The sequence below is a fragment of the Mesocricetus auratus genome, unplaced genomic scaffold (assembly GCF_017639785.1).
Source record: "Mesocricetus auratus isolate SY011 unplaced genomic scaffold, BCM_Maur_2.0 Super-Scaffold_100009, whole genome shotgun sequence".
In the NCBI taxonomy this organism is placed as follows: Eukaryota; Metazoa; Chordata; class Mammalia; order Rodentia; family Cricetidae; genus Mesocricetus; species Mesocricetus auratus.
In genome coordinates, this window is record NW_024429193.1 from 58,154,088 (window position 1) to 58,442,445 (window position 288,358).

General features: G+C 44.4%; 3 protein-coding genes and 3 long non-coding RNA genes across 8 annotated transcripts in view; 1 reads left to right on the plus strand and 5 right to left on the minus strand.

Annotated features, from left to right (window-relative positions):
* Positions 1-38,422: 38,422 nt before the first annotated feature.
* Positions 38,423-41,191, minus strand: Adam30 (ADAM metallopeptidase domain 30). The gene has a single exon (XM_005084308.3). The coding sequence runs from the start codon at positions 40,683-40,685 to the stop codon at positions 38,478-38,480; it is 2,208 nt and encodes a 735-aa protein (XP_005084365.1). The 5' UTR covers positions 40,686-41,191; the 3' UTR covers positions 38,423-38,477.
* A 730-nt stretch (positions 41,192-41,921) lies between these two features.
* Positions 41,922-53,056, plus strand: LOC121142386. Of its 2 annotated transcripts, XR_005879398.1 has the most exons (4): positions 41,922-42,559; positions 45,724-45,820; positions 46,829-46,901; positions 47,630-53,056. It is a non-coding gene; the product is annotated as an uncharacterized LOC121142386 (long non-coding RNA). The 2 variants fall into 2 exon arrangements; XR_005879397.1 differs by lacking the exon at positions 41,922-42,559 and having other exon boundaries at positions 43,969-45,820.
* Positions 48,507-184,363, minus strand: Notch2 (notch receptor 2). The gene is made up of 34 exons (XM_013123808.3): positions 184,070-184,363; positions 147,632-147,713; positions 125,489-125,748; positions 123,562-123,897; positions 114,362-114,484; positions 101,284-101,517; positions 99,966-100,121; positions 99,176-99,364; positions 97,876-97,989; positions 97,032-97,145; positions 94,872-95,105; positions 91,876-91,986; positions 87,343-87,535; positions 85,824-85,969; positions 83,429-83,542; positions 82,141-82,260; positions 81,583-81,735; positions 78,367-78,595; positions 77,448-77,649; positions 74,721-74,874; positions 74,129-74,313; positions 72,355-72,487; positions 67,153-67,389; positions 65,699-65,811; positions 64,569-65,074; positions 62,797-63,144; positions 61,846-61,988; positions 61,519-61,729; positions 60,690-60,786; positions 58,875-59,040; positions 57,319-57,620; positions 54,170-54,317; positions 53,453-53,550; positions 48,507-52,833 (listed from the first exon to the last, which is right to left on the minus strand). Exons 1-34 carry the CDS (start codon positions 184,140-184,142, stop codon positions 51,445-51,447), a joined length of 7,413 nt encoding a protein of 2,470 aa, XP_012979262.2. The 5' UTR covers positions 184,143-184,363; the 3' UTR covers positions 48,507-51,444.
* Positions 184,364-194,874: 10,511 nt separating this feature from the next.
* Positions 194,875-217,843, minus strand: LOC110343563. Its single transcript, XR_002385869.2, has 4 exons — positions 216,885-217,843; positions 203,862-203,977; positions 197,652-197,724; positions 194,875-197,518 (listed from the first exon to the last, which is right to left on the minus strand). It is a non-coding gene; the product is annotated as an uncharacterized LOC110343563 (long non-coding RNA).
* Positions 217,844-229,770: 11,927 nt separating this feature from the next.
* Positions 229,771-250,186, minus strand: LOC121142387. 2 transcript variants are annotated; one of them, XR_005879399.1, is made up of 3 exons: positions 249,778-250,186; positions 249,550-249,637; positions 229,771-230,415 (listed from the first exon to the last, which is right to left on the minus strand). It is a non-coding gene; the product is annotated as an uncharacterized LOC121142387 (long non-coding RNA). The 2 variants fall into 2 exon arrangements; XR_005879400.1 differs by lacking the exon at positions 229,771-230,415 and adding an exon at positions 245,202-245,314.
* Positions 250,187-274,006: 23,820 nt separating this feature from the next.
* The window catches only part of Sec22b (SEC22 homolog B, vesicle trafficking protein), a 21,387-nt gene continuing 7,035 nt past the window's right edge, over positions 274,007-288,358 (minus strand). The window contains exons 3-5 of the mRNA XM_005084223.4: positions 283,617-283,777; positions 281,757-281,903; positions 274,007-276,011 (exon numbers count right to left, since the gene is read on the minus strand). Of these exons, the coding sequence (XP_005084280.1) occupies positions 275,857-276,011; positions 281,757-281,903; positions 283,617-283,777 (463 nt within the window). The 3' untranslated portion in view covers positions 274,007-275,856. The remainder of the gene's footprint in view (positions 276,012-281,756; positions 281,904-283,616; positions 283,778-288,358) is intronic.

The following is a 288,358-nucleotide window of genomic DNA, read 5'->3' on the forward strand; positions in this document are numbered from 1 at the left end:
GAGCTATGGAGGTCAACTCAGACCCAGGCTGCCGTAGGGCCAGGGACCCAGACATGGCCCTCAGCTTCAGCCATGGCGTTGGGTGGCAGCACAGGCCACTCAGATCAGTGTGGTTCCCTGTAGCAGCACAGCCATTAGACAGACACCTATATGGCCATGGGTAGCAGACCAAACACTTGGACATCCTTGAGGCCTTTGATGGCAGCGTGGGCCATAGTTGTCAAGGCAGACCCTGGCTGTGATAGGGCTACGGAGGCAGACATGGCCCTGGGCAACAGCACAGGGCCCAGACATTACAGTGGCCCTGGGTGGCAAACAGGCCACCAACCTACTCCCCACTACATTCATGTCGCCCCTTCCGCCTCTGTCCACAGCACACAAACCATTCTGCTTCTCTCCGTCTCCCATTTCGACACCATATATCTGCTCATCATCTCGACACTCAAGGTTCTGGGTGGGCCTGTGGATGTCTTCTCGCCAGCCCAGGCTTTGAGGACCCAGGCTGGCCTGTGAGTGACCTGCACCTACTTGAGCTGAGTGGCATCAAGCGGGTTGTGGATTCCATCTTAATTCCTAACCTGGACAAGCAGCTTGAACCCAAAGGAGCTAGAATTAAAAAGATCTCAAAGAGTAGAATTCAGAACAATAATGGAAAACCCAAGTCAAAAACCTGTTTTTAAAATATTAATAGAATGGATAGATATATGGAAAGGCTAACTGAGAAAAGTGAGAGAAAACATAAACATTCTAATTTCATTCACTATCCCATGGAGAAAGGGGGGTATGTGAGTGAGGACGCACAAATGCCACCATGCACACGTGGTGGTCCCAGGACAACTCTGCAGAGCTGCTGCTCCCTCACTCTTGTGTGGGCCCCAAGGACCAAAGTCTGTACCCACTGAGCTATCTTCTTAATCTTCTTAAATATAGCATCTGCAGATGCTGAAGACACTGCAAATAATATAATGAAAGTCTAGCAGATAACTTTATACCCATGAATGTGATGTTAGGTGAAAAGGTGAGCTTGGTCCCCAGCAGCCCAGTTTTGTTTTTTGCTTTTGTTTTTTCCTAAGTCTGTTTTCTTTAATAAGGCAGAGTGTTTTTGTTGTTTATTTATATGTTACAAAATCTTGTTAGGTAGCTGTCTTAGTCAGGGTTTCTATTGCCGTGAAGAGACACCATAACCATGGCAATTCTTTTTTTTTTTTTTTGGTAACATTTTTTAATAATTTATTTTTTACATTCCAATCCCAGTTCCTCCTCCCACCTCTCCTCCCACTACCCCCACTACCCCCCACCTCCCATCTTGCTCCTCAGAGAGAGTAAGCCCTCCCCTAGGAAGTCTACTAAGTCTGTCCCATCATCTTGGCAGGACCAAAGTATCCCCCCATGTCTAGACCAGCAGCCCGGTTTTTAAAGCTAGGCATGATGGAGTGTGTCTGTAGTTCTAGCACTGCACAGGGAGGGGATGGCAGAAGGATCCTTGCAGCTCTCTGGACAGTTAGTCTTGCTGAATCAGTGAGCTCCAGGTTAATGACTCAAAAACCAAGATGGAGAATGACAGAGGATGATGTCTCATTTTCCTATGTAACGCATATGAAAACATGCATTCTAGGGCCTTCTTAGATGTAAAGCAGACAAAGTGAGAATATAATCAACCTTACACACACACACACACACACACACACACCTATGACTGAGCTCATGGTTAGAAATGAAACACTGAGTGTTCCCCACCTAAAAAAGGGACCAAAGGAAGGATATTGTCTCTGACTGAATTGACTCAATACTATTCTTATCCAACACAACAAGGAAAAAGAAAGACAAAAGGGAACAAAATGGAAATGTGAAACTCTCTGAGAGGAAGGAGGGAGGGGCTGGAGAGATGGCACAGCAGTTCAGAGCCCTTGTTGCTTTTACAGAGGGCCGGGATTTGGTTCCCAGCACCTACAACCCACACGGTGGCTCTCACCTGTAACCCCAGATCCAGGGGATCCAATGTCCTCTTCTGACCCCCACAGGCACCAGGGATATGTACATGAAAACAAAACACTCATACATGTGAACTATTAAAATTTTTAAAAAGTGTGTATGAGAAAATCTCAAGGAGTTGTCAAATTACCACTTTTAATATGTAATTTTGGGAGAGTCACAGTATTCAAATTCAATGAACAAAACCAATAAGTCTCAACACAGGAAGCCATGACACGAAGAAAATTCACAATTCTAAAACCATCGAATGCCATTTTTTTTCTTAAATTTCTTCTGTAAGAAAAAAGTCCTCTTAACCACAGAGCCACCTCCCCCAGCCCTGCAATTACATTTATATAAAACAAACGAATGAATAAGCATCTATTTATAGACTGGGGAGCTAGCTCCGTGGGCAAAGCACTTGGTGTACACTTACCAGTGTTCAGATCCCCAGCAGCCATCTAAGGCCAGACACATGATTCCATGTCTGCAATTCCAGAGCTCCTGTGGAAAGGTGGGTGACTGAGACAAGAGAAGCCTTGGAAGCTCACAGGCCAGCCCTTCACGCAGTGGTGAAACAACAAAGGCCCATCTCAAACAGGGCAGAAGTAGAGGACTGATTCGTGTGTCACGGCCCTTGTGAGAATGCACGTGCACTCACGTGCACACGAATGCACACTGTACACACTCTGTCTACGCATTATCTCTATCGCACTAATACCATAAAATTGTTCCTAATCAGCCTTGAATGACGCATCTTCCAAGTACACCGTTGGATGCTCTTTGACAAACGTCTACACCCACATAATTACTACCTGGTCAAGACCAGACATTTACAACATCCAATGTCTTGGCAGACACTTCTTCACCTAAGCTGGCTTCCATAATTATACATTAACTTTACCTGTTTTAAATGTCATCTAAATTGAAGCATTTGTCACACATTTTTTTGTTGCTGTCTGGCTCCTTTTGTTCCATGTGGCATTAGGGCATTAGGAGACCCTGCTATGTTATTAGTGGTACCAGATGTTTATTGTTTTTATTGCTGACTGCTGCATACAGATTTACCCTGGGCAATGCAGCCCTGGGTTCTTATGTGTGTTTTGGATCTGTTTTCCTGCCTCTTCAGTATCCCCAAAGGGTCACACAGCTTTGTATGCAACCTCCAACCTGTTTTCTGAAACAATTGCAGTACCCAGCCCTTTCCCAATAGCAGATGAGATGTACCTGGCTTGAATTCTCTCAGCACTTGGTGCCATCAGCCATTTAATTTTAGCCACTAATAGATGTTGACCTGAGATTTCATTGTGCTGTTCACTTTCATCTTCCTGATAACTGATGGATTTGAGCATCTGTTATGCATTAATGCTAGGAGTGCATTAATGTTGATGCACCTTTGACTGTATAGTATTGAAATATGTACTGCATCTTGGAGTTGCCATACCTGGATGGTAACCTCTGTGGTAGATGATTTTGCATGGTCTCAGAGTCCTTTGTCATACATCTAGATTGTGTATACTGTTGGTACAAACAGCAGAAGTTCTGCTGCATCTTAACTTATCCTTTTCCAGTTTCCCCTTAATACTTTGTTTTGCGTGTGAAACATAGGAAATCACCACCCAACTTAGGGTCAGAAAGATTTTCACCATAGTTTTTTTTCCTAGAATGTAGAGCTTTACTTCTTCTATGTATTTGTGTATGCATGTGTGCATGTCAGAGTCAAGGTTGGGTGTCTTCCTCACTCCTACTCATCTTTTGTGATAGGGTTTGTCGTAGAATCTGGACTTGATTTAACTGGCCTAATCCAACAAGCACCAGGGATTCTTCCTCCTTACCTCTATCAACCTCAGGTCTCCATGCTTGCCAGGCAGACTGAAGCATCTCCCCACTGCAGTTTTTATATTTAACACAGAAAAGTGTGGGTCACTTAAAGGTTAGCTTAACTACTCTCTCCTAGAGATTTAAGAAGTGCTGCCACTAATCCAACAAGAAGAGGGTGCTTTGCAAAGAAACAATCAAATGCAAAACACGATTGTTAAAATAAAGTTCAGGGGTGTTTGTAAAGTTTGGTGGCTGGGCACTTTCCCAGCATGTGCAAGACCTTGAGTTTAATCCTCCATACTACAAAAGTAAGGGAAGTTAAAAGGGCAACAGGGGTATGGAACGGTCTGTTCCTAATTTCAGAATTTCTGTTACCAATCTGCCAGCCAATAGTGAGGAGCGTTTTGGTCCAAGGGGCGGAGTTTTCGAAAAGGTAGGCAGGGGAGGGAGGGCCCTTTTGAACAGGGTTCTAGTGGCAGATGCAGGGATGGGCAGGGGGGGGAGGGAGGGGGGCTGGTGGCTCCGTTGAGATTCCCATTTGTCTTGTGATATTTGTGCATGGATTTTGCTTGATAGCAAATGGTAAAGTTATCCTTTGACCTTCCCTTTTCAATGGCCAAGCACTAACAATCCAAACATTTGCTGAGTACCTACCATGTTCTGTTCCCAATGCATGACAACTGTTGGCTCATTTTGCTTCACAACAATCTTTGCAAAACGAATTACTATCACCTGACAAAACTGAGACATGAAATTGCTAAATAACTTCCCTAGATCACATAACTAGACCTGGTGAAACCTGACACGTCCGAACAACAGAGTGACAACCAGAGAGAGCAAGTAGAGTCTTTGCCTAAGCACAATATGAAAAGATAACAGCTTCTACTCTTAGAAGACTAATATGAAAAGGAAAGCTAGTTGTGTATATGATTCCTGATGTGAGTTCTAGAAGAAAAGACAATGGGAGAACAGAAAATTTTAAAATTAACATAAACATCAGAAAGATGTTCTGGTTTGTCTACAGATATAAAGAATCTATCAAAAATTTCAGGCACACACACAAAACATTCATGTTGTGGAATATTAGTCAAAGATACATTACATTCATTCATGCTGAGGAATGTTTGTATATTTATGCAAAGATGTGCTGTATTTTTTTGTGTTGCATTTGTTTAACTCTGTGAAGCTGTGCTACTTTGCCTATCTAAAATACCTGATTGGTCTAATAAAAAACTGAATGGCCAATAGCTAGGCATGAGAAAGGATAGGTGGGACTGGCAGACATAAAGAACAAATAGGAAGAGAGCAGAGGGTAGAGGAGAAAAAGGAGGAGAGGAGGACATCAGGAGTCAGCCACCCAGCTACATAACAAGCCACAGAGTAAGAAGTAAAGAACGGTATGTAGAAAGGTAAAAGCCCAGAGACATAAGATAGACTAGATAATTAAGAAAAGCTGGCTAGAAACAAGCCAAGCTAAGGCTAGGCATTGATAAGAAAGAATAGTCCTCCATGTGTTTATTTGGGAGTTGGGTGGCAGGCCCCTCAAAGAATGAAGAACAGCCAACTACATACCCCTAGGCATATCTTGTTGAAAATGTAGGATTTAAAAGATGGGGAGGGAGGGAAGGAGGGCAGGAGGAGGAAGGGGGATTCTATCAATGTAAATTAAAACAGGAATGAACAGTGGTAGGGAGATGGAGCTGAAAAACAGAGAGCAGGAACTTGTTTCTCTGTAAAGCTAACTGCGGCTCATCACAGGTTGGTTGCAGTGGTTAAGAGAGTCTTGAGGTAAAAGCAGCATGGACTAAAGTATTACGTCGGCCATCACTTTAGTCGCAGTCAATGCCAACAAAAGTTGGAAGACACTGGGGTGAAATGTAAACAAAGAAATGAAAGAGAGCTGCTCTATTCCCAGGCAGTTCCCACAGGTCCCAAAGTATTCCAAAACCAGAGGGGATACTGAGTGGGCCAAACAGGATTTTAAAGATCTTCATTTTAGCCAGTTTCAATAGCTAAGAAATAATCCCCTGGCATTGCTACCATTTATTAAAGTCACTGTCTTTAAGATCTGAGATGGCGGAGAGGAGGCTGGGAGTACAGGGAAGTAGCTGTCCCTCCGGCAGCATCAGGTAAACAGGCCGGCTTCCCGGCCTGTGTTCCAGAGCCTGCAGATCGCCTGGGAACTGCACAGAGCTCCCAATCCCGGCGGGAGCCAAACACCCCAGACTCCAGATCTTCTCTCCCACCAACGAGACTAGGAAACGAGAGGAGGCTGGGAGTACAGGGAAGTAGCTGTCCCTCCGGCAGCATCAGGTAAACAGGCCGGCTTCCCGGCCTGTGTTCCAGAGCCTGCAGATCACCTGGGAACTGCACAGAGCCCCAATCCCGGCGGGAGCCAAGCACCCCAGACTCCAGATCTTCTCTCCCACCAAAGAGACCAGGAAACTACAGGAGCCAGGGAGACCAGGGGAGTAGCTGTTCCGGATCAGGTACAACAGGACCCAGCATAGGGTCCAGGGGACCAGGTAGGAGGCTAAGCGCCCCAGATTCCTGTTCTTCTTCTCTAACCACGGACCAGCATTTGAACAAGGTATAGAAGAACCACCAGATTACTGGACTTACTAGCACCCACCAAAAGGGAACTCTGGTCCCCAGACCAGGAAGGGGCTCTTTCTGCACCCACTAGAAGAAGAGATGGGAAGGAGACAATACAAAAACACAGTCAGCAACAGAAAAACAAATATGACACCGCCAGATTCTAGAGACTCCACACCAGCAAGACCCCAATATTCCAACGCGAAGGAAGCAGAAGAAAACGACCTTAAAAGCACTTTCATGAAAATGATAGAGGCCCTAAAAGAGGATGTTGGAAAATCCCTCAAAGAAATGGAAGAAAAAACAAACCAAAAAATGCAAGAAATGGAAGAAAAAACAAACCAAAAAATGCAAGAATTGGAAGAAAAAACAAACCAAAAAAGGCACGAAATGGAAGAAGAAATGAAGCAAAAAATGCAAGAAATGGAAGAAAAAGCAAAGCAAAAAATGCAAGAATTAGAAGAAGAAACATACCAAAAAAGGCAGGAAATGGAAGAAGAAACAAAGCAAAAAATGCAAGAAATGGTAGAAAAAACAAAGCAAAAAATGAAAAAAATGGAGGAAGAAACAAACCAAAAAAGGCAGGAAAAGGAAGAAGAAACAAGGCACAAAATCCAAGAAATGGAACAAAAAGCAAACCAAGAAATGGAAGAAAGAACAAACCAAAAAATTCATAAAAGGCAACAAACGGACGAACAGATAAACAGAAAATTGCAAGAAGCAATGCAAACGCTGCAAGGGTTGAAAACTGAAATAGAGACACTAAAAAAACACAATCTGAAGAAAGGCAGAAAATAGAAAAGCTGGACAAACAGTCAGGCACTACCAATACAAGCATTACCAACAGAATAGAAGAGATGGAAGAGAGAATCTCAAGTGTTGAAGATACATTAGGAGAAATGGATTTATCAACCAAAGAAAACCTTAAATCCAACAAATCCTTAACACAAAACATCCAGGAATTATGGGACACCATGAAAAGACCAAACCTAAGAATAATAGGTATAGAAGAAGGAGAAGAAAACCACCTCAGAGGGGCAGAAGGCATATTCAACAAAATCATAGAAGAAAACTTTCCCAACCTTAAGAAAGACATGCCAATGAAGGTACAAGAAGCCTACAGAACACCAAATAGAGTGGACCACAAAAAAAAATCCCCTCGCCACATAATAATCAAGACCCCAAACATACAGAATAAAGAAAGAATATTAAGAGCAGCTAAGGAAAAAGGTCAAGTAACATATAAAGGCAGACCTATCAGAATTACACCGGATTTCTCCATGGAAACTCTGAAAGCCAGAAGGTCCTGGATAGATATTCTACCTACACTAAGAGACCATGGATGCCAGCCCAGACTACTATACCCGGCAAAGCTCTCGATCACTATAGACGGAGAAAACAAGATATTCCATGACAAAACTAGATTCAACCAATATGTGTCCACTAACCCAGCCCTACAGAAAATTTTGGAAGGAAAACTCCAACCCAAGGAAGCTAACTACAACCAGAAAAACATAAGCATTAGAGAATCCCTCTCTACCAACAGCCAAAAGAACAAAGGGGTGAAATTCCACCCATAATTCCAACAACAACAACCATCGCAAATCGAAGAAGGATGAGCAATCAATGGTCATTAATATCCCTCAATATTAACGGCCTTAACTCACCCATAAAAAGACACAGACTAGCAGAATGGATTCGAAGACAGAACCCTTCCTTCTGCTGCATACAAGAAACACACCTCACCCTCAAAGACAGACATTACTTGAGAGTTAAAGGTTGGGAAAAAATTTTTCAATCAAATGGACCCAAGAAACAAGCAGGGGTAGCAATCCTAATATCTAACAAACTAGACTTTAAAATAAAATCAATCAAAAGAGATGAAGGAGGGCATTACATACTCATCACAGGTGAAACCCACCAAGATGAAGTGTCTATCCTGAACATCTATGCCCCCAATACAAAGGCATCCACATTCGTTAAAGAAACATTATTAGAACTTAAATCTCATCTAAAGCCCCACACAGTTATAGTGGGAGATTTCAACACACCACTCTCACCACTAGACAAGAATACCAGACAGAAACTCAACAAAGAAGCAAAGGGTCTAATAGAAGTAATGACCCAACTGGGATTAACAGATATCTATAGAACATTTCATCCACATAAAAAAGAATATACCTTCTTCTCACCACCACATGGAACCTTCTCAAAAATCGACCACATACTTGGCAACATATCAAACCTCAGCAGCTACAAAAAAATTGGAATAACTCCATGCATCTTATCAGACCACCATGCCTTAAAATTAGAATTCAACAACAACACAAATTGCAGAAAACCTACAAACTCATGGAAATTGAATAATGCTCAACTGCACCATCCCTGGGTCAAAGAGGAAATAAAAAAAGAAATTAAAGACTTCCTCGAATTCAATGAGAATGAAGACACAACATACCCAAACCTATGGGACACTTTGAAAGCAGTGCTACGGGGAAGTTCATAGCACTAAGTGCTCACATGAAGAAACAGGAAAACAGTTATACCAGAGAATTAACATCACAGCTAAAAGCTCTAGAACACAAAGAAGCAAACTCCCCCAGGAGGAGTAGATGCCAGGAAATAATCAAATTGAGGGCTGAAATCAACAAAGTAGAAACCAGGAAAACAATACAAAGAATCAATGCAACGAAGAGTTGGTTCTTTGAGAAAATCAACAAGATAGACAAACCTTTGTCCAAACTTACCAAACAGCAGAGAGTGAACACGCAAATTAACAAAATCAGAAATGAAAAGGGGGACATAACAACAGACTCTGAGGAAATCCAGAGAATCATTAGGTCATACTTTGAAAACCTGTACTCCACAAAATTTGAAAATTTAAAGGAAATGGATGACTTCCTGGACAGCTATCATTTGCCAAAACTAAATCAAGAACAGATAAGCAATTTAAATAGACCTATAACCCCTATGGAAGTAGAAGCTGTCATCAAAAGTCTCCCAACCAAAAAAAGTCCAGGTCCAGATGGCCTCAGTGCAGAATTCTACCACAAATTCAAAGAACAGCTTATACCAATTCTTCTCAAAGTGTTCCACACAATAGAAGCAGAAGGGTCTTTGCCAAACTCTTTCTATGAGGCTTCAATAACCTTGATCCCCAAGCCACACAAAGATACAACCAAGAAAGAGAACTTCAGACCAATATCCCTCATGAACATTGATGCAAAAATACTCAATAAAATACTGGCAAATCGGATCCAAGAACACATCAAAACAATCATTCACCACGATCAAGTAGGTTTCATCCCAGGGATGCAGGGATGGTTCAACATACGAAAATCCATCAACGTAATCCACCATATAAACAAGCTGAAAAACAAAAATCACATGATCATCTCACTAGATGCTGAAAAAGCCTTTGACAAAATCCAACACCCCTTCATGATAAAGGTCTTGGAGAGATCTGGGATAACAGGGACATACTTAAACATAATAAAAGCTATATACAGTAAACCAACAGCCAACATCAAACTAAATGGACAGAAACTCAACGCAATTCCTCTAAAATCAGGAACAAAACAAGGCTGTCCACTCTCTCCATACCTTTTCAACATGGTACTTGAAGTTCTAGCTATTGCCATACGACAACAAAGGGGGATCAAGGGGATACAAATCGGGAAGGAAGAGGTCAAACTTTCACTGTTTGCAGACGATATGATAGTTTACATCAATGACCCAAAGAACTCTACCAGGGAACTCTTACAGCTGATTAACACCTTCAGCAAAGTGGCAGGTTACAAGATCAACTCAAGAAAATCAGTAGCCCTACTATATACAGATGATAAAAGGGCTGAAAGAGAAATCAGAGAAACATCACACTTTACAATTGCCACAAACAACATAAAATACCTTGGGGTAACGCTAACCAAACAAGTGAAAGACTTGTATCGTAAGAACTTTGAATCTTTAAAGAAAGAAATTAAAGAAGCCCTCAGAAAATGGAAAGATCTCCCATGCTCTTGGATAGGTAGGATCAATGTAGTAAAAATGGCAATCCTGCCAAAAGCAATCTACAGATTCAATGCTATCCCCATTAAAATCCCAGCACAATTCTTCACAGACCTTGAAAGAACAATAATCAATTTTGTATGGAAAAACAAAAGACCCAGGATAGCCAAAACAACCCTGTTCAACAAGGCAACGTCCGGAGGCATCACTATCCCTGACCTCAAGCTCTATTATAGAGCTATAGTCCTGAAAACAGCTTGGTATTGGCACAAAAATAGACAGGCAGACCAATGGAATCGAATTGAAAATCCGGGTATTAACCCACACACGTACGAACATCTGATCTTTGACAAAGAAGCTAAAAATATACAATGGAATAAAGAAAGCATCTTCAACAAATGGTGCTGGCATAATTGGAGACTGGCATGTAGAAGAATGCGGATCGATCCATGTTTATCGCCATGCACAAAACTTAAGTCCAAATGGATCAAAGACCTCAACATAAATCCAGCCACACTGAAACTCTTAGAAGAGAAAGTGGGTGGTACCCTTGAACGAATTGGTACAGGAGACAGCTTCCTGAACATAACACCAGTAGCACAGACAGTGAGATCAACAATTAATAAATGGGACCTACTGAAACTGAGAAGCTTCTGTAAGGCAAAGGACACAGTCAGCAAGACAAAAAGGCAGCCCACAGAATGGGAAAAAATATTCACTAATCCCACATCTGACAGAGGGTTGATCTCCAAAATTTACAAAGAACTCAAGAAGCAAGTCTCCAAAACAGCAAAGGACCCAATTAAGAAGTGGGCTGCAGAACTAAATAGAGAGTTTTCAATAGAGGAGTCTAAAATGGCTGAGAGGCACTTGAGAAAGTGCTCAACATCCTTAGCCATCCGGGAAATGCAAATCAAAGCAACTCTGAGATACCATCTCACTCCTGTCAGAATGGCTAAAATCAAAAACACCAATGACAATTTATGCTGGAGAGGATGTGGTGAAAGGGGACACTCCTCCATTGCTGGTGGGAGTGCCAACTGGTTCAGCCACTTTGGAAATCAGTATGGAGATTCCTCAGAAAAATGGGAATAAACCTACCACAAGACCCAGCAACTGCACTCTTAGGCATATATCCAAAAGATGCCCATCCATATAACAAAGATGTCTGTTCCACTATGTTCATAGCAGCTTTATTTGTAATAGCCAGAACTTGGAAGCAACCTAGATGTCCCTCACCTGAAGAGTGGATAGAGAAAATGTGGTACATCTACACAATGGAGTACTATTCAGCAGAAAAAAATAATGGAATCATGAGATTCGCAGGCAAATGGATGACACTAGAAGAAACCATCCTGAGTGAGGTAACCCAGTCACAAAAAGAGAAACATGGCATGTACTCTCTCATATATGGATTTTAGACATAGATCTGGGGAGTGCCAGCCTACAATCCTATGGCCAGAGAGTCTGGGAAACAGAAACTTCATTTACTGGCTGGTTAAGTACTGAGCTGAACTCAAGAAAGCCAGTATCAGAGAGGGAGGACTGATGATCAAAGGGATTAAGACTGGGCTGGTTGAACCCCAGAAACAGCTGACCAGACAAAGGTTAACTCTTGAATCCCAGGCATCAGCCTGGGAATCCAGCATGGGACTGATCAAGACCCCCTGAATCTGGGTGTCAGTGAGGAGGCCTAGGTAATCTATTGAGCCTTGGACAGCAGATCAGTACCCATCCCAAGTATACACACGGTCTCTGGACTCCCATAGAACAATGTGAGGTGCACTCTCACCCTGAACTCTTGGGGAAGGGTCTAGGCCCTGCCCTATATGAAATGACAGACTATGGACACCCCCATGGAGGGCTTCACCCTCCCTGGGGGAATGAGGGGATAACGGGGGAGGGGATGGGGGGAGGGCACGGGAGGAGGGGAGGGAAAGGGAGAGGGACCTCGTACTGACTTGTGAAGCAACCTTGTTTCTTATCTAAATTTAAAATGGAAAATAAAAAAATATTAATTAAAAAAAAAAGAAACCAGAAAAAAAAAAGATCTGAGATGGCATATGTAGAGCACACACATACCTCAGGAGGATAGGGGGAACCTTTTCCTGTCCTCTCATAGTCAACACACAATACTTTACCTCAAGTTTCTGAAATCATGTATGGGGCTTTGCCCCCACAGTTACCCAATCAGTTCTCCAGTGGACACAGTTGTTGCCCGCAATTTTGATTCAATTCTGACACTATCTAGAGAGAGCATTGAGCTCAGAATTTGAAAGTTTGGTTGGTGAAGCTACCCCCACCCCCCACTTCATATGCAAGCCCAGCTCAACTTCTGCCCTGTAGTTACACCTGGGAGTCCTACCACCCTCTCCTTTGCTTTGATTAAATTTCTGGAGCAGAACTCGGGAAAACCCTCTATCTTTATTAGTTTATTGGCCTATTAATAAAGGATATGACGAAGGAAACAGATATACAACCAGATGAAAGTCAGCAGAGGAAAAGGCACAGGGGAGGGTTATGGGTTGTAGAGCTTCTATGGCTCCTACTCTAGGTACACCACCCTCCAGGATGCTCCACGTGTCCAACTGTCTGAAAGTTCACATAAACTCTGCCCTTTGGGTTTTTATGGTGGCTTCATTATGTAGTCATGCCTGATTAAATAACTGACCATTAGGGATCAACAAACCCTTCTACCTCTTACATCACAGTCACATCTTTTATCGGGCATCTGTGTTGTAGGTAGGGCATAAGTTCCTCTACTCAAGCTCTCTTTGGAGAACAGATCCTATTCTAAGGTTTTTATAGGACTTGGTCACACAATCACCTTAGCAGCACACAAAAGATGCTTATCATTGTAGATATCTGAAGGATTTTAGGAGCTGTTTTCTAAGAAAAGGGGCTGGGGCTACAGAGATGGCTCAGAGGTTAAGAGCACTGGCTGCTCTTCCTGAGGACCAGGGTACCAGCATCCACATAGCAGCTCACAATTGTCTGTAACTCCAGTCCTAGGGCATCTGATACTTGCATATGGCCTCCCTAAGCACTGCATGTGATGAACAGACACACATGCAGGCAAGACGCTCATGCACATAAAAGAAAACAAAAAGGAGTGCACTGTCCACAGAGGACCTGAGTTCAATTCCCAGCACACCCACCAAGTGTCTCACAACCACCTGCGATTTCAGATTTGATGCCTCGAGAGTTCAGGGACACTGACACTCACACGAACATATCTACACAGAGGCATACACATACACAAAATTAGAAATAATAAAATGAATCTTTAAAGAAGAAAAGGGGACAAAGATCAAACTAACACCAGCCTAGCATAGCACTACTGTCTGAAAGCAGATATAGTGGCTCACACACACACACACACACACACACACACACACACACACACACACACACATCGGGGAGAGAGGCTGAGAGAGAACACACACAAGGACCTGGAGGACCTGGACTGCAACAGTCTTCAAATTCAGCATCTCACTTTGGCTCATCCCAGACTTAGACCTCCCTCAGGGACAGAAGAGGCAAAGAAGAGCTAATGTGTTTGCTCAGAGTAATGTAGTTTAAATTCAGGCCTATACGCCAAAGACTTGGTCCCCAGATTGTGGCACCAACTGTTTAGGGAGTTAGGACACCTATAGCAGATAGAGCCCAGCAGAAGCTTTTCTGGCTCCCGAAGGGGTTACTGGGGCCTTCGTCTTCCTGTCTGCCCATGAGTAGGATATTTTCATCATGTGCTCTCCCCATAATTTTCTGCCTCACAAGAAGCCCAAAGCAGTGCGTCCAGTGGATCCTGGGCTGAACTCTCTGAGCCCATGAGTCAAAATAGAACCTTCCCCTTTAAAATCGATTCTTCTGTTTGTAGTTCTGCTTTTTATTTGCTTTTGTTCTTTAGAGAAATGGAAAACTAGCAGACAAGCAGAGATACCCCAACTGAACTACAGTGGATGTTTATTTTTAAAAGAATGCTATAACTTGAAGCCAGCTGCATAAGAGGGTTACATACTCCCACAGATCACGAAGTAGTTTATCCAAGCAGAGGGCTTCTGGAAAAGGAATGATGAATGCAGCATATACAGGACCCTTAAAAGTTAATGTATCCAGGACATCAAATTCTAGATAAAAATCTTGATTCTGATTTTCAAAGAAGCAATTCCAAAGTAGAATGTGGGAACACAGAGAGCAGATGCTTCCGTGTGTTCCTCCATGGCTTCTGCTTCAAGCTCCTGCCCTGCCTTCTTCCCTCAAAGATACACTGTGACCCGGAAGTGCAAGGCAAATAAGCCCTTGCCTGCTCTAAGTGGCTTTTTGTCAGAGCATTTTGTTGTAGCAACAGAAAGTAGGTTTAACCATCTAATTCTAGTAGAATTCAGCAATGGATTCATCTGATCTTGGGAGTACAGATGACCAGAGACCTTGGTTGTTGTCTTAGTCAGGGTTACTGCTGCTATAATGAAACACCATGACCAAAGCAAGTTGGGGAAGAGTGATTTTGTTTGGTTTACCCTTCCACATCTGTATTCATCATTGAAGGAAGTCAGGACAGAAACTAAAACAGGGCAGGAACCTGGAGACAGCTGCTAATGCAGAGGCCATAGAGGAGTGCTGTTTACTGACTTGCTCCTCATGGCTTGTTCAGTCTACTTTCTTATAGAACTCAGGAGCAATAGCCCAGGGATGACCCTATCCACAATGGGCTGGGCCCTCCTCCATCAATCATTAATTTAAAAAATGTCTTACAGGCTTACCTTCAACCCAATTTTATGGAGGCATTTTGTCACTTGAGGCCCCCTCCTCTCCAATGACCCTAGTTTGTGTCAAATTAACATAAAACTAGCTAGCACAAGCTCTATTATATCATTTCCCAATATAAATATGCTTAATTTGCTCACATCTTTTTATCTTTTGTAGGTTATATGTATTTAGGAATTTATCTATTTCTTCTCCCTCTACCCCTTAACTCTTTGCAAATTCATGCCTATTTCCCTGCCCTTCCCAGTTGTGTGCCCTATTTTAAAATTTTTTAAAGATTTTTGAAAAGTTATATATGTACGTGTGTATGAATGCATGTGTACAGGGGCCTGAGGAGACTAGTAGAAAGCACCAGATCCCCCAGAGCTAGAGTTATAGCCAGTTCCAAGCTGCACACCATGGTGTTGGAAACAAAACTCTGGTCCTCTGCAAAACCAGAGCATGCTCTTAACAGCTGAGTCCTCTTTCTAGCCCCCAGTCCAATTGTGCAGACCATATTCTCTCAGAGGCAGAGCCACCCACTAGAGGGTAGTGGACGTCCCAGGGACCACAGCCTCAAAGAAAACTGGCTCCCCTTCTTCCAGAAGTCAATGACTCTCAATAATGTTGGGAGCACCTCAGGTACTTTGGTCTTTTGGAACGAAACCTGTACTTTCTAAAGTCTAAAGATTTACATAATTGGCCTATAGTCCTAACAAAGGAGCCTTCTGGGGGTACTCAGAAGAGAAACCACAAAGGTAGAACATAGAAACACCATGACAAGCTCACAGTTCTAACAGGCCTCCTTAAATCAAGTAGCCACTCACTGCTTTCCTTCTTACGTACCTCAAAAGGTGCTTGTTTCTCCCATTAATTTTAAAAGATGACTTTGCCGGGTAGATTAATCTTAGTCACCAGACACTCTCAGAGCTTCAAGTCTATCATTCCAGTCTCCCCTGGCTTTTAGAGTTTCTGCTGAGAGATCCGACATTATCCTGATGGGTTTGCCTTTGCGAGTTGGTGGTTTTAATGCTGTTTCTTTTCTTTGTGATGTTAATTTCAGTTCTGGGCATGTTTGTTTCAAGGTCCTAAATGACTTTCATTCTTGAACATCATGTTTTTCCCTCTAGAGTTGTGGAAAATTTTCCTGTAATTTCCTGAACTAGGTCACCTTCAGTTGGTAGCCAGCTAGTGAACTCTTAGGATTTTGTCGTGTTTCAGAGACATTCAAGGCAGTGTTAGCGTTGATTTGCTTTATTAATACAGTGTTTTCTCGGCATCATGTTTAATTTCTGACAGTCTTTCTTCACTCTGTCCTTTTGATCCATGATGCTTCCTACTGTGCTTTTTATTTATTGAGCTTTTCATTTCCAACATTTCTGGGTTTTGTTTATTGTTTCAGAACCTCAGCTTCCCTGCTGAATTTCTCATCCACGTTGCCAAGTTTCTTGTCCAGGGCCTAAACTGGCTTCTTCATCCATCTGCTTGTTTAAATTCTCTTTGAAGTCGTTGCTCATTTTCAAAGCAAGATTTTTGAATTCTTTGTCTGGCATTTCAATATTTTTGCACCCAATTACTAATGAGCCATGATTTTTGGAGGACCCACGAGGCCTTGTTTTTCACATTTCTTGTGTGTCTCAGTTGCAAGTTGGGCATCTATGGGCATATCTGATTAATGAGCAGATTTCTCTTGAGGGTTCAATCTAGCACCACTCAGAGAGGGGAAAACCAATGAATGAGATGGTAACAGCACCAAACCAAATGGAGTACAATTAAAACCAATAATAACAATAAGGCCAAGTACCACACAACCAAGGACCATAGAAATGAAAATGGCATGCAGTAAGATATACAGTTAAAAACTAATTTTAGTGAGGAATAATAAATGAATGAAATTGAGCAAGGGGTCCTGAAAGGGGAAAAGGAGAGAAGAACCAAGGATAAACTGAAGGAAGGAAGGAGGAGGCAAAGGATATGAGGATGAGAGAGAAAGGACCAAATATATCATGAAAAGAAAAATAAACAAATACAGTAAACGCAAGAAGAGAAATAAAAAATAAGGAGCTTTAAAATAAATAAAGCTAGCCAGGCAGTGGTGGTGCACGCCTTTAATCCCAGCACTCAGGAAGCCGGGGCAGGTGGATCTCTGTGGGTTTGAGGCCAGTCTGTTCTACAGAGCGAGTTCCAGGACATCCAGGGCCACACAGTGAAAATCAAATTAAATTAAAAAAATAATAAAATAAGGCAAAGATAATATGAAAATATAAAGAAGGGAAAAGAAAGGGTTAAAGAGTAACGAAGCCTTGGAGTGGCTTTTTTCTGGGTCTTCTAACACTGGGGTCTGTGGCCTGTCATCAGCTGAAGCAGATATCCCTGCCTTTTTAACCATTCAGGCTGGTGCTGGTCCCAGGCCAGCTGAGCAACAGCTGTCCACCAGGGCTGCACTCACTCTAGAGACTCCCTACTTTGCATGCCAGGAGCCACTGCTGGCTGTTTTTAGCCTGGTAGCCTATAGGCGAGCCAGGTTCTAGGTACCTCCAGACACAGCCCAAGTGTGCAGTCCACTGGGCCTAAGCTCTGAGCTCCCCTAGAGGTAAACCACACACGGCAGGGAGGCAACTGTAGAGGTGAGTGGTCCATGGTCTGCCAACTCCTGCCATTATCCTCAGGAGATGGAGTTTGTTCCTTCCCAACCCAACCCTCCTAACTAAACTCTGCATGTCCATGTCCACGCCTCTCCATCATGGCTGCCTCCCACCTCCCACCCAAATATTGCGAAGGGATGTCCCCAGGTCCTCTGACTTGTGGCTGTTCCTTGTGTTTAGGTCCCCAGAGGGACTCAGCCTCAAACGGTAGATCCCACCTCAAGGTGCCTGGCTACAGCCCTGTGACATGTAGGGAGTCCCTGCAGCACAGAAGAGTCACCGTCCCTCTGAGTCCCCGCACTTGGTTTAAGGAGGCCTGTCAGAACTGTGAGCTTGTCGTTCGTGGTTATGTCTGTTTTAACCGAGGCCATCTGGTTTAGCATGTGGTCGTGACTTCCCCTGCCTGCACTGGAAGCCGTGGGTGGAAATGCACGCCGTTTCCCACTTGGCAGGGCACAGTCTCTCTGTGGTGTTACTCAGCAAACTGTCAACTGCTGTGTGACTCCTGGTATTCCTCCTAGTTTTCTATGGGAAACAGAACCATAGAATCTTAAGCACCTCCCCACTGTGTGTGTGTGTGTGTGTGTGTGTGTGTGTGTGTGTGTGTGTGTACGCATGCGCATGTTGTCCTGGGATTAAACCCATGACCTCATACATGCTAAACAAACATTCTTCCTCTGAATTACACCCCACTCCCTTAGAAATAAAATGTGTGCTTTGTTGTCCTCTGTTTAGTAGCGCATGGGCAACTTGTAGACTCAGAAGTCCAGTTTACCTGATATTTGTACTGTTACTCTACTCTTACCTTTTTATTTGGGAATATAGGGGCTTTTATGCTTTCCTTATGGCTTCTATTTTTCTTTAATTTTAGTATATGTTTTAAAAACTGACTTCTTGGTTAGTATATAAACACTGTTTTCTTTGTTCCCTCTGCCTCCCTCTCCTTCTTACTCTCCCCTCCCTCCCCCCTTCTTCTCTCATGACATCTGGACTCTGTTACCTTTTCTTATTCCCCACTCTCCTCCATTTAGACCTCATTTTCCCAGTGCATAGTAGCCTTTCTATTTCTATTTTGATGTCCTTGTACATATGACCTCCAGAGACACCTGAGTTATGCCCTGTAGTGTGGCTGCTATCCAAGTGTCTAGACTCTGCATACAGGGGAAAACAGGTGATACATATACATATACATATACACATACACATACACATACACATACACATACACATACATATACATATGGCCACGTTAGCCACGTTAAAGGAGCAGCTGGTGGTACTTGAGCTACATGAGTTTGACCCACCAGAATAAAAGGCACTGATGGATGAATCTTGGATAGACAAGGCCTCAAGGGCTTCGGCTCCAGGATGTCTCTTGTTACCGCTGTGCTTTTACATGTTTGTCACTGCCATTTTTTGTTGCTGGAGTTTCTTTCCCGCCTGGTCTCACAGTTGCTTCAGCCCAAATAAACACACGCACGATATATTATTAAATGTTGGCCGATGGCTAGGGCTTCTTACTGGCTAGTTCTCTCTTAATTATTAACCTATTTCTGTTAATCTAAGTATTTCCACGTGGTCTTATCTTACCAGGGAAGGGTTCAGACCTGTTACTCCTTCCATGGCTACATGGTGTCTCCTCAAGATCTCTCTCTGCCTACCTTTCCCAGACTTCTCCTCATCTCCTAGTCCTGCCTATCTTCCTGCCTCTATTGGCCAGTGTTTTACTCATCAACCAAAAGAGAAACACATATACAGAAGGACATCCCCTATTAATTTTTTCTCTGGCGTGGTGTGAATGGGTGTCGGGGGATCCCATTGTCTTTAGTGTAGTGTGATAATCTCATGGAAATGTCCTGTTCTACGTGGATTATTGTGAAGATGGTTTCCTCTTAAGCTGTACTGTTTAACTCAGGTAGTAATTTTATATAACAATAGTGTTAGTTTAGAATTTTGATGACTAAGGGTTTTTAACAAATAGAGTAAGGGATTATGAGGTTAGTTTAGTGAGAAAATTAATGTAATACCCAATCCCTGATAGAGCAGGGGCTGCAGAGGGTAGAAAATAGGAACAAGGGAGTGTCATGCAGCTAGGACTTAGGAGTTTCTTCTGAGGAGTAGTGTAGACTATGGTTTAAGTTAATGATTAAGAAAACAACCAAGTCCCAGATCTTAGGCTAGCTCAAGTTCTTTTTGATGTTGGGAAGTGTGTTCCCAGGTTTTTGTGTGTGTCATAGTTAAAACAAAGTTTTAAATAATGACTTTATGTAGCTAAAAACCTAAGAATTAGATAGTTAAGATAATTGGACGGGACTCTAAAGTATGAAAAGTGAACCTAGTAGCCTGTTTTTCTGGCAATTATAAAAACTACTGTGTATGTAAGTGGTGATGGCTGAAAAGGCCTTCTGACCTATGAGAAGTCTAAAAGATAAATGAGTAACAGTAAGTGGGTTCTTGTGGATAATTTGCTTTTCACCTGTAATGTGTAGCATGTTTAACAGTGTAAAGGAAATGAGAAACATGTTTTACTTGTATTCATTGTAATTATTCACTTAAAAATACAATGTAGCCGGGCGGTGGTGGCGTATGCCTTTAGTCCCAGAACTTGGGAGGCAGAGGCAGGCCGATTTCTGTTAGTTCGAGGCCAGGCTGGACCGACAGCCTCCAAAACAATACAGAGAAACCCTGTCTCGTAAAACCAAAAAAAAAAAAAAATACAATGTAACCATATTGTAATTTTTATATTGCTGGAAAGATTTTCCTGGGGTATATAAGCTGTAAGGAAAAAAATAAGGATACATTAAAAAAGGGAAGCATCAGGGTAGAAGAAACAGAATAGAAAAGCAACAAAAAGAATCATAAAATGAAGAACCACGTTTTGGCCCTCAGAAAAGTCCTTGTGTGTCTGTTTGTCCAGGACTTTGCCTACTCTGCATCTCCTCTTTAGTTTCTTTGACTTGCTGAAGGCTTGCCATTTATTAGCACCCTAGGTGAGCTCCTGACATGTTGGAGATTGTGTGCGTGCGTGAGTGCATGTGTGCGAGCGTGCATGCGTGTGTGTGTGTGTGTGTGTGTGTGTGTGAGTGTGTGTGTGTGTTTCCTTTATTGCAGGACCTAGAGAATTAAGTTTTGACCCCCCTTGCCAGCCCCAGAGAATTAAGTTTAACTCCCTTCAATAGAAAAGTCAACTAAGTAATTAGTAAAGTGACTCTGTGGCTCCCTTTCAATTCCTGAGCTGCTGAGGGCTGGTCCTTCAAGCAACAATGGATCTTTTTAAGTCTGCCTTATTTTTATTCTCCCAATTCTATCCATTTTACTGTGACTATTCTAATTTCATTTTTCTTTGCAGATGAATACAATTTCATGGTGTAAATGTCACACTTCCTTTATCCATTCTTCACTTGCTGGTCCCCTAGGCTGGTTCCATATCTTGGCTACTATGAACAGCGCAGCAATAAGCACCAATGTGTATGCATCTCTGTAGAACACTGACTTAGGGTCCTATGGGGGGTATTCTCAGGAGTATATGGTGGGGTTCAAGAGGTGGTTAGCTTTTCAGGTTTTTAAGAACCCCCACATGGACATGCATAGTGGCTGTAATAGCTTAAATTTCTGGCAGCAAGTAAGACTGTTTCCCCTTCTTGCTGGCCTTTGTTGTCACTGATTGCCTTAATGACAACCATTCTGACCGGGATGATATGGAATATTGAAGCAATTTTAATGTCATTTTTCCTGGTAGTTAACACTGACCACTTTAAAAAATATTTGTTGGCTGTCTTCATTAGTCCACTTGCTGACTGCATGATATGGGTTTGGGTATTATGTTGGGGAGGGGGTTTCTAAATATTAATTTCCTATCAAGAGAGATCGTTTCAGGCTGCAGACACTACCTACTTGACATTTATGCAAACCAAGTACAAGCCAGAGCAGAAATGTAAGATCATAAAAATGCAATTTTTAAGGATATTTATTTCTTCATCAGACAAGATGATTGATTCATCAATAAGATTATTAGTGGATTAATTGATTAATGGATGCATGTGATCTTATCTCTAAAACAAAAAAAAGGACTGCTCATCACTCTATCTGTTATTCCTTTGTCAGAATTTAATGGGCAGGAGTTTTGCCATAAATTCTAAGCAGCCTGGATTACATAGCAAGTACCAAACCAGGCAGAACTACATTAAAGATGTATTAGTAAACTCTAATAACCTGGGTTGTGTACACTTAAGTCAGATAGGTTTTCTGTGTTCTGTCTCCCCTCCTACTGCTTCAGGTGAAGGCTCTCACACAGCTCTTGTCTTCCAGTTGTCACTTATCCCCATTCATGGTGGTGGTTCAGAAATGCTCAGACTAACCACCTGATGCCTACTCAAGTTTCTTGTTCCAATTCTGTTAAAGCAGTCACAAGACCTCTGGGTCTAGGACTAATTTTAGGGCAAAAGGCTTTTCAGGGTCTGGACGAAGGTGATTAGAACCCCAATTCAGGGTGTTGAGTACCATTGTTGCCTGGCAAAAGTGTTTGCATCATGACCCCCACCCCCAAATTTATGAAGCTCTAAAGAATTTTATAGCAGTCATTGTTGTGATTGGATGCTTCTCACAGAGATCCCGTGAGACAAGAGTGTTGGGCTGCAGAGATGGCTCAGCAATTAAGAGAGCTTGCTTCTCTTCCAGAGGACCTGAGTTCAGTTCCCAGCACCCACCTTAGGCAGCTCACAACTGTCTGTAGCAGTTTCCAGGGGATCCAATGGCCTCTTCTGGCTCTAAGGGTACCCTTCTGTAATAGGACGCACACACACAAAATAAATATTTTAAAAATTTTAATAGAAAAAATGAGGCTTAATGAAGCTTATCAATCAGAATCAACAGATGTTATAGGAAAACTGATCGATCTGACTTCAGTGCTTGGTGTTTCCAGAAGAGAGAGATCTGTTGTCATCTCGAAATCTACTCTCGGGCCCCACTCTTGATCATTATGGAAGTGCTTCCTTCTCCTTGATAATGGGAGCAGCAGAGTCGAGGCTCTGAGGAGAATGAAGATACTTCAAACGCCCTTTCACCGTACTGCTTAATCCCAGAAACATGTTGAAAGTCAAGTTCCCAAAGACATCGAGGTAGATGTGTATTCTAGTACTCAATTTTCAATAAAAAGACCACAAGACACACAAAGAAACAGGAAGAAATATCCCACTCAAAGGACCAAAATCAAGCTGCAGAAGATCAACTCTAAAGAAACACAAACTTCGGTTTACTTGTAACTGGAAGCTAAAACACCACACACACACACACACACACAAAATTAAATGCAATCAGAGATCTACAAGGATAACACCAACTGGCAAACTAAGCAATAGTAGAGAGACTACATTAAATGCCCCTCCCTGATAATGAGATTGACGACTACCTTATATGCCATCCTAGAACCTTCATCCAGTGGCTGATGGAAACAAGAGGCAGACACCCACAGCTAAACAGTGAACTGAACTCCTGGAACCCATTTGTAGAGAGGGAGGAGTGATGAGCAAAGGGGTCAGGACCAGGCTGGTGAAACCCAGAGAAACAGCTGACCTGAACAAGGCAGAGATCTTGGACCCTAGCCTGGTAACTGAGAGGCCAGCATGGGACTGATCCAGACCCCCTGAATTTGGGTGTCAGTGAGGAGGCCTTGGCATTCTGTGGGGCCTTGGGTAGTAGATCAGTATTTATCTCTGGCATCCAAATGGACTTTGGGAGCCCATTCCACACGGAGGGATGCTCTATCATCCTGGACACATGGGGAGGGCCTAGGCCCAGTCCTGGATGAAATGACAAACTCTGAAGATTCCCCCATGGAGGGCCTCACCTTCCCTGGGGAGCAAAGTGGGTTGGGTGGGATGGAGGGGGGTAGAGGAGGAGGTGAGGGAGAGGGAGCAATTGACATGTGAAGCAAGCTTGTTTCTAACTTAAAAAAAAAAGAGTTACAAAGAAGTGAGCAACAGTGGGGTCAGGGCGGGCTGCTGCATTCACCCAGTCACTACTAACCCTGTCTACCTACCTACCAAAAGCCTATTTTGGTAAGGCTAGCTGCCCCAGAATTAACGCGAACTTGGGCTTAGAGCGCCACCTATGGGTAACACACCAGTAGCGACTAGACTTGCCCAACTGGGTAAGTTGGTTTAGTCCATTCTTGCTGTTTTTTTTTTCTTTTTTAAAAGTCTTATTTTACATACCAATCCCAGTTCCCTCTCCCTCCCATCCTCTCACTCTCCCTACCTTCTTTCTCCCCACCCCAATCCCCATCCATACCTCAGAGAGGTCGAGACTTCCTGTGAGGAATCAACGAAGTCTGTCACATCACTTGAAGCAGGACCAAGGCCCTCCATGATGTATGTAGGCTAAGCAAGGTGTCTCTCCATAGTGAATAGGCTCCAAAAAGCCAGTTCATGCACTAGTAATAAATACTGGTTTCCCTGCTAGTGACCCCACAAACTGCCCAAGCTCCCCAACTGTTACCCACATTCACAGAGAACCTATTTTGGTCTTATGTGGGCCCCCTAGCTGTCATTCTGGAATCAGTGAGCTTACTCATGTCAGCTGTTTCTGTAGGTTTCCCCATCATGGTGATTATTAATCCACATACCTACGAACACATGATTTTTGACAAAGAAGCTAAAATCATATGATGGGAAAAAAGAAAGCACTTTCAACAAATGGTGCGAGCATAACTTGATGCTGACATGTAGAATATTGCAGATGATAGATCCTTATTTATCTCCATGCACAAAACTTAAGTCCAAATGGATCAAAGACATCAACATAAAATCCAGCCACACTGAACCTCATAGAAAAGAAGGTGGGAAGTAACATTGAATTCATTGGCACAGGACACCACTTCCTGAATATAACACCAGTAGCATAGACACTGAGATAGATAATAAATGTGACTTCCTGAAACTGAGAAGTTTCTGAAAGGCAAAGGATACAGTCAATGAGACAAAACAGCAGCCTACAGAATGGGAAAAAACCTTCACCAACCACACATCTGACAGAGGGCTGAACTCAAGAAGCTAGTCACCAAAACACCAAATAATCCAATTTAAAAATGGGGCACAGATCTAAATAGAGAATTCTCAACAGAGGAATCTCAACTAGCCGAAAGGTACTTAAGTAATTGCTCAGCATCCTTAGTCATCAGAGAAATGCAAATCAAAACAACTCTGAGATATCATCTTACTCCTGTCAGAATGGCTAAGATCAAAAACACTAATGACAGTTTATGTTGGAGAGGATATAGAGTAAGGGAAACACTCCTCCATTGCTGGTGGGAGTGCAAACTTGCACAGCTGCTTTGAATATCAGTATGGAGGTTTCTCAGAAAATGGGAATCAATCTACCTCAAGACCCAACAATACCACTCTTGGCATATACCCAAGGGATGCACATTCATACCATAAGGACATTTGCTCAACTATATTCATAGCAGCATTATTTGAAGCCAGAACCTAGAAGCAACCTAGATGCCTCTCAACCAAAGAAAGGATAAAGAAAATAGGATACATTTACACAATGGAGTACTACTCAGTGGTTAAAAAAACAGTGACATCTTGAAATTTGGCAATGGATAGAACTAGAAAATAAAAAACATCCTGAGTGAGGTAACGCAGACACAGAAAGACAAACATGGTATGTACTCACTCATGGATTTTAGACACAGAGCAAAGGATTACCAGCCTGCAATCCACAACCCCAGAGAAGCTAGGAAACAAGGAGGACCTGAGACATATATGGATTCCCATGCTCCAGGAAGGGGAAAGGGACACAATTTCCTGAGTAAATTAATTGTGTGGGAAGAGAGGGGAGTGGGAGTGGGGAGGGGGAAGAGAACATAAGAAATCAGGAAGGTCAAGTTGGGGGAAGGACAGGGGGGGGAGAGAGAGAGAGAGAGAGAGAGAGAGAGAGAGAGAGAGAGAGAGAGAGAGAGGAAAGAGATAACCTTGATAGAGGGAGTCATTATGGGGTTATTGAGAAACCTGGAACTAGGGAAAATCCCAGGAATCCACAAGGGTGACCCTATCTAACAATCTAAGCAATAGTGGAGAGTTTACTTTAAATGCCCATCCCCTGTCATCAGATTGATGACTACCTTAATTGCCATCATAGAACTTTCATCCAGTAACTGAAGGAAGCAGAAGCAGAGATCCACAGCTAAGCATTGGGCTGAGCTCCCAGAGCCCAGTCAAAGAGAGGGAGGAGTGATAATATGAGCAAAGGGGTCAAGACCATCATTGCTCTTCACTGTGGTCAGCTGATCATCAAACACTGCCAGAACATGGAGAATGGCATGCCGAACAGTGAACTGAAAGATTTTTGCAAGTTGGATTATTCTGGCTAGGATCTGGAGGGGAGGGGTCTCACTCACTACCTTTGCCCTGACACCAGACCCTAGTGGTCTCCTCACAGGAGAGCCACAGGAATGTTGCTTCTTCATCCAGGACCGGAACTTAAAGAAACAAATGCAAAGCTTTCCGTTTCTATAAGTAGTGTCAGGCATTTCATTGTAATAGAAAGCTGGCTAACATGTGAACATAGGCAAAGATTATGAATAAAGAAATGAGATATAATTTACAGAGCTGAAAATGTTTCGATTAGCAGCTTAAAATTAACTAGATGTCTGTATTAATGCAGTTTATATTACTATAGCAAATAACCAAAAGCTGGGTACTTATGAAGAATGAAGGTTTGCTTACCTCACACTTTGAGGCTGACTGCACCACATCACAGCAGATGGCATCACGGAGGAAGAACAAAGAAAAGGAAAACACCAGACCCTGGAACCAGGAAGCTAGTATACAGAGGAGGGTCTACAATGACCTTCCTGTAAGCTCTATCTCCTAAAGGTCTCAGTGCCTCTTCCACAGCACGCCAAAGGATTCCAGCACATGTACCTTTCAAAGGACAAGCCATGCCACGCCATAGTACTACTCCTCTGGCCCCTTGGGTCCACCTAAAGTTTTGCAGAACCACTTGAAGGTCCCCACCCAAGTTTCATCTGAGATGCCATGCAAACTCAGCTGCGGATGAGTTGTAAAATAAAAACCCAAACACCTGCCTCCACGATGAAGGAATGGGACAGAGATGGGGCAGACACTTGTGTTTCAAAGGGGAGAAATAGGGAGGGAAAGAAGAAAAAAATGATCCAGACCAAGACAGAAACTCAATGGGAAGGCACTGAAATTTAAAGCCTGAAGCCTTGTGTTATGTGTACATGGGAATGGAAGGGACCCTATGCCTTAGATAATGCCATCAAGGCCTTCATGGTCACACTATTTCTTTCTTTGACTGCATTCTAACGTAGTGGCTTTCCCAAGTACATGCTGGGGGCCATTCTCTATTTCCAGGCCGTCCAACAATGGTCCATTCTTACAGTTTCCTGGTTCCCTTCAGCATTGAAAGATCTCTGCAGGGACTCTGAGTCCTAAGCACACCTCTCCCAGGCTTTGGGTTGAAGCCTCACTGGAAGCCACCATGAACCCATAACTCTTACATTCAGCTTGCCTAAAAGACTATCACTATCTGCCTGAATGTTGGCTGCCTGCATGAGCTATCCCACAGCCTGCTTGAGCATTGGTGAGAATGGCCACAGAACCCTTTCCTGCTCAACACAGAGCGATGGCTTCCAAGGCAGCTCAGAGTAGAGAGTTCTAGGCCTTCTTTGAAACCAGTCCAACCTACCAGAACTCTGGGCCTGTCATGGGAGTGGTAGCCTCAAGGATTCTAAGGTACCCTCAGATCACCTTCCTATTGTCCTGGAACAAAGCAATTGGTTCCCTTTGTCCATGCCAGTCTCCTCAGCAAGCAGGCACGCTGCCATCTTGATTTGCTTTCTAGTAAACACTTTCTTCTGTTTTCCTTGGCCAGGCTGAGATTTTCCCAAAGCTTTCTGCTGTGTTTCCCTTTGCTCTCAACTCATGCCAAATTCAGCCAAAACCATCCACACAGCCATTGCATAACATTGTTTTGGAATTTCTGCCAGCAGAAACTTTAGTCTATCACTTTAGTTCAGCCTTCTCTGGAGGTGTGAGGACACACAGATTCTTTGCAGTGAGATAACAAGGGAACCAATTTCTCCAGGAGAAACCAGTTCCTTATTCTTCACCGGAGTTACCTGCAGGACTCTGTCTTTTCTAGTTTGTCCCAACCACACTCCACCAATTTCAATTACAATTTCAACTACAGTGGTCAATTACAAAAGCAATTACAGAGAGAACACTGAGGAACCAGGGAGCAGCTTGGATCTGGAGAATGCTGAGCAGACAGGTCTCTGACTCCAAGAGCCGGGGACATTGCCAGGAAGTGAGGCTGCGGGCAGTGGCTCTGTTCTCTTGTCTGACTCACACCACCACATGGAGCCTATTAGAGCCAGAGTGATCTGAGAACTGCACCTCTCAACTTAGCCCATACATAGTGGTTTTGTCTCTTATCTTCCATGTTTTACCTTCTACTCTTACATGTGTGTCTCATGATGGCTCTACTTTTGTTTGGCTATTGCTCAGTTGGGTTTTCTATTTCTCTCCCCAGTGCCCCATAAGGCATTTTTTACTCTTCCCTTCAACCATGCCTCCCTCATATACCCTCCTTCCGTACGTCTTTTCTTCTTTCTCTTACCTTTATTTCCTCTTCCTTTTGCTTCTTTTTTGTTGATTTTTTATTACTTTAATTTTAAATAGCTTGCTTCATGTTTCCTTTTACTTCTTAATCACAACCTCCCATCACTTTGACAATCTCTAAGATCTGCAGACCCTAACAGTACCCACCTCTCCCCCTTTAGCTACTTCACCTTCCTTGCTTTTTAAATGTTTTTTTCTTTTCTTAAAAGTTGCCTAATACTTAATCCTTATCCTTTACCTGCTCGACTCCCCACCCCACTGCTAATCTTTACTAAAATTCAAGTATATTACATACCATTCTTGTTTTTTTACTCTCCTACACTTCTTTTATTTTATTATTTTAAGTGTGTGTGTGTGTGTGTGTCTGTCTGTCTGTCTGTCTGTCTGTACGTCTGCATGCACATGAGTGTGGCTACCCACAGAGGCCAGCTTTCCCCTGGAGCTGCAGTTACAGGCAGTCGGGAACCTCCTGCTCAGCATTCTCCAGATCCAAGCTGCTCCCTGGTTCCTCAGTGTTCTCTCTGGAAGATCAGTGTCTGCTTTTAATCACCAAGCCACTTTCCAGCATTCGCCAACAGGTTTTGAAATTCACTGTTATTAGTTGGCTAGTACTATAGCTGGGAGTGTCAGACAGCTATGATTGCTCTCCCAGGTAACATCCCACTCAGTAACACAGAACTGAGGGCAGGCACCCAGGGCTTGAGGTCTGAGAAATTATTTTCTGAACTACACACTCAAAACCACGACATACAAGTCTCTGAACATTGTAAATATTTCAACAGACAGATTGTTACTGATAAAACGTTAAGCCATGCCAGCACACACTGGACTTCATTAATCAGAAAAAGACAAAAGAGGACACAAGTTAAGTGGATAGAGTTGAGGGAAACGAAGAATTTGGAGGGTGCTGGGGAGAGTGAATGTGATCAAAACACATTGTACAAAATTCTCAAAGAATTAATAAAAACCCTTAAAAAAACACCTCAAAATAAAAGCAAGCCAATTGAAGAAGTAACACTGTATGTATAAATCCCAATGAACTAACATGAGAAACATGAAAAACCACTACAGCACACTCCTTGAAAACTATTAATCCTACAGCAATGGCATCTAGCAAGGAAGAATGGAATGCTAGCAAACTCAGTGATAGTATGCTCAAAGACACAGACAGCCAAGTGAAGCAAGGAAGGCAATGGATGATGTAAAAGGAGAATCCAACACAGAGAAATACTGAAGAAAAATAAGTCTGAAGTACTAGAAATGAAAAACTCAGCAAGTCAAAGCAGGTGGAAAGTGTCAGCAGCAGAATGATCCATGAAGAGGGCAGAGTATCTGAGCCTAAAGACAAGGTGGAGGAATCCAACAATCCAAAAGTGTATTATTATTATTGTTGTTGTTGTGCTAGTGAGAATTCCAAGATATGCAGAATGTTCTGAAGAAATATAAATTACATAGTACAGGCATAGAAAGAAAAAGAACTTCATTCTAAAGGCATAGAAAACATTTTCAAAGAAACCGTAACAGAAGTTCCTGAGATAACAAAGCAGATACAGGAAGCACTTGGGACACCAGACAGACGAGACCAGAAAATAACCTCCCCTTTTGGTATTAAAATTAAACACTAAATATATATAGAGAGAATAAAGAAAGCACATTGAAAACTGCAAGAGAGAAACACCAAGTCACACCCAAGGCAGGCACGTCAGGATAACACTAGGTTGCTAGGTTACTCAGTTGAAACTTTAAAAGCCAGAAGGTCTGGGAATGGTATATTCCAAGTTCTAGGTAGATAGAGGTGACAGACAAATGTAAGTGTATACAGTTGTGTATATAACTCCATGTAATGCATATATTTGTGGTTCTGTCCATTAGGAGAGAGACCTCATTAGTAAAGACCCATTTCCAGGATCTTGTTTTCTAAATTCTATTTTCTACTAAAAGACTCAGAGCTCCCTGGAGAAATGTATGATTTCAGAGTTGAAGCAAGGACTGTGTATGTTGGGAATGCCTTACATTAAATAGAAAGGGCATACTCAGAAAATAATGAGAACATGTGAATGAGGGATGTCATACCATTTGAAGAGGGCCTGGCATATCTGGGCCAAAGTGAGGATTAAAAGTAATCATCATATATGGGCTGGAGAGATGGCTCAGCCGCTAAGAGCACTGACTGTTCTTCCATGAGTCCTGAGTTCAATTCCCAGCAACCACATGGTGGCTCACAACCTCCTTGAATGAGATCTGGTGCCCTCTTCTGGCATGCAGGCAGAAGACTGTATACATAATAAATATTTTTTAAAAAGTAATCATCATATAATAGATTCTATCACAACACTGAATGTTGGTAGTAACCCAAGAGTCTACCCTGATACAAATAAATACATGGGGAAAAAAGATAAGAACTACCAACTCAAAATACTACACCCAGAAAAGCTCTGCCATAATTGAAGGAAAAATCTGAATTTTTCATGACAAAAATAAACTAAAGGAATTTATGACCTCTTAGCCAGTTCTTCAGACAATACTTGAAGTAATCCTACAAAAAACTAAAGAAAAACAAATTTAAACATGAAACTGCAGGAAAGAACAAACAATGCTGGAATAATACTAAATATGAGAAGAAGAGAAAAAAATCACTTTATGTACCAGGCTTTTTCTTTGGTGCCACCAACCAGCTCCCAAATCTTAGGTTTGAATGTTCAGCCTTATTTTATGCTCACTTCTGGCTACCTTTTTTATTTAACTTAAATTAATCTGTTTTTCTTCACCTACATTTTGCCTTGGGACTTTTTTTATCTTTTCTTTCGGTATGTCCTACTCTTCCTGCTCCTTTGTGTCTGGCTGGCTGGTGGTTGCCTGGCTGGCTCCTGGCATCTCCCTTTCTTTTCCCCTGGTTCTCTTCTTCTCTTTCTCTTCTCTCCCCACAGCATAGGTTTCTCCTCCTATTTATTCTCTCTGCCTGCCAGCCCCACTTATGCCTCTCCTACCTAGCTATTGGCTGATCAGCTTTTTACTAGACCAATCAGGTGCCTTAAGCAGGCAAGCCAAAACAGCAACACATCTTTACATAATTAAATAAGTGAAGCATAAACAAATGCAACACATCTTTACATCATTAACAAAGGCAACAGAAGCAAATGTAATAGACCTTTACACAGTTAAAGCAACATTCCACAGCATAAACAAATGCAACACACCTTTGCCAGGTTAAAATAATATTCTATAGCAACTATAAAATCAAGAAAATGTCAGGATTTTCAATAATAATCTTAATGGTAATGGTCCAATGTTCATGGTCAATTGCTCAATAAAAAGACACAGACTAGTAGATTTGACAAAAAGATCAGCATCCATCATTGTGCTGCCTTCAAAAAAAAACGCACTTCACCACAAAGGGCAGACACTGCTTTAGGGTAAAAGGAGGAAGACAAATCATTCTAAGCAAATGGCCCTGAGAAACAAGCACACAGTATTGTTCCAATATCTGACAAAATAAACTTCATTGCAAACCAGTGAGAAAACATGAAGAGGGCCACATCTTACTTCTTAAGGAAACAATCCATTAGAAGACATTACTAGGGGCTGGAGAGGTGGAGCCACAGTTAAAACAACTGACTGATCTTTCAGAAGACCCAGATTCAATTCTCAACACCCGCATGGTAGCTTCACAAATCTGTAACTCCAGTTCCAGGGATTGACTTCTACAGGCCCTTGCAAACATGTGGTGCATACACGCGTGCGCGTGTGCGCACACACACACACACACACACACACACACACACACAATTAGCAAATAAGTATATAAAGATTTTTAAAGGGTTGGATATTACTATTCTAAACATATACTCTCTGTATGCAGGAGTATCCAATTTCAGAAAATAATGTTCTTAACAATTGACAGGTAATCCCAACAAGAGAGAGAGAGAAATGCCTGAAATAATATTACAGATCAAATGAACTTAGCAGATCTCTACAGAACATTCTATATAAACACTATAGAATGCACATTCTTCTCAGCCCAAGGAACTTTCTATAAAATACATATTTAAAGACACAAGGCCAGTCAGTAGATAGAAAAGTTATCAGTTTAGAAACTGGTGAAATAGAAATAAAAATTACAAAGAATCAATGAAAATGAGAGGTTTTTAAAAATATATATATAAGAATGACAGACCCTTAACTGAACTATCTAAAAGGAAGAATAACCAAGTTAATAAAATTGGAGATGAAAAGGGTCCCTTACAACAGATAACAATGGAATACAAGCCATCATCAGCTCTTGTTTTGAAAATATTCTACTAAATTGAAAAGTATGAAAGAAATGGATGTATATAACTTACCAAAATAAACCAAGAGGAGATATAGTTTAAACAGATTGATAACAAGCAGTAAGTAAGATTAACAGTAATTTAAAAATCTCCCAACTAAAAGTTTCTGGGCCTAGATGGAGTCAGTGTTGAGTTTCACCAGATCCTCAAAGATGAACTAATGTTAATTCTTCTCAAAGTATCCCATAAGATGGGAAAGGAACAATGCAATTCTCTTTCTAGGAAACTGTATCATCAGTATACAGCCACCTGGGTTTTGACAAAGATAACCAAAAGACACATGGAGAAAAGAAAACATCTTCAACAAATAGTGCTGTGAAAACTGGAAATTACATGAAGAAGAGCAAAAATACTTTTTTCCAGTACAAAAATCAACTCCAAATGGATCACGGACTACAACATAGACCTGAAACTCTGAAACATCTATCAGAAAGAGTATAAAGGACACTTAAAGATATAGGCATAGGTATGCTGGATATTGGTGGCTCACACCTTTAATTGGGAGGCAGAGGCAGGAGGATCTCTATGAGTTTAAGGCCAGCCTGGTCTACAGAGCAAATTCAAGGACAGGCTCCAAAACAATACAGAGAAACCCTGTCTCAAAAAGCCAAACCAAAAAAAAAAAAAAAAGAAAAAAGAAAAGAAAGATATAGGCATAGGTAAGGACTTTCTAAATAGGAGTCTGATCACCTAGGAAACAGGCCAAACAGATGGGATCTCATGGAACTCAACAATAAAGTCTCTTATACAGCCAAAGAAAGTGACAGTCAAATTAAAAAACACCCTACAGAATGGGAGAAAATATTTGCCACCTATAAATCTGACCGAGAAAGATTAGTATCCAGAATATACAAAGAAGTCACAAAAATAAACATCACAAAAACAAATAATTCAGTTTTTAAAAATGGGCCATGGAACTGAACACAGAGTTCTTTTTTCTTCATTTCTCCCTTCCTTACTTCCTTCCTTTTTTTCTTTCTTTTCTTTTTGTTTGTTTTCTGTTTTTCGAGACAGGATTTCTCTGTGGTTTTGGAGGCTGTCCTGGAACTAGCTCTAGTAGGTAAGGCTGCTGGTCTCAAACTCACAGAGATCAGCCCACCTCTGCCTCCCAAGTTCTTAAAAGAAAAATACAAATGACTAATAATCAGTTTTATAAAATAAAATGCAGTGCAGGGCAATGGTGGCACACGCCTTTAATCCCAGTGCTTGGGAGGCAAAGGCAGGCATATCTCTTGAGCTTGAGGCCAATCTGGTCTACAGAGCAAGTTCCAGGACAGCTTCCAAAGGAACCAGAGAAACCCTGTGTCGAAAAAACAAAAACAAAACAAAGCAAAAAACACAAAGCAAAAACAACCAAAAAAAAACCCAAATAACAAAAACCTATGGCTATTCCAGTGTTTAACATAATAAATAAAAGACCCAGAGACTGATATTGGGGTTCAAACTTCAAGTTGAAGGCCAGAAAAGCAAAGCAGCCATGCCATGAGCTCTTGGGGCTGATCCTGGCTTCATCAAACCTCAGTCTGAAGCCTCTCCTCAGTATGGCTGGAGAACCCTGAGGCTTCAGTATTTTTCTATCCTCAGCGAGGCTGTAGAATCCTGAGACTTCAATGTCTTCCTATCCTCAAAGTGGCTGAAGAATGAATGCTTGATCCTGACCACTGAAGACCCTGCTCCTTTCTTTTATACCCCTCTTGTGCTGGGACTAAAGGCATGTGTTCCCGGGTGTTGAGATCATTTTTGTATGAGCTGTTTCTCCTTAGAACTGGATCCATCTTGTGTAGATCTCAGTGGCCTTGGAATCACAGAGATCCATCTACCTCTTAATCCTGAGTCCTAGGATTAAAGGTGTGTACCATCATCTTCTAGTTTCCAGCTGCTGGGATTAAAGGTGTGTACCACCATCTTCTAGTTTCCAGCTGCTGGGATTAAAGGTGTGTGCCTGGCTTCTGTGGCTTGTGGCTGGCTTTGTTTTCTGAATCCTCAGGCAAGCTTTAATAAATCATAAATGATATATCATACATCCCAGTACATGGAAAACAGAGGCAGAAGGATCTCTATGAGTTTGAGGCCAGCCTGCTCAGGCTAGTTAGGACTAAATAATTAAGATCCTTAACGAATTATTAAAGAAAAGGATACAAAATTAGGAGGGATTTAGCTTACCAATTCACACAGACAGAAAGTAGACTATGAGGATATGGGAAAGAAAGAATGGAGTGTGATTTAATGGATCTACAACATTAGTTTTGAAAGAGTCTTGCCATGGGGGATGGGCATACCTTTAATCCCAACAGCCAAGAGACCAGAGGAAGGCAGATTGCTGTGGGTTTGAGACCAGCCTTGTCTACATAAAATGTATAAAGAGTCCCTGACCAATGGGGATGGGTGGGTGTGGTGATATTTTGTTTATGATCTAACAAATGAAGCTTTCCTGAAAATCAGAGTGCAAAGCTAGCCACATTAGTTAGCCATAAAGGCCAGGCAGTGATGGCACACACAGTTTGTTGGCCATAGAGTCTGGTCAGGGTGGTGGTGATGCAAGATCTTAATCCCAGCACTTGGGAGGCAGAGGCAAACAGATCTCTGTGAGTTCAAGGCCACCCTGGGCTACATGAGATTGATCCAGTCTAAAAGAGAAACAGAGTTCACACCTGTGATCCCAGCACTTGAGATCACTTGCTTTTAATCTGAGCACTAGGGAGGTGGAAACAGGAGCTCAGTGTAGTCAGTCTGGCCATCAGTCTGAGGCAAGAGTCTGAGCAGTATTCAGTCTGAGAATGCAGTCTGGAGATGCAGTCTGAGGACAGGATTGCCCTTTTGGTCTGGGCTTTGGTAGAGGTGAGAACTCTCTAGTGGCTGGCCGCTTTGCTTCTCTGATCTTTCAGCCTTCCCCCTAATATCTGACTCTGGGTTTTTATTATTAAGATATATTAGAATTGTGCTATAGGTGGGGGGGGTGAGAGGGAGTCATAGTGAGACCCTGCCTCAAAAAAAAGAAGCATTATCTGGAATATCTGCACAAAATGAAATGTACTAATTACCACCAAAATGGTTACAATGGTAAATATTATAAACATATAGTTTTCCCTGAAAAGTTAAAAACCCACTTCCTAATGTACTAACAACTTTAAGATTTCTTAGTCATTGTCTCTAAATTTGATACGAAGTTTTTCCCTCAAGTAATGTTTTTATAACTGTAGAAGATTATGTAGGTCTTTTGACATTGTGGTGGCTTATTTTCTATTGAAAAACAAGTACCAGAGCTAACAAATGATTGGGCAGTTAAGGACTTTTGCAGAGGACCTTAGTTCAGTTCCCAGCATCCACATGGTGGTTTGATTCATAACACCAGCAACAGGGCATCTATGTCTTCTTCTCTGTACCAAAGCATGCATATTGTATATATACATTCATACATACATACATACCTACATTAAAGCACTCATATAAATAAAATTTAGAATCTAAAAATAATTAAAACACTTATAGCAGAGTCATTTTTAACAGTGTACACAATAAACATATAAAAGTCTTTAGGCTATTGCTTGGCACATAGTGAACTCTCATCATTATCTGTACTCGGCTGTGACACAGTGTCCTTATATTTTAGGACACTGCATGGCCGGCCAACCTTAATGTTTAGAATTATGATCGTCACAAAACCCAAGTTTTTTTTTGAATACAAACCCAAAGTAGTTTAGACAGACTAGATGATGGTGTCTGCTCTAATTTTGCCTTTAATTAGAACTCTTGTGGCTAAGGCACAGCAAACTGGGACATGGTACAGGAGGCTGTCATGCTGTCTCAATGGGAACAGCCAGAAGATCCAGACTTGAACTGGAGGCAACAACTTGGGATGGCCCAAGTATGGAGGAAGGATGAACTTCCTCTGGACATAGAAGTGACAATGACTCCTTGTGGGAAGGGGTTGTTTCCTCTTCTCTACCATGGCAGCACTGTACACAGGTAGAGATTGAGAGGCAGAGCATCGGAGGATGTTGGGGGCAAAAGGCATTCACTTTTTTCAGTTGTACTTAGGGATGCAACAGCCCAGCCTAGGGCCTCTTAAAAAGACCTACCAGTGAAAACAGACACATCGTCTCAGTTTGCTTTCTTTGGCTGTGATAAACACCATGATCAAATGCAACTTGGGAAGGAAAGGGTTTATTTCAGCTCACAATTTACAGTCCATCATGAAAGGAAGCCAGGACAGGAACTCAAACAAGGCAGGAATGATGTAGGATGTCTTTCTGTATGCTGTGAATATATGTTGTCCTCATTGGCTAATAATAACATCTGTTTGACCAATAGCCAGGCAAGATAGAGCTAGGTGGAAAAATCAAACTGAGGATTGAAAGAGGGGGGGGGGAGAAAGACGCCAGCAGCCACCCAAGGAGCAACTGCTAAGTCACTGGTCAACGTGGCGATACATAGGTTAATAGAAATGGGTTCATTTAAATGCAAGAACCAGCTAGTAATAAGCCCAAGCCATTGGTCAAACATTTATAATCAATATGAAGCCTCAGAATGGTTATTTGGGAACTGGTGAGCAGTAGAGAAATGTGTACTTATACAGGAACCTGGAGGCAGGAGCTGAAGCAGAAGCCATGGAGGGTGCTGCTTTCTGGTTTCCTCCTCATGACTTGCTAGTTTGCTTTTTTATGCCACCCAGGACCACCTGCCCAAGGGTGGCACCACCCACAGTGGGTTGGGTCCTCCCACAACAACTATGAATCAAGAAAATGCTTCACAGACTTGTCTACAGGCCAATCTGATAGAGATAATTTCCCAGTTGAGGTCCCTTTCCTCTTCAAAGAAGACTTTAGCTTGTGTCAAGCTGACAAACTACCCCACCAAAAAAAACATGCAATGGGGGATGGAGAGATGGCTCAGTGGTTAAGAGCACTGGCTGTTTTTCCAGAGGTCCTGAGTTCAATTCCCAGCAACCACATGGTGGCTCACAGCCATCTGTAATGAGATCTTGTGCCCTCTTCTGGCCTGCAAGCATACATGCAGGCAGAACATTGTATACATAATAAGTAAATAAATCTTTTAAAAATGCATCAAATATTAAATTTTGTTAATAGCCATGCCAAGAGCTGCCATCGTCTATAGGCTGTACAGAATGCAAGTGTCATTACAGCTCAGAATAGCAGACTCATCAGAGGTCGCCTCAAACACAAAGTCAGAAACCACCCAGCAATAGACAGAAGTATATGCACCAGAAGAGACATGACAGGAAATCCCACTGAAGGGATCAACCCTTGTACTGTGTATTTTTCATTTATAAAATGTGCTATCACCAAGTATCATGTAGCAGGTGCACAGGTGCATGCAGCAGGTGGGTGCATGTACACAGGGGTATCACTGAAAAAGTTGAAAGACACACAGGGGAGAGATAAACCTACTTCATTAGGCTGTTAGGACTGGACTTTCCTCTGAACACTAATCACCCCCTGACATGGACTGCATCCAGATGGGCCATTAGCAAGCAGTCTTTTCAGGTAACCCAATGCTTGATCCCATCCTGAAAGGAAAATGAATCCTTAAGGGGGATTGCACTGATTTGTTTCCGAACAAGGATAGCTGATTTTAAATGTATGAGAAATTTGTGTGAAATCACTCTGCGAAAAGAAAGAAGAGTCATGTGAATAAATGATGAGCTTGTTAAATAGGCAAATGTATTAGATGACAGGATTGCCTAGTTACATTTTTCACTGGTCAGCCTCTGTTTTAGGATGCGCCTTGACTGGTTGTTTTTGCCAGTGATTTTTACACCATTTTTTAATCACCTGACTAAAATACACAATGATCACTGAGATGGCGAATAAAGCAATACGCATGATCATCATATACAGAACTGGAAATGATGGTGGTGGTTCGGGTTCTTCTGTCCTAGGTCCAGGGGGTCCACTGTCAATGCTCCCACCAAATCCCACCTCTTCACAGAATGGGGGTTCCCAGCCATACACGCAGTGGCAGTTCTTTCTATTATTGCAGGCACCTCGGCCTTTGCACTTGGCAGGCAAACAGTCGAACTTCAGGGTGTCAGAGTCAACACAAGTTTTGTTCATACACACCTGTTTATGAGTACAGAAGGAGCCATCATTAATCCTACCTATGTCAGGTATGTTATGGGCTTTCATGAAATCATGATAGCCTGTGCCCCAGCATATGATATTATCTCTCTTCAGATGGGTGACTATTATAACAGAGTGTTCTGGCACTTTGGGGATGGCGTTAACATTTATACACTGTAGCCTGCCACAGATTGCATTGTCCATATTACACCTTAAGTATCGAGCTTTATTAATGCCACAGTTACCATACTGATCACCTATCATATTAACTTCATTATAACATTGAGGAGGACCCTCCTTGGCAGTAGGTCCAAAAATGCTCTGGCACTGTAAGTTCTTGGATCTGCATCCCTTCTGGAAACAAAGTCCTCCAAACCTGCAGGGAGTTCCATCCTGCTTGTAAAAGTCCTTTGGACAGTAACCTGAGGCCCCATTACAGTACTCGGCAAGGTCACATTCATTTTCTTCCTTCCTACACACATATCCTGATGGAAGGAAGTCACATTTATGACAGCAAAGCCCGGTGGAACAGTTGACACCTTTTTTCCATCTGCAGTCTGGCCCACAGCAGAGGTCTTGTTTGCATTCCTCTATGGAACCACAGTCGCATTGCTCTGGGTGTTCAACAATTTTGTTTCCACATCTCTTAACCACATAAATATTTTCTGGGATCTCAGATAGACAATATGATATTTTATAAGCTGCATGTTTAAAAAACTGAAGGTAACTACAATTGCTAAACCCTACACGTCCTGAACCCATGACGCAGTTCTTCCTACCTCGGCACTGACAGTATTCCAAATCGTGATTCATTCCCACAGCATGGCCCAATTCGTGAGTGGTCCAAGTAGCAGGTCCGAGGAGATTTACATTTAGTAAGGAGTTTGCTGATCCAGCATGGTACTCTTCACACACTCTTCCCCAGGACCATGCTGAGGCATCGTCAAAACGTTTTCCCAGATATAAATGTGCCCAGTCTGAGGGAAGCCGAAAATGCAATGATGACCTTTTATACAGGACGAATTGACCTAACACTAGGTCTAAAGTGGGATACTGAGTATAGATTTGGTCATAGGGTGACCAAATTTCAATTGCTTTTAAAACAACCCTCATCCTGACATCATGAAAGTAGGTGTCTATAATTGAAGTTAGAAGAATAGCTTCATAAATGACTCTAGTCCGATTGCCAAGTAAAATTATAACTCTACTTGTATCAAAGACCAAGAGCAATTTCAAATACTTTTGGTGCCTGTAGGATTTATGGAAGGTACTTATCCTAGCCGTGTCCTCTTCCTGGATGGTTTGCTCATCTGTTTCTTCATCAACCACGCCACAGGTCTCATTGCTAGCTCCGTCCTTACTTAGGAGATACACAACGTGTTCAAATCTAGAAGAGGTCCTGAGGGGCTCGATTTGGTAATAAGTGGAGTCTATGTTCAAGATGCCGTGCAGACCACCCATGCATGTACTCATGGTAGCTTCAGATTCCTGAGCGCCTTCCACAGAGCCCATGTAATTGCACTCATTTGGTATGTATGGGTAATCCTCTATCAGACTGCCCTCTTGAGAGAAGGAGAAAACAGGCAGATTTCTTGGCAACAGAAACTTCTTGGGCCATAGATGAATAACATGCTTCTTGCCCTGTATCTGTAAGAGGTACGACAAAGAACTGTCCACACCCCGCTCCCCTTTCCTAAAGGTTAGCTCTTTGGGAACGGTGATTTCATACCAGTCAAACCCCCAGTTTGGGTCAAATAGTAGGTCACCGCCCACAGCCTCAAGCAAGAACATCGCCAGAAGCAGCCAGCAGTGTTGGGGGAGGGAGGTCCACATTAACCTCATAATCTGTTCTGTTTCCCTGCGTGGTTTTCCTGAACTCAGCCCTGTTATGCGCTTCAGACTTCCCTGAGACTGATTCCACTAGAAGCGCAGGAGCCCCAAGTGCTTAGCTCCCCTAGCAGGCTTCCCCGGGAAGCCCAGCCTCTCAGGGTCCAGTTGGTCCGTTTTCCAGGCTCATCCCTGTCCTAACGCTCCAGTTCCGTTTTTTTTCCTCCCCCTGAGGGGGTGAATTCAGCTCGAGCTTAAGAATGCAGGGAAAAGTGCACACGAGAGCAATAGAGATGAACGTGTCCCAAGTGTGTCCTGGACTCTTGGGACGGTGAAGGGGTGGATTTAGAGTCAGAAAAGGAGAAGGAATGGGGAAATATAGAGGTAGAAGAAAACTTACTGCGTAGTCTGTCTACAAGAGACCAGAAGAAACCGGCCATGTTATAGCTGCCTGCCCCACCCCCTCCCGCGGCGCACTCCTCACTGGTGAGGGCTCCCAGTTTCTGCTGGGGCCCTCCAAGAAGCTGGAGGCCCAGCAGGGTCCCAGAGTAGCGGCCCAGATTCCTCATCCCCACCTTCTGCTCTCCCCAGCGGCTGCCTTTTCAGGGAAGCTCTGCACCCAAACCAGAAAGTCTCGGAAGTCATTTCGCCTCTTTTGCTGCATGCCAAGAATTCACAAGATGGTGTTGCCATGCACAGTGAGCACTTGCTGGGGTGGAGGGAAGCCCAGGACTGTTATGAGAAGGGTAGATGGTGGGTATCGACTGTCGGGTGAATTGTGTGAATTGCAGACGAGAGGTGATGAAACAACAGTTAAGAAAAAAGACGTCCTCAACTCAGAGGACAAAGGGGCTTCACAGCCACAGACCATTCCAGAGTCGTGAGAATTGACGACCATTTTCAGAAGACCCAGTATGAAGTGGGGAAGGGGCAGTTAGGGAGCCCTTGCCAGTCCAGACGTGTTGTCTGTAGGCAGAAGTCATGGCTCGGGACTGAGCAAGCACTTACACGGAGATGAAGGCGCCCTCCTCCTCCACGCTGGAATAGTAACTGGCTGGGTCTTGGGTGGGCAAACACAGCTTTTGTGAGCTCTTAAGTACAGTGGCCTGGTCTTGACTAGAGAATGCTATTTCCCTTTGCTCCTCCTCCACCTCTGGTTTTTGTTTGTATGATTTTGTTTGTATTTTGGTTTTTCGAGACAGGGTTTCTCTGTAGCTTTGGAAGCTGTCCTGGAACTTGCTCTATAGATCAGGCTGGTTTCGAACTCACAGAACTGCCTGTCTCTACCTCCCCGAGTGCTGGGATTAAAGGCGTGCACTACCACTGTCTGCTCTACCTCTGGCTCGTAGAGTCTTCTCTTTTTGAAGGGCCCCTGAGCCTTGCAGGACAGCAGTGTGGGGTAATGCCAGATGCCTCTCTGTGGCTGAGCACTCCATATAACTTGTAGCTTCTGCATCAGTAGTGATGATTTTTGTTTTGTTTTTTGTACTAGTCATTGGAAGATGAGATTTCCAAATGTGGTCAGGTTCTTGGGCATTCATTCTTGGATTGCATAACCAGAGCTAGGCCTGAGGCCGAGTGTCAGCATAGTGCTCCATGGAATTGTGTGGGAAAAGCAGACAGACCAATTCAGAGACCTCAGGAAACCTAAGATGTGTGGTCAGGCTAACAGAAGAGGTTTGTGACAGTCAGAGGAGTGGGTTTGGATAGTTTCAAGAACACTGAAATTAGTTCAAGAAAAGTCATGGTAACAGTGCAAACTGGTTCAGGAAATGGCTCCTTAGTTAAGCCAGACACCAGGATGTGCGTGTACAAACTGGAGATTAGATAGGTGAGCTGATATAACTAGCCCGCATCATCAAGAAGCTGAACACGGCAGAGAAGAGATGGTAAGGACGCTGGTGGGGGCCTCATGACAGGGAATTGATAGAGAGGTTCCTGACCATTTTCATCTGTTGGTGGGAAAGCATGCAGAGGGTCAAATGCTTCAAATGGGTGCCCCAGCAGCTCCCCTCAGGACCACCCAACAGGAAGCTGGGCACTGCTGACGGAGGCCCAGGGGGCACACACTACTGGGAGGTGAGACAGGGCCGGGCCAGGGATCAGCATGCTCTACAAGCTCAGCCACAGAGTGAGAGTGAGGAAGTGGCAGAGGGGACCCAGAAACAGGAAGGTTTTCAAAGTCCCGCTGAACACTGTTAATAAGGCAACAGATATGGAGCGGCTAACAAACACCTATGTTATCTCCCAACCACCGGTCCCCACACTCTCTCCCCACACGGGGCTAGGTGTCAGCTGCCTCTGTCTTTAAAAATATACATTTTAAGACACTATGTCCACTTTCTCTTTCAGTGACAGGGTCTTACTATTAACTATGTTCAAACTGTAGTGAAGTCTCAGATCTGTAATCCCCCCAGGGATTATAAACATATGCTACCACATCTGACAAGATACTAGAACTCTTGAGAAATGGAGCCTAGTTGGAGGAAGCTGCACCACCTAGGGTGTGCCCTTCAAGGGGTTATTGGGATACTGGCCTCTTCCTCTTTTTGCTTCCTGGCCATGAGGTAACAAGTTTCCTGTGGCTGTGATGTTCTGTCTTAGCATTGGCCTAAACAATAATGGGCCAAGTGACCAGGACCCAAAACCGCCAAAGCCATAAGTCAAAATAAATCCTTTTCTTTATGAGTTGATCATCTCAGGCATTTCTCCACAACAATGGCCATAAGGGGGCAGAAAGAAATTTGGGGAGACGATGCTATCGCTCATGGTCTCGGTGGTGTAACAGCTTTACAGACACACCTGTATCTCAAACAGATGAATGTACATGTATTACAGACATGGGACCATATGTAGACAAATACTGAATGGATGTAGCTATTTATACACAGATCATACCTCAATAAAGTGACTATCGTTTATCTTTAAATTTGTAATATCTAGTACAATATAAATGGTATACAAATACGATATTGAGGAGTTATGACAAAAATGTACTGGTTCAGTTCAGTTTAGAAGCCATCCCCAACTCCCTGCACTTTCTCCACTGTATGATTCTGTCCCTAGCAACAATCCCTCCCCTTCTGTATCTCATGTGTGCTGTTGCCTTCTTTAATCCTGTCCTGAAGTCCCTTTCATATGGTGACTGAAATCTGGAAAATAGTACATGTTGCTTGTATTATTGCAACATTTGCTTTTCCCAGTAGGTAACACATATCACAAATAATTTTCTACATCTGCTTCGATGCCCCCAGCAGGTGTGGTACTCTGCAGCAGGCACTGGTCACCGGCTTGGCCATTCCATTTCCCTCATGGGTAGTAGCTGCTGGTGTGCTATTCAGAAACTTTACATTGATCTTGTTTTAAAGTCTTCCTAAAACATGCTAGTAGATATGAACAAATATATAGGCCTTTACAACAATTCATAATATATGAATATACACACACCTTTCCCCCTTGAATCTATTTCTATTGTGTTAGATTGCTAGATCTTAAATTAGCAAAAATGAATTAAAGAAAATGAAAGTGTTCCTATTGATTAATGTTATTAACTCACCCTCCAAAAACTCATGTTCTTTCCGAACTAAGAGCTATACTGTGCCTTTGGATTTTGTTGGAATTAAGAACATCTAATCAGCAGCATGTGCCAGTAGCTGTCACATGAGAGAGCACAGGTACCTGAGAGCCATCTTCCACACTGTATATTATCTAAGACTTTCACTAGAGAAGGAATGTAGCCCAGTATTTAATTTTCATTCTTAGATTATTAGTGAGGTTGAGTATATTTAGTAACTGAAAGCAAATCTGCTTTTAAGTGTGAAAAATAGCAGCACTTCAAGGGGTTGGGAGATGGCTCAGTGGGTGATCTGGCAAGGCTGCAAAGGCCTGAGTTCGAATCCACAGCATCCATGTAGAAAGCCAGACATGACTATGCACATTCCTGTAACTCCAGAATTGAGGGTAGGGGACAGGCAGATTCCAAGAATTTGCAGGCCAGCCAGTCTATCAGAAATGGTAAGTTTCCCCCTTCAGTAAAAGACCCTGCCTCAAGGCAATAAAGTGGCAAGGAAAGAAAGATACCCGATATCCTGGGAACCTCGGCATGTACTCACACACATATATCACATGTGCAAACACACACACACACACACACAGCACACATAAACATATACCATACACACCCCACACATATGCAACACACAGAACACATGAACATACATACACATACACCACACACACACACACACACACACATACACAACCACACACATGATAAAAAACACAGTAACACTCTGAGAGCCTGGCACTTGGGAATCCACTTGAAATACTGCAGGAAGGAGTCTGTTTATGGAACTACTAGAACCAAGAAGGGAAATGCCTTACTCCTGAAATTCCCTGCAGCTCAGTCTACTGATAAAGCTTAGCAGAATGCCATCAACAAACGTAATGAGCCTTTTAAAAATATTTGTGTGTGTGTGCACGCTTCTGCATGCGAAGGTCAGAGTTGGCATTGGGTGCCCCCTCTCTCTCCACTTATTCTTTGAAGCTGGGTCTTTTCCTGCCCCTGCCCCCCCCACGGCCCCAGGCTGGTGTTTTCTCAGGTAGACCCAAAAGGACTAGAAGCCCTAGGCTCCTGTATCTGCCCTTTCAGACCTGGAGTTACAGGCATCTGCTGGCATGTAGGTGCTGAGATCCAGATCTGAGTCTCAAATGTCCTTGCTCACTGAGCCATCTCTCCAGCCACCCCTCCCCACTTTGAGATAGGGTCTTGTTACATAGCCCAGAGTAGTCTCAAACTCATGATTCTTCATCCTCAATGCTCTTGTCTCAGATTTAACAGACAGCTCCAAATTTTTGCTCCTCTACAAATCAGTCTTCCTACCCCACATAGGATCCTGCATTCCACAGCTATAGCTTCACATTTGCTTCTGTTCACTCTCTGTAGTGGAGACGAATTTCAATAGTTGGGATGGGGTTTGATGATTATCTCCATGTAAATGTATGAAATCAAGTGGTCTCAAAGTAACATCCATTTTTTGTTTCTCTGGCACAGGTAATACTGCAAGATCATGTTGAATACAAGATATGAGGGACAGCTATCACCTGTGTTTAATCTCACTTTCAGATTTGTACTCTCATCACTGAGCATGGTATTTGCTTAGATTCTAGTGGATACCTTGTTAATTTTGTGAAGTGCCCTGGTAGTCTGTTGTATTTCCCAATTTTTTCATGAGGATGAAATTTTATCAGCACATTCTTGATTTTACCACAGAGATGGTGGGTTTTCTTGATGTGGTGGCATCTATTGATATACTTAAAGTACTTTCATTTTATGTTTATGGGTGTTTTGCCTACATGTATATATGTGCACGGTGTGTGTGTGTGTGTGTGTGGTGCCCCCAGAGGCTGGAAGAGAGCAATGGGTCTCCTGGAACTAGAGTTTCAAACCGCTGTGAGTCACCCACAATGTGGATGCTGGGATTTGAACCCAGTTCCTCCGGAAAGAGCAACTAGTGATCTTAACCACTGAACCATCTCTCCAGCGCTTTTTAGTAGTTGTTCCCTGGTGGTGGGGTTCCTGGTCACGATGGAATTCTAAAAGACCTATTTTGCTGATTAGTTGTTACCCGACACAATCTGGGAAAAAACTTCAGACTTTCCTATAGGCAAGTTTGTGGGTCATTTTTATTGATTAGTGACTGGTGTGAGAGGACCCAGCTCACTTTGGGTGGTGCTATCCTGGGTAGGTGGTCCTGGGATACATGTGAAAGCAAGCTGGGCAAGCCAGCCAGCAGTGTTTGTCCACACCCCCTGCTTCAGTTCTTGCTTCCAGGTTCCTGCCCTGACTTCCCTTCATAAACTAAGCAGAAATCAACCCTTTCCTCAAGTTGGTTTTGGTGACTGTTTTATCACAGCACTAGAAAGAGAACATTACTGTAGTTCTGGCTGGATAACAGCTGATTTAGATTTCTGTATCTGTAAGATGAACCTCTAATTTTCTTCACTTCATGTTTTCCTTTACGGCACACATGGAGGTCAGGGGACAACTTGTAGGGTTGGTTCTCTTCTTCGACCATGTGGGCCCCTGGGATGGAACTTTGGGTGTCATTGTGGTGGCAAGCACCTTTACCCACTAAGCCATCTCATCTTGTTTGTAGGACTTGAAGAATTATCATTACCCATCATGCTGCTGGACTGACTCCAGGTTGGATGATCAATGTCAAGGCTATGGTAAGGAAACCCAGGAGCAGGCCAGGTGAGGCAGGATTATCAGCACAGAATTCCTTTTACTTTGTGTTCTCTGCACACTAGTGACAGGCTAGCAGTGGAAGTTTATAAAAATGTGATTGGAGGATGACGTTTGAGGAAGGGGTTTACATCTTCAAATCCATTTCCCTCACCTCTTAAGCTTTGGCCAGACTTCCTGGCTTTCACTGTCATCAGTCTCTCAGGGTGGGGTGGGAAAGGGAGTGAGATCTGGTTACTAATTCCTTGGTTTCCTCTGAGAGGTATGGAAGGTTCCTTGTGTGCCTTGACACAACATTTGCCATAAGCAGCTTTCCTTCTAGGTTCCAGTAATTCCTCTTGGCTTACATTTCTTTGTACTCAAAAGGTTTAACAGACTGGCCAATGCCACCAGAGTCTCTGTGTTCAACACTGTACTTCTAACACTCATGCATGTACACCTCCTCCCTTATTGAGACGGAGTCTTGTGTAAGCCTGGCTGGCCTTGAATTTGCTAGGTAGCTGAGGATGATCTTAACACTTGGACTCCTCTTACCTTCACTTCCAAAGTGCTGGGAATACAGTCATCTGTCACTCTGTCTGCTTCATTCCTTTGTAAATAAACTGCCAATGATCCTAATTTGAATGTGTGTGCAACTTTAAAGTTGTTTACTATTCTATGCCAACCCCCCCCCAGCATATTCTGTTTCTATCCTTCTCCCTTTCCACGGCAGAGGCATGCATGAGAGGCAGTAACCAGATCTCTGACATCCCACATTGTGAACAGAGTGCTGGCGTTACAGAAGTCTGTCCTACTTCATCTTCATTCTGATGGGAGCCGGTCCCCAGATCTTGGGCTGTGAAGCTATGTAGATGCTTGACTCTGTACACCAATATAAAGTCCAGATGGAGGCCAATGTGTTTTTATGTACGATTATAATACTTAGGAAGTAACTGTGAAGACCTGACAACTACTTAACCAAAACAACTCCCAAGATTTTAATCAAGTCATTTGGAAAAAAAGATTATTATTTATAAATAACCATGCCCACATGATTTAGAAGTATGTGTTAAACAATATGGAAATAAGCTAGATGGTAGGGTTGCTATGAGACTACTGACGTCACAACTGCATCACCACCAAGTACTCATGTCTCACTGACTGACTCTAAAAACCAATGTACTTGTTAATCCATTTGTGTTCCAATATTATTTTATAATCCTATATATTATATGCTACAAGAAAGTCCATACAAACCATCGGTGTTCAGATAAATGCATCAGTAGGTTTTTCTATCCTAATTTCCAACACTTGTTTCAGCAAACATTCTCTGCTTCACGGAGAGGCAGCTGGTCCTGAGCAGTTGTCTGCTGGCCACCTGCTATGGTTAAGGTGTGGGGAGTGACTCCATGTTATGATGCTCTGGACAGATGGGGACCTTCCCCTCAGAAGCATTTACTTATGATCAGACTAAACTAGAAAAATAGAAGGACTCCAGTACCAGGCTTTTTAAGATTCAGGAAGAAGACAATTAAGTTTCTTCCACCAACTATGATGTAGAACAAAGCACCAGAGTGGGGGAAAAGAGTGGAGTATGATTTCACTAAGTCTTGACATGGAATCTTTTTTTATTTTGTGATAAAAAATGTTTTCATATAAATTTCATCTTAAACTACTTGTAGAATGAAAAAATTTTAAAGTAAAACAGTACGCACTTTCCTTCCTATGTTTATAGTCAGGAGCATGCAGTCATTTTCTGGTTACTGAGTTTCTCATACAAATAGATATAATGTCACTTTTCAGGGAAATGTATACAAGGAAGTTGCCACAGTACCAAAACAGTTATGGGTGGGGGCCTCAGGATATAGACATGTGTCCTTCCAAACAGTCCTCATACATTCAAGGCGCTGGTTCAAGTGTAGGTTCTCAAACCACACGCTAACAGACCTCATACCTTTGATTCTTTTCTATGCGAGGCTTACGAGCAACCAAGTTCAATCAAGTGCTGTGGCAGACCTGTGCTGAGGCCTTTCACTGACATCTTCAACTCAGCCTCTTTCCTTCAGGCCCCACCATCACATAAGTCAGAAAACGATGCTTAAAACAAACAAAAGAACAACTGGAAAAATTCTCAAAGGCATGTGGAAGTCAAACAAAGGAAGAATTCATGGAAATAAAAATAAATCCAAAACAGGGATCTATGCGTGGACTAAAGGATGTGTCCTATAAGAACCTAGCTTCTGATTCAGACCCCATGAGAAAAGGGTTACCCACCGCTTCCTTACATAGGTCAAGAGTTCTATCATCTAAGGGATGGACCAGAGGCATAATTGGCAGTTGTCCTCATCTCTGTAGCCTGTTGTCTGTAATGGCAGCTTTTACATCCCTCCTCCTAAACCCTAGATCTACTTTGAGTGATCCTGGAAGGAGAAACAGCAAGTTTGTTCTCCATTGTGTCTGGGGAAGGACCAGGGTATTACAGACCCAGTGGCTGGATTAGAGGCTGTTGTTCCCAGGCAGTGGCACTAGAGCCGGGGGCAGAGAGGTCCACACACACAGGCTCTCTTAATCTGGGACTGTCCATGGGGGGGACAGTCACCATTTAGGGCAGTAAAATGTCTGTACACCATGAAAAGGGTTGGTAGGATGATGTCACCTCATGAGAATAAAACCGAATGACCAAACGTAATCTGCCATAGACCAGGACGGAACAAATTGATTTTGTTGATTGAATGAACTTGGATGGGACTAAAAATTCCCCATTTGTTTATAGACTACCATGGTAACAGGCACAGAGTTACTACAGGGGGCCAAAAATTGACAATGAGAGGGGGGCACTTACTTCAACTATTGCAGAAATAAAGACTATTAAAGTAATGACAAAAAACTCTAAAACAAACAATCCCCCCGCCCCAGGTGATCTCCCTACTAATATACACAAATGCTCCAGCAGAACTCATTTTCCTTGTGTCATGGGCATCATGGCACCACGGAAAAGCAATGGGATGCTGCAGGGTCAATTATTAAGTGACTGAGGGGAAAGATGGAGAAAACCACCATCCCAGTTTTACAAATCCTTCTGCTCTTGAGAGTCCGAGAGACCACTGAGACCACAATACAAGAAGCAGGATTGGAGGTACAATCTTAGTCTGAACACAAGGACAATGCAGAGCAAGTCTCAGCCATCACCAGCTGAAGGTGACCCTAGAGAAAGTCGAAAATGAAGCAAAGACAAAGACCGCTTCATCTGTGTGCTCAGGGGACCGTCCATTCTCCACTTCTGCAACCCGAACACAGATTCCACGTCTTTCCTGAGAACCCACTGTGTGCACCAATGGCGCAGATCACACAGTGTGGAGGGAATCAGATAAACTAGCCTCTGACCTAAAAGAAAACTGGTCATTAGTAAGGCGACAGTCATTGGGTCCCCTGAACCTCCGGCAAGCTCAGTCCTAAGTGGCGAGGGCATCTATGAGGAGCAGTGCAGCAGCCAAGAGTACCTTCATCTGTTGGATCAATGAGTCCTGGGATTTGGGGATAAATGTGCTTCACAGTGGCAGTCAGTGGAGGGCCTGCAGGTGGGCAATTGCTTCTTGAGTGAGTTAGCTTATCTCTTGGTCATTCCAACATTCTCCCACTTTTCCTGCTTTACAACAAAATGGGAGTATCATAGTACCTAGGTCTCCTAGAGTACACGTTTATACTGACTAGGCCAACATGCAGAAGAACAATTTATATCCTTCCTCCTGGTGAGTGTATATGGGGCCCCATGCCCACATGTGGGAGAGAGAATTAAGGTGCAGGTTCAGAAGGGGTCTCCTATCCCTCGAATATCTTGCTTTCTCCTTCCTTTCAGGAATGAAAGATGAAGACTGCAGTGTGTACGTTTACCATAGAAGCATACTTCAAAGGCCGAGGCTGAGAACCATAACCAGAGTAAACCCTGTGAGGCTCCGTTGGGGTACTGGGCATGTGGAAACACAGGCTGATGTTTTTCAGGGCAGGAATGATTAAAAGCACAAAAGTCTTGCCTATTACACACTGATGGGGATCAGCCACAGAGAGGTGCAGAGAGGACAGCACCAAGTGAAGTCAAGGCAGTTTCCAGGTTGAGAAGATAAGACAGGTGGACCTGGGCAGAATCCCAGGCACAATTCCCAGTCAGACTCCCAGAAGAATCTCCTCCTGGTTACAGAAGCCCCCAGGGCTTAAAATGATGTTCAAGCTGCAAGAAATGTCTGGCTGTAAAAGGCCTCCATCGTATTCTCCAAAAAGAAGAGAGTGAGCCTCTTGGATTCATCTTGCATCTCCATGAACTTGTCCGATGGTCACAGATCAGCAGAGTGGAGTCCTCCCCTAAATCTGCACAGATATTCAGTGAAGATAAATGCAATGCTTCTCTTGCTTGTTGGAAAGTTGGGGGCATCTTCTCTCCTGCCTCCAAAAGCTGGTTACAGAGGTTTCTTCATTTCTCTTCGGATAACCTTCATTTGTTCCTCAGCAGCATGCTCAATAGGCACTTTCATCTCTATGCCCGAGGCCGACTCTTCAAGCATAAACCTGCATGTTGCTGTGTGGCGGCTCAGACATGTGTGTTCCAGGTCCCCGCTGACCTCCTCCACCACCACCGGGAGTAGGGCTGGTGGTCACATCTGACCAGTCAGAAGCAGAGTGGGGGGAAGAGCTTGACCACTGGTCAGGAGACTCTGGGGATGGTGTCAGGTAGGGATGCTCACCCTGGAGGTGACCGCCGTGACTGGGGGTTCTCTCAGCAGCATTTGAAGAGGCGTAGCTGTGCTGGGAGGGGGGTGTGGGGTACTTCCCCACAGAAGCTGGGAATGGATGATAGGTTGGAACAATGATCTGAGCTACCTGCCCCTCCTGCTGGGGCATCATGGTAGGTGGGAAAGCCACACTAGGCAAACGGGCCATCTCTGGGATCTGGTACATAGAAGGCAAGGGGCCTGCAACAGTTGGAGGGCAGTTGGACTGTGTCTGAGGAGTTCCAGCTGCCTGGGCAATGCTGCCTTTTGGGATGAGCTGGAAAGTCACAATGGGGGGCAAGGGTTCCCGCTGGGTGGAGATGTGCTTCCCCTCCGGTGGTCTGCTCTGAGGAGCCAGGCCAGGGTGGGCTCCCTCAGCAGGAGCCAGGACCATGCCAAACATTTCATTGTACTGGGTCTCATTCACCTCCACACGGTTCATCCAGTCTGCTGGGACAGTCACTGGATGTAGCCTGCCCAAGCTTCCTGCACTACCGCTGCCGGGGGGGACGATGTGGTGGTGGGCTAACAGCTGGCTGACTGAGGGAAGCACAGTGCTGCCTCCAGGAGCCAGGGGCTGCATTTCATGAAGGTTAGAGAAAGACAGCGCATGCTGGGCATGCACGGGGGCAGCTGGGGCAGCAGCAGCCAGCAGCGGGGTGGGTGAGGCCTGTAAGATCCCAGGGGATGTAATCATGGGAGAGGATGTGGCATCGGAAACATAGGTGTGAGGAGACTCGAGAGAATCAACAGGGGATAAAGTCACCGAGCTCTCGGACAGCTGGACCTTCTCGCTCAGAGATTTCTTCCTCCGATTCCCCTTGCTATCCTTGGCCTCCTTGGCAAGGTTAGGCAGGCTCGTGGGCATGGTGCTCTTGGTGTTGGGCCGTCTAGCCTTCTTACCCATGGGGGTATGCTTCAGACTGAGGAAAGACCTGTTGGGTCCACAAAGGACAGGTGACAGAGCTGATGTCAGTACAGTTCCTGGAGGGCTTGGAGTCACGTTATACTCGTCCAGGAGGCGAACAATGTCATGGTGCATGCGATCCCGAGCCACATCCCGAGGAAGGCGGTCCATGTGGTCTGTGATGTCCCGATTGGCAAAATGGTCTAACAGGATCTTGGCTGCTTCATAACTTCCCTCCCGGGCAGCGAGGAACAAAGGTGTCTCTTCCTGAAGAAAGACACAAGAACACATCTTAATACCCAGAGAACATAAGAATGTTTCTATCTCTGTCCCCACCCCCATCCCCATTTACCCAGGAAATGTTATCTATTTTCCCTTCCCTGGGTGATCCATATGTCCCTGTTACCTAACTTTTCAGGGGCGAGGGCGGGTGGCAGACTGTGGTTGGTATGTAAAATGAATTAAAAAAAGAGAGTGTTTCTAACCTTTATTCTTTTATCCCTTTTGTGTTTGCTAAGTGCTTCCCCTAGGAACTGTTAATGCTTTGGGTACCCAGTGCATCTTCCTATGCATTGAATGTGAATCTGTGATTTCCACAGAGATTTCATTTCTCCCAAAGGCCTCACTATGCTCTCAGGAGCATCATCTGCTAACACAGTAATCAGTGGGATAAAGCAGGCCTCCAGCCAGAGATCCAACTAAGAGACAAGCTTATCTTTCAACACTGAAGTGCTGAGAGGAAATTGAGTTACAGATAAGAGAGGAGAAACCAAGGTATGCAAAGAATCCAGAACACAGGAGAGGGTCTCTGGACCAAAAAGCTTCCTTCCACAAGTGGCCTCCTGAATAAGACACTGCTAAAAGGTTCCCCAGGCTCTGTGCCTACCTTATTGTCCTGCATGTCTCGGTTGGCCCCGTTCTTCAACAGCAAGAGAGTCGCCTCCACATTATTGACGGCAGCTGCCCAGTGGAGGGCAGATTTTCCTGCAGGGCCAACATTTTATAAGTGCACAGAAGAGGAGACTGACACTAAGGAAAACACCCTGGCTTTTTAAGGAAGCCTCGAGCTCCCTGGGGAGCAGGAGGAAGTCAGTGGCTGAGGGAGCTCATAGGACAGCACAGCTGTATTTCTTTCTTTATCTCAGAATATTCTAGAACAGGCTGGGAGTCCCTAGGTAAAAGGATCCCTGGGTCTAATATGTATGTCCTCCACACGCACAACCTTCACATACTGAAGACAGTAGACATTTTATTTTACACCAATTGCACAGTTAGGATATCTCACAACCCCCCTAGTGAATCCGCTCCCATATGATGAGTGGTTATGGCAATGAACCCACACAGACAAACTTTTCATGATGTCCAAAAACCCTCATACAAAACAAAACAACCCTCCGAACTTCTCATCTTAATCTAGGAGCTCCTACTCCCTCAGCTCTTTGAGCCCTACATATTGAAGGGAAACTGTATGAATGGTGGGTAAGAGAATGAAGGACCTGGCAATGGATTCTCTCTGGGAAAGTATTCTCAGGTCATTTAACAATTCCCTTGCTTAGAGACTTGCTTTGTAGACAAGAATCCAAACCCCAGTCCTTGTCCCTACCATGATCGTCCACTGCATTCACATCTGCTTGGCAATTGATCAGCTCTGCCACCATTCCTTCCACAGCCAGGCGGGCAGCCAGAATCAGGGGTGTAGTACCATCATTCATTCTGGCATCTAGATCGGTTACTCGATTGCGGATCAGAATCTAGACGAGAAGCCGAAAAAATATCTCTTAGATGAAGAAAAAGAATGAAACAGAAGCATTCCAATGAGGCTATCCTGGGTGTTTCTAGAGGGCAGGAAAAATTGTATTATCTTCTTTCCCTAGACACCATAATGTCCAATCATTACACAGTTGCTGAATACAAGAATGAACCATTGGTGGATGATGGGGGCATACTGCCCATCAGGACGATGTTGGGCTTTCTAAGGAAGGAGAACGTGTGTGTGGTGGTAGCGGAGGATAACAACTTCAATCATGTGTATAACCTGAGGTCATCCAGAACAACTCATCAGGTTAAAATACTAGAGTATCAAGGAATACACTGCCGACTATGCCAGTGATCAGCTGTAGAGCACAGACAGGCAGAGCTATAGAGGATTTGGACCAGTTACTGCTCCCATCTGACCTGTGCATCTGCGAGGCTTCTTTGTAAAACATTAAAATATTGCTGAGTAAGATTCAGAACCCACTGAGTAGTACTCCATTGTGTAAATGTACCACAGTTTCTCTATCCACTCTTCAGTTGAGGGGCATCTAGGTTGCTTCCCAGATCTGGCTATTACAAATAATGCTGCTATGAACATAGTGGAACAGACATCCTTGTTGTATGAATGGGCATCTTTTGGGTATATGCCTAAGAGTGGAATTGCTGGGTCTTGTGGTAGACTGAGTCCCATTTTCCTGAGGAATCTCCATATTGATTTCCAAAGTAGCTGTACGAGTTTGCACTCCCACCAGGAATGGACGAGTGTTCCCCTTTCTCCACGTCCTCTCCAGCATAAGCTGTTATTTGTGTTTTTGATTTTAGCCATTCTGACAGGAGTGAGATGGTATCTCAGAGTTGTTTTGATTTGCATGTCCCTAATGGCTGAGGATGTTGAGCACTTTCTCAAGTGTCTGTCAGCCATTTTAGCCTCCTCTATTGAGAATTCTCTATTTAGTTCAGTCCCCCACTTTTTAATTGGATCCTCTGGTGTTTTGGAGACTTGCTTCTTGAGTTCTTTGTAAATTTTGGAGATCAGCCTTTTGGCAGATGTGGGGTTAGTGAATATCTTTTCCCATTCTGTGGGTTGCCTTGGAATCTTGAAATTTGCAGGCAAATGGATGGCACTAGAAGAAACCATCCTGAGTGAGGTAACCCATTCACAAAAAGACAAACATGGTATCCACTCACTCATATATGGATGTTAGACATGGATCAGGGGAGTGTCAGCCTACAATCCCATTGTCAGTGAGTCTGGGAAACAGGGAGGTTCCCAAGAGAGATATGTATGATAACCCAGAGAAGAGGAATGAGGCAAGATCTCCTGAGCAGATTGGGAACGGGGAGGAGGGGAGAGGGAACCAGGGAAAAAGAGAGGGGGAGAAGAAGAGGGCAGAGGAAGACATGGGGGAGCAGGAAGGTCGAGTCGGGGTAAGAATAGAGTAGAGCAGGATGAGAGATATCTTAATAGATGGAGTCATTATAGGTTTGAGGAGAGAGTTGACACTAGGGAGATTTCCAGAGATCTACAAGATAACATCAACTGGCAAACTAAGCAATAATGGTGAGACTACCTTAATAGCCCCTCCCTAATGATAAGATTGATGACTACCTTATATGCCATCCTAGAACCTTCATCCAGTGACTGATAGAAGCAGAGGCAGATACCTACAGCTAAACACTGGACTGAACTCCTGGAACCCAGTAACAGAGATGGAGGAGTGATGAGCAAAGGGGTCAAGACTGTGCTGGTGAAACCCACAAAGACAGGTGACTGGACAAGGGGGAGCTCTTGAACCCCAGACTGATGCCTGAGAGGCCAGCATGGGACTGATCCAGACTCCATGAATATAGTGTCAGTGAGGAGGCCTCAGCAATCTTTGGGGCCTTGGGTAGTAGACCAATGTTTACTATGGCGTACGAATGATCTTTGGGAGCCCACTCCACATGGAAGGATGCTCTCTCAGCCTGGACACATGGGGAATGGCCTAGGTCCTGCCCTGGATGAAATCACAGACTCTGGAGATCCCCCCAAGGAGGGCCTCACCCTCTCTGGCGAATGCTGTGGGGATTGGGTGGGGTATTGGGAGGGCTGGTGGAGGGACAAGGGAAGAGGGGTGGGAGAGGGAGCTGGGATTGGCATGTGAAGCATTCATGTTTCTAATTTAAATTTAAAAATATATAAAAATGCCATGCTGTATACATTTTTAAAAAGTATTATATATATTTATGTTTAAATAAATGCTTTGTAATTTAAAAAAGAAAATAATAAATATGAATTATAAAAATCTCAAAAAAAAAAAAGAGGATAAAAGATTCAGAACCCTGCTGCTGACTGAGTCACTCTCTGGCTGTTCAAAGTAGGTCAGCTGGCTTTCCTCCCTTTTCTGTCAAGCATAACTAATTTCTCAGAGACTTCTGAATGAATCCAGTGAGACAGTTACGTGTTTTAGTAGCGTGCAAGCATTACAGGCCTATAAGTTATCTTAGTGTGTGTGCAGGCATGTTTGTGCTATGGCTCACACGTGGAGGTCAGAGGACGACCAGCAGGAATCAAATCAGTTCTCTTAGTTCACTCTATGGATCCTGGGGACTGAACCAGGCTTTCAGGGTTGGCGGCAAGAGCTTTGTGGTGGTGTGAAAGAGAGGTCCTAGTAAGTCTCAGGGCATTTCACTATCTGGACCCCAGCTGGTGGCCATTTGGGAAGGGTCAGGAGGCACAGCCTCACTGGAGGAAGTATGTCACAGGGCAGGCTTTGAAAGACTTGTGCCATTCCCAGTCGCTCTCCACCCCTGTCTGCAGTTCAAGGTGTGGCTCTCCGCTGTTCCTTCCACCACCGTGGACTCCAATCCTCCAGGAGCATAAGCGCCATTGATGTCTTCCTATTGGGAGCTGCCAAAGTGCTCTATCACAGCCATAGAGAAGGAACCACGACAGGACTTTACCCCGAGCTACCTCATGCTTCACGCTCAAACCAACTCCTAAGCTAAGCGCGTCACCTGGAAAACTCCTTGGGCATCTGCTGCAACGGCAGCATGAAGAGGGCAGCGACCCATGTTGTCCTGGGCATTGGCATCTGCACCAGCATCCAGAAGGCGCTTGGCAGCATCAGCCCGTGAATAACGGGCTGCAAGGTGCAGGGCCATCTCGCCAGTCCTGTCTGTCTGTGCCTGAAGGCTGGCACCCTGGTAGACTAAGTCTGTGATGATGTTGGCAGAAGAGTCCTCTGCGTCTTCATCTTCATCGCTCAGGTCTGAACTGCCTCCTCGGAGAGAAGCCAGCATCAGTGGGGTACACCCATCTGCAGGAAGGGAAAGTCCAAATTATTCAAAGAGAAGGAAAGTAACCCATTACTGGAACAGTTCTGCTGAACACCATCATGCTATGGGAAGTGAGTTCCCTGTGCTTATAGTAGCTGTGACAGGTTGTACATGGCTACATTGGTCGTGTGAAGAGTGTGGGAATGCAGCCACCTTCGGATCTGGGGCTCTTCCTTATGCTAAACAAGCTCTGAGTTTATGTGGTATGATGATGTCTTAACGAGACAACATTGTGAATAGACAATATAAATAAACCTCTATGCCTAAGACAGGAACTACATTAGTTCTCTGTGCTCTACTGTGGGATAATGTGGTGGTTTGAATAAGAACAGCCCCCAGAGACTCATACATTTCAATGCTTAGTTACCAGGAGGTGGTATTATTTCAGAAGGACCAGGAGTGAGCTCTTGTTGGAGGAGGTGTGTCCTGGGGGTGGGCTTTGAGGTTTCAAAAGCCCATGCCAGGCCTAGTCTCTCTGTCTCTGATCTGTGTCTGTCAGGATGTAGCTCTTAATTACTTTGCTTTGGTCACGGTGTCTCTTCACAGCATCAGAACAGCGACTAAAACAGATACAATTTTTCTATCCCCTGAAATCTAACTCATTTAATTATCCTGCTTATTCTCCGTATATTGTGTGTAAAGCAATGTCAAATTCTTTCCTTTCTTTGATACCTGCATTTTTAATCTAAAAATTAAGGATTTATTTATTTACTGCGTATGAGTGTTTTGCCTACATGTGCTTCTGCACAATGTATATATAATGCTCATGAAGGCCAGAAAATGGTTGGATCCTCTGCAACTGGAGTTCCAGATGGCTGTGAGCCACCATGTGGGTGCTGGGAACTGAATCCAGGTCCTCTGTAAGAACATCCAGTGCTCTTAACCACTGAGCCCTCTTTCTAGTTCATAATTTAAAAATACTTAAATATTTATCTTGTTGTATGTGTATGGTATGTACACATGCACACGGGCCATAGTCCACGTATGAGAATGATGTGTGTGGATGGTGTGCCTATGCCATAACATGCGTGTGGGTCCTTGTACTCGGGTGGTCAGGCTTCTGTGGCAAACACTTTTACTCACTGAGCAATCAACCTCATTATCCCCAGGTTCATAACTTCCCTGTGGCTGTATTTCTCCACATGTTTCCTCAAGCTCATTCAGTGTCTGTGGAGTTGGCTGGCGGGACATGTGAACAACCAAGCAGAATTAAAGAGGGAAGGCCCGGCACTGACCTGGGCCTCGGACATTCACATCTAGCACAGCCACCTCCTGCTCCGCCTGAGGAGGAGTGAGTGCCAGCGATGGAGTCCGGCGGATGTCTGCAGCTTCAAGGTGCTGCTGTGTCCACGGGCGTCGATCAATGGGGTCCTCTTCTGACAGCAAAGCCTCATCTTCAGCCTGGATAGGGAAAAGAGTTTGCCCTCATTAACCAAGCCCTCCAGAAGCTGCTGACGGGGGCTGAGGAGTGGCAGTCTCTCACCATCTCTATTAACCTTCTCATCCTGTATCACTAACCACTGTGCCCTCCCACCACCCTCAGTTGTGGTTTCCAGTTATGTCTATGCATCTGGGCAGCTCTCCTATACCCCATCCCAAACTCTAGGCTCCAGCCCTAATATGCTACTTTTAGCATCATATTCTCATTTCTGAGTTTCTGTCTGCTTCTTCTCTCTGCCTACAATGGTCTCCTCCAACTTTTTGTTTGACTGACTCCTACTTGCTCTTCAAATGGACTTAGATTTTAATTCTTGTTGACCTTGAAAAGTTCTGTTCCTCTTTACTCAGCTGAACATGTGGCATGTGTTACATGGCACTGTAACACCAGCAGACTGTAAGCCATCTTTCTTTAAAAAATGTCAAACTTAGTGTGCAAAATATTGTGTTTTTGCAAACATATATTATACCTTGCTGATACATTTACCCCCAACCCCTTTCCTTGTGCGTATTTTTTCCTGCCCTATCTATCTAGTTAAATATAGATTCATGTGAGAGGAAGCATGCAATATGTTGCTTTTCTTTCAACCGGAAGGTTCTTGAGAGAATAAATCTCAACCTCACTCAACGTTGCCTGCCTGCACTAACAGTACTCGGCCCAGAGCAGGCATTGAAAGAGGATGAGGAGAAATAACCACATGAATTTAAAAGCATCTGTGCTTTACTGAATTCTTTGTAATAGGGAATAGATAAGAGGCATTCTGGCAACTGCTCTACTGGTTCCCCACAACTCAGAAAGAAAACTATTATTATTATCATCATTATTGCTATTGCTATTTTATAAACAAGGAATATCAAATACAGACAGGTTTTAAGTAACCACCATAAAGTAGCAGGCTGTTGATGAACTCATTCTGACTGATGAGAACAATGGTTTTTGTTGTTACTTTCTTAATTTTTTTGAGATTATAATATAATCACACCATTCCTCCCTTCTCTTTTCTCCCTCCAAGCCTCCCATACATCCCATGCTTTCTTGCCGTCTTTCAAATTCAGGCCTCTATTGTTTTTTTCATTAACTCTTGTTGGATGCATATATAGCCCAAATACAACCTTCTCAGTTTGTATAATGTTACTTGTACATGTTTTCAGGGTGACTAGAGCAATGTTTTCTTTTGTTTAGTTTTGTAGGTAGCTCAGGCTGGCCTCAAACTTGAGATTCCCCTGCCTCAGCCTCTAGATGGCTGGAACTACACCTGGTTTAAAGCAATGTTCTAACCATCACGCTTAGATGCCTCATGAGAAATTAATGGTGTTGGCTTTCTTCACAGTGTAGTCTCATCTTCTCTTATAGAAGTGTCGGAGATGTATTCATAAGGGAACCATGAACACTCACCCACCAGTTCTGACTCAACAAACACAAGCATGACACCTGGGTCAGAAGGCAGGCTAGCTTTATTATTTTAAAAGATCTTCTTGAAGAAGAATATACAAGGGCAACCAACACTGTCAATACTCCAAAGGTCCTGATGTTCATGGGGGTCTAGGAAACAAATAAACTTGGAATGTGGTTCTATGATGGCTAGCAACGGGGCTTTATCTGGACAGCTTACCTTGGCTTTTTTTGGCTGGGGTCCTTCATCATCAACCCAATGTTCACTTGTCCCAGAACCAATCAGGTTAGCCTCTGACACTTGCACTGAGAGATTTCTGATGACGATTCAGAGGAAAACAAGAGCAGAAGTTATGGCTGAACAAATATAGTAGCTTTTAACACTGCACCAGCAGGATATGCCCAGGCTACCCTCTGGCATGGCCCAACAGGATAGGATGCTCAGTACTTTTAACGATTACTTTACTAAGTTTTAAAATTATGTGAATGTGTCTGTGTGTGTATCTGAGCATGAGAGTTTGGGTGTTTGCAGAAGCCAAAGGGGTCAGCTGCCCCTGGTGCTGGAGTTACAGGGGTTGTAAGCCACCCAATGTGGGTGCTGGAAACTGAACCCAGGTCAGTTCATGTTCTTGACTCCTGAGGTATCACTCCAGCCCCTGTAATCACATTACACACTCAGAGGACAACTTGAAGTCAGTCATGCAGGACCAGGGACCAAACTCAGGTCATCAGGCTTGGCAGTGGGCACTTTTTGTCTACTGAGCCATCTTAGCAGCCACGGTGAGCAACATTTGATGTGACATTTCTGAGCATCCTCATTTTTCTGGCTCACCAACAACAAACGTGTCCTCCAACTCAGGATGAGCACCACTGTAGTATGTGTGCACAGTACAGACGCAGCTGTGCTCAGAGACATGGACAAGCCATGAGGGGATGTGGTCAGGGGGACTGAAGGCAGGGGGATTTGAAATTATGACTCAGTACGACATGCCTTTCTGCTCATCTGAGCTTAGCCCTGTGAATAGTGGCTTATTGGTAAACTCTCTTACTTTAGCCCCACGGCATCCTGTCCCACGGGTTCACGGCGCTTGTGATTGCTGGAGTCTCGGCGAAGGGTGAAACCTTCAGGTAGCCAGAGGAAGCCATGCTTGCGCTTTCGTTTGGCCATGATCACTCCCAGCAGGATGATGAACAGGATAATGACAACAGCAACCGCGAGCAGATACAGAAGCGGAGCACTTTTTGGAGCCTCAAATTCACCTGGAAGTTCAGACATGGGGACAGTGCTGTAGAGACACCAACCTCTTAGTATCAGCAAGGGTGAGCCCCAGTGAGGCCCTTTCCCGGCCTTTCCCTTCAAAACCGATGCTACTCACTGACGACAGACACCAGAGGGTAGGACAAGGTTCCCTGGATGGCATGAGAAGCCAGGAGAGCAGCTGCCCCATCTGTGTTCTTGAAGCACTGGTCTGAATCTTGGACACACTGTCGGTTGTCAATTTCCAGAAACACCTTTGATCTTTGGGGTGACCGAGAAGAGAGAAAAAGGGGAAATGGCGGGGAGAAAAGAAGGGTCAGGCCGGCAGGCTCAGTTAGAAAAGCTCATGTGGCCCCCTTTCCCTCCATCTGCATCAACCTTTCTGCCCCTGGGAGAGAGAATGCAGGAACTAGGTTCCTTCAGATGCTAAACGTGGATTCCTACTCAGGAGGGCTCACATCCCGTAGACTAGCTTTCTGATGGGGTGACACTAACAAACAGCTGGGGAACAGTTGGTGCGCAGAGTTTGTAGCGATCTCATCCCTCCCCAGCCTCACCTGTGGAGTGGTACTTAGTGCTTCTCTAAAACTATGCCTCTAGATGTGTGGGCCCCACCCTCTCTATACTCACAGTAAGCAGAAGGGCTACAAATTACAGAATAGCAACAAACAGTGGGACAAGAATGACAGAACAACTGGATCTCTGCTCTTGTCGAGCACGTACACAAAGGGTCTTGAAGATGAGGCAGTAATGAATTCAAATGACACATCACGAATAAAGGTTCCAAGGCAACTCTTGGAAAGAGATTTTGCATCCCAGCATTTAAGAAGTCCTTTCCAACACCCGCCTTTCACTTGCTCTAGCTTATGCTTTAGGACCCTTCAATCAAGGCAGCTTTCCATCCTTATATACAAATGGCTAGGATGTTTGTCTTTAATGGAGAATTCTATTTAAACACTTTGTTTTGGTGGGCTGAGTATTCGTGCTACGGCTCAAAATGCTCAGCTTTCCGTATCACTTGGAAGCACCAGTCCTTTGGGCATTTCTAAGTTCAGAAACTCAAACCTACCCTACCATCTCCCGCTCCTGTTCATCAGGAAGAGACCTGCGTGACATCCTCTGCTTCTTTGAGGCAGCTGGCTTTTCCCCGTAGTAGGGGTACACCATGAGGGCACCCTGAAGGTCTCGCTTAATGCGTAAGTTGGTGTGGAGCAGGGTGCCCAGTGCCCTTAAGAAGCTGCGTGAATCCTGTAGCAGCTGTTCGGGGGGCAGGAGTACCACGATGACCAGGGTGCCCTCTGCCAGGTTCTCCGGTTGGTCAGCGGCGCAGTCCAGCCCATCCCAGCCACACTCCTCGGTGTTGCATCCCTGGTCACAGCGGTTGTCTTTGAAGTGGTCTGCACAGTATTTGTCATACCTAGTCAGGGGAGAGACGGGACAGGGAAAGGGGCTCAGAATACGCTGGGGCTCCACTTAGCTTTCCATTTGGAATGGCTGTAGACTTGCCTACCCATCTTTTATGGCTAATTTTCAGGACCCCAATACCCAGAGAAACTTTCCATGAATCATGTATCCCAACACCGTGAGCTCCACAACCATGTCACTCAACATTACCCTGTGCCTCCTGAATGAGGAATAATACTATAAACATCTTCCTGATATGTCTCGTGGGACCAACTAAGCCAATAACACTATGGGCTGAATTTTCGTTAAGAACGTGTATCTGAAGCCAAATTCAATTTTTAGACTTCCTTCTACTTCATGAACTCAGTAAGGTCGTGAAGGGTTCTAGAAGTAAAAGGTGTCCCAGCTTGCTCCACACCCTGAACTATCTCAGTGCTACACCGAGGAGTGTACCGACAGTCTGTTCTTTCTCCCTCAGGAGTGAGACAATTCCAGGTGGTAAGGATGGGAGATGTTCATACAGGATATGAGATCTAACTCATCCACCTTCCTCTAAATTCCAAGAAAAATCTGGGTGTGGTGGTGCGTGCCTGTAATTCCAGCACTTGGGAAGGTAGAAATAGGAGGATCAGGAGTTCAAGACCCAGGAATTTAAAGCCAGCCTGTGCTGCATGGGACCTTGCTTCAAAACACACACATATATACGTGCATGTACACAACTGTCACCGAAATATCAGGGTAAGCGACCAGAACTCCAAAGGTAAAAGGCATAACTGGCCCTCTAGACTCCGTTCTTCACCCACCCCAACCCCTTGCTTTTGTACCACTTGGTAGAACTTGCCATCTGCTCAAGAGAGTAGGTGACTCAAACAGCTATGTATGCCCTGGCAAATTCTTTAACCTTCTAGGGAAGAGCACTAACAATACCTATGACTCACAAAGCTGTTGGGAATCACGTGGGGTTAAGTGCAATGATTAGCAGAAAAGATACCATATAGACCATATCTGCAACACTGGTGACCAGGAGACCTAAGAGGCCTTAGCTCATGCTCCCTAATCAGACAGGAAAACTCTAGTCTTAAGGAAAGAAACAAGCAAAGAGAGAGTGGTACAGACCTGTCCGTCCATCCTGCGGCAGGCTAGGCTGGAGGCTGCCTGAAAGTGGCAATGCCACTGCCAAGATTATTTCCCCCAGGAGGTCGCAAGAGCAGCAGGTGAGAAGGCAGAGAGAGGCAGAGAGGGGGGATGGTTACGCAGTGAGCAGTCCCGGCCCTCTGTCAGCAAGGAAAAACAGGGCAGCGTGCGATGGGACAGGGCTGGCACCATCTGAAAAGCAGAGGCGGCTGGAGCCGCAGCACTGGAGTGCTTAGAGCAAAGGACAGGAGACAGTGTGTTAGTGACAGCTCCCCTCAGCTGCTCAAGGTCTGGAGCTCTTACTTGCAGGCCTTGCTACTCCTCTGGCACTCAAAGTTATCAAACAGGCACTCTGCAGTGTTGCACATCTCGTCACACTGGTTGTTGATGTAATCCCAGCAGGGCAGTGAGGACGTGCAGTTGGCCCAGGGGTTCTTCATAGTGAGGGAGCAGTCACCTCCATCCCACTGGCAGGCGTGACTGTTGCAGGCCTCATCACAGATGCCATCCCGAGCCTTGTCAGCACAGAACTGACTCAGACAGGTAGCAGGAGGAGTGCTGGCGGGGACGGTGTAGAGCTCACAGTGGCTGCCCCAGAACAGTGGAGAGCAGCGGCAAGAATAATAAGGAGGCTGACGCTGAGGATGGCAGGTTCCTCCGTGCTGGCAGGGGCTACTGGCACAACCCAACTCGCAGTCCTTGGGGTTAGGGCAGAAGCAGCGGGGTCCTGAGGCAGTATGCACACACTGCTCCCCTCTCCGACACTTCACCTGCCCACAGCTGCTCTGGCATCTTGCCCCGGAGAACCCCTGTAACAGGTAGTAAAGACGTTTCAGAGCTCACCCCACCTTCCCCTACACTCCTAGGGAGATAAAGACTGGACACGTGAGGAAGCTGTTCTAGAAATAACCTCTTCAAATCAGCCAACAGGTGAGGGCTGAAGGCCCCATGGGACAAATGCGGCATGCTCTCACTTTAAGGTCATTGTGAGACAGGTGTCCCTTAGCCTTTGGTCGCAGCAAAGGTGTCCGCACAGTGGAGGGTTCAAATTAACTTCCTACTAGCTTGAAGAGGCACTTACTCTCCAATGGTCCCTGATAAAGAACAGACACAGACCAGCTTTTCACCCAGCACGTGCAAGGGAGCTACAGCTGCACAGAACTGCGAAGTCAGGGACACCGGCGCCATCTCAAGGGGACATCACACCACCAAGACCCCCCCTCCCCCCCGTCAGGTTCTGAAGGCTGACAGACACACCTGGGAAGCTTAGTGTCAGAGAGTGCTGGGACAGCTGAACACAGGGAAGACCCAGACCACCTCCATGGCACCGACACTCTAGTCCCCTTCTGGGGGACTTCAATGGGAATTTAATCTCAGCTCCATAGAGCACATGGAAGAGGGTGCATCCCTTACACCAGCAGCAGGCCACTTACCGGGGGACAGTGACAAATGAAGCCATCGGGCATGTTGCTAGCCACCGCACAAGTTCCTCCATTCAGGCAAGGCTTCTGGGGACACACATCCAGGAAGGTTTCACAGTGACGACCTTAGGACAGAAAACAAGCAGCAGTTTTAAAAAGTAGGAATATTAACTCAGAGACACTAAACACTACCTTACTGGAAGGGGGCCAGACTCACGCACAGCAGGAGGAGGGGCAGGACTGCCCTAAGCTGACTGGACTTCTAGCGGACACCCAGTGGACCTCAACACAAAGGGCCCATCACTGCTCAGACCAGTCCCCCAACCGTCTTGCCAAGACAGCAAGCGCACAAGGACTATCTACTCCAGATGCATACCAAAGGGACGGACAGAAAAGTGACATGAATTCCAATATAAACAAAAACTAAAACCCCTCAGACAAAGGGAAGTTACCCCTCAGGTTTAGCATTTAAATTGAAGGATATTGCTAAGGGCGTTTTGGTAATGCCCACTTCATAGAAACAATGACATCAGTCAATGCACGCATCTAACCAGGGAGGGGAAGTTTACAGAGAAGTTTCCTCTTTCCTTGGTTACTTGCCATTGTGTGGCCTGACTGAACTGCTTTAAAATATATCTGAATTTTTCTGGGGGCTCATCTCCTCTAGACCCAGCTCCCTGACAGACTGAATGGGCGACTGGGACCATGGAGGGGATGGGGAGCTCAGCTGCGGTCTTTGGCAAACAGCAGCAAAAGGGTCCCCTCTGCCCTATAGTCATTTTGAAGTTAAAAAAAACAACCAACAAACTTAAAATAGTCGTGCTTGTGCCTTTCTAAGTTAGGAAACAGACACTAAGGGAGAACAGCCAGCACATGGATCAGACGGATCAAGAGCTCCTGGCTGATCATTAGTGGGGACATCTTACAACAGAGCAGCTCAATGGGTCACTTTCATCTATCCATGTGGACATGAGCAGACAGAGTTAGAAAGATGACAGACACAGAAAATGCAAAGAAACTCATCATCACATGTCAAAAGCTGCTGGGAGGTGTACCCAGTGTCAGATGAAAGGCTCTTGAAAACAAATGTTATGCATTTTCATGTAAGAGTCTGAGACATCATGTACAGTCATGTCTGTAGTCACTAGTGTGAGTGAGCTCAATGCTCCTTCACAGTAGGCTTACTATGGTGAAGATGGCAGATTTTATGCCGTGTTTATTTTATCTCCATTGAAAAATGTTAATTTACCCAACCACCCCAACATATTATTTTTCATATTCTTGCCATAGCACGATATAATCCATACACCACAAAGAGTCTCAGAAAAAGCAAAAATAAAGATGAGCCTGGTCACAACGCCCATAGTGACAGACTTAGTACACACTGGGGCTGGGGCCTTGCTTGCTGTAGGAGGCATACAGTGCTCACCCAAGCCTCCCGAACATCAGACTAGCGGGGTTCTCACCAGTGAAGGCGCTGCGGCAGACACACAGGTAGTCATTGGTGAGCTGAATGCAGTCCAAGCTGCCCTCTGAGCTGCAGGGATTGGACAGGCATTCGTTGATGTCCCCCTCACACCGCTCCCCAGCAAAGCCAGGCAAACAGCGACAACTGTAGCCTCCAATCCGGTCCACACACTGGCCACCGTTAAGGCAGTGGGGGCCCCCAGCACAGTCATCGATGTTTTCTTCACAAAGCAGGCCTGTGGCAGAGAAGAGACATAGATACAGAATTATGAAAACCCTTTGAAACCACCTTTAGCAAAGGATAATGGCCCTTGCGGGCCTTTAAAAATTAACTAATTACGGGCTGGAGAGATGGCTCAGCCGTTAAAGGTTAGGCTCACAACCAAAAATTAACTAATTATGTTCCTCAGTCCATAGTGAGACCTCTGAAGTTGGGCGCATGAGAAGAGGAGACACACCACTTGATCCAGAGCAGCAAGAAGGAATGTCCCATCTCAAGAGCATGACAACTAAAGCTCAGGAGGCACCCTGTGAGCTTCTCATCATTTGTCAATGTCAATTACAATATGAAAACAGTTCAAAACAGGTCATACTCTAGTTAACACATAGACGACATTGGAATTACATTTTGAGTAATATTTTATGCTTTATAAACATTGATTTTTTTCTTTAAAAGATGGTTAAGCACACTAATGGTTAAGAATGTGAAGATTACTCTAGCTAGACAGTGCACTGAAGATATACATATACATATACATATACATATACATATATATATGCCACCTAGTTAGGATATTGGCAATTTTTAGAAAAAACAAAATCAATGACTATTTCACAAAGTAATTTGAAAAGGTTAAAATGAAAGCACTTCTATATCCTGGCCACTAGCATTTTAGTATACTTTAAAAGAAGCAAGATATAAAAAGAGAAAGAAATGCAAGCTATGTCTCATTGTCACTAGCAATTTTAAAGGACAAAATGATGATGTTAATAAGATGTGCTACTTTGCAAGTTGTCTGAAGGACACAGAGAGGAGACTAGAATAAATGGAAAACATAAATGATGTGATCATGGGACTGTTCATGATAAAGATGTATTTACTCTATTAATTCAGAAATGTAATGTGAACTCAAAGAGATATCGCACTATTTTTAAATGATTGACTGATTCTAAAGTTATATTGGAAAACAAATCATAGCCAGGAAAGCATGAAGAAGATTCCTTCACAATTCAAACAAAGTTTCTCATGAATTAATGAACAGGATAACAACATCCAAATACACACAGGAACTTAGAATTTGATAAAAAGTTCACACCTTTAATCCCAGGACTCAGGAGGCAGAGGCATGCAGATCTCTGCAAGTTCGAGGCCAGTCTGGTCTACAGAGAGAGTTCCAAGAGAGCCAGAGCTATAGAAAAACCTTGTCTCGAAAAACAAACAAACAAACAAAAGTTCCATCTCAAATCATTGTAGAAAACATCAACCATTTCACACTCACATGGGAAAGGTACATCAGGACTTTAGTACAGAATGAAAAGACAGAAAAATGCCTTTATAAGTCCTGGAACATGGAGGATAATACCAACTACCACTCAAATGCAAGCAGCCCTAAAAAAGATGGATAAAGTCAATATGATCAGAAATAATCTGTATTAAAAAATCACCACAAAGGCATCTGAAAGATTAAGATCTAATTATATTGGGAAAATATCTGTATCATATACCAAAGAGAAATTTCTACAAAATATTAAGAACCAACAACAGGGAAAGAGGGGAGGGATGAATCTCAGAGAGAAAACAGAAGCTTTTGAGTAAGACAGATGTTCGGCTGCATTAAGAAGGCGGCGGCATGCTGAAGAGCCGGAACTGGCACTGACACTTAAGTGACAACTCTGTGACAGCCTGGGCAGCAACTCTATTTCTGAAAATGTATTCTGCAAAGTGCACTTCTATTTATGCGAAAATCCCAATGTCCATCACCAGAAGACCAGTTAAACACAATACATAATGCCATAACGGAGAATTCTGAGGCTATGAAAAAGAAGTTCCCTATTGGGATATGAAAATATTCCAATTAAGTGGTCAAGAAAAAAACAATGTCTCTAATACATCTTCAGAGCTAAAAGTGGAGGAAATAAAAACTATCTTTGTATTTGGCTCCTATACACTTACAGCAATTTTTAAAACCTCTAGAGACGGCCTCTAGAGAGGGGTTAAAAGCACACTGGCTGCTCTTCCTGAGTACAATTCCCAGCAACCACATGGTGGCTCACAACCATCTGTAATGAGATCTGGTGCCCTCTGCTGGCCTGCAGGCATACATGCAGACAGAACACTGTATACATACACAAAATAAATTAATAAATCTTTAAAAAAGTTAAAGCCTCTAGAGAGACACACAAGAAACTAAAAGTGCTGACTGCTTGAGTGTGGAAAAGGGAGAACACAGCAGCGGGGGAGATGAGTATGGTGGGAGTGAGTGTGTCTTTTACTGCATGTTGTTCTATGCATGTGTGGACATATTTATTCATGTCTACATGCGTACATTACCTTGTCTATTGACAGACTAAACTGGAAACCAGAAAGTGGAAGCAAACAAAACCAGTATGTTGTTCCAAGTCTCACAGGATATTTGATATTTGATGCCATGAGTAAAATAAGTATAAAGCCTCCTTTCCCATGTGGACGGAACTACCAATAATAAACAGATTAGCAAGTGAGAGTGACCTCATTCTTAGCCTGTCGCAAACTGTAGGGACGACAGAGGTGTTCCAGTTAGCCTGTGCACTGGGGAACTGAAAGTGTACTCAGACCAACATCCAACCCTCAGGGTAACCGTGGTAACTCTCACTACAGTGTGATGGAACTCCAGAGTCTCCTGGAACAGTCACAGATGATCAGATAGGCAAAGACAGAATAAATACACACTGCTCCAGGGACCTACACAAGAGGTAGGGTATAATCCAACAAACAGTCAAGCGGATACCCTGAAAGAGATTCCTACTCTCTAACAGACCAGTCTTGGAAACATGGCAAAGGAAAGCCAGGTGTGAGAGACCATGAATAAGAACAACAGCCAAGTTCTCAGTGAAGACCACAGCAGTGAAAATCAGTGAGAAGAAACATTTGAGAAGCTGGGTCAGAAAAAGTCATGGTACATTGAATTTTTATTCTGAGCTGCCATTAAAAAGTACTTAGGAGCTAGGTGTGGTGGCGTACGCTTTTAGACCCAGTACTCGGGAGGCAGAGGCAGGTGGATCTCTGGGAGTCTACAGAGTGAGTTCTAGGACAGTCAGAGCTACATAGAAAGAGTGTCTCAAAACAACAACAAAAACGAAGAAGAGGAAGAAGAAGAAGAAGGAAGGAAAGAGGGGAAAGAAAGAATGGAGGAAGGAGTACTTAGGAAGATAAAAACTTTATCACCTCAGGAAATGTTCTATCCTGGCACTGAATGTGTCTAACAGTCTGTGGTACAGCACAAAACCCACGTCCTTTCCTAATGTTCCCAGCCTCCATGGGCCATGGAAGAATACTAGTGAGTAGTTCTGACACACGCCTCTAAGGAAAGAGATGTGTGGCCCTTCCAGACTGAGTGAAAAACCTCTGCACGGCTCTGACCTTGCCTACAGCAGCCTTGGAGTCTACAGTCCAAAAACAGAGAAAGGCAGCAATTTAACACCTACCAGAGTCTGAGTGCCAAAGAACAAACAAACAAAAAATCTCCCAACAAGACCACCACTGTGTTATCTGAGATTATATATACATATGTAATTAGCTACCACCAGAATTGTGGCTTGTCCGAACCAACGCCATTGTTTAAAGGCATTAAATATCCAGGCATGGTAGTGCATGCCTACAGTGAAGTCTGAGCTGGGGCTACCTGGGATTCTGGGGACAGAAGGAGAGAGGGAGGGGAAGAGGGAGGGAGACAGAAGACAGGAGAGTGAGAGGGACAAGAAGGGGGAAGGGAAGGAGGGGCAGGAGAGGGAGAGATAGGAAGGAGAGACACTGGGGGAAAGGGATAGGGACAGAAGGAGAGGGAGGGGAGAGAGAGGGACTGGAGGGGAGAAGAGGAGGAGGAGATATGGAGGGAAAGGGAGAAAAGGATGGGGGAGAATGGAAAAGAGAGAGACAAAGAGAGGAGGGAAGAGGTTAAAGGAAAAGGACAAGGGAATATGAACACAGACCTCCCAAAGAAAACAGAGAATCAATTTGGTTCATACCTTATGTATCTAGCTTTACTACTACTGGATAAACAAAAACATGACAAAAATGCCCTTTCTCAACAAATGGATGGATGGATAGATGGATGGATGGATGGATGGACAGACGGATAGACAAAGAGTGAATATGAAGGGGTGAACCAGTAATGAACTGGAACTGACTCCAACTCTTTTAGCCATGGAATTTCCTATTTCTAGACTAGGGAACAACCCTCCTCTTCATGTAACAAATTTTTATAACAGACACAGGCTTCCCCTTCAGCCCCACTCTGCACTAACTACCCTTAGTGGGGGTATTCTATGTTAATTTAGCCAAATTTGATCTCTAGGAAGAAGTTATCCAAATGCAGTCACAAAAGTCTAAGCTAACACAGGGACTCGCTGAAAGTCTGCTCTGTTTGAGGCTGCCTGAACTTACGGCTGCTCTCAGTGGCCTTTCCCACCTTCCCATGTGTCTTCAGATAAGCTCTGCTCTTTCCAGGAGACAGTTTGGAGGGAGAGGCAGTGTCCAGAGCCTACTGATGGGTGTACCGTCCACAGTCTAGGCGTGCATTTCAAGGACTTACTGCAAGTGCAGGAACATAGCCTTCTGTCAGTCTCCCGGGACAGCAGCCAGACACTTCCATCTTATTGATCCCCTCACCTTCTGTAGACAACACTTGGCGAGTTTAAAAAAACTTAAAAAGCAGGCCTGTGTGGATTTCCTTTTTAAAAGAGGCTATGAGTTGTTTTCACTCGAAGCACCAAGAAACCCTGTTAGCCAGACTAATTTTCTTGCAATGTTTTGCTCATTCTGAGCTCTGTTTCCTAGAACAACCAAACAGAACTGAAAACACGAACCAAAGGCTGGCAGAAGATGAGAGGGTGAGAGGGGATGAAAAGCTAAGTGGCTAGGATGGAACTAGCTTGTTTGCTTCTTGTCTGAGTCTTTAAACTGGGGAATTGGCCTCGGTGGGAAGAGCAATGGAGACGCATACCCCGAGTGCCTGGTGGGCACGAACACTTGAAATGATTCACAAGGTCGATGCAGGTGCCCCCGTTCTGGCACGGCTGGTTCTGGCACTCGTCCACTTCATACTCACAGTTGACACCCTGATATCCTGGAACGCACTGCCAAGGGAAAAGGACATGGAGAATGGGGTCACTGCTGGAGAGCATCGTGCTCCTGTGACTTCGTTTCCCACCCGACTAAGCAATTGTCACCACTCTGTAATCATCACACTTCCTGGCAATCCTTGTGTGGGTCACCTTTCCCTATTACTCTGTAATCATCACACTTCCTGACGATCCTTGTGTGGGTCACCTTTCCCTATTACTCTGTAATCATCACACTTCCTGACGATCCTTGTGTGGGTCACCCTTACCTATTACTCTGTAACCATCACACTTCCTGACAATCCTTGTGTGGGTCACCTTTCCCTATTACTCTGTAATCATCACACTTCCTGATGATCCTTGTGTGGGTCACCCTTACCTATTACTCTGTAATCATCACACTTCCTGACGATCCTTGTGTGGGTCACCCTTCCCTATTACTCTTGCAGCCGCTTTAAAGAGGGGCAGGGACTGTATGTACTGAAGGTTACTTCCATGGCCTTCCCCAGAACAAACTTCTGTGTAAGGGCTTCTGCGTTGTACACTGAGCATCCCTCCGCATGTGATGAGTAGCCCAAGACCCAAGCATGTGTAGGTAAAGATGCTGTACCCATTGCATGTTTGTGTGGCAGGGGCAGAAAAGATGAGGCTGACTGGCTGTGGGTGATGGAGGGGTTGGAAGAAACTCAGAATTGATAAGGAAAGCGACAACTGTGGGAAGTTTCACTTAGCACCACTATGCCAACTTCATATGCAGAGGAAGTCTCTCATAGCATAAGACTACCCAGAGTAAGGGGAGAAGAAGCAAACTTTCAAAGAGGGGGACCTCAGAGGGATTGTAAGTCTCTAGGTGGTGACAGTCAGTGACCCAGCAACACTAGTCTTCCGGTGAGTGAGCTCCTTAGGGCAGTGTTGGCTCTTTGAACTCCAGGGCTGATCTTATCTATGTCACTTATGTATCATTTTGCAGGCCATGCTAGGCAGGCAGCATTAAATGGCTAGAATTCTGCTCATTTGGGTTATGTTAAAAAAAATCAGGTGTGTAACACTTTGAGTTCAGCCCTGACAGATCTCGGCCTGGCTTGTGAACTAACAGATCCTAGCCGGCTGTGAGGTAAACACTGAGGTAGCCGCAGAGAGAACCTTTTGTTGTTGCTTGGTGTTCTAATGGGAATCAAGTTCCTGTTCTGGTGTTTAATTAACATGTGACTCTCTATCAGTCCAGCCATTGAAAAAGACACATACTTAAACAACACCCATGGCAACACTGAGCATGGTGCTGAGGCAGGACAGGTGAGGCCACACGTTTGTTTTTTTTGTTTGTTTGTTTGTTTGTTTGACAGAATTATTAACTGACTGGTGAACTACATTGCTCTTCAGGCAGTACCAGGCACAACGGCATTAGGTGAGCCTGCAGGATGCCAACATAGAGAGCAAGCCTGTTAAAAAGGGATGGTACTAGGCCTCTATGCAAACATCTTAGCAGAGCTATGTGAAAGCATGGCTGAAAATAAAAACAGCAGCTGGTAAACACTACAATAACGACGGTTACAAAGTTATACTCTGTAAGACACAAATGGCTGAACTCCAGTAACTAGTGTTTTCAACAACGACACGATCTCTTGGGAGCCCTCAGACCTCTGCTCATCTTCTCACCTCACATCTGTATCCTCCTATGAAGTCAGTGCAGGTGGCACCATGCTGGCATGGATTGGACGCACACTCATCGAGCTGTTCCTCACAGTAGCTCCCCGTGTAGCCCAGTGGGCACTGGCAGTGATGGGTGTTGCCAGCATTGATGCAGACGCCCGAGTGCTGGCACAAGTGCTCGACAGGTACTCCTGGACACCAGGTGATGAGAGACACATCAAAGAGAGTGTGACACACACCAGCTTCAAACCACCAAGCAATGAGCCCCAGTTAGAGACTAGCTTAGAGTTTCCTCACTCTTAAACCACCAAGCAATGAGCCCCAGTTAGTGACTAGCTTAGAGTTTCCTCACTCTTGACTCGTTGTTCCCAACCCTCAGCAATCGACTTGCATTAAAAAATAATAATAATAATAAGCAAGTTCTCAAAGTGGAATCTGTCTTAATTTCACTTTAATCACCTTTCTCTTTGGAATCCCTAAAAGTTCCTCTAGCCTTTCTCCAGAGCCTTGTTCCTTCAGTGCTCTCTGAATGATACTCTCCTAAGATGCTACTGGCCAGCACAGATGCCATTACCTGATGCTTAGGGGTAGAGCTCACCTTTCTGCAAGGCTGCCGCCTTACAGGACACATTGAGCACATCACAGTATGCACCATCCCATCCAGGAGGACACAGGCAGTGGGGCCTTGCCTTTTCCTGAACACAGGTTCCTTTGTTTTTACATGGAGATGGGCTGCAGAGGTTCACCAGGGTCTGGAGCAGAGGCAAGAGTGGATATGCATCAGGGTCCAGATACCAGCAAAGAAGCCACTAAGTTACAGCATGTTAAGAGATGGCAAAGAAAGGACAAGTTTCAAAGAGAGGAAAACTCTCACCCAAGCCTTAAACTGGGCCTGTTGTCCTAGATGCACCCGCCCATTTCTGGAGTCTCATTTGTCTGGCCAGTGTGATTTGAAAAGCCCTCACCCCAGAAAGTTAACTCTAGAGGCACAGTAAGTTGCTATCCTCAGAGCATTAGACATGGTTATGTGAGCATGTATGGCCACCAGGCAAGGCTCAGAAGACCTATAGCTGCTGCCTGGGCCAGTGTATCCTATGCTAACCCTACAGGATATTAACATGCATCTTGACCAGCCCTACCTATGGGAAAGATGGGTAAAATGATCTAATTCACAAGCCTAAACTGTCCAAAAGCTTATTTCATAAGCTTGGTTTTCAAAATAAGCTTTTAGACAGGTCAGTGGAGGCTAGGAGGGTGAGGACTATGGACACCCCCATGGAGGGCCTCACCCTCCCTGGGGGATTGAAGGGATAATGGGGGGGTGTTGGGGGAAGGGCACGGGAGGAGGGGAGGGAAAGGGAGAGGGATCTGGAACTGACTTGTGAAGCAACCTTGTTTCTAATCTAAATTTAAACTTAAAAATAAATAATAATAATAATAATAATAAAAAGAAAAACATGAGACAGAGAGGAGAGGTGCATTCCTGACATGGACTGCTGGCTAGCAGGTCAGTGGAGGCTAGGGGGGCATGAGACCAGCTCTTGCCATCTACACTATTAGAAGAAGAGCCACCTGCCAGAGACTGCTCTCTTGGGCACAACCCCAGGCCGCTTGGTGTGGAGGTGGCTACTTCTGTGTCCAATGTAACCAAATACACTCTGTAACTAGTGACATATTTATGAGATCTGTTTTGAGTTCTGTTGCTCTTATCGTTGAAGAGGTAAAACTAGATAAATGCTGAAGAGATAAAGCGAAATAAATTACCTGGGAAAGGTTATACACTATCCATTTGGGGGGTCAGGGAGAGGGCTATTTCTCTTCCATGAATTGAAAAGTAGTTTCCTATGAGGACTTCTTCCATCCTAAGATTATATAAAAATTTGTGTGTATGTGTGTGTGTGTGTATTTGAATTTTAAAGACTGGTAGTCAAAGACAGGTAAGATCTTTTTGCCTACACGTAACCTAAGACAGGTCATGCATGATGGAATGTGTGTTCCAATGACAGGTAAGACTGGAAGGTAAAAGAAGACATCCTAAGACAGATACAGTCATCTGTCCAGTAGCAGAAGTGCAGGTATTAACTAATTAAATTAAGAGGGGGAATTGTTGGGGCCCATAAAGATGGGTTCGCTTCATCTTACCTCAAGGTCAGAGAGTTCAAAACTGTCCTTAGTAAGTCTAGTGACCTTAAAGATCTACCGCCCGGCTACTGCAGGATGTTTCAGCCTTGGTAGCGGATGTCTTATCTAAAGAACCACAGACTTGGGCTCAGGTGTGTTTACTCTTGACCCTGAAGGCCAGATAATAGGTGTAGCTACCAAATGCTTGGAGGATTAAGGGAAGTAAGTCTGTTTGCTCCTTGTACATGATAATAGAAGTATTCTGCCATGTCCTCCCACTTGGTTGGATACTTAAGAATGTTGAAGAATAAACTAGAACATTCAGTACTTACTGATTTGCCCTCCTGACTCTATGCTGTGTCTCTGTCTTTCTCTTAATGCCTTTATCTACCCTTTCTCAATCCACACTCCCCCTCTCTGGTACGAACCAGGCAAGTCAGTTGACTCCAACTGAAGGCCCCACAAACACAGCCTCCCACATTATGGCTATGTTACAACATTGCAAAGCATTGCCCTGCTAGCTATACCTGATATTTAGTGGTTTTATTTTGATTGTTCTGTCCTGTATGTGTCTGAGTATGAACTGACCCTCGGAGGTGGGTCACTGGGTGGGGAGGGGGTGTGGACACATCTTGTTCTTGGCTTCCCTGCCCCATCTACCTGCCTCCCTCCCTCCCTCCCTTCTCCTTCCCCCTCCATCCCCTATCCTCTTCTCCTTGTCCTTCTATGCTTCATGGACACCAGGAGGTGAAAAGACTCCTATATAAGCTCCTGTGACCATAACTTAGCCTTGTCTCAGGCCCATAAACAAAAGCAGCCAGCATAACCTGAAATCTCTAAAAACACAAACCCAAACAAAGCTCCTTTAAAGTTTCTTTTTAGGGATCTGTAACAGCAACAAGATGCTAACATGCCTTTCTCCCTCTACTTCTACTGTAAAAGGTAGGTACCTGCTCACTGTCTGCCATATTTTTCTTTAGCTCTTGGTAAACATCTTCAAACAACCATAAGCTTGTTAACCCACATCATACTGCTGGTGTCACCATAGTCTAGAATGTTCCAGCTACCAAGGTGGCCCAGATTCGTTTCAGGAAGAACCTGAGATCCACAGTCGTCTCTTTTTGGATGGTTCTTCCTGCTTAGAGTCTAGATAGAATCCCCAGCTACTGTGGGGAGCCGGGAGGATGGGAGGGAAGCAGATTACCTGGCAGTTTTTGCCAGTGTAGCCCAAGGGACAGGTGCAGCGGTAGGTACCCAGGCCATCAACACACGTCCCCGCATTCAGGCATGGGTTAGAGTTGCACTCGTTGATATCATGGAGGCAGAAGGGACCAGTGAAACCCATTGGACACAAGCAGGAGAAGGAGTTGATTCCATCAACACATGTGCCACCATTGAAACAGGAGCTGAGAAACAAATGGGAGATGACGTCAGCCATGTTATCTGCAGCTCTGACCTGCTACTATAAAGCATGGCTTCTGAAATGTGGGATGTTATGGGGCAAACACCTCCAAGGCTCTGATACCTATGCTCAGTAAACCCTATAGTTTTCTAAACTAGATCAAGTTACGGTGAGGACTAACTTCCTTTCTACCAACCCTCTTAGGCACATTTAAATGGCAGAGTTGTCTGGAATCCTACAGAGGGGGTGTTTTCTGGGTTTTACCCAGTTCTTCTGCAGTTTTCTACATAGCATATTTTATCACTAAATCAATCTGCTTTACAAGAAAACTTCCAAATAGCTCTTTGCTCTGGATTTTTTTTAAAGAGAAGAAAAGCATTGCTAAAATAACATAAAGAAATAAACAAACGTCCCGAGAACTACTTAAACAGTGGTAACAGATCTACAAAGAGAGAACTCTTTAGGTCAACTGCCAGCTGGAACAAAGAGACCATGGAAGAACAGAACAGAATTGATGGCTCTTCTGCTCCATAGCAAGACAGAAGTGATGGTCTATCTCAGTATCCTTTTCAACCTCTAACCTTTGACCTTTTGATTACCTGTCTTTCAAAATCTGAGCAATGAGCGAGGAATGTAGAGAGGGTGGGTCCTGGCCCTGCAACCCTCTCGGCCCTCCCCTTCCCGGAGACTGCTGGCTGGTGGTCCCGGTGCACCCTCTCACCTGTCAGTGCACTCATCAATGTTGTTTTCACAGTGGGCTCCCTGGAAGCCCGGAGGGCACTTGCAGGTGTAACTGTTGACGTAGTCAGAGCAGGTCCCCCCATTCTTACAGGGCTCACTCAGACACTCGTTCATGTCTGTCTGGCACTTGTCCCCAATGAAGCCAGGCAGGCATAGGCAGGAGAATGCATTCACTCCGTCCAGGCAGGAGCCTCCATTCTGGCAAGGGTCTGAGCCGTGACAAAAGAAGTGGAACTCAGAACAGGAGCACTGATTTATTTCACTGTAAGCTTGTAAGGGCAAATGGCCATACCCTTAAGGAGCACAGTTCCATATTCACATGTGAACTCTTTACATTTGTTTTAACATGACTCCCTACTTATGAAAACTGAATTCAGTTAACACTTGCCTAAGATTTCTATCTGTTTGGTAATTAAGGTCAATTTAATCTATATTAACATATTAATTTATACAATTTACAGTCATAAAACTTGCATCGGTCCTCTACATATATGTAAATCAATCATGTGGCTTAACACACGCATTATCAGGAATCTTAACTAGTATTTTCAAATGTGTTTGTGGAGGCTGGATATATGCGGTCTGGTCCAAGTACATTGTACTAGTCAATCACCTTCCTGTGCTTCTCTCTCACTTTATTCTTTTAAAAAAACCTTTTAGGTAGCCTCAGAACACAGAGTAGTTCTTAAATTATTTTTAAAATCATATACTTAATCTTAGGATACTTCCACCGATAGTACTGTCAACAGGTTTTGAGTTAGAATCGTGCCAGGGCCCTGTGCAATCTATGACAGAGATTAGAGCAAGAAAGCCATGCTACAGCAGGCAGGCCATCAAGTTATAACACAAACATGAACTGAAAACTTAAGCACGAAAGGTCAGGTTGGCTTTATCAGAGGGACACTGAAGAAAGTGCCAGGCTCAGCTGGGTGACTCCCTCCGTAGCCCCAGGACTGTAAAGAGGTGAGGCAGGAAAACTGCTCTAAGTTGGAGGCCAGCACGAGCTGCACAGTGAGTTCCAGGTCAGCCTGAGCTACAAGTGAGAAAATGAGTTCTGTCTAAACATTCTTCTCTGAGAGAGAAGCAGTAAATGATCAGTCCCAAATGAAAGAAGGTAAATTATCACACATCTTACAGCTATAAAGAGTAAGATAAGGCTTATTATGCTAGGAAATTTGAAAACAAGTAAATCAGATAATGGCCCAATCAGTTTTTTGTTGTTGTTAGATTTTTTTTTCTTGTTTTGTCAGCTGGGTACAAACCAGGGCCATCTGTGAAGAAGGAACCTCAATTAAGAAAATGCCTATATCAGACTGGCCTATAAGCAACTCTGTGGAGGTACTTTCTTTATTAATGATTAATATGGGAAGACCCCGGGCCACTGTGGTTCCTGGGCTCTATAAGAAAGCAGGATGAGCGAGTCATGGGGAACAAGCCAGTAAGCGGCTCTCCTCCATGACCTTTGTATCAGCTCCTGTATCCAGGTTCCGGCCCTGACTCCCTCAGTGATGGAGTAAGCAGTAAGATGAAATAAACCCTTTCTTCCCCATGGTACTTTTGATCACTGAGTTTCAGAGCACTAGAAACCTAACTAAGACAGATGGAATCTTTGAAACACATTTTACCAGAGCTGGAGCTAAACCAAACTAAAATAATTAAAAAGTTAAAAGGCCCAAAAAGACTAATTTTAAAAAGGCTAAAAATTTGTCAAGAAAAAAGAAGATTCCATACATCACTATTTGGAATAGGTACACACCAGTTGTATACAATGTCTTCAATAAGAAAAAGCAGAAAATATCTTACTCTGAAGAAATATAAGGCAAATCTTAGGGGCTTTATTATATGTGAACCATAAACTACAAAAACGATCAAACACTGTGTCACCAATATTAAAATCTTTCCTTTCCAAAACAAAAACAAACACACCAACAAACAAACAAACAAACAAAACACAATGTGTTTGGAGGAAACAGTTCTACCTGACAATGGATTTAAACCTAGAACTACAAAGAACTAAATAATAAGATAAATAACCCAACAAATGTTTTTCAAATAGGTAAAAGACTTAAATGGAAATTCACCAAAGATTTGCTCACAAAGACCATGAGCAAAGGTGGTTGGCACCATCATCAGGAGGGCAATACCAATGAGACACCAGTGCACACACAGTGCAGGAGCTAAAGCTAAAACCACTGACGGCATCAAGTGTTCCCAGACATGGAGTCTAACAAGCACTTCTGCATAATTGTAGTGGGAATGAAAACAGGACAAGCCCTTAGAGAATACTGTTGTGATGAATCGGTACGACATGCAGGTCCCACATGGCTCATACTAAACACAGGGGCTTATTTCTGAGAATTATAATACCTTTATCCTTAATACCTAAACACTGAGAAAAAATCAAACAAGTAAATAATAAGTAGTCCAGGTAAAAATAATCAAAAAGTCTAAAATATGAAGTTCTCCAAATTCTGAAACCTTTTGAGAGTCAACATCATGCCACAAGTACAAATAAAATGCACCATAGTCAACCTGCAGATGCACTGAAAGAATTCATATGTAGCTTATATCAAGTTACCTTCAGGCTATGCATGTAAGGTATATATGGAAACATGAATGAATTCCATGTGTCCACTTGGGTCACATCCCCAAGGTGTGAACATTTCAAACCAGAAATTGTGGGATCTATGAACTTCTGCTGCTCAACACTGAAGACTGAGTATACCTCTCTGTATAGTGGCAGTGGAGGCCACTCATCAATACAACAGAAGAAACTAGTGGTGAAAACATGAACCAGCCTGAAATGCATTCTGACTGATAAGAGCCTCATCAAGGCATTGATTTGTCTGGATTGACAGAAGTAGGTCCGTGGCTGACGGGACAAAGAAGAGGAACAGAAGGTGAAGCAACAGAGGGACTTTCGGTGCAACAAATATGTTCACTCTGGTTGATGGTTTTGGTTATCATTTTGCCAAAACTGGATGAATTGTACAATTAAAATACTTGCACTGTCCCTATATTGTCGGTGTTTAAAATGTTATAGAGAAATGCTTTAAACAGAGTCTAATGCTTTAATTCCTAAAGACAGTAACTTCAAACTGAAGATTTTTAAACTACTACTACTACGCCACAACCTTTCCTCCCCCAGTGAGCTTTCTCTTGGTGTGGGGGGGGGCTCAAGGACAGGTGTACTCACTGGCAAGGCAGTCGTTGATGTCCTCCTCACAGTCCATACCACTGAAGCCTGGAGGACACTCACACACGTAGCTGCCCTGAGTATTATGGCAGAGGCCATGGTTCATACACGGCTTGGAGGCGCACTCATCAATGTCAACTGTACATCGCTGACCTAGAATAATGAAGAGGATAATGAACAGCAGCTCTCCGGAACATGGTTCCTGCAGAAGCAGAGGCACGTTGTCAACTTAGGGAGGCGTGAGTTTCAGTGCAGCATGAGCTTAGGGTGGGCGGGATGCAACTTCTCAACAGACACCTGACTTATGCAGGAGGTCCCTGAAAGGTGCCCATGTCCCTGAGAAATCCCTGCCAACTGCTATCTATAACTTGAAACTCTTGGGTTGGCATGCCTCTGCTACTTGAGGACTGCGAAGATGAAAACTGGGGGGGGGTTTGGGCCCCTCCAGATAGCAGGAAGACTGCAGGCTTCATAAGTCTAGGGCCTGTCCTGTCACCCCCTGTCATCTGAGGATCCGACTGCCCCATTTGCAGTGCAGAATGCATCCAGCATCATTACCTTGCCAGCCAGGAGCACACAAGCAGGTGAAACTCTCAAAATTAGGTGCCTCTTTACAAACACCAGCATTCTCACAAGGGTTTGGAGAGCAGGGAGCCAGCACTGTTTGACAGTTCTTGCCTGCAAAGCAAATGGCAGTCTGTGATGAAGAGGAAAAGAGGGTGTCCTGGGACTGCAAACCCAGACGTGCTCAGAGTCCCAGTCTAGGACCGCAGCTAAGAGACTCCAGAATCCGAGTCACACGTGGTCCTTTCAGTCTTGTCCCAATACAGCTAACCTGGTGACCTTGGGCAGATCATTTCCCTCTGACCCTTCTTCATAAGTGATAGTTAGGGCAGCATGACTCATGGAGGATTTCTTCAGATTAAATGCAGAAATTTACTCTAAGTTCTTATTAGAACAGAGTGACCCCTCAGCCTTCGCTACCTCCACTGTTACACTGGGGCTGGCTGTATAGATGTAAACACCAGCATCAACCCAGTAAGACTGGTTCTTTATCTCACAGAGGATTCAGCTCAGTCTCAGAGAAGTACTTTCACAGGAAAGCAGTTGGTTGCCAGGCAACCTCTACTCATGTCAACTGGATGCTGACATCTGCCCACTAATGAATGCTTCCTGCCTTAGTGTACTGAATGCAAACTTAGAGGAAAACTAAAAGAAATAAAATGATTTCATTAAAAGGGGATCAATCTATGTCTTTAAATCACATTAGTTTTCAGAAGGTAAGTTGTAAACTCAATCTTTCAACCTCAGGGTCGGCGACAAGGGCCTTTACCCACTGAGCCATCTCCCTGGTCCACTCAGTTGTTTCTGAAGTCAAGTTACAACAAAATCAACTTCAACAGTCACCCTAAAATTTTGTATTCAGAAAGAAAAACATATTAGCACAAATTTTCTTCATAATATCACGTCAAATGTCAAAAGGATGGATATCACTGAGTCAACTAGGTGCCAGGTTCTAACTATATATACTTAAAAGAACCAAACACTAAAACATGGAGCTGAAGATGAAATAGAGCCCTTACTGTGCAGGCATACGACTGGGGAACCAATCCTCAGTACCACAAAAACAGACAGATAAAAACCCACAAACACCAAAAAGCATAAATAAAGCAAGCTGTTCCGCTGCCGCCATGTTTCTGCAATGCTTAAGACGTGGCCCATGAGACCACAAGCCACCAGACACTGAGTCCTCAGAGAGGTATCGCTGAGTCACTGGGACTCAGGTGCTGGCACTGCCTAGTACAGGGCACACATCCCCTCCGGCCTGCTGGCCTGCAGTACCCACCTGTGTAAGGTAACGCGCAGTGGCAAGTGTAGCCACTAATGTCATCAAAGCAAGTTCCTTGGTTCAGACATGGGTTTGAGGCACATTCATTAATATTCACCTGGCAGTTGTAGCCTGTAGGGGGAGAAGGGGGAAACGTGTATACATTGAAACTGTCGACCTCTTATTACCTCAAGTACTGATCCATTCTCTTATTGTTAGGGAAAGTCAGATGTCACAGAAATGACTCTCATTTCTTTGGGTCACTGGAACATCCAACCACCCATTTTAGTTCTGAGTCTCTAATATATAGTCAATGGTAGGTCAACACTGTGAAGGGAAGGCCTGAAGGCCTAATGCTACTCTAAACACAGTGAATTCTCCATAATGAACCAAGAACTCACGGCTGAAAAGCTTGCTGCCATATCTAAACATGGGCCCTTTAACATGAAGCATAAGGTCAGAAAACGGGAAAACTCCCAAGGAAGACCTCAGAAATGAGTCCACTCTTCCACCTGTGTAGTCTCTACCATCAGAAAGCTATGTCCTGAAGCCTGAGAAATATGATTCAGGGGAGAAAACTTATTCCCACTAAAAGATGGGGAAACAACAATGTCACAATAGTGGGAATAAGGCAGTAACCAGATATTGCTCATCTTTGTACCTTCAACATGGCCCACACAGACCCTTAAAAACAGAGACTCCAGAGCACCATGAGAAAGGGGAGTAGGGAGACAGAGACCTGGGCTCAATGGAGTCTACAGCTCACTGGATAGGTTTTGATTTTATATTCTCATTTTCCACTTGATCACTGATAAGTAAGTTCTAATGAGACTTTAAAAAAATGAAAGTGCTTTTGAATCTACAAGTTTCTTGGCGAATGTAACGCAATATACAGAACATTAATGTCTGAAGTAGAAGTTCATAAATTTGTTTGGTGCTGCTTGAATATCCTTTTTCTGAAATACTTGGTATCTGTGCTAAATAGTTTTATGTCAACTTGACACAAGCTAAAGTTATCTGAGAGACAGGAACCTCAATTAAGAAAATGCCTCTACTTTGGAGATCCCCCAAGGAGGGCCTCACCCTCCCTGGGGAATGATGTGGGGACTGGGTGGGAGTTGGTGGGCTGGTGAAGGGGCAAGGGAGGAGGGGCAGGGGAGGGAGCTGAGATTGACATGTGAAGCATTCATGTTTCTAATTTAAATAAAAACATATATTGAGAAAAAAAAGAAAATGCCTCTATAAGATCTGGCTGTAGATAAGCCTATAGGGCATTTTCTTAATTACTGATTGATGGGGAAGGGCCCAACCCACTGTGGGTGGTGCTATCGCTGGGCTGGTGGTACTGGGTTCTATAAGAAAGCAGGCTGAGCAAGTCAGGGGAAGCAAGTCAGTAAGCAGTACTCTCCATGGCCTCTGCATCAGCAGGAAGCCTCCAGGTTCCTGCCCTGTTTGAGTTCCTAAACAACTTCCTTCAATGATGAATTCTGATGTGGAAGTGTCAGCCACATAAATCCTCTTCTCCCCATCTTGCTTTTGGTCACGGTGTTTCATCACAGCAATAGGACCCTAACTGGGACACCATCAGAAATATTTGGGATTTCTTACGGGTTGGATAGAGTAAAACTTCTTACATGTAAATAATGAGATATTTAGAGGATGTCATCGTGTTTCCAACACACCTTTTACACATAACCTGAGAGTAATTTAATACAATATGTTAGAGTAATACTGTGCATGCGCTTTCATTGCATGCTGGTGTTCAAAAGGTTCCTGGTGTTGGAACACTCCACATTTGGGGTTAGGGATACTCAACCTGTAATCAAGTTGAGTAGTGCTAAAAGACACTGAAATGTCAAAGAGCCCAACACAAAGAAAACTGATAGTAATTTTTTGGAGACACATTCTTCTGCTATGTATTTTTCCAGAAGGCCACAGGAAACTAAGTATCCAGAATAGCTCATGTGTAGGAATTTTCTGAGAAGGTCCTGAACACACCACAGGACCCAGTGACAGTAAGTACAATATTTTCATTCTACTTCCAAGAAGCTAGATGACTTATTATAGAATCAAGCCATGGCTAAGAAGCTTACTATTGGACACTCCAACTTAGGTTGTCAGGCAGCATGCAATGCACCTTTACCCACACAGCCATCCTGCTGGGCCCTAAGTGGAGTCTTCACTGTTCATTTTAAGTACTATTGTCCCAACAGGTGACCTCTCTGGGAGGCTGAAGGCAGAATGATATCTATTCACCTTTTACGCCCCCAGAGCCTCAGGAACTCTAATTGCTCAGTGTGTTTGTCGTATGAGTGAACAACAGCAACAAAAGGAATGGAAACAAGGACGGAACCAGTGGTATGCAACAAGGTGGAGACAAGGGAACAGGTACAAGAGTCGAGCCTTCTTTCACCTTTGAAACCCTTCTTGCATGTACACCGGTAGCCGTTCACCAGGTTGTTGCACGTCCCTCCATTCTGGCATGGGTTAGAAAGACACTCATTTTTGTCCACTTCACAGTTGACGCCAACCCAGCCTGCATCGCAGACACACTTATAGCTGTAAGAGGATAAGAGCATTTACTGTGGGGGTACAGAGGGACAACTGAGTCATAAGAGGCACGTAAGAGATGGGTGAAAGGTAGTCTCATCAATTCTTTTTGTTTTGTCTGATACTCTGCGCAAAGGGTCTCACTCTGTTGCCCAGGCTGGCCTGGAGCTCACCATGTGACTGAGGCTCACCTCAAATTCATGGTAATCCTCCTGCTTCAACCTCCCTAGTACAAAGACTACAGGAGTTACCTCATTTCCACTTTCCGAGGGATCTATACTCTATCACCTTTCACATGGAATGAGTCAGAAATCTATCTAGTGGGTTCAGTGCAGACCGACCTGGGGCTTCTTTGGCTCATTAGAACACCGGTGACTTGCAAACATAAGCAATGATTTGTCAACTATACGGGGCCTTCTGAAGGAAACACTATCATGAACTAAGCAAACTGGACAGCAGAAAATAAGCTAGTAGCAGAGCTACTCAGGCTTGCTGAGGGCTGTCCAGAGTCTCCCTGGCCAGGAATGTTTTGTTCTGATATTGAGCAAGAAAAGGCAAAGACCTGAAGATACCTGAAATAATACAATATCTGATATGAACAACATTAGCACTTAAATGTGGTATCAGATCATCTGGAGAAGCAGAGCTGCGGAGGGGGAGCTAGATGAGGGAGGAGCTGGGCAGGGGGGTACTGGGGAGGAGGGAGCTGAGGAGAGTGTTTTGAAGGTAGTCATATTCTGGATCAGAAATACGAGTTAAGCCATTTAAAAACAACAACAAAACTTATCTCTAATACGTTTTCCTTTCTTTTAGACATTGAAGGCTTGAGAAGTGGCAACACCCATGCTGTTTTACGACAAGCATGTTTTACAACAAGAGTTTATGGCATCTCATGACATCTAAAACCATCAACATGCCACACAACTCTGAGGCATGAAAGCTGCAAATGCATTATCATAGCTCTGTCTACAGTCAGCTGAGCCACTCCTACCTCAGAGTCCTCAGGTGCTATGACAGGACAAGGATAGGCTGTGTTAAGGTACACGTGTGTGTGTGTGGGGGGTCAATCTAGAATATCCCTCAGAACTAAATACTGTAATATAAAACATAACTGCTATATTCATAAACTACCTGGACCTTCCCATGGGGTCCTCATTGATTACTATGTAAAGGAGACAGTTCTTAGTTCCCACAAAAGTTCTCAGGCTGAGAAGACAGGCCAGCTTCTATGGACAAAGCAGTGATTTTAAAGACCTCGAAAGACCACCAAAGCCTTCACCTAAGTATCACGTCAAGTCCCCAGTTGACAGTTTCAGGCTATTGTGCTAGTGTTTCCTTCAGCTGGGTTTAAAAGCCCACTCCTAAACATGGGAGCTACTCACCCACTGACGCCTCCAGTGCAGTTTCCATGAATGCAGGGACTGCTCAAGCACTCATTCACCTGTAAGTAGCAGCTAGGATGATGGGGTCCCTCGGGGCATATGCAACGGAAACCATTCACATCATTGATGCAAGTTGCACCCTTGCGGCAGGGATTGGAGGCACACTCATCGATGTCAATGTTGCATCTCTGCCCTGTGGGGTGGGCAGTGTTACTCAAATGCAAACCCTCAAGGAATACGGTTAGGATGATGAGCGCATATGCAGACACTCTTCACTGGGGCAGGCTATAGTGCTGTAGGGCATTATGGGTAACAAAAAGCTCAAGGACTAACACTAAAAAGCACTTCATGCCATGCAAGGAAGGCACCAGGAGCACTTGCAATTAATAAGGAAGCACAGTTATTAACAACACCAGAACGCCACTGCAGCACTCTCAGGTAAACTGTTTCTACCTTAGAAATCTGGAACTTCACAAGCACTAAGAACAACAAATGCCACCAAAGACGGCTACCCCTCCTGGTGCTGGTGTGTGTGTGTGTGTGTGTGTGTGTGTGTGTGTGTGTGTGTGTGTGTGTGTGTGTGTGTGTGTGTATGCTGACTCTGCCTCACGAGCATTCTGTCATTTTCACTCAGTTAACTTTTTACATTTCTACTCATGGTAAATCACAATTAACTGGGATATGCATGGACTGCTTAGTTTAATGTTACATTGATGAAAAAGAATAGCTATTTGGTTTCATTCTTCGAGTCAAGTTAATCCATTTTCTTCCTCTGTAAGTCATCTGTAAACCAGCATTTACTGCCCTCCAATAACTGATAATTGAGAAAACGCATCAGTGACTCCCAGTCTATACCAATGGTTTTCAAACTTGATTGTATAAAAAAAGCTCATTAAAATATGATTTCTAGGGCTGCAGAAATGGCTCAGCGGTTAAGAATTGCTTACTGTTTGCCCTGAGGACCAGAGTTCAGTTCCCAGCACCTATGTTAGAAGGTTCTCAAGGGCCTGCTACTCCAGCTCCAGGGGATCCAATGTCCTCTTCTGGCTTCCAGAGGTACCCACAAAAAACATATATAAAGAGTGAGGGATTTCCAGGCTCCACTGCCACAGACTGTGATGGCTTGGGCCTAACAACCACATTTCATATGGTTTATGTATTCAAACACTAGAGCCTCTAAAACTATAGGTGCTGGAAGTACATGAAATCAAAGTGGGGAAAAAATCACAGTGGACACACTGAACTTAGGAGGCCTGTCTGCTCTAGCCTTCATCACCATTGCCTTAGGCTGCATAAAACAGTGCGGACTAAGCAGGCAATGTCTTGTTACATTTCTAATAGTTGAGATTTAACATTCTGAAATGCTGTAAAATTAAATTTTGCCCTATAATACTGTGAGTGAAATCTAGAAACCCTTTTGAAGGAATGCATCGACTTCAAAGAATACAATGTTCTGAATCAGGCTTAAAAATGTGTGGGTTTTTTAAATTAACTTAAGAAAGAGTAACACTGGATTTTATTAAGTTCAGGAAGTTCTGAATGAAAGTGACACATCCTTCAAAGGAAGGCATCAGCAGGCTTCCGCCCTCCCATGTACTCTTACCACTGGTGACTCCCGTGGTGAGGGCCCACAGTCTGCTCTCTCTCTCTCTCTCTCTCTCTCTCTCTCTCTCTCTCTCTCTCTCTCTCTCTCTCTCTCTCTCTCTCTCTCTCTCTCTCTCTCTCTCTCTCTCTCTCTCTCTCTCTCTCTCTCTCTCTCTCTCTCTCTCTCTGTGTGTGTGTGTGTGTGTGTGGTGCTGGGGATAAAAGTTGGGATTTGCAAGCACTATAACACTGAGCTACATCCCCAGTCCCTGACTTGCCTTTGAACAGTTTCCAGAATAGTTTTAAGTTATTTTGATGTGCATTAACACAAGTCCCTGCTTCCACACTCTATTGTGTAGACTGGTCGCTACTTCTGAAATGTTGCGACCTCCTGTGGTGTCCAGTGGGTATCAGAAAAGGCTAGTGCTGGCTATGCACCTGGGGGGATCAGCAATGGTCAATACGAAGATTTACTGTATGTTTCCTACCATTTACACTAAGTTAACTGGTGTTTAATGAATGACAGCGTGCTGCATTATGGACTCCAGGGTCCTGGAAAGATCAGTGATCTACTCATTTACTAATGTGTACTGAAAATTTCTTCTGTGCTGACTACTGCTGAAGGATAAGAAAGAGTTGGTCTCTCTGTAGCTGATGCCTATCAAACTGAGGGCACACCAGTTCCTTGTATGAACCATTAGGAGAATTTAGGAAGACAGTAGATTTGGGGGAGGCTGGAGTTTTTTGTTTGTTTTCTGGAGGTAGTTTGGGATTTGGGTATGTTTGTTTTCTTTTTATTTCTTTATTTTTCTTTTTTCTTTTGTTTTCTTTCTTTTCTTTTTTTCACACTTGGGGGATTGACTCCAGGGCCTCATGTATGCTAAGCAAGTCCTCCACCACTGATCTGTATCTTTAGCTCTGGTTTTTTTTTTTTTTGTTTGGTTTGATTTTAGGTCTTTACTTTTCATTTTGAAACAAGGTCTTACTAAGTTGCCCAGCTGCCTTGAATTCAGTCTGTGGTCCAGGCAGGCCTTGGACTTACGACTATCCTGCATGAACTTTCAGAACAGCTGGGATTATGGGTATCTGCCACAAGACCTGTAATCCAAATACCATGAGGGGCTTTGGAAAATGAAAAAGAGTTTATAGGATCACATGGTGCATGGCTTTCTCCCATCTAATCAGAATATCAAGAACTCCTGGGAGAACAGAGAACAGCCTTAAAAAGAGAAGACAAAGCTCTCCCTCAGATCTTTTAAAACTCTTATGAAAACGGTAGGGGAAATCGTTAAAATAAAATAGAAGGAAAAAACCCCAAATACCTCACAGTTATTGCTCATGAATCTTGGACATTTCCAGCAACAGATTTACAAAACAACTTCTTGGACCAGAAAAGAGTTCCCAAGGAGAGGGCACCACCCAGTAACCAAAACATTCCATCCCTTAGTTATGTAGTTTCATGCTACACCTTATGTTTATTTTAGAATATTTTTAGCCTATGTGCTCCCTCTTTGACCCTGTTGATTTGCTCAATGTTAAAAACAGAGAGAATATGATTCACTGACATTTAAAAAACGAAGTTAGTGAAAAACCTTCCATAAATCCCAAAGGAAACCATAACTGACGGGCTTCTCCTTGGCCAGGCGATAGGAATGAGCCTGGGCTCTGGGGCCAGGTGCCTGGGCTAAAGCCTTGGCTTCAGGGCACTGGGGATGCCACTGCACCTCTCCATTCTCTGTCCTCTCCTCCATACCAGAGGAACAGTAGCAGCTGTGGCAACTAAGTGAGAAGCAACCTGCTCCCCAGCTCAGAATAAGCTGTTCACACAAATCGAGCATCGTCTCCCTGCTGCAGTTTTACTACACTGCATTCAGCAGGCTTGTGCAGTTTACTGAGCTCCCACTTGATCTGTGAGAACAGCTTTCAGGATGCCCACATTCACTGGGCTACCTCAGTGGGTGGGAGGCATGGAACCTTCACCACATTGGCTTCTCAGTGACCAGGAAGAACTAAGGCCCACTGGAGCCACAAATGTTCCTATCAAGTGTCGTGGTCATACCACTGGCATAGAGAAACTCAGGACTCAACTAGTGAGTGGCAACCATTCTCCTTTACCTGGCACTGGCTGCCCTTAGACTCTGCCAAAAGCTCCGAAGTGTGCTGCTTATGTGGGGAGTAGATGACCATATGGCAATTACTGAAGGGTTATATTATATATGCCACCTTGTGTGTGGTACTGTTCAGCAAGAGCAGAAGACACAGTGTATCCTCGTGGACCTTTACCAGACTTAGGTGTCAATGAGGTTCTAGACTTCCTCTGGAGCCTCTACAACAATTTTACCAGAAAAGTAAAAGACAAAGTTCATAATAACAGGGAAAAAGAAGAGAGATATAGGTGGTCTGCATTCCATCTATGGACACAAATTCTCTATAAGTTCATACCTAAAGAAGAGTTACAGTGCAATATTATTTTAATTTACTTTCTTCTCATGGGCAAAAAGATCTTGCTTATTCTAGCCAAATTTTGGTGGTATCCTCAAATTATGCCCTCCCCAAACAGGCTCCCAGGAGAGGCAAGACCCCAGGATAAGCAGTCAGTGTTCCCATGCACATTTACCTTGGATGCAGCTCTATAGAAGGCACTGGCCACTGCCTGGAGGGAGACAAAGGTGGCTTTGGAGGCGTTACCTCAAGCACAGAGGTGGAAAGTTACAGTCTGTTAGGAGGTCTCAAGTAGCGAGAAACATGTGGTCTGAAAACGCTAAAGGAAATTCTGTGTTTGCGTTTAGGAAAGGACTGGAAACAGAAAACTGGTTCAGAAGTACAGAAGCAGATCGCAAACCTTTCAGAGACCCTGAGAAACAGGAGACACATGAAGAGGTGACTTAGGGCCCCTTTCCCAACTCAAAGGGGCTAACGGAGGCCCCCTCCAAACGCAAGGAGCATTACCTGTGAACCCTGGGGAGCAGACACAGCTGTAGCGATTGATTCCATCCACACAGGCTCCGTGTACACAAGGGTTGCTGGCACAGTCATCAAAATTAATTTCACAGTTAAGCCCTGTAAAGAGACCCAGAGAAATGATTCTGTATTACCACAGGAATGCCAGCACTTCCGTCCATGGTGCTACACAGTCAGAAGTCTGAAGGGAATCCAGGCAGTCCTAACAGAACAAAGCAATGCTTCGCCAAGTACAGTTCACAGAATCCAGGACTGAGAAGCCAAGACAACTGGACTACTCGTACTTAGCCATGATTTGTCCTTTCTAGTCTGCTGTCATGGTAATGGTACAAAAGCAATAGGTAAGACTGTCTGCATCTTAGCCAGCATCCAGGCAGCAGGGTCCAACTGTATATGCATATCTACACAGGAAAGGCCAAACAAACACGTGCCTGGTTCACCTAAGAACAGCTTTGGCGAAAGGTTAAAAGTCTATCACTTTATAACTTGTTAACTCTCAGCCCTCAGACTGAGAAAGCATCATAGGCAGGAGGGGCAGCCATAGCTTGAACTGTGAGCTGAAACAGGAACATCTCTTCCTAGGATCCCATCTTAAATAAAGAAACAAACCCTAATGAATAAATCAAGGCTAATTATTCTTGAATATCTAGCAAATATCATGTGAAGAAAAGAAACCTATCTTATTTAGTAAAACGGCTGACAGTATTTTGCACCTAAAATAAAATTTGAGCTTTGAATCAAATTTTAGAACGTGTATCTATCACCTTGAGCTTGATGGTTACTGGGAGTGCAAAGATAAAACTCCAGATGCATCTTAAGATGCTTGGCTCCTGGCCTGCTCCTCAAACGAGTGAGGGATTAGCTACATTTACATGAGCTTGGTAGATTGAGTAACTAAATACAGGGATGCAGCAGTCATTATTGTTGCCATGGTTATCTAATGGTAATATACGGCAATACTCATATTACATTAGTTAAGGTGCACTGAAGAAAGCTTTGTGGGTACCATAGAATACCTTGTGGTATAAAAAATCTAAAACTAAAAACTCATAGTAAAAATATAAGCAGGTGAAACTTCTAGACCATATGTCACCATGTTGATTTACTCACAAACAGTATATCTGTAGGTGGATAAAATAGTTATCAATAATTATCACCAACGTGCTATTTCCAGAATGCCACACAGTCTTCCTGTATTGATGAAGTTATCCTCATTAACCTTGAATGAGACACTAGCTTCCATACTCCTATACACAGGAGATCCTTCTAGCCTTCAGCGCTCAATCCATGAAGACAGTCCCATGAAGCCCCCGCATGCCAATGCAGCTCTAGCCCCTGGCTCATGGTTCACTTGAGCTGAAACGACACCTGATCAAGCTGGGTCACGAGCATCCACTCTGACACACCTGCCCTTTGAGATGGAAGACCTGCAGCTGCCCTGCTTCTGCAGTCCTCTCCAGAGGCCTGGGAGTCCATTGTTTCTTGTAGCCTATCAGAGGCTTCTATGCAGTTGCTAAACTGTCTGCCTGGCTGTTTGTTTCTTCCTTAATGATTCTTTATGCTAGATCAAGCCTTTTTGGGTTACTTGAAACCTGAGGGAACTAATCACATCAACAGATGCAAAAGGTTCCAAAAGTGACTCTGAGCCTATCTCCCTTAAGTATCCAGACAGTGAAAACCACAGGAATGGTAAGCAAGCTATGATGATCCCTTCCAAACATCAAACTACCAACAGAGACTGCATGACACCTGGATCAGAAATTCCTACTCGATGATGACGAGTCTAGCAACAATGTCTCCTAAATGGACTTTCCAGCCAGGCCCCCAGCAATGGCAGCTCCTCTCCACTAAGTGCAGACCAGCAGCTCCGTATGCTGCCTGCAGCTCTTTGCTGTTTCTTCCAGCAGCTGCAGCGATGGGTCTGGCCCTCTTCCTCTACATGCTGCCTGCTGCAGACCATGAACTTCTTGCCTTTCTCCCGGGGGGAGAGTCTACCTGATACACTCCGGCACAAGGATGTAATCCCAGAGGAAAATAATAAGTTCTTGCCAACCCACCACTCGCCAGGTTTCCAGCAATGTGTGTTACAAGGGGGAAGACGGCAGGTCTAAAACAGCCCCTCCATTCTAAAGGCATCCATTCAACTGCTTGTAAATCTCTCACATTTCTTTCGTACTGCAATTTCTCATGTCTGGGGACCAGCCCGGAAGCAAATTGCTTTTGGAAGCTTTCACAAAGCTCTATTCAGCCCTTTGAGGGAGTTATCTAAATGTGGGGAGGGGGCCCGCATTCTCAGCTGTGAAGGCATGGGATGTTTTTTGTATGCTTGAGCAATTCAAAAAGGACTTTGTTTTCAAACTTGGCATGTGTGAGGCCCTGGATGTAGACCAGGGCCTTTGACAAGTTTGAAGAAATGGATTTGAAGGAACACAATAAAATCAGGGCAGCTACTCATTCCCCTACCTCTGCCCCCTCCATAGGCCAACTTCCTTAAGTCCAGGATGACTCCCCAACAAATCACCCTGTGTATTGGCAGGTTCCCTGCTCAAAAAGGCTCACACTGGTTAATCTTCCACGAATACATTTTCCTTTGATCTTGAACACAGTATTTCTCTGTCTGTTAGCTTCAGCTGTGTCCACGATCATTCCTCTAACAGGTAAAATGGAATCCACCGAACCCTGCGAAACACTGCTGCCTGACAAAACGACTCCAAAACTCCTGAAAGAGAGAGCCAGCCCTCATCTAGCAAGCAGAACCCCTCAGGTTCAGGTGGCCACCCAGAGTCCTGGAAATAGAGCTGGCACCTTGGCATTCTACTTTGCAACTACCAAGGTGTGAAACAAAATGCTTCCTTCCCGCAACGTTGCCTGAAATGCCTGAGGCCCAACAGACACAGACCTGGAAGAAAGCTGTCACATTAGACTGGTGATGCCAGAAAAAAGACCCCCGGGAGTGGAAGGGAGGGAGGAAGGGACTGTCCTACCTGATGTACCCGGTTGGCAGTTGCACTGGTAGCCATTCACCAGGTCAATGCAGCGCCCATCATTCAAGCAAGGGCTGCTGTAACACTCATCAATTTGGTCACTGCAGATGGCCCCCATGTACCCAGGGTTGCAGATGCAGGTATAGGAATCAATCCCATCCTGGCACTGGCCATGGTGGCAAGGATCTGGGTCACAGTTGTCGATGTTCTCCTCACACAACACACCAGTGAAACCTGCAGAAGGAATTTTACTGATGGGTCTCCGAAACCAGGAAACATGCTGTGTCTACACCCAAAGGCAGCTTGTCCATTTACCCTGTACATCCCACATCTGTAACGATTTCCAGAGCTGGCCTTGGGCAGGGGGAATTGCCTGTCGGGTTTAGAATTGAAGCTTGGGGACCCATGCTCAAAGAGTCTTGGTGGAATTTGCAGAACTGAAAGGCCCCGGTGCCTGAGCCTGGTTCACTGCGGTCTTCCTAGCCACACTGGCCCTGGGCTGCAGGGGAAAGAGCTCCTTGTTTCTGAGCATCTTTCCTCCCAGCACACACGTGCTGACTATGATTTCATGTGTTCTCTCTGACTCTGGAGGACAAAGATGGAGTCTTACAGCCCCCTCCTACCTCGCCCCCAGTGCTATGCTAGTAGTTTCTAAATAAATAGCCATTAAATTAAAAAAGTGAACCATTAGTGACCATTTGAAAGACAATGAGATAAGAGCCCCACAATTGAGCTTTAACTAGATCCATGTCCCGCCTCCTCCTAAAAAGCTCCAGGATATCTCACCTCCCTTTTATTTTTAATTTTATTCTTAATTTATTATTTTTAATTGGGTACTGTGGGTATGTACATTCCACAACACTTATGTGGAAGCAAGGACACGACCTTTGGGGGTCGGTTCTCTCCTCGCTCGGGGTCTGGGAGCCAAATTCACATTTTCAGGCTTGTAGGGCAAGTGCCTTTACTGGCTTAGCCATCTCACTGAGCCCTCTTGTCCCTTTTAAACAGGAGCTCCAGGGCTTGACCTCCCTTTGGTGAAGTCACACTCCACAGATGCTGGCTGGTGAAGACAAAGGCAGGAGTGTCTCCAGCAAAGGCAATGTTTCTAAGAAGAAATGCAGCTCAACAGAGTGTCCTCACCCACAACAGAAGCATCAGGGCTCTGCAGGACTGTGGGGGCGAAGTCTGCTTTTCTGACCTCTGAGGGAAATCATATGCACAATGCCTATACGCTAAGAATCTGTCTTGTAACTCAGGTGTGACTGGACTCACACTGTTAATTTCTTTCTTATTTGAGTGTTTGCCTGCCTGTATGCATGCATATGTACCACGTGTGTGTCTGATGCCCAGAGGCCAGAAGAGGGTGTCACATCCCCTGAAACTGGGGTTACACATGGTTGTGAGCTGCTATGTGGGCGCTATGAACCAGACCCAGGCCCTCTCCAGAAGCAGCAAGCATTCTCAACCACTGAGCCTTCTCTCCGGCCCCTAGGCATGATTTCTAGCCCAAATAGTCAAAAAACTGAAAAGTTTCCTTTTCTAATTTCTAGACCTTCTCTACACTGATGAACACTTCTGTAAAGTAAGTGTGATGTAGCCATTTGGCTTAATGAAACACATTCCCAAGTGAGAAATGCGGCCCAAGACCCAGAACTGTACATCTGCTTGATCAAATCTTGTTGGACTATAGAATCAAATCACGAGTTGGTGTGAACCATCCCAGTGAGAGAGCTCTCTGTCATCAGTACAGTCAACTCTCAAGGACACCTGCATCCTAGATACACAAGGCCTCTGTATTGCATAGAGGCCTGGCTCAGAAGACAAAGGCCAGGCCCTGCAGAGAGCCTCGGTGAGGGCAGCTGTCTTTTAGACCTCCCCTCTTCCCAAGCAGTCGGTGAAGCCAGTTAGAAGCCTGCTGCTGCCCAACTCTGTCCCATAAGCACACAGACGCCAGCTGGACATGTGTGCAGAGCCTCTGGCACGGTGAAAAATGAGGCAGGTGCTGCAGGTGGGCACTGTAAGGGCAGCGGGAGGTCTGCAGCAAAAGCTCTCTCCAGCACCCCCGACCCCTTTATGCTCTAGCAATGAGCAAATAGTAGAAGACAATGACCCTGCTGGCAGAGGGGCCTCCCAAGGGACAGAGGGCGGGCTGATGCTTACCTGTGGCGCACTGGCATTCGTAGCCATTTGGATGATCGATACACTTGGCCCCATTCAGACACGGAGTACTAGAGCAGTCATCAATGTCAATCTGGCACACTGGCCCCGTGAAACCTTAGAGAGGCACAGAGGTGACATACATCAAAGACTCAACCATCTTCCTTTCCTGAAAGGGCGGGTTAAATCGCTGGCAGAGCATAGGCCGATGGGTCACCAAGCAGATGACTCTCTCTGGCGGGTGACTGGAACACCTGGGCAAAGCTTAGAGGTCAGATGCCCCGAGGTTTCCACCGCTGCTTCTTCAGAGCACAGAGATCATCTCCAGAAGCAAGAGGAACTGAGCCAGTATGGAAAGATGGTGTCTCAACTAGTAACTGTATCCCCAGACTACAGGGCTCTTAGCCTGAAGAGGAAGTAGAAAGCTACTGTCCACAGCAGTCAGAGCCTTCAACATCAGCAGCGGCAGAAGAGCTTGGAAAAAATCTGATGTATGCTGCCTGCCTGGATTTGATGGGATAAAATGTCTTGGGATTTAGGAATATGACTCATGAGGAGAAAAAAAAAAAAAACATGCTTCTATGAGGTGTGAGAGCTCCGAAAATATCGACACAGACAGGGAGGTCAGGGGCCATTCCAGAACAGACTTGGACTTCAGGCCACAAAAGACTTGGAAGACATACTGGCTAAAACAGTTTCCCACCTCGGCACACACGAAGTCGCTCCCCGAGTACTCACTTTAATGACTTCCTTCTGCACAGCCCACACACATTCCCTCTCTCCCCCTTCCTGTGGTCAGCTGGCTTGGTGCTTTGGAAGAACACAGGGGCAGGTGGCGGGTACTTACCAGGGGGACACAGACACTGGAAGCGATTGACTTTGTCCACACACTGCCCGTTGTTCACACATGGGTTGCTCTGGCACTCATTCACCTCCAGTTCACAATGCACACCTTTGAAACCTGCACAAATGGACCACACATGTGCTTTAGACAGAAATAAAGGGGCATTCCAGCCAAGAAAGCACAAATGTGCAGAGAAGCAGAGAAAGCTACAGCCCCCAGGAGCATAAGCACTTCTTCAAATACAAAGGGACTTTGCTATGCTAAAAAAAAAAAGAAAAAAAGAGAAAAATAAAATAAAATAAAAAAGCCCCTGCAGTCAGCAAAGTGTAGACACTGTAAGACGTCTTTGGCAATGTGAAGAAGGGGCAAGGATGTTATGGAATGGATGTGAAATAGCCCTCACAGGCCTGTCTATCTGAACACCTGGTCCCCAGCTGGTGCTGTTTAAGGAGGTTATGAAACCTTTGGGACATGGGACATGGAAGACTAGCAATGGGACTTTAAGACAACAGCGTAGCTTTGCTTCTGGTCCTGGTGTCTATCTCTGCTTCCCAATCCACCAGAGCATGAGGAGCTGTGGCCACTCGCACGCCCACGGCATCCTCACTTGCCTATGAGCCTTTCACTGGTTCTGCCAGGAACCTCACCACAGTGACAAGTGATAATGCAAGGGTTGCCCCAGGCCACCAGTGAGGCAGCACAGAAACAAAGGCTCCGCACATTCTGTGACCTGCTTCTAGCTTCTGGACCGCCTCCCCCCCACTATCTTCCTAAAGGCCAGCTGAACTGGGGCTCTTAGGATGCAGGTCAGGATTAGGAGGCCCTCCTTCCTGAGGCTGGAGTGTTGGCACCCTTACTAGATAGAACATCTGGCCTCTGCTACTGCTGCATCCTAGCTGTCCTCTGAGAAGTAAAGAATACACCTGCAGAAGAGCCCCAGGACACAACTAAGCTAGTGCCCCATTCTGGGTGAGTGACAAGTGCCTGCATAACTGTGGCTAACCTCTAATTCTGTGAGTGAAATGTGATGGTGTATGCAACCTATTGGAGGATCAGGACAGTTGTTATTTAGAGGATTCTAGTGGGAAACTGCTTCTGAGGTTTTCAGTGTGTGAAGCTGGACTTCAACATGGTGATCTTGTTTGATTTGGCCTGGTTTGCTCTAACTACCCCAGTAGTCTCTTACTCTGCAATCAAAGGGCTAGCACGGCAGTCCTGACCCAAGTCTGCTCAATCAGCAACAGGAGTCCCATGCATGGAATCACTGTGTGCCCTGTCGGCACAGCCCGCAGGTGCTATTTACCTGGCATGCACAGACAGGTGAAGCCTCCAATCTTATCCAGGCAGGTGGCATCGTTCTGGCAGGGGTCTGAGTGACACTCGTTGATGTCCATCTCACAGCGAGGCCCTGCATAGCCTTTTAGACACTCACAATGGAAGGCGCCATCAGTATTCACACACTTCCCTGCGTGCTCACAAGGGTTACTGTTGGCTGTAACACATAGGAATCAGTTACCAGGACCAAACAAATGTGGATGTCAGAGGACAGTCTGAAAGCTACAACACTTTTAGCAGGATCACTCTATTTTCAGTTTATTCATTAATTTGTAAAAAGAAATTACTAGAATGATCTCAAACATCAAATTGTGTCATGTTCTTCTTCTTTTAAACCTCTTACCCAGTAGGACTTTACATTTATTTTATTCATTTATTATTAGTTATGTGCATGTATGTGTATATGAGGCCAGAAGATGAGGTCATATCCCCCAAAGCTGGAGTTGGGCAATTGTGAGCTGCCTGATGTGGGTGCTGGGAATTGAACTTGGATCCTCTGCAAGCGCAGTACATGATTAATAGTAGAGCTGTCAGTCCAGTTCAGGAGCCTCCATTAGAATCAAGTCTAGATCTGCCCTATTATTTAATTCCCAGAAGGGGATTTATGGTCATACAGGAAAGGTTGGTTGTAAACTATGTGCATGGAGTAGGAAAACTCAAGGTTTGGGTGTAACAGCACCTAAAGTACAGTACACTCCCACTGAAATACTCACTGAGTGACACAACCTCCAAGCCCAGAAAAGATGCTAGGCACTCACCCATGGCACACTCATCTACATCTTCTGTGCAGTCGGCCCCCTTGTAGCCCTGTGGGCAGGTACAAATATACTGCCCATTCAAGGGGTTGGTATCACACAGCGCCCCCTTGTGGCAAGGGTTGCTAATGCAGGCATCATCCAGATGACACAGGAGACCTGTCTCAGGATAGGGTATAGAGAAGACACACACAAAAATCTCTCTTAGAGAAAAGCTTCTTCATCAAAAGCAGGAGAACCAAATTCTTAGCATCACGATCTGGGGGCAATGCTCCCTTCACCTGCTCCTACATTAGGGACATGTCACAGCCCTCAGCTGAGGCAGACAGCCTGCGGTCAGACTGGAGCTTGTACAGACAGGGCATGTACAGGCCAAAGCATTAGAGGAGGAACATAGGAAAATAGAGATATCCTGTGGAAAGGACCAGAATTAGCAAACAAAAATAGCAGATGTCCAGTTAAATTTGAATTTCTGATAAACATAAATATGTCCATGTAAGTATGTGTCAAATTTGATTTTCTAATAAGCATAAAAAAGTTCATGTACGGATGTGTCAAAAATTCCATGCTTCCTGTGTTTTATCTGGCATCCTCCTTCTCCAGTGTCACGTGATCCGATGCCCATGGGTTTGTTGAAACTGGCATCTACTAGCCTTGGAAGTGAGCATCTGCCTATTTTTTGGCATCCAGCTAACCATGCCAGCGTTCCTGGACCATGGGGGGTTGCGTATCTGTCAAGTGCCCAGATGTGTGGAGGGGAGGAAGCGATACTCCTCAGCTTCCTGCTCTGCAAGAATCTGGTGGGAACTGGATTTTCCAGTCCTCAATTGGCCAAGGTTTCTTCCACAAAGCTCGAGGTGTGGCTCTGGGAAAGGCTGAGCTGCAGGTTTTCTTGGCTGCCTGGTGATTTTCTTCTAATGAGTCTGCCTCCACAGTGCTCTGTTATTCCCAAAGCTAGAAACTGCCTACAAAACGGGGTTAACCCTGCAGTCCGAAGAGTTCTTCGGAGGCACTGAGGTGGAAACATGCTCTTCTCAGTAAACGAGTACTTTTTCTTAAAATGACTCGGTGAGTCCATGGGCTAGTCATCTAGTCTGGATTTCTGGAGTGCTTTTCAGGCCAAGTTCTTGAGGAATTCTACTAGAGCTGACTGTCTAAGACAGACAACTAACCCTTCACTAGCAGACTGCATTACAGAATGGTCCCCTCAGTCTGCAACAAACAGGACGCAGGTGCTACACGGACAACAGGGCCAGAGCCCGGATGCTCCCAGCCTCCTCCACCGGTTGGTTCTCCAGCTCTGTCATTCTGCTGTCCTTACCTGCCTTTCCCTCAGGACACAAACAGGAGAAGGAGGCCACTCGGTCGATGCAGGTTGACCCTGGAGTGCAGGAAGCGAAGGCGCAGTCGTCAATGTTCTCGCTGCAGTCATCCCCACTCCAGCCATTCACACACACGCAGCCATAGCCTCCGTTGCGGTTGGTGCAGGTGCCGCCGTTCTGACAGGCATTGGGCTGCAGTAGGCACTCGTCCACATCCTCCGTGCAGAACTGGCCTTTGGGGACAAGGATATTGGGTTAAGACCCTTATGCCATAAACGATTTGTGCCCTACCAGCCCTTGTATGAGCCACCTGAAGCTGATCCAAGTGGCACCCACAATAGTCTGTATACTCTTACAGATTTTAAAGTGACCTTGAGTTATCCAAATGATACTTATCAGAAAAGAAATGGTCCTTCTAGAAGCTCTGATAAAATTAAAATGTAGCCAGCTGGTCAAATAAAAGACAAACTCTGTAGGTCTCTTGACTTAGCTAAATTCTTGGGCCAAGAAATAAAGAAGCTGGGCTGGAGAGATGGCTTAGCAATTAAGAGCGATGGCTGTGGTTGATTCCCAGCACCAAACAGAAGCATCACAACAGTTTCTAACGCCAGTTCCAGGGGATCTGATGCCTTCTTCTGGCCTCTGAGAGCTTGCATGTGCTTCACAGACATACAAGCAAGCAAAATGCCTATACAGATATAAACAAACAAACAAATAACTATGCTAAGAAATAAAACAGTGGGGGCTGGAGAGATGGCTCAGTGGTTAAGAAGACTAACTGCTCTTCCAGAGGACCTGGGTTTAACTCCCAGCACCCACATGGCAGCTCACAGCTGTCTATAACTCCAGTTCCAGGGGACCCAACACTCATGGCAAAACACCAATGTATATAAAATAAAAATAAATAAATTTTAAAAAGAAATAAAACAGAGAAATAAGCAAGGAGAGAAAAGTGTAAATGACAAAGAAGGGACATAATGAGAAGATGAGAAAGAGTCCCTACACCAAAGCACAAGGGTTCTTGTTTTCTGTTTAGATGGTGTCCATGTCAATACCCTGGCTATGACACTGGGCGGTAATCTCACATGATGTTTCTACCACAAGAGAGGTGGTAAAGGGTCTTAGATATCTCTCATTCACTCTCACAGCCATATGTGAAGCTACAGTTATCTCAAAATACAGACAAATATATCTAAAGAAAACAAATATACCTCAATATATCGTGTGTGTGTGTGTGTGTGTGTGTGTGTGTGTGTGTAATAGTAATTTTTTAAAAGCTGGGATGAGCAAGCACACAGGGAAAGGCTTTAAAACAAATATCCCTAGTAAAGTATAGTAGGGAAAGGAAAACCCAAGATCAGTGAGGCTGGAGCAGTGTCTCAGCCCGAGGGAAGAGTCCACCCAATGCAACAGCAGATGAACAGGGCCAGCCATGCTCTGACTGGCAGCACACTGAAAGGATGAGCTAGGCATGTGTCCTACTGATGTGCTCGGAGCCCCAGTTGCTGTGAGGATGGAGTGCTGGGGGTGGGTGAGCACAGAAAAAGGCAATGCCTTGTACTCTTTACAACAAGGAGTACATGGTCCACCACAGCAGTGTAGAGCAGGCCACCTGGATTACAAGACAATGCCTGGATTACAAGGCAATGCCTTGTACTCTTTACAACAAGGAGTGTATGGTCCACCAAAGCAGTGTAGAGCAGGCCACCTGGATTACAAGACAATTAATAAACTGCTCTTGTTGGAACTCTTTTAAAACCAGTTCCGCTTCAAGGAAACCAAAATAAGATGATCTGAATCCTCTAATCGCAACAAATTCTGAAACCAAACAAAATGCCACTCAATCTCCCTTTACAAATAAATTAACAAATAAGCCCTTCAATGATCAATTGAAGGGGGAATTCTCATTAGGAGTCTCTTCATGGAAGAAAATAAAAGCGCAGAATGTTTAAATTTAAAAACTATTCAAGCTACCCACAGTCCCCAGAATATCTACAAGGTCACATGACACACACAAACCCCCCCCCCATGCTCATCGGGAGGCATCATTCAGGCGTGTGCTGAGTGGTCTGACCTAACCTAACTGACCATCTTCAGAACGATTTGACCTGCATCCCCAGGATAAGGCAGAGTAAAACAGAACACCATGATGGCACTCAAACCCTGCAGTCAGCTGACTATGAGCCCACGCGGCAGTCCTGAGCAGGCTCTCTGTGCAGCAGGTTTCCTGATTTGAGATGAGTTTCTACCAATTTCACTGAAAGTATCAATGACTCCAAACTAAGTGAGGAAGGGAGGAAGGGAGGGAGTGAAGGAGAGAAGGAATGAATCAGTGAGAAACAGAGCAAATGAGTGAGGTAGGAAGCAAAATGGTGAATGACTGGGTGAGTGAACGATTAAGGAAGAAAGGGAAGGAGGAAGGGATGAAGCAAGGTGTGCAAAAGGGAGGGGTCAGCCAGGCAGTGGTGGCCCACGCCTTTAATCCCAGCACTCAGAGGCAGGGGCAGCTATCTCTGTGAGTTCGAAGCCAGCCTGGTCTATAGAGTGAGTTCTAGGACAGCCAGGGCTGCACAGAGAAACCCTGTCTCAAAAAACCAAAAGAAGGGAAAAGGGGAGGGGTAAGGGAGGGAGAGAGGAGAGGAGGGAAGGAGAGGAGCAGCAAAGATGCAAGACTAACAGAATGACGGGAGGGGATGGCAAGTGCAGGAGAGAATGAGGGAGTGGGGGAGGTCAACGCCACCCCAGGACAGATGACATCATTCGGTACCACACATTTGCTCCCTTATGCTGTGAGCAAAAACGCTACTTCAAAGAATGACAGCTGTGTTATTAGGATTCAGGCGGGGCTGAGGAATAAACACACGACCAAGAAGTAGGTAAAGGACTGTTGTAAACTGAGTAATTGCTGAGTCTGGCCTATCACACTCACACTAACTCCCACAGCTGCGCTGGCCCTGAACCACGCTGACTTGTGGAATGCAAGCATGTTCCATGTCATTGTTCTTTAGTGAGGCCCTAAGATAAATCTGGGTATGAGACACTGTGTGTTTAAAAATATTTCACATATATTTCTTATGTACTGTTATAAGAAAGAGTGGGTAAAAAAAAAGTAGGTACAATAATATTTCCTTGGAAAAGAAATCTGACACTCCTGGGAAACTATACTAATAGCCAGCTTGTCTACAATGAAGCAGACATTGTGAGCTGTCACAAAACCGTGTCATTTATAACTGGACAACAAACTTGTAGAGGTCACTGTGTCAGCAGTCAGTGCAGGCGACCTGAGGCTGTCATTGGTCGACCTTGCTCTACACTTCATAGACCTAAGGCGTGAGCCTATCTTACAAAGACACACTTTTGCCATCTTCCCAAGTGCACAGGCAGGGGGTGGGGAGATGAGGATGGTGGAGGAGACGAGGATGGTGGGGAGGATGAGGATGGGGGAGGGGTGAAGACCAAGACTATGAATCACTCCACTGGATTAGAGGCAAACTTACAGCTGCAAAGCACTGCCTGGAATGGAAATGTGCTTGAGGCGTGGGCAGTTCATGCTTCGTCAACGAGACTATATCTATATACTCATTTGATACTCGCGCGAGATGTGAGATCTGCATGTCTAAGGACACACCAGCTTAGAAATGATCTGCCATTTTTCTCTAAGGACCTAGAACAAGAGCCTCCAACTCATTAGTTTCTTCTCCTCCTTCACACAGCTCTGTCACAAAGCTCTATGATTAAAGATGTGGAAAGCAGTAGCAGAGATCGTTACTGCAAACCCTTGCTCTGAAATTTCCAAAGGAAATTCATGTCTCCACCCACCTTGAGCAGGAGAAAAACCAGGCAGAACCTCAGTTGGGTAAGGGGCGTCCCAAGTCCCATGAGTACTGTCACCAAAACCTCTATCAGGCTAACTGCAGACCTGTGCCCCACACCCATCCTTTTTTTTTTTTGGCAGTAATGGGGATTGAACCCAGGGTCTGGCACATGCTAAACAAATGCTCTACCACTCAGCTACACCCCAGCCCCTGATGCCCCTTACTGCAGCAGCTCTTAAGGTCCAGCGAGAAGGCCCAGCTGCCCAAGATGAAGAACACTGTAGTGAAAGCAGCAAGGCAGAGGTCACGAGAGATCGGGATGAGGAAATTTCCAGCACTCACAGGAGTTCTGGGTGTATGCTCTCTGGTCATTTGACCTTTCCCGCTTCCCATAGCAAGACGTTTGAGACTTTAAATTTGAATGTGAATTCTGGACCTGGTATAACAGGCACAGGACAGTTGGGGGAAGGCAGGATCAACACCGAAGGTTAATCACCAGTGTATCCTAATGACACTTAGCAGGAAGAGGAGGAACACTGAGTTATGAGCTACCCAGCAAATAAAAGTATGCAGTGGAAAGGGAGACTTGTTCCTCACCAAGCCACTAAAGCAGCAGTACAGACCAGTTCTGGCAACACTGCCACCTCGGTCAACACACACCATGCTGTGAACTCCACAAAGACATAGCACAGAGGTCAGTAGAGCAAATCTTCCAAGGACAATCACTTCCTGGTGATCTTCCTTTGGAGAGCTGCAGGCTGCTACCGTTTAACCTTGGGACCAAAGCAATGGTTAGCCAGGCCCTCTCCACCTCCTTGGGGGAGGGAGGGGGGAGGAAAAGAGAGGGGTCCGGATTAGTCTGGTCTGAGATGTCACACTCATCAGACTGTAGCTGGTGGATACTATCCTTGGACACAAACACCTTACCCTGCCCTCTCTACATAATTCTTACTCATACTCTATACCTGAAATGTCATCTTCCCCAGAAACCGTGACTTCCTAAAGAAACCTTGTTTCCCCCACTAATCCTGCAAGGCATTCATTATTTGTTTGTATTTCTCACCACTGTTTACTTCAGGGCTATAAACTTCATACTGAATTGATGGCAGCTGTCTACCTCATAGCTGAATCCCCACAGCTTAGCACAATGCCAAACTATGAATATCCAGGAATGCTCAATATTTACTTATTAACTAATGCTTGTATCTTTGTCTTCTCTTATTCGATTATCATAATCTCAATAGAATAAGAACCTTACTTTTCCAACAGCAACAGAGGGTGTCTCTATTCCGTTTGTTTCCCAGAGTCTCCTGATTCCCTTATCTACACCCACCAGCCAGCTCGGCCACTCCTCACCCCAGGCCCTTGCCCTATCTGCTAAACTACATCCCTTGTCACACCAAGCTCCCTTGTCTCTGTCCTAACCCCTCACTCTACCCACGAGCAATCTACGTTGTGGTGACAATTTCCTTCTTAACTGAAGCCTACCCATCCCTAAAGACATCTTCCAAGACAGCGCCCTCCAATGGCGCTCCTGCAGCCCTCCCAAAAAACTGCCATGTAGAAGATCCGATCTCTCAACTGACCTCATGTTCATAGTAAATTATTTTTAGGTGCCAGACAGCTCTGCAAGTTCTTCCTATTTATTGTCAAACATCATCTTTACAAATGAGGGGCTGAATTTTACAAAAGTTCTCATATCCAGTCCACAGTGGAAAAGGCAACAAGGAATTGGGGTGGGGGTGAGGACGGCACCAGGAACAGCAAGAAAATCTAATGCTCCAATTCATGCATTACTACAACACACACACACACACACACACACACACACACACACACACACGCAGACACAGACACACACATGAACGAACATACAGACACACACACACATAAATACATACACAGACACACAGACATATATGCATTCATATAAATGCTCCTACACTTGTGTGGGGGCCTGGACTATTTGTACATGAATAAAGCAGCCCTGGTTTCTACCCTGTAGTCTTTAAGCAAATAGTGGTTATGCCCAAACAAACAATGATAATACAAGGAGTCGAGTGTTTTAATGAGTACCTGCTGCCCCAGGAGAAGGGAGAGTTAGAGAACACTGGGAAGGGGGGAAGGGGAAGCCAGGGACGCATGGGCAGAGCAGGCTGGGTAAGTGTATACATATGTGTGGGTGGAAAGAAGGAGCGGGAGCACTGCGGGCAGAAGGACATGTATGCTGGTCTGAATGAAGATGGAAGAACTGGGTGCAGTTGAATTACAAGCCGTGCATGGGTAGTGGAGAGATGCAGCGAGAGCAGGTCCAATGCAATGCTCTGCAACCCCAACCCAAAACAAGGAGGCTCCACTGAGGCATTTAAGCAAAGAAACAGCATATCCGATTTGTGTTTCAGCGAGCTTGCTCTGCCTCTGGAAGAATGGTCTGAACTCCACCTCACCCCTCCAGGTCAACAGCAACTTAAATCATGGGGAGTCACAGGCCACTGTGGCCACTATAGCAACAAGAGTCTACAGTGCATCTGGGGCAAACTCCGGATGCAGCGGCACCAAAGCACAGGCAGCCTTGCTCTCTGCGGAGAGCTGGCATTCAGGAAGCTGACCCCTGGCACACAGGCTTCTCCAGAGAGGAAGGTGGTGCCAAGCTTCAACCCCCCTGCGGGAAGGCTCACACTCTGGCCCTCTCCCCACTTCTTTAGGCTCCTCACTGCTGAGCCAATTGACACAGAAAAGCCCTCACCTCACAGGGAGGTTCAGGGTGAGGGGATCCAAACAGCACAGACTTTATCTACAGGCAAGGGGCTACTCTGTGAGGAATGAGTAATATGGAAAAATCCAACATGGGGGCTATTAAAAGGTTCTGCAATATAAAGCATGGATGTACGCCACATATGATTAGATAAAGAGCACACTGTAAAAAACGTTCACTGCCAAGAACGAGTACACTCAGAAAGAACTGGCTCCTGCTCTCAAGACACTGACACATTTAAGTTCTAAAAAGAGATTGGAGAACAATGCGGAATACCAGGCTCTGTGGACTGGGCCGAGACGCAGCAGAGACAAAAAGGATGAAGGTAACTGTGTGTCACATGAAAACAAAAATGCAGTGCAAATAAAACCCGGGATCACACGCTGCAAAGGACAGAGCAGAAGACAAGGAACTATAAATCAGGGCTCCAAGGGGAAAGTTTGAGATGTTCTCATAAAATGCAAAGCAACCAGAGAGCAGACTGAAATATGGAGAGGAGAGGGGAGCTCTGTGGGAGGAAATGATGAAGTCTGAGAGCTCTCGGAGCAAACAGCCAGGGCAGCGACATGGACCATTGAGGAAGAGGGAGCACGCGGCAGCGGCTGACACTGCTCCCCACAGGACTCGCCACCAGAGGCAGAGGAGAAATGCCCAAAAGCTCAACACAAATGTGTGACCCAAGAATTCAATACTAGAAAAATGTCACTGTACGTGAAGGCAAATAAAGGCTCCAGCTACCAATGGCTCCCAGAGTGCACTGCTGCATCTTCTGAAAAAGTCACATCACATGTAGTTACTTAATTGGCTGAAAAACTCCACCAAAAATGAAGATATCACAGGTGAGATGGCTATAATATAACTGAGTAGTTGCACCAAAGCTGTACCCACTGCCCAAGATTTTAAAATTCTTGCTTTAATCCCAGCACTCGGAAGGCATGCCAACAAAACACTATACATAGAAAATAAAGAAAAAATATATGTGTGATCAGGGCTGGAGAGATGTCAATTGTTAAGCTCATATATTGCTTTTCCAAAGTTCCTGGGTTCGATTCCTGTCATTCTTGAGTCTCCTAGTTGTCGCTCATTCCTCCCCATTTTCTTAAAAGTGAAGGCTTGTCACAGTTCAGGCCCAAATCTTGCTTCACATAGATTGCTTCACAAACATAACAGACTTGCGATCTGAGGTTGCAGGTCTGGGTTCCTGCTAATGTTTGCTGAAAACTTGCTTTAACGCCAGCATCATCTCGACCCTGTCCCCTCTCTGCCATTAGTCCCACACTGTCCTATCAGAGTCACAGCACAGGTTCACTCTTCTCGGCCCTCACTGTCTCTTTCTGAATCTCTCATTAATATTTTCTAGCTCTTCTTATGATTATACAAAGAATCCCTTCCTCCTTCTTGACAAATTACCTTTACCTTGTGCCCCTTATAGATGCTCACAGTGTCCTGGACATGTGAACTGTTCAATAGATATCTGCTACTGAGCTTTCTCACTGTCATTCCACAGGAGCCATGGGGCGGGAAGAGCGTTCCCAGGCTATAGACCATGCCTTCACAGCTGTTTCCACCCACATGGCCTCCTAGCAGCTTTAAAGGGCCCCTAGGACGAGGATGCTTCAGGTGATCACTGATGATCTGTCCAACTGCCAGGAAACTGAAACTGAGGTAGAAGGCAGCATCCGAATGAGAGACTAACGATCAAGTTCTAACAATTGATGGACAGCAGAGAAGTGGAAATGTGAAGTGCGTTTTCCCATCTGCTCACAGAGAACACCTCAGCCTAAGATATGATTAGTTCCCACTCCATTCCTATAGTCTTACACACACACACACACACACACACACACACACACACACACACACACATGCAAGTGTATGAAGACATGTCTTCCAGGACAACTTGTCACCAATCTGGACCAAAGCAGAGCCACTTCATTCAGCATCCAAACACCAGCACACAGACTCCACTCCCAAACCCAAGAGTTCATAGCCCACCCCTGCCACAAGTACTCATGAATTCACGCCAGATGTCCTTTCTGAAGCTGGAGCAAGAGGAATCATAACCCACTCTCGAGGCTCACAGCATTTAGGAGAGCTAACAGAAGATGTGGTCAGCTTCATTTGACTCAACTCTCATTGTTCGCTTCCACTTCCTGTCCCAAAGCACTATTCCAAGCCCATGCTGAAATTACATTTCTGGATTAATAAGGAGAGCAGGGAAATCAATCACATCTGCCCCGGGAATGAACCCAAAACCCAAGCAGCCACACAGAGGAATTTGTGAGCTGAGCTTAGAGTCAACTCTAATTCTGAAGGAAATGAACCTTTAAGAAGAAAATTCAAATAACAATCTACATAGACAAAACATTAATCTACACTGCCCTAATAAATTTGGGGTCTTTCGGAGCTCTTCCCTTCTGTGGATATTTGCCAGAGCAGAGCTGCTCTGGCAAGATGGCGTGAGGCCAAGGGCTCCATAATAAAGGCATCTGTGCTCAGCCTGAACCAAACCCTCCTAAGGAATATCTGCATATTCACTTTCTCTGTAAGATTCCTAAGAACAAGTCAAGATGGACCCCTAGCTCACCTGAACAGAGCCAGTCAAACCTGGAGGCTTTCGGACTGAGAAATCTAGCTTGTGCTATGGGCCAAAAAGCTCTGGATTGAGCTACAATAGTCCCACCCGTACCCTGAGAAGGAATGACCTCTGAACAAGGCCTGAACAAGCCAACATGCTGACTACACACGGCTGCCCAGAGGGCAGAGACGCTCTGCACTACAGCAGCACAGCTCTGCACACACCTCTGCACTACAGCAGCACGGCTCTGCACACACCTCTGCAGCAGCAGCACCTCCCATGCAAAGACAACAGAACTCCCACGAGTCACTTAAAAAAATGTGAAACTAACCCTTACCATATCCTTAAACTCCATATATCTAAAACATTGTAAGTGGAATACTTAGTCAATCTCTAAACATTCCCAGATGGGAAATTTTAACTTTTTCACACTCACGTCCTCCAAACCAGGTATTTTGTAGCAATTACAACATACCTGACTTCAGACTAGTCACATTTCAGATGTTCTCTAGCACATGACTAGCGGCTACCATGACAATTGCCCCAGTGTGTCCATCATGACTGTTGCTGAAGAAATACAAAGGCTACAAAACCTACAACTGTAACTGATTCTCAATACCCCAAAGAGTAAATAACATACATAGATTTTTGCCGACCACAAATAAAGTCCAAGAAAAAGAAACTGATTCTTTACTGCAAATCAGCCATGAGCAGAGCCAGAGACACTCTGTTCATCTTGAAGTCCAGAGCTGCAAAAGGCAATGTTTCACGCATGTGCACTTATACAGCAAAGCTGTACTGACTCACTTCACTAAGCATGCACAAACACCAATTCTCCACGATATTTAAAATCCATGCCTAGCTGCTTCTTTCATACACTCTTCCTCATCCCCTTGGGGCACCTGGAAACCTCCTTTCCTCTCCCACTAGTCTGGTACAATCTTTCCTTGCCTATCAAATGCCAGCCACACAGCCCATGCTTCCGCTTAGCAGCTGGGAGCTACAGAGGGACTAGGAGCACAGCTCTACCAGGCTCTCAGTCACAGGTGGAGACGCAGCATCCTGCATGTAGCCACTCACACACAACCAACTTCTAACCTCAGAGTCATCCCCAAAGTCCAAAGTTCCCAAGACGGGAAAACAAAACAGCAAGTCACGAAATCCTAGAATAATGAAATTAGAAATTGAACTTTTGACCATTAAAGAGAATTAAATGTCTTTTATCCTTAAAAGATAAAAAATAAAAGGCACCTCAGAGTCAACTTGATACAGAAAAAAAGACCACAGATTTGAAACTCAATAAGCCTAGATTAAAACACTAACCCTTTCACACTATTTATTTGCTAACGACAAATGATTTAATTATTTTAAGTATGCATCATCTAGAAGGAAGAATATTTATTAAGTCATACCTCTAATAGAAAAAGATACAAAACACTGTAATTAGTACATTAAGATATGAACATATCTAAGTCCTGAGTTGAAGTTCCGCTCATTCCTGGCACTTAGGTATGAACCCAGAGCTCTAACACCATCAAAATCAGGACCCCTGGAACAAATCTACCTCTGTGCTCTCAGCATCAGCAGAAGTCAGCTGGTCAAGTGTGCAGCTACCAAGGTCTATTAGGATGCTAACTGCTGTTGACCTGGCTCAGTCACCTGTCACTCCATTTCTCCACCATAGCAAGCACCTAACGGTGTCAGTGTAGATGTAGAACACGTCACAGGGGCAGCCAGAGGGGAGCATGGGCTCGCCCGGAGACATGGAGGGGAGGGCTTCCTGGGAGGTGAGCACCTGACTCAGGCAGTGTGTCTGAGGACAGGATGTGAAACACACTTCTGCAGACAGGACTGTGAGCAGAACCGCTGGCGTGAGAGGAGCTGATAGACACATGTGGAGAAGACCGGAAACCAAACACACATGAGGTGTGGCAACTTCACACAGCCCAGGAAAGCTTGGACTTCACCCTAAAGTCGGACAAAGCCTTGTCATTGGAAATCAAAGAATCAGTGTAGTTGAAGGAGGAGGCTGGGGGTCACTATGTGACAGTGACCAGAAGAAATAAAAACTGCCTGAGGAAACTTCTCTATCACCTCTGCTGCCCCGTCTACAGGGGCAAGGTAACCCAGAAAATGGCGCTCCCAACAGAAGACTTCCATTGCAAGAAGGCACTGACTGGACACACTGTTTCACTGAGAACATTTCCCCAACATCGCACTTCCAGAATCCAGGCTAGAGTAGGCAGCCTGGTGTGGTATCGGGAAGAATCAGTTATTGAAGTTAAATACCACTTAATGAGCACTGGAATCAGGAGCCAAATTCAGCATGAATCACACTCCCACAAAACAGGGGAGATTAGAAAAGGGCCAAGTCCTAACACGTATTCACCCCAACCTTGTACCATTATATCTTCAGAAAGACAATGATTCGAATCTTAGCAGTAACTATTTCTCACGTTATTAACTTCCTGATCATTTTTAAGCTGGAAAACAAAAATGGCTTCTCAAAAATCTACTCCAGGAGTGGTGAAAGCTAGAGAGAAGAGAAAATCTGATAGGAAGTGTTTGGAGTGAAGTCCCAGGACCACAGCATCACGAAGAATCTCTGCTGAAGTCCAACTCTAGACCTGTGGGAAAGCTCTGAAAATGATGGGGATTAGAAGCAGAATTACGGGTTCTTCCAGAATACAATCATACTGCTAAGTTTTAAATCCTCTTTAGATTTTTCTTATCCAAGGTCTATAGCACTGGGGCACTCTAAATAATTACATACTTCAGATCAGGAAAAGCGATTCAGAGACTCTGTAGGTTCCTCTGGTCACATTAACTAACTCGTCCCCCTTCCATATTGAGTCAATCACTTTATCTCAAAAAGGCTCAGTTCAGACCACTGAGAAAGTGTAGATCCGAAAGGCACCTACTGCACAAACCTAATGACCAGAGTTCAATCCCCAGGTGGAAAGACAGGAAAACAAAAACAAAAACAAAAAACTTGGAAGTGCTTTCTAACCTCTAGCTGTTCCATGGCCTATCATCCCCACATATACACACATACTTGCACATACATACACACACAAGTGCATGTACACAATTATATAAAAATGGGATGGGGGGTGGGTCAGAGTCTCACTGTGTAGCTCTGGATACCCTGGAACAAGCTATATAGAACAGACTGGCCTCAAACTCAGAGATCTACCTGCCTCTGTCTCCTAAGCGCTGGGATTAAAGTGTACATCACTATGCCCAACATAATTAATATTCTAAAGACTCTGTTCTTCATTTCTTAACCAGTTCCTAATTGTCTCTACCTCCAGTCATAGATAAACAGGCCAACGTGAACTGAATCTAAAGCCAAATGTCTGCATCATATCACTCATCTTTCAAAAATTAGTTAAAACCCTAAGACAACACAAGAAACTTCAAAAAGGCTCCAGATCAAAGCAAAACTGATCTACTGATGTCAGTGGAAGAAAGCAAACGCTTTAAGTCTCTGTGTAAAAAGGGATACAATAAAGGAGGAAGATACCATAGATGATGCCACCAAGAGTCCCTGCCCATTGCCCCTGGCAATGAGCAGGGACAGATGTCTTTCCAGGACAAACTGTAAGCTCTGGGTTCTTAAGGTATGTTCAGTTTATTGTGCATTCAAGTTTTTTTTTCTGTCAAATACCTACTGAGCATGTTCTGTGTCTAACCACACACTGTCACGTGCTAAGCTCTGCTCTTCAACCAGGCACAGCACCTGAGCTCAGAGCTGCTGCCCAGAGATGCCTGTGGAAGCACACTTTAGAGTAGGCACAGGAGAACCCAGGGAGAGCATCGCACCCAAAGGCCCAGCAGTGGGGGGTGGCTAAGCACCCTGTGGTAACATGTACACAGCACCAGCTTTACTAAGTACCCAACCATGGTGGATTCACCCCTGTACCTACCTGTCCACTGAGGGGGGCAGCGGCAGTTGTAAGTATTGACTCCATCCACACAAACCCCTCCATTCTGACACTTGTGGTTAGGGCAGTCGTCAATATTCCGCTCACAGGTGGCTCCTTCAAAGCCTGGTTAAGAGAAGAACAAGAGAAAATGAGAACTCTCCCACCGCAGCGTTCTGCGGTCACTCACTGGACACCGTCAAAGGACAGGCCTGCTTCATGACTTTAGTACACCCTCAGCATCGGTGCCACAAAGACTTTCTGCACAAGAAACACCCTGATCCTGAGTTCCTTGACCTAACATAGCTAGATGGCGAAAGTGACTCACTATGCCTCATGCCTTCATGGTTACCTCACACTGACTTCTGTAAAATAAAATCAGACAACACATGAATGTATACTTGGGACAACCATTAACTGGTTCCAAAAATCAGGGTATTGGAATTTTCCCTACCTCCCATCTAGATTCCTAGGAAGAACAGATCAATCAATCAATAATGAATTAATTAGATTTAATTGTGGGGGGCACATATAGCATATAGCTTGATGGTAGAGCGCTTGTCTAGAATACAGGGGCCCTAGGTTCAAACCCCAGACCACAAACACAGACAGGAGAGTGGAGGGAAGGGAGGGAGAAGGCCTGGGATGAGAGGGAAGGAGGCGGTCCGGGGCGTACTGGGACTAAAAGCATATCAGTGGGGAGGGGAAGGTAGAGCCGGCAGAGGGTGAGACCAACCAAATGAAATATGAACAGGAGCCTGTTACTTCACATGCTAATTTTTAAAAAGGAATGAAAATACTATTGTAAAGACAAACTTTGCCTGACTCAAAAATAAAATATTTAAATAACCAAATAAATAAATAGGAGGAGAAAACAGTTGTAACAACAAGAATTTAAGTCCCTATTTTTTTTCCTTGGTCAACAGCTCAGAGGATTCCAAAACTCTGTGGGCGGGAGGGAGAACACAGGGAAGACTCTGAACTTGAGGTATGCAGAGCAGAGTTGAGTCACAGGGCCTCCGCCTGAAGTTGTTCAGTGACAGCATTTCAGAATCAATCAGCCTCGGAAAACTGGTAATGGCCCAGCCTGCCTTTCTGGATCGGTAAGTGCCACATCATGGATAAGGTCCTCCAGGGACGTACAAGCTTTGGGAGAGATGGCACTGTCACTAACTAAAATTGCCAGCATTTCAGGCTTTTCATGTTCTTCTCCACACGAATGCTACATTGCCAGCATTGCTTCTGTCTTCCAGATGGTTCTCTATTCTGAAAAACAAATCTAGGATCTATTCTAAACCTCACCCTAACTGCCTGTGGGGCGGACCTCTATAATCTTTACCCAGCTTCTTTCCTTCCTTGTGTGACCAAACCTCTGGACTATTGAAGAGAAGCCTTGTCAGCTCCAAGAAGAGTGTTCAGTGAGCATCTATTTGAAGCACAGTGTGACCTGGCATTTGGGTTCCTCAAAATATCTTCGCAGCTTTCCTCATCCAAAACACTCACGGTGCTTTAACACTACATGCTGGGGGTGGGGGTGTCACGGAGTGAGAGTCGACTCTGTTTATGGGGCACAGACCTCAATCACACCTCGCTCTGTTCTTTCCTCACCACACGCTACAATGAACTCTACATGGATTTACTGTGCTTGACCATGGCTGGTTATCTGAATATGTGGCAGTCATGTAAATGACTTAAACAAAGTAGACAAAAACACTACCCAGAAATCACCTTATAAAATAAATACTTAAAAGCCAGCATGGGAAAGACTGTGGAAACATACTTAGATTTTTTTAAATTGCCAAATTATTCCTGTCTCTGTCCATCACATGAATGTCTTACAAATGGACTAGTGCACAAGAAAATGTCCAATTGCTTAAACGCACCCCTAACTATGATAGAATGGGCATCCTGACAACAGCTCTACTGTGCAGCAGCTGCTGAACGGGGGCTTAGGTCCCTGTTTCTGACTTAGGGCTCTTCATGAAGCAATTCTTTAGAAAGGTTCAAGTTAGGATTTTAATGGTAGGCAAGGGCTGGCTAACCATTACCAGAACTCATGTGACCTGATGATGCTTTAGAAGGTTATGATCCTAGTGAGTTTTTTGTTTTGTTTTTGTTTTTGTTTTGTCAATGTGACACAAGCTAGAGCTATTTAGGAACAGAACTCTTAATTGAGAAAATGTTTCCATAAAATTGGCATGTAAACAAGTCTGTGGGAAATGTTCTTGATTAATGATTTGGTGTGGGAGGGCCCAGAGCACTGTTGGGAGTGCCCCACCTACACAGGTGGTCCTGGGGTGTATAAGACAGCAGGCAGGGAAAGTCAGTGAGCAGCGATCCTCCATGGCCTCTGCCCCAGTTCCTGTCTTCAGGTTCCTGCCCTGATTTCCTTTGATGATGAAGTATGATGTGTAATAAGCCAAATAAAACCTGCTCTTGGTGATGTTTCATCACAGCAACAGAGTACCATCATCTCCCTGATTCAGTCTCTCCTGAGTAACACCAAATACTGTTGAATAAGGTAGCAGGCTAGTGGTAATGCCCTTGTAGCTCTACCGAACAGAACAGAAACTGGGACTTTGACATTGCACTACCCAGTGTCACAGCTAACTGAATTTACCAATCATGTGCAAATTAAGAAGCAGCAACATTTCAACAAAGCCAAAGGAGGGAGGAAAGGCAGTGTTTTCATAGCTGATTTTCAAGCTACTTCCTCCTCATCAATGGGTAAGCAGAGGAAATGGGTGGGAGATCTTGAGTTCAGTTTTTTAAAGCATAGGTTCCAGGGTCAGACAGCCCACGCCCAGCTCTCATCTCAGCCTCGCAGCACAGGCACCAAGGAGACCCATCACAGCTTCTCCACCTTCTTTCCTGCTGGGGGCCCTCACAGGACCTAGCTCCAAATGAAATGAGGTGGATATAAAGAGCACTTAATTTAACCAATTAAATGTCCACAAGCACGAGGATGAACTTGGATCCACATACACAGACAAATTAATTGAAAACACACATAAGAGGCCTAGATGAAGGTGCTAAAATCATTTTTAAAATACTAGGGAAAACAGGGACAGATCTTTCTAAATTAAGCTAGGCAAAGCTTGCTTAAATATAGCCAAAAGCACAGGCAGCCAAAGAAAAATAGATTTCCTCAGAATATCTGAGCAACCAGAGAAAGTGCAGCCCACAGAATGGGAGAAAACATCTGCAAGTCACACAAACAGTAAGACCTGTATCTAGGATACATTGTTCAGAACTTACACAGCTTAATAAAAAAATACAAATAACCTGATCACAAAATGACAAAGGCTCTCAGTGGGCATTCTCCAAATACACACATAAGACAGCGAGTACAAAACTATCTCTTGTCACTGCAAGTCATCGGGGAAAGTGTAAATCAAAACATGGAGATGCCTAACTTGGACTGTTGTCATCAAATGCGGGCAAAGATGTGGAAACTGAAATCCTCATTCGGTACTGATAGGAGTGCAAAGCACTGGGAAGGCTTTGCAATGCAGTGAGTCTGGCCATTCCTAAAAGATTAGCATTACCATATGACTCAGCAACTCCACCCCCATTAGAGATCACAGAAAGTGAAAACACAGACCAACAATCACAACAGAACACACCAGTTAAAATGTCATTTGCCTGAGAAATACAATGTGGCAAGACTAAGCAACAGAATATTAGACAGCAAGGAAAGAAAAGGAGTGCCTGCATTCTATCACGTGATACACATGGAAGTCAGGGTGGGTGAATGAGGCCAACTACAACTGCCCATATAGTGAACGCATCCATCTATATGAAATGTCCACAATGGGTCAATAGAGTCACAAAGTCCATCAGCAGTCACCAAGCACTAGAGGGAGTCAGGAAGAATGGGTGGCATATACTAGCAAGTATGTGGTCTTCTGGTTCATGAAAACATTACAAAATTAACTGTGGAGATGGCGACACATCTGTAAGTCTACTAAGTAAGAGTCACTGAATTGCACATTTGTAAGAAGAAATTGAATGGTGTGTAAATTACACCTCAGTAAACCTGTTAGTCTAGGGGAAGGCTCTTAAATACATGAGCTCATACTATTTTGCACCAAAGAGATTAGAGCATCTGCTAGAGATTGTCCCCTTTAAGCCTCTTATGCTACAAATGCAGAAGCTGAGGGTCACTGGGCTGGTCCAGGATTGCCTGGTTAGTAAGCAGCAGCCAGGAGGGAATCCAGCGTGCTACGCGATTTTAGTCAATACGCTTTCTGAGAGCCCAGAGGTTCCTCTCAACAAAAGTGCCCAGATCGGAGCAAACTCAAGCCAAGGCATTCTTCCACCAGTTAAGACATGGTTAATGCTTTTTAAACAAAGATGCAGAGAGATAAATAATCACATTAAAACAACTAAAGAACTAGGATTCTTTCTGGAAAGGGCTAGTAGATTCTTGGAAGAAACTGCCTATCCAAAAGTGGGGGAGGGGCGATAAGTTACAATCATCTTTTCTCAAAAATGTTTCAGGTTTTCAGGGGAATGAGTACAGACTGATGAGAGGTGGGAGTGGATGGATGGATGAGTTTCACAGTCACAGAAGGCTCACATTGCCAGCAGTACTAAAGGAGTCCACTACTGGAAGCCAAGTCACATCCTTAAAAGGCCGAAAGGATAAAATTAAACTTAGAAGGGCCTTTTTAAGACTGTGCCTTTATGAAACTGTGGGCCACTCTGCTGAGTAACACTTGCAGTGAGGAGCTGGCGGAAAGTCTTTGAAGTCGTCCTCCCACGCAGACAGCAGCGTCTCTCAGGAGAGCTGGTGTCTTCCCATCTTCAGGCCCTTTGTATGGGGGTGGAAAGCAGTGGGGAGAGGAGGGAAATCAAGTGAGACCCTCGGCACTCAGGTCAGGCTGGGAGTCTTCAGGACCCAGGAAAAGCGGGGGAAGTGGAGCTGGACAAAAGCAAAGGAGTCGCCATCTTTTTCCTGGAAAGAAGTCTCACAAGAGCAAAGCTGCCGGCTACGGTCAGAAGGAGAACAGCACATGTTCCTGAGTGTGAGAATGCTAGAGAGAATGACTGCCCCGCAACAGCAGAGCAGACAGAGAAGCCACACAAAGGGTTTGACAGTTACTTAATGTGAATATGACATATAATCAGCCTGCAGAGGACAGGGCCATGCACCTTTCCAAGGAGGAGCTTTCACTGACAGCAGTGGAAGGACCAGACGGAGTTCTGAGAAGTCACGGCATAAAGAGATGCAGCAGGGGAAGGAAAAAGGGCCAGTCCCTTGAGGACTTCCCGTTCCAACTGTGAGCTCAGGACCCCCACGAGGCTGCAAAGAGTAGTGGCCCATGGTGTTCTGATGGTGTGTGTTGTTTGTAAAAATAGCGATACACACACACAAAACTGTCTACCTCGTTTTCCACATTGGTTGGCTTGGACTCAAACATATGTGTTTCACACCGTATTTTGCTATTATGGTGGAATGACTGAAGCTGGGTGCTCTGCTCGGGGGCTGCTGCTGAGAAGGCTGGGTGACAGAAGCTCACCAAGTGTCTGGGTTATTGACAGCTACTGATCCTAGAGGTTGGAATGTAGCTTCTGAGCCTACTCTCATACCCATCCATAATCTTTCCCCCTCCCCCTCTGCAGAGGAACGTTTCTCTCTACGTTGCACAAGCTGAATCACTTCTGTGGTATGAATTCCTTCCTCATGGGTCCTGCAACATTGTAGTGTACACAGTAACTACAATGCTCTTTGTAGGAAAAAAAAATGACACCTTAACCATACAAACATAGTCACTAACTTATGTATTATCTCCAACTGTCAGAGCCGAAAACACTCCAAAATTACTTTTATCCAGTATCAGTGTCCATGGATAAAAGTAGCCAAACATGAGATGCAGGATTCCAGATGAGAAATGAGATCTGTTTACCCACCATACTGACTTAATATTACACTCAGAGTCAGTCAGTCAAAAAGTGTTTGTGGGTCTGTTCCACATGGGCTCTGTTTTCAGGTGTTTGGGGCAGTCATCAGTGAACAAATGCAAGGATCCTAGCCTTCATGGTACAGAGGAGCAGTGGTTGAGTTTGGAAACGATAGACAATAAACAATAGGCATAATGAAGTAAATGATATAGTACAAATTATATAGTATGAATCTAAGTGTCACAGAAAAAGAAAACAAAAATGTAGGCCAAGACCAGTAATTAAGGGACTGGAGGGGATGGTTACAATTTGAAATCGAGTGGTCAGGATGCAAAGACCTACAGTGTGGCAGGAGATGGTCATTCAGGGGATTCGGGAGACCTTGGTGGACAGCTTTGTGTCCCACTGACTTGGTCTCCCCATTGTGACAACTGAAACGACAATCATTTAACTCAAGTTGTCACATGGAGATGGTGTTTTAGGTGGCAAGGAAGGGAGCTGCATGAAGAAAGAACTTGGAAAAAGAAACACTAGTCTACTGAACTACACTCTCCTCTCTGTACCATATGCCTGGGTTAATGTGAAACAAACTCTAATTGGTATCATGGGAGAATCTTCTTTTTATCATAAAGTAAATTTTTCATTTTAAGCCAAACTACTCAAAGCATGTAATGAGATATCATACACTCCACAGCACCCCAGGAAGCAGATGAGCATTGCAATGTGATGACCACAATGTGGTGGTCTCCAGGTACATGGGGCCTGCCTGGGTTCCAGAACCAGTCTACAGCATTCACTGTATAACTGCTAGAAAATGACCTACCACGACAGACTTCAGTTAACTTCACCCGAGAAATCTTGAAAAATAGCTATCTGCATAGTGTTGAGATGTGTGCATGTACACACACAAGCATATATGAATGCCCATACATGATGAGCACTGCATGAAACACAGGCAAATTTCCAGCCTGGGCAGCCCACTGGCTGTGGAATCCCTGGTCATTTCCTTCCTCAAGGAGGAGCCGCTATTCTCATTTGGTGAGCTTTTCCTGGACACTCTGAGTATCCCCTGAGGTTCTCAAAGAGCCTGGCGGATAACAATGCACAACAATGGAGTGAATAGTCACTCTCTCCCAGCTAAAGACTTCCTTTATTGACTTGTCTAACTTCCTGTCAATATCTTGCTGCCAAATCAGTCTCCTGTTCTAGGCAACTATTAAAAGCAATTTTCTTACAACTGAAAATGGCACACAGCCCCTAGCCATAAATCACACTAACTTCAATTATGAGCCACTTGGGCCATTACAACATTAGACTATTAGAATGTTTGCAATATTAAAACATTTACAAAGGAAGTGGTTTATATTTCTATTTCTGTTTTTAGCTCTTAAAATGTAAACAAATGCAAGAGCAAAGAAAGATATCTTAGTTATTCCTTCTACAAGATAATGAAGGTGATAGCAAGTCTCAATAAACATTTATTTAGTATCTAGAATGATAGTGTTATCTATTCTTTATTGAAAGAGAAACTAAAGCAATGCAATTAAATATACTTCCTTGTGTCCTGGTTAAGTGGTTAGTTTGACTTAGGGTTCTGACAGTGTCTCATACTGCTGTATCAAGAGCAAAGAATGGTGCTGGAACATAGCAGTTATTCAGTGAAGTTTTACTGAATAAAATCAAGCAAGTCAAATGGGTCTAGAGCAGTGGTTCTCAACCCCTGGGTCGCGACCCCTTTGGGGCCACAGAGCAGATATCCTGCACATCAGGTATTTACAATTCATGACAGTAGCAAAGTTACAGTTATAAAGTAGCAACAAAATAATGTTATGGTTGGGAGTCACCACAACTTGAGGAGCTGTATTAAAGAGTCGCAGCATAAGGAATGTTGAGAACCACTGCTCTGGAGAAATGATTCAAAGAGTTAAGAGCACTTGTTGGTTTTGGAGAGGACCCAGGTTTGGTTCTCAGAACCTAGAGGTGGCTCATGTTCCAGGGGATACAATGCCCTCTTCTGACCTTGGGCACCAGGTACATATGTGGTGCACAGACATACATGTAGTCAAAACGCTCTTCCACATAATGTAAATAAATAAATAAATAAATAAATAAATAGGTTGTAAATAGATAAATTACCATTTGGTTTTATACCAAGGATTGACCTACAACCTTTAATCTCCTAAAGATGAAAAACACAAGTCCATTATCTGTGAGTTATATTCTCAACATCAGAATCTACGGTTCCCACTCAAAGCGTGGCTGAACAACTTCTTTTTGAGACAATCCTGCTTATTTAGCACATTACGCACACACACACCCCACACACAGTTTTCCTTCTTTTGTTTTTGTACTAAGGGTATTTGTATAAAAACAGGATCTTTGTTGCTTAGTAATTCATCTGCTCCAGCTGCCTGTGCTCTGTTCCCAATCAAAATTCTTGGTTTTCAGCCTCCTCATCACTTTTATACAGAGCGAAGTGAACTGGCCAGGCGTGTTCCTTTCTCCCTCTAGGGAAGACCAGGCTCTGGGCCCCAGACACGACTCCTCTGTGTTTCAGCCCTGGGTTGTGTGTGTGCTTAGGCGCCTTCAGCAGTCAGTCATGAGTATGACGAAGCGCTGTGTCTCGATTAGTCTCTTCCACGTCGCCAATCAGAGCTCATCAGAAAACAACACTGGTTGACAGAAGGGCTTCTTTCAAAAGTCTCCCGCTTGAAGGTGGGAAGGGTATCCCTCCATCAAGTCAAGGTGGGAAGGGGACAGAAGCATGAAGGAGAGCTGATCCTCCAATCTTGTTGTCATTTTGACTTACTAAGCATACACACATACACACACACACACTCAGACACATACTTTCATACATACACATTCACACATACTCTCACGCAGACATACAGACACACACACACTCACATACTCTCCTCACACACTTACTTTCATACACACACACCCACACACACACACACACACGCATCATGTATGATTATCACAGTGTTCCCCACTCCCTTTCCCTGCCTGGCCCTTTCCCAGGGCTGTTTCTCCAAAAGGAACAATAAACAATTTCCTAAGCACTCATCATCATAAACTCTGACATCTTAAATTACCCCCTGATCTATTTATGGACCACAGTGAGCCCATAAAACCCCTCCCTCACCAGCAACCCACCCCACACAACGCTCTCACTTCCCCTTTTCACTGCTCTAGGATATTTCCTAAAGGAGGGTCTAGGCCACGTGCACCTCCACCTTCATCCCGAGATGGGCATGCACCCATTCCCAAAAGCCTGGGGAGTTCCCTACCTGGAAGGCAGTTGCATTCAAAAGTGAAGTCACCAGTCTGACGGCAGGTGCCTCCATTGACACAAGGCGAGGGTGCACAGGGCACATAGGGACTGTCACAGTGCTGGCCTGTGAAGCCCTGGGGGCACTGGCATCGGTAGGAACCAGGAATGTTGATGCAGGTGCCACCATGCTGGCAGCGTCCTGGAGTGTCACACTCATTGATATCGGTTTCACACTTCTGTCCCGTGATGCCTGCAGGACATCTGCAGGAGAACTGGCTGGCCACGGAGGTGCAGGTGCTTCCATTTGCACAGGGATGGGACAGGCAGGCATCTGTCCACTGGCACAGCTTCCCTGAAGGAAGGAAACGGAACTCAGCACCAGTCACACTCAGCAGCTCCCTCTCCCACCCTGTAACTTCTTAGTAACAGCCGGTGCTTACATAGAGACCCCTAGACTTCACATCTTACAGAACACATCGGTGTCACCTCAAGATCTGCAGACACACAGTACTTTCCAGAAGCTCCCTGAGGCCCCTGGGTGAGACTCAAGACTCCGTGGATAGGGGGCATGAGGGGACTGAGTGCTGGCTACCGGAAGCCAGGCCTGCAGGGTTCCGCCAGGCCTGTGGCACAGGTCTGGGTCTGCCTGCTCTCCTACCTCCCAGTTTTGCTGAAGCTGCTCCTCGCCTGGGAATGCCACCTGCCCCTTCATTTACCTGGTGCACTCTCCCTTATACTGACAGTGCAGTCAGCAGCTGCTACCTCGGTCAAACTACCCTTAATGCCCGCCCCCATGTGGGCTGTCTCCTTCAACCATGCCAGCCCCCATAGCACAAGGCTGGGTCCCCACAGCAGGCTCTCAACCATGTCTGTTGAATGAATACAACATATTTTCACTGTTGTATTTCATATGGTTACTAAATTGAGCTCTTAGGTGAGAGAAACAAGTTAGCACTACTTTTTCTTTAAACACAACCGATCCAGTCTAATTTCCCGAGTACATTTTTTACTTTGGACTGTAGATTTATAGAACTGCTGCTTTAGTGTCTGTGGCAGGGGTCAAAATGACAAGTCTTTTTTCACCAAGCTGAAGGAAGAAAGAAGAGCTTGAGACACTAGAAAAAACAGTCCCTGAGTGTCGAGAGAGAGAATTTAGTAAACAAATAACGAAATACGTCTAGACCCTGGTCCTTTTTCTTTCTCTTCTTCTGCCCCTTAAAAATTCTCAAAAGGTAAAGGATATATTGACTGCACATCTTACAAATTAAGAAGTGAAATACAAAAAGATTCTCAATGCCTCAATAAGGAAAATGTTTTAGAATGTTATTCTTGAATTATTTTCTTTCTATACTTTATGAAGTACCTCACATATTTTATGTTCTCTTAATCATATTTTGTACCTCTCATTTGCCTAAGATAGCTAACACTTATCTATTAAGGAACTTTTAAATGTCTCTGAGCCTTTCCCCATATTCCAACTTGTATCATAATGCTAAAATGGAGTTGGGAACGTTAATGAGGAATGCCCCTCACAGGCTCAAGCATCTATCTGAAACTTGGTCCTTGGCTGGCAGTGCTGTCTGGGGAGGTTACGGCATCTTTGGGAGTCGAGCGTCCCTGCAGGAGGAGTACACAGATGAGGGCAGGCTGTGATGGTGTGCAGCCTCACCCACGTCCACGCTACGGGTTGTGTCTGTGGCTGAAAAGCAATCAGCCAACTTTCTGGCTGCCTGCTGCCATGCCTTCCTAGTGACTATGGATCCTCCTCTGGAACCATAGGCCAAAATAAACTCTTTCCTCTGGAAGCTGCTTGGATAGCGGTGTCTTATCGCAGCCATGAGAAGTATCTAACACGCCTGAGGAGTGAGACACTGAGATCGAAATGTGAACAGTACAGGCTGCTGCTGAGGACAGGAAAGCAAGGCTCAAGGCAAACCCGTTACCTGTAAAGCCAACTTGGCAGCTGCACTCATAGGTGTCCCGGCTGAGCATGTGGCAGGTACCTCCGTTCAGACAGGGGCGGGACACAAAGCAGGGGTGAGACGTTGAGTACTGGCAGTCCTCTCCTGTGAACCCTGAAGCACATCGGCAGACGGCATCCCCCAACATGGGGTGGGTCACACAAATGCCACCATTTTGACAGCGGTTTTTCTCACAGGGGTCTCGATGTTGACAATATTCTCCTAAGAAGCCCTCTGGACATCTGTATTTAAAAAAAAATTCATGAAAAACACCTGACTTCTTGTGAGTCCACAGACCAGAAGACGATGCTACACAGGCAAGAAAACGTGTGTGAATAAAGACACCTGCAGGTACAGCCTGCAACCACCTGACTTCAGGAGAAGGGTGCTCAGAGATCTCATACTCCCAGGCCACTCTGAGTCTTGGCAGGTCACAGAATACTAGGTGCATGATCCAGCAGAGTCTGCCACAGTCAGTCAGCCTGAGCCTTCCTTGGAGAGCCACACAGGCACAGGCTGTGATGGTTTCTCCGTAAAGCGCTGTGCATACCTGACTCCTTGGTCATTGACCATCTCATTCTGATGAGGCAGTTGACAAGACTAAGACAGTCAGTCTCAAGACAAAAGTAGACTCAACCCTCTAGACTCTCCATTGTAACAAACACGCCATCATGTGCCCCTTCTCAACTGAGTACTGAGAAAGGGGAAGCTATTCTCTCTCTGGTCCACACATGGCTCTCTGGGTGAGATAAAGAAAGAAAAGAAGGTTCGGGAAGGGTTCAAAAAGACATTTTAAATGCTGGCTTATAAGCAAATGAAAAGACATGTAGTATATTTAAGAGTACACAGAATATCTGAAGTACCACAAAAACAACTATGTATAGCAGAGAAATAGCTCAAGAATAACACTCTAGCTGGGTATGGTGGTACACACCTGTAATCCCAGGACTTGGGAGAAGAACGTAGAAGGTCAGAGGTTCAAGGTAATCCTAGGCTACATAGTGAGATCAAAGTCAGCTGGGACTATATGAGATGCTGCCTTAAAATAACCTTTTTCCCATATTTTTCATGTTAGCATATGAGAAATCATTTTATTTCCACCTCTTGCTTCATAAAGACACACAACCACCCTAAACTGCACACATCACAATGTTCTCTAAACAGCACTAAAAGGGTGTGCACTCTCATGTTCAGGATGGAACAGCTTATATGGGGCCACTAACAACCATGCAGAGAGAACACAAAGACTTTGATCCTAACAAGTTTGCTGTCTGGCTGCAGCCCCAGATACCTGACTCGACCTATCTGTTCATTTTACTTTTTGGAGGACAGGAAAGTGATCTAGAACCTGTTCCACTATTACCTAAAAGGCAACACCTTTAAACCAGACTAAACCTTCACCCTCAGACCTAGCTTCCGGCCATGTCTTCTCTGGTGACTTGAGGTACTGAAGCCATGTTGAATTCCTTTCCATTTATGCCAAGCATAGCCACTAGTTGGCCTTGGGGGTCAAGGTCTTTGAGAAAATGAGGAAGGCAAGCTATAAGGGAAATAAGACAACATGCCCAGGAGAATTGCGCAGTAGCTATAATGACTGGTGGAGAAACAGCTGGTAAACAGGGACAGTGTGGTGATGTAATCACCACAGCCTCCTACCCCTTCCCAGAACCATGCACGAGAAGGGTGGCAGAGGGGGAGGAGACTGGACTCTGGAGCTTCAATGGTAGGTCCACCACGCTCCAGACAGGAAGACAGCAGAGTTCACAGTGATGAAACCAATGACTGGCTGAAGACAGTGAGTGTACCTCAGCAGAGTAGAGCTCTTGTCAAGAGACTAGGTGTTGGACCTGGAGAGGCTCAGTGGTTAAGGATGTACTGCTCTTGCAAAGGCCCCAAGTTTGGCTCCCAGCACCCATATCAGGCAGCTCACAATCGCCTGTAACTAGCTCTAGAAGGACCTCTGGTCTTCTTTCACTCACATACACATACCCACACACAGATAAGCATAGGCATATATAATGAAAGATAAATCAGTTCAGGGGCTGTAAGATTGGCTTCTCTCCCTCACATCTTAAATAGTTAAAAAGGCAACTCAAACCAGGTGGTGGTGGCGCACGCCTTTAGTCCCAGCACTCGGGAGGCAGAGGCAGGCGGATCTCTGAGTTCGAGGCCGGGCTGGACCGACAGCCTCCAAAACAATACAGAGAAACCCTGTCTCGTAAAACCCCCCAAAAAAACAAACAAACAAAAAAAAGGCAACTCATACTGTGGGATTGTGTGAGAACCAGGCAAACTCAAGCATGTGGAAGAAAAATATTGTATTAAAGTGTTCAGCAAATGAAAACCATTTTCTCTCCATGCTGGCTGAGAAAAATATGATGCATTATCCGAATCACAGCTTAATTTGACAACAGAATATAGAGCTTTGCTAGGTTTCTTTTTTTCTTAAATATAGGCACAGAGGACACCAATGTGGCACAGCTAAAATTAACCCTAAACGGGATTATTAAAAGCACTTGTAGCTTATTCAAGAAATGTGTTGTGGAAGATGCTGAGGAACTGCATCCCTCCTCACACGCACAGCAGCAGGCCCCAGGCATCGGGCCTGGTTGATCCTCCTGGGTGGGAATCAGGCACCCTGTGAAAACTGGCATGCCTCTAAACCCGGGTGGGCTCTGCCCAGCTCTGCTCCTCAATTGTCACACCACCCCGGTGCTGCCATGTGGCATCCACTAAGAAAGTGCAAACTCATTTAAAAGTCAGCATCATAAACATACAAAGAAAACAAGGTTCCCAAGAAAACAAAAATGGACCAACATGAGAGTTCTGGGACCTCAAAGACGCTCTCCTGAATTCTCTGTTTCTAGGGTTTAATCCAAATGGTTGTTCCCTACCAAGTATGGAAAATAAGTTTCCACTAAGTAGATCATGTTTAGGAGCCAGCAACAGTGGAGAAAAGCAAAGATGGCTTGGGGATCTGGCGTGGTCCATTTCTGTATGGCCTATAAACCATGAATGGTTCTTGCATTTCCAGATGCTTGAAAAACTTAAAAACTAATATTTTGTGGCACTTGGAAGATACATAAATTCAAATTTCCGCATCCATAAATAGTCACGTTGGAGTGCTGCCATGCTTGCTCATTTGCAGATGGCCATGGCTGCCACAACAACAGAGTGGAATATTTGCAGTAAGACCACATGGCCCACAAAAATATTTAGACCCTGGAACTTTGCAGAAGTTTGCCAAGTCTTCAGTAGAGAAGACATGGAGCCTATTAATAGCATCCAATATGCTTATTATTCATGACATTAATGATGATGAAGAATATTCTACTAGTTTCCACGAAAAAAATATTAAACTCATTCATTAACTGTGAGAGTAAACTCTTAGCAAATGCTGACTATATGCCAAGCATTTTTCTAGTAGTCACAGATACACACAGGTTCAGCATCCAAGGGTTCAACCAACCAGAACCAGGGGTCAAAAATGTCCGGGTGGGGACAAGGTCATGTCCACACTGGCCATGCTCAGTTGCTTTGCCATGCAGCACTAATATTATATTAAGCATTAAAAACAATGGGCAAATGGATTAACGTGGGAGGAGATGCACAGGTTGCATAAAGATATAAAGGCTCTGTGGAGTTCCTGGAGTCAGTCCCCAACTGATATTGAGGGACAACTGTGCTAGGAAAACTTCTGAACTCATGAATGTAAATTTCAGCAGACTACAAAAACAAAAAAATAAAAAATAAAAGACACAATAGGCAGAAGAAAACAAATCAAGAAGGTACAGAGGGGCTGGAGAGATGGCTCAGCAATTAAGAAGAGTACAGACTGCTCTTGGAGAGGACCTGGGTTCAGTCCAAGTGCCCACATGGTAGCCATAATCACTATAACTCCACTTCCAAGACACAACACCCTCTTCTGAGTAAGTGTTCGTTTACCGCACTGCAGCTCTGGCTCATCACGTGGGCCCCGTGGATCCCTAGGCAGAGCAGTAGCCCTCTCTGTGGTAAGACAGATTCAATAGCGTGCCTGCCCACACAGGGTCTTTACATCATACAGCACTAAGGACACCATGCAGCAAATGGTAAATTAAGTAATGTTAGTGACTTGCTGCTTCAACCATCTTTCCATTAGAAGACATATCTTTCCTTAAAATTCTGCTCCTCCACATACCACATACTCACCCTCACACATGCTTACCACATACACAACACATATCACACACACAAATACTCACACATATATACCACATACACACACATCCAGCACACTCATACATACATGCCATACACACTACATATTCATACATACATACACACAGAGATAGATACACACCACACACACACATGCACAGTAACTGAAAGCATATGCTCATACCAGCATTATTCATATAAAAATATATTCATCTGTTCATATCAGCATGATTCAGAATAGCAGAAGGTAGAAACTGCTCAAACATGTATCATCTGATGGACATAGAAATAAAATGTATCATACCTATGCAATAAAGTATTATTTGACCATGTAAAGGAATGGAGCCCTGACACACGCTATATAGATGAGCCTTGGAAAGACTATGTTAAGCAAACAGCCACAGGCATGGTTCTGTTCTTATGAGCTGTGTACAACAGGCAGACACAACGTGGATGCTGGCTCCCTGGTCCACATAGCTACGTCTGTTGCCTGTTCCTTAAAACGCACATAACACCAAAGACTCTGCTATTCATGTCACACACATACGGTAAAATAGGGTGAATGGGGGGGGGCACGAGGAGCAACAGAGAAGGTTCCACCAGAAAGGTGAAAGGACACCTTCACAGCAGCCTGCCTGAATCAGCCAGCCAGACCCTGCCTCTCACAGACATGGCAGCCTGGATTCTTAACAAGGAGCAGAGACATGAATGGCAATTCCCATCTATCTGCAATGGCTGCAACTTGGGCTGTCTCCCTAGTAATACAGGGCAGAAAAATTTCCCCTTTCACATTTCCCAAGTGAATAGCCACCCGTCCCGAGAAAAGCCAAACGCAATGAGCAGCTCTGTCGGCTCCAAAGTGACTGAAGTCTGAGGAAACAAACGTCTTTTCCAACCAAACACCAGTGCTCGCTCACCCCATTTTCCACCAAATGTCCTAGCAGCAGGGTGAGCCACACTGTACCCAGGCTTTACCGCAGCCCTTTTTGTTTTTGTTTTGAGGAGCTTTATTTTATTTATTTTGGGGGGGTGAGGATTTGGTCATTAAGAACAACAACAAAGCGAAACCCCCACCACACACAAGAAAGAGGGGCATAGTTCACACAACAGCAATTCCAAAATTATGAGTTTTCAAAAACTGTACAGAATGTGGACTGGGGGGTGTCTCCTGTGAGCCGCCTTGCGGTGCAGCTGTTCCTCATTAAAGCCCCTCTTGACTCCCTCTGGGCCAGCTTCCAGCAGAAAATTCTTTACACAGAACTCAGCTTTCAACCCACTTTCCTCTCGCTCTGGGCCCCTCAGCCCTCCGCTCTACGGTGGCAGCCTGCCTCTGTCTGCTGAGCGCAGGAGGGGAACTGTCGTTTAAGGTAATGGTGGGGGCGGGGACAGGGGCTCACAGAACCCACAAACCAAATTAAGCACTGGTCACTAACAAAGGTCTATGGTTTGAAGGGCCCCCAAACCCTCTGTTGTTTCCTGTGACCATGATGCCAGCCAGGTTTCCTGCCACCGCCACCACCCGCCCCTGCCCTGTTCCGTTCCCCCTGTTAAAATAGATAAAAAATAATTGCTAACAGCCGAAGCTGGCAGTAACCAGTGAAAGTTCTATTTAACTTTCAATTCCCAAAGCCAGGCTGAAAACATGTAGGTGCCCCAGAGCAGAGACTCCAGAATAAATGTCTCACTGTGCTCGAGTCCAGGCCACTGGGTAGCCTTAATGTGTCCTTCATTTCAAGAACGTGGGCCCCACGTCTCACCAGACCATCAGCCTCTAAATTCTGTAGCTGTGCAAAAGTAACTAGCAGGGTTGGGCATACTGCTGACTCTTTCTTTATCTTATTTTAAAGCATGGACTTACAGTTAACTTCCTGGTAAAAAAGGAGAAAATGGAAGTCAGCTATCATGTTCATTAGTTCCCACCATCCCCATTCCCAATCATCCCCCGATGCTCCTACCCAAAAAAGAAAGGAAATAAAGAAGGAAAGGGAAAAATGTACCTTACTCTGTAGGAGGCAGGAAGTACTGGTGAGAGAATGGATCTCCAAACAGGCTGTTTATGGGAAAACATGCATTCTAGGGCCTTCTTAGATGTAAAAGAGACAAAGATGAGAATATAATCAACCACACACACACACACACACACACACACACACACACACACACACACACACACTCACACAGAGTATCACATCTAATACACAAAGACTACCCAAACACTTTGGGGCAGGCATTTTTCTACTATGTAAATCTGCTTCCTGGACAGCACATTTCTGCCTTTCTTGTACAAGTATTTCAGAAAATGTTAATCTTGATTCCCACATTAGCAGAATGCTTCCAAATTAAGAAGTTTCCCACAGGAAGAAAAACTTCGAGGGAGCTGGGAGGCTGGGCACTGTCTCCTGGAGACCCACCTCACTTGGTTCACATGTATGTGTTCAGGTTTTCTACCCCCTCATCTGAATAAAGCGATACACACACCGATTCTAATAAATCCAAACTGAAGAGGCTGAAGTGGCGGGGCCTCGGGGCCATTCATTCACAGCACTGCAACTCTTCGCTGGTCCTGGTCAGACTGAATCAGAGAGAGGCAATGGGAAGGCATGCTTTATTGACATAGAACGTTGTGAGTGCCCTTATCTCCCAGCTGGCAGTCTGAGCTCATTCATCAGAGCTTGGGGCTGAGCTGGGCGTTGAGGCTCTTCAACAGCCTTCTGAAAGATGGGACTGGGACATTCAAACAGCACTGGGCTTGTGTCCCTGCTGTAATAGAGGGTGGCTTTTTCTTTGTCTTCCTGCACATATCAGTCCTTTACCACACGCCCTAGACCCTGAGAAAATATCCGAGTGTGATTAAAACCTGACAGACACGCTCTAGCCATGAGTTCACAGAAAGTACCCTTCACCATAACAGACAGGACGAGTGACAGAAGAGGGCTGTTCCGAGGTCTGTGCTGCCGAAGCAAGCAAGGGTCTACGATCCTGACAGAGCACTCTCTACACCACTAAGTCCTGTCTGATCCATATTCCAATGTATGTGAGCTGCCGTTACCGTTATGACTAACGTAACCGTCTACTTCAGTGACGTTTGCATTATGGCTGATGGAGCCAGACCTTGCTGGTGCTATGCAAGCCTCAGAGGCTGCTGTTCATCGTTTCCAACCTCTGAGAACATTCCTGAACTCCTGGTGCATTGTCTTCAAACAACTGTCTCAAAATAGCTTCTCTTCATGCACCGTTCTTTCTCTGGACTGGATTTCTTCCAGCTCAAAGAACACGAGACAGACAACCCACCACTCCTCACGCCAGACCTGTGCACACTCTATCCACACTGTCTCTGCACTCTTGTCCCAGCCACACCCTAAAACTGCTTCAAGGTCCTGCTTAAATGGTATTTCCTGCTGGGCAGGATGGCCTGCGCTGCCTGGAACTGCACTTGGGAGGCTCAGACAGTAAGACCCTGGTTCGTACTCCCCAAAACAAGGGAAGAAGGAAGAGGAGAAGGAGATGCTACAGGAAGGGGAAGAAACAGGAAGGGGGAGGGGAAAGGGAAAGGGAAGGGTGGGGAGGGGAGGGGAATCCCAAACTTTATGTTCCCATAAATCTGACATATTGCATTAAATGTTACTATAATTATTTACCTTCCCTAATGGACAAGAATTATTCTCTGCTATACCCCATGTGCCAAACATAGTGACCAGCATATGGAAGTCATTCACTGCTCAGCACTCACATTCTTAACAGATGCCAAAGGGCAAGATGCAAGGGTCCACAGAATCTTTACAACTGAAAGACTCTAAGACTTCAATTACACTGAAAGTTTGAGAGCCACAGGGCCGAGCTATTTACCTAAAGGATTTTTAAACTAATTAAAATTCTTCATACACAGGGTACCTACCCCTTAACCTTCATACACCAAGACTATTCAAAGCCATCCAACCCCATATGGAGTAGATTTCAAGTCACATTTTCCTCAGAAATATAAAGTTACCCAACACTTGTATGGAGACGTGTATCTGCTGCAGACAACCCTGATTTTCACACACAGCCAATACCAGCAGGGCCTGTGTGAGAGGCTCACGCTGCACCGGCGTGCCAGAAGCAGCCACCAGTCAGCACCAGCTCTGCTTCTGAGGGTGGGCCGGGCTTACCTATAAAGCGTCTCAAAATGCTTAAGAGCAAATATGATTATTAAAATCATCACTGTCACAACAGCCATCCCCAAAACTTGCCCACACAAAGGATAAACTTTAGGTTATCAACTGACATACGTTTCTTGGATGGTAAGAAGAACAATTATTTGCCAAAGAAAAATTGGTGATTTTCACTTCTTTGAATTAGGTCCCTTATTATTTTAGGAGCATGTCTGTTTTGACTGTGGCCATAACCCAGCGCAGACCATCTCAGCCAGAAAAGTGGCACCAACCAAAAGCTGACACCAGAGGGATCAAGAGTGATTCACTGCTGTAATCTCAGCTCATCTGCCGCAAGAACTTCATCCGCACATTGAAACAACAACCAAACATCAGAAACAAGGGATCTTCTGGCATCTGTCACTTCTCCTAGGAAAACAAGAAGCTGAAGAGTGACTCCTATGCCCTACAGTGAGTTGGCACAGACTTGTCCTCAGGGGAAATCTACCATCTATGCTTGTATCATCTGCTTGGGAACTATCACTGCTGACATTTTAAATGGCCATATAAAGTGACACAGAAGTGTCAGCTTGACTCTTGGCCTAAAACATGTGTTATCTAGAACTTTGAGGAAGTCTGCTGACGCTTGCTCTGAAGGCAGGACAGCATTGACATCATAAAGGCAAAATACTTGCTTACAGTTCAGGTTAACTCTTGTCTTCTACAAATAAGGTCATTTTTTTGCTAGAGATAAACTCAGTGATAGAGCACTTGATTCCCGTGTGTGATGCCCTGGACTTAACTCCCAAGACTGTGGCAAGGAGGAGAAGGAGAAAAACAGAACAGGACTGTAGAAACCCGGCCAGTGTAGAAGCAGCTATGATTAAGTATGCTTAATTTCAGAAAGATAGCTTAATGTTCTGAGGAGCACCACTTTCAGTCGCCTCACCTTCTGCATAATAAAACCAAAAGAGATGAAGACCAGGAGTATAGCTCAGGGGTAGATATCAAAACACGGAAAAAACTAAGTAAATACTGAGATAATAAAATTAATGGACATCTGCAAAATAATTATGGTGTCTAACCTTAATGTGGCATCTATCTACCACTACTCCTCTTAAAAACAAGAGCATAGCCTAATGGGGAGGTGTCAATTCTTGTGAGTAAAACATACCTGGGATTTCATAGTGGTTTGTGATCTCTCATACTACAGAAACTAAAGATCTGACAGACACACGGGAAGTACCCTCAAGCTTACCAAGGGCAAGGTGGAAGCATGTGTACTAACACACTTTAGGGATGGTGGCAGCCAGCACAGCAGACCCCAAAAGCTGAAGTGACCCAGGCTGAGTCTGTGCTTCGAGACCCAGTGCAAACACAATCCCCTAGCGTAAACAAGGCCAGGCTCCAGCAGAAACCACAACACGCCATAACGTGTGGTCCATACCATCTCTGGAGAGGTGCATCATTGACTACACTGAGCCAGGGCTCCACGTAAGACACTGTCCAGCTGCAGTCAAGATGGCTCTAGAGGAGACACTGAGGGCATGGGTGCATGCACAAGTGCATGCATGTACGTATACACACATACAATCCTGCATATATGTATATACACATATAATCCAAGTCTGCCATACGTACGAATATATGTGTAAATGTACATGATTGTGTGTCTAGCAATTAGCAGTTTGTCCTCCATTTGAATGAATATTAAAGTGTAATTAGCACATAGTTCTTAAAATGCCCTGCTTAGGTCTTCAAGATGGCCACAGATCTTTCTGGAAAAGTTTCTGCCCACAGACCTTTCCTCTAGACCAGCCCTGGCTCTGCTGGGAGACATGTAACCCAGAAGAAGTCACTTTACCTCTCTGATCCTCAGTCTTCCTGTGTGTTAAAATAAAATGCTTGGTTCTGGACAGAGGGCTCAACGGTGAGAAGCACAGGTTGCTCTTGCAGAGAACAAGAATTCAGTTCCCAGAACCCACATGGCAGCTCACAGCCACCTGCAGCTCTGGCTCCAGGAGACCTGCTCCCCCTTTCGGCTTTCTGGGCGCCCCAAGCATGCATGTGGAGCACACACACCTGACACATAACAAAAATACACACATCTTTTTAAAGAGTAAGATTCTTGACCAAATCATTTCCAATAGTCACTTTAACATTCCATGGTTCCCTCAGTCATGTTCACAACCCTCGGAGCTACAGGGAAGTCACCTCGAGAAGAACTACAAATGATCTCCATATTGTTTTGATTCACTGAATTTTAAAATATTAAAATATACTAGAGTTAATGTTCTTACTCTCTCAAACTGCTCTACAAAACACTACTTTTTGTTGGTTTGTAAGTGCTGCTTTTCATGACAATACATGTTTGCCCACATCATTTCTTAAAGGGTTGCTACCATGAAGAAAAACAACAGGTGGACATCCAGTTTGCCTGATGGGTCAGGAGAACCAGCTCAATCCTGTCTATACTCTAGCCAGTCATGTAATACAGAAGAATTAACTCAGCTGTAGTCTGCCTCAGCTTGTCACATATCAAATACAGGAAGTGGGACAGTAGGTGTACCCTAAGGTCCCTTTAATTTCCTCCTGAGAGTGATTACCTCAATACTGACATTTAACTCCTTCAGCAGGATGTGAGGAAGCTGCTGGCGAGGTCGAGGTCAGTGGGGGGCAGTGGTATGTCTGTCTTGGCCACTGTCCCACTATAGCCAGGCTACTACAGCACTCCAAGTCCTACTCCTCGGGCAAGAATAGTGCCCATGTCCCTCTTTTTTCACACCCCTCAGGGTGCCTAACTAACCCCCAATGGGTCCATGCATGCTTATGCAAAGCAATCATTGCTCGGGTCTCACTTTGAGCTAAGCCCTCACAGGACTTATAAGGAGGTCAAGACCAAGCAAAAAAGAACTAACTATGTATTCAAACAATATGGGCACCAAGAAGAAATCCAGAGCCCAAAGGATCTCTGTCCCTTTCTAGTCCTCAGCAACTTCCCCAAAACCCCAGGCCAGCATGGCAGCCTGCTCTCTTCAGCGCAGACAATTGTAGACATTCCAGGCCTTTACTGGTAAGTGACACGGGGCATTTAAATGACTGATGTGAGTATGAGAGACAGTGGAATGGGAAGAGAATATTGCACTTAGTCTCATGGGGAATTAACCATTAGATGAATTTGTATAGAACCTTTCTCTAGAACTGATTGCCAGGCATCCTTGTGACTCAGTACAAAGGCCTCTCCTGCTCAGTCCCCCAGGTCATGACACTGTCATTAATTCCTATAAAATTTAGAAGGAGCCAGGCGTGGTGGCCCATGCCTTTAATCCCAGGGAGGCAGAAGCAGGTGGATCTCTGTGGGTTTCAAGACAGCCAGGGCTGTGTAGAGAGACCCTGTCTCAAAAACAAAACAACAATTTAGATGGCATATGTAAATCCCATCGTTGAACTGTGCTACAGGGATATCCATGAACTCTGACAGTCAGCGCCAGTCTTTGCCTGGAAGGAAGTGAGTCATCTTCTCATTAGTAATCAAGTGTTGTCCGTTTTTAAAAAGTGACCCAGACATTCACAAGCATGAGTTTCGGCAATATGAGACTGAGAGTCAGACACCACAAACATTACATACAAATAGGGCTATGGCAGAAAAATTAAAGCCAAGGCGGCTCCTTGGGTACTGCTCAGAGTGACTAAGGTTTCAAAAGGGCAAGCTGCCCAGGGAAGAAATTCCTCAAGGAGACGAGTCCGACTTACACAAGAACCCGGGTTTCAAAACCTTAAAGGGCCAGGAGGGTAAATGAGTAAGGCATTGCCAAGGTCTAGGCAAGAAAATCATAACCACCATCAAATGCTTTCCACACGGAGCAGGCAGCCTGGGTTATTCTGGATAATTGGGGGTTTGGATATGTACTATATAATTAGAGGAAACAAGCAGTAGAAAACATGAGCTAATTTGGGGTAACCAAAGACTTGGCTAACAGATACTCAATTACTTGGACCCCTAAAATGAATCGAACCTGGCCAGAGGGACACTGGACAGATGAGACATGACTATGAGACACCTGAATCCTCAGCGAAAAGAATGGACCGTGCATCTGTGGAAAACGCCCACGGTCACTGTCTCTGTTTTTCTATCACTCCCTCTATCCAAACCCATTCTTTTTCTTGGCTCATGAGATTCTTGGACTCTGAGTGTCTGGCATACTGTGGCCACAAGCCTACCTGGCTACTCTGTCTGGCAGCAAGATGAGTCAACACAAAGCCAGAAAGTCTAAGGGAAGAAAGGTAATTGCTGCCAGCTGCCCTCTCTTCCTGTGCTGGGCCCTCTCTTCCACAGCTTCTCATGCGAGGCATTCCACCTCCACACATTTGCGATAACATGTGCTAAAGGAGTGTTTGTCCAAACCACTTAGCTGTCACTAGAAACCAGACTGATTCGCACACTGTTTTTACAAAATGTTATATAACTAGAATTCAGACAGAAAAACAGCAACCAAAATGGAGACAAATGTGGGGCTTTCTGGTCTATTCACAACACCCATCACTGAAGGCCTAAGCCACCTCTGGCTTCCTCATCCATAGTATCCACACCTAGGGCATATCTGGCAGCAATCCTCTGCATCCTTGCCATCCTGCTGGGGAGACAGAGATGCTGAGAAGTATGGACAGTCAGGCAGAGGAGTGGGGGATGGAAATGAAGGGTTTCTCACAACTCTTAGGTTCCCAGCCAGACTGTGCTGATGAACTTTCTCTTTACACAGCAGGCTCAATTTTGCATTCACTGGGTGACAGCACCCATCACCACTGTCCTTGCCTTCTCTCCTCTTTCCTAAAATTCTTTTCATAAAGACCATGTGGACTGTTTCTGAGAGGAGCATATTAAACAGAAGTACTACATCAGAAAGGGGAGCCTGATGTTCCCATCCGAGGACCTTAGACCCAGATGACTACGTCTTCGGGAAGGTCACTAACAGTGAACAAATAAGATCTAGAAAATATAGGGAAATTTTAATTTACCTTACATTGAGATGGATGTAAAACAGAACTCAAATTATACAAACACAGAGAAAACACATTCTCCTAACATGTGTGCCCATGCATACACACTCATACATGGATACGCATGCATGTAACAAGGGCGCAATGAGACACCCAGCTTCACTTCCGGGAATTCCAACTCCTGAGTACTGAGGAAAGGGTTCTGCATACATATGCTATTTTATCAAAGTAAGCTTGGAAATCTCTACAGAATTATATTTTCATTAAATTCTGATTAAGGGCAGATGTAGGCAAAACTAAAATGAAGAATTTAACTAAGCTTTTCTAGGAAGAGAAATAGTTCTCATTCTGCTTCCAGGGGAAGGCAAGTGGGGGGAAAGGAATTCCTACACGAAATGATGGTGCTGACAGGCCACGATTGAACAATAAGCAACTTCACACAGGATTAGGGTTAACCTGGAGACTGTATTCAAAGAAGCTGAGCTAAACTCCAATCTACTAATGCCAGCTTTGTGAGCCAAAATTAATTGATTTAATTTATTGGCAGCTATCCAAGACAGGCAGTGCCTACAAATGGCCTTCTACTCCATCAAACAAGGAGACATTTATGGTTCCAGCCTACAGTGTACAGAGGATCTGGGAAGAGCATGCGTTCCAGGTTACCATGCACTGGTAAGAAGCTGGTGGTCAAGGCTCCCATGTGGAAGACTCTTCAACACACACACTAAAGGAGTCGGAAAGGACAGTGTAAATAAGACTAGATTGGAATGGAACTGTTAGACAGGGCAAAATCTCGGTGGACACAGGTACATGGGTACTTCACTATGCAAACGCCAAGCGATGTCGTGCTGGTGTCAACATCTCAGAAGCCACTGGATTTGACCCATCTCAACGTCACAGCTGCATAAAATCGGGAAATGGACAGGTCTCAGGTTTTTTATTTTAGTTTTCTCTATTGAAAAGCACATTCACAGACAGTATTTTCCAGTCCCCATTTCACTGTCTTCTTACATTTCATCTACATAATGGCCGAAAGGCCTAACCCAAGGCTGACCCATACAACCTCAGGTAGTTATAAGCCAGTAGAATATGGTTGAGATGCCCAGGTCTACCTAATACCACTGTTTCTACTTTCACACCAGAAGCTAAGGGGCCAGGAAGAAGGCACAGCAGATACAAGTTACTAGCTGCCAAGGCTGACACCCTGAGCTTAAGCCCTAGATTCCACATGACGGGGAGAAATGACTCCTACAAGTTGTCCTCTGACCTTCACGTGCACGCCATGGCACACACATGCCCACACATTAAATAAATAAATTTTAAGTGATAAAAGCAAAGTTTTTAAATCATATTCTAGCAGTCATATATCTTCAAATGCTTTCATTTCCTTTAGGGGAGGTCTTGTTTGATTTTTCACTTTAATATGCAATTTGTTCCCATTTTATTGATAGGCAAACAGAGACACAAAATGGCAACAAATTTTCTAATAGCTCATCTTGAGTCAGTATAAAAGAGTTTTAAGATCTTGGGCAAATTATTTAAAGTCTCTGAATATCCATATATTGACTGAGAAAACAAGGATTTAGTATTATGTATATCATACAAACAGCTTAGCTGAGGTAAGAGCTGGGTCTAGAAGAAGGATCAGCTATCACTGTAGTCAATACATTGCCAAAGATCTGATTGCTAGCAGGAAATAGGCTCAACCTTGAGTCTATCTGGCCTAGAAATCTATGTTGACAGCATGTTACCAGGGAGGACTCTTCCAAGACCTAGTCCACTCACAAGTGCCAGGCTGAACCATACTGGAGCCTGAGGCAAACGTAATAATCAGCACTGCTAATCTCTGTATTCAGAATTTTGAGATTTTCCCACCATTTTTGTATTAATTTTGACACTCTGAAATATGACATCCAAGTCTCACTGGTCTTGATGACTGAGTTCTCGGGCTGTGCTCTCAAAGCCACACCTGAGGCTCTGCCTCCCTCTTCTCACCTCAGGCCCAACTCTGCTGCTCACTGGTAGGCTCTGAACAGACCACTGCAATCCGTTAGTTCCCTGACTTTACAACAGCCTTACAGGGCTCACTCTGAACCGCTTTAAGTCATCCAGCCCAGTGCACTGCTAACAGCTGGATGACTTTCCCAAGAAGTATGAAGGAATACAACAGTATCAATTAACTGCAGCTACTACTGCAGACTGCAGTGGTGTATGTGGTGCTACCCATGGTATGCACAGTCAGGTTGCAATGTCACCCTTTTTCTTTTTTTTTTTTTTTTTTTGCGGCATGTATGGGGATTTATTGGAATGCCTCAAAGGCTGCAGTCCAACAGTAAATGAAAAGCTGAAGAATCTAGAGTTTATCAGTCCCACAAGGCTTAGTGTCTCAGAGTTCTTTTTAATTTTTTTTATACGATGGAATCCCAAAGAAGCAGGCTTCAATGCCTATTGAAGGAATGGATGTGCTGACAAGGGGTGGGAAAGCAGACAATCAACTAACACACTAGGTTCCTTCTTCCTTTGTCCTTCCAGGATCAGGTGTGACTTATATTAAAGGTGTAGCTTCCAGCATCCAGGTCTGGATTAAAGAGAAATGTCATCCAGACTTAGAATCTGGGTCAAAGGCATGATATCTTCCTGCCTCAGCATTCAGAGCACAACTCTGCTCTCCATTTAGAATTCTAGTTTGCTGGGCATTGGTGGCGCACGCCTTTAATCCCAGCACTCGGGAGGCAGAGGCAGGAGGATCTCTGTGAGTTCGAGGCTATTCTGGTCTACAAAGCGAGTTCCAGGACAGCCTCCATAACAATACAGAGAAACCCTGTCTTGAAAAACCAAGAAAAAAAGGAATTCTAGTTCATTCCAGATAAGTCAAGTCAAAAACCAAGAATAGGCATCCCAATCCATGCCTTGTCAAGTTGACACAAAACCATATCATCTTATGTCATGATTAATCTTAAAATGAAAAACAATAACCAGGTCATAATTATTCCTAAAGATAACAAGACTATCCCACAGACATTCACAAATTCATTATATATTGAGAATAATGGCAATATCCCTTGGGGGGAACAACTTCCTAGTGTCTCAAACATGCATCTGATAATCACTGATAATCTCTTAATCGATGCTACCACATGTGGTAAGGAACATGAAGGAAAATGCTGTTCAACTTAAAAATGCATCATGTGAGAGAGAGATGTCATGTGACTTTTGTTGGGATCAAAGATGTGTTTACTTTTACTGCATGTGTGTGGATGTTTTGCCTCTACGTATGTCTGTGTACCACCTGCATGCCTGGGGGCCTCAGAGGTCAGAGAAGGCTTCAGATCCCCTAGAAATGGGGTTTCAGGTGGTTGTGAGCTACCACGTGAGTGCTGGGAACCGAACCTGGGTCCTCCACAAGAGCAGCAAGCACTCTTAACCAGTGAGCCAGCTCTCTAGGCAGACAATAAGTAACTTTTGAGTTAATCAATCTTAGTACCACATTAAGAAAAAGAGAGAGGGGGGAAAAAACCTTACCATGTGAAAGGTTTTAATAAGCCAAGGATACCACTCTTCATTTAATGTTTAAAAGATGCTAAAGAGATTGTAGAAAAACAAAATGAAAAGACTAAAGAAGTATGTCTGGCTGACTAGAACAACCAACAAGAAGGAACCAGGCTTGCAGGGCCTGCTTGGCAAGAAAGCAAGCACGTGGTTGGTCAGTGAGTGGACAGGCCTATTCCCTGGCTCCAATCTTCAATTCCCCTCCACAGCAGTGAAGGCACTAACTAATAACAAAGGCGATGAAAGGGACTAATGCTGAGTCAGCTATGACTTCAGAACACACCCTTCGGAGACCATCACACCGCATAGGCAAAAGCACTGTGGATACAGCCTCCATCGCATGCTGAGTTCTGAGGGAGTCTAGTGCCTCTGATCTCCACTATGATACCTAAACTTGCTAAGAGGACAATGAAGGCAACCGGCCCAGTTTTCTTGGATGGATTTCAGATGCAGGGACCACCAACATCACTCTAAGCCTAGCAAAGAAAATACTTAGTTGCTAATGTTTATTACAGCTAGAAGACAAGGTTTGGATAAAATGTGACACAAGCTTGTATTTTATAACATTCTGCATCCATCACAATGCACTTTAAAATGTAATTTTTGATACAAACTAGAGGTTCCCAGGAAAAAGCACCCACCCACAGGAACCTCTGCAACCGTGTGGTTTTACATGTGATGTTTCCTTCTTTTTCCAACACTGTGTTAGGCACCTCTGCCAAGACAGGAGACGGTGAAGGGCCCTTTACAAGTCCAGTTTCCATTCTTAAGAATAATGGCAATAATCCCAACAGAGGAACTGTCCTGTTTGTAACAATTGTAAGCTCGAGATGAAATACGAAAGGCACTAGAAGAGACTACGAGGGAAGTAGGAGATGAGAGAGGAAGGGAACACACGGCGAGAACCCCACACTTAACTGCTTTCCCCCTGCAGCCAGGCTGTGGATGTCTTTCTAGTGGAGAGGAAGCAGGGGCATCAGGAGCTATGGAGGTAAATGGAATTTGAAAGGCAAAACTATGAAAAAGGTGGACTCCTCCAAAGGTAAAACCCTGGAAAAGATGAGCGTCTGGTGGGAGGAACTCAAAGTACAAACACAGCTGTGCAAATCCTTCGATGGTTTCTGGCTGTGCAATAGGAGGATGCGAATACAAGACCCACGAGAGAATTGGATGGCTTCAAAGACTGGACAGGCAGTTCCTCCTCAGAATTCAAGCCTTGCCAAAGTAGAGGGGCTTGATGAAAACTTCCCCGTGCTCTTCCAAAGTGCCATATCCCAGCACCAAGGGTGAAACAGAAGCAGACCTACCTAACAAAGCATGACACTCAGCCTGAATAGGATCAACATGCATCATCCAAGGTGTTCAGCCAGTCACTTAAAAGCAAAGTGTGAAGGAAAGCAAAACCGAACCCATAGTCAAGACTAGGAGCAGTGGACACAAGCACAGCCACTGAACCCAGGCGTTACCGTCAACAGATGAGGACTTGCATTCCAAAAAACACGTCCTTACTGTCAACATTTGTAGACTGGGGAACTTGTAGCCTCACCTACCCCCGGCATTCCAGGAGACATGAGTTGTCCATGATTTTTTAATCAAAGTGGGATTTGAGGTGATTTATACTTGAAAGCCTGGAACAAACAACTCAAAAGTGATTAATTACATCCAAACTTAATTATATATCTACACCTCCCAGTAGGACAGGGAGAGAATAAAATGTCTTAACGTTCAGAGTGAGAGGACTTTATTAAGAGCTGACAGCAACTATTTAGCAGCAGTAATTGAGTTTTATGCAAGATTGCACAGGTTCCTCTTGCTTGGTATCACAATCCAACAGGGTCCTTGGGCTCCTCACAGTGAGAAGAGGAAAAAAAACAAAACAGAACAGTGGAGCTGTGCACAAAACCCATCTTTGAAAGTACTTATCCTCATCTGTCAATGTGATCTTATCAAGGGTTTCTATAATTTCTATAAACAATCATTAGGTTTTAGCTGAATCAGAAGCATAATGCCACCTCAACAGGTTCTGCGATACCATCCACTTTAAAACATTTTCTCCCAATTCCCACCCTACCCCCTACAAAAGGAACTTGGCTTCAACTCTGTTTTCTTAATCCACTAAGCAACCTCAGGAATAAAAGACAATCACATGCCCTGCATGCCTGGTGTAATTTTCATAACCCTTTAAGTGTTGGAATACTCACTTACTATTTTGTGAAACTAGTCACTGAAGAAACTGGAATATCGTATTTTCTGGGCAGAGGGGGTGAGGGAGAGACGCTGGGAAGTGTGTGAGGACACACCAGTTTCACTTCTAATGATGCGTGTGAGCACAGACAGGTTAGTGCTGCATCTCAAAGCGATGTGTGCAGCCTCTGGGCTTCTGTTCTCACTGCCCTGCGTTCACTCACGTCAAACACCCTCTCCTGAGGACACTCAAGTACAGCTTTAGTGTACTCTTTTTCCAATAAGATCATTCTTGCTGGTCTCCCCAAAGAATGGTTCTGCCAATTTTCTCCCTATTCCTCCTTACCCAGACTTATTTCCTTCAAGGCAGGACTGAAAGATTACCTGAGGACATCCCCAGAACTATACCCCCAAGTCCATCCTATCAACAACCAACGAGTTTTCAGGAACAGAAATCAGACCACTTTTTCAGACAGGGTCTCACTATGTATCTCTGGCTGGCCTGAAATTCACTCTGTACACCAAGCTGGTCGTGAACCCACAAAGGTCAGTCTGCCTCTGCCACCCAAGTGCTGGGACTAAAAATGTCCCCAACATCTAGTCCTGGGCTGCTCCACTTCCCCTGTGCACAGGGTCTCTTTCTGCAGCTGGGGACAGCAATGCCTCTTTGGTCATGCTTCAAGTCTGAGGCTAGCCAGTGTTGAAACTGCCTCTCCCTAAAAGTGAGCCTTACTTACTGTCCTCTCCAGTACTCAAGAGTCTGTTCTCCATGAAGCTTCCTCTCAAATATGAGACCAAATACAGGCCAGCATTTATAACCTCTGTGAAATTCCTCTGCATAAGTCACTAAGTCCAATTACATCCACCTAGCTGGCCTCTCTACCAGGCCAATGTTACGCAAAGCAAATAAAATTCCCAGAGGGAAGTCAATCTTGTTAAGATAAACAGAGAAGAGACATGGAAATGATGGTGTGTATGAACATCTTTTGACTCAAGGAGCATGCGTGGCTGTTTTCTCGAGATGGCAGGCTGGGGCTGGTGAGAGTCAAGTTAATGAAACTTACAAGGCAGAAGACAAAGCATAAAAGCTGTGAGACTGGCAAAGCCCTGCTCCAGAGTCACAGGAACAGCAATGGGGTCACAGAGCTGCTGGGGAGAGCAGGCTGACCTCAGTGGAGCTGCCTGCAGGGGAGGTGTGTGAGTTGTGTGACTTGTTCAGGAAGGGCCAGGAAGGCAGCTTTCTGGATGTCGTCACCATGCTTGTGTGGCTTTTCACAGGTGCCTTTGAGACACCTGTGCCTCAATGAGCAACACCAATGAATGCACTGGTTCACCGAGCTAGCCTCAGGTGGGATCAGTTCTTGGTTCTATTTTCAGTGCCCCCACCTGAGGTAAACAGATGTCTGTTTACACCCTAGAATATCGGTTCTCAAGCTAGGGGTCAAATGACCTTCCACAGGGTCATTCATTTCCACCTAAGACATTCTGATTCATAACAGTAGCAAGATTACAGTAATGAAGTAGCAATGGAAGGAACTTTCTGGTTGGGGGTCACCACAAACTGAGGGACCGTACTGCAGGATCGCATTAGGAAGGCTGAGAACTACTGCCCTAGAAGAAGGCATAAGCAGAACTCATTGCTTTATAGTCGCTGTGTACCAGGGACCATGCTAGGTATTAGCTATGCAAAAATCCCCAAAGTCAGGGCTTTAGGATCTACTGAGAAAAGGCTCAACACTTGAGCACACTGCACTGGCTAAGACCATCACAGAGCTGACTATTAGAATAGAACAAGCGACCACACAGCAGATGCCACAGACAGACAAACAAGACTGTGGTGGCCAATTCCACGGTATTGAACGCCTTCCCTTATAATCTGCCATGCAGAGGAGAATGCACCACATGGGTTTTGTTTTTCTGGCTGAAAACCAAGTTAGTGACCAAAATCAGTTACATAAAATCTTTCATTTCCAGTGTTATCTTAATCCCAATCCAAACAAACTATTGTTAAATTTTACTGTCATCGTGGCCTAAAATATTTTCACTTTGTTGAAGAAAATTGTTTCTGACTCAAGGAGAAAAACATCCTATGACATTAAAGAATTTAAATCCCAGGGTCAGAATCAACTCTGTTTGGGGGGGAATGTCATAATGAAACAAGAAAAAGGAACAGCAATTTCATATTACCAGATCTTATTTTCTCTGGTATAAAGAGAATGGATACACCTTACTACCAAAACTTGTGAGATAAAAAATTAAGAAAATATACAATCAGCAAGAAATGTAGCTTGGTTTTGTGACACACACTTTTAATCTGAGGAATGTGGGAAGCAGAGACAGGAATATCTCTGTGAGTTCAAGATCAGCCTGGTCTACATAAAGAGTTATAGGCCAGCCAAGACTACATAGTGGGACCCTGTCTCAAAAATAAGAAAATAAATACACAAAAGAAACTATTTATGAAATTATCTCATGGCTTTTTTCAAACAAAAATATCAGGTTAAAACAGATGGTTGGAAAAACAGAAAAGAAATACTCTTGAATCAAGAGCTTGAATCAAAAGCTACCTCAAGTTTCCTGCCCCTCCTCCTCCCCACAAGCTCATCTATACATTTCCCTCCACAGTCTCACCCTCAGAACTCAGAACTCTAGAAACAAGAGAAATGAAGTTTCAAACGACTGTTTTACATTCACTTACAGTGGGCAGAATTAAATATCTACTTGGTGTGACTCAAAGAACATGATTATACCTAGTATTTTAGGGAGAAAAGATTCTACAGCCATGTTAAGCTGAAAGATAAGAGAAGTACTCAAAAGATATTCACTAGCCACTCACTAAAACTCGTTCATAATGATGAAGGCAAAGGCAGGATAGAAAGATGTTCTCAGCAGCCATTTACCTAACAACCATGTCCTTCCATCCTCACTACCTACAGAAACTCCATCAGAAGAGTGAGAACGAGCAGCAATTCACAGAAGCATTAGAAATACAGAAGCAGCCCGAGCACACCTCGCCCAGGGCCGACTGTCAGAGAGAGGACAGATATACAAAGGGTAAACTTACCTGCAGTAGCCTGTGCCATTGTGGTAGGTAACACAGGTCCCTTCATTAACACAGGGCTCTTGAACACCTCGACACTGCAAAGCTGAAATAAAAGACAAAATGGAATCAGAAATCAGGCACCAGTCACTACCCTTAGACCCCCCAAAGCAGGGCCCAGAGGGAAATTATTCCCACATCACCTCTGCTCTGCATTTCCCTTGGACATTGACTGACTTATTGTTTGGCTCCTCCAGTCATAGAAGCCCAGGAGTTCATCCCTGGCCTCTCCTGTGCCTCAGTATGTCTGGTAGTCACATGTCCCAGTGACAGTAAGATTATTAAAGCTGTACCAATCATAACAGACCGTGATCCTTTCAGGGATCAGACACTTCAGAAAGTACGTAAGAGTCCGTTCCTGACTACTTAAGGTCTGAGTGTACAGTGGTTAACCATGCTAAGGGGTTGCCTGGCCTCAGATGAAGTTTTTCTAAAACAGGCCACTTCAGTAAGAAGTCAAAGCATCAACGGCCACCAACAGGACCCAGAAAAAAAGGAGGAACTAATCTATGGAGAAAGTAATACATCATAATCTCTCATTTTAAAGATTCACAAAAAGCAAGGAAAAGACGGTGACTAAAACAAGCAATGTAGAAAGGAATTTTATATTCAAAGAGAAACAAAAGGTCTCAAATTCTTCTTTCCCCTAGGCCCCCTGAGAGACAATGAAAAGACTTTACCACCCAAGGCTCCCCAAGGCTCAGTGGGGGAAACCCACCCACGCCCCACAAACCTTCACTGAGTTCAACTAGCAGAGAAAGCATTCTACCCAGCTCCACACTTACAGCTCCTGAAGGTTTAGCTTCTAGAATTACAATTTCATCACCAAATACACATGGAGACTCCTGAGGACAACTAGGAAGGCATGACAGCGCCCACTCTAACAGTCGAGGGGCTTATAAAAACGCAGAAGTATTACAAGCAGTGTGCATAGAGGAACTAATTCAGCCTGGACAACAACCCTGAGAGGTGGTCCATTTTGCCACACCTGTTCCACAGTCAAGGAAGCAGATGGGCAAGGGCCTGTCCATCATCACGTCAGGAAGGCAGAGCCAGGCACACACTGACTCAGGGTGGCCAGCACAGAGCCCTTGCTCTGGACCACAGTCAGGCTACTTCCCACCAACATGGCTGGGCTGGTGTCATTATGACCACGTGCTGCAGAGTGAGGGCCAGAGAGGTTAAGTGGCTTCCTCACGAGGTATCAGGTCCTATCTGGTGGCAGCACTGAGCCTGAGATTCAGGCCTCTCGGTTAAGTCCAGCCCTTCTCTGAACAGCTGTTGGCATCATGGGAGCAATGGCTGGGCTGCGCACTGAACAGGCAGATTCAGGAAGAGGGATCTTCTCACCCCATCCTGCTTCCCTGTACGCCTTCCTCTTCCCACCCTGATAAGCTCGACGTGACACTATAATTAAAACAGTTAATGTCAGGTTACTTCCTCCATACTGTAGTTCTCAAGCTGATTTTTTTCATTCTCTCTGGACACTTTTATTATTTTCAGTGAGGACTTTCAGGCTTTCCTCTATTTGCTTTTTCCTCTTTAAATAAAAAGGAAAACATCTCCGGACAGGACCATCGTGAAGGCATGGAGTAAGAGCCATCACGAGTCCCGAATCTTGCCTCCTGAATGGCTGTACAACTGCAGGCAAGGCACCACCTCAGAGCTCAATTCCCTACCTGCGAACCAATCTAGGGCAACTAAAAGACCCAAGGGTCTCCTGTAACCCAGCAGTAAGCACTACATAAAGGGGGCTTGGGGAGATAGCTCAGCTGGTGACAGCACTTGTGTGTAGCCATGGGGACCTGAGTTTAATTCCCAGCACCCATGCAAAAAGCCAGGCCTGGCTGTGCACTCCTGTGGTCTCAGCTTGGAGAAGGAACACAAGCAGGCAGTGCCCAAGAGCTTACTTCATGGCCAGGTTAACCACCCCCCCCCAAAGAAAGTTTCTAGCCTCAAGGCAGCGAGGGAAAAAGGACAAGAGGAAGACAGCAGCAGTCCTCTGACCCTGGCATGTGCACACTGGGTCACTCACCTTGTACTGCACACAAACACGTAAACATTACACTACACACACAGTAACGATGTATAAGAAATAAACGAAGTCTTAAGATGTACATTTAAAAAATGCAGTATACATGGAGAAATTTATTCAGGAAAGCATTAAGGATCCAGCCACCCATGACTCAGCCATGGGCAGGAGAAAAAAAATCACAGCCTGTTCCTATTAAGTGCCCTGGCAAATCATTACAGTGACAGATTCACAGAATACAAACAACCCAAAGTCAATATGTGGCAATCAATCTAGCAAATAACTTCACAGCCTTGCCTTAGAGAACCAATCCAATTCACTGACCAAAAAAGAGGTGGGCTTTCCAGGCTAATAATTAATGCCACTTGGCTGCTTTGTGGGATTCTGCTACCTTGAACCTTTAACATTTACTAAGCTACAGTTTTCAAAAGCTTTCGGACACATCAGAGGCACCTACTACATCAGCACCTGGACCGAATGAGTTCCCAGGTGAGGCTACAGGTCTGAGGAACCCCACACTTGAGAACAGAACAAATGCATTAAGCCACAAGTGTCCAACTTAGGAAGTCTCCTAAATGATTTAATTCAACCACCAAAGAACTCAGAGAATCTAGGTGGTAACAGTTTGGAAAAACAAAAGAAAACTAAAATTTGAGACTCATGACTTTATTCTAAGGCTATTTCTAAGTGAATACTGTAATGTGTCATATAAAAAAATTAACAGTTTCCAAAAAAAAAAAAAAAGGCCAGGTAGTGGTAGCTCACACCTTTAATCCCAGCACTCAGGAGATAGAGGCAGGAGGATCTCTGTGAGTCAGAGGTCAGCCTGATCTACATAATGAGTTACAGGACAGCCAGAGCTCTGTGTTAAAAAAAAAAAAAAGTGAAAACAAACAAAAAGGTGTACTTCCATCTCATCACTCAGTCACTTGGCAGTGTGACACAAAATTTAGAAGCCAGTTTCCAGTATCACATTTTCAGTGCAGAGATTAGAGATCAGCTTTCTCCCCCCTCTCCCCCTACCCCCTCTGTCTTCACAATTTTTTGATACAAGTCTCACTGTAGCCCTGGCTGTCCCAGAACTCACTTTGTAGACCAGGCTGGCTTCGGACTCATGGAGAGCCACCTGCCTCTGCCTCTGCCTCTGCCTCTGCCTCTGCCTCTGCCTCCTGGGTGCTGGGATCACAGATGTGCCCACCTAGCTCAGCTGAGACAGGCTTTCTAATACTCAGAGCACAGCCCACCTACTAGGTATGCAGATGCAGGCCCTGATGTCAGGGATACTGTGGTCAACAAAGTAAAAGATCCTGTCTCACAAACCCTGCTTCATTTAGGGGGAAACGGGTAACAAAAGCCACTTCAGACAGTTAGGGTTAGGGTTAGGGTTAGGGTAAGGGTTAGGGTTAGTTAGTTGTTCTGCAAGAAACAAAACCCAGAAGCTAAGCGCAAACCAGTCCCAAAGTCTTCAGGTAGTGGTTAATAAAGACCCCCCTGAGCAGAATTGGGTGCCCAGGCAGAGGGAACTAACATGCATTCTGGCCCTGAGATAGGAATTAGACAATTGCCACAGGAGAAAGGCCACGGATGCCAGGATGGGCTAGATCACCAAGGTCTGGTCAGGGTCACAGCTGCTACTTAAAGTGGGAGGGAACTGGCTTCGCTGTTCAAGCATGTGAACTTCAAAGGAAAATGACACAATTTAATGTAGAGTGTGATATCAATAAACGGGATAAATTCCTCCCAGTCACCATCACTAGCACTCCAATAAAACAAACAAGCCACGCAGAGCCGGCTGCTCGCCTTTTAAAAAGACAATAAAGAGAAATGATTCACTAGATGGACAACAAAAAGGCCACACCACCTATGAGCATGGCCTAGCCAGCAGCGCGTGGAGATCAGCCATGAATGAAACAATCTTGGGCCACACTGTACTCACAGCCTACAGGGAAGGGAGGGACAGAACAGCGAGAAAGGGGTCTAGCCAAATGAGTCTAGGAAAAACACAAACACAGCGGAAACTGCTTTTACTAGATGCCTTCAGTACACCCTCTTGATACCCAGTATCAAAATCTCTCTATGAAGAACTAAGAAACAGCACAGACCCTCGTTGCCATTCAGTCCAGACAGGGTTCCACATTTATTCAAGTTTATTAGCCTCTACTGTATACAAACACTGCAAACAACAAGATAAGCGTTGTTGACCTTTACCAAGTCCAATGTACCAGGAATTTGCCTTTTTAAAGACAGACTGAAGGTATCCAGACTTGGTGGATTCCTCCTCACAATTTTCTAGGCTTTCCAGGCCAAGCCAGCTACATATCACCGGTCTAAAAGCCCCCCTTTGTCTTAAGAGTCTCTAACATGAGTAATTAAGTCTGGTACCCCAGACGTGTAATCTGAGCAGCCTTCAATGTGTTTCACTGGCTGCTCTGACAAGTGATGTTTTAAACTGGCATTACTTGTTGCTTTGTAGCCTCTTCAAATAAGCCTCTGTCTGTTGTCTGCCTCACGTGATTCTTCTCACACCCGGCTCCCTCCGCCCGCAGCATGTACACCCTCTGCTCCCTCAGACAACGTCCTAATGGCCTGAATGGCTGCCGATCCTAAAATATGTGAAGAACAGTGACACAGGGTGCTTCTTTTTTCCCTTCAACGTTTATGCAAATTTCAAGTAGCAGAATTTGAAAGATGAAGTCTGGGTTGCTGGCTGGGACTTGGCTGTGTCCCTCTGTTGCTTCTGGCACAGGGCCTCTGAAAGGAGTGCCATCAAGTGAACTCAGCGATGTTTTCTGAAATGACTGCTTGCATTACTACCCAAAATAGGAGAATGGAGGGCAGACAGGGAGACACCAGGGATTTGCAATGATATTCACAGCACCCTTCAATTTCAAACAACAAAGCTTCCACTACATTTTTTTTGGGGGGGGGAGCTGGGGAGGGAGGGCAGGGACGAGGAGTCAGCCATGGAGAAAAAAAAGCCAAACAAACAGAAGTGCGGAAGTTTTGAGTCCCAAGTGTCACATTTAAACAGAAGCAGAGTGGGAGTATCTGTCTTCCTCCTAGTCTTAATAAAAAGGAAAGGAGGAAGGCAGCGAGGGAGACATTGATTTTTATTTCCCCAATAACATGTCAGGGATCTCTGCGTTCTTCATAGAGATTACCCAATAGAAAAAGTTTCCTGTCTAAAATATGCTGATTCCAGATCCATGCAGGACAGCTAGAGAGGTCACAGTTCTGCTGCTTTCCCCAAACTGAAACCTGCTGTGGTTTGAAAAAGAAGCATTTCGATCTAGCCCAGATCTATGTAGTGCAGGCTAGCCTTGAACTCCTGGACAATCCTCTTGCCCCCCCCTCTCTCTCTCTCTCTCTCTCTCTCTCTCTCTCTCTCTCTCTCTCTCTCTCTCTCTCTCTCTCTCGGGTGCTAGAATTACAGAGGTTGAGGCACCAGGCTCACCATCTAGAAATGTCACTTTATTAAGAAACAAACAAATAAAACCTATGAACTAAAAACTGAAATTCTGTTCAAATTCCTAACCCTGAATCCTTTGTGGGGGTATGAGATTCATCAATATGCTATGTGTCACACTGGAGTTTGCTATGCAATGTGTTTTCTCTTTGCCCCTTTGCTTTTCTCTCATTGGGACTACAGAAAAAAATTTAAACTTCAATTGTGAGCCAAAGCGAATGAGTTCATCTAGCTAAGGTCCAGGACTTGTGTCCTGGAGATTACACTACATATGACACATGGTTTGAAAACCACGCAAGGACTAGAACGTGGCCAGTCTCTTAATGGCATCTCTGCATCCTCCTCCTTCAGGCCAGCCCAATACAACAGGGTTCCCTTTCCTTCTCCTCCAGTTTGCTAATTCCTGCTTACATTCCGAAGCACAAGGCAGCATCACCCTCCTGTATGTTGATGTTGCTTCCACCACAGCTCGGGCAGGTTATCATGCTCTCACCCTCATGTCTTTGAAAGTTCTTGAAAGGCAGTGGCCTTGACTAACAAAAAGACTCATCTCCATGTGCCTGGACCATGGAAGGTGTGCAGTACTCACTGTGACATTGTATCTAAGACAAGAGCCTACAGACAGACTCAACAATCAGCTATGTGTCTAAAATGTTCAAAGGCTTCAGTTTTTCCTGAGCATGAAAACACCCAAATGAGACGCTGATACAGATTTTTCTTTTGTCTGGGTAAGAAGCAAAATAAAAGGAGAAAGGAGAAATTGCACATTTCTAATCTCAACAAAACTAAAGCACGTTTCAAAGTTCCTGTCTTAAACGTCATGGTGGCTGAGAGTACATACTGCTCTTCCTAGCACCCATATCAAAAGGCTCACTACCACCTGTAAAGGGCAATGGGGGACCCAATGACACCCTCTTCTGGTGCCGGTGAGCACCTGCACTCATATGCATGTACACACACCTGCACATGCATACATGCATAACTAAAAAAGGCTTTTAAAGTAAAGTTTGCATGGGTGACAATATTCCCTCTGACCTTTACCCATGTGTGTCAAGTTGGGGAAACCAACTGAAGAAACTGAACAGAAACAAAATAATCTACAACTAACAGGCAAATGCCAAAGGGGAAGAAAACAAAAAAAAAAAAAGAACACCAACAAAAAAAAAAACCCACCTCAACAGTAAAAATTGCAGGAAGTTCAAGTGAAGGTGTCTGTTCCCCTCGCACAGTGGTGACTGCTTCTGCTCCCAACATGCCCACTGATCAGTATGCCCCAGCATGGTTCCCAGAAGCCCTGATGCACTTCCTCAGTACAGATACCCATCCCCCCAAGGGGGGTGACTCTAACCAAAACAGACACAGGGTCACAGGCCCACAAGGCTCTGTACCGAAGCCTCAGAGACGAAGCAGTCCCATCCCCAGAGGCTAAGAGGCCGGTCTGAGCCGGAACTGACATTGTCTGTCTGATCTGCAGGACCATCTCTTTCTGTCATCTCTGTCTGTCTCCTGGTCAAGACAAACTTTGCCTACCACCAACTTCCTGTGCTTTTAGTAGCCACCCCCCCCATAAAGATTAAGAAAAACTATTTGTTAAGTACAACTTAATATTTTTAAAAACCCATAATTTTAAACAGAAGCTTTTAAGTGCCTTTACTGGAAAAAAATTATAAATATATATAATTTTCCTGCTACCCTCCCCCCAAAAGCAACAAAGTGTCCTTTTAGCTTAAATTGCTCGGAGTACTTTTAAATGGAGAAGACAATGTCTAGTCTTTGTTCATCCAGAGGTAGATTAAAAAAAAAAAAAAGGCTAAGACACAAAGTTATATTAAAAAGGAAAAAACCTGTTAAATACTATCGCAAAACATCATGGCAACTTCCCAAAACCAAGCAGGGAAAATCCAGAGATGAGTCTCAGATTTCCTCACCAGCGTCCATGCTCATGGTCTTTTTCAAAAATACCCATGTGTGGTGGGAATGGAGGCTATTCACAAGAACCAGGGTTGGGCAGGAGTCACCAGCACACCATAACTGATGTGCAAACGGTGATTAGGCGACTAGAGAACAGCACAGACTCCAACCGTGTGTCCTGACGTGTACAAGTCTGCAGAGGGTGGCTTCTAGATGATTATCTGGGTCACAGTCCCAAACAAACCCCACTCACCCATGCATAGCATTCAACCCCAGCATTCCTGCACATGTCACTGAGAATTGTCTAAATCCAAGGGCCTCAAAAGGCCCTAATCCCTGGCCTATATCTGATACTCCAAATTAGCACAGACGTACGCTGTGAGAAAAGTAAATCTAGAGACTAGAGATGGTGGATGCCCAGCACACCCAGGGCCCAAATCCTGGGACCAGAGAGAGCCAGTGGGAATGTAAACATCCCCGCTGCATTGCACACGAAGAGGACACACGGGTCACGGGCCTGCACTGTAGTCGTTAGTCTTACCTTTTAGTTCCTCCCTTCATTTATTTCCTCATAGAGAAACATAAGTTAACTCATCTCAGCGTGAGGACAACAGGAACAAGGTGGCAGCCGCAGGGAGCTGAGCTGAAGACAGCCATGGATCCACGGCCAGGGAGTACCACTGCCAAACCCCACCCCCCAACTAAGTCAACTCAGAAACCCCAGGGTTATGAGGCCCTTGATAAAGTTCTCCTCAGGTCTAGAGGCCAAGAGAAGGCTCCGTGCCACCTGCAGTCTGGTGGTCTCAGAAAGACCACAGGTGACAATGTAAACTCTAAAACAGTGAACTAAAATTTGAGAGTAATTTCTGTACAAGGTGCTGCCCCTCCACCCTCCACTCATCATAAACAAGTCATTCCCTGAAGGCTCTAGAAGAGTGAAGGCCATGACCTTCTCCCAATTCATCTTCCTTTCTGTCACTCCTCCTGTCTGCCTGAGAGCCCCAGAAGCAAAGCCTGTGGATGCTAGAACAAAGACAACACTAGCCATTTCTGCTCCATCTAGGTCAACCCAGCTGTGAGGACAAGCACGGTCAATGCCTGGGAAATGATGGCCAAGCTGAGCTGCCCAAGGGATGGAGAGACCGGTAATTTTCTATCTGCCACCAAGAGAATGATAAACAAGACCTAAATTTCCCACAAAGCACAAAGAAAACCTGCAAAATGACAGTTTATTATAGCCTTTTAAGGACACAGAGACCTGGTAGAGGAGGTACCTTAATCCCTTTTGTTTACCACTCTTAAAATTCTCTCCTCAATAACAATCCATGCCACTCAGGGACACAGGCTGAGAAGCCTGCTGAACAAGAGGGATTTAGAGGGGGAGTTTACCAGTTACACCACTCTGCTCCATGCCCAGTGGGAATAGCCTTCCCACCAACACCGCATCACATTACCAGGGTTAGACCCTTAGGAAAAGCCAGTATTGGTGCAAGTACCCTGGGTTCAAGCAAAGGGACAAAGGAGTCAGTGACAGAGTTGAAGGTGCTAGAAAGTAAACACCCACCCCTCCCCAACACACAATTAACCTCACCAAAAATATTAAAACCAGGACATTGTAATCTCTTTGGCTATCAGCCCAAATATGTCTCCAGGGAAAGCCTCAAATACTCCAGGTTTTATAGTTTAAAATTTAAAAAAAAATCCAACAAACCAAGTACCTAGCTCCTGCAAAGCAATCTGGCTTTCAAGGCGCTAAATTTCTAAGTTAGGCAAGAGTACAATTCTGAGCACAGTGAGCTAGCTTCAGCCCCAACCCCAAAGCTGCTACTGGTGACCTCACAGAGGAACTCTGAGGACGTGAATTTCAGAAATTAGCTAGCCACATCCCAAGCCATGTAGCTAGTGGGTCAGAGGCACGCTGCTTCAACCACAAATGAAGCTGGTGTTGACTGAGCACCAGAGACCACAGACAGCACCCTACAGGGTGTGTGCACGTAAGACTCACATCCGAGCACCTAGTGGGCAGGGACTCCCACCTGACTTCTACCTCCACCCCTCCACCCCTCCACCCCTCCACCCCTCCACCCAGAGGTATATATATATGTGGTGACTAAGAAGTAAACCAGATAGCTGGTCAGCACTTTCCCCATAACTGTACCCGGACCAATTGTCCAAAGACAATGCAAGAATAAACTACCCTCACAGGCCAACCAGGTATTTTCATACAAATGATCTCCAGTAATCCCCACGACCCACGTGAGGCATGCAAATTGACATTAGCATCATTTCCCAAAAGAGGAAACTGCATTTCAAAAACTAAGAAACTTGCCTACAGATGAAGGATCCAAGCCAGGGCTAGAACACAGGGGTTTGCTTGTTTGTTGTTTTGTTTTGTTTGAGACAGAGTTTTTCTGTGTAGAGTAGCCCTGGCTGTCCCGGAACTCACTCTGTAGACCAGGCTTGCCTTGAACTCACAGAGATCGTCCTCCCTCTGACTTCCAAGTACTGGGATTAAAGTCATGCACCACCACCAGCCATCAAATACAGTTTGGTTTGTTGTTGTTGTTGTTGTTGTTTATCTACTGATCCTGCATTTGGTACCAAAAAAAAATCCTGTAAACTTGCATAACTGGCATCTTTAACTGAAACAGTCTCATCAAATAGACAGTCAAGTACATATATAGCCATCCATGTTTATGAAAAACTATTATGCCAGAGACCAAAGACCAAAGATCACATGCCTGTGGAAGCCAGGACTGAATTCCAAGTACAAGAGAGGCTGCCAATGTTATATTCCAGACCCACCCATGCCCTAAGAAGTGAATGCATTCATTACTATCCCCCACCTCCTCCACAAGAGAGTCCCACTTTGGAAAACAGATCAACTCTGGGAAACAAAACAAGCTACCTTGTAGGGTTAAAAGGGCAGAGGAGAGGCTGAAATTGTTGAGAGTTCTTCCTTTAAAAAAAAAAAGCACTGCAAATAAACACCATTTCTTCTCAATAACAACAGCAGAAAGAATATTTATGAGCTAGCGTTAGAACCAGACCCCAGGAATGACTGTACCTCACTGTGACGAGGTTTTCCTCCTCCAAATGATGAGCCTACTATCACTGAGCAACCACCATCACAGGATCAAAGAATCCGTAACAGTAGCTATAAATATTTCCAAAATACAACACGCATCTTCAGACTGAGCTAATGAAAGCTGAACCACTCAACAGGAAAAGCGTGGCCTGCTACTCAGAGGAGGCGGGAACAGACTAATGTGGTAAACCAAAAATGCCATAGGAGACAGAGGATTTTCCTCATCTGGACAGCGTCTGTGCAATTAAGATAATCAACAAAGACAGAAAACAGGCAAGGCTACCTTCCCACAACAAGAAATAAACTACCCTGACACATACCCTTAATGTTGCTGGATCCCAGGAAACCTTAGTGCATTCTCTCCACAAGACCCAGATCCCCGGACTCTTGTTTGCCAAAGACAAGTATAAATTTCATTACTATAGTTTGGTACATTGTCTCCACAGTGCCACCTTACTTTATGTCTGCACTACTTAAAAACTGTACAAAATGGGGACTGTGGAGATGTCTCAGTGATTAAGAGCATGGGCTGCTTGCTCTTCCAGTAGAACTATGTTTGATTCCCAGCACCCACATGGTGGCTCACAACCATCTGTAACTCCAATATAACACTTTTTGAGCCTCCATAAGCACAGCAGGCATGTGATACACAGACATACACGCAAGCAAAACACCCATACAATTTATTAAAAAGTAATTTTAAAAACTATAATGTAAAGGGGCTGGAGAGGTGGCTCAATGGTTCAGAACACTGATTGTTCTTCCAGTGGACACAGGTTCAATTCCCAGCACCCACATGGCAGGAGCTCACAGCCATCTGCAACTCCAGTCCTGGAGACCTTTTGGGCTCTATGGCCACGTCACTGCTCATGCACAGTGCAAGATAGGCATGCAGACAAAACATCACTACACAAAGTTTATTTAATGAAAAAATGTTTAAAAACTTCCTGCTACTTTAATGTCACTTTTTTTGTTTGGTTGTTTGTTTTTGGTTTTTTCGAGACAGGGTTTCTCTGTATTGTTTTGGAACCTGTCCTGGAACTTGCTCAGTAAACCAGGCTTGGTCTCGAACTCACAGAGATCCACCTGCCTCTGCCTCCTGAGTGCTGGAATTAAAGGCGTGCACCACTACCGCCTGGCTAATGTCATTTTTTAAAAGATTTTTCACTCTTGTGTATATGTGTTTGAGTGAAGATTTGTTCCTATGAATACTGGTGCCCACAGAGGCCAGAAAAGGCATCAGATCCCCCTGGAGATGGTGTTACAGGCAGTTGTGAGCATCAGATTTGAGACCTGAAACTGGTCTCTATGAGAAGTGAACATGCTCATGGCCACTGAGCCATCTCTTCTGCCCATCTCTATGACATTTTTAAGGATATCAGACACCATGAAGCAACCCAGGGCTTTGGATTGGTAGATAAATTAAAATCAAGTTTTAGACTCAGTGCCTTTGTTTAATATATATATGTATGCATGCATATGTATATGTATATATGTATATATATATATATAATACTCTATCAAATTCGAGAAATCTCATGACAAAAATCTGAGGGAAATAAAAACCAACAGTTTTGAAAAATATCAGAGCACAGAAAAAGGCTACAATCAATAAGAAAGGCAAACGGGCAACTTCTTATTGCACATCCAAGCCCCATGTAAAACAACAGCTGTCTTTACTCAGCTGGAGGGAAAGAAACCACAGAACTGGGAATACCTCACTCAATGTACTGTCCTAGGCTAGGACACACTGCTGACTCACCCTCGGCAGGACACTCAGTTTAACTCGTTTTTCCAGTGACAGTAATGAGCTAACCAGCTCTAGCATTGAAATGACTGGCATGTCCACAGCTAAGAAATGCCTGGGAATGTCTACACACACAGCACCCGTGTCCCTGAGTCTGTCTGCTACATTGCAGCTAGTCAGTTCCACTCTTCTTTATATCTCAAATAGCAACCAGTATTAATCCTGTTTTACCACTGGATGGAAATTCTTCCAAAACCAAACTAAGCTTTTGCTGCATCTGCTCAGTGTCCCACTGCCTCAGCTAATCCGCACAGGGCTGAGGTTCCAAACTCTGAAATGAATTAGATGTCTATTTTTCTCATGTTTGGCTATATGTCCTGCTCAACTTTGGCCCTGCAAAAAAGGCCCACAACAAATCCACAACCCTCACACAATGCTAGTCACCTTCAGTGGGAACCCCAAGTATGATGCCAGCCATGGTATTATTCTTGTCACTTCTAGCTTAAATAGACTGATTTTTTTTTCAGTAAACTTTTACCAAACCCTAACTCTGGATTCTGAACCAGACTAGTCACCATAATGATGAGAAGGGGAGATTTAATCACATCAAATGCCAGCCAGCCAGATGGAAGGAGGGTTGTTAGTTCTCCTTTTTCAAAACCAAAAACAGTATTCTCTCAACGACGGATCCAACTTAATTCACATACACATTCCATCTCATCTTTTCCACCCCAGAAACACAGCCTTTTAATTTGAACCCTAATTCACAAAAGCTACTTTGCAGAGGGGCATTAGAAACACTGGGAGTAAAAGATAATCTATTTATAATGAAAGAGCCAATAGCTTTGGCATTAAACTCTTCAATTTACATTCTGGATCAGTGGTCTGCAAAATGAGGTCTATATATCTATCCTACAAGCGGGGGAGGTGCAAGACCCTCTACTAGGGTGCTGGAGGGAACTTCAGACAAGTCTAAGAACACATGATTAAGCTTTACTACGAGTGTCTACACACAGCAGTGGGGGCAGGCTCCTGGCTGCACATCTGTATAATTTATAAATATTTACTTAAGCGAAGCCTATGCTCCAAGCAGTGTTGTTCTTGGGGTGTACTATTTTAAAGTCTGAAGGCACTTGCTCACTGTACCCCCACATTCCACAAGTAGGATATGCATGCCCTTCAGAGTACACTGTAGGTCAGGCAAACGCAGAGACCGGACACACTGGGCGCACCTTACTGACATCTTGTTTTCACAGACAGGGCTGGGCGTCAGAGGCACCTGTAAGACTGACATTCACTCTTCTCTGTTAAAATGACTTAAGGCGCAGAGGAGGTGATGAGTTGGCTTCCGGCCTTGGCTCTCTCACCAAATACCAACAGCGCCATTCCTGCTTTTCTCTTAGTTCTCTTCTTACTCCAGTAATACGTTCATTTCTTCCCTCCTTCCTCGCTTCATGCCTCAGCACGTTACTGTACTAGCTATACCTCAGTACCCGTTTACAGCTGCCTGCTATCCTCCCCAGTGAGGCCATGCCTTCTTCTCTCAGCATCTGGAGACTGTAAGATACTAATGAGCACTAGCCGGAAGGGCTTATAAGCACCCCAAGTAATTTTCAAGGCCATCATTACTTCTGGACAGACTGTGAGTGCTTTTATCTACAATACGTGGGGCAGACTCTGTATGGAGAGCAAGTACAGCAGTCACCAATCCAGCCAACGCATCACAACACTGCTCCTGAGCCAGAGCAGCAACAGCTACCTCAAGGGGGACAGTAAAGGGGACCCAAACTACCTAGCTAATGAAGTGATATATAATTGAGCGAAAGAAAACTGAGACTGAGAGCACGCCAGGTAAGCCAGGCTGTGAGGGAAATGGCTCTCAACTTGGCAGAAACCAGAGGAGGAACTGAAGATGATGAACAGAAATGTGAACTTGCTCGTAGGCCACCCTTCTTACTCAAAACAGCTATGGCCATTCTGCCAAAATAATTAGCAATTACATGAGCTAACACAGAAACATTATGTACAACCTGCACTGTTCATTAATGCTATCATACTCATTCCATCACACATGCCAGAATTCCCTGGAGAAATGTTCTGTCTTTATCTACAACAGTGGGCCTCCATGGCCGAATTTTCACCTACTCAGAGCGGCTGACGTTCAACTTCCCTTTTCAGGCTCTGTCAACATCTCCAAAGCTTCCACAACACATTTCCCTTCACATGGAAGACAAGACTCGATTCCCAGGCATTCCCAGCATTGTGAAGGCAGCAGCTCCGTGAAGGAAGTGGGTGGCTGGGTGTTGTGTGGCCACTATTTTCATGCTCTTGGAAGAGTTAGTTTTTCTAAGGTCTAAAACTCACAATCTATTAAAACAAATCCTCAAGCCTGTGAGTCCACAGCTAACAAAGCCATAGTTTGCAAACATTTCATAGAAGCTGAAGGTAAGAAGCACACTTTACTTTGGAACTCAGCATCCACATATGTGTGCATATGCCCCAAATAGCACTCATCCTTTATATTTGGTCCATCTTTCCCTTACAATGTGCTGTTGGGTACCTACCAAACTGGCTCCACACAGCCCACAGGTTAAAAACACTGGGCTGAACCTGACAGTTAAGAGTATGACACTGTAGTCAAGAGTAGCAGAGCCAATAACTAGCCATATAATGTTGACTAAGTTACTCACTTTTTCCTTTCTTTCTTTAAAAATTATTTTATGTGTATAAGTGTTTTGCCTGCATGCACGCCTACGTACCACAAGCATGCAATGCCCACAGAGGCCAAAAGAGAGTATTGGATCCCTTCCAACTGGAGTTAGAGTCAGTAGTGAACTGCCATATATGGGTGCTGGGAACTGAACTTGGGTCCTTTAGAATAGCAATCAGTGCTCTTAACTGCTAAGCCATCTCTCCAGTTCCAAGTTACCAACCTTTTCCAAGTTAATCAGTTTTTATATTCTGATTAAAACACTGAGGTTTTTCTAATGAGTAAATGCATCAGCCCATACTATATCTAATGGAGAGCACACAATCAATAAAGCTATGCTGATGACTAGTAAGGCCTTGTTAGCAACTGCAGGGAGAAAAGAGCAGGCTTACCTGGACACATCACTAACCAGCAGGATCAGGTCAATGCTGGCCTATGCTCATGGTATGCAGCCCCAAACCTGAAGGAGGTTTTTAACACCTTCTTCAAAAATCCTCAGCAATTCTCACAGTGCCCAGCACCTGACAGGCACTTGAATATTTGTTGAATGCATGCATGCATGAATGAATGAAATGGATGGCTATGAAGAGGCATAAGCCACCTACTCCATCATTCAACGTAGGAAGTAACTCCTCGATAAAACACCAAATACATTTGATAAGCCAGATTTTTATCTTGCTTATACCCTGGGCTCACAATGTCCTTACCTGGATTTCTGGAAACTACACTCAGGGTGCTTCCTCATATTCTGCAGCTCTCAAACACCCAACAAGCCCACATCCAGTGCCTGCATAACACTCTTAGTCCCAGCTATAATGGCACTGCTCCACCAGACTCACCTTATGTTTGACCATTTGTCAAAACAATGAGACCTCATCAAGCATCTGTGATATACAAAGATACATACTCCAAAAACAAGGCACCCGGACATTAAAACCCCAAAGCTACAGTTGCACAGTTGGAGGTGTATGAATAAATCAGAGGACACATGCTGCATCGAACCTCCCCTTACAGAAAGCCATGGAGAAGTTCAATAATTTCTATGACCCAAATTTCCCATCTTAGTCAGGAACCCCGCAGTGCCACCCAGCTCCAATCAGGACCATGACCCACAGACAGCAGAGTGGAAGGGAATCCTAACATACTTTCCTAAAGTACATGGTGTATTTTTAAAACAAGAAGAGTCCACCTTCCTGCCAATAAAGTAACAACCTAGTTCTACAAAGAGAGACAGACAAGGGGCCTGGCTTTGATGTCCCTAATTCACCCTGGCACCTGTAGAGCAAGTTGGCCTAAGATCTCACAGGTCTCTACCTCAGTATCTACAAATGTATAGCTTGGTCTTCATAAAGGTGTGGATGCTTCTCCAAGTGTTGACAAACTAGTACAGGTTATGTTCTCAGCATGCAAATTATCCCTGTGAACTTTCCTTCCCTCCTACCCAGGGTGACCCAGATGCATCAAATTATAAAGTGTCCACAGGTGATTTAATAGCAGTTATGACAAAACCATAAACTAGAAAGAGTGCTCCACACAAACAAAGCAGCATGATGTCACAGAAGGCTTGAAGACAACAAAGAAATCCATGTTTTAGGAAATGGCCTACAATGTGCTGGCCCTTCCTGATGGGTTAGGAAGGCACAGAATTTAAAAATAAAACTAAAAAAAGTCAATGAAATACAAGAAACAAAACGAATTCTTTCAAAACCTCTCAAAAGAAACTGTCTAAACAGAAATTGTGGGAGAGGGTGCTTTCATCGGGGCTGGCTTAGCCTTTGATAGAGCGACTATCTTTTCATGTGGCCCCGAAGAAACAGCAGCGCCATTATCTCTGCTGATAATGACCAGCAGATTCGGATGAGATTATTGCACATCGCCAGTTCTCAGACTCTGGGCTTGTGTAATTGGGTGTGTCAATCTATGTCACTCCACGGATGGTTATTAGGCTAGCTACAACTTCCCTAAATCTATCTTTCAGGAGGCCTGAGCAGAACTCTGAATAACTATTCTCTGCCAACTGAGAAGAAGCACAGAGATAAACATCTTTTCTGAAAAAAAAAAAAGGTTCCAAAGTCTATTGTTCCTCCCTACACACACACACACACACACACACACACACACACACACACACACCCTATCGTCCTATTAGGCATGCCTAATTTCTAATTCAGATATTCAAATTCTCAAATTTAAAACTTCAACCATATAGTAAGTAACAAAGCTACTAATTTATTCCCTCATCCCCTTCTTGAGTCTGCTACCTACCTAGGTGGGCCTTGAACTCTCAATCCTCCTGCTTTGGCTTCCTGGGTACTAGGATTGTGTGCAACCACATCTAGAGTCCCCAGTTTCTTATAAAAAGGTTATACAAATGTTGGAGAGCCTTCTTTGCCTCGGGAGCAACCCTGCTATCAGAGTTCTAGAGATTACTACAGCTCAGAGAGACTCGGCTGCCCCCCTTTTCCTAGAGAGCAGACGGAGCATCACCACCTGGTGCAGCTAGGTGACAGCAGCCTTCACCAACGAGCCCCACTGACCAAGCACAATGTCCAGCTAGACTGCCACAGGAGTCAAACAGTAGTCCTTTAGTGTCTTGTGGGTTTCAAATTTCTAACTAGGCCCCTCTCGTGTGACAACTAGAGCATTTTAGGAAGGTTTCCTTGAATAAAAGGCGCACATGCACGCACACGCCATGGATGCAGAAAAGGGCTTTCATATCACCATTACTTCAGGACTGACCTACACACCTGGAAACACAGTAGGAGTGTGTGGGTTTTCCTCTCTCCTGAATATCCAGCAGCTAACATTTTAGGCACCATGCATTTTCTTCCCTAAATGTATCACTTAGCACTTCCTCAGAGCTTACACACATACTTCCTTGTGGGTATACATGTACAACTACCATTAACAAAACATGCTCTGTTTCCTCGTTTTGATGAAAAGAAGAAAGCTGAAGTACACTTGCATAAGTGACAGTACAATATAGACACACCCATACACAGATGAAATATGTATTCTATTTAAATGCAATGTTATAATAATTAAGGAAAGAAACGATGCCAGCTAGGACTTAAAATCACATTAAGGAGGGGCTCCCACTGTGTATTCTTGAGAAACCTTAGGTAACTTTTTGGGGGTAGGGTGGAGAGAGAAAGAGGAGGGGGAGGGAGGGAGGGAGGGAGGAAGGGAGAGGGCGAAAGATAGACAGAATGTGCACACATGGCCGTGACACATGTGCAGTAGCACACATCTGGAGGTCAGAGGGCAACTTTCAGAAGCTGAGTCTTTACTTCTACTATGTGGGTCCCAGAGATCAAATAAAGTCAGGCTGCTGGCCGCAAGCACCTTTATCACTGAGCCAGCTCAGTGACCTTCAGTTTGGGTTTTTGAGACAGGGTCTCCCTGTAGCCCAGGCTGACTTGGAACTCACTATATAGTCCAGGCTGGCCTTCAACTAGCCGAGATCATCCTGCCTCAGCCTACTGAGGGCTAGGATTACTAGTGGGGAAAACCACATCCAGCTTAACTTTAAGGAACTTCAAGGAGCGGTCTCTCTGGCCCACATGGAAATTTCGTGGGGAACAGAATCCAATTGAGGGGTGCTATGGAGGAAGCATGTGGTAGAAGGAAATGAGTGATCATACATGTAATAACCTGGGCTCCAGGCCGGACTCTGTCGGATACTAACCATGTGATTTTGAAGAGTTCCCTGAGATCCACTATTCTTGTCTATAAGACTGGTGTAACTAGCCTTCTTTCCCTGGCAGAGCTGACTCGAGACTCCAATAAGATAGGGGTTGAGTATAAACTGGGAAACACTATTTAATCTGTTTCATAAGAATAAAATTCCCAGTCTTGAAGTTCTACAAAAACAAAAAAGTCCTCACTCATCCTAGGACAGAAATGATAAACGGCAGCATGGTTTAAATTAGGAAAGCCCCTTCCCCAGTCCGCGTGGCACGGGAAGTGTACAGCATGAGGTGACGTAACATCGACACTTCTGAAAGCAGCTTCCCCGGCTGTCTCAACCACACTCAGGAATCAGACGCGGGAGCAGGCCCCAGCCTTCTCCGGCACAAACTTCAGCGGAGGCTGCTTCACACAGCTGTTGGACAAGCCCTCCAATGCCAAAATCCAACAGCTTCCTAGCACCCCAAACCTGACTGCCACGGGCTTGGGGCTAAGATAGAGGCAATGCCACCAAGTCGCTTTGCACTGAAAAGTTCCTCAGCTTTGTTCTGGAATCCTGAACACTATTTTTCTATGCATCAACTGCTTCCGAGGAGGGAGGCGCAAGAGGCTGCAGACTAGGAAGAAAACCATAGAGACGGGCGCTACACCACACTGCACTAACCTACAAGGGAGAGTACCAAACAGTGAAGCTTTCAACCCGCATGGCTGGTAACCCATCATCTTGCCCTGACAGTGGAGCAGAGCTTCTCGGGAGTCTCTGAAACAAACAGGTCCAGGGGAGAAAACTCCCAATGTGGAATTACCATGAGAGTATTGCCTTAAAAGTTCAAGGACCCCCACCTTTGGGTACCTGCTCTGTGCCCAGAGCCAGGCAGGCATAATTAGATGTTGTTTCCAGTCTTTAAAAGCAGTCTGCAGGCTATTACTATTATTCCCATTACACAGATGAGAGAACTGAGGCCTGGAGATGTTAAGGGCTTGTCTGATGTTCTCAGCTGATAAGAACCAAAGTCAAGTCTGTCTAGTTCCAAAACTCACTGTGCAGCTACAGAGACAACCCACGTGCTCCGGAAAGGTACCTACAGTCATTCTGATGGATACTTAGAAAGTCAGGGTTGACTGCCTTCTACCTCCCATGATGCTACTGCTGACCATTCTCCCCACTACTGCTCAACTGATGGTAAACACAGTAAAATCCTTGCAAGAAAGTCAGTATATTTGAAAGGACCCCGATGTTTGTGTGCCCAGGCAGCCTGCACTGCATAGCAGAAGGGATATATATACTCTGAATTCCCTTCTGGTGTCAAACATTAGTGCGGAGGACAGCCAATTTCCAGTATCAGAGGAGATGGTCAGAAGGGAAAGTTCTTGGAAAAGGCAAATCATTCTCATCTTAGTCCTGGAGTAACAGGTGCAGAATACCATACACCATTCCAAAGTTCCTGGGCAGGGCAGGTTGGAACTGGGTAGTTCAGTATCTGGTTATGCTGGTTGGAAGTGGGTAGTTGTAGTGTCTGGTGAGGCGGGTTGGAAGTGGGTAGTTGTAGTGTCTGGTGAGGCGGGTTGGAAGTGGGTAGTTGTAGTGTTGGGTGGTGAGGCGGGTTGGAAGTGGGTAGTTGTAGTGTCGGGTGGTGAGGCGGGTTGGAAGTGGGTAGTTGTAGTGTCGGGTGAGGCGGGTTGGAAGTGGGTAGTTTTAATGGCAGGTTGTGTCCGCTGTTGAGAGACTGCACATTCCAATCATTTCACACTGTGTCTCACGTCTCTTTTTGAAGGACACAGTAAGATACAACTACATAGTTCAGAGAAAGCTATTTGGAACCAAGCAACCTTCCAGAAAACATTTCTGAGCACAAGTAGGACTCTAGGCTACCACTTCAATCTTTCTAAACCTTTTCTGATTACAAAAGAAAAAGCTATACATATTCATTCCTGATCTTAATCTATTGAAGAATTTCTTTGGGAAGGGTCAAGAAAACATAGAAAAGGTTACTAAACAACTTTTGTTTTGCATTAGTATCTACATAAATACAACATACATCCTTCCTAGTTAGAAAAAGATTTAGAAGAAACTAGAATTCTTCCAAATGGAAGTCAGTAGTTTTAATAATTTCCATAATATTACAAAGAGTTAAGATATTGCTAAGAAGAATAAAGCATCAAGTCAGTATACAAATTATTAAACTCAGAGTTGTCATTCATGGGACTACAGAATCCCACCAGACTGCCCTGAAATTGGGAGCCAGCTTTGGAGTCAGGCTAGTGGGTCAGGCTAGGAGGGCCCCATGCATGGCCATTCCCTGGCCTTTCTGTGACCAGGATTCATACTGCTTACTCTAAGGACTGAAAGAAATGAGTATTGCCCTCCCAATCATCTGTCACCTCATAAACCCTGAGTACATGGAAGCTACTGCAAGTCACACAAGCTCCGTGAGGACAGAGGTTTCTGTCTGTCTGTTTGGTTTACTTTATTAATAAGGAGACATGTGTTGGATCAGATTTCAGAGACACTGTAGTTTCTCCAGTGGCATCCAGATGTATCTATGCTCCATCCAAATGCTCCTCACCTTAGTACAGTTCTTCTCAATAATAAGCTTCAACTGCTTTTTAGAGCGATCCAAATTATAGGAAATGTATTTTAAGTGTTTTAAAGATAATCTGAGTTAACATGAACACACTTAACATTTTCTGCCAACTATGTGCTTACCAATAATTATAAATACCTCAGACTATAAAAGAAAACCTTTCATAGTACTCCCACAGTGGAAAAACAAAAGTCTTAAAAATAATTATAGAGAGAGCAAAAGGGAGTGGTAGCTAGAAGGTGGCTTACAAAATCTGCCAAGTAGAATTTGGAGTTTTGTCTTAAAACAAAACAAAACAAAAAACCTGACAACCATTTGTCCAAGGCTGCCAAGACTTGAGATACACAAGCTGTCATGGAAACAAATAGCAAACTACATCTGAGACGGCAGCTCCCACTCCTGGTGGATTCAACTCCAGATCACCCACCGGTGAGCCTCAGACCCACGGGGTTATCTTCACCATGACAAAGAAGTCCAAAGGGACATGCAGGAGCCCTCGGCATAGGTGTTCTCCACTTCAAAATGGTTATGCCTCTGCCCTCCTCACATCCGTTATACTCCTTCACTTCTGCTGGCTCTGAAATTAGCCTTCAGACCTCAAAGCCCAGAGAGTCAACACAATGACACGCCTCTGAGGAGCAGTGAGCGCAGACGAAAAACAACCACCTGACCAAGATTCAGAAGCAAGGATCATGGACCTGATCCTAGCCTGACTCCCATCTCTTTGGCAGCCACTCTGCTTCTATAGACTTCAGTTTCTCCACCTTTAAACTAGGTATGGAGTAGGTGGGTAGCTCCCAGCTTAGATTTCTAAGCCTCCAGCAGCTTCTGAGGTTGCAAAGAGAGATGTGGGATATTTACATTATTTTGTAATGTCTAACAGAGATAACAAACTGAGTACCCTGGCCTTGGTGATGCTCCTTGCAAGAACATCTGTGCTATCAAATAAATTCTAGAGTAAACATGAACCTTGGAGCTGGAGAAATGGCCCAGTGCTTAAGAGCACTTACTGCTCTTTCCGAGGAGCAGGTTCAGTTCCCAGCATGCACTTCAGGAAGTGCATAACCACCTTAACTTGGAGGGGATCTGACATCCTCTTCTGACCTCGGAGGACACCCACAGGCAGAGACACACATTTTTTTTAAAAAGCATCAAAATTAAACTTAAAAAAATAAAAAGTTTTGAACTATTCACAGATCTATGCCTTGGGAAGAAAAAAAATCACAGTACAAATAACCACAATGCCTGGTTAAAAAATAATTTGCCACCTACCAGGCAGTACCCAAAAGTTCTCCAAGCTGGAATGATACCCCATGAAGGGAAGAAACTTGGATGTGATACTTTTCAACAGTCCCCAAGTCAGAAGAAGCCAGGGAGCAGTCCCTGCCCAGCCCACAGAGCTGAAGATCCTTCCTGGTCCTTCCCCCAGGACTGCAGTCCCTGGTTCACACTTGACTGCGGAAGATGGATGGCGCATTCCATTCCACAGCGATGAACGGGCAGACCGCGCCGTGACCTAAAGGAACAGCACTGACAATCCTTACCGCACTCACTTTGTTCCCGACACTGTCCTGTGAATCTAACAGACTTAACATTCCCAACAAACCCCCACATCGCATAATGCTACTCTCCTCCTTGCAGACAAAAAAAAATGCACAAAAAACGAAAGAAACCTGTCCAAAGGCAGGAGCTGGCAGGTGGGAGCCACACTTGTCTGTATCCCCAACCTCTCCCCCACAAAGCTGACAACTTCCTTTCAAAGGCTCTACACACAGGAATGTCCCAAGGAGAGCCAGAGTTTGGGGGCATTTAAAACTAGCCCTCCAGAGAACTCAGGGCTGAGACCCACGTGGGCCTAATGGGACCTCCTGCCAATCTCCCTGAATCCTGTTTGCATGTCCTGGTGGTGGAGGCAAGCTAGAAGAGGCCAGAGTCACAGCTGCGACTGCCAGCTGACACCCATGTGACTCTTACTGAACAGAAGACACGGGTCCCCGGCTGGCTCTTCAAAAAAGGTATTTTATGACTTAATGTTCAGTTATTTGTATCAAAAATGTGTGTGCAATGCCTTTGAACACGGAAGAATATTGGGATCAGACCTATTTCTGAATCTAAACTAAGCCAATTACTAATTGCAGTACCCTGGGCCTCAGTTTCCCTGTCCACCCCTCTCTCTTCATGGAAGCTATGAAGTGTGCACAGAGTACAGTGACTACAGAGGCCCTGACGGGGCTTTGGATGCAGACTGAGGCCTCACTGACTCCGACTCTCAATATCATTCTGAACTCCAAACGCCTTACCCTACACAATGCAAGTAAACACTGTCTACCCCAGAGGACAGTCATTTGAGTGCAATGGGAAGACATACAGCCCTACAGGGATGACACTTACAGGGTAAAAGCTCCACAGACTTTTTTTTTTGAGAAAGAAAAGTAACATTAAACAAAAATCTAGATGTGAGTTTCAGTGCCTGCCCTCCATCATCCAGGAACAAACAACAGGACACAAGGGCAAGGCAACTGACCCTAGGAGGCTCAGCTCCAGCAAAGTTTTGTGGGGATTAAAGGAGCAACTGCTGAGAGACATTCTTTGAACTACATGGGGCTGTATTGATGTTGGAGGTTGTTGTACTTTATAAAAATAATGTTTATGTTAATTACATTTGCTGGTCATTCCACTACTAGCTTGTGTTTTAAATGGAAAAACTGAGGCAGCATAATGTCAGGCCACAGCAGGAAGGCTGATGGTTCCAAACACAGGGTGGGGACAAAGGCTAGGCCAAAATAAATCCAGGCCAGGACAAAGCTGAAAATGAGCACATCTTAAAGGAGAAAGGTGGGAACACATATTCACCAGCCTATGCAATCCACAACCTCACCTGCTGGCTGAGCCTCTCAGGGAGGAAACAGGAGTCATAATTCTCTACTTCCTCCCAAAAATAGAACTGAACTTCAGGGTGAGAAAGAATTGTACTACCAAATCTCTTTGCCCATCTATAAATTAATTATGTGGAAGTGATACAAAAACAAAGACCAGTTATCACAAATTACAGTCCCAGCCTGGCTGGCATTCTTCTAGCCATCTCATTAAAGAAAAGGAAGGAAGGATGGAAGGAAGGAAGGAAGGAAGGAAGGAAGGAAGGAAGGAAGGAAGGAAGGAAGAAGAAAGTTCCAGTCCTTCAGTTAGTTTCCTTCTTTGGTTGGTCAGAAATGTCCTCACTGCCCAGGTCTCCTCGTGCTAAATATGGTAATTAAATTCCAGTGATACTTAAGCATTCATACAGCCTGGAATGACTCTGAAGCAAACACTTGAGACCTGCAAGGCTTCAGCACAGAGCCGTTCATCTGGAGCACTCCATGTCAAAAACAGTGGGGTGTCTTAAGAACACACAAGCTTGCAAAAAGCAATCTACTCCTCTTTATTGCAACATTCTTCAGCAACAACACTGATCGCTTACCCGCTGTGCACAGAGCTCTGCACCAGGGCAGTGGGAGGCTGGAAGAGAAATGGAAGAAACAGGTGGTGTCCACAGGGAGCCAAAACAACAGGTTGCTTCAGTCAATTCAGTCCCACAACTAATCAATTTGGTGAGGGGAGAGGGGAGGGAATCTTAGTCATCCTGTTGTCTGGCTGAACTAACTGCCCTGACCACTGTCCAGGCTTACCAGTTAGGTCAAAGTGTCAGAATTAGCAGTGAGTGGCAGATATGATGTTAGTTTTGCCTTTCAGAGTGTTATATGCTTCAATTTTTTTTTTGGACAGTCGAAAAGACAGTACAGTAGTAGAGTGGCACACCATTTGCTCCCAAAAATCTTTTTTTATCTCATATTACAGAAAATGTATGTTTCCTTGGTGTATATAATTAACAACATGCTGTTATATGATAACATCAGATCCAAATTTTTAAATACTAACCAGGCAATAATAATGTATGCTTTTAATCCCAGCTCTAGGGAGATAATGGCAGGAGGATCAAGTGTTCAAAGCTATCCTAGGCGGTGGTGGCGCACAGGCCTTTAATCCCAGCACTTGGGAGGCAGAGGCAGGCAGATCTCAGTGAGTTTGAGGCCAACCTGGTCTACAAAAGGAGTTCCAGGTCAGCTTGGACTGTTACGCAGAGAAACCCTGTCTCAAAAAAACCAAAAAAAAAAAAAAAAAAAGAAGAAGAAGAAGAAGAACAAGAGTTCAAAACTAGCCTCCACTACCTAGTGAGTTGGAAGTCAGTCTGGCTGCATGACTGTCTCAAAAACCAGAACTAAACACCACCACCAAAAATGAATTTTAAAAGTAGCTACAGAAGCAGGGAATGGTGGCACACACTTTTAATTCCCATTACTCAGGAGGCAGAGGCAGATGGATTCTGTGAGTTTGAGGCCAGCCTGGGCTACAAAGCAAGTTCCAGGATAGCCAGGGCTACACAGAGAAACCCTGTCTCCAAATCAAAACAAAACAAAGCCAAAATAAAATTAGCTACAGAAAATACTACTTAGCATACATATTTCTAAAATTGGCCAAGGCCACGCACACTTTTAGTCCCAGAAGAGCCAAGGAGGATCTCTGAATTCTAGGCCAGCCAGGGCTGCACAGTAAGAAGGTTGACCAAACCCTTTAGAATTCCAAAGATGAAAGGAAAATTACTTATAAAAAATTTGATACTGTGTGCATGTTTGTTTGCTCTGCTTCTTAGTTGGGTCTTAACGATGCACTGAGAGAAGCAGAAAGAGAGTGGTTTGGGTTTGGGTGACTGGCTTTGGTGCTGGACATTGAAGCCAGCGCCCAGCTCTTATGTACTGCAAATTGCCAGGTGGCATACTGTTGACATTTTTAAAGCAGATGAAGGAATAACGCCCTTAATACTTATGGAGCTTTTTCAGATCAGGTATATGGGCAAAAGACACAGTTGGGTAAACAAACAACAAGGAAGAAAAGGCATTTACTGAGACGTTTTTTAAAAATTACACTACTCACAACAAGAGAGGAGGTAGGATTCACCATTTACCATGTAATAAAGAACTCTTAAATGGCTGGGAACACTGGCAGCCTCGTTTCTGCTAAGGAAAGCATAACTGGATCAAACTATGAAAAGCGACATAGCAGTGTGTCTTAAAATCTTCTGGATTTCACTATAAAATAAGTGGTTTTTTAAAGTTTTTTTTTATTTTATGTGTATGGGGTTGTTACTCCATGTATGTGTCCACAGCATGTGTTGTCAGGACCCACAGAGGTCAGAAGGAGGTATTGGACCCTTGGAACTAGAGCTACAGATGGTTGAGAGCCGCCTGACTTGATTGCTGGGAATCAAACCCAGGAACTCTGGAAGAGCAGCCAGAGCTCTCAACCAGAGCCATCTCTTTAGTCCCTGCAAGAACGTTCATTACAACATTTTTTTGCTTTGTTTTGTGTTTTTGGTTTTTTCAAGACAGGGTTTGTCTGTGGCTTTGGAGGCTGCCCTGGAACTAGCTCTTGTAGACCAGGCTGGTCTTGAACTCACAGAGACTGGCCTGCCTCTGCCTCCCAAGTTCTGGGATTAAACGCATGTGCCACCAACATCTGGCCATTACAGCATTTTTGATCATTATGATACCTGGAAACTAAGGATGGATTTCACAGAAATGAAGACTAGTAGACTCTTAAGACAGTATAGTGTGCAGCCTTTGAAGCCATGTTCTTAAAATATATTTATAAACATGGGGAAAATGTTCACATTAATTTTATTGGTACAGGAGATGATAAAACTATATGTATGTTAAAATCCCAAATAAAGTTTTATAATAGACACTGAAAATGAGAAAAGTACCTGTAAGCTATCAAAATGTTAAGCACAAATTTGGCTTAGAGATGATGGATTACTGAAGATGTTCCTTTTCCCAGGGTTTCTGTTTTTTAAAGATCTCTTCCCCTGACTATTTAGATACCTCTCTTAGATAGAAATCGATGGAATCCCAAAGAGCAAAGCTCCCTCCTGCATGTAGATAATTCTTATCTCTACATGGGATGGGAGGGGAGAGGTTGGACCCAACTGAAATTGAACCCAAGAAGAGAAGTCAAAACACATGAACCTATTCTTTAGAGTATTTAATCACTAGAATCAAATTCATGAAAACGCTTTAAACCAGAAGTTCAGGTATAGTGAATGCATATAACTTTTCAAATGTATAATATAGTAACTTTTAAATGTATAGTAACTTTTGAAATCTAAAGGAAACAAAATACATGTATGCATACCAAAACAGTAACAATGCTGTGACAGTACTTTTCAGATTGCTCAAACATACCTATAAGAGTTCTCAATGTAACTACTTTTAAAATCACATATACACACAAAATCTTGTAAAGGTGCCAGGGAAAAATCAACACAGTATAAATATGAGTTAATTATGTGTAAACATAAAGAATAATTCTGTTGCTATGTAAACCTACCTGAGTGAAACTGTTACAATGTTTGTTTTTAGTTACAACCATTTTCCTTAATAGTTAGGAAGTGTCACAAGGAAGGACTTTAAGTGGCTACTTGCTTTATTTAGGGAGGACAGGGTCTTCCTATGTGGTCAGACTGCACTGTTCTCATAGCAGCTCTTCTGCCTCAGCCTCCAGAGCCCTAGGATTTGGTAAGCACCAGAGCATTCAATTGTCCTTTGCTTGGAATAGTAACACAGTGACAAAAACTTGGACTGGGCACAGCATATGTTGTTTTTCTCAAATCTTCATAAAGATTTGCAAGCGTTCTAAATGTTGCAATAAAGTAAATCTCTCTAATGTGTCCCACTTAAAGAAGAGCCAGCCAGGCAGTAGAACCAGGATTTCTCTAGTGCTTGAACTGGCCTTTTGAAGCCCATTCTCTTTGGAGGGATACTTTGCTCAGCCTAGATATAGCAGGGAAGGCCTTGGTCCTGCCTCAAAGTGATGCTGACTCCCCATGGGAAGCCTTACCCCCTCCGAGGAGTTGATGGGGGTAGAGTGGGGAGTGATGGGGCGAGCAGGAGGAGGGGAGGGAGTGGGAACTAGGATTGGTATGTAAAATGATCCTAAAAATTTTAAAAAAGAAGAGCCAGCAAATGAATAGCCATGTTCACTGCAAAGAAAAACATATAAAAATTAATAAGGAAGACAGCATGTCCTGAAACGTCAGTAAGACTTGGCATTTTCCAAAGAAATACATCTGAGAACTGAGGTAAAAGGCTCCCTGCAGCATGGTCACTTCAGAGGAGTTAACCCATCAACACCTGCTGAGTAGAACATTCAATATGGGGATAGCAAATCTGCAGGCAGACAAGATTTCTCCTGCTAGGAAATAGACTGGAATATTTGTGACCTACACGCTATCCAGAATCTTCTCACGGAGAGGAAGGGGAGGAGGACACAAAATGAAAAGGAAGCAAACCACACAATTTAAAGATACACCTGCCTCTGAAAAAAGCCTTATACTTTAGAAAACAACCACAGCTGTGTGTTCAACACCTTATCTGGCAAACAAAACTGTACTTAAAGGGGTGCTATTTGTTAAATGAAGACATATTATTAAGGAGACAATATCTGACTCCAACCAAAATTGTCTCATCGTGTTTTCCTTACCTCACAAAACACACACACACTTTCTTCATATGAATAAACATGTCTATGAGTGGGAGAGTTACTCTTACCCCAGAAACAGGTTCTGCAACACCACACACCCAACCTGTCTTTGTGTGGCAATGAGTCCACCCTGGCATGATGTTTGTCCGATATATTCAAAGAGCCCAAAGTTACTACTCAGTTGCCAACAGCCTGTAGAAGGAACTGACTTTGAGACCAGAAACCTCTCCAGGCAGCCCTCCAGGGAACTGGGCTTCAGTCTACTGGAAGATGGGCTGAAAGACTAAAGGCATCCATCCCCTCAGCAAAGGTAACTGCTCTATAGTGCCAGAGACCAGAGGCCAGAGGAACCACCACGGGCAACTACCAAGACCTTGTTCAATCTCTCCTGGTAGCAAATAAGTGTTTGCGAAGCTGGCACAACAGGGTTTTGCCATGACAAGTAAAACAGGGTGAGGGCCAGCCATGTCAGCGTGATTAATCAATGCCACCTGCAGCGGCGACTCAGGGTGTGTCCAGAGCACACACTCCCCATGCCTATGATGAGAAGCCTTTGAGCCACTGAGAACTGGATCATCTCCCAAGGAAGTCAGTTTCCACCCTAATGTGTCCTGTAGCAAGCCTGCCATGCAAGGCTGAGGCCACACTGCTTTCTTACCACAAACCCACTAACAGCCACCACAACATGTGCCAATTTTATATTCACACCCCCCACCAGACAAGGGGGTCTTTGTCTTCTCCCCAAGTTTTTCCCTATGTTACAACAGAGAAAGGAAAATAGCAGACAGTGCAGAATAGCAGAGAAGCCTCCCCCACTCCACCCCCCAACCCCGGGGAGGGAGGGCTGGGGCTGATGCTAAGTATCACCCCCTGGATCCCACTGCTCTTAGTCACTGAGACCACAGGAAACTGCTTTCAGAGAGGGCAGATAGAGGGCTAGATGACTTTCATACTATCATCCTGTACCCATTGTCTCATACCTGTGATGGTATTAGTCCTGGGGGCACAACCCTAACCTTCCACTCTGAGGGCCATTCCCACAAACCTGAAGACTAAATTTCCCTGAACTGCTTGCTCCCGGATGCCAAGGGAAACACAAATTAAGCCTGACAACGCACCCAAATCCCTAACATGGCACCAATCCTAGAGCCCACAGTCATTAGAGGACTTTATACAAATATCCCTGGTCCCCACGAACTGCAAAGTCAATTACTGAAGGCTGAATTGATACCTTTGGTCTTCCAGCCAGGCACGAGGGCTTGGGTCCCTCCCTCTTCCAGTGCACTGAAGCCCAGGTCCCCAGAGGTCTGCCTAGGTCCCCAGCGGTCTGCCTAGGGCAGTTTCTGGTCTCTAAGTCCGTCCCTTCTGCAGGTTGTTGGCAACTGAGCAGAAACTCTGGGCACTGTATTCAAAGAACTCAAACACAGTAATAAAAAAGTGAACACAATCACTGTTTTGCTCACTCTAGCTCTCAAAACCCCTCTTTGTTTCTTCACTTTGCTTTTGAGGGTCATGTGTTATAGGTAACAATCCCTTCAAAACGGGACGGGAAGGGCAGGGGGACATCGAACCTCCTGCCACTGCCAGGGAACACTGTGCAGCCTGGCCTATAGGAGCCCAGAGGCTCCTTCTGCTTCTAAAGCCACTTCCTTTTTCCCATCAAAGGCAGTAACATGAAGCGCCATGGTAAAAGACGGATCCTGGCCCCTTCTAGTGTAATGCTCTGTCAAGGGGCCTTCGATTCCATTATTCTCCCTAGTCCCTTCATGTGTTATAATATCCCAACCTGCCCTAAATCAGTACTTCCAGCGGAATGATGGCTTGTTCATCTAACCCCAAGCCCAAGAAACTGTAAATTCAAGACCAGCCTGGAATACACAGTGAGTTCCAGGCCAATCTGGGCTACAGAATAAGACCTTCTCTCAAAAAAAAAAAAATCCAGAAATCCAGATTGCCTGAAATGAATGTCTTTGTCTCTTTTATACTGATGCACTCAAGAGAAATTGTTGCCACCAACTTGTGTTCACGGGTTAACAAAATAGATATCCTCCAAGGAAGCATCAATCACTTGGGCTAAAGACGGTACTACTGACTGTGAAACCCCTGTGTGCATTCTGGTGTCTGACTAACACTGATGGAGGGGAGGGAGGCTGCCACGAAAGGCATACGTTATACATACATCAACTTTATTAGCCTTATGGTGATAGCAGAGTAGTACCCTCCCTTTCAAGCTATCACTGGAGAAGATATAGGTATGTTTATGTTCATATTTGTGTGACTGTATGTCATGTGTGTGTCAGTGCCCATGGAAAAGGGTGTCAGGTCCCCCTGGAACTGGAGTTACAGATGGCCATGAGACACCATGAGCTGGGAACTAAACTGGTGTCCTTTGGAAGAGCAGCAAGCACTCTCAATCCCTGATGCATTTCTTCAGCCCCATCTACCTTATTTTTTGAGAAAGCTCTCTCACTAAACCTAGAGTTCACTGTTCCAGTTGGACCGACTGGCCAGCAAACTTCCAGAATCCTCCTGTCTCCACCCCCCAGCTCTGGAATTACAAATACTCATCACCACAATCGCTTATTATGTGAGTGCTAGGGATCCAAACTCAGGTCCTCTTGCTCATTCAGCAGGCACTCTATCCACTGAGCTACCTCCCAGTCCTTAATTTGACAATAACTTGGACATACAAATTCCCAGACATAACTCTAGACCCATGGAGTCAGACTACCCAAGACAGTCATGGGTTTTTTTGTTTTGTTTCTTTTTTTTTCACAAGAAACCAGGAAAACTTCAGGACAAAGTCTGGAAACTTCAGGACCTGTCTGGAAAGAGAGGTATGAACACACAGGGCTAAGGCAGTTCACCTGAACGGTCATGGCTCATGTTCTTGACAGGACCCACTCCTTTTATGGAAAGCGGGTGTCACTTCAGTGAAGGGTACACAGTGACCCACAGGAAGCTCAGGACCGTGAGGGACAAATTCCAGAGATGATAGTAATGAGTGTAAATCGAAAGAGGGAAGCAATCTGTTGAATACAAATTAGAGGAGGTCAAAAGATGACCGCCCTGCCTCTAGACAGTAGCCAGAAAGTCACAAGAGATCAGATCTAGCATGAGATAACACAGGATGACCAAGAGTTCAAAGCCAGCCCTGTCTCAAAAGGCAGCAGGTAATGTAAGTCTGTAGACCCAATGAGCTTCCAGCTGATGCTCAGTCTTCAAGGGAGAAGGTGTGGAGGGAGACACCAGACTCACCAGCTGCTCTCCCACACAAAGCCCCAGCGTAGCAGGGCAAGTCACAAGTCACAAATGCGCAACCACGACCTCTTGCACAGGCAGCTCTGCACACTGGGCACTCGCTGTGAATGTCCCGTAGAACAGAAACAGGTTGTATATGGCAGAGCACCTTCCTCAAGGAGTAGGATCTGTGTCCGAGACCAATCACATGTGGTTGTCTCAAGGATGTATTCATCATGTCTTATCCTTTGCGGGGGGGGGGGGGCTACTTTGTTGTTATTGCTGTTTAGTTTGATATGTTTTGGTAGTGATATTTCATAAAATGCACAAACACACACACACATATCACTAAAAGTACAATGCTATCAGGCTGGTACGGAATTGCAATATCAAACTCAAAAATATCAAAACAAACCTAACTCCAAAGAAAAATATACTAGTCCAAAAATGAACCCAAGCTGTCCCCAAATGGATGACTACTACAGTAAGGTAAATCTGAACAAAACTGCAGTAAGTGCTGGCTGGTGGCCACAATACAGGAACCAGGAGAGGCTGAGGCAAGGGTGAATGCCACAGCCTCCAAGTGAGATTCCAAACTCAAAATAACCTTTTCAACTGCAGAAATGATCAGAAAAGAAAAAAAAGACATGCACACACGCACACACACGCACACACACACACACACACACACACACACACACACACACAGTCAAAATGGCAGGCTAAACAAAACATCTGGGAAAGTGAAAATTTTGGTTTTCCCCAGATGTAAGGTAACCAAAGACTCTTGCAAATACCACTTAAAAGTCATCCAGGAGGACTGCAGTGGTCTACAATAAAAGAGAGACTAAAAGTTACTTGCTCAAATGAGCAAATCTTTACTGGGTGCCAATGAGACACCAAGGTACCATGCCAGGCAGAGGATAGGGGTGTGGGCATTAGAACACACACAAATGCAAAGGCTCAGTTCTATCCCTGTCACAGTAACAATAAGTACTTGGGGATGTGTTTCTGCGTACATACGTTCAGTATAGAGGGTGAACAAGGTCCTAGACCTGAGGCCCTGAAGGAAGAAATTAGTCACAATTCTGTAACCAGCCCAGTGATCAGTGACAAAGTCCATGAGAAAGTAGATGACCAAAACAGGGGCTCCCCTGCAAGGCCACCAAATCAATAACAACAGACCTGGTGGAGCCTTTCGGTCTTGTGGCTCTGAGCTTAGGGGCCTGCTAAAGTGGGCACACACAGTGGGCTGGTGCAGAGGAAGTGCAAGCAGGGGAACTTTCTGGTTTCAAGTCTTTTGGAAAGAAAGAGAATACAGGAACAGGAGAATCCAGAAAGTTCAGGAGGAGAGGGCACAGATCTAGCTGAGACATCCAGACAGAGCTATCAGGAAAGGAAACAATTACACAAGAACTGCAAATACAACATAAGAATAAGTTCTCGTCCAAGTCATGCCTTAAGGGGGTGTGTGCGCGCATGCATCTTTCTGGGAAAATCTATAAAAAATTCAAAATTGGTGTGTGTATGATATCTGAAGAAGAACCTTTAACAGAGAGGGGGAACAGGGTATGATAATCAGCCAAATATGTAAATCCTTCTTAAAGTTGTGCCCAAGAAGGAACGAATTATGGTCTACAGCTTTCGTGCTAGCAATTTCTGAATTCCTTGAGAGTCAGAAGGGTTAATCTCTGGAATGGCTAGCTAAAACTAGGTTCAATGTGGAAATTATTAAAATCTAAAAGGTATCCCATATGCATCCCGAAGGCAGATAAAGTGGAATTAATCAGTGGTTGCCCTACCAGGTCATTATGCCAGAATCAATTATAAATCTTTTATTTTTTTTAACAGACTCTCAGTCCTACTGTGTCAGAATCCCAGGGTGCTGAATATGAAAACCACTCCAGTGGGTCAGCCACAGTCTGGACAAGGAGCTCTGTTCCATTCCAATGGAAGGGGCAGGGAGGAGGGTCACCAGGAATGGCAGAGAGTGGGAACTAGATCAATGCAAATTTTGTGGGCAAAATAAGATTTCTGTGGGTGTGATATTTTTAAAATGTATTATGAGGCTGCTCTCAAGCATCCAAGCATATCCCACTGCATTTAGACATTCTTTAAAGGTCCTGAGATGTGTGACAACCCAGGTGAGCCAAGACTGCTTCTCTGAGCAACAACAAATTCACAGAGAAGGCAGACGAAAGACACCAGCAAAATAGTGGTAAATACTCTTAAACATCATAAAACTAGAGATCCTGCAACCAATCTGCCCCCCCCCGGGGAAAAATGGGCACTAGTTATAGGGTAAATTTTATCTCCACCCTAAAGGGAAAAATCTTGCTGGTTCATGGTAGGGATTCAACTAAGGCCATGTCTAAGTGATAGCAAAAGCAGGGGGTCACTCCCACTGACCAGCAAAGAGGGGGAGCCCTCGCTCAGGATAGTTGTTCAGACAGATGTGTTGACAACTCCTTGCCCTAGGAACTAGTGATGATTAAATTAACAACTGGCCACCAGTCAAACATGGGAACACTCAAAAGTTAGGGAGGGAGGGTTATAATTGGTACCTTGGCAAAACAGGCCATAATAGATCAGGAAGACTTCATTGCTAGACTCTGGGAAGACTTAAGATTTGTGCCAACAATGGGCTCTTTAATCGCTTCTATGACTATAGTTTAGCATCTAAACAATACCTAAAACCCAAAATGTCAAAATCCTATCGTTTGCGCCAACTGGACTAACACTCAACTTGCCCCCACTAAATGATAATTAATCAGTCATAGCAGTGGCTCACGGGAGCAGAAGTTGGGGACATCAGTTCAATGTGCTGGGTTTAACAAGGAAGGAAAGCCCATGTCCCCTCGTCATCCCACTTCTGACAACAGTCTTAGTGCTTATGTTTGCAAACCACTTTATGGTTCTATTTACTAGTCCCTGCAATACTCTATTAAAAAAAAGTTATGATTTTAATCCTGTTTCAAAAGGCAAGAGACACAGATCATGAAGACTAAAGCTACTTACTAAGTAAAACAAGTCATGGTGGACCAAGGATTGTAATCCTCAGAAAAAAAAATCACACTAATTATACATCTCTGTGCCCTAAATCTACACTCAGGGCCAACAGCTTCACTCAAAGAAAAGGGCAAGGCAAAAAATGCCACCACTGAGCTTCCAGTAAAAGTTCAAGAAACTGTTCATCCACACACAGCCTCCTAGTCCGCTTCTGAAAACCTATGGACCCAGCAACGTAAGACATCTGAATTTCCCAAAGAGTATCTGGTTGGTGCCGAACAACCCAGCACTGTTTGCAGGTGATAAATAATCAAGTCCTGCTCAAAACATCTGCGATTGGCATGTCAGCGCCTGGTACAATGAACAAAGACCGTATTTTTCTGAAACTCACCCTTTCCCTGAAAAGATGTACTAGGATTTTGTTTTTTGGGTTTTGGGAGGGGGTTGGTAAAAGTTAACTCTTCTTGAGCAGAGGGGGCCCCTTGAGTTCAACAAACATGTAGAAGGCATACCCCACTGGAAGCGCAGACTTCGATGCCCTGAAAGAACTTTCTGAACATCTTTTAAGCGCTACAAGTTTAATATACATTCTTGTAATTAATCCTATTAGCTGGGTAATTTCATCCCCATTTTATTGGTGAGTTAATACAGCAGGGTTGAATCCAGGATTACAGAGCTGGGCTCCAAAGCCCAAGTTCTTTCCATACAACATTCCAAAGAAATGTAAAATCTAAAGATGTGGGTGGGGTGGGTAAAGTATGATTCGATTTCCTTTCCTGGCTCCCACCGTGTTAGAGAGGCTGCACGGAATATTCAACCGTAACCAGCCTTTCTAAGCAAGCACTTGGGATCAACGTCTCCACTTTTCCTCGCCTGCCCCTGCCCCACCCCCAACGGTGCCAAAAGAGCAACAAGCTGCTGCCAGGTTGGAGGAGTTGGGGATTGTCACACCACATTCCTGGGGCTGGACGCACACTGGAACCGCAGCAAGAGCTCCGCGCCTCGGAAAGAATAACAGCAGTTGAGATTTTCAATCATGTGGCTCAGCACGCTGCCACACCAGTTCCCCCACTGCTGCCTCCACCTCTCCAAGACCTGCGCCCCACGCCCAACTCCTCTTCGGCACAGACGAACCGATCCGGGTGTCAAAAGCCGGGCGCGCCACAAGCCCCTGCCGCCCTCCCGGCCACACTCGCACCTCGGCCCGCTCGCTGCTCGCCCGGGACCCCGCAAACGCGGAACCGGAGACGCTAAGCGACGCCAAGATTCGAGGCCCGGACGAGGCAGCTTAGAAGGGGCAGCCCGCGGAGCGCGGAGCCAAAGGGATGGTCTCCCGGGCGCCCGGTACTCACCGCGCGCGGGGCCCGCGCCGCACAGCCAGAGCCACAGCAGCGCCCGCAACGCGGCGGGACGCAGAGAGGGCATCTTCGCGGCCGCCGCCCGCGCAGATCCGCATGAGGAGCGGGTCCCGACCAGGAGCCCCGCTCTCGCGTGCGCTACCCTGCCCCCGCGGCTCGCCAAGTTCCCGTACTCCCGCTGCGCCGCCCCGACACTCCGCGCAGTCAGGCCGCCGCCCGAAGTTTGGCTGAAAGTTTCTGGCTGCGCGGCGCGGCGGGGCTAGGCGGCTCGCGTGTCCTTCCGCCTCGGCCTCCTCCCACCGCGAGGCTCCGCCCCCGTGGCCGCTGCTGCCTCGCGCCCAGGGGTTTCCCGCAGAAAGAAGCGCCGGCCGGCTGCGTGCGGAGGGATCTGCGCGAGCAGCACACAGCACCGGGCCCTCCTGGCCCGCCCGGCTGAGCTCCGAGAAGGGGGTGGCCGAAGCGCCCCACATCAGACGCTGGTGTTTGCCGGGATCCTGAACTTGTAGGGAGAGGCAGACATCATGCTCCATACACCTTCACACGCCTTGGCTGGTCAGAGGAATGAGGGAGAGCAGAAACAGGGATGTTAAAGACGGGCAGGGGGCAAAGGCGCCAAAATCCTCTTAAGACATTCCTTGAGATGCACAGAGCCGTTAGTTCGTCCAACTGTCTGTCCATCCATCCGTCTATCCGTCCTTAATTCATTTAGTGAACTTCGTGTAGCAAAGTGCTTGGGACACTGGAGTCATCTACTCTAGGGGGTCAAGGAGAATTTAGGGGAGGCATATATGGGACAGGTATCCTGACCGCAGGAGCTCGAAAGGCGAGTCAAAGGTGTAGAAAATGGTAAGAAGAGTCAGGTATACTCTCTGTAACCTATTAATAGCTGAGCATCGAGAGCAACCTAAATGCCCCACCTTTGGGGACTAGATGAATAATGCATAATTATAAGTGAAGTGCAATACAATTGAAAACACCAACTTCATATACGCCAACCTTAAGACCAAAATGATGATGAAACACAAATTGCAGAGGGAGACTCTAAGAATACCACTTATATGTAAAAATTTCAAAACAACGCTATTCGTTTCTTATGGATGTTTGTGTATTACCCTAAAAGTGGTTATTTCCAGAGTGAGGGTGGAGGGCAGGACATGATCCAGTCTGGGTACAAATGGGTTTGAAGAATAGATAAAATTAACAGCTGTATGGAATTGCGCGAGCCACATAGAACTATTTGTACTTCTGTCTTCTTAACTACAACTGGAAAGTCTTTATGGCCAAGGACCATAGCCTTCATCACCAGTGTCTACCAGATAGCAGATGGTGAACTAAAATGCAGAGTACCACTCAGCAAGTGTAAGTCAGTATGAACATTAAAACTGTGTCTTAATAAGTACTATAGAGCAGAACTTGGGAGGTGGACAGACCCCTTGAGTTTGAGGCCAGCCTGGTCTACAAAGTGAGTTCCAGGTCAGCCAGGGCTGTTACACAAAGAAACCCTGTCTGCAAAAAAAAACACAAGAAAAAAAAATACTACAAGGGCTGGGAAAATGGTTTCGCGGGACCTGAGTTCAAATCCCCAACACACATTAAAAGCCAGGTTTGACTATGTGCATGTCTGAAACAGCTAAAGGGGATAGAGTTAGGAGGATCTCTGGGGCTTACTGGCTGGCACCCTAGTTCAAGGTTCTGTAAGAGAACCCCTTCTCAAAGGAATAATGTGGAGAGTGATGGATCAGGATAACTGATATCCTCTGGCCTACACACACACACACACACACACACACACACACACACACACAGTGCATATACACCAGTCACACACACCATACACACACACATAATACATCACACATACCATGTGCCACATATATACATTCATATACACATGCATATTACTTCAGGAGAGATTAGCAAGTATTTATTATTACTACAGTCATGTTGGGATCCTAGAACCTCTTTTTAAAAATAGAATAATTGAGGGCTAGAGAGAGGGCTCAGCTGTTAAGAGCACTTGCTCCTCACTCTTGCAGAAGACTTGGGCTCAATTCCCAGCACCCACATAGTGTTCTCAACTGTCTGCAATTCCAGTTCCAGAGGATGCAGTTTCTTCTCCTGTGTCCACGGGCACCAGGCGTACACATGATGTGCAGAGACCAAAGCACCAATACACATTAAATTAAATTTAAACAGCATAGTTAGTAAAAGACACTTTGCAATTTCTGTTTGTGCAATATTCAAAAAATAACATTAACTTTCATGTGTTTGTGCACAGTTTTACCAGTCTAATTATCCACTTTACTCACTAAGATAGTAAATAGTGGGTTACTGCATATAAATTTTAAATTGACCTGCAAAGATCAGATTTGTCACAGCCAAAGTATGTACAAAATAAAGAAAGGTACTGATCTCTGAAAATGGCAGCTCCAAAAACGACTGTGACTATGACAATTATTAAAATAGATATTTCCTTATACCAGAGCTGGGGATACACTTCAGCAGGTAAAACGCTTTCCTCACAAGCACAAGGACATGGGTTTGATCTCCCCTACCTTACAAGGGAAAAAGTTGGGGGAAATGGCTTAATGGTTAAGAGCACAGTCTGCTTTACCTGATGACCAGAGTTTGGTTCCCAGCACCCATGCCAAGTGACTCACCCATCATAAAACTCCAGTTCTAGGGGGATCTAATACTTTTGGTCTCATGGCTATCCAAACATATATACACAATCCCCACCATGTATATATTAAAAACTAAATTTTAAAACAAAACAAAACCAACCATGGTGGCATGGGCTTCTAATCCCAGCATTAGCGAAGAGACAGGAAGATCCCGGGAACTTGCTAACCAGTCAGTGGCATAATTGATGAGCTCTGGGTCAATGAGAGACCCTGTCTCAAAAGAGGTGGATGGCATTCCTGATAAGAACACCCACGATTATCTTCTGGCCTCTGTACACATACACACATATGCATACCAGCAGATACATGCACACTCATTTGCACATGTGCTCATGCGTGCATGAGCACACACACACACACACACATGAAATGTGAATGCATTAAAAAAGAAGAAAGTATTATATGACTTCTTCCAATTGTTGGAATGTTAAACTTACTGCAGATGGTCCAGTAAGATAAATAATGCCTAATATTATAAGTGAAAGAAGGAATAAAAAGGAATAAGTCAAAAAGATTATAATGCAGTCAAGAGTGCTATGAGTTTAGCCTGGAAGTAGTCAGGGAAAGCTTCAAGAAGCAATAATAAATAAACTAAGGATCAAACGATCAGTCAGATGAAGAAACAACCAATAGGGTGATCAGGAACTTCTCACATTTAGAGGTTTACATTTGTCCCAGGGACAGGACAGTGTCTGTTAAAGCAGATAAACAAGGGAGATCAGAGTCTGTGCCTGAACTGGGGAGACAAGGATCTAAGCAGGAGCTTTGGGAATGCAGAACAGTGGGCTGGGTCTCTGGGATTAGTAACTGCATAATGAGAGAGCAAGAGTAACATCAAGGAATCAACCATGACCTCAATACCTTGGGGCAGGAAGACGCCATTCCCAGATAAAGGCCAGCAAAGGAAGAGAAAGGTTTGATAGAAGAGATAAGTAGGCAAGAAATCAGCATAGCTGGAAGGGGACACTGTGTTCAGGAGTTAGAGCAGTCGTCTGCCTTGGGAGAGCGGGGTGTGGCCAGGTTGCTTCACGGTGCCACTGCCACCTCGCTCTCTTGCCATTGGGCTCTTCTCTGGGTGAAGTCTAAATGTTCCTGTGTGCTTCTGTTTTCCGGCTGTGTATCAGAAGCCAGAGTGGCTTCATTAGCGTCCCAAAGCCTGAGGTGGAGCCTGAAGTGTGAAAGACCCAAACCTGCCTGCAAAGCTCAGCCCCAAATATGCTGAGCAGCGCGACTACACTGGAGATCACTCTTCTCCCAAGGACACAGCTCCTGGTCAAAGCAAATTCCCCTCATAGGAGAGATTGGCAGAGACACCTTGGGGGAGTCCTGTAGGCAGTCAGAGCAGCTGCACGGCCTTGGTGATCCAGAGCTTCGCGGCTGTAAAGAAAAATGGGATCCCACAAACTTCCATTTGAAAACACACTCTGCCTCCAGAGCCCTGTCAAAATTTGTAGTCCATTAGTGTGGAAATATGAACAAGGCCTACCAACGGCTTTGGTTTTACTCAAAACTAAAAATAGACAGATATACCTACACATGAAATTTCTTCCCAAAGTGTGAACAGAAGTGACTGCTTGTTTGTTCTCCAGTCTCTCCTCTCAGAATCAGTAAGTCATAAATCACTCAAGGGCACAGACCATCTCACTTGTCTACTTTGCCCAGTCTCTGGGGCATTTATATACAGAAGTGCTCAATAATATATGATAGGGAGGTTGTTGTGTTTTGACGTAAGTTTTATTTGGGTTTGGTCTGGGTTTTTCTTCTGAGACAGGCTAGTCCTAAACATGCTATGTCACCAAGGATGGAGACTTCAAATTCCTGATTTTCCTGCCTTTCTCTGCCTTCCAAGTGCTGGGGTTACAAATTTGCCACCACGCCAGCTAAACACATTCATTTTCTTTCCTCTAGAAGCCATAGAGCCCAGGTGTGAGTTTGTGAATGTGTGTGTGTGTATGTGCATGTGTGTGCATGCGTGTGTCCCCTATATGTTTAAGTGAATATGTAGGAAGTGGAAAATTTGTGTCCACATGATTTGAGAGCAGACGTGAAACTGTCTTGAAGAATTCCAGGCAGAATCACCCACATATTACAGACACTGAAGTGGAGAGTCTCAATGGGGGTCAAGCCTGAGCTGACCTATATATCTCACCACCCAACACAGGAATCTAAGGATGTGCAACGAGATGTTAGCAGAAGCAAGGATTACAAGTCAGGTTTTCCCTAATAATGCCATCTATTTGCAAAGTGCTTTATACTTTCCCCAAGCACTTTAAGGTGTATTGTCTCTCTCAATCCTCAAAGCAGCTGTGGGAAATAGACAAGTCTTTATTATCTCCATTTCACAGATGGAAAAGAAGAAGAAGATAAGGTATCTTGCCCAAGGTTAAATAAGTAATTAACGACAAAACTAAGACAAAAATCCCTTGGTTCCTGACTACTTTTTCAGTATCATCGCACGGGGTACAACAGTGTAAGCATTTGCAAGGTGCTATTCAATGCAGGGGTCGCACACACAGGGCACCAGCTTCTTGCCACCGTTGTTTGGGTACAGAGCAAGCTTACCTACCACAACTGGAGAATCTAACCAAGTATGTTACTTTCCTACTTTAAATCCATTTTGAGATCTTACACTCTGCAGAGCATGTCCTTGACTCTGAGGCAATACAGATACAAACAGGCTGCAGCCCCCTCCTGCTCTATGGAGATCACAGACTAACACCACAGCTACAACAGAGATAAACTGCAGGGCCCTGCGAATACAGACAGCATTGAGACTAATTTCAAGGCCACTTGTATTTCAAGTCCTCATCCTGAATGATATGACCAAGGTAGCTGGCATAACTAATTGAAAACAGTTTGCAGACAGGGGTTATCTTTTATTTATCTCTTCAGGTTTGCAGCTGCCCAGAAATGGATTTTCCCCCTCAACAAAGTTCTCAGTAAAGAACCTCTTTCTCCGGGCCTGTAATCTGAGCATTCAGAAGGCTGAGGCAAAGGAGGATCAAGGCTCAAGGAAAGCTCAATTTTGGCATGGGCTATGAGGCAAAACCTCATCTTAAAAACAAACACCAGGGCTAGAGAGATGGCTCAGAGGTTAAGAGTACTAGCTGCTCTTCCAGAAGATCTGGGTTCAATCCCCAGCACCCACATGGCAGATCGTAACTGTCTGTAACTCCAGTTCCAGGGTATCTGGCACCCTCACACAGATATGCATTCAGGCAAAACACCCATGCACATAAAAGAAAAATAAATAAATTATTAAAAAAATAAAAACAAACATGAGGCCAGACAGTGGTGGCCCACACCTTTGACCCTAGTACTCTGGAAGCAGAGGCAGGTGGATCTCTGTAACTTAAATGCCAACCTGGTCTACAGATCTAGTTTCAGGACAGGCTCCAAAGCTATACAGAGAAGCCCTGCCTCGAACCCACACACACACACAAAAAATGAAACAAAACAGAACCAAAACACTCCGCCTCTGAATGTTCTGTGTAGTTCAGCGAAACAGATGACAGGTTTGAAGAGATAAGAATTAACCCTAAGATTCAAACTCGTTGTCAATCAGACCAATCAGCCAATAAGACCCCACTATGAATATAGATCCAACTGCCCTGCTTTAATGAAGCATATAAATAATATAAGCTACTGTACCTTGAATGTCTCGGTGTATTTTTTCATTTTACAAACATACTTTTTCAGTCAGTATTAAAGAAAGGAAATTTGAAGATGTTTTTAAGACAGTGGCTCTCAACCCTCCTAATGCTGGGATCCTTTAATACAACTTCTCATGTTGTAATGGCCCCCAACTATAAAATTATTTCATTGCTATTTCATAACTGTAATTTTGCCACTGTTAAGAATTGTAATGTAAATATCTGTGTTTTCTGATGGCCGAGACTCACAGGTTGAGAACCACTGCTTTAACAGCGCCTCTCCGGCACAGTCATGTACTATATAATAAACAAATAGAATCCTGCGCTGTTCAAGAGGTGAGGAAAATTAACGTTAGCACAGGAGCACCACTTGACTTTAAAGCTTCTCTTACATATTTTATACTGAGAAATATTACACTTTGCTTCCTAAGTAGGTGCATACATTTCATAAATAAATATAAAATAAAAATGTACAGAAATGGCTGGCCTGTATGTGCCAAGACAGCTCCCCAATTCAAGAGCATCAGAAACCTACAACTATGCAATTATCAAACCACAGTATTATTGGATGAGTCTCAGTGCTTCAGTCACTAAAATGGTTATGCAACTCTAAATCTTTATGAAATGTTATGGCATTTGTTCACAGAAATGATTCCATTGTCTCTACTCATATTCTTGCATTTTACCTTCACGAATAGCCAAGAAACTCTGGAATAGTGAAGTTCAGGCTCTCCGATAGTTTTAGCCTCGAATTTGAAACATTATTGTACCATATAGGTGCAGATCCACGTCTACGTCCTCTGAAATAAAAAGGGGCATCTTCATACTATGCAGAACTCCAAGATGATTAATGAAGTATGACAGTGGTGGTACCAGGAGTAATGAAGGGGAATCCCTTTTATAAAAGCGAGCATTAAAAATCACCTTCTGAGTAAGTAATTCATCAGGAGATAATTATTGGCTGGCAACAGGTATTTATAATGGAAGCGAACACAACCTTAACCATAGGGGTGCCTCTGAAAACACCCTAATTAAAAAGGGAAAGAGTAATTTTATAGGAAAGTACAAATCAGTGGTGTGTATGTTTGCTAATGTATGCAAAGAGACAGGGGTGGTAATTGCTGGGCCCAGATGGGTACCTGCTGCTGAAGATAATGGGTTTATAAACATGCAAATGGGATTTTGGATAAAGCCATGGGTACCAGTAGTTTTTGGTGAATATGGGGTAGAATATGAAATTGGATTTTGACGGGCGAGGTGTGTTTGCACTCGAATATCCTGGATATCAGCTTGCTTTTGCTTCTAATCATTTTGCTCTGTTGGCAACACTACGGTGTGACTCCTCTCATCGTGCTGAGTTCCCTGGCATGACCATGTTTCCTTCAAGCCTGTGTGTGTGTGTGTGTGTGTGTGTGTGTGTGTGTGTGTGTGTGTGTTCCCTCTCATAACAGCTACTGGACATTGAAGCAGAAACCAAAAAGCAAACGGTGGCAAGACAGAGACTGCTTTTCTCGCATTAGGAGCGATGTCTGGGTCTAGGAAGGTGTGGCCAGAGTGTAGAAGAGCTCTGAGATGAGTCACAGCTCTGTGAAGTGACTCCATCCTTGCTGTGTTCCGATGGCTGCCACTGCCACTTGTGAGATTTACTGAAAACAATGGTTGGGAGGACAGACAGTCTTTCTTGTGGCTGTTTTTTTGTTTTGTTTGTTTTGTGTTTGTTTCTGCTTTTTGAGATGGTTTCCTCTGTGTGTCACTGGCTGTCCTGGAACTACTAATCTGTAGACCAGGCTGGCCTCGAACTCACAGCCATCTTCTTACCTCTGCCTCCCAAGTGCTGGGATTAAAGGTGTCCACCGCCACTGCCCCAGCGAGAATAGACATTCTTACCACATTTTATTGATTTGTGTGTGTGTGTGTGTGTGTGTGAGAGAGAGAGAGAGAGAGAGAGAGAGAGAGAGAGAGAGAGAGAGAGAGAGAGAGAGAGAGGACAATGTTCAATAGTCCACATGGGTCCTAGGGATCAAACCCAGGTCTTCAGACTTGACAGCAAGCCCCTTTACCCATAGAGCCATCTCTCCAGCTGGATGATAGGTGTCATTCAAGGCAGATAAGAAATAGTAGAATGGGTATGGATGTACTTAGGCAAATTCTAAGTGCTAGCATTAAGAAATCACCTTTTCAGTTTCAAGAAAAGGCTAACTGAAGAAGATAGCATTGTTCCTTAGTCATCTATCCTCTTTGAGTTTTAAGGAGAAAGGGGAAGTAAGAAAAGTTGAAGAAAAGAAACACAGAACGGAAGAACAGGAAGGTGAAAGGGTGTTCTGGGGCAGCACGCACCTGCTCAGATGCGGGGAAGTAGCATGAATAGGAGCAAAAGAAGAACCAACATGGAGTTCCCCCTTGCACATCCCCATTCCCCTCCCAAAGGGGACCAGAGCAAAACTCCAGAAGCAAGAGAGGTGGGTTTCAGGTCACCTCCCTGAATTCCAAGTATCCACAGTCCAAACTGGTGCCCCCATATTGTGAATTTTCATAGTTTGGCAATAACAACATTAATGCCAAGGGCAGCCAGTGTTGATGCTGTGGCTACCGCTTGTTGAGTGCACACTAAGTACTTGGCTTGCCATGCATAATGCTCCAACCAGCTTTCAAGCGTGTATTGTTCTCACTTCACAGAGAAGTGGCTGAAGGTCATGCCCTTCTATATGACACAGGTTTAAGCTTGGGCCCATCTGCAAGGCCACAGATCTCTGCCTCAGAGAACCAAAGCCACCTGTCGTAGTCTGTGTTCCACGGCTATGAAGAGACACCACGACCATGGCAACTCACTTTAGCTAAGACACTACCCCTGCTCAGAGAACCCATCTGAACACTAAGTATGTTGTCTTTCACTTATCAAAATGCAGGACTTCCAAGGTCATCATGAGACCACAGACCTCTGCCTTCCCCTAAAGCATGGTAATCAAATTTCTCTTCTGTTCATTACCCTCCAATGCTGAAGCAAGGTTTGGCCATCTTTCTTGCTGTGCCTGCCACAAGGAAGCCCAGACAACTTGGGTGATTAATTCTATGCTATAGCTTTGAATTTTGAAATAGTCTCTTCTGAAGTCTCTGCCTTATAGGAGATAGACCCAATAAAGAGTCAATTCTATTTCTTGTCATAACTTTAATTATAGACATTAAAATGTCAATTTTTAAATGTCCTACAATAATATTATCACTGATAGCTTTTTGGTATTTATTCAGTTGTTCTTCATAGGTTCCTACCATGCCCCTGCCCCCGTGTGTGTGTGTGTGTGTGTGTGTGCACGTGCATGTGCGTGTGTATGGGCGCACATGCGCACGTTGAGTGATGTCAAGTGTGTTCCTCAGTTACTCTCCATCTTGGTCTTTGAGACGCTGACTCAGGTGGACTGGCTGGCCAGAAGTCCCAATGCTCCCCTACCCACACTGGATGACAGATGTGCACAGTCACTCCACCCCGCTTTTCACGTGAGTGCTGGAGATCCACACTCATGTCCTCCTGCTTGTACAGCAAGCAGTTTATCAACGGGGCCACACTTGCACCCCACTCATATGTGCATTTCTATGGAGCGGTAATCCAGACTCTCGTAGTCTTTATCTTGCTTCTTCAAGTAACCCATAGATTCTATTTTCCCTTGTGGCTACGCAAACGGCAAACGGCATATGCAGCATTGTTATGGTCTTCAGAATATTCTGGTGTTAGCTGTTATGTGACTGTCAAATACTTTCCCTGTGGTTTGGGATCGGTGTTCATACATCATCTACCTTACTGAAGAGACACCCCCTGGAGACAGTGTCTTCCCCACCCTCTGTTTTCATGACCAACGTCAGCAGGGTGGAGCAGTGGGCCCTTCCTCATTTCCAATTAGTGAGAAGAGCCACCTGAGAGAACCCCCGCCACCCTCTCCCCCATGCACTCTGTGCCCCCTCCACAGTGCACACAAGCCTTTGCCGGAGTGCTCTTTCCTTCTTTCTGTTCCTTGTTTCCTTCCCAGCAAAAGGCTTCACTTCCTACTTCATCAAAGACCTGTCCCAGCTCAACCATCACCTCCTGTGTTAAGTCTGCTCCAGCGCTTACGTCTGTGCTAGCTGGCTATTTAAGAACTTCTAGCCTCCTCCCTCAGCCTCGAACTACACCTAACCCAACCCTCTTAAAGGTGGCAGTTTACTCCCCTTGTTACCCCTTTGCTACAGTTTACCCCTGACAGCTTCACCTTCCTACATGTAGCGTGCATCTACCATGTGAATGTAATTTTGAAATAGAGATGGACAAGGCAGTTCCTATTCCCAAGAAGCTTCCAGTTAGTTAGGAAAGCAGGTGGTGCATCAAAATCAACCCAGCAAAACAAAAAGAGGTGTCATAATAGAAATATATGCAAAAAGGATCTCAATGTTTCCAGGTAGACATATATGTATACTGAATCAGAGGACATCCAGCTAAAGAGGGAAAGATTTATTATATGACAGTTTCCTCCAATACTGAAACATTCCATTCTGCAGGAAAGTTCTTTAAGCAGGAAGTTAAACTCAAAATAACATCAGGAAGTTCTTGAAACTGACTATATTTACTAGGGCTTGCTGGTGCTGCTGGTCTGGAACCTTCAGTTATCTCCATTATGTTGGACTTGTTTTAAATGAAATGACTTCTAGGTGTCACCAGACTTCCAACTGCCAATTGCAACAGACAGATTCTCGATCCTTATCCTTCTTGACCTGTTTGTGCCATCACCACGTAACAGCACCAACAACCTCACGCAGCCGCATAGCTCCCTGGTTCCCTTTCTTACATTTTGCCAACCAGTTGATAACACTAATCCCACAGGACTTTCCAAAACACAAGTGTATCTTACAACTCCAGACTTAAATGCCACCCTTCCAATTGGTTCATGCCTCAACTCCATGGACTGACATAGCAATCCCTTGACCTCCGGTCACATTTACTCTTTCCCTGCTGCTGTCCTGCACAAACCGTGTTCTGGTGCCATCAGATTACCAGCCACTTCCCAGTCAGGCTGTGGACTGACCTTCTCCTGACCTCTCTGTATGTACTTTCTTTGCCCAGAACGCTTTTCTTCCTTCTTCTCCCTGTTTCCTCACCTGCGGAGTCCCACTTCAGTGCCTAATCTTCTCTGAAGCCTTTCTTAGCCTACTGGTTCCCTTCCTGAGCTCCTCCACAGCTGACACTACATACCAGATGCCATTGAACAATAATTGAAGTGTTGTGGACTATTCCTCTACACTGTATGAGGATGGATCTCTGTGATTTGTTTAACTAAAAGCTAAGCACCCAATAGCTAGGCAAGAGGTATAGGTGGGACTTCTGGGCAGAGAGAGCTCTGGGAAGAAGAATGGCAGAGTTGTCATCCAGACTCAGGATGACCAGGATGGACACAATGGAGATGAGGAAATGAGCTTGTAGAAGAACATGGTTTTTAAAACATGGGCTAATGTAAGTTATAAGAGCTAGTTAGAAGCAAACCTAAGCTAAGGCCGAGCTTTCATAATTAATAATAAGTCTGTCATTTTTTGTGAGCTGGTAGCCCAAAAAGAAAAATCATCCTACACAGGAGTCTACACACTTATTATAATTGTTACTCTCACAGAAGATTCTATATTGGTCTGTCAGATAAATGTTAAGAACCTAGTGCACAGCCAATACAGGATGATTGGAGTAGATACTCCCTGCCCATCCAGTGGAACTCAGCAGTGGGCAGGCAAAGGGAGGAAGAGGCCATGAAGAGAAACTTGACTACCAGCAAGAGTCAGTCTGCCACCTCACAGCCACTGACTCCCTGACAGAAAGGTGGAGCCACAGCCTTTTGCTTCTTATGACTCTCTCTTTCTTTGATGACACAGTGGCTTGTCAGCTCTGTGGATGGAGCAGTTAGTTGGTAATGCAGCTCCCTTGCTTGCTTTGGCAAATTACTTGTATGGGCAGTTACCCAGAGCAAGGAGCAACATGTATGGAGATTGGATGGAAAGCATTTTGGTAGCCTGGCTTGGTTCATACACTCCAGAAGGCAGCCATAATACTCTACCATTGAAGGAATGCCAGGAGATTCTCTGCCCAGAGGAAGAAAGGAGCTGGTCCAGTGTCTTTCTCCATGTTTCTCTCACCTCCCTTCCTGCCCACCCATGCCTGTGCTGACTTCTATATTGGCTGAATACTACAGAGAACAAAGGAACTTAGTTACCATGTGGCTGGCCTGTATTCTTATTCTCTAGTGATACCATGAGGTTAGGAAGCATGGTTAACCAATGAGCCTGCCTCATGTTTTCTGACTTTCCTACAGAGCAGGCATTTACGTAACAACTCCTAAGTGCTAGATATTCTGAATGCGTAATCTCACCATGTTCTTTTAAATTTTCCAGAAAAGAGATACCTTTTCTTTCAGCAAACAAAGACACAGGAACTTACAGAAAATATAGTTTGTTCCAAGTCTACATACTAACACAGTAGAGATGAGGCTTGAACTTACATTGCAATACTTCTACAGCTAGCTTCTATTATTTGAAACATCTTAGAGAAGTAAATAGACTAAAAGTGAAAAAATCAACCCATGTGTTAGCAAGGATTAAAACATGTGTGTCCTGGTTTCCATGGCATCCCACAAATACCCACTATATTGAAAGAATATGATTGAGTTGGATGGATATGTTTAATGTTGTAATAACCTATAGACTTTATAAAATGTTGTTATAATATGCAAATGACCTAATGACTCACCAACTGTCCTTGTCTCTACACTCTACAGTCATGGTCCCTTGTAAGGATCTTTCTGGTTGGAGATAATTCCGTTCCCTAAAGTCAAACATTCACAGATGATTTTAAAATCTTCCCTCTTCCTCCTCCTCTCTCTAGAGTGTCAAGTATGGCCAGAAAGGAAGAATGAAGTTGTGTCTACCTGTCCAACTATTTTAGCAAGATATGAATGTTGTTCGTTTCTAAAACGATGCCAGATTCACTAAAGCAACTATTTATTTTCTAGCTGGTGTGGCACCTAAAAGTAGATTTTCTTGAGGATTTCTTTGTTCAGCTTCTAGTCTTGGCATTGTGGGTACACAGAGCTGAAGATAACATCCTGCATAGAGTTAAACACACAAGAGTGGGTGATAAAGTCAACATAAAGCTGAAAGTAAGCAAGATTTACCAAGGATAAATTGCCAGGATTTTACTGTAGTTTCTAAGTGGACACTGTGGCTGGTTCATCTTACCCCTTCAGTTTTTCAACTCTGCATCATCCCAACTTTATCCCATCTTCAGCACTCAGGAATGGAGGGCAGGATACTAGAAAAGAAATGACAGGAGTCAGTGCAGAGATGAACCCACACATGGATGAGCTTTCTGAGCTTACATGTAAGGATTCCAAAGTCAAAGAAGCCACAGACCAGAGGAATAAGTAGACACGAAAACTTTCTGGGCTTCCCTAGAGCTGTCTGTTATGTTGTCTCAGCCTGAGCTAAGGAACTTCTAGCGTCTGTCATTCAAAGACAGCATGTGTCCCTCTGATTATTCCCACTTCTATAATTTTCATGCCTCTCTTTTCAAAAGTAGGTTAAGGATGTTCAGGTTTCCCTCAAGCGTGGTAATGAGTTAGTCACGATGACGACGGCATCATTTAAATTGCCCAACCCGTTGACAGGATGCCATGAAAGAAGCTTCTACAAACACAATCTGGGCAGTGTTTTTCTTGTCTTGTGTTGCAAAACGTGGAGGAGGAGTTAGCTACAGGTGGGTAATCAGCATAAAAGCTGCTGAAGCAGGAGAGAAAAGTGCGCAGCTGCCTAGACAGAAAGTGTAGCTATGGCGGTTTCATGCTACCCAACACTTGGGAGCCTGAGGCTAGGGGATTGCCAAAGATCAGAAGCCAGCCTGGCTTAAGACTGCCAAAACCAAAGAAAAAAGAAAGGAGGAGGAGAAAGGTGAGGAAGAGGAGGAGAAAACACTGGTGTTCTTTCTGCAGGAAACAAACATTGAGGCTAAAGAGCAGCTCATGGCACCCAAGTGCTCATGGTCACCTGTGGGGTTGGAATCTCTCCTCAAGTTGCTTTTCACTCATCTTACCCAACATGGCCGCCCCTTTCCTCCGTAAGTGCTCTCCTGTGCTTGTCTTGAGTTGAAGCTAAGGGAACTGCTTTGATTTATTTATTTTTCTCTCGTTCATGAGATTTCAATCCTACGTCGTGGTGTTTGGTTTTGTATGTCAATGGTACTAGGCTAAGAACTGCCCAGAAAGCTGGAAACACACCGATTTAGGGTGTGTCTGTGTTTCTGGAACAGGATAGCAATGGCATTGGTGCTCTCAGATCACATCCACCAGTGTGGGTGGACATCATTAGACCCAAAGAAGACTCCAATAAAACACATGGGCTGGGAAGGACGGATATTATCTCCTGGAGCTGGGACACCTGTCTTTCCCCACCCTGGGGTGGCAGTGTTCCTGGTTCTTGGACCTCTGAGGTCTGAGGCAGACTGGATCATAAAGATCAGCTTCCCACAGACATATGGTGGTAGCCTATGTGACTGCATGTATATGTGAGCTTTATACAATTTTTAATTAATTAATTTATTCCTCAAGAACCATCCTCACTCCTGTTGGGAACACCTCACATATCTGATGTCTGTCATCTGATCTAGGAAATGACATGTGCAAATAATAAAAATAGATAGTAGGCAAAATTCTTTGGGGCAAAAATCCAAGGGAGTGACAGACACGGGAGTTTGTCTATGTAAGACTTCATGAGGGTTATGACAAACAGCTTGGCCAGGCAGATCATAGGTGTCTGAAGACAGTGTTAATGGAATACAGAAGAGACACAAGCTCAAGGCAGGAGGAGGAGGAGAACCACTTTATCCAGAGAATATTATCATCCAAAAAAGTCCCATGGAAAAGAACTTTCTCTTAGTTCTGAAGCCAGGACAGCCAAACTGCGCTCCTGATTGAAGGTCTCCACTTATTAAAGGGTTGGCATGCCATGCTGGACACTGCTTTCCCTGAGAGCCATTCCTACCTCCCAGTATTTGGAACCCCTCTGTACCATACAAAGGAACCAAGACTCCCGCCCCTACATAGAACTGGCTAGGGTTAGGGTTGCCAGGCACTCAGGAAGCATGATCTCAGGTGACCTCTGGTTTTCCTTTCATTTGAATAATATATTTAAAAACAGGAGTAAACTCAGGGTTCAGAAGACACCCCCCCCACAGCTATGCTTCCTGCAATGCCTAGGGTTGCTTCATGGTCAGACCCAGTGGCCTTTCTTGTTGACTGCCCAGGTCTATAGCTCAGTGTGCTTGGAGCCATTCACGCTCTGATCAGATGGAAACTACTAGCTCCAGGCGGCATCACACCGTGTCCTGAAGTCTTCTAAATACCCAGTAAGTGTTTCCTCAGTCTCTCCCTTCCTCCTTACTGGTCATCAAAGATGCCCTTTCCATCCTTGGTCTCTTTCTCTTGCCCTCCATGTGCCTCTGTTTATACACTCAGTGTCATTTAATAAACAATGTTGAGCACTTGTCATATGCCTGGCATTGGAGGGAACAAGCTAAGAACAAATATGATGTAACAAAGTGAAACACAATGAAAAGTGTGTGTAAAGTAGACATACATGTGATACCTTTGTGACTCAAATGAGGAAGTGATTAATTCTGCCTTGAGACGATCACAAAAGGTTTGTAAAGGGAAAACATTCTTATCTGTAGCTTTTATATATTTTGTTTGTTTGTTTGTTTGTTTGAGACAGGGTCCACTATGTAGCCTTGATTGGCCGAGAACTCCCTATATTGACCAGGCTGGTCTTAAACTCAGAGACGCACCTGCCTCCGCCACTCCATGCTTCATTAAAGGCCTGCACTACCACGTAAAGTCATATTACAGCTTTAGTCATTAACTGAATCTTCATGCCCAAGTAACACGAAAATGAATCATCATGGCACTTTGACTTTTGATTAACAAAATTAGCTCATACTTAACGTATGCCCTGTGGTGAACTAGGTATAAGGCTGGGGATAAAGACAAATAAGCTGTCCCCCAGGAAGTCAAAACACACTAGAGAAACAAGATATGCTTTCAGAGCAAACACGCATGGCAAGCTGACCATGGTGGTATGCGAGCGAGCGACAGCTCTGGGAAGAGGCTCCAAAGAGCCTTCTACACAGAGGGAAAGGGGCTGAGCTGAGCCATGGCCAGCTGGAGTTGGATGCTTGGGTAATGGCTTCCCAAACACGGCCCCACTCTAAACCTGTAAATGCGAGGACACCTGGCAGTGGGGACATTTCACACGTGACAAATTCAAGGAAGATGGGAAGCTTAGATTACTCATGTGGGCCTCACGAGGTCTTCTACTGAATATAAAATAAAAAGAGGCAGGGGTGTGAGAGGGAGAGATGTGAATGGACGCAGGGCGGAGTTACACAACCATTCAAAAAAAAGGAGAAAGTGTGGGCATACTCTCTCTAGAGCAGGGGAAGGGCAGGCAGATCCTCTCTGAGTCCTGGAAGGTAAGTCAACCAGCTGACATTGGAACTTCAGCCCAGTCGGTCTCATTTCATGCTTCCAGTCACCAAAGAATAAGATGTCCAATTACTCTTGAGCCACTGCTGCTGTGGCAATCCATAACAACAGCAATATAGATCTCATACAGATGGCCAAGCCAGCCAGCTGTGGGGCTGGAGGACATTGTGGTCATAAGGAATGGCAGAAGCAAAGGCAGAGACATGGGATAGCATGACACAGCCCCGGGGTGATTTCAGAAGCAGTATAGTGTTGCCAACGTCAAGGGTCACCAAGCAGGGAGTAAACTAGACTGGAGGCAAACCCTTGACCATACAGGAATTCGAAAGGAACTGTCAGGGGCAGCCATGCCACACACATGTTCAGCTAAGGAATTGCTTCAGCTTAGAAGTGAAACTGGGAGCCATTTCATGTTCTCAAACAAAAAAGTAAGACTACTAGCTTTTCGATTTTGAAAGACAGAGAATGGGGAAGAGCATGGGGTGGGGTGACTATTTAGGAAACTATTGCAAAAGTCCTGTGAAAGGGAGACAATGTGAGCAAAGCAAAGGTCAGAGTGAGGAGACTTAGGACCCAGAGAGTGACAGAGTACGGGGCAAGGAAAAAAGAGTCAAGCGTGACCCCAGATTTCTGCCTGGGCCTCTGAATGGCCTTGCTGTCTACCTGAATGGAGAAAAGTAGAGATTCCACCAAATACATCTTGGACTTATTTTGTTAGTTTAGACTGGCCTAGAACTTATGCTCACATTACATCAGGCTCCCAAGTGCTGGAACTACTGGTGAACACCAGCACTACCATCTTGGTGCTTATTTTCTCTCTCTCTTTTTTTTTTTTTTTTTTTCAAGACAGGGTTTCTCTGTGGCTTTGGAGGCTGTACTGGAACTCGCTTGGTAGTCCAGGCTGGTCTCGAACTTACAGAGATCCGCCTGCCTCTGCCTCCCAAGTGCTGGGATTAAAGGCGTGCACCACCACCGCCCAGCTATTTTCTCTATTTCTATGCTCACCGGATGTAGCAATCCCACCAGTCTCCGGCTAGACATCTTTTAAATCTCTAAAAATTCTCATCTTTCCCGTGCTCAATGCAGCCTCTACGTTGTAGTTAGAACAGCTCACTCAATACTCACAGGTACTATCCAGTGCTTACAGTTTGTGAGATGTTAGTGACCCTGGAGGTACAGCAAGGAATACAACAGTGACAAAAAACAAACTAGCTGAAACTTAATCTGGATTGTCCAGGGTAACTTGGGGCTGTTCCATCTTCCATGCACATCTTCGGTAATGGCATCCAGTTTCTTTTCACTTCATGTGTACAGCTTTGGGCGTGTCCTCAGGCTCCCTGTCAACTTCCTCATCCCAGATTAGCAGTAAGAACTCTCAAGTTACAAGTGTGAGCTAAAGCAATACTGCTTAAACTATCTATGGAGCTTAAATTTACAATATGTATGTGTTTTTAATCTTTTCAAACTTAGTAAGTGTCCTCCTGCACAGGACTTGTGAGCGGGTCATACTACACATGACTCATCTGTGAATTTCACAATGCTCAAACTAGCCCACACCCAGTTCGGTGACATAAGCCCCTAGGTTTGCCTGACACAATATCTTGGTTTATGCTCTAAAGTTTCTTAATGCTTAGTCTCAATTTAAGCAACTTTCACAGGTTACATTTGAGTCCCCATACTTATTCTCTCACTATGATGGTTTTAAGGAAATTGAGGATACATGCACCTAGTTATATGCTGGTTGGTTTGGGGGTTTTATTTTGTTTTTGCTAGTCCACTAAAGCCTCTATTGGCCCCGGTAGTTGACACTGCTCCTGATCCTGTAAATATACCTTGGGCTATGTGCAGGCGGAAGGATGTCTGACAGATCATCTCTTTTTAAAGAATGAATACTCCCTGTTCTTCCATTTCTTTCGTCAGCTGCTTCTTTATCCTGTTCTCAACTCACACAAACGAGGATGAAGATTAATGTGAGACTCTCAGTTCTTCCTTCTTTTTTCTAAAGATGCTCAATTCTTTATCAAATTCTTTCAAAGGAGTCAGTCTGGCCATCTCCATTTTGCCAGCCCTAATTAAATGAAGCTACTGAGCATAAATCATAGCTTCAGTTCAACCTCGGGCCGTGTGCTGGATGGATGAGGACAGAGAAGGAGCCATTGTCTCTGGCTCCCTGGCTAACTCCAGGGTTGCCCTGCGCTGGCCTTCCTCCAGGCCACAGAGAGTCCAGCACAGCCTCACATTACGGCTCTTCTAGGACATTAGTTCAGCCCTCACCACCGGCGTCCAGCTCTCCTCTGTGAACAAACCCTTTTCTGTGGCTTCCACAGCTTCACATGGAATTTTCCTCATGCATTCCATATCAGGACAACACTGTTTACGTAAACATTCAAGATAAACTCTTGGGGTCACTGCTGACCCTGTGTTTCCCACCACGCATGTCTCGTCTCCAGCCGGTGGACACTCCCTGTTCCATCACCGCCATGCTTGTTTCTCCAACTGTGTTTTTTCTTCTCCATCTCTACTGCCTCTGTTCAGGCCTTCATCCTTTCTCTCCTGGATCATTCTTAGTTCTTATTACAGCAATACCTGGCCTGGATTCAGTGGCCTGTCTTGCAGACTCACCCATGCCCTAATAGACTGCGCTAACGTTCAGAGACACTGCTACTGACCTGCAAAACGTCTCTCTCTTGCTAACTCTCTTTCTTAAATCAGGCTTTTTCTTTTCACACAGGGCCTGACTAATATATATAACCACTCCCAATTTAGCAATAACAATGGTTAAAAAAAAAACCACCGAAATGCCTCCTCTTGGATACCTCAACATTCCACAAACATGCCACCATTTCTCAGCCCCCCATCCGCTGTGACACTCCTTTCCTGCGATCAGTCCTTACCCTCTACTACTGTGCATTACCTTGATGCCTGTTCTGATGCTTTGGGGATGACGTCTGCTCTTCAAGCACAGGCCACAGCTTCACTCAGAGCACAATCTTCTAACGCCTTCTCTGTGTGATTCATCCAACAAAGGTTCTGTAAGCCAGATGCCAGGGGTACAAAACAAAAAACCAAAGGTCTTACATGAGGTTGGCAGAGAAAGATGGAAGTATAAATAGTAGATACACTTCTGTATTTAAAACAGTCAGTATTACGAAAGTTCTGCCATTGCTGCCTCTAGAAGTGTGGGCAGAACACCGTGGAGAATAACATAAGGGAGAGAATGTCAGCTCAGCTTTCAAGAGGGAGCGGGCAGATGCAAGGCAGTCTGTGACAAAGGGCACAACCCTCTTCGGGGGTGACCCAAGAGGCCGTCATAACAGGCAAAGGACAGTGTGGAAAGACATGTCGTGCTATGCCAGGAAATAGCAACTCATGGCTAGGTTCTGGGCATCAACACAGACAAGAAGTTGGTGAGGAGGTTTGCTTCATGGAACCACGAGTGGGTTTTAAGCCAGCGCTGATACAGGGCAATCTATGTTTTACCAACGCTGCATGGAGACCAGCTTGGAGGGTGGTGCGCACATCTACTTTCTCTTCTGGATTCTGAGCCCTTGGGTGTCAAGTTCTGTGTGACTTTCATTTCTAGCCCCCCAGCTCCTCACACTCATTCGCCAGTCAGTGAGAAGCAGTACTTGCGCTATGGATGCTGAGCGTGGGTCTGAGTGAGGAGAAGACACTCCAGGCTCGAGGTGCCCCTGCTACAGGAGACACCAGGGTGTTACTCTGAGCATCTGTTTCTTCATCTATAAAATGGAAGCCCATACAGAGTCATCTTTCAGTTCTCTTTTGTTCTAACATTCTGTGATTGTAGAAGGGAGGTTCCCTATTTTTTTTTAAAGTTTGCTGTCAATATTTGGAAATACAAATGACCGTTAAGAGAGGTGTCAAGAAATTAGTGTACCATGAAACACAGGTTGACAACAACATTGCATAAACCAGTGGCTCTCAACCCGTGGATCTCAGTCCCTTCCAAGGCTCACCTAAAACTATGGGAAAACACAGATATTTACATTACGGTTCATAACCGTAGCAAATGAAACAGCAACAAAAATCATTCTATGGTTGGGGGTCACCACAACATGAGAAACTGTATTAAAAATTCGCAGCATTAGGAAGTTTGAGAGTCACCGACACGAACTATCTCTTGAATGGCGGGCAACAATCCAGGCTAATCAAACAGCAAAAGACCTGCTCTTCCCGCTGTTGGATAAAAAGCTGTTCCCTCGAGATTTCCTCCTTTTTAAAGGAAAGGAAAAGGACTTTGGCTATAGTTGCTGTGTAGCTGTTAGCAGTAAAGTTGATACATTTGAAGAACACCAGGGGCTTGAGAGAAAGCCAGTGGCTGTGTTCACCTGAGCTTACTTCTCTTTTTACCAGCTCTTTGGAGTACATAAAGCTCTGTCAGGCTCTCCAGCATAATTCATAGATTTCTCACCCCATGATTGGTTTAGTAGAATATGCTCTTACATTTCTGTATCATCAGCATATTACTGGCCTGGACACCACAATATAAAATCCCACTTCAGAGCTACTACCATGGTCAAAAAGAGGCAAACATTTCTCTTAATGTCTGAGTTATTTGGCTCTTATGTTAATAAGAGACACCCCTCGCCCCCAAAATACCTTTTGCGGATAGGGTAACCAGCCCACTTGGCAGAATGCTTGCCCAGCCCTGCCTTCAAATCCTCAAAACCACACTTATAATCACAGTATTTAGAGCGGAGGCAGGAGGATCAGAAAGCTAAGGCCTTCCTTGGTTATGCAGTGAATTCAAGGACAGCTTGGGCTATGTGAGACCCTGTCTCAAAAAGTAAACAAGGGACTGGAGAGATGGCTTAGAGCTTAAGAGCCACTACTGCTCTTGTAGAGGACCAGAATTTAGTTCCTAGAACCCATATTGGCCACCTCATATATGACTGCAAAACCAGCACCAAGGAAACTGGAGCTCTTTACTGGTTTTCATAGCCGCATGCATGTGTGCGTGTGCGTGCATGCACAGGATGCATGCACACAAAAGAAAGGAAAATCTTTTGTCCCCTTTTTGGGGGGACAGGTGTGGAAGTCTCATTATTCCTTGGCTGGCCTGGAACTCACTCTGTAACCCAGGCTGACTTCAAACTCACAAAAATTCACCTGCCTCTGCCTCCAGGGTGCTGAGATTAAAGGTACTTCCACTGTCACCACCCGGCCATTTCAACTTTTAAAATGTCATGATTTGTTAGCTTTTCCTTAAGAAATACCATTCACTCTTCCTTACTGAGCTTATATGTCTAACCATCTAATTTCTATATGTGAGATTTATATTTACTCAAAAACCCATGAAGAAAAGTCTCACTTGGACTGTATTTTCCTAGTAAACTATGCCTCTGGGTTTCTTTTTACTGAAAAATAAAACTGCTAATTTTGTGCCAGGGTATAATTGTCTAGAATGGCTTGTAAATCAGCCACAGTGAACTGGACACTCTTCAACTGGGATGAACTTTCTTTAAATCAGAGGAAGGGAAAGAGGTCTGTTTACTTCTTTGGAGGAGGTGACCCTCACCCCCACCCGTCCACGCCCCTCCCTCTTTGCCTGCCTACTCTCTCAGGCCCCTGGGCCTTTGATTTAACTGAACCTGGGTTCTGTGTCTGAGGCGTTTCTCACGTTGGAGATATAGAATATCACCTAAATAAACAAGAGGGATAATGTCGGGGTCCTTCCTGCAGGGGCAGCCCCCTTCTCCTCCCTTTCAGCATCCTGTGCTGGAGAAAAGGGTTGGTCCAGGCTGTTAACCTCTAATCCCATTCGGAGCACCTAGTGTTCACTTGCTAAACTGCAAATTCAAGAAATGTGGGGCCACGAGCCTGTATTCACAGATCTTGGAAGGTGGAGTTGAAGAAACGAGAGGAGTTCAAGGTTATCCTTGGCTACATAGCGAATTGGGGCCTGGGTTACTTATAACTCTCTAAACAAAATAATAGAAAAGAAAGAAATGCTGGGTATAAGGTCACTGATTGGGGGGGGGCGCTCAGTGGGGAAAGGCCCCTGCTGCCAAGCCTGACCATTTGTGTTCTATTCCAGAAACCCATACGGTGGGAGAAGAGAACCGACTCCCATAAGTTATTCCCTGACCTCTAAACACATAAAAATAAGAAAATAAAAAGAATAAATGTAATGAAATGTATTTTAAAAGACAAATAATTAAGAATCAAGAGTTTCCTAACTAGGACACTATGGTACAATAGTATGCTCTAAAACTCACAACAAAATTTTAAGCAGGCATGGCTGTCTGAAATTTAGCACAGTATCTTCTGGTTTCTCTGTGATCTCATAAGGGAAACCAAAACAATATATTCCCAGGTCCCTTCCCCACAAACAGGCAGATGCTCAGTCAGTGCTCCTTTCCTCATCACTAAAGGTGAAAGGTTACAAGAAAGTATTCCTGTATCTTACATATGCAAAAACTGGTAATGAGCTCTGTTGGTGGGGTGCTTGCCTAGAATGCATGAAACCCCAGGTGCCATCCCCAGCATCACAGAAATGGGGCACGGGGGCAAAATAATAACAATGAAATGAGTTTCTCTTCCCACTTTTAGACACAGCAGAAGTGGGGTAAAATAGCCGGAGAGTCACTAAAGAAACGGTTGTAAAACATCGCAAATTAATAGGAGACGTGTGTGTGTGTGTGTGTGTGTGTGTGTGTGTGTGTGTGTGTGTGTGTGTGTGTGTGTTTGAGACAAGGTCTCATGTAACCTAGGCTGGCTCCAAGCCCATTGAACTTCTTGTTCTTCCTCCCCGGCTCCCTAGTGCTGGGATTGTAGGCATGTACCACATGTCCTGTTAATGTCTTTATGTTCTCCTAGCCACTTCTCTTGTCTGATCGTCCCCTGGTGATACTGATTGCGAAAGAGCCACTGTTTTATCAGTCCTTGGAGGAATAAAGGGAATTGTGCATTGATTTAAAACATAACGGGGAAGGAAAAAGAAAGATACATTTTGACATTTAGGAAGGTTCTGACGCTTGTGCATCAGTGTGGACTAGTAATGGCTAAGGCTGTGCCTTGCCTTTGCACTACGGCAATTCACACGTGCTAATACAAGTTCCACGGGCTGGAGAGATGGCTCAGTCGATAAAAGCACTTACAGCTCTTGAAGAGGACCCAAGTTTTAACACCAGTACCCATGTCAGACAACTCACAACCACTTGTAAGCCCAGCTCCAGGGAATCTGGTGTTTTCATCCGGGCTCAACTGGCATCTACACACAGACCCACGTGGATATACACACATGTGTAGACACGCAAATAAATATAACAATATTTTTAATTTAAAAAATCCCAAATGTTTGAATGAGGAGTCTTCTACCATCCACTCTTACAAAAGTAGCTTGGCTTTGCCTTTGTTCTGAAGAGGGTACTATCCAAACAACTACAGCTGGTGGGGAAGAGGAGCAGAGAAAGATGAATCATTCTTAAAACTAAACTTGTCAGTTTCAGAAACAAACCTAACAGCTTCCAGTGGCAATGCATAATCGTCCAACAGAGGGGTGCCAAACACGTAAACAGACCTAAGTACTGTTTTAGTAAACCGTTTGCTCTGAGAATGTGAGCCAAGATCACCAGGCCAGGGGGTGGCCTGCAGTGCGTGCCTCCAAGCCGGAGCTCTGGGGTCCCACCGCCTGGGTGAGAACCCTGATGATCGTCATTCGGTACCTCTAAGTTCTCAGGTAGCCTCAGGTACCTCCCCTGTGAAAGGGAGACCGTGGCAACACCTGCTTCATAGACTTGGATGAACATGGGAGGGTTAATGCATGTAAAATGTCTGGTGTCCAGGAAGTAGTTACCAAGTGTTGACACTGGCACGCTCACAGGGTGCTGCTTTGAGAGTCTTTGTAGCAGTGAGATTCTCTGAATTCTTAATGTGTGTAGGACTGAGACTGAATGGAGGGAACAGACCTGGGAAGATTTTTAAGTGGCTCCTAAAGGCTTCCGGCTCCCGGAATCCACATAGTTTACATTAAGGCAGAAGTTGACGTTTTTCTAACTAGAAACAGTATTTGTCACCATATAGGCAAATTTGGTTGTACTTAAAGGACGATTTTTCTTCTTCCTTCAGTTACCATTCATTCTCCTATTCTTTCTACTGGTATGACGTCGTTTCTGTTAGAACAACTGAAGTTACTCTCAAAGGCACTGAAGCGGGCTGAATCAAGTGATGGACTCCTAACTATACACGTTGTTACTAAGAAAACAATTTCCCAATGGCAAATGCTCCTTAAAGGATTCATCTCAATTCCATGCAGCAAGTCAAAGGCCTAGGACTGTTGATTACATCAGCTCTGCCTCCTGGATTCAGTGTCAGGAATGGAGAGGAATCTTTCAGTCAGGGAGAACAGGAGTGAGTCTACAGCCCTGCTTGTGCTGGACCTGTGGGGCATACACCGTGATCTAGAAAGGAAATGGAGTTTTGATTTAGATGGCTGCTAAGCATTGCACCTTAGAGGGTCAGGGATGGGATCCTCCCTGAAGACTCAAATGTCTCCTGACCCCTCCCCTGGCAATAGTGCGGTCTCATAATGCAAAGTGACTTTCCACTGTGACTGTGACAATGTGGCGATGGGTCATCTCTCCCTTCACCCACTTGCTGCTTCTCCTGAGTGGCTGGAAACGCGGTTCTTAAGTCCAGCAATGGAACACATCGCCCCATGTCATAACTGCATTTCTAGGAAATAGGTATAAAACAATACAAAACACATATTTTGTCAAATATAAATGGTAAAATAAACAAAACAAGCTGGGGAGGTAGCTCAGCTGGTAGAGCAGTTACTATGCAAATGTGAGGACCTCAGTCTGATGCCCAGCACCCCAGGAAAAAACTGAGCTGTGATGCCCACCTGTCACCCCAGCCTGGAGAAACAGAGGCAGGAATTTCTCTGGGCTTACAAGCCAGTTAGTCTAGCTGAATCAGCAAGATTCAGAGTCAGTGAGACACTCTATCTTAAAGAATACAGCGGTAAGCAATTGAGGAAGACTCCTGTGCCCCAGAGGTGTATACACATGTATACAATACACACACCAGAAACACAAATTCCACAAGTACTGTTAAGATTATCCAAGTAGAGGCCTGCCTTCCACACACACAGTGCTGGTCAGCCTGGGCCAATGGAACCACATCTCTAGTTCTTTCTCTAGGGGAGAAATCAGAAAATACTATATTATTTCCCATTGCCAGCACTTAGCCCTAAGCCTGGCACACTGCCTGGGATACAAAGAGTGTTCAGTAAATATTGATCGAATGGACAGTTACATTGCCACATATCCCTGTAACCAGTGTGAATCAGGATACATTCAGCCTCCTGAGGCTCATTGCATGCACCTGTCCTGCTGTCCGTCCCTAGCTCTCACTGCATCTGGATGACACACCCTAGCTGGTCCTCTGACCCGGGTCATCATCTGTCCACTCTTCTGATGACTCTGAGAAGGCTGAAGTACGGCCTGCCACGACAGCTGATGGACACAAGGGAAGCCAGACCTTTTGCGGGACCCAACAATTCCTTTTCCCTCCACATAGGCCTAATTCCAGGACCCCTTACACTGCCCAGAAACATGCTCATCAAAGCCTTGAGGACTACGGCTGACATTCCCCTCCCCAAGGCTTTGCTCGCCTCCTTTACTTGTTTTTCAAATTCCATGCTCAGAATCCTCTCGGTATTATGACTCATTACTAGCCCCTTTTTTGCCACTAGACATTTTACTACCATGTTTTGCAGTTAAAATCAAAGTGTGAGCCTAATATTGGCATAAATTCATTACAGATGTGGTAGTTTGAATGTAATTGGTCCCCATAATCTCATAGAGAGTGGCAATATCAGAAGGTATGCCTTTGTTGGAGTGGGCATGGCCTTGTTGGAAGAAGTGTGTCACTGTGGAGGTGGGTTTTGGGGTTTCCTATGCTCAGGATGCTGTCCGGTGTCTCAGTCAACTTCCCGTTGCCTGTAAGATGTAGGACTCTCGGCTACTACTCCAGCATCACATCTGCCCGCACGCCACCATGCTTCCCACCATGATGATAATGGACTGGACTTCTGAAACTATAAGCGAGCCCCCACAATTGTAATGAGTCTTTCTCTGCCCTGCCAGCCAGTTCACAAATAATGACATGGAGATTGTTAATAATTATGAAAGCTCGGCCTTAGCTTAGTCATGCTTCTAACTAGCTCTTAAAACTATTATTAGCTCATTTCTGTTCATCTAGGTGCTGCCACATGGCTGGTGACTCTTCTACTCCTGCATATCCTGTTCCCTCTGCATCTGGCTGGCAACTCCCCCCTTGGAATACCTCCTGCCTAACTATTGATCATTTAGCTTTTTATTAAACCAATCACAATGACGTAGCTTCACATGATGTAATCAAATACACACAACACTCAATTAAATGTTTCCTTTATAAGAGTTGCTGTGATCTCTTCACAGTAATAGAAACCCTAACTAAGACAGAAGTTGGTTCTAGGAACTGGGGTATTGCTGTGATAAGCCTGACCAGGCTTTTGTTTGGAGGAATTTGGCCTTTGGTACTTTGGGTTTGGAGAGCAGTGGAAGGCTTTAAGCACTGCTTAATGCACCATTCTAGTAGGAACATGGAAGACAGAGGTGCTAGGAGTGACTTGAACTATCAGGGGTTCACTCAAGAGGTTTCATAGGAGAAGAATTTTAGTAAGCTATCTAGAGATCATTCTTGTGATATTTTGGTGAAGAAAGTGACTGCTTTTTGGCCTTGTCCAAAGAATCTGCCTGAGGTTAAAGTGAAGAGTTTTAAATTAATTCCATTAACAGAAGAAATAAAGCAGCCAAGTTTAGACTTGGTTGTGTGGTTATCAGTCTTAACTCTGATGAAGATTTGTAATGAAAAGGAATAAGCTAAATGAAAATGAAACTGTAAGCATGCCCCCTAATTAAATGTATTCCTTTATAAGAGTTGCCATGGTCATGGTGTCTCTTCAGAGCAATAGAAGACAGTTAAGACAACAGATTTGCTAAAAGCTGTGAGGTCTTGCCTCTCCCTTCCTTGGTTTTCAACAAGCCAGTCTTCTGTTTACTTGGTTTCCTCTCTGTGACGGCTCCCTTCAATTCTCATTTGATTATATGGACTTCTTCTATTCGTGTGTTTAATATTTTTAGTTCTCTCCCACTTTTAATGAGTGTTCATGATTTTTTACTTTCCTTTTTGTGTGTTTGCATGATGTGTGCACACGTCTATGTAATGTGCATATGTGTGGGAGTGTGGGAGTTTGTTGACAGCACATATGTGTAGAGTTCTTAGGACAACAACAGTATTGATCCTCACCTTCCAACTTATTTTGGGAGGGACAGGGTCTCTTTGTTTGCTGCTGTAGGAGGGCTAGGATTACAGGTATATGCTACAGCGCCCAGCTTCTGTAGGTCCTAGGTATTTGAGCTCTGTTCCTCACGCTATCAGGGCAAGTACTTTTACCCTATGAACCATTTCCCCAACCTCATCTTTTTTTTTCTTCTTATGTCTATCTTCCCTCCCTACCCCCTCCCTCTCTCTTCCTCTCTCTCTCTCTCTCCTTCCTTTCTTTCATTCTTTCTTTTATCAAGTTCTGATCATTTATTTGCTACTGCTCCCCCCTCCCAGAGACAGGGTTTCTCTGTGTAGCCCTGGCTGTCCTGGAACTCACTCTGTAAACCAGGCTGGCCTCAAACTCAGAGATCTGCCTGCCTCTGTCTTCTGAGCACTGGAATTAAAGGTGTGAGCCGCCACCACCTGGTTTTATTTGTTACTGTTAAAAGCCCCCCCCCAACCACCCCTCCACAGTCTGTTCCTGGCATTTTCTTTGGCTTCTTAATTCTCTTGGCTAAAAGTTTAACATACTCTGCATCCTCTTCTTTCTTCTTGGTGTGTTATTTCTTCAGAGTACTATGCCAACACATGTGTTGCAGGACAATGGAGTAACAGGATGCCGGATCGTTCTTGCTTTGGTCCTGGGGTTCTGACGTCTGTTTAGGGGCTTTCTGACAACATATTGGTGAATGTTATCTTTTCTAGAGAGAATGAAAAGCTTTTGGATTCTGCTAGCTCTCTGGGTTCCCAACTGCATAGGCACAGTAATATCTGCCAGTTCAGGAATATCCTTCTCTCCTGTTTGTACAGTTACCAAGTTGACAGCTCAGGTTGACATCCACAATGCATCTAGAAACAGTCTTGCACATCCCTCTCTCCAGTTCTCCTGGGTCTTTAACAAGAATGCCCCTGATTAGACAGCAAGCACATATTTGGCCATGAGTCAAGACACCTTGCTTCACAGGAAAAACTTGCTTGTTTTTCCCACTGGACCACATGGCCCTTCCACTCTTTACCAGAGATCAGCAGCTACTTCTGTGGCCGTGCATTTCTTTGAGAAAGTAAAATGTTTATGTTCCTCATCCATTTCAATGCGTTCTGGCAGCTGGTGGGTGGCAAGGAGATACTGGCTACATCTTGACATGGCAGACTGCCTAGGAGATGCCATAAAAAGAGTCCTCTTTTGTTTTCTGAAATGAGATCTCCCTATGTTGCCCAGGCTGTCCTTAAGTTCATGATCTTCCAATCTCAGCATCCCAAATGCTGAGGTTGCAATGTGAGCACCATTGTGCTTTGCTTGGTATTGTTTCCTCCCTATTAGCTAAGGCTTTCCCTGGCTCCTGCTTCCACTATGGAAACATAGTCTACAGTTTCTTATACCAGTTTTACCAGCTGTGGTCTGTTTAATATCTATGGGGCCAGAGGCGAGTTGCTTTTCCTCTAATCCCACCGTTTCCTTGTGTGAAAAAGAAGCATGCCAGAGCACTTCCATTTTAGGGTTGTTACAACATAAAGAAAAGTCCTAGGTTTCTCTAGTCTGCAACGAAAAATTTTGATAGTTTTTATCTTTCCCCAAATATTTCTGAGAAACTCACAAAGTGGATTAACTTGATGTATATTAAACACTTTATACCAGCTACTGATCCAGGGCACACAAAGATAAACAGGCCAGGCTAGTCCTTCTATGGTGTTTACATTGCAAGATAAGCAAAAGAACAACAGCAGTATCCTGGCTAGTTTTATGTCAACTTGACACAAGCTAGAGTCATCAGAGAGGAGGGAGCCTCAACTGAGAAAATGCCTCTGTAAGACTGGGCAGTAGGGCATTTTCTTAAATAGTGATTGATTGGGGGTGGGGGGGCTCACCTATTGGTGATGTCTTCCCTGGGCTGGTGGTCCTGGGTTCTATAATAAAGCATGCCGAGCCAGCCATGAGGAGCAAGTCAGTAAGCAGCATCCTCTATGACCTCTGCATCATCTCCTGCCTCCAGGTCCCTGCCCTGCTCAAGTTCCTGTCCTGACTTCCTTCAGTGATGACTGTGATATGGAATCATAAGCCAAATAAACATGTGTTGGGGAAGTCCTGTGCATTTGTCAATAAAGCACTGTCTGGCCAATAGGGAATCTAGATAGGAGGGACTAGGAATCCAGAAGGACTCTGGGTAGGAGAAACACAAGAGGACAAGATGTAACCGCCATGGGGTAGGAAGCCCGGAACTATTCTCCGGTAAAAGAAACACTTAGATTAACAATTATGGGGTAATTACTTAAGTCAGAGCTAGCCAGTAAGAAACAAGCAAGGCCAACAGCTTCATAACGAATATAGCCTCTTGTGTGCTTATTTGGGACTGATGCGGCTCTAGAACCAGGTTGGCGGGAAGGCTTCTCTCAAAGAAAAAGCTTCTCTTTACAAACACGTTCTTCCCCAGGTTTCTTTGGTCATGGTGTTTTATCACAGCAATAGAAACCCTAACGCCAATGACCTGGTGAGATGGCTTAGTGATAAAAGCGCCTGCTGCCAAGTCCGACGATCTGACTTCCATCCCTGGATCCCATACAGTGGGAGAGAATAGATAGATTTTCCTATGGCCACCTCACGTGTGCTTTGGCATGTACAGTCACACTCATTCACAAATATGCATGAACAATAAATATATAAATATAACAAAAATGTACAAGAAAAAGAATAAAAGCCAAGGAATCACAAGGACTGGAGACCATGAGATGGCTGCGAGTGCTATGGAGAGCTAAGGTGGAAGGTACTAGGGTGAGGCTGGCAGGGAGGTCCTTTGAGAAGTCCTGTGTTCTAAACCCACTGCTGCCATCATCATGATTGGTGAGCTTGGCTGGACCCACAACGACGGTTCAGTTATGAGTTGGAAACCCAGATCAGAACATGAGTGGGCAGCCCTGTGTGGCTGCCCCTGTCAATGATGCTTTTGAAAAACAGGAAGTAAGACAGTCCATGCGTTCAGCATCAATGCTTATGGTGAAGTGTTACTATCAAACTAAATGAAACAATTGCTAGTACCTTGCTGCAAGTTGTAAGAAATCTTTTCCTGTCATCATGGCTGGTCATGGTAGTGGTTCTATAAGATACCAAGGGCCATGGCAGCCTGTGGGATGTCTGCCAGCATCTTTTCTTAAAGCAGAAAGTGGAAAGCTCTCTTCCTCATGTCATGTTCAGGTACTCTTTGGGTGACTGACTCTAGAGTACTACAGACTTACAGAAAATGGTTCATATTACAGAGAGGCATGCTTTTATTTCTCTCTGAGAAGATACGTACTGGGTCAGGACTTACTTGTGAAATGGGTTAGCCATGGTCTCCTAATCCTAATGACAAGCCTTGACATTGAGATTCCTCCCTCCAGACTGTGCCTCCTCGGGGTCCCCTATATCTGTTAGCCATCAGTCTCTCTTGGACATCTCACGAAAACCACAGTGAATCAAAGATCTAGGGTTTTCCCCCAGCAAAATCCTCAGTCCCTTGTAAACCAATGGACACCCATTGATACCCAAGGAAAAGGGATGTTGACCTTCTCTGCATGACAGGTCTATTTGTCAAGATTCTGCTCAGCTACAACTTCATATTACACAAGAAGTAGAAATATTACAAAGTTCTTATCATAAATCTTCTACTTAATATAGGTGCTCAAAAATTAGAAACTACCATAATCATTTAGCTAGTACCTTAACAAGACATTATAAAATTGCTGTTACTAGATAAATATTGGGCTGCAGAGTTTGCTCAGTGGTTAAGCGTACTGTCTGCTCTTCCTGAAGAACGGAGTTCCATTCACAGCACCACATTGGGGGACTCACAGCCACCTGTAACTCCTGCTCTGGGGAATTTCACATCTTCTTCTGGTCTTGGCAGGCACCCACACATGAGTGGCATATATTCACACAGACATGTGCACATACATATAACTTAAGAAAATAAAAATGAATCTTTAGAGCCTGGAGAGATGGATCAGACTTAAGACCACTTAACTGCTCTTCCAGGGGACCTGAGTTTGGTTCCCAGTATCCATATCATGTAGTGCACATCTGTCTGTATCTCCAGCTCCAGGGAATCTGATGCCCTCTTCTGGTCTCCACAGGAACCTTCACTCATGTGCATAAACCCCCACACAGACACACAAGTACATATAAGTAACAATAAAATAAATCTGAAAAAAAGAATTTGTCATTCATATTTTTCTTTGAAACAGTGAAATCATGTGTTAAATAATCAGACACAAAATTACTTAACAAAACAACAAAATTCTTGACTGTAACTGTCTTAGTCGTCTTTCACTTCAAGTGGTTTCTGTCTGTTACAACCCCAGCCATTCCTGTAAAATTTCTTTCTCGGATGTCACTAACTACTACTTCTTAATGCCATTCCCTAAGAAGAAGATTGGAAGGCCTGGGAAGGGAAGGTACACTGAGGTCAATGACAACCTTGAGCAGGTAGAGTGGGTAAAATAGATGGGAGGGAGCAAGAGGTGAGTGCGGTCATTGTTTTCCAAGGAGAAAGAGTGATCCAGAACCAAATTTGAATCTAAGCCCTCCCTTTTCCCAAGAGTCAGGCAGTCCAGTTAGCAGCCAACTCACCTAAACAGAAGACAGGCTCCAGATCCCAATGAACTCCAAACAGGTGCAGGTTGAAGCATCACAGTAGTCCTGGGAGGAACCCTGCAGGGAATTGATGATGGAGACTCCAAACTCACAAAGTTCCCAGTGCATCAGGCTGTGCTTTCTCTGGGAGTGTCTGGTAAAAGGTTCAAACCCACAGTTATCTCTGGGAGAGACGAGAGATGGGCACTCCTATATTGGATATGTCAACAAAGTGCCTGCCACACCCAACTTCCTCTTTGAGGTGAAACTGCCCCACCCACAGCCCCCTGCTCTGAGCAGCTGAACTTGGTTGTTCTTTACTGAGGGATGGCTCTTGATTGGACCAGGAGGTGGACTGTGACCCGAGGGCTGCCTCTCCAAAAACCAATCCCAGGTGCAAAAGATGAGTTTCGTCTATGTGATTCTGTGCTTCTGGGACATGGGTCAGAATGCAAGCGATAAAGAAGCATTTGTCTGTGGAAATAAAGCTGGAAGGGTGTCATTACCCTGAGTAGGGCTTAGAGGATGACCGTGAGAAAGCAGAACATATGCTAAGTCAGGTTCATGAAGAAGCAGCAATTAGGATGTAGAGAAAAGATACGAGTCAATAGGAAGAAAGCCTGCAAAGAGGAGCTGAGCGATGGTTCATCTCTGTCCTGAAGATCTTGTCATCTGGTCCCATAAGAGCCACTTTCCTGTCACCTGGATGTGCCTGCGTCAATAAACCCTGTGCCCTTCATGAGGCCACCTCTAGCCTTGTTGAGTACTGACTATGAACTAGACATGGTTCCAGGTAATGGGGGTCCATCAGTGAAGACATGGATAAGAAGAAACAAATGAATGAGAAATCCCCATGGAGAGATTCCCTGTGATTCTACTCTCTTTGGAGCACAATTACGGTTAATCTACTCATGTTGCTGGTGGCCAGAGAGTTAGAAACAAGCAGTGCTTGGTGGAAGAGTGGCTTTGTCATTTAAAATGTGGCTTTGTCATTTACTCCTTTGGCCTTTGGCATAGTCCCTCAACTATGAGCAGAAGATGAAACAGCATGCTTGTCACTGCATTTGGTGAGAATTATGTGGCATCCTACACCCAAATCTTCTCTCTGAAGCCCAACGCCAGCCAGAATCTGAAACACAAAACTTCCTTCTGCTTGGTGCATACCTTCCCAGGTACCATCTGCCTGCAGGAGTGCAAACGGTACTGGGGAAAGGATTGAGGACATGGTTAGGACAGAAACGGCTGTCACACGGAGAAGCGGTCCTGAAAGGAAGAACCACAGTGTGGCCTCTACATCCTGATCTGACCTGTCCAGGTGTGGTGGGCAGGTAGGATACACCTCACAGACCCAGCTCAGATAGAGGAGGAATCAGAGATGGAAATACCACAGGTAGGATTGGAGGCATGAAGGTCAGAAATCATGACTGCTCTGCAGGAAGCCTGACTCACCATGCTTCCGGTGCTGAGTGAAGTTCTGTGGTAGTGCCTCAGAACATGGCCATTGTGTGATGGTGCACAAATGGGTGGCTGAGCTGAGGCCTAGGCCTTCCTGACGTTGGTGAACACTGCTCTTCACCTTACACTGCTCTCTGTTGCCTCCACAGGAGCAGTGGCTCTGGGCTAGCACCCCGTGTAAGTGCAGAGATCTATCATCCCAGAGAACCACTGAGAAATACTCAAGAGACTCTTCCGGGCTAACTCTGCCGCTTCTTGTGCTCCAGCATCCGGGGCAAAGCATCTACTTGGTAATTGGTGTTGCTGGCTGCATAGCTGAGAGCTGACACCTGTCTTGCAGAAGTTCATAGCGTCAGCTGGAGCCCCAGGGCTGTGCTTGCTTTCTGTTACTGTCACAAAGTCTCTGCAATGAATCAACTTAAAGGAGGAAAAGGGTTGTTTTGTGGAATGATGACGCCAGTTCTTGGTCACCTGACGTGGCTGCTGTTAGGCCTGGGATGAGAGATTTCCTCTTGGTAGAAGCTCCTGGAAGAAGAGAGCCATTCACCTGTGGTGGCTAAGACGCCAAGAGGAGAGAAAAGAGGGGCCAGAGTTCCCATGGCTCCTTCAGGAATAACCCCCAGTGACCACCTCTTTCCTTCTGTTAGGCCTCATCATTCAAAGGCGGCACCACCTCCACAGCTGATAACTAATGCTTTAACATATAAGGAGGATATTTCATACCCAAACTTCAAGAAGGGCTTGATGATATCCTGGCAGAAAACCCTCCCCTATTTTATTTATCTATTTCTTTGTTTGTGTGTTTGTTTATAGGCTCTCACTATGATGGCTAGAAGCTCACAGAGATCCCCCCACCTCCGTGTCCCAAGAACTGAGATTAAAGGCGGGTGCTACCATGTCCTGCACTTTTCTATGTTCAGTTATGAATAATGGCGGGTTCTATAGGGCTCCCTCTGGGCCAGGACTGCCCTCTCCACAATGTGGGCAGCACCAGTGTGTCTCAAAAGTGCAGACTAAACAATCTGTGCTTGGTCGTATGGAGCTGGCACACGGGTGCACAGGTCAGGAGTGCACTGCCTGAACGCAACTCTCAAGTCAGGAGTGCACTGCCTGAATGCAACTCTCAACTTCTGTCTCTTGCAGGGTCTAAAGTCTGTGCTACCTCAGTGAGCAGTTAACAGACGGTCTGCCTGTAGGCTCCTTGCCTGTAAAACAGCAGTAATAATACTGTATGCCTCTTACGTCGGTGTAAGTCTGAATTGGTTAAAACAGCCACATTCTGAGAGCAGCACCCGATTTTCAGCTCCTGCACTAGAGCAGAGGTGAGAGGAGTTTTGAGTTGTCTGACCATAGTGCCAACCTCAGCACATCATGGCCAGCTTCCTTCTCAGTTTTGGGAGGTCATTAGTAGGGCAGCTACACACACACACACACACACACACACACACACACACACACACACACTGTTATCAATCTCTTACACTATCCTTTTCTGGCATTCTGACCAGGGATACTGGGATACAGTGAGCTTTAAAAGCATATTTTTGGAAACTGCTTAAGAGGTCCTGAAGCTTTGGGTACCTCAGGACAGCCAGTACTACAGTAGTGTCTTAGTTGGGTTTTTCTATTGCTGTGAAGAGACACCGTGACCATAGCAAGTCTTATAAAGGAAAATATTTAATTGGGGTGGCTTCCTTACAATTCAAAAGTTCAGTCCATTATCATCAGGGTGCAACATGGGTGCCATGCAGGCCGACATGATGCTGGAGAAGTAGCTGAGAGTCCTACATCTTGCAGGAAACAGGAAGTGGTCTGAGACATTGGGAGGTATCTTGAGCATATATGAGACCTCAAAGCCCACCTCCACAGTGACACTTTTTCTCCAGCAAGACCATGCCTATTTCAACAAGGCCACACCTCCTAATAGTGCCACTTCCTTTGGGGCGCATTTTTTTTCAAGTCACCACAAGTAGTGTGCAAGCAAAATTAGTTCAGGAGGCTGTGGAGGTGTTCAACAGAACATTAGACTATGGCTTAAGAAGGGCAAAGGTCATTGAGTCATGTAGGATAACGGTCATGTGGTACTGTGTCAGAAGCCAGGCATCATCATGGTTCCTGAAAACTGACACTTCTGAACCATTTTTCATTCTTTGTTTTCCAAATGAAGCTGATTGAAGGCAAAAAAATTATATAGACATTTTTGAGTGGGTGTTTTCTAAGCTGAAAGAAGAGTCCAGAACTGTACATGAGTAGACAAGGTCAAGAGCACAAAAGCAGATCATCAGGTCTGAATAGCAAATACCCACTCAAAAATGTCAAAATCAAGATGAGGTCAAAGGGTACCGGCATGCAAGAGTAGACGCTTCCAAAGAGGTCCATGTATTTGTAGAGCTCTGTCAGGTATGTGGATGGTTACAGATGCTCCCTTGGGGTTGGAGACACAGGCAAAGACTGGACAGAACACTAATGGACGCTTCTCAGCTCTGCTTTTGGAGCGCCCCGCTCTCCCAGACACCTGACTTGTGAGATTGTTGTTGTCTTCTTGTCCCTTCTGCTTTATTCAGTCTCTCCCAGTCTTTAACTGCTCACACCCTCTGGGATCGTGCCCTTGACTCACTGTTCTCAGCTCTTTTCTGCTAGTGGTGCCTGGATGTTCTTCTCATTTGTCAGCCTAGTTCCGACCATGAGGTTGTTAAAATATGGGTCATGAAAACAAAAACCTTGGATCCTGTGGAGGTTTGAATGAGAAATGTCTCCCGTAGGTTCAGGTATTTGAACACTTAGCCCATCCATTGGTGGAGCTGTTTGGGGAGATGGTGCAGCCTTGCTGGAGGAAGTATACCATTGCACACCAGCTTCCTGGCCTCATTTCCAGTTCGCCCTCTGATTCCTGATGTGCTTTCCCAGCTTCCTGCTCAGGCCCCTTGCTGCTGTGGCTCCTTGCCATCATGGAAACATAAGCACAAATAAGCTCTCCCATAAGTTGCTCTTGGGGGCTGTATTTTATGATGGCAACAGAGAAGGCACTACTACAGATCGCTTATGCAACTTCTTATTTGTTTTGTGTTTTAAAATTTCTCAAGGCTTCATTTCCTCAGCTCCCAAATGAGGCTAAATAGTACCAACTATCATATAAGTCCAGTGTGAGAATTAAATGAGAAAATATAGAAATCATTTGCACAGTTCCTAGCATGCAGTAAATGCTCAATAGCACAAGCCAAGCAGCTGTTCTTATTATTTAAAGGCTTCAGGGCCTCATATCTTTGTCCCAGTCCAGTAATCTCTCTGGAGATTTACAGCTCTATACAGCTGCCTCTTGTCTCCTTCTCCATGGATGTCTCAAAGGCAGGTACACACAGGTAGAGCCCAAAGGCAGGCCTTCAAGACTAAGAAGCACGGACTTGCTCAAACCGATCAAAATCAAGGTAGAGTTCAAAGGGTATGAGCCAGCAACAGGTTGCTTAAAAGATAGGCTTATCCTTTCTCCTTCCAAACCTCCCTTCCTCTTCTATTCATAAGCTACTTGTTGACATTATCATTCATCAGCCACCCAGGGGAATCTGAGACATGGTCCTTAATTCCTGTCTTTACCCTGCCACTCAACAAATCATCATTGGATTCTGAAAATTTTGCCTCTTTATCTTTTCCATTTTATATTCTTGTCCCACATCTTGATGAAAGTCTCCTGAAAATACAGTAATTCAAGGCCAAATTCTTGGCTGAGGCAGGTCATGAGATTCAGTGGCAAAGGCACACTCCTATGGCAGCTCCTATTAGTGTTTAGAATAGGAGAATACTGTTAGAATAGGCCCCTCAGCTTGTGGGGTCTATAAAGTAAACTGATAGCTGCCATGGCCACTGATTTGCATTGTCTAGTAGAACATAAGCATATGGGATACATCCTAATTATGAGCAGAACCTCTGAGAGCTACAGTACCAGCCCATCATTGCTTGTTCACTTACTGTAATAGTACCATGGTCTCAACAGAGCAGCAACCAATCCATGATGTGCAGAACATGAACAGAAGACAAATATGCTTGTTGGTAGGATGTGGAGACACCTATTACATTCCATCCTAGGTAAAAGTCATATGACTCCTGCAGAATTCTTGATGGAGTCTTCTAGTTAACGAATGACATCATATGAAATCAGTGGGCCACAGTGTTCTCCAACAAAGGAGGAAAGCTTAAGGTGCTGCTGGTCATCATTGGAGTGTCACACATGCAGGAGGCACCAAGATTGTCCTACTGGCCAACAATCTACCCTGTAAATCAAATTTTACTATTTTGGAAACACAAGTTTCTGAAAGGAGCCACAAAGATGAAACTTCTGGCATTGGTTTGGTGTGTACATGAGGAGGAAGAAAAACCACGCAAGAACTGCCTGGCCTGAGAGATGTTGGGAAGGGCAGAGTCGCGTGCTGAGAGGAAATGGCATCACCATGAATTTACTTATGGCCTACTTCACCATATTGGAAGAAATGTCAGCAATTTGGGAGTTGGTAACACAACTTGACAGAGAAAATAGCTTCAATTTTCTAATTCTACCACAAGTCTCAACTCCATCTAACCACATTTCTTCTGGTTGGCAACAACACTGACCACAACAACAATGTAGCTTGAACAGTGTTTAATTTATCAATAGAATTTAAGCAGAGTGTTACTTTCCATTCTATGACAGATTTGGATATCACAGGGCATTTCAAGAGTAAAGTACTCTTGATTTAATTTTTAATACTCAATATTAAAGCAGTTTACATTATCATGTTGACATTTTGTGAGGGACTCGTCCCAGGCCCTGAAGCACGTTGAGTATCATCTATGTTGCAATCTGAGAGATCACTGGTACTCTTACTCACTGTGGCAACCAAAACTAGCTTCAGACATCGGTCAGGTTTCCAGAGTGACTTCTGAAAGAACGACTATATGGTAGGAAGCTAGTGGTGATGGCAGGGCAAGCTGGAGGCCACTTTGAGGAGGCCTTTGATTTGCTAATCCATTTGTGTAGTCAGCTGTTCCTCTGCTTGCGAATTAGACCGAGTCTGTTCAGATTCTCCACAAGAACTCTGGGTTGGATGCTTTCTGTGGAGTGTGAGCACACTTTTCATAGTCCAAACAGCTTGGAGGCTGAGTGCTGGACTCATGCTGGAATCAGACAGCATGAGTTGGACTCTTGACTGACACTTGTTTGCTATGAAACTTGAGATGAATGTCTTTACTTTGTGCCATTGTTGCCCGGACAATGGGAACATATGTGAAGTAACAGAGTTGTGAGAGGTCAATGAGTCAATGTACGAAAGCTGCTTCCAACTGACCCCAGAGTAGAAAAACATTCTAGTAGACATTTGTTGGTATCCCACCCCACAAGTTAGGCAACACTGTCTCTGTTTCATGCACATAGAAGCAAATAGTTAAGAGAAATCAAGTCCCAAATCACATAGCTGCCAAGACATTGGAAGTCAAACCCCAAGCCTGAAATGTTTCCCACAGCATGCCCGGTGTGAGTGGAAGACAGGTCAACCCTAGGAGAACAGCTCTCTTTCAGAGATGAAAACAGGGACCTGTATCCACACCGCTTATGTACTTACTTGAGGTAGTGGAAAGTCCCAGTGAACACAAGGCAAAAACACAACCTTTACCCCTGACTAGCTGTGCAAATCTGGGCAAGTCTCTGGAACATCCTCAGGCTGTTTACTCATCTGCAAAATGGGCACACACACACGCACACACACACACACACACACACACACACACACAAGCCACCTGCCGATCTTCACAGAGGATGGTCACGGTCATGTGAAAAAAAATGTATGTAGGAGCAGGAGAGGTGCAAAACATTCATCAAGGCCATTTGAGGAAGGTGGTGGCCCTCTCTGCAAGTTAGAAAGCATGGCAAGACCCTTCAGTTCCTGGGCCATGTCTGCTTCTCCTACAGAAGTGAGTGTGGATGTCCCCAAACGGCCATCCAATATCCGTAGTCATCTGAGGCTAGGGTCACAAGGGAGGCTCTGGACCATAAGGGTGGGGACACTGCCTGGGCCCAGGGTGGACAATCCCGGAGGTGACCCTAACTTGAAGACGGCAGCTGCTGCTTATCAGTAGTTAGTCAGCAGCCCAGACAGATGAGGTGTCCATGGTGACCTTCCTGCCTCAGTGAGTGTGGGAACTCGGGGCTTCCCAGGGTGAGGGAGTGGGAACATAAACAACGTGGCTCCAGCAAGGGCATCTTGTCCTCCCTCAGCGCTGCCCTAGGCAGGAGAAAGCACAGAGCAGATGGTCCAGGCATGCTGCGTAGCTCGGCAGAGGGAAGCAAGCTTGGTTCTGAGGCCAGGGGTTCAGAGTCCAAAAATGATCCTAACTTCTTCAAAGGTAGACACTTCCTGTCAAAAGTCCCACCACTGGCATGGTTTGCTTTCAAAGGGGCAGAAGAAGAAACAGATCGTCCCGGTGGAGTCCTTCCCTTCCCTCCTCAGGCTCCCTAAGGCTGTGTTCCCCGCTCTGTCATATTGGCCAGTCCCTCCCCATCTCTTCCTAGATCAGGACAGCAGACACAATAGACAAAAGGAGACGTGGGAGAAACGGCGAAAGGCTCGGCCACCAAAGGTTCATCATCATCGCTGTAGGGGCTGCAGGATGCACACTGGGATCAGTGCGTGTTGGCTGACTGCATGGGGCTTCTCTCTCACCTTTGAGTATTTTTTCTAATTCCCTCAGTTGCTGCCTCTGCATCTCCTCGGTGCCTGATCTCTCCAACAGCAAGCACCACATAGAATGTCCTCAAGCAAAATAGTAGCGCATTCTTCCAGGTGTTTACATGACTTCCTACCTTTTCCTTGAACATTTTTCCGTTCCTTTTTTAACATCAGTCAGAGCCTGCTCTGCAATTGACAAATGCATTTGCCCCATGCTTTAAAGGTGCAGGGGTTGCACCGGTCAGCAAGCGTGGAAGGTAGAGCAGATGACTTCTGAGCACTTGTGCCCTAGCGGGGAAGAACTTGGATGAACACTCTCTGACGGATTTGTCTGTCTGTCTGTGGGCTCAGGTAGGGCTCAGGACATGCTGTGCTTGCAAAAGGGGTGGTAGGTTCGAGCATGGCCGGTGGACAGCTGGGGGAATGGAAGACAAAGGAGAAGGCAAATGCGCTCTGTGACGGTGCTGGGAAGACAGAGCATTTGAGGAAGCAAATCTGAATAGTACAGCAGCTTGTGGTACAGACCTGGGCCTCGCCCTCTCCCCTGAGCTCTGCTGTGGCCAGATACTTCTGCCTACTCACCCACCATAAAACCTGTCACATAGATTCTTGTGATGCTCTTCCTTTTTCCTTCTGTGATTTCAGTCTCAAGGGACAATTTCCTCAACTGGGTTTGAAGTGTGAAAACTGAAACGCTCAGCTAGATTCTACTGACCTGTGCGGCAAGGGACACGGCTCTCTGATCTGTAGTTCTCTAGCAATAGAGTGATTAATTAATAATGATGCTAATAGTAACTCATGATGGATGTGTGATGTTTATTACAGCTAATTCCCATACACCTCGTTAGGCAGATAATCTTCCCTCTTACCCTCTTCAAAGGGAAGCCTAACTGTGACACTCATCACAGGTGTGTTATGTAACCATTTAAGGTAGAGGAAAAACTTAAATCATAATATCACACTTTTCAGTGAGTATGTTTAAGTAATAAACCCCTTGCTCTGTGTCCCGGTGTTTGTGGGGTATATAGAATTATAGGAGTCTCAAAATCACTTGCTCATCTCCTGAATGAACGAATCAACCAAAACAAAAAGCAAGTATGAAACACCTTGTCATCAACAAACTGAGTGAATGACCTGCCATGCCAAAACATGAAAGGAAGGACTCTACAGATGTGACCCAAGACTACAGAGATGACAGTCTGATGCCACCGATGCCTGGAGTGAGGGCTAAGAACCAACCGATGAAGAAACATGGCGCTCATTGTCCACTCAGGGAAAGGGTCTGCTCATGCTTGCAGCATTAGTCAAGGTTGGAGCTGAACCCAGAAGGCTCTACAGCAGCGATTCTCAACCTGTGAGTGGCAGCCCCCTTGGGGGGGGGTTGGACAATCCTTTCGCAGGGGTCACCTAAGACCATTGGGAAACACAGATATTTACATTACAATCCACAACGGTAGAAAACTTAGTTATCAAACAGCAACGAAAATAATTTTATGTTTGGAGGTCACCACAGCATGAGGCGCTGTATTAAAGGGTCACAGCATGAGGACGGTTGAGAACCGCTGTTCTAAAGACTCTTGTTATTTTCCCTGGTAAATGTGTCTTCCATGTCTGTCATTTTATCACAGCACTTTTTTCTCATTCCAAACTCTGAATCTGGAATGTTGTTTATACATGATACAACAACGATATATTCTTAAACTGTCAATCTCTAAAAAAGAAAAAAATACACGCTGGTATACCACACTAACATAAACATGTGTGTACACATGTAGTGATATATGTGGACAGAGTGGCTTCTTACACTTCACATCCCTGTTGGCAAGAAGTCACACGTGTGGGAGGCCTGACAGCAAAAGCAAAGAAGATGAAAGGCCACTGCAGTCCAACGCTCACAGATCAGAGGAAGGCAATGAATAAGAAAGTCAGCGAGCTGAACGGGATTGGGCGCACGCTCTCCTCCAAGGCTGGAGCAAACATCTGCCTGAAGCCTTCCAAAGCGCTGCGAGCTTCCAGCAGTCGCCTCTCCCTCCCAGTGTTAGGTAGTCTAGCCTCGGGATTAAGCCACAGTCTGGATTCAGAACAGTCAGTATCTTTGAGCAGCTGATGGAGGCTGTGTGAATCACAGCGTCTCCCAAGCTCTGCATCTTCATCGGTAAACAGGAGGGCCACCGCAGTTCACTTAGAGATAAAAGAAAACTTCAGAAGGGCCTCACAGTCAGAGTTTGGTAAGTTGCTATCTGAGGCTATTTCATAGGTGACAAAACAGATTTCAGAGAAGGTAACTCTATCTTCGAGGGCCCCAGCTAGTTCCTGGTGGGGCTTGGGAGCAGTCAGGCATCAAGTCAGGCCCAGACTCTCATTCCCACAGAGAGCCCGTCCTACCCTGGAGTAATCTTCAGGCCTCCTTCTCTTGTAGTTCCTTCTTTACTTTGCACCTTTGTAACTTTGGAAATGCCAAAGAAAGATTAATGTAGAAGCTTCTGGAAAATTAGATCCAGGATGACCCTAGGCGACCCTGCCGGGGGAGCAGAGAGCCGTGCTTCATCGCACCCTCTTCAGTTGTGGACAGGAGGACTGTTTACTTTGTGGGTTGATGCGATTCCGTCATAATCCCATGCTGGCAACACTCTGCCACTTCCCTACCGCCGTGGCTGTGTGCTCAGGCTGTGTCAACCTGGGAAAGTTGTGCAAACCCTTGTGCAAACCCAGGCAGCACTGGTGCTTCTAAAGCCTCTGTCTCACCAGCCATCTCCTTGTTTTGTCATTTCATCCCTTCCAGCATCAGGAAACGAGCAATAAATGCAGCGCTCTTCTGGGACCAGTGGAAAGACAGATTAAAAAAATAGTAGGGAGCCAGGGCTTTAATCGGAGAGACAGTAGTTAACCTTGGGTCCCCAGGCTTCCAGGCTCATTCCTTATCTCTCAATGAAGAGGAAAGGCAGATTTATGGAGTACCTATTCTGTTAAGTGTTCTCAATCATATCATTTTGCTCAATACCCAAGGACTCTACTAGATAGGAATGCTTATCTGCATTGTGCAAATGAGAAGATAGATGACCATGCCAGCTATGTTTGCCCAGACCACACTGCTGTTTGTTAAAGCAGAACTAGAGCTGGAATTTTAATCAAGAACCATCTAATTCCAATTTTTAAGTGTAAACTAGTAATCCATTCATTCTGCCTTTCCTTCTAGGGCAGAAGCCCCTAGAAGATCACTGCAGCCTTATTCACTGATTGTATCAATTAGACCTTGACAGTGTAAAGAAGGATTTTCTTGCCATTGATTGAAATAAAGTGCTTGCCTTCATCTGCAATGCTTCTCCAATTAAAAAGAAAGAAAGTCTGAGACAATCTTCTTGTATCTTTTCCCAGGAGCTTGATACTCAAATTTCAGTTATTTAACAGAGTTCACTGACAGACCAAGGGTGGTTCACATGAATACTGTGAACTAAAAATAGCCCCCATAGACACATAGATTTGAATGCTTGGTCATCAGGAAGTGGCACTATTTGAGAAAAATTAGAAGGATTAGGAGGTATGGCCTTGTTGGAGAAATGTGTCACTAGGTCTCTCTCTCTCTCTCTCTCTCTCTCTCTCTCTCTCTCTCTCTCTCTCTGTCTGTCTGTCTGTCTGCCTATGGATCAGGATGCCATTCTCAGCTACTACTCCAGCCTTATGCTCCTTTCCATGATGATGATAAGGGACTAATCCTCTGAAACTGTAAGCCAGCCCCAATTCAATGCTTTCTTATGAGTCGCCTTGGCCATGGTGTCTCTTCACAACAATAGAACAGTGACTAAGATATATAGATTTTTTTAGAGATTCTAACTTGCACGGGATCAAAGCATAGAAGGAGAAACAAGGCCCTGGTGTTACAAGCTCCTCACTTGACATTGGGGCTTTCCCTTCTTCCCCTGATTCTCACCTGCCTCTGAAATAACAATCAAACATGACAGTGTTGGAAGTCAAGGGTGCCCATGTGGGGCTGGAGATAGATCTAGGGTGGACTGATTTTGCAGAAGTCCCAAGTTCAGTTCCTAGCACCCACATCAGAGAGCTCACAACTGCCTGTAACTCTAGCTTCAGGGGGATCTGATGTCCTCTTCTGGACTCCAGGGGCAAGCATACACATATGCACATAATTAGAAATAATAAACAAATATATTCTTAAAGATAGTGCTGTGGGATAATTCTTCTGTATGCTGTGAAGATGTATTACTTTCACTGGTTGATAATAAAGCTGATTTGGCCTATAGCAATACAGAATAAGACTAGGTGGGAAAGTCAAACTGAAAACACAAGAAGAAATAAGGGTGGAGTCAAGAGATGTGAGCATCTGCCAGAGGAACAAGATGTGCTAGAGGACAGGTAAAGCCACAAAGCTACGTGGCAAAATATAGATGAATAGAAATGGGTTAATTTAAGTTGTAAGAGCTGGTTAGCAATAAGCCTGAGCTACAGGCCGAACATTTTGTAAACAATAAGCTTTTGTGTGTTTATTTGGAACTGGGCAGTTGGTACACAGAAAAGCTCTGCCTCTGTTTACTAGAATGTTCTTTGAAAAGATGCTGTTGCTGGTGATGGAATAACAAAAGAGAAAGGTTACAGCATTCTCTTGGTAAGTGCCAGTGCTTACTTATCAAACCAGGGGCTCCTGATATGGTTGGTCAGTGGGAATGAAAACCAGGCCTGGTTGGACGAATCTCTGCAAGACTTGGGCTGACACAAATTTATTGCATGCAATCAGAGGTTTTATACCCTTATCAGAATATAATGGCAGCACCAGGATACAATGATGTTTGCCATCTCTACAGGGTACAAAAGATTAATGTCTAAGGACAATTGTCCTATCAAGTCTCTATAAACCTTGCTGAATTCTAGGGAACACAGAGAAACACAGGCAGCCAGAATGTGCCATTGTCTGAGGGAGTGCCTCGGTTTCTCAGGAACTTAAAGGCATAGAGTCCTCAGGAACCACAGACCCTAAACCTGAAAATCTGTGACGCATGCCTCTCAAGGCTGCTAGACCAGACCAACTCCATGATTCTGCCCCTCTTTCTACCGTTTCCACAAGGGTCAAAAGTATAATCAACTTCCTGTTGGTGCTTTAGGAAAAGTGACTCCCAACATTCCCCAACAGGCCTGAATCTTAAATAATCACATTTCTCAAGGGGTCACTGTGTTTTTTCCTCTCCCATGTTCTTACACAGAGTCACCTCCTGAGTATGAGACCTAAGATGAGTTCCAGCAACTCCACTCTTGGACCTGCTGCCATCACCTTCTGCCACCTTTGTGGGTGTGGCAGGGATGCATCGCTCGATCAGAACTCCATCCCTGACTCCTCTGTGTCTCTGAGAGGCCTCAGCTGTAGGCTATCCCTGTTAGAGAGAAGAAAACCAGATTTTTTAGGCAGTAGTGGTGACAAGGCCATCCTGATACATAAGAAGCCCATGAGTAAAAAAGTGGAGGACTCAGGGATTCTTCAGAGGCTGCTGGCTGTGGGATCAACGTGACTCAAAGGAGATGTGGAGAGGAACGAATGGATGAGATGGCTTTGATGTCGAGTGAGTGAAGCTAGTTTAAAGTCTAGAGGGACCACTGTCCTGCACAGACCACGGGTAAGATAGGAAATATTCAAGTTTTTTTGGGTTTGGGTTCTTTTTTCATTCTTCTCTCATACAATACATCCTGAGTGCAGCCTCCTCTCCTCCCTCCCCTCTTCCCAATCCCATCCCCACCTGCCCTCTCCCCAGATCCAAGGCTCCTCCATTTCCCTTCAGAAAAGAGCAGGCCTACCAGTGACTTCAAGTGAACACGGCATAACAAGATGAAATAAGACCATACCACCCTGGACACCCCCGATCTTGTTTGTTCTTGGAAATATTCTTATATAAAGCAAGAATGTGAGAAACATTTGTAGGAGAAAGTAGAAATGAGATTTATAAATACAGAGACTACCAAGCCAGATGGTGAAGGCCTGTAATCCCAGATACTCGAAAGGCTGAGGCAGGAGGATGGCAATTTCAAGGCTGGCTTAGGCTACAGAAAGAATTCAGCAACAACTGAAACAAATTAGTGAGGCTTGTCTCCAAACAAAAAGTCGAAAAGGGGCTTGGATGTAGGTCCGTGGTATGGTGCTTAATGAACATGTGAGAGGCCCAAGGTTCAATTCCCCATGACAGCCGGAAAAGTCTTTAAGCATAGTTTTATTAGTACTGGGTAATAATAACTAATACATACTCAGTACTCGTCTCAGCTCTTCAGAGTTATTTATTCAGATTTCACAAATCCATGAGGTATATCCTGGCATTAGCCTCACTGAATAAAAGCTATAATTTCTACACTACATGGAAAAGAGTGGGAACTTGGAGTAAGCTCCATTCTCTACTAACATTTAAGCATGTGCCAAGCAGGGGCTTTAGTCTAACCCCAGGGTTTCTGAAGAGCCTTGGGCAGAGAAATAAAAAGTCCTGTCATACCCTTCAGTGGTCAATATTATTTGCTTTTGAACTGATGTGGCAGTTTTTAAGCCTGTATTTTCATACACAGTTTTCTCATAAAATATATACGTGCACTCCATCTGTGTCATGGCATTCATGTGCTCCAATATAATACACCGCCAGCCTGCAGATCACCGCTCCTGCCTGTTCATACTTCTTGTTATTAACAAGGCCCGCCACCAGTTTTTCCTGAGAGGAAATGAGCAGCCCATGTGTTTCGCAGATGGTGAAAGTCATGGAGAGGTCAATGGCTTGAGCAAGGTCATAGACCAAGTTAACCACATTTGGCTCACATCGGGATCAATAATGGCTGTGTGTCCAGTCTCATCCTTAGCTGGCCAGTCTATCCCAGCCCTGGGCCATATTCCAAACTGGGTCATCTGGTGCAAGCTGGCTGGCTGAAAACCCCCCCTGTGGTTTTGCTCACATCTGGTGTTTTTTTCACTTCTCTTTCTGACACGTGCTTTGATCCTATTGCTGCTACAGCAGAAAGATGTCCATGGCTCCAAGGAACACAGCTAATTCAGTCAGAGGTGAACAGTATGCCTCCCAAAAGGACTTCTAAAAATAAACAGCATCACAGTTGCAGCACGCCATACTTGAAGCTGGAAACCCCCAAACTTAGTACCTCTTCGCAGGCTTCTGCAGACCCTGCGCTTGCAGTGCCTGGGTCCCGGCCACAATTCAGAACTGCCCAACAGGCCTGAAGTCTTCCTCCTGAGCTTCATTTTGGTGATGCTCAGGCTGGATGGTAAGGGTGGGGAGTGGTCTGTGGATTTACGTCCATAAAACCCGTCAACAACAGACTTTCCCTTTTCATTTCTTTTAGCAAACTTACCACTCATCGTGTCCCTTGCCTCATTGTAACAGGTGTCTTCCTTAATTATAAAAGGGTTTTTTATTACATTAAGTTTTTAAGGGAAATAGCCAGGTCTAGCAGAGCACTCCTGTAATCTCACATCTCGGACAGGAAGATTATGAGTTTGAAGCCAACCTGGGCTACATAGTGAGATGCTCTCTCAAAAACCAAAATCAAAACAAACAAGTCAGGAGGTGGCGGAGAACACCTTCAATCCCAACACTCAGAAGGCAGAGGCAGGCAGATCTCTGTGAGTTCAAGGCCAGCATGGCAAGTTCCAGGACAGCCAGGGCTACACAGAGAAACCCTGTCAAAGAAAAACCCAAAACCAAACCAAAACAAGACAAAAACCCTCTCAATTTTATTTAAATAGAAAAATTAAGACCATGAAGAGTAAGAGGAAAAGGCACAAGTCTTCTACCTTACCAGACCATTATTATTTTTGTTTCCTCCGATTTCATTTTCCTTCTAGGTTTATATACTTTTGTTCACTCATTTACTTTTACACAGTGAGAACCATACTTTACATGTGATGTTCGTGTCCTGTTCTGTGGGTTACTTGATTCTATAAACGCTTCTCATTGCCGGGGTTTGGAAATGGCTTCAGTATCTCCCAAGCCTTAAAGTGCTGAAATCGAACCCTATTGTGACATATTCAGGAGGGGGAAACTTAATCCAGCTCAGGTGTTTAGAGGTGGGGCTTTTGGGAAGGATTAAAATGAGTTGGGTGGAACAACCCCCCCCCATTGCTTACTCTGTATACTGCTCTTGCAGAGGACCCAAGTTAGACTCCCAGTACCCACATTCAGTAGCTCACAAGTAACTGCCTGATGCCTCTGGCTTCTGTGGGTACACACACACACACACACACACACACACACACACACACACACATCTAAATAGGCATACACATAATTTAAAATAATCTTAATTTTTTTAAATAAAAGGAGAGAGAGAGGCCAGACCAGACACATACTCTATACTCATGTACTTTGTTTCTTCCCGTATGACAACCAGTACTAACCTGGGGCTCTGCCAGCAAGGTCACCACTAGGTGAACCCTCAAACTCGAACCTCTGGAACCATATGCCAAAATAGGCCTCTTTTCCTCATAATTCGCCTGGTCTCTGGGCGATTAGTGACAGGAAGCACACCGATGCACCCACGCTGCCACAGTATCTTAGGGAAGGAGGGAGAGCCCGAGTGGAAGAAAGGCGTGGGGACTTCCTTACAGCAATGGGGCGGGAACGAGTCTTGTGCGGACCCAAGTCTTCCTTGAGTTGCTGCAGCTTAGAATGAAGCTAGAGAAGACAAGGGGGCACACAGAGGGGGGTCACACAATCCAAAAGGAAGCGCAAGGTTCCTGACAATTAACTTTCCCTGTTGAGAGGCTGCCTAAACCGATCAGAAAAGAATGGCTCACCTAGAAACAGCCCCCTGGGGAAAGAATATCTTCCCACGAGCTCAGTTATGTCCCTGACTGCGATTCTCAGAGCTTTCCCAGAGTGAACGGAAGTGGGGCAGTCTACCCGCCGGAAGGGATTGTTTGCCTCCCTGGCTATGTTTCTACTTTATCTTGGCCCCTCTTTCCCTCTCAGTTGTCTCCCCCAGCCCCATTTCCCAAATGGTTACACTGCCCTTATTCAGCCAGCCTTCCTCCAGTCGAACGCATAACCAGCGTCTCTTACTTTCCCTTGTTGACTTTCCAAAGCTAAGATGCCATGCCAGCTCTCCTCCTGGGCTGTGTCTGCACAGCTGGCCTCAACACACACAGACCAGAACTGTGCATCACTGCCTGTGCTACAGCCCGGAAAGCTAAAGGATGATGAGGGTGCGGGCTACTGCATCCGGCAGCGTTTCTTTGGAGCTGTTCTGCCTCCCACGAGGAAACCAGCAGACACTAGACACCACGCACCTTCATCTTCACAGCAGTTGGGAAACCGGACCGCTGTTCTTCAATGACAGGTGAGGAAGCCGAGGTGTAATAGCGCGAGAGAAACCCAAAGTGCCGAGCAAAGGATAAGGTAGAACAGCTTGTTACAAGAAAACTAACTGCTAGCCGGTGGATGGCAGCTCCTGCCTGTAATGCCAGCACTTAGGAGGCTGAGGCAGGATAATCAATGCAAGTTTGAGGCCAGCTAGGGTTACATAATGTGTTCCAGGTTAGCTTGAGCTATAGTGTGAGGCCTGATCCCCAAAATAAATAAATAATAGTTTAAAAATCATCATTAGCCTTTTGTTTCGTTTTTGTTTGTAGTGACTCGGGAAGGTTTTTTGGTTTGTTTTGTTTTTGTTTGTTTTCTGCTGGGGTCAGAACACACAACCTTGCACAAGCAATGAGTCAAGACGTTAGCTCCATATTAGCTACCTTTGTCTCCCTCTTCCTTTCTCCCCCTCTCTCCCTCTTTCTCTCCCTCCCCCTCTCTCCCTGTCCCTCGCCCTCTCTGTCTCCCTCCTTTTCTTCCTCTCTGTCTCTCCCTTCTCTCTCTTCCTGTCTCTCTCCCTGTCCCTCATCCTGTCCCTCTCCCTCCCTCTCTCTCTTCTTCTCTTTCTCTCCCTACTCTCTCTTCCTCCCTGTCTCCCCCTATCCCATCACGTGAGTTCCCTTTACTCTGTACAGTTGGGATCATATCCTGTCTATTACTTCCTGTGCTTCCTCAATGAGGCACCGCCGCTGAGCGGGTGAGACAGCAAAACTCAAGGCTGAGGCTAGCACTCTAAGATCAAGGTATTGCAGACCTCTTTCGGATCTTTGGTGATCCTGGTTTCTGCCGTGTCACCTTGCTGTCTGCCTCCATCATCACGGTGTTCTCTCTATGCATATGTCTGAGTCTCCACAGGGCAGTCTCACTGTAAGACAATAGTAATAATGGACTGGGTGCCCACTCTCCTTCGCTGTAATAACCGTAGCTGCTATGATCCTGTTTCCCAATGCAGTAACGTTATGAGGCATGAGGAATGAGGACCTCTACATATGGACTGGGTATCAAGGAGGGAACATTGCAACTCTAGACTATATCGCATCTTTCTGCTTTTCGCTTACAAGTCTATTGGGAACATTTCTCTAACACGTGTGTGTTTTTGCTGGGGAAACAGACTGAGCTATGTGCATGAGAAGACGAGAAGGCCCGAATAAGGAGCAGTGCAGGGCAGGGCAGTCCACAGGCTAGAGGGAACGTGGAGGGAATGAGGCAAACAGAGGACAGTGCAGTTGTCAGAGCTAAGGGAGAGAGCAGACACTCACTCACACACACACACACACACACACACACACACACACACACACACACTGGAGCACGCTTCTCTTCCTTCACACGAAAGGACTCCTTAGAAGCCTGCTAGAGGGGAAGTTGTGGGCTAGCCCAGTCTTCACCATGACTCCAGTTACTCAAGCAACCACATGCCATTATCAAGCTTGGAATGGATGCTGAAAGGAGCTACAGAGAAACCATGGAAGCTACAAAGGAAATGTGTGACCACTCACACTTTGGAAAGTGAGTGTATTGAATTTGTCACCTGAGGAGTTCTGTATACAAAGAGTCATATGCTAGGCATGGTGGCGCACACCTTTAGTCTCAGCATTCAAGGAGGCAGAGGCAGGTGGGTTCCTGTGAATATGAGGCCAGCCTAGGCTACATAGTGAGTTTCAGGGCATTCAAGGTTATATAGGAAGGTCCTGTCTAGAAAAAGAAAAAAGAAAGAAAAGGAAAAGAGGTGAATATATTTTCAAATTGTAGCTCTGAGCCTTTTTTTTTTTTTTTTTGATTTTTCGAGACAGGGTTTCTCTGTATTGTTTTGGAGGCTGTCCTGGAACTCACTCTGTAGACCAGGCTGGCCTCAAACTCACAGAGATCCGCCTGCCTCTGCCTCCTGAGTGCTGGGATTAAAGGCGTGTGCCACCAACGCCCGGCAGCTCTGAGCCTTTTTTAAAAAAAAAATAAAGATTTCATTTTTCAGAGTAGTTTTTGTTTTAATTCTTTTCTCATACAATACATTCCAACTATGACCTCCTCTCCTCCCAGACCCCACCTCCTCTCTCCCCCAGATCTCCATTTCCCTTCAGAAAAAAACAGACTTCCCAGGGATATCAACCCAACATGGCATAACTAGACGCAATATGACTAGGCACAAACCCTCATATCCAGACTGGATGAGGCAACCCAGTAGGAGGAAAAGGGTCCCAAGAGCAGGTAAAAGAGTCAGAGACACCCATATCCCACTGTCAGGAGTCCCACAAGCACCCCTAACTAAACCACAGCATGTATGCAGAGGGCATAATGCAGACCCACGCAGGCTCTGGTTGCCGCTTCAGTGTCTATGTGCCCCTATGAGCCCTGCTTAGTTGGTTCTGTGGGTCATGTTCTCCTGGTGTCCTCCACCCTTCTGGCGGGGTTCCCTGAGATCCACCTAATGTTTGGCTGTGGGTCTCTGCATCGCTCCTATAAGTTGCTGGAGGAAGCCTCTCTTTCAGAGGAGTTTGAGGTTCACAGAAAAAAAATTATCAGAAAGCATAGAGATTCTTCATATGACCCTGCCTCCTTCCCTGTCTGCATCCCCAAGAAGAGAGGTAGAGAGGTGCATCTGTAACTAAAACCCCCACTGACATCCCACATCATCCAAAGCCCAGATTGTGCTTTGGATTAGCTCTCCACTGTGTACAGAATGTGGGCCTGGACAGATGTCTAATGACATGTAACCAACATTAGCATCCTAGAGAGTGATTTCACTCCCCTAAAAGTCACCCCTGCCCTTCTTATTCCTGCCCCTCCAACCTGGTTCCCTGAGACCCACCGTATTAGTTCCTTTTGCAGTCCAGTGACCAAATAACTGGTAAGACAAGTTTATGGAGGGAAGTCTTTCTTCATCTTATAGTTTCAGAGGATTATCACTCATCAGTGAGAAGGGCATGGCAGTGTGACCAACTCTGCCTGTGGCATCAGGGGGAAGAGGAAGAGGCCCCTTATATCAGGTGGACCAGGAAACAGAGAGGATCAGGGATGGAGTTAAAGAGGTGTGTGTGTATGCATGTCATGTATGTGTTCACGTGTGTGCACATGTGCATGCAGGTGCACATGCATGTGTGTGATATATGTGTTCACATGTGTGAACATGTGCATGCAGGTACACAAGCATGTGTGTGCGATGTGTGTGTTCACGTGTGCACATGCATGTGTGTGATGTATATGATCACGTGTGTGCATATATGCATGCAGGTGTGCATGCATGTGCATGGGGGGTCATTGGGTGTCTTCCCTCATCACTCTGCAACTTATTTTTGGATATAGAGGCCTCTCTTTGAACCTGAAGCTCATTAATTCAGGTGGACTAACTGGCCAATGAGCATCAGGAATTTCCTGTCTCCACTCAACCACTGAACATGCTTTTATCTATTGGGTGCTGGGGATCCCAACTCTTCTTTTTACATGGGTGCTGGGGAACCCAACTCTTGCCCTCGTGCTCAAATGGCACATCGCCGCACAGACTGGGACACCTCCCCAACCTCAGGAATAACCTTTAAGCAGCTGTCCCTGGTGACCTGCATCCAGCATCTAGGGCCCTGCTCCTAAAGGTTCCAAACAAGAGGCTGAGAGAGGCACTCCAGAATCAAATCTTAGTGATCACTGATCCTTTCACAGTTTCCACAGTTTTGGTGTTTGAGGGGGCCACGGAGTTGGTATCATTTAGCACACAGCCTTTTCTGGCCTGTAGTTAAGATGCTGCCCTAGCCTTTCAAGGCTTGGTAGACATGCAAACTCATTTCTCTGAGAGATCTTGGGCGTATTTCTTAGTCTTTATGCAATTCCATTTCCTTATGCAGAAGTTGCCTATGTAAGGCAGTGGGTGATCTACATCATGTGAAATTCACAAAATCTCACTACATGAAAAAGGTACTTTGCACTTTGATTACTCAGCAATTTTACTACTGCCTCAAGGGCTGTCAGATGCTGCCTATGTGACACTAAACACAGCTAGCATGGGTCCTGTCCTCATGGAATGCATAGTTTGAAGAGAAAATTAGGTATTTTCCTAGCAAAAATAAACCCACACAGTGAAATCTTATTATTTTAACCTGCATAAATGAAAATTTCTAACACAAAAACAGTGAAAATAGAGTCGTAGGGACAGGGAGGGAAATAAGGCAGTTAGTGAGAGCCACTCTGGGGAAGTGACATGAAGTGGAGACCTGAGAGTTGAGTTGGGGGGAAGGGGACAGGCAGATGGAGGGTGGTGCTGTGGGGGTGGCAGGGGAAGTGAGCCAGGTAAAAGGAAGAGGTCCAGAGGCAAAGGAGAGTTAGTGCATTGCAGGAACTGAAACGCCGCTATCACCAGAGAGTATGAGCCAGGGGAGCATTGCATGACGCTGGAGACACGGGCATATGGTGGCGTCAGGGACTCAGGGACACCTGTTCTTTAAGACTGAGGTGGGGCTGGGCAGTAGTAGCGCATGCCTTTAATCCCAGCACTCAGGAGGCAGAGGCAGGAGGATCTCTGTGAGTTCCAGACCTTCTATGCAGCCAGCCTGGTCTACAGAGTGAGTTCCAGGACACCAGGGTGACACAGAGAAAGCCTGTCTCAGAAAAAAAAAAAAAAAGGTGGGAGGGAAGGGTCAGCCAAGTAAGAAGAGTCAGACAGGAAGGAAAAGCAGAAGAGTGACATAGAAAATGGGTGCCAGGCATCCGGGCATGGGCATCGGGGAAGAGAGGGAGGCCTGGAGGGACACTGGGTTGACAAGGATGAATGCCTACCCCACCCACTTCTCTTCATCTCCCAGGCTAGTGGAGAACTCACAACCTTCCGGCTCAGCCTCACCAGTGATGGTGTTACAGGCGTATGCCACTGGGCCAAGTAGTCCTTCCACACCTCTGAGGCAGCGGTAGGCTCAGGCAACAGAGGGAAAACCAGACCCAGGACTCTCAGAAGTGGTACTCAGGGCGGGGAAGAAAGAGAAGGAAGCTGGGACCACTGTACTGTGAAGAAAAGAAGGAGGCACTCCTAAAATTGCTTCTTGAATTTTATCTTAAATTGGGAAATTGCGAGCATTGTCCTAAGGTGAAAAGAATCCTGTGCCCAGAAGATGAGGTAAGAGAGAGGATGACCAATCTGCCTTCCTTGGGCTTCATTCCCAGGGTGCTTTGCCTACAAATAGAAGGTGCTAAGTAGAACCTGGACCAGCAGGTAAAGGTGCTTGCTGCCAAGCCTGATGCCTGTGGTCCATCATGGGGATAAACTTGATAAAGTGAGAGGTGCAGCTCCTGTGAGCTGCCCTCTCACCTCTGAATGCTCCCCCACCACACATACAAATAAGCAAATAAATGTAAAAAAGGAAGTGTAGGTTCTATTGTCTCCAAAGGACCGAGTAGCTAAATGATGCAATTTCAGTCACACATACTGTTCGTTTCAGAACTGTATGAGATAGTGCTATGTGATTTTAACATAACAACTGTAAATCAAATCTGCAAGCCCTGATTCCAGATCAGTTTTGTGTTAACAGGTCTGTTAAAAATCTTAAAGCCCAAATTTCCCAGTTGCTTATACGTTTCCTTCTGCCCTAACAGGAGACAGAGATACCAACTTGTGAGGCTGTAGGGCCAGTGGAACAAGAGAGTTTCATTTACCCGCCCACTTTCCTTATTAGCTGGGAACAGAGCACATTTTCCGTCCCACCTCCTCCCTTTTTCATGAAAAGACAGATAGATTGGTAATTTATATCAAAGTTTAGCATGCATGCAGTTTTAAAAACCAAATAGTTGTTCTATATCACGCCCCTGAGATGCCCCCCCCACATTCCTCAACCCCCAGAGGAGCGTCAATGCTTTATCTGTCTAACTCTGCGTGTGGTAATTAGCATACCTCTAAATAGCTGCTTCTTGGTCCTCCCTGTTGACTTTCACTACAGAAGGTGGGGATTTAACTTCCACCCCTGCCCATAATCCCCGACACATGTGTTTCCTGCCCTTATACACCCACATAATTTTACTCTAATACTCAGTATTTACATCACCATGGACAAAAAAATTACTGTTCCTACCTATGTTATGAATATTCTGACCACATATCCTCTCTCCAAAATATGTTTTGCTCTCTCTGGTGTCAACTTTCTCAGTTTTCATATGGTGTGTGTGTGTGTGTGTGTGTGTGTGTGTGTGTGTGTGTGTGTACAAGTCACTGACAATCCTTCCTTTCCCCTAGCTGTTTCAACAATTTGGTATTTTAGCAATTGGAACGTGTTGTTCTTGATCTAGAGCCTTCCAATCTGCTCCCATCCAGAGCCGTGGTTTGCCAGGCCTGCTGGCCATCTATCAAGCTGAAACATCTCTTTACCCCATCCTGGGGATTTCCTTCACTCTGTGTTGAGTACCTTGGTTCCTTTCCACCCCTTCTTCTTCTTCTTTGATTTCCTCCATTGTTTGGGTGGGGCACATCCCCAGAGAGAAGGCAGAGGAGATGGACATGGCCATGAGGGTATGCATGCCCTGTCCTTGTTCACTAAGCAATTACCATATCAGGGTCATCTAAACTCTCAGCTCATGTGTCTTTTTGCCTGGTCCTTTCTTCCTAGCCACTGAAAGCTCATTCAGGAAGTGTTGCGAAATTAATGCCCTCTTCCCCAGAGCAGCCCTTATCTAATGACCAAACAGAGATTAAAATTAATACTCTCCTCAGCCCTGAAGGTGATAATTGTGAAGTGTGCATGAGTGCATGTGTTTGTGTGTGTGTGTGTGTGTGTGTGTGTGTGTGTGTGTGTGGTCTGTCTGTCTGTCTGTCTTGCAGGGGATGGAGCAGTGATGCTGGTGGTGGCAATGCACTAAACTCTGTGTGCATTTGTGGAGACCAGAGTTGGAGATCAGGTGTCTTCCGCTATTGCTCCCCACCTCATGTTTTGGAGACAAGAGCTCTCACTGAATCGGGAGCCTCTTGTTAAAGGTAGACTGACTGGTCAGCAGGCCCTAGGACATGTCCCCCACCCCACCCCCTCCAAAGCTGGAGCTGGAGACACTGCAACAACGGCCAGCTTCTTCCATGACCTCACTGAAGATCCTCATTCTTACACAACAGGCTCTTCACCTAGTGATCCATCCTCCAAAACCTGAGGCATATTTTTTACATAGTCCTCACCAGAGCTTCCAGTGAAGCCAAAACCCTGATGATAGCTCCAGCCCATGTCAGATGGCTTCCTTGTCTCGGTTCACACTCACAGATAAGTTATGAGGTCACCTCCAAAGTGAATCACTTTTGTCCTGTTGTCCACTACTAGTCTTTTTGCCTTGCTTACTTTCAGGTGTGATGTTTTGTTCCTGCTGCCATGTTTTCAGTTCTAAAGTCGTTTTTTGCTGCTCCCTAAAAGTTCAATAGAAGGAACCTAACAATGAGCTTTCTGTTCTTAGTTTGTGATATGTATATATATCCTTCTAAGCGTTCAACTCCAAGGACACCAATAACTTAGTTTTCTTTGACGAAGATACCATTGTTTCCACATTGTCTTTAGGTATGATTTTCTGTAAGAGTCCCCAAGGAAACTTGGCTAACTGCAGGATGGCCCTCAGTGTTTTTCAGTGCTACAGCATAGTTGTAGGGAAGAAGGGAGAAGGCAGGATCTCCAGTCAGGGCCTGTGGAGGTTTGAATAGCAATGTCCCCCATAGACTCATATGTTTGAATAATTGGTCCATAGTTGATGAAACTGCTTGGTAAGGATTAGAAGGTGTGGCCTTGTTGGAGGAGGTGTACACAGAAAGCATCCTTTGAGGCTTCAAAGGATTCACTCACACCATTCTCATTATCATGCTCTGTCTCATGGTTGTATTTCAAGATTTCAAGTTACTATTCTAGCACAATGGCTGCCTTTCTGCTGTCATCCCAGCTGTGATGATCATGGACTCACCCTCTGAAACTACAAGTCCCAAATAAAATGCTTTCTTCTATAAGTTGCAATAGGAAAGTAACTAAGACGGGTCTCTGAGTAATTTTTGTACAGTCTGCTTCCAGTATTTTCAGGGTATTGGGCTTGGTTTCCCTATTTCTTGCTCTCCTGCCAGAAGAAAAACTTGTAATCCTTGGAGCCTGTGTGGAAGGTACAGTCCACAACCAGGCAACAGCTGGCGGATAGCAGTTCTGGGGGTCTCATTGCTTCCTGAAGCCACTTTCAATTTATCTTGTTCTAGCTCTAACCTCATCCATATTCCTCAAAACTTAGGACACAAACTGCCTAGCATGTGGGGGTTATGAAATGTAAACAGTGCTACTGCAGTATCCTCAGACACAAGTCTAGAACTCAACTTGCTCTGGCCTCTTGATGCAGTTACCACTCATGCGTCTATGCCCAGCTTTGAAAATGATCTTGTGCTGACGCTGTAATGAACACCTGTAATCGTGGCACTTCAAAGACAGAGACAGGAGAATCACACGTTTTAGGCCAGTCCCGCCCAGTGTGGTGGTTTGAATGAGGATAGCCCCCACAAGCTCATACGGTTGAATGCTTGGTCCCAGTTAGTGGGGTTGATTGTTTGGTAAGGATTAGGAGGCGTGGCCTTGTTGGAGGAGGTGTGTCACTGGGGGTGGGCTTTGCGGTCTCTGTCTCTCATGCTGCCAGTGGATCAGAGTGCAAAGCTCTCATCCACTGCTCCAGCGCCACGCCTGTTGCTCCCCACCGTGATGATCATGGACTAGCCCTAGGAACTGTAAGCAAGACCTTACAGTGCTTTCTTCTTTAAGAACTGCCTTGGTCATGGTGTCTCTTCACAGCAATACAACAGTAACTGAGACATGGGGCTACAGAGTGACATAGACCATATATCAAAAACCAACACAAACAAACCAATCCAAATGAAACAAAGCCAACACGCCCATAATAAATAAACAGATAGATAGATAGGTAAATAAATAACAATAAATGTTTTCCTTTGCATGTTTTGTTTGTCTTTGTAGGCTTTCCCTTTGAAGTACTTATACCTACCTATTTATTTGCTTAAATATGCATAAAGAGACCTTGGAAACACACTGAAGAAACTAGTCACAGTGTTTAGGAATGGACAGGGAGGAAATGGCCAATGGAGAACATGGAGGAGGAAATCTTATTTTGTCTATGTCTTTTTTTCCTTTTCTTTCTTTTTCTTGGCTTTAACACCATGAGACTGTCGTGCTTAACCAAAATATTGTTATGGTTGAGTTCTGGGAAGAAGTGGGACACAGTGTACTTGCTGAATCTATTGTCCTTAACCAGAAGTTTCAAGTGTTGATTTTTCTGTAACTGCAACTTCAGTGTTAAGAAGTGAGAGGTTTCTCAACTAAAAACCCTCTTAGGTTAATAGAGAGCAATGAGCCAAAATACATTAAAAGATTTTTGATAAGACAAATAAAAAGATAAAATAAAAGCAAACAAGGTTAGACGACAAAAGATAAGTTAGGAAAAATATTGGCATGAAATAAAATGCACTGAAATATGGTCTTCTTGGAAAGTAATTTAAAAATATTTTAAAATCCAATAAAAAATTAGTGATAAAAGTCATAAACTTAGGTAAAAAATTATAAATGGCATTTGAACATAGAAAAAATGTTCAACTTCAAACATAATTTAAAAAATAAAAACCTCAAAATTACAAAAATATGGTGATAAGAGGTGATGAGGCGAGGATATGATGATAAAAGGAGTTGTTTGTTTTTGAGACAGGATTTCATTGTGTAGGCCTGGCTGGCCTAGAACTGGCTAAGCAGACCATGCTGACTTTGAACTCATATGATCCTCCTGCCTCTGCCTCCTGAGTGTGGGAATTAAAGGCATACACCACCATACCCAACCTCCAAAACATTTTCAAAGCTGGGCATAGACGCATGAGTGGTAACTGCATCAAGAGGCCTGAGCAAGTTGAGCTCTAGACTTGTGTCTGAGGGATACTGCAGTAGCACTGTTTACATTTCATAACCCCCACATGCTAGGCAGTTTGTGTCCTAAGTATTGAGGAATATGGATGAGGTTAGAGCTATATAGTGCAATTTGGTACTGTAAAAATTAAGAAGTTACATTCTTTAAACAAACAACTCTATCAGAAATTTATCCTATGAATTTACTTACACTGGACACTATGACATGAAGCATTAGCTTGCAGTCTCAAAAAGTGTAAGCAATTCAACATTCATAGTAGCAGATTGGCTGCATAAATCATATTTATTGAAAGTCATGAATTGGCATTGAAAAGAACAAAGCAACGTTATACTTGTGTAATTATTTCTAATGTGTATTATTAAGTTTAAAAGAAAGACATGATGTAATCAAAGTGCTTATACCCATATCTGAAAATGCCTCAGGGAGCTTGTTAATATGTACCATAAAAAAACAATTTATGGAAAAATATCTATTGAATGACACTGTGCATGCATGGTGACCCTTGGCCTCTCTCTGACACTGCTTCCGGGCTCTCTTAATTTTCTTAAGAATATAGATATGTTTTCTGTATACACAGAATACCTCTGGAGCAATGCAAGGATGGTTTAACATACTCTATGTGATCAACATATGTAATATTTAGCATAAATGGATGCAAGTCCAAACATCACAGCATCATCTTAATATTGGGAAGGGCTTCTGACTAAATCCAACATCCTTTTATGATAAAGCCCTGAAGGTAACAGGAGCAGAGGAGTGTATCTCAACAAAATATGACAACCCTCTTGCCATATATGGCAAATCTATAAGCAATATAATGCTGAAAACCCCAGCATTTTACTAAAATCAGGAATAAAACAGAGATGCATGCTTTCTCTACTCTTTTTTTTTAATTTACTTCCTTAAAGTTTTGAAACTTGTCTGTACCTGTGTCTATGTCTGTGTGTGGACCGGAACATGAACACAGTTGTCCTAGGAAGCCGGAAAAAGGTGTTGGATTCCCCTGGAGTTACAGGCAGCTGTGAGCTACCATGTAGTGCTGAGAACAAAAAACATTCTTTGAAAAAGCTACAAGTGCTTCTGCTGAGCCATCTCTCCAGTCCCCTAACTTTTCAACTCTTACTCAGTATAAGTGCTTAAAAACTTGGCTACCGAAATAAGAGAGGAAAAGAAAATAGAAAGGAAACAGACCTAAGAAAGGAAGAAATCAAATTATCCCTTTCAGCAAATGATATGATTCTATACATAAGAGACAATCTAAAGACTCCAGCCAAATAAATAAAGAGTAAATAAACAAAAATAAACACTTTCATCTAAGTGGCAGGGCACAAACTTAACATACAAAAGTCAGTAGCTCCACCTGGTCTACTGGTATATGTTTTTATACCTGAAGTGGGAAAGCAGGAACTCCCTGTGGGTTCCAGGTCAGTCTCTTAGTGAGACCTGTCTCAGAAAAACAAGTCTGTTTTCTTTCCTAAGTGGTTCCTAGACTTTATGTAGGTCTGTAGCATTGTGTATGTGTATATGATGTGAAAGTAGAAATAGGAAGGTGGGAGAAAAGGCAGAAACAGGCCAATGGGGAATATGTTTAAATTACATTGAATACTTACATGAAATGTCCTCACGTAATCAATACTGTGCACAGTGAATATACGCAATAAAAGAAGTTTAGTGTGTATTGAGGCCACACGAACTAGCAATATTGTATGCCTTCTAGTAAGGGATCTAGGAAGATGAGAAGTCAAGAAAGGGATGGAAAAACACATTTTTCTTTAAATATATTTATTTTCTACTGTTTAAAAGAGTGCACTTTCTTTTAAGAATAGTGAGTATGAGTCAGCCAGAGGGTTTTTGCTGTAAGAAACCAAATCAACTCTGGGTAATTGAAGCAGAGAGAGAATTTATTAGATGATATGAGTAGTGCCAGAGGATGGTAGACTCAGGATTAAAGGCAACACAGGTATAACAGCTCCTCGAGATACCAAGGATTGCATAGCAGGAGCATCACTGGGGGGCCTGTGGGTCTGCTGCTGGTCTCGGATGCCACACCGGGAGCAATATGCCCTCTGTAGCTTCCAGAACTCTGTGGAACAAATTTAGCATTCTTTGCTATTGACATTGCTAGTTCCTGAAACAAAATCCAATGCAGAACCTTATGCCTGCTCGTAGCTGCAAGGGAGGCTAGGCAATAAAGATCTGAATTTTCAGCTTCTGACATGGAAGTCATCAGGGCCCATGAAGCAGAGAATGCCACAGATACAGAAAGTTTAAGTAAATAGTGGAAGGAGAGAAGAAGAGAGGGGAGGGGAGAGGGAGAGAGAGATTTATGTCAAATTTCACTTTCTTTAGGGCAAGTATGACTACTGTGCTTCCATATGACATGTCTGCTGGTGTAAGTGTGTCCTTGGCATGGAGTGTTACTCAGAATTGGACTTTAGAGTAGAAAGGTCCCTGTAGACCAGTCAGTTCAAAAGTCTTGTGGAGAAAACCAAACTCACTAAGAGCTGGGGAAACCCCAGTTACCTGAGGTGATTCAGTGAAACTTTCAAATGATGTGAGTGGGTGCCCACATCCAGCTCTGGTCTGCCCAGAGTCTCTGGGCCCTGGCAGCCCTAAGCAGAGACTCCAGGACAGTACCAGAGGTTTGTTTCCTGAACAGCTGCCTCCTGAAGATGCTGTTGCCCCTTCTTACAGGGATTATTAAGTATTTGTACAAAACTTTGATGTTTGATCTAAAAACAGTTTCTTTTTGGGGGGGGTTCGAGACAGGGTTTCCCTGTATTGTTTTGGAGTCTGTCCTGGAACTCGCTCTTTCATTTTTAATGACTGAAATAGCTTCTTAAAAGTAAACTAACAATGTAATAGAAATTTAAAGAGGCTGGAGAGATGCCTCTGCAGTTAAAAGCTCTTGTTCTTCCAGAAGACCCAGGTTTGAGTCCCAGAGAATCTGATACCCTCTTCTGGCCTGCCCAGGTACCTGGTACACAAGCTGTGCACAGACATACTTGTTGGCGAAACACCCATACACATAAAATAAGTACATTTAAAAGTTTCCTTTCAGATCTTTTCTACATGCACGCACACACGCAAACGCATATATAATTTGTGGCTTTATGTATAATATGTGTATACTATTTCGTTACTTGCTTACCCTCCACATATATTATGGACTTAACTAGCATTTGAAGTGGCTGCATGCACTTCCTGGCTATTGCCAGACCCAGAAGTACCACGTGAACAGCCGATGCCCGGAGAGGAAAAGTCCTGAGCCATGGAAAGCATGGTGGCAATATGATACTTTTTGCCCATCCAACTTCATTATAAACTTAAAACATTACTTGCTTTCATCAAAGAAATTCCTTCACTAATACCCAGGGCTGCTTCAGAACATGTAGAATTCTCCAGAACTGCCCAGTCCCCTCTTTGTGTGCAGCAGGGGGACTCTTTTCCTGGGGTAAAAGGTGGGGATAGCTGGGGACTTGCCCAAGATCACTCAACCAGGGCAATAGCAGAATTGAGTTTTCTTTTTCCCGAGACCTGACTCACTTCCTTGCTTTCCGCAGCTCTGAGGGGGGCTGGAGGGTAGTGCCATCTGAAGGCACTTGAGCTCACAGCAGCTCTGATTCCTCGGGCTGCAGAGCTTGTGCCTGGCATCACATCCATGAGTCCTCCAGCTCTTCCCCTTTGCCAAGTGTGCCCTTCCACCTACATTAACTACGGTGTAGGGGACACACATCTTACACATTTTCACCTACATTAACTACGGTGTAGGGGACACACATCTTACACATTTTCACCTACATTAACTACGGTGTAAGGGACACACATCTTACACATTTCCATCTTTTCTCTCTGTGCCAACGTACACTTAATACCTCTCAAACAGCTTTATTGTCTGGTCAAGCCTTGGCAAAATACTAAACAGGCAAAGTGTTATGCCAGGTGGATGTCACAAGGAAGGGAAAAACAGAATCAGTTGGGTTCTCATACATGTCAAATTCCTCTAACCAGGGAATGATCATTTAGTGCTAGAAAAAGATTTGGGGGGTGGAGGGATATACAGTTGAAACAAGACACAAGGGAGCTTCCTTTCCAAGAGTTAGCTCCAAACATCCTGTTCACAACAAAACCAAAAACCCGAGTGTGCACCTCCAGCTACTGCATATTGCTGCCAATTACACATGCACTAGTTTAGTACTGGTAAAGCTAAAACTCCTTACTCTAGATCTTAAAGTACACAGAAGCAAGTCTTCAGTATTCCCTCCTAGTTCCCCAGCTCATCATTTAGGGTGCTCTACTTTGGAGCTCCCTCTTCCTAGGGGAATCAGATAAATACACTAAAAATGCAGCCCCAGAGAGAGTGAAGAAGGCTCTAATATCAGGGTAAGTAATTCATTCTGGAGCATCAAGCAAGTAGGAAATAGTCCCTGAGAAATGGGAGACTGAGCACTTCCGAGCGTCACAGACCAACCCCTGGGACCAGTCAGCATCTTTTGGCCTGTGGTAAAGATTGGTGGCAGCCTTCATTCCCTCCATTGGTATCTGATTAGCCTTTGCTGCTTGTTTTACAGAAACAGAAAAAGAGAATAAAGGCTGCACACGAAAAGCAGCCTCACCCCTGAGGCATCCATTTCCTGCTCTCCAGCCTGTGTGGGCTTAGTAAAGAACGCAGCCTTATCTGATGGCCCAGAGCCACCCTGTGTGTCTCCGGCAGCAATGAGGCATCAAATGCCCTTGCCTTGGAACTGGGAGGCTGTAGAGTTCTAACTCTCCTCCTAGTCCTTACATGACTATCATCTAAACTTTCTGAGCCCAATTTCCTCATCTATAAAAGGACAGTAACTGTTTCAGGACTATTAACAATTTCTAATGTTTTTGAGTTTTCTGCGCTAAGTAGATCCTGTCACAAAATTAATAAGATAATACTTTTTTAATAAAAAGTTTCAAATTTATTTCAATATGTAGTTTCATTTTATTAAGATTATTTGACAAGTACTGTAACTTAAGATTCATTACCAGAAGTGCAGAAAACATTAATAAGCTACTAAGTACTTCAGTGAATAAAGCTATTGAACCACACATTTAGAAAAGTTTGCTGGGCAGTGATAGCCCAAGCCTTTAAACCCACCACTCAGAAGGCAGAGGCAGGAAGATCTCTGAGTTCAAGGCCAGCCTGGTCTACAGGTGAATTCCAGAACAGCCAGGACTACATAGAGAGAGACCCTGTCTCAAAAAAGAAAGGAAGAACGAAAAGCAAAGCCAAGCCATGCTTACCAGTGTGAAGTCTGTTCCACCATTGAGAGATCCCGGCTCTGTGCTTCTGACTGCCATTTCATCCAGTTCTTGCAATCACTACTGCACCCTTAAAACGTTTTAAATCAGTGTCATTTATGAAGTATGACTCCATTAATCTGAATTTTTAATTTTCACTTTGAATCTACATGAGTAAAAAGTAACAGGACATTGCTACCACATTTGTTACACACAGAATAAAAATCAAACCTGTATTTATGTCATCAGGAAACTATCTGGTGGCATTTCACTATTTCACTACTCTAGTGAGTCTAAGAAAAAGCCCAATCCATGATATCAACAGCACACGGCGTTTTCACTGCCAGCTTTAGACCATGTCACTCTTCTTAGTAACTCACTTAAGAAAAGGGCGGTGCCTAGAGTACAAAATTATCCTATGCAGTAAGTGGTGCTCTGCGTGGCTGAAATAAGGAGAAGCTGTCATAGAGCTGGTTGTATTGCCACAAGACTGAAGTAGGAACAATGCAAACGGACATACTCATTAACATAATTTTCTTCTGAGAAATCGGCAATGCTTCCATTCCAGAAACAAGCAATGATTTTAACATCATGATTTATATATACAAGCCAAAATAAAACGTTTTGCCTCAGAAGGTAATTCTTTAACAATCCTAGCACCCTCTGTCCAGAGTCATACTTCTGTACAGTGGTTTGAATAGGATTTATAATCTAAAGTATTTTTCCACATAATATTTTCATTGTGAGTACATAAGCTCCCTGTGGTGATTTAAATAGGAATGGCTCCCATAGACTCATGTGTTTGAATGCTTGGTCTATAGGGCATGGCACTATTAGGAGGTGTGGTCTTGTTAGAGTAGGTATGGCCTTGTTGGAGGAAGTGTGTCACTGTGGAGGTGAGCTTTGAGGTCTTATAAGGTCGAGTCTGGCCAGTGTGACAGTTTTTAATTCTGTTGCCTCCTCTCCAGCACCATGTCTGCCTGCTTGCTGCATGTCCCACCATGACGATAATGAGCTAACCTCCGAAATTGTAAGCCAGCTCCAACTAAATGCTTTCCTTTACAAGAGTTGCTGTAATCATGATGTCTCCTCATAGCAACAGAAACCCTAAAACAGAAGTTGGTACCAGGGACTGGGGTATCGCTGTGATAGGCCTGACCATGTGTTTCTTTGGAGGACTTTGTAGTTTAGTACTTTGGCTTAGGGAAGCAGTGGAAGGCTTTAAGCACTGCTTACTGGGTCTTCCTAGCAGGAGTATGGAAGGCAGTGGTGCTGAGGGTGATTGCAACTTTGGGACCTGGCTCGAGGTTTCAGAGAAGAATTTTAGCCATGTTTTGGAGAAGAATGTGGCTGCTCTTTGACCTTATTCGAAGAGTCTGCCTGAGGCTACAGTGAAGAGATTTAGATTAATTCTGCTGGCAGAGGAAATCTCAAAACAGCCCAGTATAGACTCTGTCATGTGGTTATTAATGTTAACTCCAACGAAGATTTATAATGAAAATGAGCAAGTTGAACAAGTAAAAATATAAAATGTACAATCTGAGGAGAAAAGGAACCCCAGAAATAGCTAAATCTTGTGTTCAAGGTGATAAATGGATTAAGAAATGGAATGATGACCTCAGGGCAAGATCCCACCCAGCTAACTTTCCAACTCGTGAAAAGGTATTAAAGAAAATATTAAAGCCAGGTGCCATGGTACATGCCTGTAGTCCTAGCACTGAGAAGGTAGAGACTGGTGGATCTCTGAGTTCGAGGCCAGCCTGGTCTACAGATCAAGGTTCAGGTCAGGAAACCATGGGAAACAGAAAGCTGGTGAAGATGTAATTGAACGAGGAGGGGGCCGTGTTTCAGCCCCAGCAAGCAGCAGGACTTGGCAGCTTCAGCCACATGGTTCTGGTTTTAGAGTCAAGGACGGACAAAGGGGGTTATGGAATCTCCCTCTGTGACTAAGGAAAGTCACTGAGACCAGGCATGTGTCAGGGGTGTCCCTGCATGGAGGCCCAAAGAGGCCATTGTGTGAAGCTGTTAAGGTAAAGCCTAAATTGCCTTGAATATCCCAAGATGCCAGAATCATGGGATACCTGCCAAGAAAAGCTGCTAACAGGTCTCGGAACCAGCCAAAGAGAAAGACGTGTGCTGCAGTCAACAAAGCTGAAAGGAGTTGGAGATCTGAAGAGCATTTTGACATCAGGCATGGAGATGCAGAGTTTGGAGTTTGTTCAGCTCATTTTCAGTCTTGCTTTAGTCCAGCATTTCCTCGTTATCCTGCAATATTTTCTTGACTTTTTCTCCCTTCTTGGGCTCATTTTCCCTGGCTTTAACCATCTAGGCCAACTTCCAGAATAATCCAGTGCTAGTTAAGAACCATGGATGGAGGGCCAAGGTCACTCTTCTGAGGAAGCCGTGGGGGTCCTTGCAGCCCACGCCACAGCATCCTCTGCTTGAGCCTTCGTGGCAGTGGTGCAGTAGTGACCTCTGATTTTTGCCTGGGATTATCAGGAAGCCAATCATAGCTGCGACGACCATTGGTTGATGCCTTTTTCTACCACACACTTTGGAGTGGCATAAATTCTGGTTTGTGGCAATGTTATCATTCACAGGCCATGCGTCCCAAGCAGGCACCTCTGTTTGGGATCCAAACATTCTCAACATACTCTCACGACTCTTCTGCCAGCCCCAAAAGCCAAGGAGCTAGTCTCCAGCCCTGCATGGCACCAGAGGGGCAACCGTTGGCTCTTTGCTGCCAGCCTCTGACTCCTAGTTCACTCTTCTCCCTGCACCTGGGGCATGTCCGCTGTCCACTACTGCTGGCAGGCGCAGGGCCCTGTCCTGTCTAGCAGAGCCAGGTAGGGTCTTAGGGTGGGAACTGGGGTGGCCTGTCACATGCCACAGTCTCTGAAGGGCATCAGCACATGCCAGGGTCTTTCTCCTACCTATCGTGTTATTATAATGGAGATACTGTACTGGCTAGTTTTATGACAACTTGACCCAAGTCGGAGTCACCAGAGAGGAGGGGGCTCAACTTCGGAAATGCCTCCATAAGATTCAGCTGTAGGCAAGCCTATAGGGCATTTTCTTAACTGGTGATTGATGGGGGAGGGCCCAGCCCATTGTGGGTGGTGCCATCCCTGGGTTGGTGGTCCTGGGTTTTATAAGAAAGCAGGCTGAGCAAGCCATGAGGAATGAGCCAGTAGGCAGCTCCTCCCTCCCTTCCTCCCTCCCTCCCTCCCTCCCTCCCTCCCTCCCTCCCTCCCTCCCTCCCTCCCTCCCTCCCTCCATGGCCTCTGCATCATCTCCGGCCTCCAGGTTCCTATCCTGCTTGAGTTCCTGCCCTGACTTCCTTCAGTGATGAGCTGTGATTAGAAACATTAGCTGAATAAACCCTTTCCTCCTCAAGTCATGGTATTTCATCACAGCAATGGTAACCCTAAGACAGATAACCCGAACCTATTTCGTAGGTGTGAAAACTAAGTCTTAGAGTAGATAGTTTGATTGTATTTACACGGCTAGATAGTGTAATGATAGGATTGCAGGACTTGCGGGTCTCTAAAGGCCATTCCTACTCCACCCAGAAGCTGGCCTCAGAATGTTCTAAGGGAGCGATGAGTAACCTGAACACATTTTGTGAACAAGACACAAGAAGTGTAAGACTTAGACCTACTGACCAACTCTAAATTCAAAAAATGTTTTCTAGACAGCCTTCAAGACCAACACGGGAAGATTTGTTTAGGATCAAGAAGGGGGCATAAGGGATGAAGACATGCCTCAGAGGCTAAGAGCACTGTCTGCTCTTGCAGAGGACCCTGGTTCAATTCCCAGCACCCATAACATATGTAACTACAGTCTCGGGCAATTAGATACCCCTTCTGGCTTCCCTGGGTACAAGGCTCACACGTGGTACAAAGACATACATGCAGGCGAAACACACCCAAAGAAATAAAATCCACAAAACAGAAAAAGTGCTCGGGCGGTGGTGGCGCACATCTTTAATCCCAACACTTGGGAGGCAGAAGCAGGTGGTTCTCTCTGAGTTGGAGGCCAGCCTGGTTTCCACAGTGAGTAAACCAGGGCTATGTAGAGAAACTGTCTCAAAAAAAAAAAAAAGAAAAAGAAAAAGAAAAAGAAAAAGTGAACAGAGAACCTCAACGTTAGCTCCATCGTTTCATTCTAGTTCTTTGGGACAGTGCTCTGAGCACTGAGTAAATCAGGAAGAAAGAGAGCAGCTCGGGCCCCAGACTTCCCCGAGCCTCGCTTAGCGGGGGTTACTCATCTCACGTGACCTGATGAGTGCGCCTTAGCCCAGTCATCTTGCCTGCAGTGCTCAGACCCCCATCTCAACAGCTCTGCACTCGGGGGAGAGGGCAGGGCAGGCATGAGCACAAGCTGCGGCCCTCAGGTCAGCCAAGCTTACTCAGACAAGGCCTCATGGGGGCATCAGAGGCAGTGGGTGGGGACTTCAGCCAGAGCCCTGGTGGGCTGGGCTGGGAATTGTAAAGAAACACTGCCGAGGTTTGTGTTGCGGTTCTTCCTCCGTTTACTTTGGGCAGTGCTGTCATTATTTAACTGGCCCTTCCCAGATGAGCTCCTCCTCGGTTTTCAGCTGAGTAAAGTCAGGGCCTTGCCACCAGCAGGGCATTTGAAAGCTCTGCGGTCAGTTGCTGGAGGGGGCCCCCTCCCCCTACCCCCTCCAGTGAAGCAAAGCCAGGGCTGCTAACCTGCCGAGGGCGGCTACTGGCCTTAAAGCAGACCAGTAGGTGTTCCCTTCACCACCCGGGGAGGCGACGTGAAGCTCCCGGGGAGCGTTCCACACTCCCTCCCAACCGCTCCCCACTGCGCTGCAGCGCCCGGCCACGTCGGTGCTGGGTTGAAGCTACAATTGAGAACTGCCAGCATCTATTTCGTGGTTGTTGCTTAGAAAAAGAAAACCCAAAACCAAAAAACCACTTTCCTTCACGGTTGTAGATTCACATGGCTGATCCTAACTCCAAAGGTGTGTAATGTCTGCTTTTCTTCATGATTCAAGTAGAGCACGATCTATGCAGCTATGTAGGAATGAGAAAAAAAATGAAAGCTAATTTACTCAATGTTTTTTTTTTTTAATTCTCTGGTTTCTTTTGGCCCTCAAATACCAAAGAATAGAGTCTTTTATGTCTAAGATTAGAAACATCTGTTCTGCGTGTCCGAGGAAGGCTAGAGTCAATTAGGGCACAGCTCGGTTTTGGTTACCTTTTTGAATTATGGAATTGTGGGTCTTAAAAGTCACTAAATATAATCTCTTACTTTTAATAATATGGAAACAGGCTTAACTATCATGGAGCTCGTGTCAGGGTGAATCCACCAAGCCCGGGCCTCCTTTTTCCCCATCTACACTGTGTGCATCCACGCTTACCGAGGCCTTGCGTCCTAAAGGGCAAACTGTAAAAAGCACAACCCCGGTGTCTGAGGCGTGCACGCAATTCCAGTTTGCAGTTTCATCCAGTGGCTATTCTTTAGAGAGAGGCTGGATGCTCACACAGCACCTACTATGTGCCAGGCAGGCAGTTAAGTCTACTCCTCATCTTTACAACGGCGCTGTGAGGGAGACAGTGTTACTCCTACTGCACAGATGATGGAGCTGAGGGTTCTGTACAGTGGTCCAAGATCGGCCCAACCAGAAAGTGGCAGCATCAGGACCAGAATTCACATTTCCTCCACTCTAGAGCTCCTGTGTTTATGCTCTTCAGCTTTCAAAAGGGTGGTCTCATTTTCCTAATTTTTGCTTTTGAAGTTATAGTCATTTAATAAATACTTATTAGAAAGCCCATTTGCTGGGCACAGCTGAGATACTGATGAGGTAACAGTGAACAACAAACACAAATGCCTTTTCCAGAAGACCATTCCCAGGGGAAGCAGACAGTAACCCTAAAACAAGTCCCCTGAAGGGAGGGAGACCACTGAAGAACGAGGCAGGGAAGGAGCAGGGGATCCTGGGAGCTGGGGCTGGAGAAAGACAGCAATTTCACGGGAGGAAGCTTTCTGCGTGGCGTGAGAATGAAGATCTCAAGGTACCTGAGAGAACAGACCAGGGGACATGTGCGAGCAGAGGCTGCCATGAGGAAAGGGTGCATCTACAGTCAAGGAAGAAGCAGAGCAGGGTATGCAAGACCGTGAGACAGGGGTGGAAGGTTTAGAGGCCAGGCCGGGTAGGGAGGGCCTGTTCTGAGGGAGGGATGTCAGCTTTTCCCCTGGATGGGAGGGGAGGCGGGGAGGCCCTGGAGCAGAGGACAGGCACAGTCATGCTTTCTAGGGGACTACTAAGGGTACTGAATGAAAGTGGGAACAAGAGAAAGCAGACACACTAACTGGGAGCTCACTGCAATTAACCAGGTGAGGGAGATGCTGCCGTAGGCCCCGGACAGTGGGCACAGATGCAGCTCAAGGTCTGTTTTCACCTCCTTCCAATCCAGTATTGCTACCTACAACTTTTACCTGCCATGGCGTCATGAAACATGCTCCTGGTTTGGAGATCTGGATGCTCCAGTCTTGCACAATTATAGAGAATACTGTCATCAATATCCTCGGTCCCTCTTTTTGCATGTCTTCTTTGGGATAAATTCCCAGAAGTTGGATTATACAGTCAAAGGGTGTCATTCGCATGACGTTAGCTACGTTTTGTTATATTACATAGCAAGGTTACGGACCCCGCGCGCATGTGTGTGTGTGTGTGTGTGTGTGTGTGTGTGTGTGTGTGTGTGAGTGTGTGTGTGTGTGATGTGGATGGAGGTATTGGCTCATGCCACGAGGGACCCATGTGAAGGTCAGAAGACAACTTTGTGGAATTGGCCCTCCTGTATGTCTCTCTCTCTCTCTCTGGTTTCTTTTTGCTTTCTCTCTTCTCTCTTCCTCTGGGAACACATAAAGCAGGAAGGGTAACACAGCAGGGACAGAGGACAGAGCGGCCACCGAGGGAGGCAGGAAAAGGCAGACGACCTCTCTATTATTTGTCCCTTGTCTTCCAGCTGCTTCCCTTAGTTGAAGAGAATCTTCTGTAGTCATCAGCAAACTAAGAGTCTGCTTACTCAGACATTTCTTGCCTTCTGGGGAGATCAATGGACTTTACCATTTCAATTATCTTTCACAATATCCCCTGGTGCTAGCTCAAACCACCCTCTCTGAACAAACATTCCTCGCCAGCGCCAGCGCGGGAGGTTTACTAAACCTTTTGGCTCTTTTATTCTCATCCTCCATCAGTTTGAGCTCTTTTCAAAGAACCTGTGTTCCCTTCAACTCCAAAGCACACCCGCTCAGTCTTCCTTTTCCAATTTTACGCTAGGTGTGGGGGGGCTTTCATTATTAGAAGCAGGGGCTTTCTAATGAATTATTGGGTAGGTCTGTGACCAGCACATGCTAAAATTCATGGGGAAATGCAGAAGACTCAGAAGTGGGAGGGAGCAAGCTGGTTGACTCAGGCTTCCCAATTTGAAAACTCACTGCAACGCTACAACAGTCAAAACCTAGCCTTGTAAACACCCATAGATCAGCGGGACAGAAACACAAGCCCTAACAGTTATGCTCAATTGAATTTTGACAAAGGCACCAAAAGAATTCAACAGGATGGGGGATGGTCTTTTAAATAAATGAAAAGTCACTGGAGCAACTGGATATCCACACACAAAAGAATCGATTTGGATGACTGCTTAATATCACACATAATAAGCTTCCAGTGGCTCACAGGCCTACATACCTGAGCTAGAACTACACAACTTGGAATACTAAGCGACCTTCATCAAGCAATGATCTTAGCTATAACACAAACTGATTTTTACAAAAGTAACCTTGAACTTCATCAAACTGACACATTTGTGCTTTAAAGGACACAAGAAGACGGGGGAACCTGGTGTGGTGGGGCACAGCTTTTACCCAGCACCCACGAAGCAGAGACAAGTGGGTCCCTGTGAGTTGGAGGCCAGACGCTAACCTGGTCTACTTAGTGAATTCCATGCCAGATATGGGGTTTGTACTTAGAATGTTCATAATTCAATAATGAAAAGACAATTTTTAAAAGGACAGTGGGTGGGGGATGTAGCATAGTGGTAGAATGAATAATTAGAGTGCTCCAGGCCATGGGTTTAATTCCTAGCACCACAAAATAAATGAATACAAATAAAAATGGGCAAAAGGCCATAATTTGATTCCAAAGTAATTATAGAAATGCCTAATGGTGCACTAGAAGTCATTTGGTGACATAAAGCAAAACCATGTGCAGATAGCTCTGCTCACCATGGCGACTGTGAACACTCAGAGAAACAATTACTGGTGAGGCGAGGGAGGAATTGTGAATCTCCTGTGCTGCTGGCGGGAAAATCAAATGGAAGCAGCCACTCTGGAAAAGCTTCATTCACAGTCCCTCCGAACACTAAAAATGGAGTTACCATGATCTAGCAATTCCGGTCCTAGGTGTGTGCCCAAGAGCAATGAAAACATGTCTGTACAAGAGTCTGCATAGAGTGGAAACAACCTAACTGTCCATAAGCTGATGAAAGATAACGTGTGACACATCTGTCAAGGATAACGCTGTTTAGCAACAAAAGGAATTATGTTCAGACGCTATAAGAAGGATGAATCGTAGGTAAAAGAAGCCAGAAGCTAAGGATGACATACAGTGTGACACCACTTATATACAATGTCAGAACAGGCAAATGGTGCAGAAACAGTAGAGATCGCCTAGGACTAGAGGACACAGGGCTGGGGTGGGGCCCAGGAATAACGAGTCACCATGGAGGTTTCTCGTCAGTATGAAGGAAATGTCTGAAGTTAATCAGTGCTCGACTGAAAATGGAACTGCAGGCTTCAAACACGCCAACCTTGTAGTCTACATAATCACATCTCAATAAAGATGTGTTTAGAAAGCGGCTTCTTTTTCACTCTTGAAGAGAGACAGCAGATTGTTTGGTTCACTGCCCTTAAGAAATCCGTTCATGTAATGCATGAAGGAGCAGGCTATGGGATTGGCCTAAGGGGTTGCTGGTGATAAAGACTGGGAAGGGCCAGAGGAAGGGAAGGAGTATGGAGAACAGGATGGGGAGTAGGAATAAGGGCCAGTAATGCGGACTAGTCAGGGATGCTTCCAGAAATGAAGTCACAAATCATCTCAGGACTGCTAAATTAGGTGCGACTTGGAGGACATAGGGAGTGGAAGTTTCAGATGCCTTCGGGGCGAGTCATTGGAGAGGGACAGGACTTAGCTGACTCGCTAAGCCTGTAGCATGCCATCGCTCAGCTCACAGCAAGTATCCGGAAGAGTATGCACGCATTGCAGTCAGTTGAAAAAAGAGATTCTGATTGACATTGGCAAATTTTATCAAAGGAAAATGATGCTGAAGTTCAGAAAATAGCCACAAAAGATAGGAGATTAACCCTTTCTGCAAATAAAATTGCAGATTAACATCTGGTAACTTTCTAAGAAACTGCTTCTTCATTTAAGCAGAAATTCAAGCATGCAATCAGTCCTTTGAATCTCAATTGCGCGCGCACGTGTGCGTGTGCGTGTGCGTGTGCATGTGTGTGTGTGTGTGTGTGTGTGTGTGTGTGTGTGTGTGTTATCCATGGTAACCGAAGAACAAAGTAAGCCTTGAGTGAGTGAGCCCTGAGTGCCTAAATGAATGTGTGTTGTTAAAGTGGGTATGGCCATGTCAAGGACCTCAGATTCTCAGGCTCATGAAGGGATGGCAAGGCCTCTCCAACCCCAAGTGAAACTCAGTGGGAAATGGCAAAGTCTGGTCCATGTGCGCATATTGACATCATGTGAAGAAAATGTTCACCATAGCTTTCTCCCCCCCATATCCACAGCCTGATGACTGTTCCCTACATAGACTGCTCCTGCTGAGGTTAGATACAGCTGCTTCCTTGTTCCAGCTGCATACCGTAGCCTGTCTCCTTGTATATCCCTGTAATAACCTCACCTTTTGTTCAACTCTATCTAATAAACATGCTGAGCTTCTGGTAAGATGCTGCAGTTCCTCCATTAGAGATCCCAGTCCATCCAGCACAGCTCTTCTGTGTATCATGGGTCTGTCTGTCTTTTCTTCATCCTTCACCACCACAGTCAGGTCCATTGATCTGTGGAGCCATGTTGGATGTGACAGTAACTTTAAAACACATTTTAAGCCCCAAATCACAGATTTGATTTTACATGTGTGTGGCAGCTTGGTTGAAGATGGCCCCCATAGGCTCTTATGTTTGAATATTTGGTCCCCAGTTAGTGGAACTGTTTGGGGAGGATTAGGAGGTGTGGCCTTGTGGGAGGAGGTGTACCACCGGGGTTGGACTTTGAGGTTTCAAAAGCCCATGCCAGGTCCAGTCTCTCCCTTCTCTGCCTAAAACATGTACATCAGGTGTGCGCTCTCTGCTACTGCTCCGTTGCCATGTCTGATTTTCTGCCTACTGCCATACTTCCTGCCACGATGGCCATGAACTAACCCTCTGAAACTGTAAGCACGCCTCAAATTAAATTGCCTTCCTTTACCAGTTGCCTTGGTCATGGTGTTTCTTCACAGCAACACAACAATAACTAATCCAATGTGTCTGTTTTGATGAATAATTAAAAAAACAAAAATACAGGGGAAAGAGACTGGGGAGATGGCTCAGTGGGTAGCAGAGCTTCCTGTATTAAGCATGGAGATGACTGTGATTTTTCCAGCAACCTCAAAGCAGGGCATGGAGCTAGGCATGGTGTCTCACACCTTGAACTTCAGCACTCCAAAGGCAGAGTGGATATCTGAGTTTGAGGTCAACCTAGTCTACAAAGCAAGTTACAGGACATTCAGGGTTACACAGAGAAACCCTGTCTGGAAAGACCAAATCAAACCAGCCTACCAAACAACCAAACAAAAAAGCAGGACACATCTGAAAACTCTTGCAACCCCAACATTGGGGAGTGGAAATAGATAAATAGCCCAAGAGTTCCTTGGCCACTCCACCTAGCCAAAATGGTGAGCTTCTTGCTCAGTAAAAAAACATCTCAAGGTAACAAGGAAGAGAGTAATACAGATACCAACATCCTCCCCTAGCTTGGATGCACCACACACACACAATGTAAGCAACACACAAGAAAGAATACAAGTCAAGTTAAAGAATATGATATTATATCTCATTGACTCATTATATCTAGTTACACACACATACATACATACACACACACACACACACACACACACACACACACACACACACCAGCCCCTTAAAAGTTCAGAGCATGTCAGGACACAAATCACATCACAGTCTTTTCTTTTTGTGTCTTAGCCCCTCCCAATCAAAGCCTGTCTTTTTCTGACAGCCCTGTGACACTGGGTAGAAGAGACAGACAGAAGAGTTGTGACTAGGGATTACTCATGTGTACAATTACTACATGGTAATAGTTAGAAGTACAACACGTGTAAAGGCCACATGCAATTTTAACACTTGTAAATGTCACATTGTGCATATGATTTTAATCTTATTAGAAACTCAACCCTCCTTGCCCTTGCTAGAAGAGACTGTCAAACCCCAGGTAGATAATGACTTATTAAGATCTCAAGAGAGGAAAGATAAACCTCTCTCGTTTAAAAAAGGAAAAGAAAAAACTTCCAGGGAGCTGCAGAGATAAGTCAGCAGTTAAGAGCACTTCTGCTCTTACAGAGGACCCAGGTTCTGTTCCAAGCACCCACATCAGATGGATCACAGCTGCCTGTAATACCAGTTCCAGTGGATCAAATGCCCTCTTCTGGCCTCTGAAGGTACTTCTCTCTGTCTCTGTCTCTCTATCTCTCTCCGTCTATCTGTCTCTGTCTCTCTCTGTGTCTCTCCCTTTCCCCTTCTTCCTCCCTCTTCCCCCCTCTCTCAACAAATCTTTAAAAAATAAAAAGTAAAATCTATTCTTTACCACTCATGCACTCCACCAAACTCCTCAATTTCCATGATGAGGTTTCTCAATGAGTAGCTCAGGAGCTCTCTGTCCTCGGACCAATTCCCTTGTCTAAAGAGTGCAATGTACTCATCTGGTCACAATCTGTGACAGTAACAGTCATCCAACTACTGCAGTTTGGAGCATTTGTACTTCTTACACACAACTGAGGAATGTCCTTGAGTATTGCAGCAAGTGGGCAAACCCTAGGCACACACCCAGACTGAGGTTTGTGAAACTGTCTGTGCTCCAAGGTGCCTCCCATTCCCAGTCCCTCCTTCCCTGATGGGGGGATGGGAAGGGGAGATGACAGGAAGAAAGGAGAGAGCCATGAAGAATGGAAAAGGGAGGGAGGGGGACAAGGAAAAGGGAGTTTCAAACAGTTATCTGATCACAAACTTGATTCTTTCTCATTTATTAGAGTTTCTAACTCATTGCTGTCAAGGTTGCTAAAACTAAGGTGTCTCTGCCACTTGTAAAGAAGCCATGTGAGAAAAGTAAGCCCATTTCTCCAGAAATATCTGTTTCCTCCCAATGCCATGCCCCAGATGCCTCCAGTTTAGTTTCAACAATGAGCTGGGTCTTGGAAGATCTGGGGTAAGTGACTGAAAGATGAACATGGCATGCTGTGAGATAAGGGGGCACACCTCATCTCGTTCCCAGTGAGCCTAAGTCAGCCCTGGCTGTTTCTTGGACAGGAAGTGAGGCAAAGGGTGAGCACGGAACTTAATAGGCTTGGGCACAAGCAAGCTCTCCTCCAAGCTGCTCAAACAGCACTTCCTGTTCTGTCCTCTCAAGGGCGAGCTTGGCACTCTGTGAAGACTCGAGTGGCCACCTCTAGCCAAGCAAAGCAAACTTTCCTCCACAGAGACGGTTGTTCCAATTCTCTGAGTTCTGGCTCTTCAGCCCCCAAAGCAGAGCCCAGCTCCTTCTCCCCCATTGTGACCTAGTGGACCTGGGGAGGTGAATTATAAGACTCCAGAAGGCTGTGCTGTGCACTGGGGATTTCCCAGTCTTCCTTGTGTTTAAAGTCTATACACTTACCACCTTTCACGTCCCTGTATAATTCAGGCTTCTGAGGGATTATCAGTTTTGATAGCAAAAGAAATAAATATAAACAGCCGGGCTGTGGCAAAATCAGAGGTGAAATGTTACTGATTCTCCCATCGCCTGGCTTTCTCTTCTCCCTCCATCCAAGTAACAGTTTGAAAATAAGTATTCACACCCAGTGTAGTACATAAGTGTAAAGTGTTCACACCCAGTGTAGTACATAAGTGTAAAGTGTTCACACCCAGTGTAGTACATAAATGTAAGGTGTTCACACCCAGTGTAGTACATAAATGTAAAGTGTTCACACCCAGTGTGTTACATAAATGCAAAGTGTTCACACCCAGTGTAGTACATAAGTGTAAAGTGTTCACACCCAGTGTAGTACATAAATGCAAAGTGTTCACACCCAGTGTAGTACATAAATGTAAAGTGTTCACACCCAGTGTAGTACATAAATGTAAAGTGTTCACACCCAGTGTAGTACATAAGTGTAAAGTGTTCACACCCAGTGTAGTACATAAATGCAAGGTGTTCACACCCAGTGTAGTACATAAATGTAAAGTGTTCACACCCAGTGTGTTACATAAATGCAAAGTGTTCACACCCAGTGTAGTACATAAATGTAAAGTGTTCACACCCAGTGTAGTACATAAATGTAAAGTGTTCACACCCAGTATAGTACATAAGTGTAAAGTGTTCACACCCAGTGTAGTACATAAGTGTAAAGTGTTCACACCTAGTGTATTACATAAATGCAAAGTGTTCACACCCAGTGTGTTATATAAATGCAAAGTGTTCATACCCAGTGTGTTACATAAATGCAAAGTGTTCACACCCAGTGTAGTACATAAATGTAAAGTGTTCACACCTAGTGTGTTACATAAATGCAAAGTGTTCACACCTAATGTAGCACATACATATAAAACTTCCAATAAGGAGTTCCCATTAGTTAGAAATCCCTCTAAAAAGGGTTTTATGGAAGCATTAGTAGAAGCAGCTTTTCAGGCAGACAGCAGCAGTGTACTAGGGACATGGGAGTCAGCACAGGCAGAGAGCGATTAACCGTACCTTCCCCAGACCTTTGTGCTCAGGGCTGGACTGGACTCAGTGCCGGGCCAGAGAGTTTGTTAAAGATGAATGGTTTGTAGTCATTCACCTCAGAGATCTTTCCCCTAGTCTCTACATTGCTGGTGCCTTTTCTTTTAAAGTTTGTATTTTGAACCCAGTGTTGGTGGTGCACACCTTTAATTCCAGCACTTGGAAGGCAGAGGCAGGCAGATCTCTGAATTTGAGGTCAGCCTGGTCTACAGCGTGAATTCCAAAACAGGCAGAGCTATACAGGGAAACCATGTTTTGAAACAAAACGAAACAAAAAATTATTTTATTATGTGTTTTGCCTGCATATGTGTGTGTGTGTGTGTGTGTGTGTGTGCGCGCGCACGCGCGTGCGCCATATGGAGGCCAGAAGAGGCCATTGGATCCCCTGAAACTGGAGTTACAGATGTTGTGAGCCACCATGTGGGTGTGGATCCTCTTAACCATGGAGCCATTTCTCCAGCCTCCCCCACAACTCCCCAGCGCCTGTTAAGGCCAGTACCTAGAGATCCTCATGGTGACCCCGGAAGGCTGTAGGAGGGAAGCGGACCAGGGTGCACTGACGATTTATTAACCTCTGCGGCTTCTAGCTCCCTCACCATGTGGTGCACCCGGGTCATGCTGGGCACTCAGCAGCTTTGTGGTGGGTATCGGTTTGTGCTTCCTTCTCTTTGCTTTCGATTTAATGCCTTCCTGTTATAGTCTGAGCCGTCCTAATCAACCACAGCCTCACAACAGCCACCACAGCATGCAAACTGGAACCACCTCACCAGGGGGAAGGGTGGAGCGGTAAAGAAGAAGGGGGTAGAGCTAGCTAGAAAGAAGAAAAATCCCCAAGACTGCATGTCATGATGAATAACAAGGGAGTCTTCCAGGGTAATTAAAGAACACCTCCCAGCCAACATTCAGCTATGCTGACAGCAATCCCAAGTTAACTTGTTCAAATACATTTTCATGGATATTATGGGATTGTTCCTTTCTTTTTTTGAGTCAAGATTTGCTTATGTACCCCAGACTAGTCACAAGCCAGCAAACCCTCTTGCCTCCCAAGTACTGGAATTACTGGCCTGTATCAGCACACCTGGTTAAATTATGATTTTAATGTAGGAATTATTTAAAAATTCACTGTCCGGGTTCAGTTCTGATTTAAGTTTTGAGGTTGGAATTCAGTCTGGATCCATGTGAGGGCCTGTAGCAGAATGCGTTAGAGAAGGAAATGTGGAGGTCTAGAAGAGGAAGCAGGTGTAGTCCAGCTGTGGCATGGTGCTGCCGCTCAAGGGCTTATGAGCTGTTAACTGCAGGCAAGAGCCAGAGGGCAGTTTGAAGCCCTTTAAATAAGGGTGGATTTACCAGAGCTGCATTTATGGAAACATCTTGATGGCTGGTAGAAAGCAAGCGGGAAAAGCAGCAGGCAAGAAACTGGCAAAAGTTAGAGCCCAAAGCCCATGCAGATGTCACACACACAACCAGATGCTGGCAGCAGGAATGGGTGCAGATGTCACACACACAACCAGATGCTGGCAGCAGGAATGGAGATGTGGGTGTTCCAGGAAGATGTCTTGTTGCGCTTGATGCTGATGAGACTTGGAGAACAAACAATCAAGGGCGAATCCCAGGCTACTAGCTAAGCCAGTGGCCGGCCGGTGTAACATACATTTGGGTGAATAGCAATATGGGAAGAATAGCTTTGGGTGGGTGAGTTAGTTGGTAAGGTTTCAGAATTCCCAAATGGATGGCGGTTGAACACACAAATGTGGAGGAAGCAGAGATTTGGAGAGAATATATATACAGATATAGATATAGATAGAGAATACACACACACACACACACACACACAGAGAGAGAGAGAGAGAGAGAGAGAGAGAGAGAGAGAGAGAGAGAGAGAGAGAGAGAGAGAGAGAGAGAGAATATATATGTATATATGCTGGTACAGTGCAGGGGTTTATAAAGGAAGAGGTGTCTGTTAAGGATGCTGATGATTCATGGCTAAGGTAGGAAAAAAACAGCGCATGGAAATTGAATCAAAGAAAGACAGCTACTGTGTCAAAGTGGATGTGGTCATTAGCATCACATGCTAATGTCCAAAAGAAAGATAGAGGCTGATGTGCTCACTGGATTGATACAGGGTGAGGAGGTGTCGTTACTATTCTTAGGAAAAGCACTTTCCTAAGTGCTGTTTATCGATGCCATTGCGGAATGGACAAATGAACAAGAATTGAGATTAGAAACAGCTAAGTAAACAGCTCATGAGGACGGTGCACATAATTCCCCTTTACACTATCCCTAACTGTGTATTTCACTCATCCAGGATGTGGCGGGAGTGAAGGTGACTTATGTGTAAACAAGTCTGAAGAGTATGTGTATCTTTCTCAAAGGTAGAGTTGAAGTTAGGAAGTGACTGACTCCATGTTCGGAAGATTCAGCCAATCACAGCCTACATGCTCTCCAGTGCCAGTGTGGGCATGGGTGTTGGTTAGACTACACCAAGAATGTGATGCAATTCTCAAGAACAGGAAGAGGCTTAGCCAAAATGGAAAGAAGATTCTGACCTGGGGGTGGAGTGGAAACCAGGGCAGTATTTTTCAGAAGAGCAAAGCCAGAAGTGAACTAGCAAAAGCAGATGGAATTGAAAAGTCGGCTGAAAGCCTTTCTATCCCACCTCTCCCAACAGCTGGCAGAGGAGCATCTTGCTCAAAATTGGCTCTTATGGTACTTATTAAGGGAGAGAAAGTGCTCACCCCTGAGGTCCTCTTGCCATAAGGCTTCTTCCTGAACTTTTCTTCTCAAGCAGAGAGCAGCTATTCTGAGAAGAGATGAGAAAATTTATCTATAAAATGGGGCTAAAGCAGCCCATAGGGCCCCAGTGAAGATCAAATGACAGCATTACTGTGAAAGCAAATCTTCCACTACTGAGAATAGCTCAGATGTCAGTGGCTGGTGTTATTCAAGATGATTCACTGATTAAATGTTTAAACACACAAGACTGCTTTCAAACAGATTTCTCTGTATGACAGAAAGCACCATGACGGCATCAATACATACATATGCCACTGGGAACCATCCTTTGGACTCAGGGATGCTCCAAGGGTTAAAAAACCAGGGCTGAGTATTTCAATGTCCTCCTACAAAAATTTGAAAATCTAAAAACTCATCCAGGTGTGGGCCACATGCCTTTAATCCCACCACTCAGGAGGCAGAGGCAGCCAGCCTGGTCTCCATAGGGAGTTCCAAGATAGCCAGAGCTACAAAATGAGACCCTGACCTAAAAAAAACCAAAGTAAAATTAAAACGAATAAACAAAACCAAATGTTAAGCTACATTTTAAAAGCTCTGGCAGGGCTTGGTGGTGGAGTGCTTGCCCAGAATGCATGGGACCCTGAACTGGGTCTCTAGCACTGTAAAAATAATTTAAAAAGATTTTCTAAATGTGGAAACATGGGTTGGGGGTGGGTGGGAAGACAGATCAGTTAGTAAAGTACTTGCTGCTCAATCATAAGGAACAGTGTTCAATCTCCAGGACACACCCATGTAAAACCTAGTTATACATGCGTTTGGTTACACATGCATATAATCCCAAGGTTTCAGAGATAGAGACAGTGGATTACCAGAGCTTAAAGGCTGTCTTTTTTCTTTGTGCAGCCCTGGCTGTCCTGGAACTTGTTCTGCAGACCAGGCCAGCCTTAAATTTATTTTTCTACAAGTATGCCTGGTGCTCTTGGGTGACCGAGAGCCCCTAGAACTGTGGTTCAGTTGTGATGTGAGTGCTGAGAATGGAGCCTGGGTCTTCTGGAGTATTTAACTGTCATTTTCTCAACAGTAGAGTGCTTTTCCTCTCAGTTGAGGAAGCAGCAGACTTTGGAGTTTTGCTGCCCTCTGCTGGGAATGCTCATGGTTAGACATGAACATTGTTTACAACTCAGGACTTGCAACCACAACAGTCAGCCCTATCAAGATTAAGATAGTCACTGAATAGATGCCAGTTTCCAGAGGAAACAGGCAAGAATGCTCAGGTTGCACAGATCTTTTAATTAAGTTCTAGGTATCAAGGTCAGATCCCCATAGGTGACACAGAGCCACATCACCAGGCCTCAGTACATCCAGACAGGGTCTCACTGTTAGTCAAAGACTGGGCTAGAATTCCAAATCTTGCTTTTTACCTACAGTGCTAGGCATGCCAGGCCACAGTGCTCTTTCTGAACATTTATAATAGTGATGATGATTCACTGTGTACTTATAGATTGCTGGCCAGGACTGCTAAACAGTCCATAAATAGGCAGAGATAGCCATTCTCGTTCCCACATGTGGAAACTGAAAGAACTATATCATTTACCCAAAGTCCTTCTGCTAGAATGGTGAGCTGGAACTAGAAGCAATGCCTTTGGACCACAGTTCAATGTTTTGTTTTGTTTCTACTAGTTCACCTGCTGCATTTGTTAGAAGCAACATCTCTGTTGCAATTTTATATAAATCTCCATCCTTCTTTAGTAATGTCCTTTTATAAACAATATTTGATGAAGGCATGCTGCTTTGCATCTGATTCTAGTTCAATGGCCTCACTGAGCACCTACACAACCATCAAGGAAAAAACTGCCCACTGTGTGGACTCTGCCACTGTAGATCCAAACTCAGCCTTAAGCCACCCTCATCATGCAAACACGCTTACATTTTATGATACACTGACCAAGGCATTTATCACTGGAGTCACCTTTTCAGATGACAAACTGTTATGATTTGCTGACATGTAAGCTCATTAAAGTATCTACACAACATAAAATCTACCCTAAGTGTGACGGCCCACTGGGAGCCTGTATCTTTTCCCTCCTAATTCATTAAGTATCTACACAACATAAAACCTACCCTAAGTGTGATGGCCCACTGGAAGCCTGTATCTTTTCCCTCCTCACCCGCTCCATTCCGTCTCTTCTCACCTTTCCATTGTTCTGTTACAAAGAATCAATTTTGCTTGTTAACTCCCTTTTCCAAAGTGCTCAGTATATATTTGTCTCCCTGGTATTTTGTTCTGGTTTCTTTCACGTGCTTCTCCCCTACCCCAAATACTCTGTTGTTGCTTTCTCCTTTCATTCAAATTATTTCCCCGAAAGTACGCATAAATTTTATAATTCAGTGTACTGACCCTGCAAGTATATGCTGAGTGTGTCCCATGGGTTAGCTACTGTACTGAGTGCCCGGGTTCAAAGGCCCAAGTAAGAAGTGCTTTCTATTGTAGGGACCACACAGGGCAAACATTTAGGGACACAGACTTTTGAGTTGCAGGGTTGCATATGTTGGAAATGGGAGCACAGTACTGTGGGAGATGGAACTGTAGTTCCTCCTGGGTCTGTGGGAAGTGTGAGAACATTAGAAAGACTTTATTCTGGCGACACTGGAGCTGGGACTTAGAAAGATGACAACTTTAGCAGACTTAAAGGAAATAGCAAAAGACCAGGCACGGAGGCACATGCCTGTAATTCCAGTACTTGGGAGGTGGAGGCAGGAGGACCAGGAGTTCAAAGTCATCCTCAGCTACACAGTGGGGTGGAGGCTTCACTATGAAGCGGGTTATATGAAAACAACTCAGGAGGAAAAGGGAATAGAAAGACTTCTGGAGCAAAGGAATTGAATGAGCCAAGACATGGGATAAATGCTTGGTTACAAGTACCTAGACTAAAAGGTGTGACCAAAACCAAGTAAGTATTCACAGTGTAAGGAGAGAAGTCCAGAACAGCTTGAGAGCCAGGGTGTGACCTGGAGTGTGTGACCTTTCACTCTGTAGAAAATGAGGTGTAGTTAATCCCTTTGAAAGACTCATGGTATTATGACAGTACTGGGATAAAAGACATGCATAAGAAAGCAGTAAGGAGGCTACCACAAGAGCCTTTGGTAGTGACAAAATGCGTAAGCCAAGACAAAATGCTGGGAAAGGAAGAGATGGACAGGAAATGGTTGGAGGTTATGAAAAACAGCTGGGCTAACAGTTCAGTTAGAGGTTTGCAAACAAGGGGGCATCAGATGCTCACAACTTGATGATGTGGGTTGGATAAAGGAACTGGATACTAGGAAACTGGCCAGATTTATCTTCAAGGCCAATGGGGTACATGCTTTTGACATAATTAAATTAATTATGGAACACTTAAACAGCAAAGAGTCTCCAAACTTGAGTCTGAAGATAAGCAAATTTGAGAATTACCAGCAATACATGCAATAGCTGAAGCCCTCACTATAGAAAACCAGGGAAGTTTGTGTCTTAAAGTCTTGCACTGCTTACATTTTTTCCTCCAAAGAGGTTTCTTAAAGAGAAGTTTATCACAGTTAACTAAAATGCTAAGGAGAGAGAGAGGGAGGGAGGGAGGGAGGGAGGCAGGGAGGAGAGAGAGAGAGAGAGAGAGAGAGAGAGAGAGAGAGAGAGAGAGAGAGAGAGAGAGAGAGAGAGAGAGAGAGAGAGAGAGAGAGACCATTACAAAAACTAAAAATAAAACCAGGTCTAAAAATAGTCAATGTAAAACAGTAAACTTCAAAGCTTTCACAGAAGCAATGCCACAGCATTATAACAAATAAAAACAGTATCTGAGAAATGAAAAAGGAAGTGAGGCAGACTGAGGAGAATGGACAAAGGAACACAAGAAAAAAGGGGGAGTTTTTCTTTTTTTTTTTTTTCTAAAATTTTCACTTTGTTAACCCCCTCGTGAGTCAGATGTAGGAAGCAGTGGAATAATGCTGAGACTGAATTTTAAAAGGGAACAAATACAAGGGAAGATGTAACATACACCAAGGGTGAAAAAAGGCAAACAGCATCACAGGAACAAACCTTGAAAAGAACAAAAGTATAAATGGCAGGTAAAAAAAGCAAAAATCTTAAACATATGTAGCTTTTGAAATAAGCAAGCCAACAGGAACTTAACAGAACAATGTAAACACAGAGGACAAACATATCCACATCATGTGGTGAATCGGTATCTTGCAGCCCTGAACTCACACCTAAGTATTTCAATGGCTACTTATGCAAAAAGTATAAAATAATATGTCTAAAATGTTCAGGACTCAGTGATCAATAAACAGAAACTACCACAGAAGAGATTCCAGTATATATTACTATATCAAAGTCTGAATTCTAATTTTTCAAAGCTAAAACATGATTGTTATAATACTTGAAATAAAAAATTTAAGGAATAGGCGAATAAATTAGGTATTACTTGTTGGTTTTACCCTGCCTGACAGTGATGAGTGAAACTAAATTGCTTTTCTCGGGGGCTAACACAATGGAGCTGCTGGTTTCCGAAGGAGGCACATTGTCTCAGTCCCTCATGTTTGTACTTTTGCACCAGGATTTTGGCATCTGGAGTTATGGCTTTTATAGTGTTTTCCAGTGTAGATGTCTGGCCTCATGTTTGCTGGGTGGATGTTCTGGTCTTTGGTTGCTATTGCCCACTTTGGGTCCTAGCCAAATGTGGCAGCTGTGGCATCCCAGAGTCCCAGCCAAGAGTAGTGGTTGTGAGGCCCAGCTACTCTGCAGGTTGGCATGAGTCACTAAGTACTGGGATGGACAAGAAGGAAAGGCTGAAATGGAACACAAGGAACCACTAGGGGGATGCTGTGCCCACACCAAGAGACCCAGCTAGAGAGACAGAACATAAGATTCAGTTTGCTTACTCTGCTCAAACCAAGTCATCACACAGGTGGGCTAACGAGCAGTTATGAAACAGTAACATTTAACAACCCCCGCTATTTGCATACTGCTGAAGAACCTTAAACAACTTAGCGGTCAGGCTCAGCCACCAGTATTAAGCACACAGAATCAAAAGCATTAGTTTTGGAGACAACAGCACTCTGGATTTAGTAGTGAAAATTTCTATTAAGGTTGAGAATTTAAATTGTAAGGGGTTTTTACTATATCTTATTAAATCCTATGTACACAGAAATGATCTTTTCTTAATTCCCCCCTTAATATTTTTATTTAAATTAGAAACGTGAATGTTTCACATGTCAATCCCAGCTCCCTCTCCCACCCCTCCTCCCTTGTCCCTCCACCAGTCCCCCAGCCCCCCACCCAATCCCCACATCATTCCCCAGGGAGGGTGAGACCCTCCTTGGGGGGGATCTCTAAAGTCTGTCATTTCATCCTGGGCAGAACCTAGGCCCTTCCCCATGTGTCCAGGCTGAGAGAGCATCCCTCTATTTGGAATGGGCTCCCAAAGCTCATTCATAAACCATGGTGAACACTGATCTACTACCCAAGGCCCCAGTGATTTCTGTGGCCTCCTCCCTGGCACTACATTCATGGTCTCTCAGGCATCAGTCTGGGATTCAAGAGCTCCCCTTGTCCAGTTAGCTGTCTTTGTGGGTTTTACCAGCATGGTCTTGACCCCTTTGCTCATCATTCCTCCATCTCTGTCACTGGGTTCCAGGAGTTCAGCTCAGTGTTTAGCTGTGGGTATCTGTCTCTGCTTCCATCAATCCCTGGATGAAGGTTCTAGGATGGCATTTAAACATGTTTGTTGTGTGTATGTGTATGGGCATGTTTGTTCCACAGCATGTGTGTAGTTAGAGGACATTCCATTCTCTCTCTCTTCACCACTTGCGTTCCAGGGAGTGAACTCAGATTATAATATTTGGTGGCAAGCATTTTTACTCATTGAGCCAACTTGCTGGCCCAGTTCATCTATCTATCCCTCCCTCCCCCCTCCATCCCTCCCTCCTTCATCCCTCCCCCTCCATTCCTCCATTCCTCCCTCCTTCCCTCCCCCCTTTCTTGGTTTTTCAAGACAGGGTTTCTCTGTGTAGCCTGGGCTGACCTGGAACTCCCTTCTGTAGACCAGGATGGCCTTCAAATTTGCAGATCCACCTGACCCTGCCTCATGGGGGCTGGAAATATTTTCCTTCTTAACTTGCATTTGTAATAAAATTCCTAACAGACAAACATAACTTTTAAACTCCTTACATATTTAATAGAACCACCTCTGAATATAGGAAAATGATAGTCACCTTTGATTATGTCTCGACCCTAAGTTAGTTCAGACTGTAGAAATCCTCCAACTCATGGCAGTTTTCAAGGGCTCTGGATACTTAACTTTTGAGTTCATACACTATGCATCTGGAGTTAAAGAAAGACCCTGAGCCACCAGTTACCCATGACTTCATCAACAGTGGTGTGGCCTTGCTAGAGATGGATGCAACACATACTACCTGGAGTAAAGACACACACTTTTATCTGCTTTTCAAAGAGTTTTCAGGGTGTCAAGAGCCACCGTAAGACATTAAAATAACAATGTGACAAACACCTCTAAACTTTGACACTGTGAGACATTTCAATAAAACAGGCGATGAAGAAAGCTACTCGTGAGGTCAGTGCTGCCCTCATCCACAGGCGGTCAAGCCTGCAGCCACAGTGACCTGTCCTGTGTGCTCAGTGCTCTAGAATCTCTCTTATTTGTATTACTAAATTTCTAGTTGCTAAATTCACAAGACAGTTTTGGTTCTTATTTTATTTGACTACGCAGTGATACTCAAAAACAGACCCCAAGGGAGAGGAACAAGAGAACAATTATACAGCTCATATGTATGCAGATGCCATGATGAAATCCATCCCTTCATATACTTACCTGAAAATTTAAAACAACAAAAGTAGACTCTGGAGCCGAACTGGTTCAAGTCTTGGCTCCAAAACTTTTTGGCTGTGACTTTGGACAATGTTTCACTCTTCTGTACCTCAGAGCAAGTCTCCTTGTTTGTAGAAAGGTAGAAGCACACTTACTTCAAGAAGGTACTTTTATCTGAAACCTCTCATCACTCCTTTCTTGAAAACTGACTGAAATTGGTCTACTTAATTCCCCTTTGATGGCTCCTTAATTCTATCTCCAAATTTACAATCTAGATACTCTCTTACATTCTAGGCAACTCAATTGTTTGAAACTACAAATCTGAGAGCATCCTGCGCCACAACTACGATAGGGTCAAGCCCTCAGCAGTTAAGCAATGCCAGTCTAGTCATGACCCTGCGTATCCTGAGCTACGATGAACCAAATGTGTCTAACTTGTTATACATGTCTTTCACATGCTGTCGCCTCTGTCTACCATGCTCATTCTACTTCTCTAGAAACAAGTTAGCTGTGACTTAACGTGCCTTTGCCAACATCATGCCGTTGTTACCCTTTACACTTGGGACGCCTGTTTGTGGACACGCTTTGCCTAGTCAGGTCCCCCTGCTATTACCTATAAAACCACACGCAGCAGAGAACGTGCTTTGTTCTCTTTGTCCACTGCCTGGGCCGTCACCGCTTTGTTTCACTGTTCATCACTTACCCCATGTCTTTACTTCAGTGCCCACTGAGATGAGGTAGAAGGTGCCGAGAGGACATGTGTACATTATTTAACTAGACAACGAAACTTCACACTGAAGGGAACATTCTAGAAGTGTTTATTTCATTGCTGACCATTAGGTTGCAGCATGCAACTCTCAACAATGAGCTGCCGCCCTCCATTCTTAGAGAAGCACCAAAAACTATGGTGCAACTACTTAGGTTTTCAGTCTTCCAAAGGCTTTTATTGCCAATATCAATATTTATGGGATAAGCCTTTTAGGGACTTAAAAGCACTTATTCTCTACAAAAAGTCATTTTGTATTTCATGCACAAAACTCTAATTGGCAGATTTATGTTCGCAATAGAAGAACATTTATTCTAGTTCTGAAATGATCAGGAATACAATAAGCATCCCTACTGGCCTTCTCATAAGGAAGTGAGACTGTTGTTCTCCACCAGGAACAGGGCAGCAGTGATGATCCCTAGGGTTATAAAACTGCTTACTAAAATTCTTTCCAAAGATGTTAACAAATAAGAAGTTGGCTCATTTTCCAGTACAATTTAAAGAAATGTTTGCAGTATCTGCAGGAGTTATAGGTTATATTGTAGGCCCTTGTGATAATATTCAAAGGCCTATTCTTCCCACTTATAAAATTCTACCTCAGAAGGTAAAAGGTGAAATCCCATTATCCCTGAGCAAAAAGGGGAAAGAAGTCTTTCATTGGTTAATAGAAGTCATTGTTCATGAGTTCTCTGCTTCTAGAACATTCTTGCAGAATTTACAAGAACTGGAAGAGGAGTGAGGGGTTCTATAAAGTATTTGAGTATTTGTGTGTGAGCAGCTGATTGGCAAAGATAATACATTTAACTACCTACACTGCTGAGTACGTCACATTCTGAAATTTGGGAATATATTGACTGAATATTTATAGGATGAAACCAAGGATTTAAGCAAATTATGATGGAAAGAAAATCAAGACTGGGCAAAAGTATAGAGAACAAAGTGGGGGTGAGGGACAGGCCAAAGGTGGCGCTCTGGGCTGGGTCTCTCTCCTCAGAAAGCAGGGCCTCCAACTACCCTACACTACTCTCACTCTATGGAGATCAAACACTCCAAAATAACAAAGTTCCAGGGGAATTTAAGTTTTAAAGAGTAAATGAAGAGGCAGGTGGATCTCTGTGAATTCAAAGCTAGCCTGGTCAACATGAGTTCCAGGACTGCTGACATTAGAGAGACCCTGTCTCAACAAAACAAAAAATAAAATAGAAAACAAACAAACAAAAAGAGTAAATGACAGAAAAATTTTAGCCTTTTAGTCAAGCAATACTATATAATTTCAAAGCATATTAATGTAACTGATTTAACCCCAAAGCAACTGTGCAATAAGCAAAATATAAAAAGGAAAATAACAAAGGTTAACTTCCTACAGTGGCCAACACACAGGATCTGTGCACAAAGCAATTAACCTTCACATACTTCGAGCCTTACTTGAAAGTCAATCACAAATGTTACCAACAAAGGAATGTTGATTAAAGTTAAGATTCCCCAAAAGGCTGCCTTCTTTGAAGGGAATTTCAGGATGTTGCTAGCACAGGTTGGCTACCTTAAATGTCACTGATGGCTCCATCAGAGAGACAGAATACCCTAGTTCTGCTGTCTTACAAATATACTGGGAGGGAAAGAAACAAAACAAACAATCTACTGTTCCCTAAAACATATGGCTTAGTACCCAGAGAAAGTCTCTGCCCCCAAAGAGACTTCCACATGGGTTAAGCTTCCTTAAACGAGGCGCCATCTTTCATTTTCAGGACAGGTCTTTTCTTGCAAGGTCTTTAGAGGCAGAAGTTCCACTTGGGTTCTAATACACAGCCCTGTGAGCTCAGTTTCCTGAAAACATATACCTGCCGGGTTCTAGGTTCTCCCTTACCAGTGACTAGGCTCACTACACCTCACAGCCACCAAAACCGCACATACACTATCAACATGATGAAAAATACAGCTACTGCTGCAAGTTTGGCGTAAGTGGAACGCATGTTCAGGTACTTCGCATCCTGGCGGTATTTCTTAGACAGACTGGACAAATTGTTAGCCTTTGAGTCCAATGCTGAAAAAGAGGAAAAAGGAAAACATTAATTAGACCCCTGAAGTATTTTATCAAAACATTAAGGCATCAAAATAACCAAAATGACTGGCAGAGTAAACAGACCATAGAGTTTAAACAATGTTTAACAATAAAATAATAACTGCATTATCAAAATTTGAGTAGGTACATAAGACTGCTTTAGAGTAAGAGTTAACTTCCTACAGTGGCCAACACACAGGATCTGTGCACAAAGCAATTAACCTTCATATACTTCGAGTCTTACTTGAAAGTCAATCACAAATGTCACCAACAACAGAATGTTGACTAAAGTTAAGATTCCCCAAAAGGCTGCCTTCTTTGAAGAGAATTTCAGGATGTTGCTAGCACACATTGGCTACCTTATATCACCTGATAAGTATTAGCTGATATTCTTCTACATCTTTTTGTTTTTATTTTTTGTGTGGTGCTGAGGGCCTGGAACATGTAGACACACAGAGTTGAATGCTCAGTATTACCTGGTAATTTATTTTCATTATGTCCTTGTATGTGTGCATCTATCTATGCACATGTGCACTTGATGCCTTGTAAGTAACGAGAGGGCTCTGGATCCTCCGGAGTTAGTTACAGACAACTGTGACCCACCAGATGTGGGTACTGGGAACCAAACTTGGGGCCTCTGCAAGAGCAGCAATCACTCTTAACCTATGAGCTATCTCTCTATCCTTAATATTGTCATCTTTATGTGATAAGTGGTCTAAATCACATATAGGATAACAAAAAAATCAATTAATCAGACATTGAGAATTAAGCTATACTTCCATAGTGATTGGCAATTCCAAGATTCTTCACAGAGTAAAGATTATTATAAGACCAAAGCTATCAGATAGTTTTCAACATACACAGAAGTTAAATTGTAATTAAAATACAGAGACAGGTTCTAAAAAACCAAACAGACTCCATAAATATCTAACAAATTAAACCATTAGCTTTTCAGCAAAGACTGCCCCCAACATCTGTAATGCTGCTGTTTTCTTACATATGCTAACAATGAAAGCAAATATTCTGATTGACATTAATGAATTCCAATCCAAGTGTTTTTGGAAAAGTTTTGAAATCCTGTTTCATAATCTTGGTTTGTTCTTCCTTGGCAATGCTTTCTAAGTGAGGGTGATGGCAAACACCTTATAACCCAGCAGTATGGAAACTGAGACACAGGACCAGGAGTTTAAGGCCAGCCCCTGCTGCTTAGTGAAAACATCTACAGACAGACAGACAGACAAAAAACAGACAATGCTTGAGAACATTTAGTTACTTAACAGACTGGCTTTGATTGAGAAATATGGTATTACTTAATATAAGCACAACAGTCACTACATTAGCAACAGGTCCTAACAGTAACAAAAAACCCAGTCATAAAAGAAAACATTAGGGGAGAGAAATAACCGTGATAATGTTCAAACTGTCTCTCTGGCCAATCTACCAGAAGCTATCTCAACTGCTCAGGGATCTTTTTCTCCCATTTTAACTTTTATGTTTAGTATACAAAAGTAATGAATTTCATTATTACCCTTTTAGATACATGTATCATTTACTTTTTTATAATTCAACTTCCTCTCTCCCTGCCCGCCCCCCCCCCACTAATTACTGCCCCTTTCTGTTTTGTCATTACAGGAACTCCATTACCTTCTTTCCCTTCTCCCTGTCTTTTAAAATTTCTCTCACTGCTCGCTCGTAGCCCTCTCCCTACTTTGACTGACACATGAAGGCAGACACTCAGTGTTTTTGTTTTGTCTTTCTGAGTCTGGTTGATTTTAACGTAATGATATCCAGCTGGACAGGGATTTGTAAATAATGTGTTTACTGCTGTAGCCTGAGTACATAAAACAGAGCACACAGTCAGTGCTCAAAAACATCTGCCAAGATCCTTCCTCTTGAGAAGCCTGCACCCACGTCTGTACTGCACACTTCCTTTGTTTCCTGATGGATCTCAGGAATCTCTATCTCTCTTAAGACTCTATCAAAACCATTTATTAAATTACAACTTTGCTAAAAACAATTGTTGAATGACTCTACACTTGTTGAAATAGGAAAGCAACAATGACAAGGTCTTATTTGCTCTTATGCGGCTCGGGCTGGTCTTGAACCTGTGATCTTCCTGCCAGCGTATGGCATGTACTCTACTCCCAGGCTGAAATAACCAGAATTTAAGAGAATCCCTCTATCTAAGAGCATTCTGAAACACATGGTGTATAAAGACAGGATTCTATTTAGAATCATGTGGTAATGTCTACAACACAGCAGGACCATGTGATACGCTGGAGGAACATGAGAATCAAAACACCCATGATTCCTGCCTTTGTGGAATTTGCAGTTTTGTAGGAGTGACACCTTTGAGTTAAGGAACATAGTCCACTGCTTATTAAGCAGTAAAAAAAGGTAATTTGGATTTGTTGAAATGCACATGAAGGTAATTTGGATTTATTGAAATGCACATGATTTACTCTTCTGCCTTCCATGCAAAGCAGATGAGCTATAAAACAAGCAGCTAGAAGGAAAAGCGGAGTTGAAAAGGTCGATGTTAGAATAGAAAAGATGAGGAAAACACAGTTTAAAGATGCTAATCCTCCTCACTGTCCTGAAAGATGCTCTGGTTAGGTAAGTTTTCCTTCTACTTACATGATTTCTTTCAGAAACCATTTCCTGTCTATATTTTCTACAACAAACAAGACTCAAAAGATGTTTAGTCTCTCTCTCTCTCTCTCTCTCTCTCTCTCTCTCTCTCTCTCTCGTGTGTGTGTGTGTGTCTGTGTGTATATATATAAAATATATCAATATATAAATATATTTATGTTTTTGAGATGGTCTTTTTAAAAAATTAAATGAGATAATGTTTACTGGCACAGAAAAAGGCACCTCAAAAACAGTCAAGCTGCCTGTTTCTGGCTGGAAGCATGTTGTGGTACATTCTCTGCTGCTCTCACCTTATTTACTAGGTCAGGCTCTCTCCCTGAGCCTGGAGCTCTGTGACTCAGCTGGCCAGTGAGCTCCTGGGATCTGCATGTCTCTGCTCTGTAGTGCTGGCGTTCAGACACATGCCACACCCGGTTTCCGTGTAGGAGGACATGGGAATCTGAACTTAGCTCCTCATATCGGAGTGGGAGTTTCTTGCAAACCAAGCCACCCCCCAGCCCTAAACTCTTTGAAGACAGATTGGTGTATGTGTTTCACATACTTTTGTATTTCTCATCTTTACGGTTGCAGACAGATTCCATAATAAATATCTTTTTAATTCAACTTTGCTGCATATTTATTAGCAGGGGCTTGCCTTTGTTGTGTACTGAAGAATTTGGCCTTTATGTTAATAGTCCTGAGTTACCATAGCATACAGCTTCATATTCCTTAGACATCAAATTTTGAGGATGTACATTTTTATTGTTCTAGAGTTTCTACCTGAAGTAAATCAAACTAACCCCCAAAGTTATGTATTTCCATTTGTCCACAAGGTAAGGTTCTCTTGCATAGCTCTTTTTTGCTGCCAAACTGATAGATACGCTGATTGACAAGGATGTACACTTCTGACTTTAAGTATATTTGCCTGCTTGGGGAGATAAGAAACTACCTCAGAAATCATTAGATAGATAGACAGACAGACAGACGGACGGACGGACGGACGGACGGACAGACAGATAGATAGATAGACAGACAGACAGACAGACAGATCTATCTATCTATGTATGTCTCTGGGGGCTGGGAAGATGGCTTAGTTGTTAAAGGGACCTGGTGCTCTTGCAGAGGAGATGGGTTCAGTTCCAAGCACCCACACAGTGGCTTACAACTAAGAGATCAGCCCTCTCCTGATCTCTGTGAGAGTACATGTTTGCATACATGTGATGTACACACATACATGCAGGGAGAACACTCACAAACATAAAATAAAGTGAATACAAAATTTTCAAAAAGACCATCTCAAAGTAAATATATATAAGTATTTATGGTAATATAGATTTATATAAAGTATACATAACAAATATATTACATAAAAGTATCTGGTATAGGCTAAGGAGAAGGCTCAATGGATAAAGCATTTGCCACATATGCAGAGAATCTGAGTTCAGATCCCCAAAATCCACTTAAAGCCAGATGCTGCAACTCTGAAGCAAGAGGACAGGAGATGACATGAGAATTACCAGAAATTCCTGGGCTAGCTAGTTTGGTATATGCAAAGACAAGAGACACTGTCTTGTGGTGTGGTGGGACACACCTTTATTTTTTTTCTTCTCTGTGTGAAGCCTTAGCTGTCCTAGATCTCACTTTGTAGACCAGGCTGGACTTGAACTCACAGAGATCCCTCTGCCTCCTGAATGCCAGAATTAAAAGCGTGTGCCACTACTTCAAGGCTGTGGCATACACTTTTAATCCCATAACTTGGGAGGTAAAGGCAGGTGAATTTCTGTGAGTTCAAGGTCAGGTTGATCTATATAGTGAGTTCCAGGCCAGTCAGAGCTACATACTAAGATACTGCCTGGATTGAAACAAACAAAAAAAGACCAGGGTCAGGTGGTGGAGGCATATGGCTTTAATTCCAGAATTCAGGAGTCAGATCTCTGTGAGTTTGAAGCCAGCCTGGTCTCCAGAGCAAGTCCAGGACTGCTAAAGCAACACAGAGAACACCCCCAACACCAAGAGAGTCTAAATAACACAAAAGTCAGAAGACAAGAATTAATGCCTGAGGTTGCCCTCTGACTTCCATATATATCCACAGCAAGTATGTGTACATAATCATATATACATACATAATAAAACACATACACACAAGTTAAAAAACGTCTTAGGAGATAGCTCAGTGACGTGTTTGCCATGCAAGCATGAGGACCTGGGTTTGAGTTCCCAGAACTAACACAACAAAGTAAGTAAAGGTGGCACATGTGTGTGATTTCAGCAATGGCATCAGAAAGGTGGATCCCTGGGGCAGCCAGTCTTGCATAATTGGAAAACCAATTATAAATGGAAAAATAGACCAGGGACAGACTGTCTCAAAAAAAACCGAGGTTAATGGTACCTGAGGAACAACACTCAAAGCTGACCTTGTTTCCATACATATGTGCACACATAAAAATAAGTAAATACAATTAAATATACATGTCATAATAGTATATCCTACAGATTGTATACGGAAGTATTTTAAGAGTTTAATATGACCTGAGCTACAAAAACCAGGGAAATAAAGTATCTTCAAGCACTAGCTCCTGAGAGGACAGGTGATTCGTAGTCTGAATGCACTGTTAAGAACACCAAGGGAACTGACTTGGCCTGTAAACTTGGGAGAATGACATATATTTGTATTCTCATCATTTTCAATCTATAGAGCATAACACCTTCCATACAACAGACACTTAGTGGCTGACTGACGGAAGGAAGGAAGCCGAGAGCAGACTAGATCTTTTATAGTCTCAGGGATGTCTTGACGAAAACCTGACCTAGCAGCAGTATGCTTCCTTCCCAAGGAGACATCAAGAACCTAACACATTCTTGACTACGAACCTGTACAAATATTTCCTTAACTTGTACAAATGTTTCTGTATTCAATTTACTTCGTTTTGTAAATTCTTAGAAACAATAACTGCTTCTGTGAGTCCTTTACACTGATCTTGTGCACAGAACTAATCATGCAAGGTAAAATCCCCACCACACTGGAAGCTTCGCTGTGTAATCAATTCTTGAGAGTCCCAGCTAGACTATGTATGACAAGACTTTGCTTTCAGATACCTGAGAGTGCTTCTCCCCGCTGTAAGACTTCTTCAATATTGGCCACCATGATCCTCTGCACATCTTGCAATTCAGTGTTGATGGAGCCTAGATTTCTCCGAGCACGACTATCAATGTAGAGTTTCTTGGTTTTCTGAATGAAGGTATCTAGAATAATGATAAATAACCATTAACAATTTTCCTGTCCATCAAGCCACTGAAAGAGGTACCCAGAACTTGAGTTTATTCCAAGATTGGCCTCTGCCCACTATCTTGAGTTTATTCCTACATCTACCATCTGTCTGCTGTTGGCTTTGACCTCTTTGTAAAATGTTGACTATTCAGGTGAACTGTCCCTAGGACACCTCTGAGTTTGAGGCATTTACTTCCAGAATCTATGGAGATATTAAGACCCATTCTAGTAAACCACTCCAGTAAAACATCCCCTGAAGTAACACCGGACCACTTTATCGTCACAGCCTACAAGTACAAAAGAGTTAGAGCAGCAGTCTACTTTCCACATGATGGGAAGCTTCCAGAGTCACCGATACGGAAGTGCAGTCTCATCCATCTGTAGCATGTTGAGCATTTCTCAAAACCGTGAGATGACCGATTAGAAATATGTTCAAGTCTTGCCAAAACAATGCACCGCTGTGTGTACTGACACCTGACTTGGCTTTCAATTCCTGCTCCATTCTCCTGCACTTTGGGATGTGACTGGCATGCATCGCCACACATCAGGTTCTGGCTAGGAAGGAACTCCAACAGGAGGGAGCAGGCAGTGCTGCCAGGCAGCCACTCCACTTTGCTGAGGACTCACGGGACTAGCAGGATTCCTCCACTAAAAGCTTCCTCTCCTTCAAGTTGGTCTCCCCTAAATGTTCTCCTTTTCAGTTCAGAAACAGCATCTTCCCTTGACACCTGCAGCCTGAGGATGGGAGCAACTACTGCTCATGGTCCCAAGTCACTATATCTGGTCTAACCTTACAGTCTGCTCCTACCTTCATTCACCCGATACTTATTTGTGAAGCCATCTATTTCCTTTGTGACCTTGTTACACCTGTCTATTATTCCTTTGAATTTACCAAACTTATTAGCCAGAAAAATATCATTTAAAATTATGTATCATATAAATTAGCATTAGAGCATTTTTTTCTGTATTACTAAAAGCAAGATGATGCACCTGTCTAACAAACTTGAAAACTTGAGAAACTCTAGGGCATAAGTATTTCTCTTTTGACTAAGATTTCAGCAGTGTATTCTGATTCTGCTTGCTCTAGCTCCCGATGCTTACTGTGCACAGGCCATTTCCCTTGACCTACTGACAGCACAATCTTTTACCAGTCTGACTGCTTATGGGTACTGAACTTTCCCATAATTCCTGTGCAAATACAGACACTCACAATTGCTACTTCTGATTGTAGCAAACAGGGTTTTTAAATACCATATATTTTCTAATTAGAGGTTCTTATTCTACTGAGAAAAAAACCCCAAAAAACCAATCATCATTTTTTCTCATTTCCAAATTCTGATTTCCATAAAATTAGTCTTACTGTGTGAGTCTATAGATTGGAGAAAAGAACTCAGTTATGATAAGGTAGTCAAGTATACTGTCATGTACAATTTGTTACACAAACTAAACTACAAAAAAGGCATATGAGAAAAAGGACAAAAGACTAGAGAAATTTACTGACAAAAAGGAAGCCTTCCTTCAAAAAAACAAACAAACAAACAAACAAAAAGGTAAATTTGGAGAAGGGACAGAATTACTCTTCCTAGGCAAATTCCAGGGGGAAACATGTCCATATTATATAACCAGTGTATCAATAAGTTTCTCTACCCTATTTGCTCTCTTAATAGAGAAATGCAGTTTAGTCTTACCAAACTCAATGAAGGAATAGGGCCTAGACACGGTGGGCACCTTCTTCCCATGCTGCTCATCAAATTCCGAGTGCAGGTCTTCCAGGTAGGCAAAGGCCAACTTCTTAGGGAAGGCAGCTTCACACAAGACCAAGTAACACACCCCCTGCTCAATAATGTAGCTGGAGGGAAAAGCAAGACACAGTTACTTATGAAGGAATCTTCACTTCATATTGAGGCTAACTTTTGGGACTACATCAACTTTTGAAAACATCTGACCTCAGTAAAAAGGTTCACTTCAGATCACAAATTGTTAGAACCAAGTAACCAACTATCTTCCCACTACTAAACATATATCCAAAAGAACAGAGCTGGCAAGGGTGGCTCAGCACTTGGGAATACTTGTTCCTGAAGAGGAGGAGTTCAATACCAGCAGTCACAGGGCAGTTCACAACCATCTGTAACTCCAGTTCCAGAGGATCTGAATGATGCTTCTGACCTCTGTGGGCACCAGGCACATCTCTCTCTCTCTCTCTCTCTCTCTCTCTCTCTCTCTCTCTCTCTCTCTCTCTCTCTCTCTCTCTCTCACGCACGCACGCACGCACGCACGCACGTGCACACACGTACACCCATGCACGCACACGCTCATATACGTAAAAATAAATAGAAAAAATACCAAGAAGAGAGTAGGCACATTGTAACTGATTACTCATTACACAATTTTTCAATTTATATTAATACCTGAGAGATTACTTTTGAAAGCTACAAGTATGATGACTCCATCCATCTTTTGACCCTGTATGACAAAAATATCAGTGCACACATATGAAAGTCCTTCCAGTCACAACATAAAATAGAACTAAAATTTTATGGAGAAAAAAAGTTGGAAGTTAAATGAGATAATGTTTATTGGCACAGAAGAAAGTCACCTCAAAAACAGTCAAGGTGCCTATTTCTGCCTAGAAGAATGTTGCAGAATATTACTTTAACTAGGCAAAGACATGTTACAATTGTTTCTGCTGACGATAAAGATGTGTTACATTTGTTTAACTATGTAAAGATGTGTTGCTGTTTCACCTTGCCTGCCTAAGGCACCTGATTGGTCTAATAAAAAAGCTGAATGGTCAATAGCTAGGTAGGAGAGGGGTAGGGAAGAGCGAATAGTAGGAAGAGAATGAGAGAAGAGAAGGAGGAAACACTCTGAGGCCAGCCAGGAGATACAAGAGTAGGTCATACAGGAAAAAAAAAAAAAAGGTAAAAAGCCCTGAGACAAAAGGTAGATAAAGAGAAACAGGTTAATTAAGTTAAGAGAGTAGCCAGAAATGAGCCTAAGCTAGGCCAAGCCAAGCATTCAAAACTAATAAGTCTCCCTGTCATGATTTGGGAGCTAGTTTGGTGGCCCAAAAGAAAAAGCCTGGTACACAACTCTATAATCAATTGGAAAAATCACTCAACAACGGAACAGATTCCTTTTTGTGACAAAGAGCTCTGTCATTCTGGGAAAGGGCTTTGTGATGATGAAGTACTCTTGGGCGAAAACTTAAGCTACTACGAGCTTTTCAAACCTTTTAGTCACAGTACTCTGTATTCCAACAGAACATATACTAATGGGCTTATATGTGCAGTGGACAAAGTCAGGGGTTCTTTGGTTTAGGTGGTTTAAAAGCACAAAGTCTGACACAAGTTTGCATTCCTGCCTTCTGTTCCTGACTCCTGAAGCGTCCTAGAGTCCTACAAAGGAACATCTACAGACTTACATACTCTCTCAGGCACAGACTGACTTCCTTGACTTTAACCTGCAGTCAATTATAATACTGGTTTCATTCCCAAAGAAGTAGACAGGACTTATTGCCCCTACTTCAAAGCCTCAGGGACACACAATACCAGTAAAATAAAGTCATACTCTGGTAGTGTTGATGGCCTTTCAGGTGAAATGGTAAGTCACACAATATCAGAGTCAAATGGCACTGTGTCTCTAACAAACTGAACGCCACACACCTGCCTAAACTATTCTTTCTCACTGTGGTGCTTTTACACACCTGGGAGAAATTGTTCCTTCTCATACATTCAAGCCTCTGAAAATTGCTTTTTTCTGTGAAACTTTTATATCCCCTTTTCTTCCAGTCCCTTTCTTCAAACACCCAAGGTGGAATTTACTACTTTCTTCCAAGCCCTTCATTTACATTCTTGTTCTAATGGCACAGTGTAGCAAAATGTGGAAGTGTGGAAAATCTGGCAAGACCACAATGTTTCTAAATGAGCAAAAACAAAATGGAAAACAGACCATGCATGAACCCAAGATATTCCTATCAACAATGCATGGTGTGCTTTTACTGCAGCCTTGGTTCTCAACAAACAATGTCAAGACACGTGCCAACAAATGCCTGGAACACCTGAGCTCAGTTCTGAAACTGCTCTATGTCATGAATTGAATGGTCCTACATGGTACATATCAGATTTTCTGCTCTTATAGAAAAGATGATGATTTGATAATAGAAAACAACCACTTTTCCTATCATTATTCCTCACTATGTAACTACTAAAATAATATACATTTACTATTAGCCATGTTTGATTTCAAAATCTGCTTTTTGAGTTGCATTAGAAAAACAAAATCATTAAATGAATTTTGGCTTGAAATCTGGACAGAATTTCCACCAATTTCTGAAATGGCCTGAACGATAACTTCTGCCATTTTACACTACATACTTACTCTAAGTAGTGTCCTCAGCACTGAAGATTATAAAATCAAAATGAAGATAAACTGAAAACCGCTGATGATGCTCTATACCCCGAGAATCTAACATTCAGTCAAGACTCAATCTCTTATGTAAAAATAAAACACATTCATTAATCTCATAAGCATGTAAATTTGCATATGTTTTAAATAACAAATTTACTTGTACCCCAAAGAATGACTTAAAAATAAATGTTTGAATAATTTATGACCAGTAAATGTTTAGTTTGTGTACCTACTTTCTGTACATATGTTCTCAGAGTCATGTAAAAATGTCATGGACAGAAAAGCGTATGCAAAGTTTAATGAGCCCTGCTCTAAAGCACTGTGCTGTTTTGAATGTGCTCTGTTAGGAAGAGCACTGGTTCATTAGGAGGTGTGAGCATTCATGAAGACAGCACGGCTCTGGCAAAGAAAAATCCTTTATAAGCTCTTCAGCAGAAAAAACCCAAGATTGCTAAAGTCCTGTGGGTATCAGAAGAAAATTTCTTTCCAGGTCCACAAGATCCGTCCCAGGTTTTTCATTCTCTATTCCATGTGGAGCTACAGAGTCATCCTACCTTTCTGCAGGGGATTACATCCAGGATACCCGTTACTAAAACTGGGAATTGCCTAAGTTCCTTATATAAGGTGAAACAATATTTGCACAAAATCCATGTATATCTTTTTGTATGTTTCAAATCATCTTAAATACCTAATAGAATATAAATGCTTTGTTAATAGCTGTTATATTGCTTAGGGAATAATGATAAGAAGAAAAAGCAATGCCATAAAACCCACATCTATTTAGAAAAGACACAAGTTTTTAAAAATATTCTCAAGGCATAGTCCTTCACTATGGACATGGCTTTCACACAGGCAGAACCTGTGAACACGAAAGATAACTGTATCATGTAGTTAAATGGATACATATGCATTATTTTGGCTAATTTGTTTAGGCTGGTCTCAACTCATGGGCTCATGTAGCCTTAGCCTCCAGACACGCCCAGACTACAGGTGCATGCTACCTCATGGCCAAATGGCTATACTTTTTGGGTGTCTAAATTACAGTGTCTTTAAAAATGCCTTAAATACTAAGCAATTACTTTATAAAATGTGTGGCTACCATTTTCTTTTCAAAGCATACTTGATTTTGATAAGCTGAAGTACTTTTGTTTGCAGTGCTTGTTTATTAGTTGTTTGGTTTTCAGTTAAACCAAGCGGTTCCTCCTTGTCCTAACAGACTTTTCCACCTAAACTGCCGTCGTAACGAAGCTTAGTCAATCATTTTTTATTTTGCTGTGATCTTCTATAACATCTTTCCCTTTCAATCCTTCTGTTTCTTAGAGACGCAAGTTGACATATATTATTTACCATCAATTATCTGTAGATATTTAAAAATCCAATGAAGTTCCTGTCATGGTTGATACTGTCAACTTGGCAGGATCTAGAAATGCCTAGGAGAATCCTTGGGCACATGTTTGAGGGAGTTTCTACACTGAGTTAACAGAGATGGAAGAGTAAGTGTAAGCATCAGTGGTCCAGAGGCTGACATCAGGACTGAAGAAGGAGAGCAAGATGAGCAGCAGCATCCCCCTCTTCCTGCCCTATGGACACAGCAGGAGCAGCTGCCTCAACCCTCCCCGCTATGACTTTCCTGCTGTCATGGACTGCACTCTCTAGGAGACAGAAATAAGCCCTTCCTCCCTTAATTTGTTTCTGATAGGTTCTCTGGTACTGAGAAAGTAACACAGTGCCTCCCATCCCTCTCTTAGTTTTGTGCACTGTCCTTAACCATGGAATGCCTGAGGATATCACTCAGTGGTAGTGTACTTGCCTAGTATGCAGGAGGGCACTGGGGTCAATCCCCAGTAATAAAAGCCAAACAGAAACCCACTACTTACTTCTATAGCCACTAACTTTGATGCTTTTAAATTCTCTTATACTTTTAAAATAGTTATTATGTATTCTCTATGTACCAAGGAAGATGCTAAATATGTATGTATCTTCTTAAAGCCCTTGTAGAGAAATCCTTTAAAGAGACAGC

What these genes read in the sequence shown, in the direction of transcription:
- Adam30 (XM_005084308.3), bottom strand. Translation starts at nt 40,685, where the DNA reads ATGAGGTTAATGTGGACCTCCCTCCCCCAACACTGCTGGCTGCTTCTG.
- Notch2 (XM_013123808.3), bottom strand. Translation starts at nt 184,142, where the DNA reads ATGCCCTCTCTGCGTCCCGCCGCGTTGCGGGCGCTGCTGTGGCTCTGG. An exon ending in ATTGATGAGTGCACTGACAG is followed by an intron (nt 77,650 to 78,366) that starts GTGAGAGGGTGC and finishes TTTGTTTCTCAG; the next exon opens with CTCCTGTTTCAATGGTGGCA. An exon ending in TCATTTGTCACTGTCCCCCG is followed by an intron (nt 65,075 to 65,698) that starts GTAAGTGGCCTG and finishes TACCTGTTACAG; the next exon opens with GGGTTCTCCGGGGCAAGATG.